The sequence below is a fragment of the Pristiophorus japonicus genome, chromosome 1 (assembly GCF_044704955.1).
Source record: "Pristiophorus japonicus isolate sPriJap1 chromosome 1, sPriJap1.hap1, whole genome shotgun sequence".
Lineage (NCBI taxonomy): Eukaryota > Metazoa > Chordata > Chondrichthyes > Pristiophoridae > Pristiophorus > Pristiophorus japonicus.
This window is the reverse complement of record NC_091977.1, coordinates 455,380,416-455,668,773: the sequence shown is the minus strand read 5'-3', so window position 1 is coordinate 455,668,773 and position 288,358 is coordinate 455,380,416. Positions and strand designations below refer to the sequence as shown.

The 288,358-nt window shown below is 46.0% G+C and overlaps 1 protein-coding gene across 2 annotated transcripts; it reads right to left on the bottom strand.

Moving 5' to 3' along the window:
- Positions 1-65,924: 65,924 nt before the first annotated feature.
- Positions 65,925-228,565, bottom strand: LOC139276084 (serine/threonine-protein kinase H1-like). Of its 2 annotated transcripts, XM_070893551.1 has the most exons (4): positions 228,292-228,565; positions 221,920-222,586; positions 160,312-160,434; positions 65,925-66,363 (listed from the first exon to the last, which is right to left on the bottom strand). In XM_070893551.1, exons 1-4 carry the CDS (start codon positions 228,516-228,518, stop codon positions 66,055-66,057), a joined length of 1,326 nt encoding a protein of 441 aa, XP_070749652.1. In that variant the 5' UTR covers positions 228,519-228,565; the 3' UTR covers positions 65,925-66,054. The 2 variants fall into 2 exon arrangements, with proteins under 2 accessions (XP_070749652.1, XP_070749660.1); XM_070893559.1 differs by lacking the exon at positions 160,312-160,434 and having other exon boundaries at positions 65,926-66,363.
- Between the last annotated feature and the right edge of the window lie 59,793 nt (positions 228,566-288,358).

The following is a 288,358-nucleotide window of genomic DNA, read 5'->3' as shown; positions in this document are numbered from 1 at the left end:
CTGACCACTTTTATATCCGGAAGGTTGTTTGTGTCCTCCTTAGTGAATACTGAACCAAAGTACTTGTTCAATTGGTCTGCCATTTCTTTGTTCCCCGTTATGACTTCCCCTGATTCTGACTGCAGGGGACCTACGTTTGTCTTTACTAACCTCTTTCTCTTTACATACCTATAGAAACTTTTGCAATCCGCCTTAATGTTCCCTGCAAGCTTCTTCTCGTACTCCATTTTCCCTACCCTAATCAAACCCTTTGTCCTCCTCTGCTGAGTTCTAAATTTCTCCCAGTCCCCAGGTTCGCTGCTATTTCTGGCCAATTTGTATGCCACTTCCTTGGCTTTAATACTATCCCTGATTTCCCTAGATAGCCACGGTTGAGCCACCTTCCCTTTTTTATTTTTACGCCAGACAGGAATGTACAATTGTTGTAATTCATCCATGCGTTCTCTAAATGTCTGCCATTGCCCATCCACAGTCAACCCCTTAAGTATCATTAGCCAATCTATCTTAGCCAATTCATGCCTCATACCTTCAAAGTTACCCTTCTTTAAGTTCTGGACCATGGTCTCTGAATTAACTGTTTCATTCTCCATCCTAATGCAGAATTCCACCATATTATGGTCACTCTTCCCCAAGGGGCCTCGCACAATGAGATTGCTAATTAATCCTCTCTCATTACACAACACCCAGTCTAAGATGGCCTCCCCCCTAGTTGGTTCCTCGACATATTGGTCTAGAAAACCATCCCTTATGCATTCCAGGAAATCCTCCTCCACCGTATTGCTTCCAGTTTGGCTAGCCCAATCTATGTGCATATTAAAGTCACCCATTATAACTGCTGCACCTTTATTGCATGCACTCCTAATTTCCTGTTTGATGCCCTCCCCAACATCACTACTACTGTTTGGAGGTCTGTACACAACTCCCACTAACGATTTTTGCCCTTTAGTGTTCTGCAGCTCTACCCATATAGATTCCACATCATCCAAGCTAATGTCTTTCCTAACTATTGCATTAATCTCCTCTTTAACCAGCAATGCTACCCCACCTCCTTTTCCTTTTATTCTATCCTTCCTGAATGTTGAATACCCCTGGATGTTGAGTTCCCAGCCCTGATCATCCTGGAGCCACGTCTCCGTAATCCCAATCACATCATATTTGTTAACATCTATTTGCACAGTTAATTCATCCACCTTATTGCGGATACTCCTTGCATTAAGACACAAAGCCTTCAGGCTTGCTTTTTTAACACCCTTTGTCCTTTTAGAATTTTGCTGTACAGTGGCCCTTTTTGTTCTTTGCCTTGGGTTTCTCTGCCCTCCACTTTTCCTCATCTCCTTTCTGTCTTTTGCTTTTGCCTCCTTTTTGTCTCCCTCTGTCTCCCTGTATAGGTTCCCATCCCCCTGCAATATTAGTTTAACTCCTCCCCAACAGCACTAGCAAACACTCCCCCTAGGACATTGGTTCCGGACCTGCCCAGGTGCAGACCGTCCGGTTTGTACTGGTCCCACCTCCCCCAGAACCGGTTCCAATGCCCCAAGAATTTGAATCCCTCCCTGCTGCACCACTGCTCAAGCCATGTATTCATCTGCGCTATCCTGCGATTCCTACTCTGACTAGCACGTGGCACTGGTAGCAATCCCGAGATTACTACTTTTGAGGTCCTACTTTTTAATTTAGCTCCTAGCTCCTTAAATTCTTTTCGTAGGACCTCATCCCTTTTTTTACCTATGTCGTTGGTACCAATGTGCACCACGACAACTGGCTGTTCTCCCTCCCATTTCAGAATGTCCTGCACCCGCTCCGAGACATCCTTGACCCTTGCACCAGGGAGGCAACATACCATCCTGGAGTCTCGGTTGCGTCCGCAGAAACGCCTATCTATTCCCCTCACCATCGAATCCCCTATCACTATCGCGCTCCCACTCTTTTTCCTGCCCTCCTTTGCAGCAGAGCCACCTACGGTGCCATGAACTTGGCTGCTGCTGCCCTCCCCTGATGAGTCATCCTCCCCAACAGTACTCAAAGCAGTGTATCTGTTTTGCAGGGGGATGACCACAGGGGACTCCTGCACTATCTTTCTTGCACTGCTCTTCCTGTTGGTCTTCCATTCCCTATCTGGCTGTGGACCCTTCTCCTGCGGTAAGACCAACTCACTACACGTGATACTCACGTCATTCTCAGCATCGTGGATGCTCCAGAGTGAATCCACCTTCAGCTCCAATTCCGCAACGCGGACCGTCAAGAGCTCGAGGCGGATACACTTCCCACACACGTAGTCGTCAGGGACACCGGAAGTGTCTCCGAGTTCCCACATGGTACAGGAGGAGCATATCACATGACCGAGCTCTCCTGCCATGTCTTAACCTTAGATACCCTTAAATTGGTAATAACAATGTTACAGTTCACTTACTGATATAAAAAATAAAAGAAAAGCTACTCACCAATCACCAGCCAATCACTTACCCCATTGGCTGTGACGTCACTTTTTGATTACTTTCTACTTCTATTTTGCTTTCTCTCCCGCTGTAGCTGCACCAGGATGTGTCGATCTTTTAAATTTGTTTCTTGATGGGGAAAAATTAGCTTTGGCATTTGCAATGTCTGCGTGGGCCTGGTTTTTCCTTGCAGGCTGGATGTGCCATTGTCATTATGTATATGCTGGATTGGTTTCTTGCTTAGGGTGATGGCTGGCTATCTCTGGGTTGATTGTTGCTATGTTAATGTCTCCCGGGGAAAAGGGTTTTCGAGTTTACACAATTTACCCAGACAATTTGTTTTTGTTGTGTATCTGTAAAGCATGCACTCCCACGTTCCGCCACCAGGGAGCTCATCCTCTGAAGTCCCAAGGGATCCCAGCATCCCTTGGGAGCACTGTATATAAGCCGGCCCCTAAGGCCTGTTCCTCACTCTGGAGTGTCTTATTAAAGACTGAGGTCACTGTTACTTTAATCTCCCTGTGTGCAGCCTCATCTGTGTTAGGAACACAATAACTGGCAACGAGAATATGAATCCAATGCAAAGATGCAGCAAACTGTGCGCATCCTGGAGAAGTTCTCGGAGGGCGAGGACTGGGAAGCACATGTCGAATGGCTAGACCAGTACTTTGTAGCCAACGAGCTGGACGGAGAAGGAAGCGCTGCAAAAAGGAAATGTACAGCCTCATGAAGAATCTTCTGGCTCTGGTGAAACCCACAGATAAGTCGTATGAGGAGCTGTGTACACTGGTTCGGGAGCATCTTAACCCGAGGAAGAGCATGCTGATGGCGAGGTATCGGTTCTACATGTGCCAGCGATCTGATGGTCAAGAAGTGGTGAGCTATGTCGCCAAGCTAAGGCGACTTGCAGGACAATGTGAGTTTGATGGCTACCTGTAGCAAATGCTCAGAGACTTTTTTGTACTGGGAATTGGCCACGAGACCATCCTATGAAAACCTTTGACTGTAAAGACACCGACCCTCAGCAAGGCCATTGCGATAGCACAGGCGTTTATGTCCACCAGTGATAACACCAAACAAATCTCTCAGCACACAAGAGCTAGCAATGTTCATAAATTAACTGGAACTGTGTTTGCGAGCAGAAATATACAGGGCAGAACCCACGAGTCTGCAACTGCCAGCAGGCCTCAGGTGACTCAGATGACTCAGAGTCCCCAACAAAGGATGAATGCAAGGCAATTCACACCTTGTTGGCATTGTGGAGGCTTCCATTCAGCCTATTCTTGCTGCTTCAAAGGGTATGTTTGCAAGAGCTGTGGAACAATGGGGCACCTCCAACGAGCTTGCAAATGAGCTGCAAGCTCTGCAAAACCTGCTAACCACCACGTGGCACAGGAAGATTGGTCCATGGTGGATCAAAGCAATTTCGAGCCTCAGAGAGAGGAGGCAGATGCTGAAGTACACGGGGTGCACACATTTTCGACGCAATGTCTACCTATAATGCTAAACGTAAAATTGAATGGCTTACCCGTAGCCATGGAACTGGACACTGGCGCTAGCCAATCCATCATGAGTAAAAAGATGTTTGAGAGACTATGGTGCAACAAGGCATTCAGACCAGCCCTGAGCCCCATCCACACGAAACTGAGAACGTACACCAAAGAGCTTATCACTGTCCTGGGCAGCACCATGATCAAGGTCACCTACGAGGGCACGGTGCACGAACTGCCACTCTGGATTGTCCCGGGTGATGGCCCCACACTGCTTGGAAGGAGCTGGCTGGGCAAAACCCGCTGGAACTAGGATGACATCCGAGCACTATCACATGTCGATGAGGCCTCATGTACCCAGGTTCTGAACAAATTTCCTTCCCTTTTTGAGCCAGGCATTGGAAACTTTTCTGGGGCGAAGGTGCGGATCCACTTGGTCCCAGAGGCACGACCCATTCACCACAAGGCGCGAGGGGTATCTCACATGATGAGGGAGAGAGTGGAAATCGAGCTGGACAGGCTGCAACGCGAGGGCATCATGTCCCCAGTGGAATTCAGCGAGTGGGCCAGCCCGATTGTTTCAGTCAGCCTGGCTTTGAGTCTAAGGCCTCCCCCCCATTATGATCCATTTCCTGCAGGACTTTGAAAAAAATTCAAAGTCCTGAAAATGGATCGACTCACCGGACCAAGTGTTCCAGCGATAAGTACCAGCTTTCTGGCACACCTGAATTTCTGCCCCAATGTCTTCCCGATATCCCGCAGCATTCCCTGCACATGTTAACAACTTTTGAAATGTCTTCCAGCAACCCAGGATTCATATAAACTGTGCAAGAGCCAATATGAGAAATAATCAACTTACCCGCAAGTTGCATGTATCCCTTTAAATTGCACTGGTGGGAAGTCCCTTGTGTAGCTGAACGTATATTCAGCTGTGCATATTTAGGAGAGGACGTCGATTGGAATGGTGATGTTGCAAATTGCAGGTCCTGCGTTATATCAGCGTTACACGATGATTGACGTCACGATCTGCCTGCTCTGCCGACTGCTCGTGCACGCATGTCCCACCCGCGCTATCGCCCTCACCAAGATGGCGAACAGTACGGGCTGCACCGGAAGTATCTGGAATCGAGGCAGCCGCCATGTTTTCTCCAAACCGGCCTTAATTACTGGTGTTAAGGTGCCGAATTTCGCAGCCAATGAATCTTGACAAAAACCACAGGGGAAGGGGTTATACATGAGCTTTTGTTCGCAGTTGACTGCGTTCTAGCGATCCACACTCAGGGGGATCTGCACCTCTTCATAGACCAGTTTGCTATCGCAGAAAACAAACTATGTCCTTGTCATTGATCCGATGAATCGCTGGGAATTTCCTCAGAGCTTCTGCTGTTCCAGCACTATAACTTTGGTGGAAGTTTGGAGGAAACTCTATTTACATATGTAAATGGGGTTTCCACTGAACTTTGTCAAAGTTATGTTGTTGGAGCTGGAGAAGCTCCGAGGAAATTTCCAGCATATTTCTAAGCCAGGCCCAGGAAAACAAAAAACAAAATCAGCCATTACCATTGCTACAGTGTTGGTTATTTATTCACTTTTTAAACTAATAGTTGGTAAAGTGCTCTCTCAGCATTAGAAAAGTCAGCTCTTCTAATTGATCTCGGTTATAATTTTGAACAATGTAATCCTGCAACAAGCTGAAAGTTAGGTTAAGTATTACATGTTACAGGTTGGTGGTAAATTAGTGCTCACACTATCCACTAGATGGCGCAACCTCATATATCTTCCTCCGAACATGAAGTGATGGGGAAAGCAAAGAAATGGTGTCCAATTTCAGGGAAAAATGTTTCATAAGGCAATCAAACAAACTTCAGGAGACTACAGCTGCTCATGATGCATCGCGAGGTGAACTTATCCACCCCTCCCCCAGATATGTCACGGTGTCCTTCACATTCAGGAGCTTCCATTAATGTTTTTGAAATGAGCAGTTTTTTTCCATTTTAATCTAACAATTTGTACATGATAGTTTAACATCTGCTGAAATAACTCAGGTTTAGTGTACCATCAAATCCTCAGCTAATTCAGTGCTACCTTGGGAGTGAAATTATTCTATACAGTAGTGCTAATGCAAGTTTCAAGCCTGCAAGAATGTGTAGTAATCTGGTGTGAAAGTATTAAAAGAACATGAGCATATTTTTACCGAATGCTCCTAAAATTCATGTCAGGACTGAACCAGATATAAGCAGGTTGATGTTAATGCTCAGATCCACATTAATTTCCACTGGCTTGCTAATAACTTGTTAAGCACCAATTAAAGGCTAACATGCAGATATGTATGTGTTTGCATCGAGCACTAATCCATGACATCTCTCTTATCTGGAAGGAGGAGATCATGCCAGGAGATTTCAGAGACGCTGTAATCATGACCATTTTCAAGAAATGAGACAAGTCCAATTGTGGTAATTACAGAGGAGTTTCCCTGCTGTCTGCCTCAGGAAAAATTGTCACAAGAATCCTCCTCAATCGTCTCCTCCCAGTGGCTGAAAAGCTCCTCCCAGAGTCACAATGCGGATTCCGCCCACTAAGAGGCACAAAGGACATGATTTTCACTGCACAACAAATTCAAGAAAAATGTAGGGAGCAGCAACAACCTCTATACATGGCCTTTTTTGACCTCACAAAGGCCTTCGATTCTGTCAACCACGAGGGATTATGGAGTATCCTTCTCAAATTCGGCTGTCCTCAAAAATTTGTCACCATCCTCCGCATACTTCACTATGACATACAAGTTATGATCCTACCAATAGATCCTTCATGGACCCAATACCATTGTCATTGCACCAACGCTCTTCTCAATCTTTCTCGCTGCAATACTTCATCTCACCTTTAACCAAACCCTGCTGGAGTGGAGTTAATCTACAGGACTAACAGGAATTTGTTCAATCTCCATCGCCTCCAGTCCAGAACCAAGGTTGTTCCAACCTCTGTCACTGAATTACAGTATGGCGATGACGCTTGCGTTTGTGTACACTCGAAGGCCGAACTCTAAACCATTGTTGACACCTTCACTGAAGCGTACAAGAGACTGGGCCTTACATTAAACATCCGTAAGACAAAAATTCTCTACCAACTTGCCCCCAACACACAGCACTGCCCCCCGATTATCAAGATCCATGACGAGACACTGGACAGTGTGGACGACTTTCCATACCTTGGGAGCCTTCTGTCAGCGAGGGCAGACATCGATGACGAAATCCAACACCGCCTTCAGTGTACCAGTGCAGCCTTTAGTCACCTGAGGATAAGTGTGTTTGAAGACCAAGATCTCAAACCTGGCACCAAGCTCATGGTCTATAGAGCAGTCGTGATACCTGCCCTCCTATATGCTTCAGAGATATGGACAACGTACAGTAGGCGTTATATATGTAAACCTGTAAATACCTTGTTTAACCACCAGAGGGCTCATCCCCTGGAGTCCCAAGGGATCCCACAATCCCTTGGGAGCACCTGTACATAAGGAGTCCTCACAGACTGGAGAGGCATTCTGGAGACCTGTAATAAAGGACTACGGTCACACATTACTTTAAGCTTACAGTATCGGGTCAGATTCTGTATTCAAGACACAACAGTAGGCACCTCAAAGCACTGGAGAAGTACCACCAATGCTGCCTCTGCAAAATCCTGCAAACCCATTGGCAGGATAGGTGTACCAACGTCAGTGCTCTCTCTAAGGCCAACATTCCTAGCATCGAGGCATTGATCACGCTCAATCAGCTCCGATGGATGGGCCACATTGTCCGCATGCCTGATACAAAACTCCCAAAATAAGCACTCTACTCCGAGCTCCATCACGGCAAGTGAGTCCCAGGAGGGCAGAGAAAATGCTTCAAGGACACCCTCAGAGCCTCCTAGAAAAAAATTTAATATCCTCACTGACTCTTGAAAATCCCTGGCCCAAGACCACTCAAAGTGGAGGAGAAGCATTCGAGAAGGCGCCGGTCACTTTGAGGTTCTTCGTCGGGAGCACGCGGAAGCCAAGTACAAACAGCAGAAGGAGCATACAACAAACTAAGCACTCCACCCACCTGTCCCTTCAAACACCACCTGCTCCACCTGTGAGAGTCTGTCGATCCCGCATTGGACTCATTTGTCACCTTAGAACTCATATTAGTGTGGAAGTCATCGCCTCCGGGGGACTGCCAAAGAAGAAGAATTATGAGCATTATAAAAGTGGTTAAGGCAATGGAGAGAGTTGGCAGAGAGCAGACCATGATAGATTAGAAAGAGCAACTCAACTGTTTTGATACACATAGTGACATTTTTTTGAAGGTGGTCTTTTTACTCTAAGAAGGTAAAGGTGCATTGAATTAATAAATATTCTGTGCTGTGTATTTTAGACAGCAGCCCAAATTTATGGCCTTATGCAGAGCTTACCTGAATGCTGAATATCTTGCCTAAGAGGCTAAACTGAGGCCCTGTCTGCTCTCTCAGGTGGACTCCCATGGCTCTATTTTGAAGAAAAGCAGGGGAGTTCTCCTTGGTGTCCTGACCAATATCAACCAATCATTATCTCGTTGCTATTTGTGGGACCTGGCTGTGTGCAAATTGGCTGCATGTTTCCTACATTACAACAGTGACTACACTTCAAAAAAAGTATATCATTGGTGTGAAGCCCTTTGGAATGTACTGAGGTCGTGAAAGGCACTATATAAAAGCAAGTCTTCCTTCTTTCAGAAAGTTTGTGAGAATTGACTGACTGCATTGAATGTTATGAATAATTAATATCTGTCTTCAAACTATCTCAGCTGTACCATTCTAGGTTCTTTTGGGCGGCAACTGTTGCTGATTCTGCTATTCCTATTTACACCTCTTCTCGACCCATCTTTTGTTTCTTCACTTGTCCCATTGCCATCTACTTTTGCCTTGTACAATTATACTTTTTGTCATTTAATATCTCCTGCCTTCCACCCTTTTGTTCTTTCCTCCCCTCCCCCAATCCCTGCCTCTGCACTTGTTTAAAACCTGTTACATCTCTTAACTTTTTTCAGTTCTAACGAAAGGTCATTGACCTTAAACATTAACTCTGTTTCTCCCTCCACAGATGCTGCCTGACCTGCTGAGTATTTCCATCATTTTCTGCTTTTATATTAGCACCAATCTAGGTACTCCTTCTTGATCATGACTGTTAGTTCTCAGTCATGTATATTATCTCCCATTCGCAGCAGGTTACTGGGTCATTTTGGGATAACTATGCTAAGATATTCAAGCAAACTCATCGGATATTGACAGGTTACTTTGCTATCAGAAGCTACATCTATATTATCAGGGATGATGGATTACAGTTATGAACAAAGTGGCTGTAGCTATAGCTAAGTATAACATTCGTACTACTGAAGCAGCGGATCTGGGCTGGGCCTGAGCGAGAGCGAGAGCAAGATAAAGAGCATAGCAGAGGAGGCCTGAGACCAGAGGCAGCGGACCTAAGCTACGAGTGGAGCAAAACAACACAAGCAGAATTTTAAAGAGTTACATCAGAGTAAAAAACCTAAAGTGACTTCGGCACAAGTGAAGAGGCTGATTGGTGAGTAGCTGGGAGCGTTTTTTTTAAGTTTTAAGTTTATTTCTGCTAAGCAAGTTCATAGTCTATTAAATAGAGGTTTAGGAGGGCAGCCCAGTCCTATGGAGTGCGCATCCTGTGCCATGTGGGAAATCCAGGACACTTCCCGTGTCCTGGACAACCACATGTGCAGGAAGTGTCGTCGGCTGAAGGAGCTTGAGCTCTGGGTTTTGGAGCTGTTGTGGCAATAACTGAGACTTGGCTCAAAAAAGGGCAGGATTGGGTATTCAATATTCCTGATTATAAGGTGTTCAGGAAAGATAGGGAAGGAAAGATACGAGGTGGTGTGGCCGTATTGGTTAAGGAGAATGTTACAGTGCTGGAAAGAGAGGATATCCTGGAGGGGTCAAGGACAGAATCTATGGGCCCAAGTTTCGAGCCGTGCCTAGAACGGTGCAGTCCCAACCTGGACGCCCGTTTTTCGCGCCACAAAGTGCGCCTAAAAAAAACCTCCGTATTCTCCACCTCCCAGCAGGTCCTCTGGCCCTCGGCACAGCGCAGCAGGAGCTGTAGGGGGCGGAGTCAGGTCCCTGCGCTAAAAACAGTGCCGGGACCTCTGCACATGCGCGCTACAGTGGGCGTGCAAGTGCAGTAGCTCCAAGCGCCCGAAACTGTGTGGGAGGGGCCCGAAGCACGCAGCCCCTAGCCCTAGCCGAATGGCCTCACTGGGGCTGCGTGAATAAGGCTCCTCCCACGGCCAGCTCCTGCTTCCTCCCGACCCGACTTGACTCCCGCTTCCCGCCTCCGGACCGGACCGGACCCGACTCCCGCTCTCCTCCCCCCCCCCCCCCCGCCAACTGGACCCGACCCGACTCCCGCTCTCTCCCCTCCCACCCCCCACCCCCCCGACTGGACCCGACCCGACTCCCGCCCTCGCACCCCCCCCCCGGACTGGACCCGACCCGACTCCCGCCCCACCCCCGGACTGGACCCGACCCGACTCCCGCTCCCCCCCGCCCCCGCCCCCGGACTGGATCCGACCTGACCTCCCTCTCCCCGACCTGACCTCCCTCTCCCTCCCTCTCTCCCCCGACCCGAACCGAACCGACCTCCCTCCCACCACCCCACCGACCCGACCCAACGCCACCTACCTGTAAATCTGGTGCTGGGGACAGGCCCTGCCCGAAGTCTCGGGCCCGGCCCGTTCAGCCTCCCTCCCCCTTCTCCTTCCCCCCCATCTCCTTCCCCCCATCTCCTTCCCCCCCATCTGCTTCTCCTTCCCCCCCACCCCAATCTCCTTCCCCCCCACCAATCTCCTTCTCCTCCCCCCCAATCTCCTTCCCTCCCCCAATCTCCCCCCCAATCTCTCCTTCCCCCCCAATCTCCCCCCACCCCCAATCTCTCCTTCCCCCATCTCCTTCCCTCCACCTCCTTTCCCCCCTTCTCCCCTTTATCCCCTTCTCCCCCCTCCCCCTTCCCTCCCCATCCCTCCCCCTTCCCTCCCTCTGCTCCCCCCCTCTCTCCCTCTATCCCCCTCCTCCCCCTCCCCTCGCTGTCAGAAACACAGACACTGACAGACAGAGAATGAGAGACACACACAGACAGACAGAGAGATAGAGACACTGACAGGGACACATTGGGGGGGGGGGGGGGGGGGCATCCCAGCACGCTATTGGAGGGCTCCCGGTGCTGCAGTCGGTAAGTAGAAAATGTTTTATTTATTGATTTAAAAAAATATATATTTCTTATTAATTTTTTTTGATTGATTTATTGGTTGATTTATTGATGTATTTATCATTTATTATTGATGATGGCTCTTTATTTGTAAAACTGGTGTTTAATGTTAGTAAACTTCCCTTTAAACCCCCCCCCCCACCATTCCCTACGCCTGATTTGTAACTTACGCATGATTTTCTAAAGTGTAGACAAGGTTTTTTCGAGCGTACAAAAATCTTCACTTACTCCATTCTAAGTTAGTTTGGAGTAAGTTTTCACTGACGAAACTTTGAAAACAGGCGTAAGTGGCCGGACACGCCCCCTTTTGAAAAAAAAATTCTGTTCCAAAGTGAAACTGTTCTAACTGACTAGAACTGGAGCAAACTAAATGACGAGAATTCCGATTTCTAAGATACTCCATTCTACACCAGTTGCTCCTAAAAATCAGGAGCAAATCATGTGGAAACTTGGGGCCTAAATGGCTAGAGTTAAGAAATAATAGAGGTGCCATTACATTACTAGGTGTATTCCATAGACCACCAAATTGTGGGAAAGTTATAGAGAAGCAAATTTGCAGAGAAATTACAGAGCGGTGCAAGAAGTATAGAGTAGTAAAATTGGGGGACTTCAACTATCCTAATATAGACTGGGATCGTAATAGTGTTAAGGGCAGAGAAGGGGAAGAATTTCTGAAGTGTGTTCAGGAGAACTTTCTTGATCAGTATGTTTCCGGCCCGACGAGGGATGAGACATTGCTGGATCTGGTTCTGGGGAATGAGGTAGGTCAAGTGGTGCAAGTGTCAGCAGGTGAACATTTAGAGAACAGTTATCTTAGTAGCATAAGGTTTAGATTAGTTATAGAAAAGGACAGGAAATAATCTAGAGTAAAATTGTTTTACTGGGAGAAGGCCAATTTCAGTGGGCTGAGAACGGGTCTGCCCAGGTAAACTGGAATCAAAGATTGTCAGGCAAAACTGTAATGGAACAATGGGCTGCCTTTAAAGAAGAAATAGTTCAGGTTAATCCTTGCCACTGGACCAAGACCGAGCTCTGTCAAGCCCATGTGGTGGCTGGTGTGCAACGGCCACCACACGTTAAAAAACTCCACCCTTCAACATGTCGTTCAGGACCTGGAATATTAGGTCCTTCATTGAAACACCTGTGAACTCATCCCTTTTTGCCGTGGAAGCAAGTCATCCTCGATATGAGGGACCGCATAAGAAAGAAGTAGTTCAGGTAAAGTTGAGAAACATTCCCAAGAGGAGGAAAGGCAGGCAACTAAAGTCAGGGCTCCCTGGCTGACAAAACAGATAGAGAATATGATGAAGCAGAAAAAAAGTGTACACGACAGATGTCAGGTTGCTAATAAGATCATAAGAACATAAGAAATAGGAGCTGGAGTAGGCCATACGGCCCCTCGAGCCTGCTCCACCATTTAATACGATCATGGCTGATCCGATCATGTACTCACGTCCACTTCCCTGCCTGCTCTCCATAACCCCTTATTCCCTTATCATTTAAGAAACTGTCTATTTCTGTCTTAACTTTATTCAATGTCCCAGCTACCACAGTTCTCTGAGGCACTGAATTCCACAGATTTACAACCCTCTGAGAAAATACATTTCTCCTCATCTCAGTTTTAAATGGATGGCCCCAACTGAGACATCTGAGAATTAGACTATATATAGAAAGGTCAGAGAAGTGAAAAAGAAAATAAGAGAAGCAAAGAAAGGGTCTGAGAATAGAATGGCAGCCAACATAAAAGGTTATCTAAAAGCTTCTATTGGCATATAAATAATAAAAGAGTAGTAAGAGGAGGGGTGGGACTGATTAGGGACCAAAAAGAGGACCTATGCACGGAGGCTGAGGGTATGGCTGAACTACTAAACAAGTACTTTGCATCTGCCTTCACCAAGGAAGAGGATGCTACCATAGACATAATGAAGGAGGAGGTTATGAAGACATTTGACAGGATACAAATTGATAAAGAAGAGGTATTAGAAAAGCTGGCTATACTTAAAGTAGATAAATCACCAGGAGCGGATGGGATGCATCCTAGGATGCTGAGGGAATTGAGGGTGGAAATCGCGGAGTTAACGGCCATAATATTTCAATCCTCCTTAGATACGGGGGTAGTGCCAGAGGACTGGAGAATTGCAAATGTTACACCATTGTTCAAAATAGGGTGTAAAAATAAACCCAGTAACTTCAAGCCAGTCAGTTTAACCTCGGTTGTGGGGAAGCTTTTAGAAACAGTGATCAGGGACAAAATTAACAGTCACTTGGATAGGTGTGGATTACTTAAGAAAAGCCAGCACAGATTTGTTAAAGTTAATTCGTGTTTAAACAACTTGATTGAGTTTTTTGATGAGGTAATAGAGAGGGTTGATGAGGGTAATGCGATTGACGTAGTGTACATGGATTTTCAAAAGGCATTGGACAAAATGCCACATAATAGGCTTGCCAGCAACATTGAAGCCCATGGAAAAAAAGGGACAGTGGCAGTTTGGATACGAAGTTGGCTAAGTAACAGGAAACAGAGGGTAGTGGTGAACAGTTGTTTTTCGGACCGGAGGAAGGTATACAGTGGTGTTCTCCAAGGGTTGGTTCTAGAACCACTGCTTTTCTTGAAATATATTAATGACTTAGGTGTGGGTGTACAGGGCACAATTTCAAAATTTGCAGATGACACAAAACTTGGAAGTATAGTGAACGGTGAGTAGGAGCGTGATAGACTTCAGGAAGAAATAGATAGGCTGGTGAAATGGGCGGACACGTGACAGATGAAATTTAATGCAGTAAAATGTGAAGTTAGAGTAGGGTATTTGTTTTATGCTCTACCTTGATTCGTAGACCTCGGGAATTACAGGAAAGGGCTACACGTGACACAAAATTTAGGCTTAACCCAATTGTCAGTTTTATTATGCAAAACCTAACTAAAAACTAAAGAACAAGACTTCTGAGAGAATTGACTGAAGACATACAATCACTCATCCAGTTAGTTGCTGTAACCATAGATTGTAGGTTTGTGGTCGTTGGTTCCGTGACCGGTTGTTCCTCTTCGATGTTCCCTCTTCTGGTCATTCTCTTCTCTTCCGTTTCTTCTGTGTTCATTCTGTTCCTTTTTGCTTGCTCCGAGCTGCTTCCAGCTCGTGTATATATATCCATTTTATGAATAAAACACCCGCTGAGCTGAGGTTTCCGTTAATGTGTCTGGATCGATTCGTTGTTTGGGGTGATCCGTTTGACTGACTGCGATGATGGGCCTGGATGTCCCCAATTTGCACATGGAGTCTACAGGGCAAAAGATAACTCCTTATCTTATGTACCCCGTTCTCCAAAAATGTACGCCTTGTGGGGTCCTTCTGTTGTCCTGGTTTCTTGCAGAATTGTAGTCTCTAGAGGAAATTAGTTTTTCCTTCTCTAGCCAATCAATGCAGGGGCTCTTCTATGGGATTATATGAATTGTATCAACCCCTTTGTTTCTATACATAAACAGGTCTGGCTCTCGACCGCAGAGATTGGTGATGAGTCATCACCTGCCTCAGGTGTCTTTTTCTCCCTTTGTCCAGTCAATCTCAAAAGCTTGTATTAAATCATTTTTAGTTCATGGCCTCTTCCTGTGCCTTCTGTAAAAGTGTGCAATCCTTACACTCCCCCCTTTAATGTCTCTTATTATATACTCAGAGACATTACTCTTGGTGACATCTTCTTTTCCATGAGCCTTTTTGGGTGTATTGCGGCCTTCAGTTAAAACTTCAGATTACATCCCTTTTTACCACAAACCAGTACCTTTCCTAACAAACCAACGCTTTTTACAACAACACAATGTTCGGCCTTGATCCATCTGACTTCGATTTTATATTTACAAACACTTTGGCCTTGGTTCATTTTAATAATCCTTCAAGATTCCCTTCCTTTGTCTTTTGTTTTAATTTACAGGATAAGATAAATAGATGCAAAACTATTACCAACTGTACAATTACTAGTAATTGTGATACGATTCGAACTCAGGGGGGATCTCAATATTGAATCCCAAGTTCCATCGTGCAGGGGCAATCATTTCCTCGATTTCCTCCCTTACTTTTTCGTTCTTTTGGTAATAATGTTTGTGGGATAGCTCGATGTCCTTTAATAGCTTGGTCAAATGTTTGGGCAACGGCGGGATATCGTATCCAAAATGCGATGTGTATTCCTGGAGGTTTGGTAAAATACCGTTGACTGTGATACTTATGTTTGTGGTCTGAGATAGGAATGATCCTTTCTTGTGCTATTAGTGTCTCTATCTGGGGGTTGAAACAAAAGGTAGAATCTGTCACTGGACACCAAGTGTCCTGGTGTATTCTGTACCGACTCTCGATGATGGTGATACAGTATGTCCGGTTTCCCTTGTACGCAACCTGTGGCGGGACATGGTCGTGAGCCATCATTTGCATGATACAGCTTATAGCTGCCCGTCCTTGTACTTGAATCCACATACCAGCCGGTCAAAAGGATTCAGATGATAATATCACATGTGTACCTTTTCTCTGACATCTCTCCAGACCCAGCACTGGTTATTGAGTCTCCCAATTTCACCACATGATGCTTCACATGTAGCCCATTCCGAATTACCCCAATGTTTTCCACCCGGTATACCGGTACAGGTCATTGAGACTGATCCATCACCGGTATTCTAAAATCCCCATTATAGATTATTTACTCTGACCACAGTTGACTGGGACTGGGTACCCTTCAGAGACTGACCGTAGCTGACACGAATTCAGGAGGTTGTTACAGACACACAAACCTTTTAGGTGCTTGTTACTGACCCACGATGGTACGTGGCCTTGTTTTAAATCCTCTAAATTACTGCATCCTTCATTTAACAACCAAGCTCTGTACATGACACACATGTCATTCTGAGCAGCTTGATCTGCTGCATTTCTACCCTCCTTTATTAAAGCATTGATGGTCTGAGCATGTGTTTCCATCTCAGTTACCATCTCCTTCAAATGGATTGTCATTACCTGGCCCTCCTGTAGTTCGTGACCCTCTATGTCACTATCCTCCTCCAATATTTTCTTTAACTGGTCTCTTAAGGTATTCACTTGGACTTGCAACTGTGCGTTGTCTACACTATTTACCAGTGATGTCCCTGTATTAACCGCTGTAGCTACATCATTCATTAGTCCCCTTTTTCGTCTCGGTTTGTATGCCTCCCCCTGACTTTCATCCCCTTAATTCTTCTGATGGAATTGTTTAAACATTTCTTTTAACAATCGTTTGTCTAACTTTTTCGTTTCTGACGGGCACCACCGGGGTAATTATAACTCTGTTAAATTCAGAATAACCAATGCTGCTTCGTAATACACAGTATGAGACAACATTTTCCTTATTGGGATTAATGCCAGCCTGTTCTTATGCCCGGATTTTAGGACAGTACATGGAATTTCTTGGTTTGGAATCTCCAGCATTTTAGGGAGAGGATTAATCTGCTCGCGATCAGCTCGGTTGCATTGACTAGTTTTGGAGGGTTCAAGATCACACAGGAATCAAAATCCTGCGTCCAATTCATACCCGACCCGGAATCCTGCCACTGTCATTTAAAAACAATCGCCACACATCCCTTGCACTTGTGGCTAGATCCAACCACACAGACATAAATCCCTTGTTCCTCCTTCCACCACTTCTCCCAACACAATTTCACCCCTTCTTTTGTTCCTGTGATCCATCTGTTTGAGCTATTACCCAATTTTTCCCATTCTGTGGATGCATTAATTTTTCCCCTGTCTGTTTTCCGTAACCACCACCATCCTCCCATGGGGGTAATCCCTTTACATTCCAGACAAACGCGTCTACCCTCTCTCACCCGTACCTTTCTGGTCATGATGTTTACCCTTGGGCAGGACACTCATACCTCCCCAAGTTTACCCTTCGTTTGTCTGGAGTACTTGGTCGAATTTGACCCTAACCACCCTGGCCAACGCCCAGTGTGTGCATAGGCGTTTGTGCCCTTGTTGCTTCATATCGCTCCCCCTTGAGTTACGGTGGGGCCGGTCCCTCCTATACACCCGTATGTAAGAAGTGTCTCGGTGTCTCCCCGATCTCCCCATCCTTTAATAATCAGGGCCATCCACAGCGTCCACCTCATCTCATATCCCTGGCTCGATTCGCTCCTATAAAGACAAAATGAAATAAATAATTCTGCTCTGTGGGGCCACTCCCTCACAGGTTCTTCAGTTATTCACATATGTACATGTTCCCTTTTTAAGATCACTGCTTTCCTCTTTTATCCCAATGCTTAGGCTTTCGGAGACTCGGGGGTAGAGATGGAGGAGGCGTCCAGGGCACCCTAGGTCACAGCACCCGATCACTCTGCCTTACTGTTCTGTCCCTTACATCTCCATCATCATCACCCCACAGCATTGGTGGAAGGCTTACATTGATCAAACTCAGTCCTGTTCCTTGGGCCTTGGCCCGCTTTTTACTTTTCTCTCCAGGGTTGTACAGCTTACATTGGTTTATATGAAACCACTTTATTAGTTTTGGCAGCTGGATCGCATGGACCATAGTTTTGTCTACAATGCTATATGGTCCTTTGTACAATGGTTCAAATGCCCCTATTCTGGCATAACTCCTGACCATTACCTGATCCTCTACCCTCCATTCCTGTGTAACCCGGGGTTCCAGCTGGTGCTGTCTGCCCATATTGTTAGCTGCTTCCCAATGCAGCCGCTTCAGAGTATCATACAGATCTCTGATAAACCTGTCCCGTGTGGCCTCCTTAACCTGCTTTTTGGTCAGGACTCCTACTAGTATATGGGTCGGGCTCCTCATAAGTCTTCCCGTCATCAGTGCATGTTGGGAGTATCCTGTACTCTTAGAGAGACTGGCTCGGTGGCTCATCAGTATTAGTGGTAGGATCTCATCCCATTTCTTCGGGGTATTTCCTATCTTTTTCCTAAACCTCTCTTTTAAGGTCCGGTTTGTCCTTTCTACTGGACCTGACGATTGGGGCTTATACGCCACATGCCATTTCCCCTGCATTCCTAACAGTTTTAGGGTGATTCTGGTGAAATGACTCCCTTGATCTGATTCCACTATCAGGGGGAATCCCCATCGAGAAAATACTTCTTGTACCAGAATCTTTGCAGTGACTACTGCGGGGGCCGCCCTACAAGGAAAAGCTTCTACCCATTTTGTGAAAAGATCTACTAACACCAGGCAATATTTATTGCCTCTGCCTGAGGTGGGCAGTGGCCCAATGAAATCTATCTGTATAGACTGCCATGGCCCCTCTACCCTCCTCGTGTGTCCCAACGGAGCCTTCCTCTGGTGGGGGTCTGGATTGTTTGCAGCACATAAGAGACAATTCTGACAATAATCCCTTACATTGCTTCTAAGCCCGGGCCACCATCCCACGGCCTCTACTTTATTCCACGTCGTTTCTGGCCCTGGATGTCCAGCTCCTGGACCCCCATGAGCTAGCTGCAAGAATTCTTCCCTGCATTGCCCAGGCACGATCCAACTGTCTCCTTTAAATAGCAACCCCTGCCTTATTGCTATGTTTGCAGCTCCCAAAGCTCCCGCTACAGACTTCCCGTCTATCTTGTCTCTAATCGCTGCTCTAAGGTCTGCATCTCATAGCTGAGCCTCTTTTAAATCAGGCGGCAATGGTACTTCTTTGGGCCCCTCTCTGCCTGTCACAGCCATGATCTGTCCATAGTGATATGGGTCCCAAGGTGCCCCTTCTCCTACCCCTGTTTTGGCCAGTCTGTCAGCTTTCTCAATCCCTTTCGACTTGGGCTCTGTCTTAGAGTGTGCTTTGACCTTTTGGAGGTTGTAATCCTTCTGGTCCCTACCCGTGACGTCCAAAATTACTTTTAACAATGGAGCCGTCACCAACCGCTTTCCGTCTGAGGACTTAAACCCTCGCCTAGCCCATATTGCTAAATATTCTGTACAGGAGTTACACATGAACATGGAGTCCGAACATATCGTATAGGGAGTTGGGAATTCACTAGGGTGTGTGACCACATACGCTACAGCTGCCAGTTCGGCCCGCTCCACACTTAAAGTGTTGGGGAGTTTTATGGCTTTTTTTATCCCTGTCTCAGGATCGTAAATCCCACAACCTATTTTTCTCTCTCCATTAGTCACTGAACTAGACCTATCTATATAGATGTCCCTGCCTGTCGGATGTTCCCCTGCTCAGAATCCCACATCTACATCCCACACTCCTTCCACTGAACACACGTGAGCTGCCCCCGGATAAACCAGGTTCGGGGCTAGCTTTGGTTCTCCTAGCCTTTCTACCTTTAGTTCTAACTGAGTAAGCAACAATGTTCCGCGGGCAATCCTGCTACTGCTCACTGTCCCATCTTTCATTCTATCATCCAGTAACATTTGTGTCGGGTTGTGACAGGTCAGTAGAGTCACTATAGCTAACCCTGTGAGCGACCGAAAATGCTTTACTGCCCAAAAAGTTGCTAACAGATGTTGCTTGCAATTCGAAAAGCTCTTCTCTACTTCTGTGAGAACCTGGAAGGCGTGTCTCAGCTTACCATGTCGCTCCTGGAGTAACATTGCACTCAAACTGTCCCCAGTAGCTGCTACCTCCAAACTAAAGTCCTGGGGCTAGATTTTCTACTTTTTTTGCATGTTTAACGCCCACTTAACGTCCATTTTACCATTGAAATAATGTATAACGCCCATATATCGCCCGTTTAGCCACAAAATGGAAACTGATGGGCATTTTTCGGGAACGTATTGCCGTGCGTTAGTTTCCCCATCTGCGTATCGCCCGGAAAAAATAATACCGCACGCCCACTTTTTTTGGGCAGAATCATCAGAATGGGAGAAATCAACGCCCATAATATCGCCCAGCGTTACTTTCCACACGGAATTAACGCCGAGATTCAATAATACCGCCTGCCCACTTTTTTTGTCGTAAAGAGCACATTTGGCGAAACTAACGCCCAGAATATTGCCCACCGTCACTTTCACCACCTCGTTGACATATCGGCCACAATATCGCTCGCCCAAAAAATCACCCATAAAAAGTGGAACTGTTCTTTACTAACGCCAACGGTGTGGCTGCCATTTTTTAAATCGCAATTTGCTTCATTCAAAATGCTGCTTCAACTTCGGGGGAGTTTGCATTGACTCTGGAGTTCTTCTTAGGTGAAGTGGCCATCTCAACAGACATATTTTCAGACTCTGGACTATTGCAGGTTTACTCTAGGTGTGTTTTAGTGAGGAAATCATTGCTTCTGATCAATCGGTATTATACTTTCATTGAAATGAGGCCAGCCATTTCTCCGCCTGCATCGATTAACACGCAGATGCTGCAAAGTGTAGATGGCTCAATGTGTGATGCACATCATTATGTGCCCAATTTAAGACATGCAAGAATGAGGAGGAGGGCCAGACCATACACACCCCGCACGTACAGGGAAAAGAGGTCTTACCTCAACGTGTCCGACCACACCTGCCTTCAGAGACTGCGCTTCCACAAGGTGGTGATCAATGAAATATGCGAGCTCATCAGGCCACATATGCAGCCTGCCATCAGGACATCAGTTTCGGTTGAGGTCAAGGTCACCGCGGTACTGTCTTACTACGCGTCCGGTTCTTTTTGGGCCTCCGCGGTCGAGATTTGCCCTCTATCTCACCATGCAACCCATTGCTGCATTAGACAGGTCGCGGAAGCCCTGTACGCGAGAAGGGTGGACTTTATCAGCTTCCCCATGACCACAGAGGCTCAGGCTGGAACATTCTACCACATTGCTAAGTTCCCCAGGTGCAGGGAGCTATACAGTGCGCTCACATCGCCATGTGGCCACCTTCTCAGGACCAGGAGCGTTTTCGTAACACCAAAGGATTTCACTCCCTGAAGGTCCAACTAGTTGTCGACCACAACCAGATCATACTGGCAGTGAATGCCAAATGTCCATGCACCTTCGATGAGGCTCACATCCTGCATGACAGTGCTGTCCCTGACATCTTTAAGAGTCAGCCACAAGAACAATGTTGGATGCTTGGTGAAAACTGATATGCCCTAGCCACCTGGCTGATGACCCCTCTGCGTGACACCCACACCGAGGTCAAGAAGCGATACAATCGGAGCCACAGAGACACATGCGATGTAGTCCAGAAAACAATAACTGTGCTTAAGCAGCGCTTCAGATGTCTGGACCACTCAGGCGGAAGCTATTATGTTGGTAATGTACCTCTGAATGATTCCACGAGGCAATGTGTTGTACTCAAACTGTAGTGACCTTGGTCCTTTATTCGTAACACCAGAGTGAGGCGGCCGCATGGTGGCTCCCCTTTTATACAATTCCTGCCACCAGGGCACGAAACCCCGGTCTCCACCAGTTGCACCCTCTAGTGGTGCCCGCATTTATATACACAGTGTAAACCTTGATAGTACATCAGGTAAACAAGTCTCCATCTTATGCAACTATACAGTGACTACACAGAAAGTCTATCTATAGTCTGTATGTATAACATCACTCTCCCCCAAGTCCTTTGTGCCAATTACCTTTGCACTATTTGCTCTGGCTTAGCTTTCCCCAGACTTAAATGCCAATAGGCCCTTGCACCTCGGCTGTGCTTTGGCTTGGCTCTCTCCCTGTTAACCCCCAAGTCCTTTTGCCACAACGTTGGGTGGTGGTTATCGGTTTGGATGGTTCGATGATGCAGTGGAGGTTCCAGTGGGTTCTGGGTGTGATCCATGTGTGTGTCCATGGCTACATACATCCATTCCGCCCCCGCCCCCCCACAGCGAGATCATGCAGCTGGTCCATTATATTAACATACAGGATCAGACACAGTGCAAAGAAAGGAAGAAAAAACAATTTTTTTTTACAGGTTGTATCGTGACACCTTGGTTCAGTGACTCACATTCATTACATTTTACGGTCGTGCACCAGGATTGGGTAGATTGCATTCATGGTTCAGTCATGGTCAGTACTGAGGTAGCAGTACAGGTATGTGAGGACGCTAGTTCCAGAGCAACCGGACGCGGTCCTAGTTGTCTGATGGCAGCGCTGCGCCCCCTGATACCGGAGTGAGCTTGGTTTGCTCACCTTGCCAGGACTTGGGCCTTTGCCATTGCCTAGTGGTGGGCAGAGCCACAGATGTGTGTGGCCTCCCTGTCCTCCTTTGAGGGCTGCAGAATCTTCTGCCTGCTCTCTAATAGTGTTGGGAACCTGGCTGTTCCAGGTCCCGTTTGGGGAACTCGTTGGTTCTGACCTTTCGCTCCCGGACATGGCCGAGGTAGCAACTGGGTCTGGGGGCTGCGCCGTCTCCACCCAGGTGGTGGGCAATGGCGGCTGACTGTGCGTATTGGCGCCGTTTTCTTTTCCATGTCCATGGCGAATAGTGCCTGCAGCGTGGGACAGACCTGGGGCTGGGTATCAGGATCAGCGCCTTTACCCTTCCGAATTCGCTCACTTGCTACTTTTGGGGACACTCTATTCCCGACATCTCGCAACATTTTGTTCTTTACATTCTTAATCGGTTCGTTACATTGATTGCCATGCATACAATGTCTCTTTAAGTTCAGTTGGTTGCAGGTCTCCTTTAAGAGAACCCTGCCATGCCACGCTGCACCTCGCTGCAGCAAGGACTCCATGGTGCCTCTGTCCTCAAGGTCAACTGTCTTGATCCTTCTCTCCCACGATTCTGCCACAAAAGCTGGAAGAGTGCCTGTGAATTTGATCTTCCTCCCCAGGAGTCCTTCCACTGGAGCCGAAAAAGTACTTTTAAGTCATTCCGGTCGGATCATTGCCACGCAGTCATGATGGATGGTCTTTGCCTCTGGTGCTGCGCTGGTCTGTTCTCTGGTGCCTGGCCCAAACGAAGGCGAGGTTTTGCTCTGCCTCTGAGCACGGGGGACATCGATTGCTGGAGTGAAGAGGTCTTCCCATTTCCACTGGATCTTCCCCATCCACCTTCTTCTGAGTAGCATTGGACCATCACCTGCAACAATCCACAGAGGTAACTTGTGCACCACGCCATTATGGATTACACTTACATCCGCACTACCAAGGACTGGAATCAGCTCCTTGGTGTAGGTACACAACTTTTCCTGTACTGGAACCAGCTCGGGTCATTTTTCGTTCCATAGCCTCTCAAAGGCATCCTGGCTCATTACTGACTGGCTCGCTCCCGTGTCCACTTCCATGAAGACTGCAATGCCGTTTATCTAGACTTCCATCTTCACTATGGAACAATCGGTGGTTCAGGTATACACTCCATAGACTTTTTCTTGGGGCTGAGCTGCCACTCTGGCCAAATCATCATATTCCCCGCTGGATTCAAAGTCAACTACTGACTCCTCTGCTAGACAGTGAGTTGTATTTCTTTTACACATACACTGGAGGTGGCCCTTCGTGTTACAGGCTTTGCATACGTACTCAGCAAACCGACATTGGTGAGCCCTATGGTTTCTTCCGCAACGCCAGCATGGTGCTGCTCGATTAGCACCCCTCGGCGGACTCTGAGTCCTGGAACCCTGAGGTCTGAGCTCTCTGCCCTGGGCAGAGCCACGTTCTCCAGTCTTGCCTGTGAAAGGCACCATTCTGTGTACAGTACTTGCTGGGTTTGAGTCCACAGTATGAATAATTTGCTTGGTGCTGCAGGTCGAGGTCATGAACGCCTGACTGATGCTGATGGCCTTCTGCAGGTTGACTGTGGTGTCGGCAGATAATAGCTTGTGAAGGAGGCCCTCTTGGCCAATTCCTATAACGAAGATGTCTCGCAATGCTTCGTTGAGGTGCCTGCCAAAATCACACAGTGCCGCAAGTCTCCTGAGGTCGGCAGCATATTTTACAATGTTCTGGCCCTCAGGTCTGCAGTGAGTGTAGAATCTGTGCCTGGCTGTGAGGATGCTCTCGTTTGGTTTTAGTTGGTTGCGAATTAGTTCAGTCAGCTCATCGTATGTTTTATCCTTGGCCTTCATGGGTGCCAGCAAGTCCCTGACAAGGCGGTAGACCTTGGGCCCACAACTGGTCAGCAGTATAGCCTTGCGCTTTTCCACCAATGTGTCCGTCTCCCCTGCCAGGTCGTTTGCCACGAAATATTGCTCGAGCCTTTCCGTGAAAGCATCCCAATCATCACCCTCTGCGAAGTCTTTTAGTGTGCCAAAGGTAGCCATAACCGCGTGAAAGTCCGTATTCTCATCGCCAGTTATTACGTCGAGGAACCAACTAGGGAGCTGGCCATCCTAGACTGGGTGATGTGTAATGAGAAAGGACTAATTAGCAATCTTGTTGTTAACATCGGTTTCGGGGGTCCCGGTGCCTCGGGAGCCGGCTGATGCTCGCTATATTCCGGCCCATCGTCTGACTCTTTCCCCTCTGGATCCCAACCTTCCTTGCCTCCTCTGGTGCCATGAGACAAACCATCGCTTTGGCCCCGTCTAACTCTGTCATTAACTGGCAGATCTTTTCCTTACAAGGTCCGTGATCTGCTCTCTTGTAACCCTGGGCCCAAGATTCGGGTCGCACCTAGAACAGCGCAGCCCCGACCTGGACGCCCGTTTTTCGCGCCACAAAGTGCGCCTAAAAAAAACTTCCAGATTCTCCGGCTCCCTGCTGGTCCTCTGGCCCTCGGCGCGCCGCAGCAGGAGCTGTAGGGGGGCGGAGCTAGGTCCCTGCACTGAAAACAGTGCCGGGACCTCTGCACATGCGCGCTAGAGTGGGGCACGCATGTGCAGTAGCTCTAGGCGCCCAAAACTGTGCGGGAGGGGCCCGAATGGCCTCACTGGGGCTGCGTGCATAAGGCTCATCCCACGGCCAGCTCCTGCTTCCTCCCGATCCGACTCGACTCCCGCTTCCGCGCCCCCCCCCCGCCCCCGGACCGGACCCGACCCCGACCCCGACCCGACTCCCGCATCCCCCCCCCACCCCCAGCCCCCGGACTGGACCCGACCCCCTGGACTGGACCCGACTCGCGCTCCCCCCCCCCACCCGATCTGACCTCCCTCTCACCACCCCCGACACGAACCGACCCGCGCTCCCTCCCTTCCCGAACCAACCCGACCTCCCTCCGCCCTCCCGACCCCGACCCGTGCTCCCCCCGACCCGACCCGCGCTCCCGACCCTGGACCCGACCCGACCCAACACCACCTACCTGTAAATCTGGTGCTGGGGACGGGCCCTGCCCGAAGTCTTGGGCCCAGCCGGGCCCGGCCTGTTCAGCCTCCACCCCCCTTCTCCTTCCCCCCCGGCTTCCCCTTTCCCCCCCTTCTCCTTTCCCCTTCTCCTCTCTCCCCCTTCCCTTTCCCCTTCTCCTCCCCCTTCCCCTTCTCCTCTCCCCCCTTCTCCTCTCCCTCCCCTTCCCCTTCTCCTCACCCCCCCTTTCCCTTCCCCTCTTCCCCCCCTTCTCCTTTCCCCCCTTCTCCTTTCCCCTTCTCCTCTCCCCCTTCCCTTTCCCCTTCTCCTCTCTCCCCCTTCCCTTTCCCCTTCTCCTCCCCCCTTCCCCTTCTCCTCTCCCCCCCTTCTCCTCTCCCCCCTTCCCCTTCCCCTCTTCCCCTTCCCCTCTTCCCCCCTTCTCCTTTCACCCCTTCTCCTTTCCCCTTTTCCTCACCCCCCTTCCCTTTCCCCTTCTCCTCTCCCCTCCTTCTCCTTCTCCTCTCCCCATCCTTCCCCTCCTCTCCCCCCTTCCCCTTCTCCTCTCCTCCCCTTCCCCTTCCCCTCTTCCCCCCTTCTTCTCCTCCCCCTTCCCCTTCTCCTCCTCTCCTTCCCCTTCTCCTCCTTCCCCTTCCCCTTCTACTTCTCCCCCTTCACCTTCTCCTCCCCCCCTTCCCCTTCTCCCCTTCCCTCCCCCTTCTCCCCATCCCTCCCCTTTCCCTTCCTCCCCCTGCCCCCCCCCTCTCTCCCTCTACCCCCCCTCCTCCCCTTTCCCTCGCTGCCAGAAACACAGATACTGACAGACAGAGAGTGAGAGACACACACAGACAGACAGACAGAGAGATAGAGACACTGACAGAGACACACTGAGGGGGCATCCCAGCACGCTGTTGAAGGGCTCCCGGTGCTGCAGTCGGCAAGTAGAAAATGTTTTATTTATTGATTTAAAAAAAAAATTATTTCTTATTAATTTTTTTTGATTGATTTATTGGTTGATTTATTGATGTTTTTATCATTTATTATTGATAATGGCTCTTTATTTGTAAAACTGAAGTGTTTAATGTTTGTAAACTTCCCTTTAAACCCCCCCCCCCATTCCCAACACCTGATTTGTAACCTACGCCTGATTTTCTAAAGTGTAGACAAGGTTTTTTCGAACGTAAAAAAATCTTCACTTACTCCATTCTAAGTTAGTTTGGAGTAAGTTTTCACTGCCGAAACTTTGAAAACAGGCCGGACACGCCCCCTTTTGAAAAAAAAATTATTTTCCAAACTGAAACTGTTCTAACTGACTAGAACTGGAACAAACTAAATGCCGAGAATTTGAATTTCTAAGATACTCCGTTCTTCACCAGTTGCTCCAAAAAATCAGGAGCAACTGAGGCCGAAACTTGGGCCCCCTGTTCCTGCGCTACCTGATATGCTATCTTTATCCTTCTTAGCTGTTCTTCTGCCACTTTGGCTCTCTCTAAGTGCCTTTCACTTTGTTCGATGTATGTCTGCTGCTGCCTTTTGCACTTGGTCACCTGTCACTACAAATATTCCAGGTGATTACGCGCCATTTCTTATTTAATACCTTGGTCCTGCTTTTCTTTCTCGAAACTGCTTATCTCACCTTTTAATTTCTTATTCTCCTCCTCCAGCTGTTCTACCTTTTTTCTTAACAGTTGTGTCTGCTTTTGCAGGCACATGAGCCAAATCACCTTCTCTTTTGACCCTTTGTGGTTACTACTAACTGTCCACTCTGCTGCTTTTTTCTGCGGATCCCCAGGGTGTAGCATTTCTCGTGCCCATAGCTCTGTCCAGTTTGTTAGCCTCCATGGACTTCCTGCGACTGCTCTTAGCCACGGGCTCTACCGCTTTTTGCTGCAGTAAGTCCATTTCCAGTGCCTCTGGCTGAGAAATTTTCCCTGACTACCTTGTTCGCCCCTGATGTAAAGTCCTGTCCCCTCAGTACAGATTCACACGAGGCATGTCGTGAAGTCAAGGTCAGTCTGGACCTGCACCTTTTATTTCACAACTCTGGAATGCCTGAGACCTGTGCTTATATACCTGTCTCTTGCAAGTGTGCCCTCGGTGGTAAGGTATGTTGGTGGTTACAGGTCATATCTTATTACAGTCATGTATAGCATGTTGGGATACAGTTATATATAATAATGTAAGAGACATGACATCACCCTCCCCCAAGGTCTTATTGTCTTTATAAGTTCAGTCTCTCAGGTGGTCTACGCTCTCGCGTGGAGTATCTGAGTTGTGGTTCAGTTGATTGCCTTGGTGTCTGTTTTGCTTTGGGTGTGGTTGCTGGTATCTCGCTTGGGCTGTCTGTTTCGATTGATGTGATTGTTGTTGACTCGCCTGGGCTGTCTGCTGGGATTGCCCTTTCCTCAGGTTGTTCCCTCTGTCTGTCCACCAGGTGTGGTGCGAGTTCCACATTGTAGTCTGCCTCTGGTTCCGCAGTGCTGTTGGTAAATCTGCTTTTGACTTGGTCTACATGCCTCCGGCAGGTTTTGCCATTGTCCATTTGTACTACCAGTAGTCTGTTTCCTTCCTTGCCCGTTATTGTCCCTGCAAGCCATTTGGGACCCCTGCCATAGTTTAGTACAAACATTTTGTCCCCTATCTCATTCCATCTCCCCCTCAAATTTCTGTCATGGTACTCAGTCAGCTTACGGCGCTTTGCCTCAACGATTTCGTGCATGTCTGGGAGGATTAATGAGAGCCTTGTTTTTAAAGTCCTTTTCATCAACAGTTGCGCGGGGGGGGGATCCCAGTCAGTGAGTGCGAATGAAATCTGTATGCCAACAGCAGTCGCGACAGGCGACCCTGCAGTGTGGGACCTTGGATTTTAAGCATGCCTTGTTTAATGATTTGCACTGCTCTCTCCACCTGGCCGTTGGAGGCCGGCTTGAACGGTGCCGTCTTGACGTGATTTATGCCGTGGTCAATTATAAAGTCTTGGAATTCTGCGCTGGTGAAGCACGGACCATTGTCACTGACTAATATGTCAGGGATTCTGTGCATTGCAAACATGGTTGTGAGGCTCCCCACAGTGGTGGAGGTTGTGCTCGAGTTAAAAATGGTGCATTCGATCCACTTTGAAAATGCATCTACAACTACGAGGAACATTTTGACCATGAATGGGCCCGCATAGTCTACGTGCACCCGCGACCACGGTTTAGTAGGCCAGGGCCAGGGGCTCAGTGGAGCCTCCCTGGGAGCATTGCTGAGTTGGGCACAAATGGTGCACCTTCGGACGCAGAGCTCCAAGTCCGTGTCAATACCAGGCCACCAGACGTGAGATCTGGCTATGGCCTTCATGAGAACGATCCCCGGGTGCTCGCGGTGGAGCTCCCTGACAAATGCCTCTCTGCCTCGCAGAGGCATGACTACTTGGCTGCCCGACATCAGGTAGTCTGCTTGTAGTGATAGCTCATGCATGCGCCTGTGAAAGGGTTTTAATTCCTTGGGGCAGGCATCGCGAGCCTTTGCCCAGTCACCGGTTAGGACACATCTTTTTACTAAGGATAACGTGGGGTCGCTGGCCGTCCAGGCTCTGATTTGGCGAGCCGTCATGGGCGAACCTGTGGACTCAAAGGCATTGATTGCCATGACTATCTCACAGTCCTGTTCGTTAGACCCTTCCGTGGTCGCCAGGGGTAGCCTGCTGAGCGCGTTGGCACAGTTGTCTGTGCCTGGTATGTGCCTTATTGTATAGTCGTAGGACGCCAGCATGAGTGCCCACCGTTGAATTCGCGGCGAGGCGTTGGTGTTTATTGCCTTGCTCTCGGACTGGAGGGACGTGAGGGGCTTGTGGTCGGTTTCTAATGCGAACTTGGCCCCGAAAAGGTATTGGTGCATCTTTTTGACACCGTACACGCACGCGAGCGCCTCCTTCTCTACCATTCCGTACCCGCGCTCCGCCCGCGAAAGAGACCCGGAGGCATAAGCTATGGGTTGTAATTTGCCCGCACTATTGACATGTTGCAAAACGCACCCGACCCCATATGCTGACGCATCGCATGTGAGAACTAGCTTTTTACCTGGGTCAAAGAAAGTCAAAACACTGTTGGAACACAGAAGGTTGCGTGCCTTATTGAAGGCGCGTTCCTGGGCGTCGCCCCAAAACCAATCGCACCCCTTCCTGAGTAGCACGTGGAGAGGCTCCAGCAGCGTGCTTAAGTTCTGCATAAAGATCCCAAAGTAATTGAGTAGCCCGAGAAAGGCGCGCAGTTCTGAAACATTCCGGGGCCTGGGTGCCAGGCGAATTGCTTCTGTTTTGGACTCTGTTGGGCGGATTCCATCAGCAGCAATCCTTCTGCCCAAAAATTCAACCTCGGGTGCGAGAAACAGGCACTTAGATTTCTTGACTCGTAGGCCTACCTGATCCAACCGCTTTAGTACTTCCTCCAAATTACGGAGATGGGAGTCAGTGTCCCTGCCCGTGATAAGTATGTCATCTTGAAATACAACCGTCCCCGGGATGGACTTGAGCAGACTCTCCATGTTGCGCTTGAATATGGCAGCTGCCGACCTGATGCCGAATGGGTATCGATTGTACATGAAAAGGCTTCGATGTGTGTTGATGGTGGTGAGTAGCTTGGATTCCTCAGTCAATTCTTGCGTCATATACGCAGATGTGAGGTCTAATTTTGAGAAAAGTTTCCCTAAGCCAATGTGGCAAATAAGTCCTCCACTCTGGGCAGCGGGTACTGGTCCTGTAGGGAGACTCTGTTTATGGTAGATTTGTAGTCCCCACAGATTCGTACGGATCCATCAGGCTTCATGACTGGGACGATGGGACTTGCTCAGTCACTAAATTCCACAGGTGATATAATGCCTTCCCGCAGAAGCCTGTCTAGTTCGTGTTCAATCTTTTCCCTCATCACATAGGGTACAGCTCTGGCCTTGTGATGGACCGGTCTAGCATCCTGTGTGATGTAGATTTTGACTTTGGTCCCTTTGAAAGTGCCCACACCTGGCTGAAAGAGATGTTCAAATTGCTTTATAACTGTTGAGCAGGAGGTCCGTTCCTCTAATGACATGGCATGGACATCATCCCATTTCCAGTTTAGTTTTGCCAGCCAGCTTCTCCCCAGCAGTGCTGGGGGGGTCTCCTGGGACAATCCACAGGGGAAGTCAGTTCACTGTCCCTTTGTGTGTGACAGAGAGCATGGCGCTGCCGAGGACTGGTACGATTTCTTTGGTATAGGTCCTTAGTTTGGTGTCGACCCTTGTGAGTTTTGGTCTGTCTCTTTTATGCGGCCACAGTTGTTCAAATTGTTGAATGCCCATGAGAGATTGACTCGCTCCTGTATCCAGCTCCATGTTGACAGATATCCCGTTGAGTAGGACCCTCATCATTATAGGAGGCGTCCTGTCGTAGGAGCAGTGGCCATTGATCGTGTTGACCCGCTGTACCTCGGTGTCCCGGGTACTGTCCCCACCGTCTTCTGGTCCGCTTTCCGACCCATCCAATTCGTAAAACAGCCGAGCTGCCGTTTTTTTGCACATGCGGGCCAAATGCCCTGTATATTCACAGTTCCTGCAAACAGCCTGCTGAAATCGACATTCCCTTGACGAGTGCCCATCCCCACACCTCCAGCACAGACTGCTTGCAAAAAATGAGCTGCGTCTGGCTGATCTCTCTTGAGCTTCTCTCAGTTTGTAGTTGATTGCTCGCATTGTGGGTTGATGAAGTGTGAACGGCCGTTCCTGTGGCCCTTGATGGCTTCTGTTGCCATTGCTTGCTGTCAAAAGCCTGTTTTGCCGGTTTTGTTTGTGTGTGGGGGTAGCAGCTTTTCTAATGCTGTGAACTCCTTGTTCCATTATTTCATTAGTTGTTGTACCTGCATTGTAAATCAACCTCATTTCTTCTTCCCCTACCAAGACTGTCTGCAACCAGTGCTGCTGCCTCTAAGGTCAGGTTCTTGGTCTCTATGAGCTTTCGGAATATGCCTGCGTGGCCTATTCCTTCAATGAAAAAGTCTCTCAGCATTTCTCTCCTCAGTTCATCGGAGAACTCACATAAACTAGCCAACCTCCAAAGTTCCGCCACGAAGTCGGGTATGCTCTGGCCCACACAGCGTCTGTAGTTGTAGAACCTGTGTCTGGCCATGTGTAGGCTGCTCGCTGGCTTCAGGTGGTCTCTTACCAGTGTGCTCAATTCTTCAAACGACTTGCTTGCTGGTCTCTCAGGTGCCAACAGATCCTTCATTAAAGCGTATGTTTTCGAGCCACAGCTGGTCAGGAGATGGGCTGTTCTCTTGTCTGCCGTATCGTCGCCTAACCAGTCTTTGGTTACAAAGCTTTGCTGGAGCCTTTCTATAAAGTCCTCCCAATTGTCTCCCGCATTGTACTTTTCATCTGATCCGTTGTTCGCCATTCTGTGGATTCTGTAATCCCGTAACCCGTCGCCACTGTAAAGTCCTGTCCCCTCAGTACACGAGGCCTGTAGTGAAGTCAAGGTCACTCTGGACTTGCACCTTTTATTTCACAGCTCTGGAATGCTGCACTTGCCTGAGACCTGTGCTTATATACCTGTCTCTTGCAAGTGCACCCCGGTGGTAAGGTATGCTGATGGTTACAGGTCATATCTTATTACAGTCATGTATAGCATGTTGGGATACAATTATATATAATAATGTAAAATACATGACACCTGAGACCACCTCGTAGTGACCTGTGGTTACTGTTACTCAGGCTTCTCTCCTCTGGCTGCCTTAGCCGCCCTTGAGATTACCCCTGGCCTCCCTGAGCCCCTTCGCAGACTACCCGCGACTACTTCTGGCTTTTCTCTGTGACTACCCTAGTCAACCGAGATTACTCCAGCCTATCTGAGATTGTTTCCTTCCTCTGCTGGTTGCCCTAGCTGCCCTGGAGAGTATTTTGGCCTCCCTGAGACCCCTTCGCAGACTACCTGCGATTTTCTCGGTGGCTCCCCTAGTCAACCCGCCAATTACTTCAGTCTACCCAAGACTGTTTCCTTCCTTCTCTGGTTGCCCTCGCCACCCTTGAGATTCCTTTCTTTCTACGACTACCTTAGCTGACCTGAGACTTAACCAAGCCTCCCCAGGGTTTCTTGCCCTTCATTTGTGTCCGTGATCCTATTTGAAATGCCGAGGTCCTGCCACGGTCGCCATTTTCTGTAGGGTGTTCGTTTTACACTCTACCTTGATTTGTAGACCTTGGGAATTACAGGAAAGGACTACACATGACACAAAATTTAGGCTTAACCCAATTGTCAGTTTTATTATGCAAAAACTAACTAAAAACTACAGAACAAGACTTCTGAGAGAATTGACCGAAGACATATAAATCACCCGTCCAGTTAGTTGCTGTACCCGTAGATTGTCGGTTCGTGGTCGTTGGTTCTGTGACCGGTTGTTCCTCTTTGATGTTCCCTCTTCTGGTCGTTCTCTTCTCTTCCATTTCTTCCATGTTCGTTCTGCTCCTTTTTGTTCACTCCAAGCTTTCCAGCTCATGTATATATATCCATTTTATGAATAAAACACCCGCTGAGCTGAGGTTTCCGTTAATGTGTCTGGATCGATTCCTTGTTTGTGGTGATCCGTTTGACTGACTGTGATGATGGGCCTGGATGTCCCCAATTTGCACACGGAGTCTACTGGGCAAAAGATAACACCTTATCTTAAGTACCCCGTTCTCCAAAAATGTACGCCTTGTGGGGTCCTTCTGTTGTCCTGGTTTCTGGCAGACTTGTAATCTCTAGAGGGAATTGTTTTTCCCCCTCCGGCTAATCAATGCAGGGGCTCTTCTGTGGGATTTAATGAATTGTATCAACCCTTTTGTTTCTATGCATAAACAGGTCTGGCTCTCGACTGCAGAGATTGGTGATAAGTCACCACCTGCCCCAGGCTGGCGCCTTTTTCTCACTTTGTCCAGTCAATCCCAAAAGCTTGTATTAAATCATTTTTAGTTTGTGGCCACTTCCTGTGCCTTCTGTAAATGTGTGCAATCCTTATATTAGAAAGAATGAGGAGAGAACATTTAAACTAAATGGTGCGATCCTAAAGGGGGGTGCATGAACAGAGAGATCAGGGGGTATGTGTGCACAAATTGTTGAAGGATATAAGAACATAAGAACATAAGAATTAGAAGCAGGGGTAGGCGATTCGGCCCCTCGAGCCTGCTCCGCCATTCAATATGATCATGACTGATCTTCTACTTCATCTCTACTTTCCTGCACTATCCCGATATCCCTCAATATTAAAAAATCTATCGATCTTTGTCTTGAATATACTCAATGACTGAGCATCCACAGCCCTCTGAGGTAGAGAATTCCAAAGATTCACCACCCAAGCAAATGGTATGTTGGCCTTTATTACAAAGGATTTGAGTATAAGAGTAAAGACATATTATTGCAATTATATAGGGCCCTGGTGAGACCACACCTGGAGTATTGTGTACAGTTTTGGTCTCCTTACCAAAGGAAGGATATACTTGCCATAGAGGGAGTGAAATGAAGGTTCACCAGACTGATTCCTGGGATTAGGGGATTGTCCAATGAGGAGAGATTGAATAACTAGGCCTATATTCTCTAGAGTTTAGCAGAATGAGAGGTGATCTCATTGAAACATACAAATTCTTACAGGACTTGACAGGGTAGATGCAGGGGGGATGGTTCCTCTGGCTGGGGAGTTTAGAACCAGGGGTCGCAGTCTGAGACAAAGATGAGAAGAAACTTCTTCACTCAGAGGGTGGTGAATCTTTGGAATTCTCTACCCCAGAGGACTGTGGAGGCTCGCAACCACATTTTAAGCTTAAAATGAACAAGCACATAAGAAAGAGTCAGTTAACATCATTATATGTTTTATAGTAGATAACTTTCCACCTAATTCCTCGAGTGGGTAAAACCATGAAAAGAACTTTGGATAAAATCCAACTTCGTCGGGGACATAAATTGGGCAGTACCAGATCAGCTGCCCATTATCACCTGCCTGATTTTCCTTTGTATTGAAATCAATAGAATCGGGCGGGTCATATAAACGGTGGTCAATCTGCTACTGTCCATTTTGTGCCCCCTGCTGAAGTTGAATTTTACTTCCGATGGGCTCAAATTTCCTCAGGAGTTGTTCCGGTTTTTTTGGAGCAAGTAGCTTTTTTTGGAGTAACTTAAAAATCACAAATTTCCCCATTTAACTTGCTCCAGTGTAAGTCAGTTAGTTAGGTTTTTTTCTAGTTTTGTTTTTTCTCTCCAAAAGGGGGCGTGACCAGCCACTTATGCCTCTTTTGGCCATAGAAGCAAATTTGGCCAGCTAAAAGTTACTCCAAACTAACTTAGGCCAGTGTGTGTGGCCACTTTTGTAGGCACAGAAAAACCTTACCTATATTTAAGAAATCAGCGCCGGTAGCCAGAGATGAATGGGGGGCGGGGGCGGGAGGGAGGTGAGTTAGAGGATTCTAAAGCACTAAACACCTTCACAACATCAGCACAACATCACAACATCTTCCGCACAACAGCTGCACAACGTCATCAAAACTAAATGAAAGTTAAATCAGCTACTGAAAATAGAGCAGTCCTACCTTGCCGAGTACAGAACGCACCGGCTAGCCCTCCCGCCAGGGCTAGGGGTGGCAGGCACACATGACTGTAGGGGTGAGGGATTTTTACTTTTTACAGTTGTTTCTAAATGTTGTGTGGTCCTAATGGAACATGATTCAGTTTTAATGCAAAATATCTTTTATTGGATATTTTACAATGTACTTCAATGACAACAACAACAACAACAACAACAGCAAAGAAGGGCTGCACCCATCCCTCACCCACATCTCAGGGAAAGTGCACTTCCTCATAAGGTTCGTGATGGTGGTGGGGGGTTTGGGGGCCTGGCTTGGGTCTCACTCGAGGCTGGTGCGTGGATTGAAGTGGGAGTGGAATTTGAGTATCCGGCCTTTGTGCCCTTATTGCATCAGCTAGCTCCCTCATGGCATCTGCCATTGTGTGCAAACAATGGCTGCCCTCAGTTCCTGTCTCAGTGCTGATATTTCTCCTGACAGTGTCGCTACCTCATCACGCACTCCACTGATGGTCGCCACGAGTGATCTTGTAAGGGCATTGGTCTCCTCACCCAATGACATAACCTGATTAACATCTGATGAAGGCTGCGTCTCAGGAGAGATTGATCGGCTTCTCCTTCCCCTCGCTGTGGGTCTGCCTAGTGGCACCCCTCCAGAGCGAGACGCATGCTAGGACGGTGGGGCATTGGGTGTTCCAACATGCATTTCACCACCGCCACTGGGACTCGCAACCTCGGAAGGTGTGAAACCATGGAATATCGCCGCGGAGCTCATGGAGGTTTCTGGCAGTGTGATGCCCTGTACTGTGGACTGATCCATATCACGATCAGCATTCTCCCGTGATCACATTTCCATGGACCCTCTCCCCCCCCACCCGCCTTGGTCTGGAGCGCATGCATCTGGATCTTCAGGATGTTCAGAATTGTCTTCTTCTTCTTCAAAATACAACAGAACAGTCAAATGGTTAGCAGCACAGGAGGGGGCAGGATGGGTGGTATGAGTAGTCTCACGCGTAGCAGGCTAGTCAACAGGTTAATTTGAAGGGCGATGATGCATTTTAATGACTCACCCTCACCCTCGTGTGTGGATCCAGCTTGTGCAGAGCTGATTCTTTTTCTGCAAGTGTCTGTTCCGGGGTGATAGTTGGTGCAGATTTGGCGGCCCTCCCCTTTTTTTGTGGGCCAATTTGTTCTGCAAAGATGAAAATATAACTTTTCACACATGGTGGGACATATACAGATGGTCACATTTACAATTGCAATTCCATTTAAAGATGAAGATATTACTTACGCTCATTACTTGACCAATGTCCTGCCATTTCTTTTTGCACTGGCTTCCAGTCCTTGCGGTATACATCCCTGCGGAGTATTCTTCTGCAACTAGGTTCCATCGTCTTCTCATTTCTTTGGGTTGTACTTTTGTGGAATCACTTTTACTGATATCCAACTTCAGCCATTTGTCCTCAATGACAGTGACTAGTTTCTCCACTTCCTCATGGAGGAAATTCTTTGTTCTTGTTGCACGCTCTTGCGTCATTGGTGTATTGGACTTACACTCAGGTAATCTTGAAAAATCACAGTTCTCACCTTTCTTCCACCTATGCAGCACTCCTTCAGCCACCCAAAAATCACTATTCACACCTTTCCTTTATATATGGTCCATTGCCAATGCTGTTGAGGCACTGAGGACACTCTCACTTTAATTGGCCAATTGCCAAGCTTCCTGCTCCATTGCGCATGTGCGCATGCTGAAACGGACACGCGTCCCCCTGCCGTACTCGAGGAGATGCTGGGCCCAAGCCCCACCCCCCTGCTGGCTGCGCTGAGCAAGCGCGGCCGAAGCTCAGCCCTCTGTAGGCTCTGCAGCACCACGCCACGGGACCAGAACGATGAAGGAGTGGCTAAATTAAAAGGTAAATTTTCGGTGCGTTTTTTGCCCCACAAAGTCGGTGTGCCACAGCTAACTACGACGCTCTAGGCAGCTGGGGAAATTTGGGCCCAATAACTCTAATAACTAAGTTAATCCTTTGTAAATAACTTTTTATACATAAATAACATTTCTCCTTTCTTTAAAGAACCTGACCGATACAGAGTGGTTATTTTGTGGACAATGCTGTCTCTTGTGGAATTTTCAAATTGCCTCCTGATTGAAAACGTGTTTTATGTCTCAGACAAGAATATCCAGAATTTCCTGCATTTTGATTATCTGGTTTCTCCACTTCAAAATTGAATTGTCAGTCCAATACAGTGAACTGAACCTGACACCAATTGCTTCTTTATGGATAAGCTACCCAAATCAAGCAGCAGGGGTGCCGAAGACTGGATGTTACAGTTCATGGCAGGGTCTTTCCTCTTCTCTGCTCACCAGCTTGCGAAATGAATGAAGGAAAAGTCATGGGGCTAGAACCTCCACTTTTTTTACATGGCTTAACGCCAACTTAACGCCCATTTTACCGCTGAAATGATGTATAATGTCCATATTGCCCATTCTGGCACAAAATGGAAACTGATGGGCTTTTTTAGGAGACGTATCACCGAGCGTTATTTTCCCAATGGGCTTAACGCTGAGAAAAAATATCACCGCCCGCCCACTTTTTTTGGGCGGAATCAGCAGAATGGGCGAATTCAACACCCATAATATCGCCCAGCGTTACTTTCCACACGAAATTAACGCCGAGAATCAATATTAACTTTCGCCCACTGTTTTTTGTTGTAAAGAGCATATTTACCCAAACTAACGGCCATGGAGATTGCCCATCTTCAATTTCACCACCTTGCACACATATCGCCCACAACATCGCTCGCTCAAAAAAACGGCCACAAAATGTGGAACTAACCAGAATGAACGCCAGCGGCGTGGTTGGCATTTGTTCAATCCCACTCTTACGTGAGGAGCTGATATCGGAAAGATTTGCCTGAAAGAGCGCTGATGTGAGTGACAACGCTGACACACTGCTCTGTGTGTGCAGCTCAGACATCAATGGTGCCCATCACCTTGGTGCTAGTTAAAGTTTACGTTGATTGATGTTAAGTTGTATGTAACCCTTTCATGGTAAGGAATCACCAGTGTGTAGTGGTCCAGCTATCTGAGACAATGTGCAACAAGGTTATGTTCAATAACAAAAGTTTAATACCAACATTGGTCAGAACTCATAAGTATCATAGCCAATAACACCCGACCCCCACCAACATCCTACTTTTTCCACCATTGACATAAATCACATGTTCAACATGTCCAGCAACACAGAATACAAAGGCAAAGCAGGAGCATGGTCCCCAGCCCCATACATTGCAACAAATTGCATACACCCAGATGGAGATATAACACAGCTATCACCTGCGCACATGCATCTCACTTTCCTTCCCCCCTCTCCTTCTCCCCACCTCTACCCCTTCCCCTCCTCACTCCACGGCATCTGGCCGAGGAGCTCCTCAGGCAGTGCCTCATTGGGGGGGGGGATGAAGGCAGATGCGTTGGTTGGACGGGTACGGGAGCAGGGGGTGCCGAGGGGGCAACATTCTCTGATGCAGAAGCAGGATCTTGGTCCCTGCTCTCATCTGTCGTTCGCAGTGGTGGTGCGGAACCTAGGGGTGGAGTGCCACGCTCTGGGACCACTGGGAGGCTGTGGCAGCAGTGTTCCTGGCTATCACATCCAGGGCCTCTGCCATGCACGGAAAGTACTCGGTCATGGTGGCCAGGTGTCAGGATATGCCCCCCAAAGCTTCGATGAGCTGGTCACCAATGTCTACAGTCCTCCTGGACAACAGTACCATCTTTCTTCTGTCATGTCGCACTAATGGAACAGACCTGCTCCATCCATGAGGCCTCCGCGGGGTCGGCGCTGTCCTGGGGACAAATGGGGTGCCCTGTGGAGAGGTGCTTGGGTCCGGCACCTCCAGAATAGAGGCGGGAATGACCGAAGGACCAATAGATGGCCTTGGGGTGGAATGGGTTCTGGAGCATGGTGATGCAGGTTCTTCGAAGTCCACGCTCTCATCCGTCGAGAACAGACCCAGCGGATTGATGGGCAATAATCGGAGCTCCTCAGCACCAGATGTAGTAGGATCATCCGCCGACTCCTGCCCCGCGCTCCCACCTTCTGGCCTCTGTGGCCTTGCCTGGGTGGCCCTGGCTGAGCTGCAAGACACAAATGAGGTTGTTAGAGAAGAAGGGAGTGCTAGGGTGACAAGGTGAGTCCAGCGCTACACACAGCATGTGCACGACAAAAGCACCACCGCTCTGAAAATCATCGCAAACTTCACATTTCATGACCATCAACACATTGTGCATCGCAATGATTTTCATTAGGCCAGTATTATTTCTATGGCACTTTTAGAAATCATCTATCATATATGACTGGTCGGATATGAGTTGGTGTGGCATCTATTGACTTTACATCACGCAATGGTGTAAGCTTTACTCACTTGGCATCACTTCAGGGTCTGCAGATGCGTCCGTGGCTGTCCGAGTGTGCTTCCCCACGAGTGCAAGCACTCGCTCCTCCATCTCAGTGATGTCGCTGGGGACTGGTGGCCCCCCACCCGTTCGCCTCTGCACGGACCTCATCGTCGATAGCTTCTTCTGTAAAAGGTGACAGTACGACATGGCATGAGATCATTGCGTAATATCATTGCTAGGTACTGTCACAGACACTGATAGATGTAATCATGATTATTATGATTATTATCATTTTTTTATCTAAAGATATTCACCGTGACCGTAGGCTTTGAGTAAAATATTCCCAGTAAAAGTGGAAGACCTCATATCTGCTGATAGTCACTCATGACTGTTGCAAATCAAATTATATAAATACATAAGTACATGTAAATAAATGTAATACTTACTCTTGCGGATCCCACAAGGTCGTTCCATTGTTTGCGGCATTGATTGCCCTCACGCACCTCGTTGGTCGCCGACAAGACCACCTCTGCTATCTCGGTCCATATCCTCCGGTAGGCCTTTGGGGTGGGCTTCCCACGCCCTCCCTGTGTCAAATCACCCCAGCGTGACTCAACCTCCTGCAGGAGGGAGGTAATTGCCTCATCCGAGAACCTCCTGGCTCTTTTGTGGCCTCCAATGTGCTCCTCTCCCACCTCACTGCTCTCTCCAGCATCAGTCTCCACAGCGTGCTGTGATGCCTCCTCCTCTCCCTCCATTGTAGGGCAAATTCGGTCAAATATGTGGCTGGTAACAGCTACTTTTTGTTTACCTACTTGCTGTGAAACTCTAAAGTCTCCCTCCTTCCTCCCAAAGCTGCCACACCACACCCAGCCACGCCTTCAGTCCCTCTGAGCTCCCTCTCTCTCTGCCTCCTCTTCTGTGCATGTCATGGTGATCCTTGACCTCCAGAATCGTGAGAATCGAGCGTTGCCATGCCGTTGCTAAGGACGGCCACATCGTATGGCAGAAGGTCAAAAAAATGTAACGCTACCGCCCATTTGATATCGCTCACGGTAACGCCCATTTTCAAAAATGTAAACTAGGTGTTTTGAGAATGGGCAAGAAGCCGGTGATCTGAAAACCCTTTTTTACTGCCCACGTCGGAAATAACGCCCATTTTTGGCTGATAAGCGCAAAAGTGGAGGTTCTAGCCCATGAACTGGAGAGTGCACAAGCAGGAAACAGTGAATTAAATGTAAAGTCTGGTGGAATCCAGAAAACAACACTCAAAATGTCTTTTTCAATCTACATATAAGCCTTGAAATTATGCTGAGGTATAATAGTGCATGAACACTTTTCATGTGGTACCTCCTCCCTCAATCGATCCACATCTGTCTCCCTCCACTTTAAAAAATAATTCTGAAAATCCATCCTTTCCACAAAGCTTTCAGTCATCACCCATAGGGCTAGAAATTCCACAGCACCCCGGTTGAGCTGTTAACTTTTGAAAAGTTGTAAGTTTAGCACCAGGCTCTAATCAATCTCTGCACCTGGGAAATTGAGTCTCAATGCTGAAAGAATGCAGGGAGCGCTAAATCAAGTGCTAATGGCATAGGTAAGTGGCGTTAAGCTCCAAACAGTATCGCAAATGAGTTGTTGTGTAATCGGGAGAGAGCATTGGCGAAGGCGCCTTCCAGCCATTAAAGGGGTCACTGGAGTCTGCACACCAGCCCCCAATGATTTAGGGAGTGCAGAACAGCGATATGCTGTGAGATGAAATGCAAAGGCCTTTGACGGCCCGCAACACTCTGGGGAAGAAGCAGCATTTATCTGGCACAGCATCCTGCGCTCTCGAGCTTTTTGGAACGGAAGTACTGGGGCGCATCCCTTTAAGTATTGCCCCGCCAGCCGACTTGTTCATGCCTCCACTCCCGGTCAGCGCGAGGCGGTAAGGCGGGGTGCTACTGAAGTTTGCAGATTGGGTGCCCAGCGAGCGATGCACAGTCTGCATGGTGAAAGGAGCTGAGGTGCTAACTGTTACTGCCGGCCCTGTAGTGCCGGTGAATGTGACATGTGCTGCTGGATTTGCCTCACCGCAGCGCTCCTGCCTGAGTGCCCTGTTACCGTCCCCCACAGGTACTAACAGGAGGTAGTAAGCAGCCAAATTTCTCCCGCTTGATCTCTGTTTGGGATGATGACATCATGCTCCTCGTGCTGAAATGGGATGGTAAAGATTAGTGTGGAACAATTGAGCTGGATTCTCCTCCCATTGGTGGGTTAGCAACTTGTTGGTCCCAACATCTGCCAATGTGAAACTGCCGCTAACATGCCAGAATTTCCTCCCTCATTAACCATTCAGGGAAGTGCGGAGAACAGAAAACTGACCCTCATTGGGAAGGAAGAAAATACAATTCTAATGCAGCCTTTAAAAAGCTGCAGCCAGTTTAAGGCGAATATCACTTATCAACAAGATGGCAGAAGGAGCAGCAGCCTTGGAGTGGCAGTAGCTGGAAGGACTCCCAGATTTTCCTTTGCATCTGTGAAGGTATTGCTGGTAGAATTGAGGGCCAGGAGGGACCCATAAATGAGTAATACAGGTTCACTGGTGGGATGTGGCAGAGGGTGTGGCAGAGGCAGTCAATGCAACCTCCACCAGTCCAAGAACTGAAATAGGTTCAATTACCTCACAAAAGTGACTAAAATAACTTAGGCTCTGATGCCATTACACATTGTTTATCACTTAGACAGCTTCACTCACCTCTTTATCTATCATACTCTTTCTCACTCAGCACCAGGGTGTCAGAGAAACTCACTTCAGCAAAGAGTTACCTCTCCAAACTCTCGAGTACTTCCTTACTAAAAGCCACTCTCTCAACTCACTTTGCCTGCCACAAAGATTTCTGCTAGTCTTCATGCACACTTCATGTAGAGGGCCAAGGCATCTTCACATCTCAACATCAAGGTATCCATTACAGTCACAGTTCTGTAATATTGTCTTCTCTCCTTCCAAAGTTTAAATGAGTACAACCAGTGCCACACAAGGATAACCACTAGGACAACTATCACTGAAAACCAGAATCAACAGGAAAAGGAGGCTTAATAGGCAAATGGACAGGAGTACTGTTATGTATTTAACCCTTTGTAACCTGCATGACACCTGATCACAGAGGGCCTGTTGGAGTCCAAAGGGATTCCAGCATTCCTTGGGAGCACAGTATATAAGCAGGCCACCCACAAGGTACCTGCACTCTGGAATCTTATTAAAGGAGCTAAGGTCGCAATTGCTCATTACACACAGTACTCAGTTTCACCCTTTTATTGTGAGTGTATCAATTGGCGATGAGGTAATGAACAACTGCGCAAAAATACAAAGAACAGTCAGCATCCTGGAGAAGTTCACAGAAGGGGACGATTGGGAGGCCTTCGTGGAGAGACTCGACCAATACTTTGTGGCCAACGAGCTGGAAGGGGACGAGAATGTTATCAAACGAAGGGCGATCCTCCTAACAGTCTGTGGGGCAACAACCTATGGCCTCATGAAGAATCTCCTGGCCCCAGCAAAAGCAACAGAGAAATCCTACGAAGAATTGTGTACACTGGTCCGGGAGCACCTAAATCCTAAGGAAAGCGTTTTGATGGTGAGATATCGGTTCTACATGTGTCAACGATCGGAAGGCCAGGAAGTGGTGAACTATGTCACCGAATGAATGCTCAGAGGCTTTTTTGTACTGGCATTGGCCATGAGGTAATCCTTCACAAACTGTTGACTGTAGAAACTTTGAATCTAAGTGAAGCCATAACGATAGCCCAGGCATTTATGTCCACCAGCGACAACACCAAGCAGATTTCACAGAATAAAGAAGTTTTGGCCAGTACTGTGCATAAAGTAACGTCGGTCTCGAGCAGAAATGTACATGGCAGAACTTACACGCCGGCTGCTGCACCAGTACTTATTTGGCCTCAAGTTTGAGCTTGAAACTGATCACAATCCGCTCATATCGCTGTTCTCTAAGAGAAAAGGGATTAATACCATTGCCTCTGCCTGCATCCAAAGATGGGCACTCACGCTGTCGGCATATAATTATGAATTATATAATCTTCCATAGACCGGGCACAGAGAACTGCGCAGATGCTCTCAGTCGACTGCCATTGCCTACCACTGGGGTGGAAATGGCACAGCCAGTGGACTTGCTCATGGTCATGGAGGCATTCGAGAACGAGAAGTCCCCCGTTACGGCCCACCAGATCAAGACCTGGATCAGCCAGGACCCTTTACTGTCCATGGTAAAAAATTCTGTCCTCCATGGGAGCTGGTCTGGTGTCCCAGTGGAGATGCAGGAGGTGATTAAGCCATTCCACAGATGCAAAGACAAGTTGTCCCTGCAGGCAGACTGTCTATTGTGGGGCAATCACGTGGTCTTGCCCAAGAAAGGCAGAGACACATTCATATGTGAACTGCACAACACCTACCCAGACATCGTAATGATGACAGCCCTAGCCAGATCCCATGTGTGGTGGCCCGGCATCGACTCAGATTTAGAGTCATGCGTGCGCCAGTACAACACTTGCTCTCAGCTGAGCAAAGCACCCAGAGAGGCACCACTAAGCTTTATGGTCGTGGCCCTCTAAACCGTGGTTGAGGATCCATGTAGACTATGCGGGCCCATTCCCAGGCAAAATATTTTTAGTTGTCGTGGACGCTTACTCAAAATGGATTGAATGTGCAATAATGTCTGTAAGCACGTCCACGGCCAGCATTGAAAGCCTACGAGCCATGCTTGCCACGCACGGCTTGCCTGATGTCCTAGTCAGTGACAATGGGCCGTGCTTCACCAGTGCTGAATTCAAGGAATTCATGATCTGCAACGGGATCAAACTAGTCACATCTGCCCCGTTCAAGCCCACATCCAACGGCCAGGCAGAACGGGCAGTTCAGACCATCAAGCAAAGCTTGAAACGTGTGTCGGAAGGCTCCCTGCAAACCCGGTTGTCCTGAGTGCTGCTCAGCTACCGCACCAGACTCCACTCACTCATCGGAGTTCCCCCAGCTGAGCTGTTCATGAAAATGATGCTCAAAACAAGGCTCTCTCTTGTCCACCCTGATCTCCATGATCACGTGGAGGGCAAGTGGCATCAACAAAGTGTGTACCATGACCGCGCAAATTTGCCAAGCGATATTGAGATCAATGATCCTGTGTTTGTGCTCATTTATGGACATGGTCCCAAATGGCTTGCTGGCATGGTCACAGCCAAAGAGGGGTGTAGGATGTTTCAGGTCAAATTGGCTAATGGACAAACGCACAGAAAATATTTGGACCAAATCAAATTGCGGTTCACCAACAGTTACGAACAACCCGAAGAAGCCACCACCAACTTTGACCCTCCAACACACACACACAAGCGACAACTGACATCATGGTTGACCACGAAACCGAACTCATCATCCCCAGCAGCCTGGCAAGGCTGGCTTCCCAACAGCTCAGTGAAGAACTGACCAACCCACCCACACCAGCATTTGTACCGAGATAATCGACAAGGGAGCGTAAAGCCCCCTTGTAAATAAGTGTACTGTTGACTTCACGGGGGAGTGATGTTATGTATATTTAACCCTTTGTAACCTGCATGATAGCTGACCACCAGAGGGCCCACCTGTTGGAGTCCCTTGGGAGCACAGTATATAAACAGGCCACTCACGAGCTACCTGCACTCTGGAGTCTTATTAAAGGAGCTAAGGTCACACTTGCTCATTACACACAGTACTCAATTAAACCCTTTTATTGGGAGTGTATCAAGAACCTGTAGGAGAGGGAAAGTCTGGAAGTGAGATGGCAAGAGAATGTTGGGCAAGAGTCAACATATGTAGTTTCATTTTCATGTGCTTTCTCAAAGTATTGTTAATCCTTTACACTCACCTACTATTTTTTCAAGGGCAAGTACCATGTTGTGCACAGCTAAATCAGCTCTTCTGCCTTTCATATCATAGGAGATGCCTTGGAGGAAAAAGTCAGCCACTCTAATAGGCACTTCAGAGTGAGAGCCACAGTTGCTGTCATGTCCTCAACAACTCTGTCCTGGCATCTTAACAGTGCTAGCATTAGCACAATGGCATCCACGTTTGAGAACTTAGTTAGACAGTCAGAAGAGTTGTCACTGAGCACTAGTGAGGATAAGAACCTGTGAATGTAAGAGAAGGAAAATGCTGATGAGCTTCGGGACCCAGATCCTAGGGGTCCAATCTTCAAAAGAACGATGATTGGGGAGCTTTGATCTCATGTGCAGATAGTCGCGACAGTCTCAGTGCAAAATGAAGATAAAAATGGTCCGAATGAGTCCTGAACTGAAACCTAAATATTAGGGGTAAGTGAGATGGACTCATTTTTTTCATCTGCCTTCTTATGTTTTTTATTAACAAATACCATAGTATGAGAAAATATCTATGGCATTTCGTTATTTTGACATAAACAATGCTATTAGAACATTCTATTCTCAGTTGAAATATAATCATGCTCATTAATTTTAACGTCAACTGTAGCAGGAATGCGGGGTGTAGGTTGATCATGCACAGAATGAAAATTGATTCATTATGCACACACCCACTAAGGCATTAATTTATTGAAACAAAAAGTTCCATTTTTATTCAAAGCAATAATATGCTGCAATGACCTGTCATCTAAAGCCAAGTTAAATGTTATTACAGAGTCACATGAAGTACCACATTCAACACAATGCACTTTCTTTTTTCCTTGAATAATAAATTATTGACAGCAATATAAAGACCAGTTAGGGTTATACCTACACAACAAAACTGAAAGAAAAACAAATTTATCATACTTAGGCAAAGGGAGTAAGCTAAAGGTCAGAAAATAACTTCGTAAAAAGAATCCTTTTTCCATATAAACAAGTGTTTAGAGAGTATTAACCTTTCCTCATTCTCTTTGTAACTTTAATGAAATTATCATACCTTTGAACAATTCTGAAATCATGGCATTTACAAACAATAGTAAATGTTAAAGTATGCTGTCTTCATTAAGAATTTATTTTTGTGAAAACATGTTTGCAAATGTATATACATCTATTGTGCTGAAAAGCATAATCAAATTACTTGTGTGATGTCATCATGATGAAACCATTCATGTCATAGAAACATAGAAACATAGAAAATAGATGCAAGAGTAGGCCATTCGGCCCTTCAAGCCTGCACTACCATTCAATAAGATCATGGCTGATCATCACCTCAGTATCCCTTTCCTGCTTTCTCTCCATTCCCCTTGATTCAGTTAATTCAAAGACTATGGTGCTGAACTTAAGGAAACGTAACTTCGATGGTATGAAATGTGAATTGGCGAGAATAGACTGGTGAGTGATACTTAAAGGGTTGACGGTGGATAGGCAGTGGCAAACATTTAAAGATCACATGAATGAACTTCAATAATTGTACATCCCCGTCTGGAGTAAAAAATAAAACAGGGAAGGTGGCTCAACCATGGCTAACAAGGGAAATTAAGGATAGTGTTAAATCCAAGGAAGAGGCATATAAATCGGCCAGCAATAGCAGCAAACCTGAGGACTGGGAGAATGTTGTAATACAACAGAGGAGGACAAAGTGTTTAATTAGGAGGGGGAAAATAGAATATGAAAGGAAGCTTGCTGGCAACATAAAAACTGACTGCAAAAGCTTCTATAGATATGTGAAGAGAAAAAGATTAGTGAAAACAAACGTAGGTCCCTTGCAGTCAGATTCAGGTGAGTTTATAATGGGGAACAAAGAAATGGCGGACCAGTGAAACAAATACTTTGGTTCTGTCTTCAAGAAGGAAGACACGAATAACCTTCCGGAAATACTAGGGGACCGAGGGTTTAGTGAGAAGAAGGAACTGAAGGAAATCCTTATTAGGCGGGAAAAGGTGTTAGGAAAATTGATGGGATTGAAGGCCGATAAATCCCCGGGGCTTAATAGTCTGCATCCCAGAGTTCTTAAGGAAGTAGCCCTAGAAATAGTGGATGCATTGGTGATCATTTTCCAACAGTCTATCGACTCTGGATCGGTTCCAATGGACTGGAGGGTAACTAATGTAACATCACTTTTTAAGAAAGGAGGGAGAGAGAAAATGGGTAATTATAGACTGGTTAGCCTGACATCAGTAGTGGGGAAAATGTTAGAATCAATTATTAAAGATGAAATAGCAGCACATTTGGAAAGCAGTGATGGGATCGGTCCAGGTCAGCATTGATATATGAAGGGGAAATCCTGCTTGACAAGTCTTCTACAATTTTTTGAGGATGTAACTGGTAGAGTGGACAAGGGAGAACCAGTGGATGTGATGTATTTGGACTTTCAAAAGGCTTTTGACAAGGTCCCACACAAGAGATTGTTGTGCAAAATTAAAGCACATAGTATTGTACTGACGTGGATAGAGAACTGGTTGGCAGACAGGAAGCAGAGAGTTAGGATAAACGGGTCCTTTTCAGAATGGCAGGCAGTGACTAGTGGGGTGCCGCAGGGCTCAGTGCTGGGACCCCAGCTATTTACAATATACATTAATGATTTGGATGAGGGAATTGAGTGTAATATCTCCAAGTTTGCAGATGACACTAAGCTGGGTGGTGGTGTGAGCTGCGAGGAGCACGCTAAAAGGCTGCAGGGTGACTTGGACGGGTGAAATGCGTGGCAGATGCAGTATAATGTGGATAAATGTGAGGTTATCCACTTTGGTGGCAAAAACACGAAGGCAGAATATTATCTGAATGGCGGCAGATTAGGAAAAGGGTAGGTGCAACAAGACCAAGGTGTCATGGTACATCAGTCATTGAAAGTTGGCATGCAGGTACAGCAGGCGGTGAAGAAGACAAATGGTATGTGTTGGCCTTCATAGCTAGGGGATTTGAGTATAGGAGCAGGGAGGTCTTACTGCTGTTGTACAGGGCTTTAATGAGGCTCACCTGGAGTATTGTGTTCAGCTTTAGTCTCCTAATCTGAGGAAGGTCGCTCTTGCTATTGAGGGAGTGCAGCGAAGGTTCACCAGACTGATTCCTGGGATGGCAGGACTGACATATGAGGAGAGACTGGATTGACTGGGCCTGTATTCACTGGAATTTAGAAGGATGAGAGGGGATCTCATACAAACATATAAAATTCAGACGGGACTGGACAGGTTAGATGCAGGAAGAATGTGCCCGATGTTGGGGAAGTCCAGAACCAGGGGACATAGTCTAAGGATAAGGGGTAAGCCATTTAGGACTGAGGTGAGGAGAAACTTCTTCACTCAGAGAGTTGTTAACCTGTGGAATTCCCTACCGCACAGAGTTGTTGATGCCAGTTCATTGGATATATTCAAGAGGGAGTTATATATGGCCCTTACTGCTAAAGGAATCAAGGGGTATGGAGAGAAAGTAGGAAAGGAGTACTGAGGTGAATGATCAGCCATGATCTTATTGAATGGTGGTGTAGGCTCGAAGGGTCGAATGCCCTACTCCTGCACCTATTTTCTATGTTCTATGTTTCTATCCCTTTAGCCGTAAGGGCCATATCTAACTCCCTCTTGAATATATCCAACGAACTGGCATCAACAACTCTCTACGGCAGGGAATTCCACAGGTTAACAACTCTCTAAGTGTAGAAGTTTCTCCTCATCTCGGTCCTAAATTGCTTACCCCTTATCCTTAGACTGTGTCCCCTGGTTCTGGACTTCCCCAACATTGGGAATATTCTTCCTGCATCTAACCTGTCCAGTCCCGTCAGAATTTTATATGTTTCTATGAGATCCCCTCTCATTCTTCTAAACTCCCTTGAATACAAGCCCTGTCGATCCAATCTCTCCTCATATATCAGTCCTGCCATCCTGGGAATCAGTCTGGTGAACCTTCTCTGCACTCCCTCAGTAGCAAGAACGTCCTTCCTCAGATTAGGAGACCAAAACTGAACACAATATTTCAGGTGAGGCCTCACCAAGGCCTTGTACAACTGCAGTAAGACCTCCCTGCTCCTATGCTCAAATCCCCTAGCTATGAAGACCAACATGCCATTTGCCTTCTTCACTGCCTGCTGTACCTGCATGCCAACTTTCAATGACTGATGTACCATGACACCCAGGTCTTGTTGCACCTCCCCTTTTCCTAATCTGCTGCCATTCAGATAATATTCTGCCTTTGTGTTTTTGCCACCAAAGTGGATAACCTCACATTTATTCACATTATACTGCATCTGCCATGCATTTGCCCACTCACCTAACCTGTCCAAGTCACCCTACAGCCTCTTAGCTTCCTCCTCACAGCTCACACTGTCACCCAGCTTGGAGTCATCTGCAAACTTGGAGATATTACACTCAATTCCTTCATCTAAATCATTGATGTATATCGTAAATAGCTGGGATCCCTTTATTCCTCACCAACCATAACGTGATTTGTTAAACAATTTTTCATAAAGACAGTGCCCCTTTAAATACAAAATAAAATCAAGTCCAACTCTACAAATAAGATGTATTTATTCCACAAAGTGCAATGAATATGGTCTTGTGGAAAATGGGTCGAGAAATTACTCTGTGCAATATTATTGTACAAATGTTTACTCCGTTTCTCTTACACTATTTTAATGGATGCAATAATGCTTTAATTATAAACGGAATAAATCACCATTAAAATAACAAAAGATGTCATATTAAAGGATATATTTTCTCCTGCCGGATTTTAAATACAGATGGATAATACATTCAAACTACATTCATGCATGTGGTGTTTTTTAAATAAACAAGTTAATGCCTGGCTAAAAATAATGCACAGATTCAAGTAGTACAAGCCAGCACAGTGCATGAACCTTGCTGATTGGAAAGAATACACAGATTACATCATAATAGTGCACAGTGTGATTTCTCAGCTACTGAAATATGAAGCTGTGGCATTTTTGAAGCTTTACAAGACTTGCAAACAAAAATGTTGGACGTCACCTATGTCCTGCTGGTTTTCCTTAGGATTGCCAAACCCCATCAGTGCAGAACAGAGGTCAAGCAAAGCTGCAGAGGTGCAACAAGCAATATATTCTGAAATAGACACCTTTTAATTAGTACAAATCAATTGAAATAGTGATAAATCCTAACATTTACAGCTGCAGATACTTTCAACTAGTTGTTAAATATTTAAATCTCAGCAAGATGAGGATAGGGCATCCGGCAGCATAGGTGTGTACAAAGCCTGGTATTGTTCCCCCTCCCATTCCCAAGGTGCATAAATAGATCAGTTGCTGATCAGTTCCTTGGTCGCTGAGAACAGGATTCCAGTTGCCCTTTATGAAAACTCATCAGGATTACACTGCATGTCCCAGTGTCATCAACAGATCACCAATTTTAAATGTGTCCCTCTTTTTTTTTAATGGGCACAACTAATAGACCTTAACGATTAAATAAATGTTCAACAAAGCAAAAGGAAACTTATAAAACAAAATTATAATATTATTTATATCTTTAAGACACTCCAGTCCTTGCGGTGCCTACCAGTCGCAGAAGGCCTCAAGTGTGCCATTGGAAACTGCACATTCTCTCTTCAGGGCCATCCAGATGCAGACAAGATCACGGAAGACAGGCAGGCAACCAGAGTAGCCCCACTTCCAATCCTTGGGCTGCGTCAATCCTGGACCTGTAGATGGCTACATTGGCCAGGCCTAGAAGCAGATGCAGAAGAAGGTCCTCCAACTTGCCTGTCCTCCTCCACACCAGCTAGCCAGGATTGAGGCCACGATTTCCTTTACCGTGGCGGGCGAAGTCGGTGGTGAGTCCTGACCCCGCTGTTGGCTCCAGCCCGCTGTGTAGAATGATTTCACGTTGATTGGGCTTGGTAAGCCTGCTCAGCGCGTTTGCTGGCAAATTGAAGCAAGCAGGTCTGATGATGTAATTTGATGATGCACCATCAGCCAGTTTCCTTAAAGGGACCATGTGCAAATTGATTTTGACAGTTATGCTGTCAGCGTTCTACAATATTGAGATGCTGCAAACACTGACGAGCAGTGCACAAAGTTTCTAGGACACCACCCAGGCTCTCCCATCACTCTCTCCATATGCTGATGGAGGGAGTCACAGCACGCAGGGAGGTTTTCTTCCCTTCCAATGGGTGGAGGAGACCTACCCAGGAGACCAATGCAGCTTGATTGGACATTGCACAGAAGGACACAAGTAGGGATGTCGACAGGAGGACCAGGCTGCAGTGGCACAAACCTTTGATCTCAGTACATCACAAAATATTACTGCAAAGCCATACTCAACCTCATCCAGCTGTGCCATTCATTACATCCCTGTCACTCTGCTTACATCAACTTACCTTGCACCTCCACCCATCCCTATATCTACATTATCACTTCCCCATCTCACTGGACACCTCTCACACTCACCCTCATCTTAGTCCAAACATACCAACTAACAACACACAAGGATAGGCACTTGTGTGTTTTATGCAATGTACATGTAAAGTTTCTGATAAGGTGGTGGCAAACATTGAAACCTTTATTTCTAAAACTTTGGCCTCTTGGACAGATCTGTGTGCCCCTTTGCAAGCGACTAATGGCTAGAACCTCCACTTTTGAGCTTATCGCCCAAAATGGGTGCTTTTTCCAACGTGGGCGGTAAAAAAGGGTTTTCAGATCACCGGCTTCTCGCCCATCCTCAAAACACCTTGTTTACATTTTTGAAAATGGGCGATACCATGAGCGATATCAAATGGGTAGAAGTGTTAAATTTTTTTGACTTTCTGCCCCAAAGTGTGGCCATCCTTAGCAACGGCATGGCAATGCTTGATTCCCGCGATTCAGGAAGTCAAGGGTCACCATGACATGCGCAGAAGAGGAGACAGAAAGAGAAGCAGCTCAGAGGGACTGAAGGCATGGCTGGGTGTGGTGTGGCTGCTTTGCGAGGAAGGAGGGAGACTTTAGAGCTTCACAGCAAGTAGGCAAACAAAAAGTAGCTGTTACCAGCCACATATTTGACCGAATTTGCTCTATAATGGAGGGAGAGGAGGAGGCATCACAACACGCTGTGGAGACTGACGCTGGAGAGAGCAGTGAGGTGGGAGAGGAGCACATTGGAGGGCGCAAGAGAGCCAGGAGGTTTTTAGACGAGGCAAATGCCTCCCTTCTGCAGGAGGTCGAGTCACTTTGGGATGATTTGACACAGGGAGGACATAGGAAGCCCACCCCAAAGGCCTACCAGAGGATATGGACCGAAATAGCAGAGGTGGTCTTGTCGGCGACCAATGAGGTGCGTGAGGGCAACCAATGCCGCAAACGATGGAATGACCTTGTGGGATCCGCAAGAATAAGTGTTACATTGATTTACATGTACTTATGTATTTATATAATTTGATTTCTAACAGTCATGAGTGACTATCAGCAGATGTGAGGTCTTCCACTTTTACTGGGAATATTTTACTCAAAGCCTGCAGTCACGGTGAATATCTTCAGGTAAAAAATGATAATAATCATAATAATCATGATTACATCTATCAGTGTCTGTGACAGTACCTAGCAATGATATCACGCAATGATCTCATGCCATATTATCCTGTCACCTTTTACAGAAGAAGCTATTGACGATGAGGTCCATGCACAAGCGAACGGGTGGGGGGCCACCAGTCTCCAGAGACATCACTGACATGGAGGAGCGAGTGCTAGCACAGCCACGGACGCATCTGCAGACCCTGAAGTGATGCCACGTGAGTAAAGCTTACACCATTGCGTGATGTAAAGTCAATAGATGCCACACCAACTCATATCCGACCAATCATATATGATAGATGATTTCTAAAAGTGTCATAGAAATAATGCTGGCCTAATGAAAATCATTGCACTCCACAGTGTGTTGATGGTCATGAAATGTGATGTCTGCAATGATTTTGAGAACGGTGGTGCTTTTGTTGTGCATATGCTGTGGGTAGCGCTGGAATCACCTTGTCACCCTAGCACCCCTTCTCCTCTAACAACCTCATTTGTGTCTTGCAGCTCAGCCAGCAGCTCAGCCCCAGGCAAGGCCACAGAGGCCAGAAAGTGGGGGGGCGGGGCAGGAGTCGGCGGATGATCCTACTACATCTGGTGCTGAGGAACTCCGATTGTCGCCCGTCAATCCGCTGGGTTTGTTCTTGACGGATGAGAGCGTGGACTTCGAAGAACCAGCTATGCCATGATCCAGAACCCATTCCACCCCAAGGCCATCTATTGGTCCTCCGGTCATTCCCGCCTCTATTCTGGAGGTGCCGGCCCCAAGCACCTCTCCACAGGCCACCCCATTTGTCCCCAGGACAGCGCCGACCCGCGGAGGCCTCGTGGATGCGGCAGGTCTGTTCCACGAGCGCGACATAACAGCGGCGAGATGGTTCAGTTGTCCAGGAGGACTGTAGACATTGGTGACCAGCTCATCGAAACTTTGGGGGGCATATCCCGACACCTGGTCACCATGACTGAGTACATTCCGCGCATGGTGGAGTCCCTGGATGCGACAGCCAGGAACACTGCTGCCACAGCCTTCCCAGTGGTCCCAGAGCGCGGCACTCCACCCCTCGGTTCCGCACCACCACTGCAAACGACAGATGTGAGCAAGGACCAAGATCCTGCTTCTGCATCAGAGAATGTTACCTCCTCGGCACCCCCCACTCCCGTACCCATCCAACCAACGCATCTGCCTTCATCCCCCCGCCAAGGAGGCACCGCCTGAGGAGCTCCTCAGCCAAGCGCCGTGGAGTGAGGAGGGAAAGGGAAAGAGGTGGGAAGAAGAAAGAGAGGGGGGAAGGAAAGTGAGGTGCATGTGCACAGGTGATGGCTGTGTTATATCTCCATCTGGGCGTGTGCAATTTGTTGCAATGTATGGCGGCTAGGGGCTGCCTTTGTATTCTGTGTTGCTGGACGTGTTGAACATGTAATTTATGTCAATGGTGAAAAAAGTGGGATGTGGGCGGGGATTGGGTGTTATTGGCTGTGAAACTTATGATTTCAGACCAATGTTGCTATTAAACTTTTGTTATTGAACATAACCTTGTTGCGCATTGTCTCAGATAGCTGGACCATTACACACTGGTGATTCTTTACCGTGAAAGGGTTAAATACAACTTTACATCAATCAACGTAAACTTTAACTGGCACCAAGGTGATGGGCACCATTGATGTCTAGCTGCACACACATAGCAGTCTGTCAGCGTTGTCACTCAATCAGCATTCTTTCAGGCAAATCTTTCCGATATCAGCTCCTCACATAAGAGTGGGATTTAAGAAATGCCAGCCACACCACTGGCATCTGTCCCGGTTTGTTTAACTTTTTGTGGCCGTTTTCTTGAGCGGGCGATATTCTGGGCGATATGTGTGTGAGGTGGTGAAATTGACTGTGGGCGATCACCATGGCCGCCAGTTTGGGTAAATATGCTCTTTACGACAAAAAACAGTGGCCGAACATTAATATTGAATCTCGGCGTTAATTCCATGCGGAAAGTAACGCTGGGTGATATTATGGCCGTTGAATTCGCCCATTCTGCTGATTCCGCCCCAAAAAAGTGGGCGGGCGGTTATATTTTTTCTCAGCGTTAAGCACATGGGGAAAATAACACTCGGCGATAAGTCTCCTAAAAAAGCCTGTCAGTTTCCATTTTGTGCCAAAATGGGCGATACCTGGGCTTTATATGTCATTTGACCGGTTAAATGGGCATTAAGCAGGCAAAAAAAGTGGAGGTTCTAGCCCTATGTGTATTGCAGTGAATGGTGAGACATAACGCCCCCCACCCCCCCACCCCGCAACAGGGATGAATGGGAAAGGAATGACTTGGACATTATCGGGATGCTTTATGGCGTTGGTGTATGGTGGTGACAACCTGGTATCATGTGGCAGCCAGGGTGTACAGCATCAAGTGAAGTAAATCTGGCCATGGTGAGGCCATCCCTGGTGTCCCGGGCAGCATTGTGGTCGGGTGCTGATGCCCACTGTCCTGTGCAGCATCAGTTGATTGCAGAGAAAGTTGGTGTCGTTCTTGGTGCTGCTGGTGTTGGGGATGATCATGGTGGGATTCTGAGGACCAAAGTGAGATAGTTTCAAGGGCACCGATGCTGATGTAATAGATGGCAGATGAATTTGAGATGACAGAAGCGATCTGTCAATGGTGAGAGAGGTTGTTCCAATGAGGTGAAACTGGATAGAGCGTTTAGAAACATAGAAACATAGAAAATAGGTGCAGGAGCATGCCATTCGGCCCTTCGAGCCTGCACCATCATTCAGTATGATCATGGCTGATCTTGCAACTTCAGTACCCCACTCCTGCCTTCTCTCCATATCCCCTGATCCCTTTAGCCGTAAGGGCCACATCTGACTCCCTTTTGAATATATCCAACGAACTGGACTTTCTGTGGTAGAGAATTCCATAGGTTCACAATTCTCTGGGTGAAAAAGTTTCTCCTCATCTTGGTCCTAGATGCCTTACCCCTTATCCTTAGACTGTGACCCCTGGTTCTGGACTTCCCCAACTTCGGGAACATTCTTCCTGCATCTAACCTGTCCAATGCTGTCAGAATTTTATATGCTTCTATGAGATCCCCTCTCATTCTTCTAAACTCCAGTGAATATAAGCCTAGTCAATCCAGTCTTTCTTCACATGTCAGTCCTGCCATCCCGGGAATCAGTCTGGTGAACCTTCGCTGCACTCCATCTATAGCAAAAATGTCCTTCCTCAGATTAGGAGATCAAAACTGTACACAATATTCCAGGTGAGGCCTCACCAAGGCCCTGTACAACTGCAGTAAGACCTCTCTGCTCCTATACTCAAATCCGCTCGCTATGAAGGCCAACATGCCATTTGCCTTCTTCACCGCCTGCTGTACCTGCATGCCTAATTTCAGTGACTGATGTACCATGACACCCAGGTTTCGCATTTTACTAATCTGTCACCATTCAGATAATAATGTGCCTTCCTGTTTTTGCCACCAAAGTGGACAACCTCACATTTATCCACATTATACTGCATCTGCCATGCATTTGCCCACTCACCTAACCTGTCCAATTCACCCTGCAGCCTCTTAGCATCCTCCTCACAGCTCACACTGCCACCCAGCTTAGTGTCATCTGCAAACTTGGAGATATTACATTCAATTCCTTCGTCTAAATCATTTATATTGTAAATAGCTGGGGTCCCAGCACTGAACCTTGCGGTACCCCACTAGTCACTGCCTGCCATTCTGAAAAGGACCCATTTATTCCCACTCTTTGCTTCCTGTCTGCCAACCAGTTCTCTATCCATGTCAATACATTACCCCCAATCCCATGTGCCTTAATTTTGCACACTAATCTCTTGTGTGGGACCTTGTCAAAAGCCTTTTGAAAGTCCAAATACACCACATCCACTGGTTCGCCCTTATCCACTCTACTAGTTACATCCTCAAAAAATTCCAGAAGATTTGTCAAGCATGATTTCCCTTTTATAAATCCATGCTGACTTGGACCAATCCTGTCACTGCTTTCCAAATGCGCTGCTATTACATATTTAATAATTGATTCCAGCATTTTCCCCACTACCGATGTCAGGCTAACCGGTCTATAATTCCCTGTTTTCTCTCTCCCTCCTTTTTTAAAAAAGTGGGGTTACATTAGCTCCAATCCATAGGAACTGATGCAGTGTCCATGGAATGTTGGAAAATGACCACCGCTTGCAATCTGCATAAAGCTCAATCTCTCTTCAAAATGCAGTAAGCAATAGCATCTGAGCTTGGAAAGTGAACAGTTGTGAGATGGGAACTTTTATAGCACATTTGTAGCTGTCAAGTAATGAGTTGATTCCATGATCACACAACTCCCAGTCCGCTTACCTGACGTGATCCCAGAGCAGAGTGTTGTCGTGGGTGACCTCGTAAAATGTAAAGGTGAGCTCAAAGATACTTTCAGTAGGCTGTTAATAAAGTCATAATGATCTGAGTTGCCTCCCCCGCCATTGTCTGTTCAGCGATGACAGACCCGACATCTGGGAAAGATGTGTGGCATCAGGTTCCCGAGTCGCTGTCAAAAAAAACATTTCACAGCTGACCCACCACCGATCGAGCCTGCTGACCCCCTGAAAAATTCCCTCCTTGGAGATGGGCCTTGTAAACAAATGTTTGTTGATGTAATTTTAAAGTCAGGAATGCCACTTAAGACCATGGATTCTTGAAAAATGGAGTCGGCGAGAGGCCTATAAAGGCCAGCGGGAGTCGAGCAGTTCGAGCAGTCAGTCGAGGAGGCGGGAGCTCGGAGCAGCGCGAGTCCGGGGTCGGCGAGAGGCCTATAAAGGCCAGCGGGAGTCGAGCAGTTCGAGCAGTCAGTCGAGGAGGCGGGAGCTCGGAGCAGCGCGAGTCCGGGGTCGGCGAGAGGCCTATAAAGGCCAGCGGGAGTCGAGCAGTTCGAGCAGTCAGTCGAGGAGGCGGGAGCTCGGAGCAGCGCGAGTCCGGGGTCGGCGAGAGGCGTGCCGGTGCAGCTACAGGGAGAAGGCAAAGATACAAAGGTGACGTCACAGCCTAGGGGGTAAGTGATTGGCTGGTGATTGGTGAGTAGTTTTTCTTTTTCTTCTTATATTGGTCAGTAACTTTTAACATTGTTATTACCAGTTTAAGTGTATCTAAGGGTTAAGACATGGCAGGAGAGCTCGGTCGGGTGTTATGCTCCTCCTGTACCATGTGGGAACTCAGGGACACTTCCGGTGTCCCTGACGACTACGTGTGCGGGAAGTGTGTCCACCTCCGGCTCCTGACGGTCCGCGTTACGGAATTGGAGCTGAGGGTGGATTTACTCTGGAGCATCCACGATGCTGAGAATGACGTGAGTATCACGTGTAGTGAGTTGGTCTTACCGCAGGGAAAGGGTCCACAGCCAGCTAGGGAATGGAAGACCAGCAGGAAGAGCAGTGCAAGGAAGGTAGTGCAGGGGTCCCCTGTGGTCATCCCCCTGCAAAACAGATACACCGCTTTGGGTACTGTTGAGGGGAATGACTCATCAGGGGAGGGCAGCAGCAGCCAAGTTCATGGCACCGTGGCTGGCTCTGCTGCACAGGAGGGCAAGAAAAAGAGTGGGAGAGCGATAGTGATAGGGGATTCAATTGTGAGGGGAATAGATAGGCGTTTCTGCGGCCGCAACCGAGACTCCAGGATGGTATGTTGCCTCCCTGGTGCAAGGGTCAAGGATGTCTCGGAGCGGGTGCAGGACATTCTGAAATGGGAGGGAGAACAGCCAGTTGTCGTGGTGCACATTGGTACCAACGACATAGGTAAAAAAAGGGATGAGGTCCTACGAAACGAATTTAAGGAGCTAGGAGCTAAATTAAAAAGTAGGACCTCAAAAGTAGTAATCTCGGGATTGCTACCAGTGCCACGTGATAGTCAGAGTAGGAATCGCAGGATAGCACAGATGAATACGTGGCTTGAGCAGTGGTGCAGCAGGGAGGGATTCAAATTCCTGGGGCATTGGGACCGGTTCTGGGGCAGGTGGGACCAGTACAAACCGGACGGTCTGCACCTCGGCAGGACCGGAACCAATGTCCTAGGGGGAGTGTTTGCTAGTGCTGTTGGGGAGGATTTAAACTAATATGGCAGGGGGATGGGAACCAATGCAGGGAGACAGAGGGAAACAAAAAGGAGGCAAAAGCAAAAGACAGAAAGGAGATGAGTAAAAGTGGAGGGCAGAGAAACCCAAGGCAAAGAACAAAAAGGGCCACTGTACAGCAAAATTCTAAAAGGACAAAGGGTGTTAATAAAACAAGCCTGAAGGCTTTGTGTCTTAATGCAAGGAGTATCCGCAATAAGGTGGATGAATTAATTGTGCAAATAGATGTTAACAAATATGATGTGATTGGGATTACGGAGACGTGGCTCCAGGATGATCAGGGCTGGGAACTCAACATTCAGGGGTATTCAACATTCAGGAAGGATAGAATAAAAGGAAAAGGAGGTGGGGTAGCATTGCTGGTTAAAGAGGAGATTAATGCAATAGTTAGGAAAGACAGTAGCTTGGATGATGTGGAATCTATATGGGTAGAGCTGCAGAACACCAAAGGGCAAAAAACGTTAGTAGGAGTTGTGTACAGACCTCCAAACAGTAATAGGGATGTTGGGGAGGGCATCAAACAGGAAATTAGGGGTGCATGCAATAAAGGTGTAGCAGTTATAATGGGTGACTTTAATATGCACATAGATTGGGCTAGCCAAACTGGAAGCAATACGGTGGAGGAGGATTTCCTGGAGTGCATAAGGGATGGTTTTCTAGACCAATATGTTGAGGAACCAACTAGGGGGGAGGCCATCTTAGACTGGGTGTTGTGTAATGAGAGAGGATTAATTAGCAATCTCATTGTGCGAGGCCCCTTGGGGAAGAGTGACCATAATATGGTGGAATTCTGCATTAGGATGGAGAATGAAACAGTAATTTCAGAGACCATGGTCCAGAACTTAAAGAAGGGTAACTTTGAAGGTATGAGGCGTGAATTGGCTAGGATAGATTGGCGAATGATACTTAAGGGGATGACTGTGGATGGGCAATGGCAGACATTTAGAGACCGCATGGATGAATTACAACAATTGTACATTCCTGTCTGGCGTAAAAATAAAAAAGGGAAGGTGGCTCAACCGTGGCTATCTAGGGAAATCAGGGATAGTATTAAAGCCAAGGAAGTGGCATACAAATTGGCCAGAAATAGCAGCGAACCTGGGGACTGGGAGAAATTTAGAACTCAGCAGAGGAGGACAAAGGGTTTGATTAGGGCAGGGAAAATGGAGTACGAGAAGAAGCTTGCAGGGAACATTAAGGCGGATTGCAAAAGTTTCTATAGGTATGTAAAGAGAAAAAGGTTGGTGAAGACAAACGTAGGTCCCCTGCAGTCAGAATCAGGGGAAGTCATAACGGGGAACAAAGAAATGGCAGACCAATTGAACAAGTACTTTGGTTCGGTATTCACTAAGGAGGATACAAACAACCTTCCGGATATAAAAGGGGTCAGAGGGTCTAGTAAGGAGGGGGAACTGAGGGAAATCTTTATTAATCGGGAAATTGTGTTGGGGAAATTGATGGGATTGAAGGCCGATAAATCCCCAGGGCCTGATGGACTGCATCCTAGAGTACTTAAGGAGGTGGCCTTGGAAATAGCGGATGCATTGACAGTCATTTTCCAACATTCCATTGACTCTGGATCAGTTCCTATGGAGTGGAGGGTAGCCAATGTAACCCCACTTTTTAAAAAAGGAGGGAGAGAGAAAACAGGGAATTATAGACCGGTCAGCCTGACCTCAGTAGTGGGTAAAATGATGGAATCAATTATTAAGGATGTCATAGCAGTGCATCTGGAAAATGGTGACATGATAGGTCCAAGTCAGCATGGATTTGTGAAAGGGAAATCATGCTTGACAAATCTTCTGGAATTTTTTGAGGATGTTTCCAGTAAAGTGGACAAAGGAGAACCAGTTGATGTGGTATATTTGGACTTTCAGAAGGCTTTCGACAAGGTCCCACACAAGAGATTAATGTGCAAAGTTAAAGCACATGGGATTGGGGGTAGTGTGCTGACGTGGATTGAGAACTGGTTGTCAGACAGGAAGCAAAGAGTAGGAGTAAATGGGTACTTTTCAGAATGGCAGGCAGTGACTAGTGGGGTACCGCAAGGTTCTGTGCTGGGGCCCCAGCTGTTTACATTGTACATTAATGATTTAGACGAGGGGATTAAATGCAGTATCTCCAAATTTGCGGATGATACTAAGTTGGGTGGCAGTGTGAGCTGCGAGGAGGATGCTATTAGGCTGCAGAGTGACTTGGATAGGTTAGGTGAGTGGGCAAATGCATGGCAGATGAAGTATAATGTGGATAAATGTGAGGTTATCCACTTTGGTGGTAAAAACAGAGAGACAGACTATTATCTGAATGGTGACAGATTAGGAAAAGGGAAGGTGCAACGAGACCTGGGTGTCATGGTACATCAGTCATTGAAGGTTGGCATGCAGGTACAGCAGGCGGTTAAGAAAGCAAATGGCATGTTGGCCTTCATAGCGAGGGGATTTGAGTACAGGGGCAGGGAGGTGTTGCTACAGTTGTACAGGGCCTTGGTGAGGCCACACCTGGAGTATTGTGTACAGTTTTGGTCTCCTAACTTGAGGAAGGACATTCTTGCTATTGAGGGAGTGCAGCGAAGGTTCACCAGACTGATTCCCGGGATGGCGGGACTGACCTATCAAGAAAGATTGGATCAACTGGGCTTGTATTCACTGGAGTTCAGAAGAATGAGAGGGGACCTCATAGAAACGTTTAAAATTCTGACGGGTTTAGACAGGTTAGATGCAGAAAGAATGTTCCCAATGTTGGGGAAGTCCAGAACCAGGGGTCACAGTCTGAGGATAAGGGGTAAGCTATTTAGGACCGAGATGAGGAGAAACTTCTTCACCCAGAGAGTGGTGAACCTGTGGAATTCTCTGCCACAGAAAGTAGTTGAGGCCAATTCACTAAATATATTCAAAAGGGAGTTAGATGAAGTCCTTACTACTCGGGGGATCAAGGGTTATGGCGAGAAAGCAGGAAGGGGGTACTGAAGTTTCATGTTCAGCCATGAACTCATTGAATGGCGGTGCAGGCTAGAAGGGCTGAATGGCCTGCTCCTGCACCTATTTTCTATGTTTCCATGTTTCTATGAAAATCATTCTGGGTTATACCAGAGGCGAAATAAAACAAAATCAGTGCAAATACTTAGTAACAGATTGAAGAATCTGCACCAATTTTGTGAGTGACATTAATTTAATTGGTTACCAGTCAAAATCTCTCCATGCTGCTGTACAGAAGCAACAAATCTCAATCCAGACAGCATGTCAGAAAAATGAGACTAGCTTTGGTCACTTAAAGCTAAAAAATCCAACATTTCCTTTGTCTCTCCAATTCCACTCCCCCTCTCACTGCCCCGCCCCTTGCCCTCCCTCATCTCTCCCGAAGATGACAGTTAATTTTCCGAAACAGATCCATGAGTGGTAGCTAGACCCCAGCACCTCATTCAAGTGGTAATTATTCATGTTCAAAATCTAAACAGCTCTGGCAAGCTATTTGACTGAATACTCCAGCTAAATCTGCGTGACACTTTCTAGCAGGACTTACTCGATAGTAATCAGGACTGGGAAATATGGCCGATTTTGCCCTCCCTACGATTGGCTCGGCTGAGATCAACTACCTCAGCACAGACCAGAGATCAAATTTGGATCTTATTTAATAACCCCAAAATTTGTCTTATTTATACAGGCTCTAAGTACTGAATTCTTCAAATTTTGATTTAAAAAAAGAGATTTCATATTTACTTTGTGCATTTGTTGCAATAAGCAGTCATATCCTTGATTTATGTTAATAATTGTTCATGTAATATTCATACTTTAAAAAATAAAGCCCAGAGTTTATCTCTGAGTGGGAATCGGTTGTGCGGAGGCCAAAGCGGGCTGCAATCTCTCCGGCCCCATGAACATGAGGCCTGGCCGATTTTCTTGCTTCTCCTAGCGCACAAGGACTCTACACAGCAATTCAAAAAAACACTTAACCTTGGTCTCTACTGACTACTCTGCTGCCTCACAACAGGTTCCGCTGGTGGCTTTGGCACTATGTGTGCCTCCCAATTTCTGGAGTTAAAATTGCAGTGTGGTGCCATTGACAACATCAACTCTATCATGTCTCCACCAGCCCGGGGTGGGCAGCTGGCTCTCTGCGCCTGATTTCTGTCTGGTTAAAATTGCAGGAGGGTTGGAAATGCATCAATGGGGTACAGCAGCATAGTGGTTATGTTACTGGACTAGTAATCCAGAGATCTGGACTAATTATCCAGCTACAATGAGTTCAAGACCCACCATGGCAGCTGGGGAATTTAAATTCAGTTAATTAAATAAATCCAGAATAAAAAGCTAGTATCTGTAATGGTGACCATGAAACTACTGGATTGTTGTAAAAACCCATCTGTTGGGAAGGAAATCTTCCGTCCTTACCCAGTCTGGCCTATATGTGTCTCCAGACCCACAGCAATGTGGTTGACTCTGAAATGGCAGCTCACCACCAATTTCTCAAGGGGCAATTAGGGATGGGCAATAAATGTTGGCCTTGCCAGTGATGCCCACATCCCATGAACGAATAAAAGAAAACCTCCACCACCATTTCAACAACCGGTCTTGTTAGTGCCGACGGGGACTTAAATCTTTACATTGCAAGTCGCCAGTACTGCAAACAAATACTGAGGTAACACAGTGTATTACTGACTGTCTTCCAGTGCATAGTTGTTTTAATGTTCCATTTCGAGCCATGAAAGATTGACCGGGTAGCTAGTTTTTAGAGGTAGTTTAGAGATATAGATCTGCAAAATCTTTCAATTACACTGAACTTTGGACTGGAATGGTTCAATGAATATTATTTGTTTAAATCTCTGGTATTTCATGACTGTTTCACCCAAAGGACAGTGGAAGCAGTTACTACAGGCTCCACTTAGTGGTGAAATACATTCGGGTTCATGTAACAAAAATAATTTTGCATATTTCTTCCTATGCGCTGTATTAGTAGGATATCGACGAATTGTTGTGCTCTAGATAAGATACATTTCTGAGATCAGCATGATTGACTGGTTCTTTGCTAAGTTTGGAAAATTTGGCACAAAACATATCTACATACCTTATGGCAGTTTAAAAAGTGCCTTAAAATCTGTAAAAGAGTAATTTAAATAACGTCTAGTTCAATACTTTCAACATGATTAAAATATCTGTACCTTTGACAGAGTCATTTGATGCTATTGATTGACCAGGCTCCAATTTAACAAAACATTCTCCTTGTCATTTATCTGTGTCCATATTCTTCATTTTCATGAAATCAATGATCATGTAAATCTCAGAGAGTGGTAGAACTTACAGCTTGCCTGTCCACCTTCCTTGCTCAGAGATACTTAGGTCTTCATATACTCACAAGATTTTACCTGTGAGTAGTGAGGGCACTAACATATTCAAGTAATTTAGGGGCTGAAATTCTGCTGTTTTGCGCCAGCCGTTAGTGCTTCCGGGTGGTGTTAATGGGGCGTGAAAGTGTTTTCGCCCGGGGAGAGGGGCACGACCGGCTCCTGCGAAATTGCATGGGAGTTGGGGGAGGCGCGAACATGGTAGTGCCACACCTCCGTCCGTAGCGCCACGGTCATCACTGTGCGCGGCGACCCCTTTTAGCCTCGCGGTGGTCGCGAACTGGGCTGGTGGCCCATTGTGGGGCGAACCTTAAAGGGGAGGTGCGCCGCTCCTTTCCCAGGTTCCGGGCCGCCATTGTGCAGCCCGCCACTCTATGTTGGTGCCGGGCTGTGGCCACGGCACCACTTAGCCCTGGTGGCCCAGTGGAGGCCTTCAAATGGTCTGCAGAGTTCACAGTGTCCCTTCCCTTTAATGGAAGGGGAGGAGCATTGAAACACATCAGCACTATGCGGAGAAGTCCCGTAGCACTGCCGAACCCGCCCGAATAGCGCCCCCGAACCAGCCCCAAAAGGAAGTGGGGCGCGCGACATTGCACTCCGTTCCTGTGAAGGGCGGTAACCGCAATTTCGTGGCCAGAGCGGAACTTCACTCCCTTAGTCCAAATTATAATTAATAATGTGAATAATAATTAAAGAAACTGGTAATGGTTACAACAAATGTAAAATAGTAATGATTATCCTAATACACAATAATAGTATACCATATCTGTAGTCATTTAGTTGAATATTTAGGTAATATTCTTCTATTTGATGGAAAAATTTAATTCAGCAAATACAGGATCATTTTTATCACCTGCATTTTGCAGGTAATATACTTAAATACATTCAACATAAAAAGCTGACATTTATTATTACAAAAAGAAAATATCAATGTTTATATCAAAGAATAAAAAATACTTTATGAATCAGGCTTTTAGAGATGCTACTATTCTAAGAAAGTGGCCCCGACGTTCGTCCATGTTTCTGGACAGGAACGGTGCGGTAGTGCGCTCAATGTTGGTGGGTAGAACTTACCGCCCGGTCTCACTGTCGTTCCGCTCACTGCCATTTTGATTGGGACCTTCAAATAGGCAGCCACAGCTCGCACTGGAAACAGTAAGAAGCTCATTATAAAATGCAAATCAGGGTTCTTTGATGTCAATAGGACCCCGATGCAATTTTCAAGTACCAATGAGTGGAGGCCGGGCTTCATGCGCTCTGTTTAGGGGTACAGGACGTAGAGCAGCCTAACCAGTGGACTTTAAAGGCCGCTCCAAATATGGAGCAAGTAGGTTTTAATGGCATTAATCCTCCATAAAAATCGACCCACCTGATGCCCGACACTCTGCAGCCGTCCCTCTACATTAAATTAACAGCTCTGTAGAGGAGCAGCCAGATTTTCCATCTATCAAATGGTCGGGCAGCTCACTGCAAATCTGGAAATTAGGCCCGACTGTCAGAATGGTTCAGGCCTCCCTCTGCTTTCATCGACAGGGAAACTGGCTCACTCCACCTGCCTCCCGCTGGATAAAAAGATGCATCAAAATCGGCCCCAATAATCCTTACAGGTCAGTAAAGAACAAAAAGTTTTACATTTTACATCTCATGGCATAAATATGTACATCAATTTTTAAGACGACACTGATTAAACAGAGATGCTAAAATACTGACAACTCTATTTATTTTGATATAAAAATTGTTCAATTGAGAATTATAGCTGCAGCCTTATGGCTATGTATATGAATTATTTGAACATTATTTAGACTATTTTAAATGGTCAACCAACCAATGAAAATCTAGAAGATTCAATAATTTCTTTGCATGAAGAACAGTTTAATTAGCTGGAAGAACCTTCAATGACAACCCATTGATTACTACGGCTCAATGTGGTGCTGGTACCATAGGTTAAACTCCCGGATTTCCTTCTCACGTAAACGACGTGACTTGCTGGAACGGCTCGATTTGGTAGACTGTGCTGACTTAGAGCTTTGACAGCGGGAAGATGTTCTCCTCATCAAGTTCTGAGAGATTGACCGGTGCAGGTTTTTCATAGAGGACGATGCTGCCATTGTCACAACCCATGGATGCTTCAAAGCTTGTGCAGCTGCCATTCTCTCATTAGGGTCTATTGTGATTAGCCTGTCAATGAAGTCCTTGGCAAGGTTAGAAACATTCGGCCATGGCTGTAAGGAAAGGACAATGTAAACAAAAATCAATATTAATGCAGAATGTGGTGCAAGATGCCAATTAATTCATTAAGATAAAAAATATTCTGAACACCTACAGCAATGGCATCTCTTCCTACACTTGCACATCACCCTGGGAGTCTGCCAAGGATTCAATCCTTGGTTTCCTCTTCTTCCTACCTACATGCTGCCCTTATGCAACATCATTGCAGACATGGGTCAGTTGTACATGTACGCTGGCGCCACCCAGATCTAACTTTCTACCATGTAAAAGCAAGTCTTTCTTTCTTTTCATACATAGAAACATAGAAAATAGGTGCAGGAGTAGGCCATTCGGCCCTTCGAGCCTGCACCGCCATTCAATAAGATCATGGCTGATCATTCCCTCAGTACCCCTTTCCTGCTTTCTCCGCATACCCCTTGGTCCCCTTAAACGTAAGGGCCACATCTAACTCCCTCTTGAATATATCCAGTGAACTGCCATCAACAACTCTCTGCGGCAGGGAATTCCACAGGTTAACAACTCTTTGAGTGAAGAAGTTTCTCCTCATCTCAGTCCTAAATGGCCTACCTCTTATCCTAAAACTGTGTCCCCTGGTTCTGGACTTCCCCAACATCGGGAAGATTCTTCCCGCATCTATCCTGTCAAGTCCCGTCAGAATCTTATATGTTTCGATGAGATCCCCTCTCATCCTTCTCAAATCCAGTGAATAAAGGCCCAGTTGATCCAGTCTTTCCTCATATGACAGCCCAGCCATCCCTGGAATCAGTCTGGTGAACCTTCGCTGCACTCCCTCAATAACAAGAACGTCCTTCCTCAGACTAGGAGACCAAAACTAAACACAATATTCCAGGTGAGGTCTTATTAAAGCCCTGTACAGCTGCATTAAGACCTCTCTGCTTCTATATTCAAATCCCCTAGCTATGAAGGCCAACATACCATTTGCCTTCTTTACCGCCTGCTGTACCTGCGTGCCCACTTTCAGTGACTGATGAACCATGACACCCAGGTCTTGTTGCACCTCCCATTTTCCTAGTCTGCCGCCATTCAGATAATATTCTACCTTTGTGTTTTTGACCCCAAAATGAATAACCTCACATTTATCCACATTATACTGCATCTGCCATGTATTTGCCCACTCACCTAACCTGTCCAAGTCACCCTGCAGCCTCTTAGCATCCTCCTCGCAGCTCACACTGCCACCCAGCTTAGTGTCATCCGCAAACTTGGAGATATTACACTCTATTCCTTCCTCTAAATCATTAATGTACATTGTAAAGAGCTGGGGTCCCAGCACTGAGCCCTACGGCACTCCACTAGTCACTGCCTGCCATTCTGAAAAGGACCCGTTTATCCTGGCTCTCTGCTTCCTGTCTGCCAACCAGTTCCCTATCCACGTCAGTATATTACCCCCAATACCATGTGCTTTGATTTTGCACACCAATCTCTTGTGCGGGAACTTGTCAAAAGCCTTTTGAAAGTCCAAATACACCACATCCACTGGTTCTCCCTTGCCCACTCTGCTAGTTACATCCTCAAAAAATTCCAGAAGATTTGTCAAGCATGATTTCCCTTTCATAAATCCATGCTAACTTGGTCCAATCCTGTCACTGCTTTCCAAATGCACTGCTATTTCATCCTTAATGATTGATTCCAACATTTTCCCCACTACTGATGTCAGGCTAACCGGTCTACAATTACCCGTTTTCTCTCTCCCTTCTTTTTTAAAAAGTGGTGTTACATTAGCTACCCTCCAGTCCTTAGGAACTGATCCAGAGTCGATACACAGTTGGAAAATGATCACCAATGCATCCACTATTTCTAGGGCCACTTCCTTGAGTACTCTGGGATGCAGACTATCAGGCCCCGGGGATTTATCGGCCTTGAATCCCATCAATTTCCCTAACACAATTTCCCGCCTAATAAGGATATCCTTCAGTTCCTCCTTCTCACTAGACCCACTGTCCCCTAGTACGTTCGGAAGGTTATTTGTATCTTCCTTCGTGAAGACGGAACCGAAGTATTGGTCCAATTGGTCTGCCATTTCTTTGTTCCCCATTATAAATTCAACTGAATCTGACTGCAAGGGACCTAGGTTTGTCTTTACTAATCTTTTACTCTTCACATATTTATAGAAGCTTTTGCAGTCACTTTTTATATTCCCTGCAAGCTTCCTCTCATACTCTATTTTCCCCCTCCTAATTAAACCCTTTGTCCTTCTCTGATGAATTCTAAATTTCTCCCAGTCCTGTTGCTTTTTCTAGCAAATGTATATGCCTCTTCCTTGGCTTTAACACTATCCTTAATTTCCTTTGTTAGCCATGGTTGAGCCACCTTCCCAGTTTTATTTTTACTCCAGACAGGGATGAATAATTGCTGAAGTTCATCCATGTGATCTTTAAATGTTTGCCATTGCTTATCCACCGTCAACCCTTTGAGTATCCTTTGCCAGTCTATTCTAGCCAATTCACACCTCATACCGTCGAAGTTACCTTTCCTTAAGTTCAGGACCCTAGTTTCCGAATTAACTGTCACTCTCCATCTTAATAAAGAATTCTACCATATTATGGTCACTTTTCCTCAAGGGGCCTCACACAACAAGATTGCTAATTAATCCCTTCTCATTACACATCACCCAGTCTAGGATGGCCAGCTCCCTGGTTGGTTCCTTGACATATTGGTCTAGAAAACCATCCCTAATACACTCCAGGAAATCCTGCCCACTGCATTGCTACCTCTTCACTCCTTCACTGCCTCTGTGCTGTCAGACTTCTTGCCCAACATCCAGTCTTGGATGAGCTGCAATTTCTTCCAGTTAAACACTGAGGAAACTGAGCCATCATCCCCACCATAAACTCTGTACCCTCACCACTGACTCTATCCCCCTCCCCTGCTATTGAGCTCAGCTTCTGACTCCATATTTTCTTCATCACAAAGACCACAGACTTCCACCTCTGTAACATTGCTCCCCTCTGCCCTTATGTTAATTCATCTGCTGCTGAAACCCTCATCAATTACTTCCAGAATCGACTATACCAATGCTCTCCTGCATTGACTCCCATCCTCCACGCTCCATAGATTACAGCTCATCCAAAATTCTGCTGTCCATGTCTTATTCCGCACCAGGTCCATCCCCCGCCTTCACTCCCGCCTTCCTCCCACCTGCCCCCTCCCATTGGTAACCATGCCTACAGCCGCTTAGCCTCCACTGATTCTCCACCTCCCTTAATTTCAAGACATTTACATTAGTTAATAGTTTTCTAGTAATAATGACAGATTTTAATAACAGTGAACCAGACCGGCTTTTCCAATGTTAAATTCCGTGCAGCTGTGAATGGGTTGCATAGCTCCTTAAAGGGGCTGTACACCCAAAACAAATTAGCAGGAACATTGCTCCTGTGTACAATTATTTGGATGTTGCATTGATGCACTGAGTGGTAGAATGTGAGTTTGCACCCATAATTCCCAGCATGAGAAGTTCCTGATCACAGGAATTTAAATAAATGATGTGGCCTTTTATATCAGCTAATCTTAAAATTCAATAATAAATTAGAGTTGAGCTATTAGCTAGTAGCATTTGCAATGTTTAATTCTAGTCTGTTTAAAAACAGCATGAATTAGAATATAATAGAGCTGGACTTAATGCAGAATATTCCCTAAGTATACTCAGCACATATAGTGAGTCAATCACAGGTGTACTGTTGAAAAAGAAATGAGAATCACCTACATTGGTGGCCACGATTGTAACTTCCTCTGGGTATTATGTATAAAGAAATCCTAAACCCATTTTTTAGAAATGGTTTTACATATTAGACATAGCACACAGTTTTAATATAATGTCTTGGTAAAACAATATAATTAAAGTGGTGAAATGTCAAATATGAGAAGCAAGGGCTTATATCTGAATCAGGATATGAAGTACCATCAGGAGATTACTGAAGATAAACAAAGAGGAGGAAAAAGCGATAGATGTTCCCAGGCTACACAGGGGTGATTTAGGCAGGACTCCAGTTCCTCACTATCTTACATCCTTTGTTACATTCTTCAGTGTATGTGAAAGGAGTGGTGGTTGTCATGTATGTATGCTTGGGTTTACTACCCACCAGGTGGCGCCACTATCGGAGGTCATTGGGCTGTGCGCCCGTGTGTGCAGCCCAGGTATAAAATGCCAGCCATCTTGTAATGTAATCATTTTGTACCCTAATAAAGTAGAGCCAGGTTTGTACCTGTTGGGAGTTTACAGTAGTCAATCTATTGAGTTATTGCATAGAAAACATTTGGCGACGAGGTAACAAGAAACTTCACATGCAAAAATGAGCACAATTGGAATTCTGGAGCGATTCGTGGAGGGAGAAGATTGGGAAGACTTTGTAGCCCGTTTGAACCAGTACTTCGTGGCCAACAAAATGGAGAAAGAGGCAGATGCAGTTCGGCGCTGGGCGGTCCTCCTCACGGTCAATTATTAAGGATGTCATAGCAGCGCATTTGGAAAGAGGTGACATGATAGGTCCAAGTCAGCATGGATTTGTGAAAGGGAAATCATGCTTGATAAATCTTCTGGAATTTTTTGAGGATGTTTCCAGTAGAGTGGACAAGGGAGAACCAGTTGATGTGATGTATTTGGACTTTCAGAAGGCTTTCGACAAGGTCCCACACAAGAGATTAATGTGCAAAGTTAAAGCACATGGGATTGGGGGTAGTGTGCTGACATGGATTGAGAACTGGTTGTCAGACAAGAAGCAAAGAGTTGGAGTAAATGGGTACTTTTCAGAATGGCAGGCAGTGACTAGTGGGGTACCGCAAGGTTCTGTGCTGGGGCCCCAGCTGTTTACATTGTACATTAATGATTTAGACGAGGGGATTAAATGTAGTATCTCCAAATTTGCGGATGACACTAAGTTGGGTGGCAGTGTGAGCTGCGAGGAGGATGCTATGAGGCTGCAGAGTGACTTGGATAGGTTAGGTGAGTGGGCAAATGCATGGCAGATGAAGTATAATGTGGATAAATGTGAGGTTATCCACTTTGGTGGTAAAAACAGAGAGACAGACTATTGTCTGAATGGTGACAGATTAGGAAAAGGGGAGGTGCAACGAGGCCTGGGTGTCATGGTACATCAGTCATTGAAGGTTGGCATGCAGGTATAGCAGGCGTTTAAGAAAGCAAATGGCATGTTGGCCTTCATAGAGAGGGGATTTGAGTACAGGGGCAGGGAGGTATTGCTACAGTTGTACAGGGGCTTGGTGAGGCCACACTTGGAGTATTGTGTACAGTTTTGGTCTCCTAACTTGAGGAAGGACATTCTTGCTATTGAGGGAGTGCAGCGAAGGTTCACCAGACTGATTCCCGGGATGGCGGGACTGACATATCAAGAAAGATTGGATCAACTGGGCTTGTATTCACTGGAGTTCAGGGGATCTCATAGAAATGTTTAAAATTCTGATGGGTTTAGACATGTTAGATGCAGGAAGAATGTTCCCAATGTTGGGGAAGTCCAGAACCAGGGGTCACAGTCTAAGGATAAGGGGTAAGCCATTTAGGACCGAGATGAGGAGAAACTTCTTCAGCCAGAGAGTGGTGAACCTGTGGAATTCTCTACCACAGAAAGTTGTTAAGGCCATTTCACTAAATATATTCAAAAAGGAGTTAGATGTAGTCCTTACTACTAGGGGGATCAATGGGTATGGCGAGAAAGCAGGAATGGGGTACTGAAGTTGCATGTTCAGTCATGAACTCATTGAATGGCGGTGCAGGCTCGAAGGGCCGAATGGCCTACTCCTGCACCTATTTTCTATGTTTCTATGTTTCTATGTTCGTGGTCCGAAAATTTATGGACTCATAAAGAATCTCCTCTCGCCCTTAAGTCCAACGGACAAGGACTATGAAACATTGTGTGCTCTGGTACGTGACCATCTCAAACTAGATGAAGGCATCATCGTCTCAAGATATCGATTCTATACACACGTTCGTTCTGAGGGCCAGGATGTATCGGAATCCGTTGCCGACCTAAGACATCTAGCTGGACTGTGTAAGTTTGAAACTGCATTGGCAGACATACTGCGGGACTTCTTTATAATCGCCATCATCCACGAAATGATCCTGCGTAAGCTACTGGCGGCGGAGACGCTGAATTTGAGCAAGGCCATCACGATTGCCTAATCATGCATAACGACGGACAAAAGCTTAAAGCAGATATCATTGAAAAATCAAAACGCGGCAAGTACTGTAAACAAGATAGCATCGTCGTTTGGCAGAGCTGTATATGGCACGGCCTAGCCAACTGAGTATGCAAAACCTGTAGCTGCTCAACTTCAGCCAAAGGGAATGAATCTGATATCACTGTGTTGGCGTTGTGGGGAAATCATCGGCATCATCCGTGTCGGATTAAACAGTACATTTGTAAAGGCTGTTTGAGAGTGGGGCAGCTCTAGCGCATGTGTCCGCAACTGAGCAAGCGTGCTGCGACACACCACGTGGAGGATGATGAGCAGTCTAGCGCGGATCTGGATATGCAATTCGAGATACCAGAGGAGGAAGTGTATTTGTTCCGAACAAAAAGCTATCCGATAATGATTAATGTAAAACTTAATGGTGTGCCGGTATCGATGGAATTGGACATGGGTTGAGTCAATCAATAATGAGCTAAAGGACATTCGACAGGCTGTGGGATACTAAGGCGGTGAGGCCTAAGCTGACTCCATCAATGCCAAGTTGTGTACATACACTAAAGAACTCATAACGGTGATTGGCAGTGCAGTAATCAAGGTGTTGTATGATGGTGCGGTTCAGGATTTACCATTATGGATTGTTCCAGGCAATGGTCCAGTTGTTCGTCAGGAACTGTTTCGAAAAAAATCAAATGGAACTGGAACGAGATCAAAGCGTTGTCATCGGAGGAGGTTACTCCATGTGCTTAAGTGTCCTCTGGTTCTGGACCTCCCCAACATCGAGAACATTCTTCCTGCATCTAACCTGTCCAGTCCTGTCAGAATTTTAAATGTTTCTATGAGATCCCCTCTCATTCTTCTAAACTCCAATGAATATAGGCTCAGTCGATCCTGTCTCTCCTCATATGTCAGTCCTGCCATCCCAGGAATCAGTCTGGTGAATCTTCGCTGCATTCCCTCAATAGCAAGAACGTCCTTCCTCAGATTAGGAGACCAAAACTGAACACATATTCCAGGTGAGGCCTCACCAAGGCTCTGTACAACTGCAGTAAGACCTCCCTGCTTCTATATTCAAATCCCCCAGCTATGAAGGCAAACATACCATTTGCCTTCTTCACTGCCTGCTGTACCTGCATGCCCACTTTCAATGACTGATGTACCATGACACGCAGGTCTCATTGCACCTCCCCTTTTCCAAATCTGCAGCCATTCAGATAATATTCTGCCTTCGTGTTTTTGCCCCCAAAGTGGATAACCTCAATTTATCCACATTATACTGCATCTGCCATGCATTTGCCCACTCACCTAACCTGTCCAAGTCACCTTGCAGCCTCGTAGTGTCCTCCTCACAGCTCACACTGCCACCCAGCTTAGTGTCATCTGCAAACTTGGAGATATTACACTCAATTCTTTCATCTAAATCATTAATGTATATTGTAAATAGCTGGGGTCCCAGCACCGAGCCCTGCGGCACCTCACTAGTCACTGCCTGTCATTCTGAAAAGAACCCGTTTATCCCGACTCTCTGCTTCCTTTCTGCCAATCAATTCTCTATCCATGTCAGTACATTACCCCCAATACCATGTGCTTTAATTTTGCACACCAATCTCTTGTGTGGGACCTTGTCAAAAGCCTTTTGAAAGTCCAAATACACCACATCCACTGGTTCTCCCTTGTTCACTCTACTAGTTACATCCTCAAAAAATTCCTGAAGATTTGTCAAGCATGATTTCCCTTTCATATGACTTGGACTGATCCTGTCACTGCTTTCCAAATGCGTTGCTATTTCATCTTTAATAATTGATTCCAACATTTTCCCCATTACTGATGTCAGGCTAACCGGTCTATAATTACCAGTTTTCTCTCTCCCTCCTTTTTTAAAAAGTGGTGTTGCATTAGCTATCCTCCAGTCCATAGGAACTGATCCAGAATCGATAGGCTGTTGGAAAATGATCACCAATACATCCACTATTTCTAGGGCCACTTCATTAAGTACTCTGGGATGCAGACTATCAGGCCCCGGAGAATATCGGCCTTCAATCCCATCAATTTCCCAAACACAATTTCCCGCCCAATAAGGATATCCTTCAGTTCCTCCTTCTCAATAGACCCTCGGTCCCCTAGTATTTCCGGAAGGTTATTTGTGTCTTCCTTCGTGAATACAGAACCAAAATATTTGTTCAAATGGTCTGCCATTTCTTTATTCTCTATTATAAATTTACCTGATTCTGACTGCAAGGGACCTACGTTTGTCTTCACTAATCTTTTTCTCTCCACATATCTATAGAAGCTTTTGCAGTCAGTTTTTATGTTCCTGGCAAGCTTCCTCTCATACTCTATTTCCCCCCCTCTTAATTAAACCCTTTGTCCTCCTCTGCTGAATTCTAAATTTCTCCCAGTCCTCAGGTTTGCTGCTTTTTCTGGCCAATTTATATGCCTCTTCCTTGGATTTAACACTATTCTTAATTTCCCTTGTTAGCCATGGTTGAGCCACCTTCCCCGTTTTATTTTTTACTCCAGACAGGGATGTACAATTGTTGAAGTTCATCCATGTGATCTTTAAATGTTTGCCATTACCTATCCACCGTCAACTCTTTAAGTATCATTTACCAGTCTATTCTAGCCAATTCACGTCTCATACCATCGACGTTACCTTTCCTTAAGTTCAGGACCCTAGTCTCTGAATTAACTGTGTCACTCTCCATCTTAATAAAGAATTCTACCATATTATGGTCACTCTTCCCCAAGGGGCCTCGCACAACAAGATTGCTAATTAGTCCTTTCTCATTACTCATCACCCAGTCTAGGATGGCCAGCCCTCTAGTTGGTTCCTCGACATATTGGTCTAGAAAACCATCCCTAATACACTCCAGGGAATCCTCCTCCACCGTATGCTACCAGTTTGGTTCGTCCAATCTAAATGTAGATTAAAGTCGCCCATGATAACTGCTGAACCTTTATTGCACGCATCCCTAATTTCTTGTTTGATGCTGTCCCCAACCTTACTACTACTGTTTGGTGGTCTGTACACAACTCCCACTAGCGTTTTCTGCCCTTTGGTATTCCGCAGCTCCACCCATACAGATTCCACATCATCCAAGCCAATGTCCTTCCTTACGTTAATTTCCTCTTTAACCAGCAACGCTACCCCACCTCCTTTTCCTTTCTGTCTATCCTTCCTGAATGTTGAATACCCCTGGATGTTGAGTTCCCAGCCTTGGTCACCCTGGAGCCATGTCTCCGTGATGTCAATTATATCATATTAATTAATTGCTGCCTGTGCAGTTAATTCATCCACCTTATTATGAATATTCCTCGCATTGAGGCACAGAGGCTTCAGGCTTGTCTTTTTAACACACTTTGCCTCTTTAGAATTTTGCTGTAATGTGGCCTTTTTTATTTTTGCATTGGGTTTCTCTGCCCTCCACTTTTACTTTTCTTCTTTCTATCTTTTGAGACCAGGCTCTCTCTGGTCCACCCTGACTTGAATAAGCATGTTGAATACAGACAGCAAGGGTATCATGATCGCGCTAATGTATCAATGATCCTGTGTATGTGCTGAATTATGGTTGTTATGTCTGTAATGTACTTATGAATGACTCCACGAGGCAATGTGTTGTACTCAAACTGTAATGACCTTGGTCCTTTATTTGTAACTCCAGAGTGAGGCACAAGCATGGTGGGCAGCCTTTTATACTGAGCCCTGCACACCTATGCAGGTGACCTTCAGGTCTCTGACCCAGTGCCCTCTGGTGGACAGCCTCTTCCACAGGGGCAGGAATCCCCGGTCTCCACCAGTTGCACCCTCTAGTGGTGTCAGCATAGTATATACACAGTGGAAATCTTATTGAAAGTACATCAGGTAACAAGTCTACATATTATGCAACTATACAGTGACTACACAGAGACTATATCTATAGTCTTGCATATATAAATCACTCTCCCCCAAGTCCTTTGTGCTGATTACCTTTGCACTATGCGCTCTGGCTTAGCTCTCCCCAAACTTAAGTGCCAATAGCCCTTGCACCTTGGCTGTGCTTTGGCTTGGCTCTCTCCCTGTTAAGCCCAAGTCCTTCTGCCACAACGTTGGGTAGTGGTTACCAGTTTGGATGGTTCGATGATGCAGTGGAGGTTCCAGTGGGTTGTTGGTGTGATCCATGTGTGTGTCCATGGCTACATACATCCATTCCCCCCCCCCGCCCCACAGTGAGATCGTGCTGCAGACACATTAACGTACAGGATCAGACACAGTGCAAGTACAAAAAAGGAAGTTACAGTTTGTTTCGTGACACCTTGGTTCAGTGACTTACATTTGTTACGTTTTGCGCTCGTGAGCCAGGATTGGGTAGACTGCATTCATGGTTCAGCCATGGTCAGTACTGAGGTAGCAGTACAGGTTGCAAGGACGCAGGTTCCAGAGCAACTGGACGGGGTCCTAGTCGTCTGATAGCGGCGTTGTGCCCACTGCTAGCGGGGTGGGCTTGGTTCAATTCACCTTGCCAGGACTCAGGGCATTTGCCGTTGCCTAGTGTCGGGCAGAGCCACAGATGTGTGTGGCCTCCCTGTCCTTCTTTGAGGGCTGCAGAATCTTCTGCCTGCTCTCTAACGGTGTTCGGAACCTGGCTGTTCCAGGTCTCATTTGGGGAACTCGTTGGTTCTGACCTTTCACTCCCAGACATGGCCGAGGTAGCGACTGGGTCTGGGGGCTGCGCCGTCTCCACCCGGGTGGTGGCCAAGGCGGCCGCCTGCGCGTATTGGCGCCGTTTTAATTTCCAGGTCCGTGGTGAATAGTGCCATAGGGTGCCTGCAGCGTGGGATAGACCTGGGGCAGGGTATCAGGATCAGTGCCTTCACCTTCCTGAGGTCGCTGGCCTATAACTTGTGGGGACACCTGGGGCAGGGCATCAGGATCAGCGCCTTTATCTTCCCGAATTGGCTCGCTTGCTACTTTTGGGGACACTCTATTCCCGACATCTTGCAACAACATTTTGTTCACAATCTTAATCGGTTCATTACATTGATTGCCATGCATACAATGTCTCTAAGTTCAGTTGGTTGCAGGTCTCCTTTAAGAGAACCCTGCTGGCTTTATCCCAATCAAATCCTTTGTTAGACACCACGTGTTGGTCCCTCAGTGTTGCACCTCGTGGTATTGCCGTGGCCATCTTTTTTTTCAGCCACGCTGCACCTCGCTGCAGCAGGAACGCCATCTTGCCTCTGTTCTCGAGGTCGACTACCTTGATCCTTCTCTCCCGCGATTCTGCCACAAAAGCTGGAAGAGTGCCTGTGAATTCCATCTTCCTCCCCAGGAGTCCTGCCATTGGAGTTGGGAAGGTACTTTTAGTTCGTTCCGGTCGTATCATTGCAGTCATGATGGACGGTCTGTGCCTCAGGTACTGCGCTGGTCTGTTCTCTGGTGCCTGGCCCAAGCGAAGGCGAGGTTTTGCTCTGCCCCTGAGAATGGGGGACATCGATTGCTGGAGTGAAGAGGTATTCCCATTTCCACTGGATCTTCCCCATCCACCTTCTTCCGAGTAACGTTGGACCATCACCTGCAACAATCCACAGAGGTAACTTGTGCACCACGCCATTATGGATTACACTTACATCCACACTCCCAAGGACTGGGATCAGCTCCTTGGTGTATGTGCGCAACTTTTCCTGTGCTGGAACCAACTCGGGTCATTTTTCATTCCATAACCTCTCAAAGGCATCCTGGCTCATCACTGACCGCCTCGCTCCCGTGTCCACTTCCATGAACACTGAAACGCCATTTATCTTGACGTCCATCTTCACAGGAGGACAATCGGTGATGCAGGTATACACTCCATACATTTCTTCTTGGGGCTGAGCTGCCTCTCTGGCCAAATCATCATACTCCCTGCTGTATTCAAAGTCATATACCTACTCCTTTGCTAGACGGTGAGTCATATTTCTTTTACACATACGCTTGAGGTGGCCCTTCATGTTACAGGCTTTGCATACGTACTCAGCAAATCGACACTGGTGAGCCCTATGGTTTCCTCCGCAATGCCAGCATGGTGCTACTCGATTAGCACCCCTCGGCGGACTCTGAGTTCTGGAACTCTTTGGTCTGTGCTATCTGCTCTGGGCAGAGCCATATTCTACAGTCTTTCCTGTGAAAGGCACTATTCTGTGTACAGTACTTACCGGATTTGAGTCCATAGGATGAGTAATTTGCTTAGTGCTGCAGGTCGAGGTCATGAACGCCTGACTGATGCTGATGGCCTTCTGCAGGTTGACTGTGATGTTGGCAGATAATAGCTTGTGAAGGAGGCCCTCATGGCCAATTCCTATAACGAAGATGTCTCGCAATGCTTCGTTGAGATGCATGCGGAAATCACAAGGTGCCGCAAGTCTCCTGAGGTCGGCAGCATATTTTGCAATCTCCTGGCCCTGAGGTCTGTGGTGAGTGTAGAATCTGTGCCTGGTTGTGAGGCTGCTCTGTTTTGGTTTTAGTTGGTTGCAAATTAGTTCAGTCAGCTCATCGTATGTCTTATCCTTGGCCTTCGTGGGTGCCAGCAAGTCCCTGATGAGGCAGCAGACCTCGGACCCACAACTGGTCAGCAGTATAGCCTTGCGCTTCTCTGCCAATGTGTCCGTCTCCCCTGCCAGGTCGTTTGCCATGAAATATTGCTCGAGCCTTTCCGTGAAGGCATCCCAATCATCAAAGTCTTTTACTGTGCCAAAGTTAGCCATAATCACATGAAAGTCCGTATTCTTGTTGCCAGTTGTTATGTCTGCAATGTACTTATGAATGACTCCACAAGGCAATGTGTTGTACTCAAACTGTAGTGACCTTGGTCCTTTATTCGTAACTCCAGAGTGAGGCACAAGAATGGTGGGCAGCCTGTTATACTGGGCTCTGCACACCTATGCAGGTGACCCTCAGGTCTCCCACTGCACTGCCCTCTGGTGTACAGCCTCTGCCATAGAGGCAGGAAACCCCGGTCTCCACCAGTTGCACCCTCTAATGGTCCGAGCATAGTATATACACAGTGTAAATCTTATTGAAAGTACATCAGGTACAAGTCTCCATCTTATGCAACTATACAGTGACTACACAGAGAGTATATCTATAGTCTGCATATATAACAATGGTTAAGGTCCAAAATGGATTACCAGTGCTGTTACGACCAAGGATGGTAACAGAGTGTTTATCGTTATGCTCAAGAATAGGCACACATGCAGGAAACATTTGGATAAGATAAAACTGCGGCACATGGATGAACCGGAACAGTCTAAGGAAGACACGATCAGTGACCAACCAACCTACCCTCAGTCATCAGAGGACTCCGCTGTCATTAATGAATCTGGACTTTCAATCACTGACATGGTCAATGAATCTGGACTTTGAATCCCTGACATGATCATTGCCATTCCCATTAGATCAGCTACCCAACCGCCAGTCATAACAGATTTAGAACGCTCGCCCAAGGCTGGAGTTGAGCTGAGACGATCAACTCTGGAGCGGAAAGCCCAGGACCGTCTCAATTTGTAAAAAGACCGTTACTAATATCTTAAAAGGGGATATTGTCATGTATGTATGCTTGGGTTTACTAGCCACCAGGTGGCGCCACTGTCGGAGGTCATTGGGCTGTATGCATGTGTGTGTGGCCCAGGTATAAAAGGCCAGCCATCTTGTAATGTAATTACTTTGGGCCCTAATAAAGTAGAGCCAGGTTTATACCTGTTCGGAGTTTACAGTATTCAGTCTATTGAGTTATTGCATAAACAACCGTGGTGATGCTGGAAGAATAGGCCTGAGGTTTGTATGTTTGGAACCGTCATGGTCAAACATTCTGCCAACACTCGCTGTCGAGGTTTACACACAATGACCATTTAAAATGTTCACAATATTTTGCTCTGTGGCGGTAATAAAAGGGAAGGTCTGTGAAAGGGTGGAAGGCAGGAGATATTAAATGACAAAAAGGATGATGGTGCATAGCAAGAGGGGATGGTAACGGGACAAGTAAAGAAACAGAAGGTGGGTCTAGAAGAGGATAGCAGAATCAGCACCTGCTGTGCAAAAAAAATGGTGGGAGAGGTTATGATCTGAAATTGTTGAAATTAATGTTGAGTCCAGAAGGCTGTAAAGTGCCTAATCGAAGTGCTGATCCTCGAGCTTACGTTGAGCTTCATTGGAACTGTGTAAGAGGCCCAGGACAGAAAGGTCAGAGTGGAAGTGGGGCAGAGAATTAAAGTGACAGACGACTGGAAGCTCAGGGTCATGGTTGCATACTGAATGGAGGTGTTCAACAAAGCGAGCACCCAAGCTGCATTTGGTGTCCCCAGTGTAGAGGAGACCGCGTCGTGAGCAGCAAATACAGTATAATAAATTGAAAGAAGTACAAGTAAATCGCTGTTTCACCTGAAAGGAGTGTTTGGGGCCCTGGACAATGGGAAGGGAGGAGGTAAAAGGGCAAGTGTTGTATCTCCTCCCCTCACCACCCATTTTTGCCTTGCACAATCTCCTGCACTTGCATGGGAAGGTGACGTGGGAAGGGGAGTTGGGGATGATTGAAGAATGGACCAGGGTGTCGTGGAGGGAGCGGTCCCTTCAGAATGCTGAAAGGGGAGGGGAGGGGAAGATGTGTTTGGTGGTGGGATCACGCTGGAGGTGGCAGAAATGGCGGAGGATTATCCATTGAATGTGGAGGCTAGTGGTGTGGAAGGTGAGGTCAAGGAGAACCGTATAATGGTTCTGGAAGAGAGGGGAAGATGTGAGAGCAGAAGTGCAGGAAATGGAATGGGCACGGTCGAGGGCCCTGTCAACCACGGTGGAAGGGCATTTGCGGATGAGGAAAAAGAAAGACATTTCAGAGGTACTGGTATGGAAGGTGGCACTGTCAGGACAGATGCGATGGAGTCAGAGAAACTGGGAGAATAAAATCGAGCCCTTACTGGAAGCGACGTCAGAGGAAGTGTAGTCAAGGTAGCTGTTGGAGTTAGTGGGCGTATAGTGGATATTGGTCGATTGCCTATCCCCAGAAATGGAGACAGAGAAGTCAAGGAAGGGAAGGGAAGAGTCGGAGATGGACCATATGAAGGTGAGAGAAGGGTAGAAATTGGAAGCAAAGTTGATTACATTTTCCAGTTTGGGGCGAGAGATGGAATCTGCACCAAACAACAACAGCACCACCTTGTCAACAAATTTAATGACAATGGTAGGGTTGGATCTGAGAGAACTGGGTGCTGCAAGTTCAGAGGGAGGTAGGTTGGCGTGAGTGAGGGGAGCCGAGAAATTGAGACAGCCGATGTCACACCGGCTGTGTCCAATGAAAAGATCCAGAGGGGGTAAGAGGCCAGAGGGAGGAGTCCAGGTAGAATGAGAATTCTGAAGAAAGACCAAAGAAGCGGGCCCGGAGGCAAAAGTGACGGAAAAGGAGCTCAGTGTAGTGCTGAGCTTGAAATTCATTGAGGTGGAGGATGAAGCTCAGGTCTTTGCTAAGGAGTGCTCATTTGGGGTTAGAGAGGGGAAGGTCAGAGGGAATAATGAAAACATGGCAGAGGGTGAGATTGGAAGAAGGAATGGGGTCAGAGGAAAGTGAAGGGGGAGAAGGTTCTGGAGGGGCATTGGTATCCAAGAATTGTTGAAGCATCTCAAGGCTATGGGGTACAGTTCAACTGCATCAGCTAGATGAAGTAAAAACTACTATTTTGGATTACCTCTGTAGCTAGGAGGCAGAACTGAATCAGCAGATCAGTTCCTTACCAATTAATTGAGTTTTAATTCATTTGTTTGTACTAGGTACAATGTGACTGTTTCAAGGTTTCCTGAGGATTTGGCAGGAACATCTAAGTCAGCGTGTATCCTTTGTCATTAGGATACAGTCAGATATCTAAAAGCACTCTCCGTTCATTTGCACTATCTACAGGACATGGGAGATGTCTTAGTAATATGCATGAGTTCCTGCAGTACAGGATCAAATGGCCGAAAATTGAAGCTTTGCTTGGGTAAAATAATGTTTCACATTAATAATTGTTTTCCTTCATTGTCAGTTGTTAGTAGTAAGCACGCACATCAAAGGTTCTTTATGCAGTATATTGGTGGAACATGGAATGCTTTTCCACAAGGAATGATTGAGGCAGAGACCTCTGCATATTTGAAGAGAAATGTGGTTAAATATTTAAAGCAGAGGAAGATACAAGGTAACGAGGAGAGAGCAGGGCAGTGGGTTTAGTTTTGGATTGCTCTAAACTCTATCAGAGAGCGGTACATGCATAATCAGCTGAACAGTCTGTTTCTGTGCTCCAACAGTCCAAGGTTCTAAGTGGTCACATAATGTAGAGAACATCTTTATAAGTTATACGTAACAGCCCACCCGAGCAAGTGATACTTAATTAAGCAGACCAGGAAAGTGATATTTCAAAAAAAGAAATGGTAAGTAGTAACAAAACTGAAAAAAATATATATATTATTTATACTCTTGACTAATAAAATAGACTTAAAAAAAATGATTTCAAGTTAAATAGTAAAGATTTGTGAAAAGCTATGTTTATATAAAATGTTGCTATATCAGTGCTGCTCAAATAGCTCTGAATGTATCTCTGAGTATCCAAGTCATGGTTGCTACACAAGCTTCACGTTTATAATGTCCTAAATTTTCTGATCTGGTGGGAATCCTGCCGGTTTTGTGGTGGTGCTAGCTTAGTGCATTTTCAACTCCCCGCGCTTTACCGTGGTAGATCTTCCCAGGTCAGAGTGCTGTATTGCTATGTTAATGATGGCAAACATGTCAGATGACATATTCCTATTAACTATCACCTCTGGCAGAAGATCTTGGAAGTGGTAGTAGAGATCAGAGAGCCACACATATGCACATACTTCACATATTCAGCATCTAAGACGAGCATATCTGCAACATGTATGCAGATGCAGATTTCTTTTCTGACAGCAAATGGCTGATTTGCTGCTAAAGTCATAGTGCTAAGCAAGTTATATCTAATTGTTTTGTCACTTTGTAATCCAGGAAATTCACACGTTCTTGCAACATGATTTCTTTGATAGAAGAAATCCACAATTACTTTCTTGTTAAGGAAGTGTCATTGACAAAGAATTTATTTCTCGTAACAGGTGTGAATATTCTGGCAGAAAAATGATCGGAATATTCTGCCACTGGCATAAATAGGACACCTCCACTAAACTTACAAAGGTGCACTCTCAAATACTGTCTTTAGTTACAGCAGTGGAACTCAGCCCGGGTGAGATGTTGCAGCATTAATAAAAATGCTGACACTTATGTTTGGTCATAGGTGAAAACAATAATTAGAAAATAATTGTCACCAAGAACCAGCATTTATAGCACTGTTCATTTTCTCAGGATGTTCCAAAGCACTTCACAGCCAATGAAATATTTTGAAATATAGTCACTGTTATAATGTCGCCAAATGCAGCAGACAATTTACACACAGCAAGATCCCACAAACAGCAATGAAATAAATGACCAGATAATCTGTTTTCAGTGGTATTGATTGAGAGGCAAATATTGGCCTGGACACCAGGAGAACTCCACTGCTCTTCTTCAAATCGTACCATGTGACCTTTTACATCTGCTTGAGTAGGAAGATGCATCAGAAAACAACACCTCGAACAGTACAACATTCCCTCTGTACTGCGTTAATGTATTAGCCTAGATTACGTGCTCAAGCCTTCAGAGTAGGGCTTGAATCCACAACCTTCTGATTCAGATGTGAGGGTGCTACCACTGAGCCAGGGCTAATACTTCAAAGTTACTATTCGGAATTACAAATTTGTTGCATTTACCTGCAGAAAATACACAGGAAGTGTGTGATTTTGAAAAATTGTGGGGGAGTTTTGCAAAAGATAAGGGTTTGTTACTGTCATGTATGTATGCTTGGGTTTATTTGCCACCAGGTGGCGCCACTGTCGGAGGTCATTGGGTTGTGCGCACGTGTGTGCGGCCCAGGTAAAAAAGGCTAGCCATCTTGTAATGTAAGCACTTTGGGCCCTAATAAAGTAGAGCCAGGTTTGTACCTGTTCAGAGTTTACAGTATTCAGTCTATTGAGTTACTGCATACACAACATTTGGCGACAAGGTAACAAGAACCTTCGCATGCAAAACTGAGCACAATTGGAATTCTGGAGCGATTCGTGGAGGGAGAAGATTGGGCAGACTTTGTAGCCCACTTGAACCAGTACTTTGTGGCCAACAAAATGGAGAACGAGGCAGATGCCTTCACGGTTTGCGGTCCGAAAATCTATGGACTCATAAAGAATCTCCTCTCGCCCTTAAGTCCAATGGACAAGGACTATAAAAAATTGTGTGCTCTGGTACGTGACCATCTCAAACCAGATGAAGGCATCATCATCTGAAGCTATCGATTCTATACGCACATTCGTTCTGAGGGCCTGGATGTATCGGAATTCGTTGCCGACCTAAGACGTCTAGCTGGACCGTGTAAGTTCGAAACTGCATTGGTGGACATGCAGTATCAACCACGAGATGATCCTGCGTAAGCTACTGGCAGCGGAGATGCTGGATTTGAGCAAAGCCATCACGATTGCCCAATCATGCATGATGACGGACAAAAGCTTAAAGCAGACATCATTGAAAAATCGGAACTCGGCAAGTACTGTAAACAAGATAGTACCATCGTTTGGCAGAGCTGCATACGGCAGGGCCTACCCGACTGCGTACGTGAAACCTGTGGCTGCTCAAAGTCCGCCAACGGGAATGAATCCGATATCACTGTGTTGTCGTTGTGGGGGAAATTATCGGCATCATCAGTGTCGGTTTAAAAAGTATATTTGTAAAGATTGTTCGAGAGTGGGGCATCTCCAGTGCATGTGTCCGCAACTGAGCAAGCGTGCTGCGACACACCATGTGGAGGATGACGACCAGTCTAGCGCGGATCTGGATATGCAATCCGAGATACCAGAGAAGGAACTGTGTGGACTATATTCGTTCCTAACAAAGAGCCAACCTATAATGATTTATGTAAAACTTAATGGTATGCCGGTATCGATAGAATTGACACGGGTGTGAGTCAATCAATAATGAGCCAGAGGACATTCGACAGGCTGTGGGATACTAAGGCTGTGAGGCCTAAGCTGAGTCCAGTCAATGCCAAGTTGTGTACATACACCAAAGAACTCATAATGATGATTGGCAGTGCATTAATCAAGGTGTCGTATGATGGTGCGGTTCATGATTTACCATTATGGATTGTTCCAGGCAATGGTCCATCGCCGTTCGGCAGGAACTGATTAGAAAAAATCAAATGGAACTGGAACGAGATCAAAGTGTTGTCGTCGTCGGAGGATACTCCATGTGCTGAGCAAGTTTGAACCAGGCATCGGCAATTTCACGGGAGCCAAGGTGCAGATCCACGTGGATTCGGATGCAAGACCCATACATCATAAAGCTCGGGCAATTCTGTACATGATGAGGGAGAAGGTCGAAATCGAGCGTAAAGGGATTATATCACCGGTCGAACTTAACGAATGGGCCAGCCCTATTGTTCCGTGTTGAAAAGTGATGGCACTATCAGGATTTGTGGAGACTACAAGGTTCCGATCAACTGAGTTTCGAAACAGGATCAATACCCGTTACCGAAGGCTGATGACCTGTTTGCAATGCTAGCTGGGAGGAAGTCATTCACAAAATTGGATCTGATGTTGGCCTACATGATACAGGAGCTGGTCGACACGTCGAAGAAACTTACATGTATCAACACTCAGAAAGGACTGTTCATCTACAACAGGTGCCCTTTTGGAATTCACTTGGCTGTAGCCATATTTCAGAGGAACATGGAGAGTCTACTGAAGTCCGTCCCCAGAACCGTCGTGTTCCAAGATGACATACTGGTCACAGGTCGTGACTCCGCCAAACATGTGAACAACCTGGAAGAGGTCCTACATCGTCTGGACAAAGTGTGACTCAGACTGAAATGCTCGAAGTACATCTTCATGGCACCGGAAGTCGAATTCCTGGGGATGAAAATTGTTGCTGATGGTATCAGGCCTACGGACTCGAAAACCAAGGCCATCAAAAATGCACCCAAGCCTCAGAATGTGACGGAGTTGTGTTTGTTCCTTAGTCTACTCAACTACTTCGGTAATTTCTTACCTAGATTGAGCACCTTATTCGAGCCACTGCACATGCTGCTAAGAAAAGGCGACAACTGGGTTTGGGGTGTGTCTCAAGATAGAGCTTTTGAGAAAGCTACTAATCTGCTTTGCTCTAACAAGCTGCTGGTACATTATGATCCATGTAAACATCTAGTATTGGCCTGTGATGCTTCGTCATATGGAGTTGGTTACATGCTCCAACAAGCTAATGAGTCGGGCAAATTACAACCTGTTGCATATGCTTCAAAAAGTTTGTCAAAGGCGGAAAGAACCTACAGCATGGTAGAGAAAGAAGCACTAGCCTGTGTATATGGGGTTAAAAAGATGCATCAGTATCTGTTTGGTCTTCGGTTTGAACTGGAAAGAGATCACAAGCCACTCATTTCATTGTTTTCGGAAAACCAAGGTATCAATACCAATGTATCATCCTGCATCCAAAGGTGGGCACTGACATTATCTGCCTATGATTATGTCATTTGCCATAGGCCTGGCACTGAGAATTGTGCTGATGCATTGAGCCGTCTGCCGTTGCCCACACCGGAGGTGGAAACGCCACAACCTTCAGACCTACTGTTAGTCATGGATGCTTTTGAAAGTGAAGGAACCCCTGTCACGGTCCAACAAGTTAAAATCTGGATCAGCCAGAACCTGAAATTATTGGTTGTGAAATGTTGTATCCTTATTGGTGATTGGTCTGCCATACCCAAGAGAATGTGTGAGCAGACCAAACCTTACAGCCGTTGCAAAGACGAACTATCCATTCAATCAGATTGTATACTGTGGGGTAATCGTGTTGTTATGCCCAAGAAAGGCAGAGAGAAATTTGTGCATGACCTACATAGCACGCATCCCGGTATTGTCACGATGAAAGCCATTGCCAGGTCTCATGTATGGTGGCTTGGAATTAACTCTGATCTGGAATCATGTGTGCATCAGTGCAACACTTGCATGCAGCTAAGTAAAGCACCAGCGGAATCACCGCTGAGTCTGTGGTCGTGGCCATCTAAACCATGGTCCAGGATCCACATCGACTTTGCAGGTCCCTTCCTGGGAAAGATGTTCTTAGTTGTGGTGGATGCTTATTCCAAGTGGATAGAGTGTACAATCATGTCATCCAGCACATCCACAGCTACCATTGAGAGCCTTTGTGTCATGTTTGCTATGTTTGGTCTGCCTGACATCGTTGTGAGCGACAACGGATCTTGCTTCACCAGTATCGAGTTTCTCGCGTTCATGAAACTCAATGTTATCAAACATGTGAGGTCAGCACCATTCAAACCCGCATCCAATGGACAAGCAGAGCGTGCTGTCCAAATCATCAAGCAGAGTATGAAACATGTAACTCAAGGTTCACTGCAAACTCGCTTGTCACGCATATTGCTTAGTTACAGGACAAGACCCCATATGCTTACCGGGGTCTCCCCTGCTGAATTATTGATGAAGAGCAGTCTCAAGACCAGGCTCTCTCTTGTCCACCCTGACTTGAATAATCATGCCAAATACAGATGTCAAAGTCAGCAAGGGAATCATGATCGCGCTACTGTGTCACGTGATATATCTATCAATGATCCTGTGTATGTACTGAATTATGGTCAAGGTCCCAAATGGATCACTGGTACTGTTATGGCCAAGGAGGGTAACAGAGTGTTTATCGTTAAGCTCAAGAATGGGCAGACATGCAGGAAACATGTCGATCAGATAAAGCTGCGGCACACGGATGAACCGGAACAGTCTGAGGAAGACACAATTAGTGACCAACCAACCTACACTCAGTCATCAGAGGACTCCGCTGTCATCAATGAATCTGGACCTTCAATCACTGACATGGTCAGTGAATCTGAACTTTCAATCCCTGACGTGGTCATTGCCACTCCCATCAGATCAGCTACTCAGTCCCCAGTTATAACAGACTCAGAACGCTCGCCCAAGGCTGGAATTGAACTGAGACGATCAACTCGAGAGCGGAAAGCCCCGGACCGTCTCAATTTGCAAAAAGACTGTTACTAATATCTTAAAGTGGGATATTGTCATGTATGTATGCTTGGGTTTACTAGTGACCAGGTGGTGCCACTGTCAGAGGTCATTGGGCTGTGCGCACGTGTGTGCGGCCCAGGTAAAAAAAGGCCAGCCATCTTGTAATGTAATCACTTTGGGCCCTAATAAAGTAGAGCCAGGTTTGTACCTGTTCAGAGTTTATAGTATTCAGTCTATTGAGTTATTGCATACACAACAGTTACGTATCCCACAACTGATCTATTATTTCAAATATGATTTATTTTTGTGTACAAATTGATTATGGATTTCTAGTGGATCTTCCAAGACATTAACTTAGGAAATCTGGCAAGTTTACTTTGGACAGAAGCAAATACTGCGGATGCTGGAAATCGGAAATAAAAACAGAAAATGTGGGAAACGTTCAGCAGTCAAGCAGCATATGTGGAGAGACAAAAAGAGTTAATGTTTCAGGTTGAAGACCTTTCATCAGAAGTGTAAGAAGTTCGAGATTTAACTATTTATAAGCAAGTACAGAGCCAGGGAAAAAAGTGGTTGTGGGTTGTGGGGGGCAAGGGAGTGGGGCGGGGGGGCGGAGGGAGTGCCGGGAGAAGGTCTGTGATATGGGATGGCAGGAGCAAATAAGTGACAAAAAGGATGATAATGAAAGGCAGAAGTGGGTGGTGATGGGAATAGATGCAACACCTGCCCTTTCACCTCCTCCCTTCCCACTGTCCAGGGCACCAAACACTCTTTCCAAGTGAAACAGCGATTTACTTGTACTTCTTTCAACTTGGTATACTGTATTCGCTGCTCACGATGCAGTCTCCTCTCAACTGGGGAGATCAAACGCAGATTGGGTGACCGCTTTGCTGAACGCCTTCGTTCAGTATGCAAGCATGACCCTGTGCTTCTAGTTCTTTACCATTTTAATTCTCCAACTCACTCTCACTCTGACCTCTCTGTCCGTGGCCTCCTACACTGTTTCAATGCTGCTCAACGCAAGTTTGAAGAACATCATCTCATCTTTCGAATAGGCACTTTACAATCTCCTGGCCTCAACATTGGTTTAACTTCAGATCATAATCAGCACTCCCATTTTCACCTCCTCTGAACGCATCTTTTGTTTCTTTACCTGTCCCTTTACTATCTCATTTTGCCTTGCACCATCATTCCTTTTGTCATTTAATCACTCCTGCCTTCCACTGTATCACAGACTTTCCCTTCTGTAATTTCCTTTTTTGTGGCTCTGTACTGGCTTACAAATTATTAAATCTCGAACATCTTCGACTTCTGATGGAGACCGCATCATGAGCAGCGAATAAAGTATATTAAGTTGAAAGAAGTACAAGTTTCACATGGAAGGAGTGTCATCGACCTGAAATGTTAACGGTGTTTCTCTCTCCACAGATGCTACCTGACCTGCTGAGCATTTCCAGTACTTTCTGTTTTAAGTTTACTTTGGAGGTGCTTTGGGCTGCATGAGACATGCACACGGGGAGCCAATAACACTATTGTAGCACGAATCCAGTATAGAAGTTGTTGTGTATGCAATAACTCAATAGACCGAATACTGTAAACTCCAAACAGGTACAAACCTGCCTCTACTTTATAAGGGCCCAAAGTTCTTACATTACAAGATGGCTGGCCTTTTATATCTGGGCCGCACAGACGTGCACACAGCGCATTGACCTCCGACAGTGGCGCCACCTGGTGGCTAGTAAACCCAAGTATACATACATAACAATGTCCCCCTTTAAGATTAATATGTCCTTACTATACAGTATAAATGCACACGAGGCCCATACTTGAGAGAAGATCACTCTGTGACCAGTTACCTTTATTATCAAGACCTCAAGAGACAGACGGTGGGTGGAGCTTCCCCTTTTATACCGGAAAGTCCAGGTTAGGAGTGTCTCCCACAAGTTCACCCCCTTGTGGTCAGTGTTCTCAAGGTGTACAACTTAGGTCAGCTTATACATGGGTTACAATGATAATTGAATATATGACATCACCTCCCCCCCAAAGTCTTATTGTGATCACAGGTTAAGTCTCTCTGGTGGTTTACACTCCTTTGTAGAGCGCCTGAGTTGGGGCTCCGGTTGTTGGGCGCTAGCCTGTGTGTCTGTTGTTTGCGGTGCCTCAGGCCTGTCCGGACTGCCCACAGTGACTGGGCTCTCCTCCACTTGGTTCCAATGTTCGGTCACCTGTGGTGGAGTAAACTCTATGTCGTGTTCTTCCTCTGCTTCTTCTATGGGGTTGCTGAACCTCCTTTTAGTTTGATCCACGTGTTTGCGGCAGATTTGTCCATTGGTAAGTTTAACTACCAAAACCCTATTCCCCTCTTTGGCAATCACAGTGCCTGCAAGCCATTTGGGCCCTGCAGCATAATTAAGGACAAAAACAGGGTAATTGACATCAATACATCGCGCCCTCGCATTCCTGTCATGGTAGTCACATTGTGACTGACGCCTGCTCTCAACAATTTCTTTCATAGTAGGGTGTATAAGGGATAACCTGGTTTTGAGTGTCCTTTTCATTAGCAGCTCTGCGGGTGGAACCCCTGTGAGTGAGTGTGGTCGGGATCTATTGGCCAACAGAAGGCGTGATAAGCGGCTTTGTAGGGAACCCCCTTGGATTCTGAGCATCCCCTGTTTGATTATCTGCACTGCTCGTTCCGGCTGGCCGTTTGAGGCCGGCTTGAACGGTGCCGTTCTGACATGCTTGATTCCATTGCCTGCCATGAAGTCCTGGAATTCAGTGCTTGTGAAGCACGGGCCATTGTCGCTGACCAAGATGTCTGGTAGACCGTGGGCGGCGAAAATCGCCCATAGACATTCGACCGTGGCAGAGGATGTGCTTGAATTTAAAATGGCACACTCAATCCATTTGGAGTAGGCGTCTACTACAACCAAAAACATTTTTCCCATGAAAGGACCTGCGTAGTCCACATGGATGCGTGACCATGGCTTGGCAGGCCAGGACCAGGGGCTAAGGGGGGCTTCCCTGGGTGCTTTGCCCAGCTGAGCACACGTGTTGCACCTGCAAACACAATGTTCCAGATCTGCATCTATCCCTGGCCACCAAACGTGTGACCTGGCAATAGCCTTCATCATGACAATGCCTGGGTACCCATTGTGAAGTTCCCTGATAAACACCTCTCTGTACTTCTGGGGCATGACTACTCAGTTTCCCCACAGTAGGCAATCGGCCTGAATCGAGAGTTCATCCTTGCGCCTATGAAACGGTTTAAACTCCTCAGGGCATGCCTCGTACGTGGCTGCCCAGTCCCCATTCAGGACACATTTCTATATAAAGACAGTAGCGGGTCTTTATTTGTCCAGACTTTAATCTGATGGGCTGTCACAGGTGAGCTTTTGCTTTCAAAAGCTTCAACGGCCATGACCATCTCAGCATCATGCTCAGTTGCCCCCTCACTGGTGGCTAGTGGGAGCCTGCTGAGTGCATCGGCAGTTTTCAGTGCCCGGTCTGTGTCGAATTGTGTAGCCATAGGCGGCTAATGTAAGTGCCCACCTCTGTATGCGGGCCGATGCATTCGCATTTATGGCCTTGTTGTCGGCCAAAAGGGATGTTAGAGATTTGTGATCTGTCTCCAGCTCAAATTTCCTGCCAAACAGGTACTGGTGCATTTTTTTTACTGTATATACACATGCTAGTGCTTCCTTTTCTACCATCCCGTAGCTCCTTTCTGCCTGGGACAGACTTCTGGAGGCATAAGCTACCGGCTGTAACTGACCATTGGCATTCACATGCTGCAACACGCACCCGACCCCACAGAACGACGCATCGCACGTGAAAACTAGTTTCTTACACGGGTCATATAACGTTAACAGTTTGTTGGAGCAGAACAAATTGCATGCTCTATCAAAAGCCCTTTCCTGGTTGTCCCCCCAGACCCAATCGTGGGTGCAGGACATCCTGAAAAGGGAGGGTGAACAGCCAGTTGTCGTGGTGCACATTGGTACCAACGATATAGGTAAAAAAAGGGATGAGGTCCTACGAGACGAATTTAAGGAGCTAGGAGCTAAATTAAACCGTAGGACCTCAAAAGTAGTAATCTCGGGATTGCTACCAGTGCCACGTGCTAGTCAGAGTAGGAATCGCAGGATAGCTCAGATGAATACGTGGCTTGAGCAGTGGTGCAGCAGGGAGGGATTCAAATTCCTGGGGCATTGGATCCGGTTCTGGAGGAGGTGGGACCAGTACAAACCGGATGGTCTGCATCTGGGCAGGACCGGAACCAATGTCCTTGGGGGAGTGTTTGCTAGTGCTGTTGGGAGGAGTTAAACTAATATGGCAGGGGGATGGGAACCAATGCAGGGAGACAGAGGGAAACAAAATGGAGACAAAAGCAAAAGACAGAAAGGAGATGAGTAAAAGTGGAGGGCAGAGAAACCCAAGGCAAAAAACAAAAAGGGCCACGGTACAGCAAAATTCTAAAGGGTCAAAGTGTAATAAAAAGGCAAGCATGAAAGCGTGGTGCCTCAGTGCAAGGAGTATTCGGAACCCAGGAGAGGGCTCTGAGGTAGTAAGAGTGGGTGAGAGCTCAGATGAACAGGACCCCAAGAAAGAATGCAAAAGGCAGGAGGCAAAAGAGCAGACTAGCACTGGGGTAAGTGTAAACCACAAGATGATAGGAAGGGACAATATGTATGAATATAAAGGGGCTGCAGGAGGGGTCAAAACTAAAAATCATGGTTTAAAAACTAGTATTAAAACACTCTACCTAAACGCATGCAGCATTCGAAATAAAATAATTGAGTTGGCGGCACAAATCATTACAAATGGGTATGATATGGTGGCCATTACAGAAACGTGGTTGCAGGGTGGCCAAGACTGGGAATTAAACATACAGGGGTATCCGACAATTCGGAAAGATAGACAAGAAGGGAAAGGAGGTGAGGTAGCTCTGTTAATAAAGGATGATATCAGGGCAGTTGTGAGAGACGATATTGGCTCTAATGAACAAAATGTTGAATCATTGTGGGTGGAGATTAGAGATAGTAAGGGGAAAAAGTCACTGGTGGGCGTAATTTATAGGCCCCCAAATAATAACTTCACAGTGGGGCAGGCAATAATTAAGGGAATAATGGAGGCATGTGAAAAAGGAACGGCAGTAATCATAGGGGATTTTAACCTACATATCGATTGGTCAAATCAAATCGCACGGGGTAGCCTTGAGGAGGAATTCATAGAATGCATACGGGATTGTTTCTTAGAACAGTATGTTACAGAACCTACAAGGGAGCAAGCTATCTTAGATCTCGTCCTGTGTAATGAGACAGGAATAATAAATGATCTCCAAGTAAAAGATCCTCTCGGAATGAGTGATCACAGTATGGTTGAATTTGTAATACAGATTGAGGATGAGGAAGTAGTGTCTCAAACGAGCATACTATGCTTAAACAAAGGGGACTACAGTGGAATGAGGGCAGAGTTGGCTAAAGTAGACTGGAAACACAGACTAAACGGTGGCACAATTGAGGAACAGTGGAGGACTTTTAAAGAGCTCTTTCATAGTGCTCAACAAAAATATATTCCAGTGAAAAAGAAGGGCGGTAAGAGAAGGGATAACCAGCCGTGGATAACCAAGGAAATAAAGGAGAGTATCAAATTAAAAACCAATGCGTATAAGGTGGCCAAGGTTAGTGGGAAACTAGAAGATTGGGAAAATTTTAAACGACAGCAAAGAATGACTAAGAAAGCAATAAAGAAAGGAAAGATAGATTACGAAAGTAAACTTGCGCAAAACATAAAAACAGATCGTAAAAGCTTTTACAGATATATAAAACGGAAAAGAGTGACGAAAGTAAATGTTGGTCCCTTAGAAGATGAGAAGAGGGATTTAATAATGGGAAGTGTGGAAATGGCTGAGACCTTAAACAATTATTTTGCTTCGGTCTTCACAGTGGAAGACACAAAAATCATGCCAAAAATTGCTGGTCACGGGAATGTGGGAAGGGAGGACCTTGAGATAATCACTATCACTCGGGGGGTAGTGCTGGACAGGCTAATGGGACTCAAGGTAGACAAGTCCCCTGGTCCTGATGCAATGCATCCTCGGGTATTAAAAGAGATGGCGGAAGTTATAGCAGATGCATTCGTTATAATCTAACAAAATTCTCTGGACTCTGGGGAGGTATCAACGGATTGGAAAGCAGCTAATGTAACACCTCTGTTTAAAAAAGTGGGCAGACAAAAGGCAGGTAACTATAGGCCGGTTAGTTTAACATCTGTAGTGGGGAAAATGCTTGAAGCTATCATTAAGGAAGAAATAGCGGGACATCTAGATAGGAATAGTGCAATCAAGCAGACGCAACATGGATTCATGAAGGGGAAATCATGTTTAACTAATTTACTGGAATTCTTTGAGGATATAACGAGCATGGTGGATAGAGGTGTACTGATGGATGTGGTGTATTTAGATTTCCAAAAGGCATTCGATAAGGTGCCACACAAAAGGTTACTGCAGAAGATAGAGGTACGCGGAGTCAGAGGAAATGTATTAGCACGGATAGAGAATTGGCTGGCGAACAGAAAGCAAAGAGTCGGGATAAATAGGTCCTTTTCGGGTTGGAAATCGGTGGTTAGTGGTGTGCCACAGGGATCGGTGATGGGACCACAACTGTTTACAATATACATAGATGACCTGGAAGAGGGGACAGAGTGTAGTGTAACAAAATTTGCAGATGACACTAAGATTAGTGGGAAAGCGGGTTGTCTAGAGGACAGAGAGGCTGCAAAGAGATTTAGATAGGTTAAACGAATGGGCTAAGGTTTGGCAGATGGAATACAATGTGAGGTCATCCACCTCGGAAAATGTGAGGTCATTCACGTTGGAAAAAAAAACAGTAAAAGGGAATATAATTTGAATGGCGAGAAATTACAACTTGCTGCGGGCAGAGGGAACTGGGGGTCCTTGTGCATGAATCCCAAAAAGTTAGTTTGCAGGTGCAGCAGGTAATCAGGAAGGCGAATGGAATGTTGGCCTTCATTGCGAGAGGGATGGAGTACAAAAGTAGGGAGGTCCTGCTGCAACTTTATAGGGTATTGGTGAGGCTGCACCTGGAGTACTGCGTGCAGTTTTGGTCACCTTACTTAAGGAAGGATATACTAGCTTTGGAAGGGGTACAGAGACGATTCACTGGGCTGATTCCAGAGATGAGGGGGTTACCTTATGATGATAGATTGAGTAGACTGGGTCTTTACTCGTTGGAGTTCAGAAGGATGAGGGGTGATCTTATAGAAACATTTAAAATAATGAAAGGGATAGACAAGATAGAGACAGAAAGGTTGTTTCCACTGGTCGGGGAGACTAGAACTAGGGGGCACAGCCTCAAAATATGGGGGAGCCAATTTAAAACCGAGTTGAGAAGGAATTTCTTCTCCCAGAGGGTTGTGAATCTGTGGAATTCTCTGCTAGCAGTTGAGGCTAGCTCATTGAATGTATTCAAATCACAGATAGATAGATTTTTAACCAATAAGGGAATTAAGGGTTACGGGGAGCGGGCGGGTAAGTGGAGCTGAGTCCACGGCCACATCAGCCATGATCTTGTTGAATGGCGGAGCAGGCTCGAGGGGCTAGATGGCCTACTCCTGTTTCTAATTCTTATGTTTTTATGTTCTTTGCGTAGGAGCACGTGTAGCGGCTCTAACAGCATGCTCAATTTGGGAAGAAAATTGCCAAAATAGTTCAGGAGCCCCAGGAACGAACACAGCTCTGTCGTGTTACTGGGTCTGGGTGCTCTCTGGATCGCTTCCGTTTTGGACGCAGTAGGTCTGATCCCGTCTGCTGCTACCCTCCTCCCCAGAAATTCTACCTCTGGAGCTAAGAAGACACACTTCGCCTTTTTCAGTCGCAGCCCTACCCCGTCCAGTCTGCGTAGCACCTCCTCCAGGTTGTGGAGGTGTTCTTCAGTATCGCGACCCGTGATGAGGATGTCGTCTTGAAAAACCACCGTCCTTGGAATCGACTTGAGGAGGCTTTCCATATTTCGCTGAAAGATCGCGGCGGCCGAACAAATCCCGAACGGACATCTGTTATACTCAAACTGTGTCGTGATGGTGGTCAGCTTCTTTGACTCACTCGCCAGCTCCTGGGTCATGTAAGCTGAGGTCAGGTCCAATTTTGAAAAAGGTTTGCCACCGGATAGCGTCGCAAAGAGGTCCTTCATTCTCGGTCGCGGGTACTGGTCTTGGAGTGACATCCGATTGATGGTGGCCTTGTAATCACCACATATCCTGACTGACTCATCCGCCTTGAGCACCGACACGATCGGGCTTGCCCAGTCGACTGGCGAGATGATGCCTTCCCTCAGCAGGCGGTCCAATTCGCATTCTATCTTTTCCCGCATCATGTACGGCACCGCTCTGGCCTTGTGGTGTACTGGCCTGACGTCCGGGTTTATGTGAATCACTACCTTGGTCCACATGAAAGTGTTGATGCCGGGTTGAAATCATGAGTCAAATTTGTCCAGGACCTGTGAGCATGATACTCACTCCACAGAAGAAATTTAATTGACATCGCCCCATTTCCAGTTCATGACAGCAAGCCAACTCCTCCCCAGTAGTGCGGGACCGTCCCCCGGGACAATCCAGAGTGGCAACCTGTTCTCCAAATCTTTGTGGGTCACGACTACCGTGGCACTGCCTAGTACCGGAATGATCTCCTTTGTATATGTCCGTAGCAGTGTGTCAATCGGCAATAATTTTGGCCTCCTGGCCTTGGACACCCACAACGTTTCGAACTGTTTGATACTCATCAGGGACTGGCTGGCCCCCGTGTCCAGCTCCATTAGTACTGGGATGCCATTGAGGAGCACTTTCATCATTATCGGTGGCGTCCTGGTATATGAACTGTATATGTGCTCCACATGAACTCGCTGAACTTCAGCTTTCAGCGAATTCCTCCAGTATTCATTTGGCCTCGTAGGGCTTACATCGGGCCCGTACTCCTCGTACATCAACCTGGCTGCAGGCTTCCTGCACATACGTGCCAAGTGACCGCTGACGTTGAGGTTTCTGCAGGTATATTGCTGATACCTGCAAGCTCTGGCTGGGTGTTTGTCTCCACACCTCCAGCATGAGCTAGAGGTCCCATTGTCAGAAACAAAAGGTCCATTACCAGTCGATCGTCTCTGACTGTCTCTGTAACTGTCCTTAAGCGCACCATTAACAGGTGTTGATGGCCCCATTATTGGCCGCATTGTCCATTGCGATGGTATGAATCGCTGTTCAGCGAGCCATTGTCTCTGTTGAATTCCCCCTTTGGGTTCGACTGCATGCTGGGGAATGTCCGATTGTCCTTGTCTGCCTAGAGAACTGTGTGCCGTGTTAACAATGTTGACTCCCTGGTCATTTGCCGCATTTGAGCCAAGATTGTTGCCATAAATCATTCTGGTCTCTTCCTCCCCTGAGATAATTGTCTGGGCTATCATAGCTGCCGCTTTCATGGTCAAGTCTTTGGTCTCAATCAGTTTCCTGAAAACCCCAGCGTGCCCGATGCCCTCAATAAAAAAGTCTTGCGGCATCTCTGCTCTGCATGCATCTGTGAACTTACATAGGCTCGCCAGTCGCCGGAGGTCTGCCACGAAATCTGCAACGCTTTGCCCTTCTCGCCGCCGGTGCATGTGAAACCGGTGTCTCGCCATGTGCATGCTGCTCACCGGTTTAAGGTGTTCCCCGATCAACTTACTGAGCTCTTGTCTTGTCCGCCGGCTTCTCTGGCGCTAGAAGGTCCTTCATCAGGGATTATGTTCTGGATCCACAAACCGTCAGGAGATGAGCCCTGTGTTTGTCAGCCGAATCCTGCCCCAACCATTCCTTCATGACAAAACTTTGCTGTAGTCTCTCAATAAAGTCGTCCCAATCATCACCAACACAGTACCTCTCTTCTGTGCTGCTAGTGGCCATGCTCGCGTGATTTAAATCCCAGTTTCTTGTCGCCAATAATATGTCCTTACTATACAGTATAAATGCACATGAGGCCCATACTTGAGAGAAGATCACTCTGTGACCTGTTACCTTTATTACCAAGACCTCAGGAGACAGATGGTGGGTGGAGCTTCCCCTTTTATTCTGGAATGTCCAGGTTAGGAGTGTCTCCCAGAAGTTCGTCCTCTGTGGTCAGTGTTCTCACAGTGTACAACTTAGGTTAGCTTATACATGGGTTACAATGACAGTTGAATACATGACAAAGATATTAGTAACGGTCTTTTTACAAATTGAGATGGTCCAGGGCTTTCCGCTCCCGAGTTGAATGTCTCAGTTCTGAGCATTCTGAGTCTGTTATGACTGGAGGCTGGGTAGCCGATCTGATGGGAGTGGCAATGACCACATCAGGGATCGAAAGTCCGGATTCATTGATGACAGCAGAGTCCTCTGATGACTGAGGATAGGTTGGTTGGTCACTGATTGTGTCTTCCTCAGACTGTTCCGGTTCATCCATGTGCTGCAGCTTTATCTGATTGACATATTTCCTGCATGTCTTCCCATTCTTGAGCTTAACGATAAACACTCTGTTACCATCCTTGGCTGTAACAGTACCGGTGATCCATTTGGAACCTTGACCATTGTTATATATGCAGACTATAGATATACTCTCTGTGTAGTCACTGTATAGTTGCATAAGATGGAGACTTGATACCTGATGTACTTTCAATAAGGTTTCCACTGTATATATACTATGCTTGCACCACTGGAGGGTGCAACTGGTGGAGACCTGGGTTTCCTGCCCCTGTGGCAGAGGCTGTCCACCAGAGGGCACTGTGGTGGGAGACCTGAGGGTCACCTGCATAGCTGTGCAGGGCCCAGTATAAAAGGCTGCCCACCATGCTTGTGCCTCACTCTGGAGTTCCGAATAAAGGACCAAAGTCACTACAGTTTGAGTACAACACATTGCCCCGTGGAGTCATTCATAAGTACATTACAGACATAACAACCATAATTCAGCACATACACAGGATCATTGATAGAAATGTCAGATGACACAGTAGTGCGATCATGATACCCTTGCAGACTTTGATGTCTGTATTCAACACGATTATTCAAGTCAGGGTGGACAAAAGGAGCTTGGTCTTGAGACCTTTCTTCATCAATAATTCAGCAGGGGAGACCCCGGTGAGCGTATGGGCTCTTGTCCTGTAAGTAAGCAATATGCATGACAAGCAAGTTTGCAGTGAACCTTGAGTTACACATTTCATACTCTGCTTGATGGTTTTGACCGCATGCTCTGTTTGTCCATTGGATGTGTGTTTGAATGGTGCTGACCTCACATGTTTGATACCATTGATTTTCAAGAACTCTTGAAACTCCATACTGGTGAAGCAAGATCTGTTGTCGCTTACAAAGATGTCAGGCAGACCATGCGTAGCAAACATGACACAAAAGCTCTCAATGGTAGCTGTGGATGTGCTGGATGACATGATTTTACACTCTATCCACTTGGAATAAGCATCCACCACAACTAAGAACATCTTTCCCAGGAAGGGACCTGCAAAGTCGATGTGGATCCTGGACCATGGTTTAGATGGCCACGACCACAGACTCAGTGGCGATTCCGCTGGTGCTTTACTTAGCCGCATGCAAGTGTTGCAGTGATGCAAGCATGATTCCAGATCAGAGTTAATTCCAGGCCACCATACATGAGATCTGGCAATGGCTTTCATCGTGACAATACTGGGATGAGTGCGATGTAGATCATGCACAAATTTCCCTCTGCCTTTCTTGGGCATAACAACACGATTACCCCACATATAAAATCTGACTGAATGGATAGCTTGTCTTTGCAATGGATGTAAGGTTTGGTCTCCTCACACATTTGCTTGGGTATGGCAGACCAACCAGCACTAAGGATACAATGTTTCACAGCTGATAATATTGGGTCCTGGCTGATCCAGGTCTTAACTTGTTGGGCTGTGACAGGGGTTCCTTCACTTTCAAAAGCATCCATGATTAACAGTAAGTCTGCTGGTTGTGGTGTTTTCACCTCCGGTGTGGGCAACGGCAGAATTCAATGCATCGGCACAATTCTCAGTGCCAGGTCTATGGCGAATGACATAATCATAGGCAGATAATGTCAGCGCCCACCTCTGGATGCGGGACGATGTATGGGTATTGAAACCTTTGTTTTCCGAAAACAATGAAATGAGTGGCTTGTGATCTGTTTCCAGTTCAAACCGAAGACCAAACAGGTACTGATGCATCTTTTTAACCCCATACACACCGGCTAGTGCTTCTTTCTCTATCATGCTGTAGGCTCTTTCCATCTTTGACAAACTTTTTGAAGCATATGCAACAGGTTGTAATTTGCCCGACTCATTAGCTTGTTGGAGCATGTAACCAACTCCATATGTCGAAACATCACAGGCCAATACTAGACGCTTACATGGATCATAATGTACCAGCAGCTTGTTAGAGCAAAGCAGATTAGTAGCTTTCTCAAAAGCTCTATCTTGAGACACAACCCAAACCCTGTTGTCACCTTTTCTGAGCAACATATGCAGTGGCTCTAATAAGGTGCTCAATCTAGGTAAGAAATTACTAAAGTAGTTGAGCAGACCAAGGAACAAACACGTCTCCATCACATTCTGAGGCTTGGGTGCATTTTTGATGGCCTTGGTTTTCGAGTTCGGAGGCCTGATACCGTCAGCAGCAATTTTCCTCCCCAGGAATTTGAATTCCGGTGCGATGAAGGCGCACTTCGAGCGTTTCGATCTGAGTCCCACTTTGTCTAGATGTTGTAGAACCTTTTCCAGGTTGTTCAGATGTTTGGCGGAGTCACGACCTGTGACCAGTATGTCATCTTGGAACACGACGGTTCTGGGGAAGGACTTCATGTTCCTCTGAAATATGGCTGCAGCCGAGCGAATTCCAAAAGGGCACATGTTGTAGATAAACAGTCCTTATGAGTGTTGATGCAAGTAAGTTTCTTCGAAGTGTCGACCAGCTCCTGTGTCATGTAGGCTGACGTCAGATCCAGTTTTGTGAACGACTTCCCTGTGGCTAGCGTTGCAAACTGGTCATCAGCCTTTGGTAACCAGTATTGATCCTGTTTCAAAACTTGGTTGATCGTAACCTTGTAGTCGCCACAAATCCTGACAGTGCCATCACTTTTCAACATGAGAACAATGGGGCTGGCCCATTCGTTAAATTCGACCGGTGATATGATCCCTTCACGCTGGAAGAGGAAGACACAGATAACCTTCTGGAAGTACTAGGGGACCGAGGGTCTAGTGAGAAGGAGGAACTGAAGGATATCTTTATTAGGCGGGAAATTGATGGGATTGAAGGCCGATAAATCCACGGGGCCTGATAGTCTGCATCCCAGAGTATTTAAGGAAGTGGCTCTAGAAATAGTGGATGCATTGGTGATCATTTTCCAACAGTCTATCAACTCCGGCTCAGTTCCTATGGACTGAAGGGTAGCTAATGTAACACCACTTTTAAAAAAGAGAGGGAGAGAGAAAGCGGGTAATTATAGACCGGTTAGCCTGACATCAGTAGTGGGGAAAATGTTGGAATCAATTATTAAGGATGAAATAGCGCATTTGGAAAGCAGTGACAGGATCGGTCCAAGTCAGCATGGATTTATGAAAGGGAAATCATGCTTGACAAATCTTCTGGGATTTTTTGAGGATGTAACTAGTAGAGTGGACAAGGGAAAACCAGTGGATGTGGTGTATTTGGACTTTCAAAAGACTTTTGACAAGGTCCCACACAAGAGATTGGTGTGCAAAATCAAAGCACATGGTATTGGGGGTAATGTACAGACGTGGAAAGAGAATTGGTTGGCAAACAGAAAGCAGAGAGTCGGGATAAACGGGTCCTTTTCAGAATGGCAGGTAGTGACTAGTGGAGTGCTGCAGGGCTCAGTGCTGGGACACCAGCTCTTTACAATATACATCAATGATTTGGATGAAGGAATTGAGTGTAATATCTCCAAGTTTGCAGATGACACTAAACTGGGTAGCGGTGTGAGCTGTGACGGGGACGCTATGAGGCTGCAGGGTGACTTGGGCAGGTTAGCTGAGTGGGCAAATGCATGGCAGATGCAGCATAATGTGGATAACTGTGAGGTTATCCACTTTGGGGGCAAAAACGCGAAGACAGAATATTATCTGAATGGCGGCAGATGAGGAAAAGGGAAGGTGCAACGAGACCTGGGTGTCATGGTTCATCAGTCATTGAAAGTTGGCATGCAGGTACAGCAGGCGGTGAGGAAGACAAATAGTATGTTGGCCTTCATAGCTAGGGGATTTGAGTAGAGGAGCAAGGAGGTCTTACTGCAGTTGTACAGGGCGTTGGTGAGGCCTCACCTGGAATATTGTGTTAGTTTTGGTCTCCTAATCTGAGGAAGGACATACTTGCTATTGAGGGAGTGCAGCGAAGGTTCACCAGACTGATTCTCGGGATGGCAGGACTGACATATGAGAAGAGACTGGATCAACTGGGCCTTTATACATTGGAGTTTAGAAGGATGAGAGGGGATCTCATAGAAACATCTAAGATTCTGACGGGACGGGATAGGTTAGATGCGGGTAGAATGTTCCCGATGTTGGGGAAGTCCAGAACCAGAGGACACAGTCTTAGGATAAGGGGTAGGCCATTTAGGACTGAGATGAGGAGAAACTTCTTCACTCAGAGAGTTGTTAACCTGTGGAATTCCCTGCCGCAGAGAGTTGTTGATGCCAGTTCATTGGATATATTCAAGAGGGAGTTAGATATGGCCCTTATGGCTAAGGGGATCAAGGGGTATGGAGAGAAAGCAAGAAAGGGGTACTGAGGGAATGATCAGCCATGATCTTATCGAAGGGCCGAATGGCCTACTCCTGCACCTATTTTTTCTATGCTTCTATGAGTCTGTCCAGTTCAACTTCTCCCTCATTATGTACGGAACTGTCCGAGCTTTATGATGGACGGGTCTTGCATCCGAGTCTATGTGGATCTGCACCTTGGCTCCCGTGAAATTACCAATGCCTTGTTCAAACAGCGAGGGGAACTTGCTCAGCACTTAAGCACATGGAGTATCCTCCTCCGATGACAACGCTTTGATCTCGTTCCCGTTCCATTTGATTTTTTCTAACCAGTTCCTGCCGAACAGTGTTGGACCATTGCCTGGAACAATCCATAACGGTAAATCGTGAACCGCATCATCATACGGCACCTTGATTACTGCACTGCCAATCACCTTTTGAGTTTTTTAGTGTACATACGCAACTTGGCACTGACTAGACTCAGCTTAGGTCTCACAGCCTTAGTGTCCCACAGCCTGTCGAATGTCCTCTGGCTCATTATTGATTGACTCGCACCCATGTCCAATTCCATCGATACCGGCACACAATTAAGTTTTACATTAATCATTATCGGTTGGCTCTTAGTTAGGAACGAATACAGTCGATACACTTCCTCCTCTGGTATCTCAGATTGCATATCCGGATCCGCGCGAGACTGGTCATTATCCTCCACATGGTGTGTTGCAGCACGCTTGCTCAGTTGCAGACACATAGAAACATAGAAACATAGAAAATAGGTGCAGGAGTAGGCCATTCGGCCCTTCTAGCCTGCACCGCCATTCAATGAGTTCATGGCTGAACATTCAACTTCAGTACCCCATTCCTGCTTTCTCGCCATACCCCTTGATCCCCCTAGTAGTAAGGACCTCATCTAACTCCTTTTTGAATATATTTAGTGAATTGGCCTCAACAACTTTCTGTGGTAGAGAATTCCACAGGTTCACCACTCTCTGGGTGAAGAAGTTCCTCCGCATCTCGGTCCTAAATGGCTTACCCCTTATCCTTAGACTGTGACCTCTGGTTCTGGACTTCCCCAACATTGGGAACATTCTTCCTGCATCTAACCTGTCTAACCCCGTCAGAATTTTATATGTTTCTATGAGGTCCCCTCTCATTCTTCTGAACTCCAGTGAATACAAGCCCAGTTGATCCAGTCTTTCTTGATAGGTCAGTCCCGCCATCCCGGGAATCAGTCTGGTGAACCTTCGCTGCACTCCCTCAATAGCAAGAATGTCCTTCCTCAGGTTAGGAGACCAAAACTGTACACAATACTCCAGGTGTGGCCTCACCAATGCCCTGTACAACTGTAGCAACACCTCCCTGCCCCTGTACTCAAATCCCCTTGCTATGAAGGCCAACATGCCATTTGCTTTCTTAACCGCCTGCTGCACCCGCATGCCAACCTTCAATGACTGATGTACCATGACACCCAGGTCTCTTTGCACCTCCCCTTTTCCTAATCTGTCACCATTCAGATAATAGTCTGTCTCTCTGTTTTTACCACCAAAGTGGATAACCTCACATTTATCCACATTATACTTCATCTGCCATGCATTTGCCCACTCACCTAACCTATCCAAGTCGTTCTGCAGCCTCACAGCATCCTCCTCGCAGCTCACACTGCCACCCAACTTAGTGTCATCCGCAAATTTGGAGATACTACATTTAATCCCCTCATCTAAATCATTAATGTACAGTGTAAACAGCTGGGGCCCCAGCACAGAACCTTGCGGTACCCCACTAGTCACTGCCTGCCATTCTGAAACGTCCCCATTTACTCCTACTCTTTGCTTCCTGTCTGACAACCAGTTCTCAATCCATGTCAGTACACTACCCCCAATCCCATGTGCTCTAACTTTGCACATCAATCTCTTGTGTGGGACCTTGTCGAACGCCTTCTGAAAGTCCAAATATACCACATCAACTGGTTCTCCCTTATCCACTCTACTGGAAACATCCTCAAAAAATTCCAGAAGATTTGTCAAGCATGATTTCCCTTTCACAAATCCATGCTGACTTGGACCTATCATGTCACCTCTTTCCAAATGCACTGCTATGACATCCTTAATAATTGATTCCATCATTTTACCCACTACCGATGTCAGGCTGACCGGTCTATAATTCCCTGTTTTCTCTCTCCCTCCTTTTTTAAAAAGTGGGGTTACATTGGCTACCCTCCACTCCATAGGAACTGATCCAGAGTCAATGGAATGTTGGAAAATGACTGTCAACGCATCCACTATTTCCAAGGCCACCTCCTTAAGTACTCTGGGATGCAGTCCATCAGGCCCTGGGGATTTATCGGCCTTCAATCCCATCAATTTCCCCAACACAATTTCCCGGCTAATAAGGATTTCCCTCAGTTCCTCCTCCTTACTAGACCCCCCGACCCCTTTTATAACCGGAAGGTTGTTCGTGTCCTCCTTCGTGAATACCGAACCAAAGTACTTGTTCAATTGGTCCGCCATTTCTTTGTTCCCCGTTATGACTTCCCCTGATTCTGACTGCAGAGGACCTACGTTTGTCTTTACTAACCTTTTTCTCTTTACATATCTATAGAAACTTTTGCAATCCGTCTTAATGTTCCCTGCAAGCTTCTTCTCATACTCCATTTTCCCTGCCCTAATCAAACCCTTTGTCCTCCTCTGCTGAGCTCTAAATTTCTCCCAGTCCCCAGGTTCGCTGCTATTTCTGGCCAATTTGTATGCCACTTCCTTGGCTTTAATACTATCCCTGATTTCCCTAGATAGCCACGGTTGAGCCACCTTCCCTTTTTTATTTTTAAGCCAGACAGGAATGTACAATTGTTGTAGTTCATCCATGCGGTCTCTAAATGTCTGCCATTGCCCATCCACAGTCAACCCCTTAATTATCATTCGCCAATCCATCCTAGCCAATTCACGCCTCATACCTTCAAAGTTAGCCTTCTTTAAGTTCTGGACCATGGTCTCTGAATTAACTGTTTCATTCTCCATCCCAATGCAGAATTCCACCATATTATGGTCACTCTTCCCCAAGGGGCCTCGCACAACGAGATTGCTAATTAATCCTCTCTCATTACATAACACCCAGTCTAAGATGGCCTCCCCCCTAGTTGGTTCCTCGACATATTGGTCTAAAAAACCATCCCTTATGCACTCCAGAAAATCCTCCTCCACCGTATTGCTTCCAGTTTGGTTAGCCCAATCTATGTGCATATTAAAGTCACCCATTATAACTGCTGCACCTTTATTGCACGCACCCCTAATTTCCTGTTTGATGCCCTCCCCAACATCACTACTACTGTTTGGAGGTCTGTACACAACTCCCACTAAGGTTTTTTGCCCTTTGGTGTTCTGCAGCTCTACCCATATAGATTCCACCTCATCCAAGCTAATGTCCTTCCTAACTATTGCCTTAATCTCCTCCTTAACCAGCAATGCTACCCCACCTCCTTTTCCTTTTATTCTATCCTTCCTGAATGTTGAATACCCCTGGATGTTGAGTTCCCAGCCCTGATCATCCTGGAGCCACGTCTCCGTAATCCCAATCACATCATATTTGTTAACATCTATTTGCACAGTTAATTCATCCACCTTATTGCGGATACTCCTTGCATTAAGACACAAAGCCTTTAGGCTTGTTTTTTTAACACCTTCTGTCCTTTTAGAATTTTGCTGTACAATGGCCCTTTTTGTTCTTTGCCTTGGGTTTCTCTGCCCTCCACTTTTCCTCATCTCCTTTCTGTCTTTTGTTTTTGCCTCCTTTTTGTTTCCCTCTATCTCCCTGCATTGGTTCCCATCCCCCTGCCATATTAGTTTAACTCCTCCCCAACAGCACTCGCAAACACTCCCCCGAGGACATTGGTTCCGATTCTGCCCAGGTGCAGACCGTCCGGATTGTACTGGTCCCACCTCCCCCATGCATTAGAGATGCCCCACTTTTGAACAGCCTTTACAAATATACTGTTTAAACCGACACTGATGATGCCGATGATTTCCCCCACAACGGCAACACGGTGACATCGGATTCATTCCCATTGGCGGACTTTGAGCAGCCACAGGTTTCGCGTACTCAGTCAGGTACGCCCTGCTATATGCAGCCCTGCCAAATGACGATATTATCTTGTTTACAGTACTTGCCGAGTTCCGATTTTTTCCATGATATCTGCTTTAAGCTTTTGTCCATCGTCATGCATGATTGGGCAATTGTGATGGCCTTGCTCAAATCCAGCGTCTCCGTCGCCAGTAGCTTACGCAGGATCACCTCGTGGTTGATGCCGATAACAAAGAAGTCCCGCAGCATATCTGCCAACGCAGTTTCAAACTTACACGATCCAGCTAGACGTCTTAGGTTGGCAACGAATACCGATACATCATGGCCCTCAGAACGAACGTGCGTATAGAATCAACATCTTGAGATGATGATGCCTTCATCTGGTTTGGGATGGTCACGTACCAGAGCACACAATGTTTCATAGTCCTTGTCCATTGGACTTAAGGGCGAGAGGAGATTCTTTATGCGTCCATAGATTTTTGGACCGCAAACCGTGAGGCGGATCGCCCGCGCCGAACTGCGTCAGCCTCTTTCTCCATTTTGTTGGCCACTAAATACTGGTTCAAACGGGCTACAAAGTCTGCCCAATCTTCTCCCTCCATGAATCGCTCCAGAATTCCAATTGTGCTCATTTTTGCATGCAAAGGTTCTTGTTAACTCGTCGCCAAATGTTGTGTATGCAATAACTCAATAGACTGAATACTGTAAACTCCGAACAGGTACAAACCTGGCTCTGCTTTATTAAGGCCCAAAGTGATTACATTACAAGATAGCTGGCCTTTTATACCTGGGCCGCACACACGTGCACACAGTGTAATGACTTCTGACAATGGCGCCACCTGGTGGCTAGGAAACCCAAGCATACATACATGACAGAAGTAGTCTACAATACGACTGACTCCTGGAACAGGGGTTGTTTACACTATGGAGTACAGTCAAGGGCGTGCAACACGCATGCTACAGTCAACTCCATAGAATCATAGAAGCCTATGGCAGAGAAGGAGGCATTCAGCCTATCGTGTCTGTATAAGCAGTGGCTGAATTTCTGGCAGGGGTTGAATTTGAACCCTCAAAGAGATTGGAGCCTTAATCTGACACCTTTGACACCACCTCTCCTGTAAAAGCGATTCAATGGAACAGAGACTTCTTTAATGCAACAAAATACCTGTCTCCATTATTGCAACATACATTACTATCCATATTTCGGATAAATCCAGAAATGTTGGACTTGCAGTAAAGGCTTGTACTGTGCTGTGCTGACTGTATTGAGAAGGTATACCTGTTAAAAGCTCAGTAATCAGCAGTGTAGTTAAACCCAAAAAGTTCATTTTGTTAATATCACAAATCATTTTACTGTCAGTTTTAATGGACAGAAACATATTTCTGTCCCTCACATAAGAAATAGGGGCAGGAGTAGGCCATTTGGCCCTTCAAGCCTGCTCACCATTTAATAAGATCATGGCTGATCTGATCATGGACACAGCTCCACTTCCCTGCCTGCTCCCCCTAACCCTTTATTCCCTTATCGCTCAAAAATTTGTCTATCACCGCCTTAAATACATTCAATGACCCAGCCGAATTCCATGGATTTACTACTCTCTGAGAGAAGAAATTCCTCCTCATCTCAGTTTTAAATGGGCGGCCCCTTATTCTGTGACCATGGGCCCGAACATCTTGGCTTACCGGCCACTGCCACCGGTTGCCGCCGAGTTTTTTGGGCGGTTTCCCCTCGGTGCCATTTTCGTGGAGGCTTCCCGGCGACGGGAGGGGAGTACCGCTGAGAACTGCTCGCTGATGGCCACTGGCGCACAAGGCACATAAGTGTCCTCCCACCTGCCGAGCTGCCAATTTAGTGCAGGCGGGAGTCGGCAGCAGCAGGGGGAAGGACCACTGCATGAAGGCAGCTCTAACTCCAACGGGGTAAGTCATTATTTTGCCACCGGGCGGTACTGACATATCTTTTAGAGGAATCTTCCTGGCAAAGTATCGCCAGGACTCTCGCTGGTCCTTTGGGTGGCAATGGACGGGCCATGGCTTTGACCAAGTTCGGGCCCTATGTCCCCTAGTTACAGTTTGCCCTATGAGGGGAAATATCCTCTCTGCACCCATCTTGTCGAGCCCCTTCATTATCTGATATGTTTCGATAACATCACCTCTCATTCTTTTGAACTCTAATGAGTATAGGCCCAAGGTACCCAACCTTTCTTCATAAGTCAACACCTCTCCCCTCTGGAATCAACCTAGTGAACCTTCTCTGAACAGCCTCCAATGCAAGTATGTTGTTATGCATGTAAACTTTACTAGTGTGTAAGACTTGCCACCAGGGGGCACACCTGTGGGAGAGCCAAGGGTCACCTGCACACTGGGCAAGGCAGTCCACCATGCTGCTTCCTCACTCTGGAGTTACATTAAAGAGACCAAGGTCACAACAGTTTGAGCTTACAGTATACAGTCTTGTGGAGTTATTCTGAACATAACATATATCCTTCCTTACATACGGAGACCAAAATTGCATGCAGTACTGTAGGTTTGGCCTCACCAATACCTTGTGGGAGGACTTCTCTGCTTTTATACTCTATCCCCCTTGCAATAAAGGCCAACATTCTATTTGTCTTCCTGATTACTTGCTGTATCTGCATACTCATTTTTTGTGTTTCATGCACAAGGAACCCCAGGTCCTTCTGTACTGTAGCACTTTGCAATTTTTCTCCATTTAAGTTATAAATTGCTTTTCTATTTTTTTCTGCCAACGTGTATAAGCTCACATTTTCCAACATTATACTCCATCTGCCAAATTTTTGTCCACTCACTTAGTCAGTCTATATCCTGTTGCAAACTTTTTTGTGGCCTCCTCACAATTTGCTTTCCCACTCATCTTTGTATCATCAGCAAACTTGGCTACATTACAGTCGGCCCCTTCATCTAAGTCATTAATATAGATTGTAAATAGTTGAGGCCCCAGCACCGATCCCTTCGGCACCCCACTAGTTACCGTTTGCCAACCGGAAAATAACCCATTTATTCCCACTCTCCTTTTTAGTTAGTTAGCCAATCCTCTATTCATGCTAATATATTACCCCCAATCCCGTGAATTTTTATCTTGTGCAGTAACCTTTTGTGTGGCACCTTATCAAATGCCTTCTGGAAATCCAAATACACCACATCCACTGGTTCCCCCTTATCCACCCTACATGTTGCATCCTCAAAGAACTCCAGCAAATTTGTTAAACATGATTTCCTTTCATAAAACCATGCTGACTCTGCTTGATTGAATCATGCTTTTTATAAAGTCCTTACTCTACAGTATGAAACCACACGAGGCACATTCTGGGGACAAGGTCACTCTGTGACCGTCACTCTTTATTTACAGGACTCCAAAGACGATGACCCTGCGTGGGACCTCCCTTTTTATACCTGTGTGATCAGGTAAGGAGTGTCTTCCACAAGTTCACCCCTTGTGGTTAAGGTGTGCATCTAGGTTGCGTGTATGCAGTAATACAGTGATGTTACATGGTGGTTACATACATGACATCAGCTCCCCTCTCACCCCACCCCTCCAAAGTCTTATTGGGATCATAGGTTTAGTCTTTCAGGTGGTCTACACTCCCTCGTGGAGCGCCGCAGTTGGGGCTCTGGTTGTTGGACACTGACGTGAGTGTCTGTCACCTGTGGTGATTCCAGCCTGTCCGGGCTGACCGCAGGGACTGTGCATTCTTCTGATTGCTCTTGTTGCTCGTACACTGGCGGTGTTGTGAGCTCCATCTCATGGTCTTCTTCAGGTTCCTCCGTGTCGAGGCTGAACCTTTTTTTTACTTGGTCCAGATGCTTACGGCATATCTGACCATTGTTGAGTTTTACCACGATGACCCTATTTCCCTCTTTGTCAATTACAGTGTCCTCAAGCCATTTGGGCCCCATGGCGTGATTGAGGACGAGTACAAGATCGCTTATTTCTATACATCTCCCTCTCGAATTACGGTCATGGTACTCGTTTTGTGACTTGCACTTGCCTTCAACTATGTCGGTCAGAACTGGAACAACCGAGTTTTGAGTGTCCGTTTCATTAGTAGCTCTGCAGGCGGGACCCCCGTGAGCGAGTGCGGTCGGGATCTATAGGCCAGCAGGAGACGCGATAGGCGGCATTGTAGGGAGGGTCCTTGAATCCTGAGCATACCTTGCTTAATGATTTGGACCGCAAGTTCCGCCTGGCCATTGGAGGCCGGCTTGAATGGCGCAGTCCTGACGTGGTTGATGCCGTTGCCCGACATGAAGTCCCGGAATTCCTAGCTTGTGAAACATGGGCCATTATCACTAACCAGGATGTCCGGCAAGCGATGAGTTGCAAAGATCGCACGTAGGCTTTCCACGGTGGTGGATGACATGCATGAATTCAGAATGATGCACTCAATCCATTTTGAGTACTCATCTACCACAATAAGGAACATCTTTCCCATGAAGGGGCTCGCGTAGTGAACATGAATGCGTGACCATGGCCTGGTGGGCCAGGGCCACGGGCTGAGCGGGGCCTCCCTGGGGGCATTACCCAGCTGGGCACACGTCGTGCACCTGCGAACAGAGTGTTCTAGGTCTGAATCAATTCCAGGCCACCAAACGTGTGACCAGGCAATGGCCTTCATCAGCACAATGCCTGGGTGCTCGCTGTGGAGTTCCCTGGTGAATGTTCCCTGCCCTTCTGGGGCATAACTACCCGGATGCCCCATAGTAGGAGAGCTCATCCATCCATCTGTGGAACGGTCTGACCTCCTCAGGGCATGTTTCGTGTGCGGGCGCCCAATCCCCAGTCAGGACACATTTCTTAATCATGGATAGAAGGGGATCTCTGTTTGTCCAGATTTTGATCTGGCGGGCTGTGATGGGGGAGCCTGCACTGTCAAAGGCATCAACAGCCATGACCATCTCGGCGCTTTGCTCCGCTGCCCCCTCAGTGGTGGCCAGTGGAAGCCTGCTGAGCGCGTCAGCGCAATTTTCAGTGCCGGGCCGGTGCCGGATGGAGCCAGCGTGAGAGCCCATCGCTGTATGCGAGCTGATGCGTTGGCATTGATAGCCTTGCTGTCTGACAACAGGGATTTTAATGGCTTGTGGTCCGTCTCTAATTCAAACTTCCTACCAAAGAAGTACTGATGCATTTTTTTTACACCATAGACACATGCAAGCGCTTCCTTTCGACCATCCCATATCCCCGTTCTGCTTGAGAGAGCGACTTGGAGGCATAAACCACAGGTTGTAGTTGACCCTCAGCATTGCCCTGCTGCAACACGCACCCAACCCCATAGGACGATGCATCACATGTCAGAACCAATTTTTTACAGGGGTCGTACAGGGTCAACAACTTGTTTGAACAAAGTAGGTTTCGTGCCCGATCAAAAGTGCGTTCCTGACAGTCCCCCCAAAATTAATTGCACCCCTTACGCAGGAGCACGTGTAGTGGCTCCAACAACGTGCTCACATTCGGTAGAAAGTTCCCGAAATAATTCAACAGTCCCAGGAATGAACGCAATTCCGATGAGCCTGGGTGCTCATCGATTCGCCTCTGTTTTGGATTCGGTGGGCCGAATCCCATCTGCAGCAACCCTCCTGCCCAGAAACTCAACCCCAGGAGCTAAGAACACACACTTAGACTTCTTGAGTCGCAGGCCTACCCGATCCAGTCGGCGTAGCACCTCCTCCAGGTTGTGGAGGTGTTCCTCGGTGTCTCGACCCGTGATGAGGATGTCATCCTGGAATACGATCGTTCCAGGAATGGATTTAAGCAGGCTTTCCATGTTTCTTTGAAAAATCATGGCCGCTGTTCGAATGCCAATCGGGCACCTGTTATAAACGAACAGTCCCTTGCGCATGGTGGTGGTGGTCAGTAGTTTAGATTCGTCAGCCAGTTCCTGGGTCATATAGGCTGAAGTGAGATCCAACTTGGTGAACAGCTTGCCGCCTGCCAGCGTGGCGAAGAGGTCCTCTGCTCGGGAATGGCTATTGATCTTGTAGGGACACCCGATTGATGGTGGCCTTGTAGTCGCCACAGATCCTGGCAGAGCCATCCGCTTTTAGGACGGGAACGATGGGGCTCGCCCAGTCGCTGAATTCAACAGGTGAGATGATGCCCTCTTTCAACAGCCGGTCCAATTCGCTCTCGATCTTTTCCTGCATGACATACGGCACCGCTCTGGCTTTGTGGTGCACTGGCCTGGCGTCAGGGGTGATGTGTATCACTACTTTGGTGCCTTTGGAAGTCCCGGCGCCAGGTTGGAATAGTGAATCGAATTGTTGTAGGACTTGTGAGCACGAACTTCGCTCCACAGATGACATTGCGTGAACATCCCCCCATTTCCAGTTCATCTCGGCTAACCAGCTCCTCCCCAACAGTGCGGGACCATTGCCCGGGACAATCCAGAGTGGCAGCCGATTCACTAACCCATTGTGTGTGACAGCCAACATTGCACTGCCTAGCACCAGAATGATTTCTTTAGTGTAAGTCCGTAATTGTGTCTCAATACGTGCTAATTTGGGTCTACTGGCTTTAAGTGGCCATAGCTTCTCAAATTGCTGAACGCCCATGAGTGACTGGCTGGCCCCAGTGTCCAGCTCTATGCGTAACATTTAATAAAACCCTCATCATCATTGGTGGCGTTTTCGTGTATGAACTGTGAATATTCGCCACATGGACCCGCTGAACCTCAGCGTCCATCGATTTGCCCCAAAAGTCATCCTGCCTCAAGGAACCCTCTTCTGGTCCATCCGCCTCATATATTAGTCTGGTTGCAGGCTTCGTGCACATTCAAGCTGAGTGGCCACTGAGATTGCAGTTCCTGCAGGCAAACTGTTGAATTCTGCAGGATCTGGCTGAGTGTTTTCCCCCACACCTCCAGCATGAGTTAAAGTTTCCATTGTTGTGAACAAAGGGACTATGGCTAGGCATTCCGCGCTGACTGTCCCTTTGACTGCTCTTAAGTACCCTATTAGTGGGTGTCAATGGCCCCATCCCGGGCCGCATTGTCCATGGCGTGAATGTCCGTTCAGCCTGCCATTGTCTCTGTTGAAGTCCTACTCTGGGGTCTATAGCTGCCTGGGGAGTGTCGAACTGCCCCTGCTTGCCTGCGGGGCTCTGAGTCGCCTTGATGATATTGACTCCCTGATCCATCGCCGTGTTAGAGGCAGAATTGCGCGCGTATATTATTTTCGTCTCTTCCTCCCCCGCTATGAAAGTTTGAGCTATCAACGCCGCCGCTTCCAAGGTCAAATCCTTGTTCTCAATTAATTTGCAGAAAATTCCCGCATGACCGATGCCCTCGATAAAGAAATCCCTTAGCATCCCCCCCCTGCAGGTGTTTGTGAACTTACAGAGGCTGGCCAAATGCCAGAGGTCCGCTATGAAGTCCGGTATGCTCTGTCCTTCACGACGTCGGTGGGTGTAGAATCTGTGTCGGGCCATATGTATGTTACTCACCGGTTTTAGGTGCTCCCTGATCAATTTGCTAAGATCTTCAAAGGTTTTGTCTGCCAGCTTTTCAGGTGCTAGTAAGTCCTTCATGAGCGCGTAAGTCTTTGGTCCGCAGCTGGTCAAAAGATGAGCCCTTTGCTTGTTGGCCGCTGCATCCCCCAGCCATTCTTTCGTAATGAAGCTTTGCTGAAGCCTCTTGACAAAATCGTCCCAGTCTTCCCCAACACAGTACCATTCCTCTGTGCTACCGGTGGCCATTCTCGTGGGTAGTGAATTCCCGTTTCTCGTCGCCAATGTAAAGTCCTTACTCTACAGTATGGAACCACACGAGGTACATTCTGGGGACAAGGTCACTCTGTGACCTTAACTCTTTATTTACAGGACTCCAAAGACGATGATCCTGTGTGGGACCTCCCTTTTTATACCTGTGTGATCAGGTAAGGAATGTCTCCCACAAGTTCACCCCTTGTGGTCAAGGTGTGCATCTAGGTTGCGTGTATACAGTAATACATGTTACATGGTGGTTACATACATGACACTTTTCAAAATGTCCTGCTACTGCTTCCTTAATAATGGACTCCAGCATTTTCCCAACGACAGATGTTAGGCTAACTGGTCTATAGTTTCCTGCTTTTTCTCTGCCTCCTTTTTTTTACATAGAGGTGTTACATTTGTGGTTTTCCAATCCGCTAGGACCGCCCCAGAATCCAGGGAATTTTGGTAGATTACAACCAATGCATCCACTATCACTGCAGTCACTTCTTTTAAGACTCTAGGATGTAAACCATCAGGTCCAGGGGACTTGTTCACCTTTAATCCCATTATTTTACCAAATACTACTTCATTAGTGATAATGATTGTATTAAATTCCTCCCTCCCTATAGCCCCTTGATTATCCACTATTGGAATGTTTTTAGTGCCTTCTGCCGTGAAGACCGATACAAAATATTTGTTCAATGTCTCTGCTATTTCCCTATTTTCCATTATTAATTCCACAGTCTCATCCTCTAGGGAACCAACATTTACTTTAGGCACTCTTTTCCTTTTAATGTGCCCGTTTTTACATTTCATGCTAGTTTACTTTTGTAATCTATCTTCCCTCTCTTTATCATTTTTTTAGTCATTCTTTGCTGGCTTTTAAAAGTTTCCCAATCCTCTGGCTCCCACTAGTCTTGGCCACATTGTATGCCCTTATTTTCAATTTGATACCATCACTTATTTCCTTAGTTAGCCATGGATGATTATCCCTTCTCTTACAGTCTTTCCTTCTCATTGGGATATACTTATGTTTCAAGTTATGAAATATCTCCTTAAATGTCTGCCACTGCTCATCAACCGTTCCATACTTTAATCTATTTTCACAGTCCACTTTAGCCAACTCTGCCTTCATACCTTTGTATTCTCCTTTATTTAAGCTTAGGACACTGATTTGAGATCCAATTTTCTCACCCTCCAACTGAATTTGAAATTCAACCATGTTATGGTCACTCATTACGAGATCATTTATTAATCCTGGTGTAAGATAGCCTGCTTCCTAGTTGGTTCTGCAATATACTCAAGGAAAATAACCCAGATGAACTCTTCCTCAGGGCAACCTGGCCAATTTGCTTGGTCCAATCAATATGAAGGTTAAAATCGCCCATGATTCTTGCTGTTCCTTTATTACAAGACTCCATTATTGCTTGATTTATACTCCGTCCAACAATGTAGCTACTGTTAGGGCTCCTATGGACTATGCTTATTATTCCTTATCTCCACCCAAACTGATTCAACATCTTGATCTTCTGAGTCAATATCGTTTCTCACTAACTCACTGATCTCATTCTTTATTAACAGTGCTACCCCACCTCCTTTTCCTTTCTGTCTGTCCTTCCGAATTGTCAAATACCCCATAATATTTAGTTCCCAGTCCTGGTCACTTTGCAACCACGTCTCTGTAATGGCTATCAGATCATACCCATTTGTATCTATTCGTGCCGTCAACTCGTCTATTTTGTTATGAATGCTGCGTGCATTCAGATAAAGAGCTTTTAATTTTGTTTTTTTTTTTAACCTTTTTTTCTGCTTTGACTCCATTTTCTGATTTATCTTTATGTTTATACATTCTGTCCCTTCCTGGCACACTCTGGTTTTCATTTCCCCTGCTCTATTGCCTCCTTATTCTTTGACTTTTAAAATTTTCGCTCACCTAAACCCTCCCCCCTGCTAATTAGTTTAAAGCCCTCTCTACAGCCCTAGTTATTTGATTCGCCAGGACCCTAGTCCCAGCACGGTCACAACATTCCAATCATGATTCCTCTCTGGGTTTGTCTATTCTTTAAAATATATATTTTGCTCCTCCCCCTTTTCCAGTTGTATTAATATGTCTGTCTGCCTCTTATTTTCATGTTTTGAAACTTGAAATCTGAATTTGAAATGTTAACATGTCTGCTCTCCTCATAGATGTTGACTGAACTGCATGTGTTTTCAGTATTTTCTGTCTTTGTTATTAATTTCCAGCAGCTGCAGTATTTTACTTTTTAATTAATCCGGTTAAGTTTTCACTTCATTACTCTATTGCTATAGTGTAAATAAGACAGTGTACTGTTCTTGCAATGGGTCTACTATGAAAATCATTGAATAACACAATGCATTGTTTGGCTCCTAAATTAATGCCATAATCTTCTTTTTACTGAATAACTACAATGCCTTCCCTGTTTACCAAAGTATACAGTGGCTCCATTCACACTTCATATCACTACAAACAGCAAGCATATTTAAATTCTGCAAGTATTCCATGTTCAAGCAGTAACAAGGTTATATTTGACAATGAAGTTGAAACAGTTGCTGAGTAATTAGTTATAAAAGTGACAAAATAAAAACAACTAGATCACCATGCACATTACCTTTATACTAGCTTCTAAGCACATGGCTATTTCTATAGAGGCTGGCTCTGAATTTTCTTCGGTGCTGGACAATGTCCCAGCACAAAAGTGTTGGGGATAGACTGGTGGGGGCAGAAACTTGGATAGAACTTGGAAACTTTTTGGGATGAATTTTAATCCTCAAAAACAGGTGGGTTGGGTGAGATATAAAAATATCTTAAACCCAACTTGCCCACTTACCAGTTTAACAACGCCAACCTGCTCCCAGGAAACGGGTTGGCCATTTAAATATTATAATGAAGCTGGGAGCCTCACATTTAACTTCCCTTACAGGTTTAACCCTGGCCGGCTAGGTTTCCCAGGCATTGGGAAATCTGGCAGCTGAAGGGCGGCGAGGACAGCTTTTGGGAAAAGCTAAGTACCCTTACAGCACTGCTTGTGGGTCAGGAGTGCTTCCCTCCATCCCCCCAAGCTCACCTGCTTCCCTGGGATCGGACCTTCCCCCCAATCAGACATCCCCATCCATTGATCCCCCGATCGGGGATCGGACCCCTCCCAGGGTCAGGATTGGACCCCTCTCCACTTTCCCACTGACAGCTGCAGGCTCCTTTACGTGTGGCTGCGGCCTGCTCCAGAGTGCTCCCCGGCTAACTGAAAGCCAAGCCTGTCAATCAGGGTGACTTCCAGCTGGGGATCCTGTCAAAAGAAGTATGCACGCTGTGGAGTTAAAACTTCCCCCACTGGGAAAACCCGCCTCTGTCAATATCGGGGCCTTTGTCTCTGCACCTAGGAATTCCCACAGGGGTGCAGTAGAGGCGAAAGTTCATCTGCCCGTAAATGGCCTGACAAGAAAAGGAAGCATGCCAGCAGGATGGCATTACCCATAGGTCTTCCCACAGCTTTCACTTGCTAAATGACCAATAAGGTAAATGCTAGAAAGATCCCGGAGAGGCACAAGTGTGGAGTGCAGGGATGTCCTGATCTGGATCTCAGTGTGGATATCTGCTGAAATGAATTTTTCTTCATGAAGGTATCAAAGCCAGTCTATACAATGTTTGGGTTTGCGCCCTATATTTCCTGTTACAACCTTCCCATTCCCTTCAGGCAGCAATAATGACATTGGCTGGGGTGCAAAGAGGTAATCAGAGCGGGAGGAAGCTTGTGTGGAGTATAAACACTGGCATAGTTCAATTGGGCTGAATGGCCTGTTACTATGCTGTAACTTCTATGTAATTATGAAGGAGGACAATTTCCATGATGTTAAGCCTTATCAGTTGGTTCCACCGGCTTCTCATCTAAGCAGCCTGCCTGATTTATTATAATTACCGGATCCCACCCTGACTTTCAAATACTTTGGCCAGGTCACTATGGGAGAGTATGAGTCTTGTCCACTGCAGTAATGATGGCAGTGTGGGATGGAGGAATTTCGGCCTCACCATCTTGTCCAGAATTGAATGAGAAGACAGTGTAACGGGTTGTAATAGAGAATGGAGGAGGCAAATTCAAACAGGAGTGAGAATTTTATGAAGAAAAATGTATTCCTTGATATATTAATTTCCAGCTCTATAGTGTCGCTGTTTACAGTATACAAACAGGATCTGGAATTTAAGAATATCAATCAAGAAAACATAAATAAAAATAAGGCTTAATATTCATGTTGAATGTTATTAAATAAATTAAGTAATGGTTTGATAATTACAAATGAAGCATCTATAATGGCAACAATGTAGATCATTTCAGTATGCATAATACGTAATCCAGTTTACTGATATAAAAAAAATTGGGGGCCCAAAATTCTGACTGCTGGAAGTGGACCTGAGGCAGGGCGGGATTTCCACCTACCATGAAATTGTGCTGTTGACTTGTCCATAATTAGTATGGTTATCTAATTTAAATATAGAGAGGCATTCAGGCTATCTAAATCCAGCCTGTAACATCCCCTCACATACTTTATGGCGAGGTAGCGGAAATCTGGGGAAGGACCTTAGGGGACCATTTGGAGAGAATGATCGGAAGGAACTTTTAATAGCTTTGGCACACCATCTCTCAAGGACTGCAGGATCTAACTGATACTATCAGGACTGGCCTCTTGCTGATCAGTGGGCCCTCAGACCTAGGAGCAGTGCTAATGGCATGGCTGGAGTTCACCTTTGTGATGCCACCCTCTGTCTTGGTGACAGCTCATACAACCTTTCCAGTCATCCCCCTCAGATGCCTGCTCATGTAGAGGCTAGGATATTACACCATGCTGCCTATGCACCTGCAATGGCAGTGCAGATTGCTGGAGAGTCCTCTTGACACTAAGAAACCCTGAGACGAGGGCCATCTTGGTTTCAAGAAGCTCACAATATCATAGTGCAGTCAATTACCACCGTCATCGCTGGCCCTCAGATATTACCTCCGCATGGCACCAGAAAAGGTTGACGATCAGCTCATAGATAGATGCGGTAGTATTAGGAAGCAACGGCTGTATGTGCACAGCAAAACTACTTTGTGAAATCCACTGTTCTGAGGTATAGATCTTTTGTCTTTTGAGAAGATGTTTGTTCAGTTTACCAAGGAAAAAACCTGTCCTTATTCGCCTCCTTGCTGAAGTGTTGCTTCCTTAAGCAGACCTCTTCTGATGCATTCTTGAGATAGCAATGTGGTCTGTGGTCTCTAGTGGAAGGATACCACCAGGTTGGTATTTTCCTCTTTAGTGTAGCCTTGCCTCGTATGTCTTTCTGACTTCCTATTCCTCCTGCTCCTGTTCTGTCTTCATTATAAGGATATATTGGGGACTATTCACAGTGAATCCCATGGTGAGGGCTCCATGACAGAAGAGTGGGAAGAAAAAGATTGCCTGAAGATGTTGAATGGCAGCTTGCAGAATCCTTTCTTAACAGCACAGCAGAGAAAAGATTTTTCTACACATTTCAGTCAAAGCTGTTGTTGCTGACAAGGTTTGTGGACAGTCCAAGTCTGTGAACCCAACCACTTCCTAGTTTAACAAGTCATGCAAGCAACTTACCCTCTTCTCTACAGGTTTCATTTAAGTCAGGTGCAATTCTGGCATCAATGCCAGAATTTCTGGGACAGCAGCTTTTGGTCTCATTTGCATACATGCACCATGTTGAGGCGGCGCATCTCTTGCCAGCACCCAGTTCCACCGGAATGTAACACACATTTTAGAACAGATGTAACTCTTGGGTATCTGACTTACACCCTAAATTCCATATTCCCTACACTCCCAAGAAAGAAAATCATGACATTTCATGCCCTGGATGTCAATTTAAAGTCTGAAAACAATACCAAGACTGATAATAATAGCATGCAAAATTTTAATAAGTAGATGCAAAGTCATTGACCATGTCTGAATCATACACTTATTATGAAGATAAAGAAGTTCAGAAACCATTTTTGGGATTTCACTAGTTACTGTATTACCTTCCAGTCTCTGTATTCACTGTTATAAATTATTCTTTTCCCTTGTGACTTAAGCCATCTATTGCACTGGACTTGCTTGGATCACATTTCTTCTTTGTTTCACATTTTATAATTAAAATCCATCAGGGCATGAAATTGACAAATGCAAGCATATTGCTTTCAATGACTGGTAAGTGCAGGTTTCACTCTCTCTGCACGCAAACAGAACAAAGAGGACATACAACAGAGACATGAACCAATGCTAGATGATACCGATAACAAGCAGGTAAAACAATACCTGTCTGGAGGATATAGCCTTATCTCTCCATCAGCTCTGTTACAGCACAAAAGGATACAGTCTCTGACAGATTTCACAGCTAGATGTTTTAATGCACCGAACAAGAATTAGGGCTTTGTTGATTTAAAAGCTGGAGAAACCCGAGCAAGTACGAAGACAGGTAATAAAAAACTTTCTTTGTGGGGGTGGCGGGAGGGTGGGGGGGAATTAAAGTCAGCCAGCTGTCCTCATGTACTGGCTAAATACACTGTGTAACAATAACTTCAGTGTTCTCTTGTTTAAGTGTAAGCCCTATTCATTAAGCAGTTATTCTTTTTTGATTCCCTACATACCTAGGCTGTCAAATCATCCTACAGATCTCCAGGATGTTCTCAACAAATTCTTTAGCCTAAAGATGATACTTATATGAACTCTTCACTCCATTCCAATCTGCATCCTCCTACATATACAGTAGATTGTCTGATGGTATTATGAACTACCAGGACTTTCATAATGAGACCTATAAGACTCAACAGGTGCTACATTTCAATTTTTTAAAATTTCTATTGCCATGTTAAAATCCATATTAAATATACTTGGGAAATCTATTCGATACAATGGTTGAGTATTTCTCTGACCATAATCTGTCGTGGCTCCATCGCCAGAATGTTCAATGGAATGGAAAATCAGGCAGGCTGTATAATGGATGGCCAATCCAATATCACCCATTTTACTGCATCCCCTCCCCAGCCCCAACAACATAGTTGAATGGTCAACCCCAAAAATGTGTTTTTGAAGATTTTCTTCGGTAGGTATTTGAGGTGAAATTGTAAGCTGGTTCTTTTTGAACGCCTTTACAGTTTTGTTGGAAATCTTCACGGATGCATTTATAATGTTACAATACATAAAAAGTGGGCCAATTCTTCCCTCAACATTAGAGCTTTGGACTGTCAATTATGAGGCTAGAATCTTAACACAGCAGTGCAGTAATGTTTTGGGCTGGAGAGACATAGAAAATAGGAGCAGTAGTAGGCCATTCGGCCTTCGAGCCTGCACTGCCACTCAATATGATCATGGCTGATCCTCTATCTTAACACCATATTCCTGCTTTCTCCCCATACCCCTTGATGCTTTTTGTGTCTAGAAATATATCTATCTCTCTCTTAAATATATTCAGTGACTTGGACTCCACAGCCTTCTGATGTAGAGAATTCCACAGATTCACCACCCTCTGAGTGAAAACATTTCTCCTCATCTCGGTCCTAAATTTCCTACCCCATATCCTGAGACTGTGACCCCTTGTTTTAGACTTCCCAGCCAGGGGAAACATCCTCCCCGCATCCAGTCTGTCCAACCCTGTCAGAATTTTATACGTTTCAATGAGATCCCCTCTCATTCTTTTAAACTCTAGTGAATACAGGCCTAGTCGACCCAATTTCTACTCATACGACAGTCCTGCCATCCCAGGAATCAGTCTGGTGAACCTTTGCTGCACTCCCTCTATGGCAAGTATATCCTTTCTTAGGTAAGGAAACCAAAACTGCACACAATACTCCAAGTGTGGTCTCACCAAGAGCAAGATATCTCACTACAGTTATACATCATTATAAGCAGTCTGAGAGCATGCAGAAAACAAGTGTAGGCAGCGGAAGGCAAACCAGACTCCCCATCCACCCTTTCCTCCAACGATTGTCTGTCCCACCTGTGACAGAGACTGTAGTTCCCGTATTGGGCTGTTCAGTCACCTGAGAACTCACTTTTAGAGTGGAGGCAAGTCTTCCTCGATTTCGAGGGACTTCCCATGATGATGCATAACTGTAGTAAGACATCCTTGCTCCTGTACTCAAATCCTCTTGCAATGAAGGCTAACATATCATTTACCTTTCTAACTGCTTGCTGCACCTGCATGTTTGCTTTCAATGACTGGTGTACAAGGACACCCAGGTCTCTTTGTACATCGACATTTCCCAAGCTATCACCATTTAAATAATACTTTGTCTTTATGTTTTTCCTACCAAAGTGGATAACTTCACATTTATCCACATTATACTGCATCTGCCATGTGTTTGCCCACTCACTCAACCTATCTAATTCACCTTGCAGCATCTTTGCATCCTTCTCACAACTTACAATCCCACCTAGTTTTGTGTCGTCAGCAAACTTGGAAATATTACATTTGGTTCTCTCATCCAAATCATTTATATATATTGTGAATAGCTGGGGCCAAGCACTGATCCTTGTGGTACCCCACTAGTCACTGACCACCATCCCGAAAAAGACTAGTTTATTCCTACTCTCTGTTTCCTGTCAGTTAACCAATTTTCAATCCATGCCAGTATATTATCCCCAATCCTATGTCCTTTAATTTTGCACACTAACCTCTTATGTGGGACTTTATCAAAGGCCTTCTGAAAATCCAAATACACTACATCCACTCATTCTCCCTTATCTATTCTATCAGTTATATCCTCAAAAAACTCCAGTAGGTTTGTCAAACATGATTTTCCTTTCATAAATCCGTGTTGACTCTGTTTAATCCCATTGATATTATCTAAGTGTCCCGTTATCACATCCTTTATAATAGACTAGCATTTTCCCTACTACTGATGTTAGGCTAAGATCATTGATTCATCCAGCCTACCCTCTCAAGCCTCCCATCAGATTCTTAACTGTGATTCCTGGACTTATACTGCTACATCAGCTCATCCAAAACTCCTCATATCCTATACCATCTCAATTCCCATTGACCTTTATTGGCTGCTGATCCCTCAACACCTTAAATTTTAAATTCTTATACTTGTGTTTAAACCCTCTCATGGCCTTGGCCCTCCCTATCTCTGTAATCTCCTCTAGCCCTACAACACTCTCCCCATACTCTCCGTTTATCTGACTTCAATCTCATGTATTCCCCCTTTGTTTACTCTACCATTTCAGACATCTCGGTCCCACTAGGAATTTAGCGCTAAATGTCTCTGCCTCTTCATCTATGTCTTTTCCTTTAAGACCCTTCTTAAAACCCACCTCTTTGACTAAGCTTTTTATCACCCCTCCTAAGTTTTCCCTCTTTGGCTTGGCATCCATTTTCTTTATACCTATGAAAAGTGCTTTGGGACATTTTTCTATGGTAAAGGCAACAACAACAACTTGTATTTATATAGCGCCTTTAAAACATGCCAAATCGCTTCACAGGAGCGTTATCAAACAAAATTTGACACCTAGCCCCATAAGGAGATATTGGGGCAGGTGGAAAGAGAGGTACAGAAGTGGAGAGATTAAGGGAGGGAATGGCAGAGTTTAAGGCATTGGCAGCTGAAGGCACAGCTGCCAATGGTTGAGCGATTAAAATCGAGGATGCTTAAGAGGCCAGAAGTGGAACAGCGCAGATATCTCGGAGGGTTGTAGGGCTGGCGGAGATTACAGAGATAGAAAAAGGCTAGGCCATGGAAGGTTTTTAAAATAGGGATGAGAATTTTAAAATTGAGGTGTTGCTTAACTGGGAGACAATGTAGGTAGGCGATTACAGGGGTGACTGGTGAATTGTGTGGTGTCTGTAAGCACTCTAGTAATGACTTCACGAGGCAAGGTATTGCACTTCAACTGTTGTGACCGTAGTCCATTTATTGGAGCTCCTGAATGAAGTTACAGTATGGTGGGCTCCCTTTTATACCTGGTTACCTGCGATGTGCAGGTGACCTCTCGGTCTCCACCAGTTGCACCCTCTGGTGGTACAGGCATATTGTATACAGTGTAAAGATACATTCATTGGTCTTATGCAACTGTACATTGAGTGTACAAGGTATATACATACAGAACATCACTCCCCCCCTAAGTCTTGTGCCACTGGCCTTTGCACTGGGTGCTCTGGTCCTCAACTTGAGTGCCCAAAGCCCTTGCACTTTGTTTCTGCTTGGGAATGGCTCGCTCCCTGTGGACCCGCAAGTCCTTATTGCCACGACATTGGGAAATGGTCAGCAGTGGACGGTTGGAGTTTGAAGTGGGGGTTTGAGTGGGTTCTGGATGCGATCCATGTGTCCATGGCTACATACTCACATTTCCCACCCCCCCCCCCCCACATACATAGACCATGTGTGTGGCTTGACAGTTGCATTTACATACATGTACAAAAAGTAGGATTGGTTACATGACTGTTTGGGTTTAGCAGTAGTGGTACAGGTAAGTTTACAGGTAAGGTACATACATGGTATTACAATCTTGCCCCTGGGGTGTAGATGCAGGTGGGTGAGGACGCTAGTTCCAGAGTAACCGGACTGTGTCCAGGTTGTCTGATGGCGTCGCTGAGCCCCCTGCCAGCTGGGTGGGCTCGAATTGCTCCCTTGGCTGGATCTCAGGGCCTTTGCTGTTGCCTAGTGGTGGGCAGAGCCACAGGAATGTGTGGCCTCCCTGTCCTCCTTTAAGGGCTGCAGGGTCTCCCTGCTGCCTTTCAGCGGTAGTGGCAGCCTGGTCACCCCAGATCCCATCGGGAGGGCTGGAGGGTGCTGGCCTCTTGCTCCCGGTGCTGGCCCTAGTGGCCAGAGGGGTAGGGCCAATGTGGGGCAGGGTGCCAGTAGTGGTGCCTCTGCCGTCCGCTGATTGCTGGCCCTGCAGTGGGTAAGCTCTCACTGTGCATAGCCACACTCCCTGGGGCATCACCTTGGTCCCGGAGGCGCAGGCTATATGATTGGGTAGCCCGCTGGACATGGGTGCTTCAAACGGGAGATTGACCTTGGTTTTGTCGGCATGCATCTTGACCATGGCATCACACATTATTCCATCGTGAACATTCATGATACATTGGCTCCGATCGCACTCAGGTACTAGTTCACATTTGTCAATTACATCTTTTCCCTGTATATTACCGGCATCGCTTTGCAATGTTACATTTAGATACTTGTGTTCATCAATTACATCTTTTCCATGTATCCTACTGGCATCGCTGTTCAACGGTACATTTAAATACTTGCATTTGTTAATTACATCTCTCACATTAGTATCACCGGCATCGCTGTACAAAAAGTGGAACTGTCCCTTTAATTGTTCTGGGTTGCTGGTCTCCTTTAAGAGGGCCTTGCAATCTTTACCCCAATCCGGTTCGCTGCTCGGCATCATGTGTTGCTCCCTCAACGCTGCCCCTAATGGTCTGGTCGCGGCCATCTTGATTTCAGGCACTTCGCCTCGTGGTGCGGGCGCCACCTTTTCACTCTCCTCGAGGTGGGCTGCGGTGATCCTTCTCTCCACAGGTTCTGCCACTGAAACCGGGGATTTACCTTCTGCGTCGATCTTCTCCTTTCTGAGGCCTGCCACGACCTGGAAGGTGAGTTCTGGTCATTCAGGTCGGATCATCTCGCCGCTGGGTAGTGCGGTCTGTGTCGTCGCCGCGCAGTCGAGTTGGACGGTAGGATCTTCAGGTGCTGCGATGGATCCAAATTTGGGGCCACCTAGGATGTCGATCGCCGGAGCCTGGGGGCTTTCCCAGCTCCAACAGATTTGGATTTGCTTCATCCAACTTCTTCCTAGCAGTGTTGAACCATCATCAGCAACAATCCACAAAGGTAGCGTGCATCGTGCCGCTGTAGGACACCTGAACATCCACGCTGCCAATGACTGGGATGGTGTCGTTTGTGTAAGTGAGCAGCTTCACCTGGATTGGTAGCATTTTAGGTTGTTCGATAGGGTTGTCCCAGAGTTTCTCGAAGCCCGCCTGGTTCATCAGCGATTGGCTCGCCCCTGTGTCGACCTCCATCGAGACTGGAACACCGTTGATTTCAACTTCTATCTTCAACGGGGAACTCTCGGTAAAGCAGGTAAACACTTGGTGCACCTCTTCCTGGGGCTGAGCTGCCTCCTGGACTCTCTCTTTGTCTTCATCAGAGCTGGAGCCTGGGTGATCGACCAACTCTTCAGAGACTTTGTGAGTAAAATTTATTTTACACATTCGCTGTAGATGGCCTTTATTGTTACAGCCCTTGCAAGTATAGTCTCTGTATCTGCATTGATGGGCTCTGTGATTTCTTCCACAACGTCAGCATGGAGCTGGCCAGTTGGCCCCCTGTGGCAGACTCAGAGTTGCGGGGCTCGGGGTCGCAGTCTTGTCTCTGAAAGGCGCCATTTGGTTCACTGTACTTGCCGTGTTGGAGTCCTGGGGTTGAGTCATCATCCTTCTGGAATCGCAGGCCGAGGCCATGAATGCTTGGCTCATATTAATTGCTTTCTGCAGGGTAACGGTGGTGTCTGCAGAGAGCAACCTGTGGCGGAGGCCTTTGTGGCCGATTCCAATAACAAAGATATCCCTCAGTGCTTCGGTGAGGTGGTTGCCAAAATCACATGGTACAGCCAATTGTCTCAGGTCTGCAGCATATTTTGCGATTTCTTGGCCTTCAGGCTGCCAGTGTGTGTAGAATGGGTGTCTGGCTGTGAGGATGCTCTCTTTTGGCTTAAGCTATTCCTGTATTATCTGTACGAGCTCCGTGAACATTTTCATTGTCGTCTTCTCTGGGGCTAGCAAGTCCCTGACAAGGCCACGAATGGTGGGCTCACAACTGCTGAGCAGGATGGCTCAGCGCTTATCAGCCAGCGAGGCCAGTGTGTTCCCAGCCAGGTCGTTCGCGATGAAGTAGTGTTCTAGCTTTTCCACAAAAGCATCCCAATCTTCCCCATCAGCGAATTGTTGAAAGCTGCCGAGGTTAGCCATTTTTCGCTTGGAATTTGTATTCTCGTTGCCAATTGTGGTGTCTGTAAGCACTCTAGTAATGACTTCACGAGGCAAGGTATGCACTTGACCAGTTGTGACCTTAGTCCGCTTATTGGAGCTCCTGAATAAGGTTACAGTATGGTGGGCTCCCTTTTATACCTGGTTACCTGCGATGTGCAGGTGACCTCCAGTTGCACCCTCTGGTGGTACAGGCATATTGTATACAATGTAAAGATACATTCAGTGGTCTTGTGTAACTGTACATTGAGTGTACAGGGTATATACATACAGAACAAATTGGATTGGTGAGAGTTAGGACACGGGCAGCAGAGTTTTGGATGACCTCAACTTTACGGAGTGTAGAAAATGAGTGGCTGCCCATGGTATATATGCAAGTTATTGTAATTGTGTCACATTTACAAACAAGAATTCATCCTGTCCCTGTTTAAAACTATAATTTTCCACATTTGTATCATCCTTCTATCAAAAAATGTTGCCTAAATTTCTTATTTTCCTTTGACATCTTTAGCTTCAAGCTGTAGCCTCTTGTTATGAATTCGGATCTGCTACAGATAGCCTCTCTCATTCAGTTGCATCAGTCGCTTCCATCAGAAGTTCTGAATGTCTTACTTTTTATGGGAGTTGACTCATACTACTCTATACCTATTTGTATGGCAGAGGGACTTGTGGGTGTAATAATGGAATCCCCTCATGACCTGACCCAGACCGCTGTGCACCTCTTCAATCTCTGCGCAATAACTTAACAAATTAATCTGCCACACTACTCCACTTCGGCCGGTTTTCTTGCTTCACTTAAGACTAACTCTGCTATTTTCTGATGTCCAGCTCAGGGAAAAATCTCCTCTCCTCCAGAATCCTGTCTTTTTGCTGTCTGCCTGTGCAGCGGATTCATTTCAAAGGTGGCCTGTCTTTTTGGTGCCCGTGCCTTTTGTATTAATGCCTGCTTCACAGAAAGACAGAGATCAAAAGGGATGAAAAGTGTTTTCCGATTACTCAGAATCGTTTGTTGTTTACTCTCTGGATAAAAACAATTTTCATGTAGTGTAGTAACCTTTTTATAAAGAGTACACATTGCTTTTTTAAAAAAAACATTACAGGCAACTCTCTTACCAAAATCCTTCATTTTTTTAATTCATTCTCAGAATGTGGGCAAAGCTGACATTTATTGATCATCCATGGTCAAAGATGGAGGTGGGCCGCTTTCTCCTACCGTTGCAGATTATCTGGCATTTAGAATATTAGTCTAGGCCTCTGGATTACTCGTCCAATAACAAAACTATTGCATGTCTGTAGCCCTTTACTTTTTGTGGAAAAATGGTTAAATCCTAAAACGTGACAATTCAGGGCTGACTTTGGTCATGGTTCCACCCTATTTTTGGCAGGAACAATGCAGTAGTGAGACAAAACCACAACTGAATGGCTTGCTTGGGTATTTCCCTAAAGGACATTAGTGAACTAGTTGGGTTTTTACTATAATCCAACAGCTTCATGGTCACATTTATTGAGACTGGTATTTTTAAATTTCTATATTTAAAAAAAATTGAATTCAAATTCTGGAACTGCCATCATAGGATTGGCACTCACGGTCTCTTAGAGCAGAGGAGCAGGGCAGTTCTCCCCAGTGTCCTGGTCAATATTTATGCCTCAAGTAACATCACTAAAACAAAGTATTTGGTCATTTAGAATATTTAGTCTAGGCCTCTGGATTTATAGTTCAGTAACAAAACTATTGCACTGCTGTAGCCCTTTATTTTTTGTGGCAAAATGGTTAAATCCTAAAATGTGACAATTCAGGGCTGACTTTGGTAATGGTTCCATCCTATTTTTCATGGGAACAATGCAGTCATTAGACAAAACCACACTGCAGCACTTACCACCTCATTCGCACCAACATCCAGACTGTTATAACTTTGGAGCAGGCTGGGAAATAAATCTCCAGTGCTCCCCTCAAGCCAGTTTGACCATTTAAGTAGATCACAGCTGATCTGTAACTCAACTCCATTTACCTGGATTTGCTCCTTATCGCTCGATATTCATACCACAAAAATCTATCAATCTCAGTCTAGAAAGCTTCAATTGACCCAGCATCTACAGCATTTTGTGTAAGAGAGTTCCAGATTTCTACTATCTCTTGTGTAAAGAAGTCATGATTTTGATCCTGAATGACTGACCTCTGATTTTAAGATTATGACCCCAAGTTCTTGATTCACTCACCAAAGGAAATAGTTTTTAGGTGTCTAGCCTATCAAATCCTTTCAGCATTTTAAACACCTCGATCAGATCACCTTTCAAACTTTTATACTCAACGGAATACAAGCCAAGTTTAAGCAAGCTGACCTCATAATTTAACCTTTTAAGTATTATTCTGGTGCATTGGCGTTGTAGGTTAATATATGCCATCTGAGGTTCGGTGCCCAAAATTGAACGCAGTACAACAGATGGGTTTTGACCAAAGGCTATATACAAGTGAAGCATAACATCCTCAGCTTTGTATTTCAGTCCCCTTGACATTAAGGCCAACATTACATTCATCTTATTGTTTTTTGTACGTTTCTACTTTTTTTTTAGTTGTTCACGGGATGTCAAAGTCAGCATTTATTGCCCATCCCTATTTTCCCTTGAGAATGTGGTGGTGAGCTGCCTGTTTGAACCGCTGCAGTCCTTGTGGAGAAGGTACTCCCACAATGCTGTCAGGGAGGGAGTTCTAGGCTTCTGACCCAGCGACGATGAAGGAACGGCGATATATTTCCAAGTCAGGATGTTGTGTGACTTGGAGGGGAACTTGCAGGTGATGGTGCTCCCATGCGCCTGCTGCCCTTGTCCTTCTAAGTGGTCGAGGTCGCAGGTTTGGGAGGTGCTGTCGAAGAAGCCTTGGTGAGTTGCTGCAGTCCATCTTGTGGATGGTACACACTGCAGCCACGGTGCGCTGATGGTGGAGGGAGTGAATGTTTAGGGTGGTGGATGGGGTGCCAATCAAGCAGGCTGCTTTTTCCAGAATGGTGTTGAGCTTCTTGAGTGTTGTTGGAGCTGCACTCATCCAGGCAAGTGGAAAGTATTCCATCATACTCCTGACTTATGCCTTGAGCTGATGACACCCAGCTCTCACCTCGCTACCACTTCTCTCAATCTCTCCACGGACTCCAAATTGTCAGACTGCTTGTCCGACATCCAGTTCTGGATGAATAGAAATGTTCTCCAATTGAATATTGGGAAGACCAAAGCCATTGGTTTCGGTACCCACCACAAATTCCATTCCCTAGACACTGACTCTATCCCTCTCCCCAACTCCTGTCTGAGGCTGAACCAGACTGTTCACAACCTTGGTGTTATATTTGACCCTGAAATGTGCTTTCGACCACATATTCGCAGCATAAATAAGACTGCCTATTTCCACCTCCGTAACATCGCCCCTCTCCACCCTTGCCTCAGCTCATCCGCTGATGAAGCCCTCATCCATGCCTTTGTTACCTATAGACTTGACGATTCCAACGCACACCTGGCTGGCCTCCCACATTCTACCCTACGTAAACTAGAGGTGATCCAAAACTCGGCTGCCCGTGTCCTAACTCGTACCAAGTCCCGCTCACCCATCACCCCTGAGCTCGCTGACCTACTTTGGCTTCCGGTTAAGCAACACCTCGATTTCAAAATTCTCATCCTTATTTTCAAATTCCTCCACGGCCTCATCCCTCCCTATCTCAGTAATCTCCTCCAGTCCCACAACGGCCGAGATGTCTGCGCTCCGCTTATTCTGCCCTCCTGAGTGTCCTTAATTATAATTGCTCAAATATTGGGGGCCATTCCTTCTGTTGCCTAGGCCCCAAGCTCTGGAACTCTCTGCCTAAAGCTCTCTGCCTCTCTACCTCTCTTTCCTCCTTCAAGACGCTCCTTAAAACATACTTCTTTGACCAAGGGTTTGGTCACCTGCGCTAATTTCTTCTTATGCGGCTTAGTGTAAAATTTTAATTGCATAATACTCCCGTGAACGCCTTGGAACGTTTCACTACGTTAAAGGCACTATATAAATACAAGTTGTTATTGTTGTTGTTGTAGATGGTGGAAAGGCTTTGGGGAGTCAGGAGGTGAGACACTTACTGCAGAATATCCAGTCTTTGACCTGCTTGTGTAGCCACAGTATTTATGTGGGTGGTCCAGTTAGAAACATAGAAAATAGGAGTAGGCCATTCGGCCCTTCAAGCCTGCACCACAATTCAATATGATCATGGCTGCTCATGCAACTTCAGTACCCCATTCCTGCTTTCTCTCCATACCCCTTGATCCCTTTAGCGTAAGGGCCACATCTAATGGTCAATGGATGTTGATGGTAGGGGATTTGGCGATGGTAATGCTGTTGAATGTCAAGGGGCAGTGGTTAGCCTCTCTCTTGTTGGAGATGGTCATTGCCTGGCACTTGTGTGGCGTGAATGTTACTTGCCACTTATTAGTCCAAACCTGATTGCCATCTAGGTCTTGCTGTAGGCGGGCATGGACTGCTTCATTATCTGAAGAGTTGTGGATGGAACTGAACACTGTGCATTCATCAGCAAACATCCCCACTTCTGACCTTTTGATGGAGGGAAGGTCACTGATGAAGTAGCTGAAGATGGTTGGGCCTAGGACACTGCCCTGAGGAACTCCTGCAGTAATGTTCTGGTGCTGAGATGATTGTCCTCCAATAACTACAACCAACTTCCTTTGTGCTAGATATGACTCCAGCGGTGGAGAATTTCCCCCCCCGATTCCCATTGATTTAAATTTTACTAGGGCTCCTTGATGCCACACTCGGTCAGATACCGCCTTGATGTCAAGGGCAGCCACTCTCACCTCATCTCTAGAATTCAGCTCTTTTGTCCATGTTTGGAACAAGGCTGTAATGAGATCTGGAGCCGAGTGGTCCTGGCCATCTTCCAAATTGTCAGATAGATGCCAGTGTTGTAGCTGTACTGGAACAGCTTGGCTAGAGGTGCGGCTAGTTCCAGAGCACAAGTCTTCAGCATGACAGCTGAAATATTGTTGGGGCCCATGGACTTTGCTGAATTCAGTGCACTCAGCCGTTTCTTGATATAATGTGGAATAAATCGAATTGGCTGAAGACTGGCATCTGTGATGGTAGGGACTTTGGGAGAAGGCCGAGATGGGTCATCCACTCGGCACTTCTGGCTGAAGATGGTTGCAAACGCTTCACTCGCGTGCTGGGTTCCGACATCATTGAGGATGGGCATGTTCATGGAGCCTCCTCCACCCGTTAATTGTCCACCACCATTCATGACTTGATGTGGCAGGACTGCAGAGCTTTGATCGGATCCTATGGTTATGGGATCGTTTAGCTCTGTCTATAGCATGCTGTATCTGCTGCTAAGCATGCATGTTGATCTGTGTTGGAGCTTCACTGGATTGGCACTTCATTTTTAGGTACTCCTGGTACTGCTCCTGGCATTCTCTTCCACACTCCTCATTAAACCAGGGTTGGTCTCCTGGCTTGATGGTAATGGTAGAGTGAGGGGTAGGCCAGGCCATGAAGTTACAGATTGTTGTGGAATACAATTCTGCTGCTGCTGATGACCCGCAGCGCCTCATGGGTGCCCGGTTTTGAGCTGCTGGATCTGTTCTGAGTCTATCCTATTTAGCAGTGTTTGTGCCACACAATACGATGGAGGGTGTCCTCCATGGGAAGATGGGATGTTGTCTCCACAAGGACTGCGCGGTGGTCACTCCAACGAACACTGTCATGGATAAATGCATCTGCACCGCATAGATTGGTGAGGACGAGGTCAAGTAAGTTTTTCCCTTATGTTGGTTCTCTCACCACCAGTCAGACAGCGAAGTCCTTCAGGGCTCAGTCAGTAGTGATGCTACTCTTGATGATAGACTTTGAAGTACTCCAACTAAAGTACATTCTGTGCCCTTTCTACCCTCAGTGCTTCTTCCAAGTGGTGTTGAACAGGGGGGAGTATGGATTCATCAGCTGAGGAAGGGCGGTAAGTGATTTCTTTGATCAGCAGGAGATTTCCTTGCCCATGTTTGACCTGATTCCATTATACTCATAGAATCCGGTGTCAATATTGAGAGATGATGTGTTTGTTGACACTGAAGAAGACCATCCCTCCCTCTACAACTCTAGTTCCCCTATTCCCTGTCCAATTACACCACCTTTATCATCTGCCTTACTTGGCTGACACACCAGCTCAAAGACTTTTACGCAGGGGATCTAGATAGTGGGAATGAGGAATTTGCATCGGGTGACTTACTGAACGTGATGTAGCCAGAGGAGTTGATGAGTATTGGCTGTTCTCCAGTAGAGGATGCATAGATGCCTTCTCTTGACTGTGCAGGCCATAGACTCAGAGTTCATGAAAAGAAGGATGTTTGATTAGCGTCATACTCATGTGCAGACACTGTGGTCACTCTCACAGGATAGGCGGTATTTGAAAAGGTTTGTGCAGCAATACCAAGGTAGCTAGTGGTAGCTGGATTGCAGGCTATGACCTTACCCCCACTTCTATACAATGTCCCAGGACAAATCTGTGCCTCCACCTAGAAAATTTTTCTCCAAAGATGTTGGCAAACATGATCAGGTAGGCTCCTGAGAACACTGAAAACGATGTCTAATCGGGTAAACATTCCAAGAACTCGGACTTCTGAAGCCTATCAACTCATTTTCATGTGCGTGTCAGTGAAAGGATGGTTTTATCAACTGGGTCTTCCACCAGGACTGGGAAGCTTCGAGGGAACCAAAATGAATTCAACAATGGCAGAAATGAGCACTGATGGCAATTATGAATCTACAATTTATATGTGCACTCCAAACTCACCACTACAAGTGCAGATTTTCCCAACCTACATTTCTGTCACAATTTTCACAAGGTGCCATTTACATATTAGAAGTTTAGAGAAACTTTGCAGTTGCTAATATATTTTAAATGCAAGCATGACCGACATTGTTTCATTTCATAGAAACATAGAAACATAGAAAATTTGTGCAGGAGTAGGCCATTCGGCCCTTCGAGCCTGCACCGCCATTCAATGAGTTCATGGCTGAACATGCAACTTCAGTACCCCATTCCTGCTTTCTTGCCATACCCCTTGATCCCCCTAGTAGTAAGGACTTCATCTAACTCCTTTTTGAATATATTTAGTGAATTGGCCTCAACAACTTTCTGTGGCAGAGAATTCCACAGGTTCACCACTCTCTGGGTGAAGAAGTTTCTCCTCATCTCGGTCCTAAATGGCTTACCCCTTATCCTTAGACTGTGACCCCTGGTTCTGGACTTCCCCAACATTGGGAACATTCTTCTTGCATCTAATCTGTCTAAACCCATCAGAATTCTAAACGTTTCTATGAGGTCCCCTCTCATTCTTCTGAACTCCAGTGAATACAAGCCCAGTTGATCCAGTCTTTCTTGATAGGTCAGTCCCGTCATCCCAGGAATCAGTCTGGTGAACCTTCGCTGCACTCCCTCAATAGCAAGCATGTCCTTCCTCAAGTTAAGAGACCAAAACTGTACACAATACTCCAGGTGTGGCCTCACCAAGGCCCTGTACAACTGTAGCAACACCTCCCTGCCCCTGTACTCAAATCCCCTCGCTATGAAGGCCAACATGCCATTTGCTTTCTTAACCGCCTGCTGTACCTGCATGCCAACCTTCAATGACTGATGTACCATGACACCCAGGTCTCGTTGCACCTCCCCTTTTCCTAATCTGTCACCATTCAGATAATAGTCTGTCTCTCTGTTTTTACCATCAAAGTGGATAACCTCACATTTATCCACATTATACTTCATCTGCCATGCATTTGCCCACTCACATAACCTATCCAAGTCACTCTGCAGCCTCATAGCATCCTCCTCGCAGCTCACACTGCCACCCAACTTAGTGTCATCCGCAAATTTGGAGATACTACATTTAATCCCCTCGTCTAAATCATTAATGTACAATGTAAACAGCTGGGGCCCCAGCACAGAACCTTGCGGTACCCCACTAGTCACTGCCTGCCATTCTGAAAAGTACCCATTTACTCCTACTCTTTGCTTCCTGTCTGACAACCAGTTCTCAATTCATGTCAGCACACTACCCCCAATCCCATGTGCTTTAACTTTGCACAGTTCAGCATGGTTCACTCGGAATCTTACTCCAGCAACATGATAATTAATGGGTTTCCACAGGTCACCACATCTGCGATACTGACATGATCTGATTGGATCACTTTTTGAATGACAACAATGACTGTGTGAAAAACAACAATTGCAGGAATTGCTGACAGTAAAAGACTGCTCCTCACTAAAAAGAAAAACTGCAGCACTTTAGTGATATGAGTTACAATGGGGAACAAGGAAATGGCAGACCAATTGAATAAATACTTTGGTTCTGTCTTCACTAAGGAGGACACAAATAGGTTTTTCCCGAAACCTGGCGAAAATACTAGGCCTCGAGAGAAGGAGGAACTGAGGGAACTGAGAGAAATCCTCATTAGTCAGGAAATGGTGTTAGGGAAATTGATGGGATTGAAGGCTGATAAATCCACAGGGCCTGATAATCTTCATCCCAGAGTACTTAAGGAAGTGGCCCTAGAAATAGTAGCTGCATTGGCGGTCATTTTCCAACATTCCATGGACGCTGGATCAGTTCCCATGGATTGGAGCATAGCTAATGTAACCCCACTTTTTAAAAAAGGAGGGAGAGAAAACAGGGAATTATAGACCGGTTAGCCTGACATTGGTAGTGGAGAAAATGCTGGAATCAATTATTAAAGATATAATAGCAGCGCATTTGGAAAGCAGTGACAGGATCGGTCCAAGTCAGCATGGATTTATGAAAGGGAAATCATGCTTGACAAATTTTCTAGAGTTTTTTGAGGATGTAACTAGTAGAGTGGATAAGGGAGAACCAGTGGATGTGGTGAATTTGGACTTTCAAAAGGCTTTTGACAAGGTCCCACACAAGAGATTAGTGTGCAAAATTAAGGCACATGGGATTGGGGGTAATGTATTGACGTGGATAGAGAACTGGTTGTCAGACAGGAAACAAAGAGTGGGAATAAACGGGTCCTTTTCAGAATGGCAGGCAGTGACTAGTGGGGTACCGCAAGGTTCAGTGCTGGGCCCCCAGCTATTTACAATATACATTAATGATTTAGACGAAGGAATTGAATGTAATCTCTCCAAGTTTGCAGATGGCACTAAGCTGGGTGGCAGTGTGAGCTGTGAGGAGGATGCTATGAGGCTGCAGGGTGATTTGGACAGGTTAGGTGAGTGGGCAAATGCATGGCAGATGCAATATAATGTGGATAAGTGTGAGGTTATCCACTTTGGTGGCAAAAACAGGAAAGCAGCTTATCTGAATGGTGACAGATTCGTAAAAGGGGAGATGCAACGAGACCTGAGTGTCATGGTACATTTGTCATTTAAAGTAGGCATGCAGGTACAACAGGCAGTAAAGAAAGCAAATGGCATGTTAGCCTATGTAGCGAGAGGATTTGAGTGTAGAAGCAAGTATACTGCAATTGTACAGGGCCTTGGTAAGTCCATACCTTGAGTATTGTATGCAGTTTTGGTCTCCTAATCTGAGGAAGGACATTCTTGCTATTGAGGGAGTGCAGCAAAAGTTCATCAGACTGATTCCTGGGATGGCAGGATATATGAAGAAAGACTGGATCGCACAAGGCTTATATTTAGAAAAATAAGAGGGGATCTCATAGAAGCTTACAAAATTCTGACGGGATTGGACAGGTTAGATGCAGGAAGAATGTCCCCTATGTTGGGGAAGTCCAGAACCAGGGGTCACAGTCTAAGGATAAGGGATAAGCCATCTAGGACCAAGATGAGGAGAAACTTTTTCACCCAGAGAATTGTGAACCTATGGAATTCTCTACCATAGAAAGTTGTTGAGTTCAGTGCGGTGGATATATTCAAAAGGGAGTTAGATGTGGCCCTTACGGCGAAAGGGTTCAGAGGGTATGGAGAGAAGGCAGGAGTGGGCTACTGAAGTTGCAAGATCAGCTATGATCATATTGAATGGTGGTGCAGGCTCGAAGGGCCGAATGCCCTGCTCCTGCACCTATTTTTTTTCTATGAGTTATCTCAGATTTCATTGACATTTCTGCACCGTGATGTCATAGCTGTGCATAAGCACCTAGCCCCTTCATCTAGGATTATAACAGAGTGATTGTGAAATCGTAAAAGAATTTGAAGATAATGTGGTACAAGCAGTCAAACATTTCAAACAAGGTAGCAAAGAGATTAGTGGAGACAGAATGGCCTAGAAATTGGATAACACTGGCCTGCCGATGTGATCCCCAGAGCAGGGAATGATCTTCAGGCAGCTCACCGGTGAATTTGCGGCTGTTGCATCGCCTGTAGGTCAGGTTGACTGGGGGGGTCGAGGCGGCGATCAGGAAGGGCCGGGGGTCAAGCGGCAGCGGCCCGTGGTTTCAATGTGGAGCTGGGCGGAGGCCTCCTGTACCTCCCGGTTCCACATTCAGGTAAGTTTTTGAAACTTACCTTTATGGTGGCAGCCTGCAGTAGTCTGTTTAAAGATCACTGGTTAAGCTGCGGAAAGACCTTGTTTTCCTCAATTTGCAGCCAGCTGCATTCAAAGTGAATCAATTTGGTAAAGGAAGCATCAAACAGGCATTCGACCCCTTGGGCTGGATTTTTGGCTTTTGAGATTGCGGGGCGGTAATGGCGGCCCTGATGCCGCCTGACGAAAGCTTGCGCCCTCGTCTGCAAAATTCGGCAAAAAATGAGGTTCCATGATCGGCGGCGTAAAATCAGGCATTACACAAGGGAGTTTTTGTGCCCCAGCCGAAAATTGCGGCGTTAAATAAGTCACAATAATGTGCAGAGCAAGGTTGTGCAGATGCCTTGATTTTTGTTGATGACGCTTGTAAATAGTTTCTTTGATTTAATGCACTTCATTGTTGTTTAGTGCCCTGCAACATAACGCCTATGGTATGGTTTTCTTTTGGTGGGGGAGTTTTTGTTACTTTGTTGCATAAAACGTCTGTTTGTTCCTTTGCCATTGGTGTTTTGTGTATCATTCTAATGTTCATCGGAGATGTGGCTTTATGGGGGCACATAACATGTCCAGTATTAGCTCCATCCCTCAGTTTCCTCCATTGAGGAAAGCCGGTCCATTATGAGCTGGTGACGTGCGGCTCTTGGTCTGGCAGCATCTCCAATCTCCTTCCCCCGTTAATGGTGTGGCTATCCAATGGAGACCTCACCAGGCTCCTCTTTGTCATCCTCCGCTTCCCGAGGTAGGCCTGCAATCCCCATTCGCAATGTCTGGCCCCTCATAGAAACATAGAAAATAGGTGCAGGAGTACGCCATTCGGCCCTTCGAGCCTGCACCGCCATTCAATGAGTTCATGGCTGAACATGCAACTTCAGTACCCCATTCCTGCTTTCTCGCCATACCCCTTGATTCCCCTAGTAGTAAGGAATACATCTAACTCCTTTTTGAATATATTTAGTGAATTGGCCTTAACAACATTCTGTGGTAGAGAATTCCACAGGTTCACCACTCTCTGGGTGAAGAAGTTTCTCCTCATCTCGGTCCTAAATGGCTTACCCCTTATCCTTAGACTGTGACCCCTGGTTCTGGACTTCCCCAACATTGGGAACATTCTTCCTGCATCTAATCTATCTAAACCCATCAGAATTTTAAATGTTTCTATGAGATCCCCTCTCATTCTTCTGAACTCCAGTGAATACAAGCCCAGTTGATCCAGTCTTTCTTAATATGTCAGTCCCGCCATCCCGGGAATCAGTCTGGTGAACCTTCGCTGCACTCCCTCAATAGCAAGAATGTCCTTCCTCAAGTTAGGAGACCAAAACTGTACACAATACTCTAGGTGTGGCCTCACCAAGGCCCTGTACAACTGTAGTAACACCTCCCTGCCCCTGTACTCAAATCCCCACGCTATGAAGGCCAACATGCCATTTGCTTTCTTAACCGCCTGCTGTACCTGCATGCCAACCTTCAATGACTGATGTACCATAACACCCAGGTCTCGTTGCACCTCCCCTTTTCCTAATCTGTCACCATTCAGATAATAGTCTGCCTCTCTGTTTTTACTACCAAAGTGGATAACCTCACATTTATCCACAATATATTTCATCTGCCATGCATTTGCCCACTCACCTAACCTATCCAAGTCACTCTGCAGCCTCATAGCATCCTCCTCGCAGCTCACACTGCCACCCAACTTAGTGTCATCCGCAAATTTGGAGATACTACATTTAATCCCCTCGTCTAAATCATTAATGTACAATGTAAACAGCTGGGACCCCAGCACAGAACCTTGCGGTACCCCACTAGTCACTGCCTGCCATTCTGAAAAGTACCCATTTACTCCTACTCTTTGTTTCCTGTCTGCCAACCAGTTCTCAATCCACGTCAGCACACTACCCCCAATCCCATGTGCTTTAACTTTGCACATTAATCTCTTGTGTGGAACCTTGTCGAAAGCCTTCTGAAAGTCCAAATACACCACATCAACTAGTTCTCACTTGTCCACTCTACAGGAAACATCCTCAAAAAATTCCAGAAGATTTGTCAAGCATAATTTCCCTTTCACAAATCCATGCTGACTTGGACCTATCATGTCACCTCTTTCCAAATGTGCTGCTATGACATCCTTAATAATTGATTCCATCATTTTACCCACTACCGATGTCAGGCTGACCAGTCTATAATTCCCTGTTTTCTCTCTCCCTCCTTTTTTAAAAAGTGGGGTTACATTGGCTACCCTCCACTCCATAGGAACTGATCCAGAGTCAATGGAATGTTGGAAAAAGACTGTCAATGCATCCGCTATTTCCAAGGCCACCTCCTTAAGTACTCTGGGATGTAGACCATCAGGCCCTGGGGATTTATCGGCCTTCAATCCCATCAATTTCCCCAACACAAATAAGGATTTCGCTCAGTTCCTCCTCCTTACTCGACACTCTGACCTCTTTTATATCCGGAAGGTTGTTTGTATCCTCCTTAATGAATACAGAACCAAAGTACTTGTTCAATTGGTCTGCCATTTCTTTGTTCCCCGTTATGACTTCCCCTGATTCTGACTGCAGGGGACCTACGTTTGTCTTTACTAACCTTTTTCTCTTTACATATCTATAGAAGCTTTTGCAGTCCTTTCTAATGTTCCCTGCAAGCTTCCTCTCATATTCTATTTTCCCTGCCCTAATCAAACCCTTTGTCCTCCTCTGCTGAGTTCTAAATTCCTCCCAGTCCCCGGGTTCACTGCTATTTCTGGCCAATTTGTATGCCACTTCCTTGGCTTTAATACTATCCTTTATTTCCCTTGATAGCCACGGTTGAGCCACCTTCCTTTTTTTATTTTTACGCCAGACAGGGATGTACAATTGTTGTAGTTCATCCATGCGGTCTCTAAATGTCTGCCATTGCCCATCCACTGTCAACCCCTTTAGTATCATTCGCCAATCTATCCTAGCCAATTCAGGCCACATACCTTCAAAGTTACCCTTCTTTAAGTTCTGGACCATGGTCTCTGAATTAACTGTTTCATTCTCCATCCTAATGTAGAATTCCACCATATTATGGTCACTCTGCCCCAAGGGGCCTCGCACAACGAGATTACTAATTAATCCTCTCTCATTACACAACACCCAGTCTAAGATGGCCTTCCCCCTAGTTGGTTCCTCGACATATTGGTCTCGAAAACCATCCCTTATGCACTCCAGGAAATCCTCCGCCACCGTATTGCTTCCAGTTTGGTTAGCCCAATCTATGTGCATATTAAAGTCGCCCATTATAACTGCTGCACCTTTATTGCATGCACCCCTAATTTCCTGTTTGATGCCCTCCCCAACATCACTACTACTGTTTGGAGGTCTGTACACAACTCCCACTAATGTTTTTTGCCCTTTGGTGTTCTGCAGCTCTACCCATATAGATTCCACCTCATCCAAGCTAATGTCCTTCCTAACTATTGCATTAATCTCCTCTTTAACCAGCAATGCTACCCCACCTACTTTTCCTTTTATTCTATCCTTCCTGAATGTTGAATACCCTTGGATGTTGAGTTCCCAGCCCTGATCATCCTGGAGCCACGTCTCTGTAATCCCAATCACATCATATCTGTTAACATCTATTTGCACAGTTAATTCATCCACCTTATTACGGATACTCCTTGCATTAAGACACAAAGCCTTCATGATGGCCAAGCTGTGCAACATGCAGCACACCACAATTAATTTGGAAACCTGTTGATGAGAGTATTCAAGTCTGCCTCCAGGGCGGTCCAGGCTACACAGTGTAGGAGATGGCCTATCTCTGTCAGCACTTCCTTTCTGAAGTGCAGTCTTCTCACACACTGCTCCTCAGAGAGCTCGAGGTATGAGCGTTGGTGCCTGTAAACCCGTGGGGGGTAAGCCCTCCTCCCCAGATGTCTTCCACCTCTCCACATCCGTGGGCCAAGAGCCCTTCTTCTAACTTGATGCCACCTGGCAATAGCATGGAGCATGATACGCTGGCGAATTAGTAATACCCCCATTAAATTCTCTCACTGAAGTTGTAACGTCACTGGGCTCAATTTTTCCCAAAGCTTTTTTCTGGCGTACTTGCAAAGTTATGCACGTCTTTTGGGGGCCGAAGTACGGCAAAAAAAAATCGTCTAAGTTTCCCCGTTGGATTTCTTCATTTTGGCGTGGCCTAACCTGTCGTTTAGTTTTGGGGGTGGAGCTTTGATCTGCGCTAAAAAGATCGGGCTGCCATGTTAACCAGACACAATGCGAGCTGAGGCTGCAAAGTGAAACATACAGCCTGCTCGCAACACATTAAAACACATTGCATCAATTTAAAAACACACAGAAATATATTGCAGCAACTTACCTCGAATGCCCCCAGCCAAAGGTCCAGTCCGGTCCCAAATGGCTTCCCTGGTCCGCCGCCTGAATTGGTCCCCCGGCCTTTCTCCCTCCCTCCCTCTCTCTTCCCCCCTGTCCGGGCATCTGCTGCGCTGAGTTATTTATTTGCACTGATTTTCTTAACTCTCCAGAAGGTTTATCTGCAGAGGCCACATACGCCGGCCTAAGCAGAACTGGAGTAACTCTTGAGTTGGCCAAACTTTCCTAAATAGCCAGAATAGGCGCGGGTGGCAGGTTACGCCCCCTTTGGCTGAAAAAAGAACTAACCTAAAAAGTCGTAACTAATAAATTAAGCTGGTGCAAATTGATTGGGGAAACTTTTTTTTAAACTTAGGCCAAGAAAAGCAGCCTGCTCCAAAAAAATGGCGCAGATCACTGGGGAAAATTGAGCCCACTGTAATGGCAGATAAAACTGCCGCTTTCCAGTCGGAGCTTGACGCAGCGTGCTGTGAGCAACCGGTGCAGTCAATGTGACCTGCGATGTAAGATCCTCCTCCCTCCATTTAAAAACGCCACCAATACCGCCTGCTGCACCCTGGGAATGCCTGGTTTTTCAGACGTTTCCTGGAGCGGGCATTTAATGAGGTGTCAGGGCCGAATTTTGCATCCGGGACACTAGCAGAGCGTGGCACGACTACTGACATCATGATCTCAGTGAAACTAGAGGGCGGAGTGGTAAGTTTCTGCAAACCATGAGCCGAATTTGCCGGCCGGTTGGTAAAAGCTGGATGCCCGCTGTAATGCCTAGAAACACCCTTTACCGCCTCTCTGAGGCGCTGAGACGCAAGCGAGCCAAAAATCCAGCCCCTTATTTTAATATGCAAAAGAGCTATCTACTGTTTCTGATTGCCTCTTTTGATACCTATATCAATGTAGTAGGTGGCGCACTTCCGGCGTGGAATGTGCCCGTACACACTTCCCGTCATTTAGGATGCTTTACACTTGAAAAACAAGTGCAGCATCATCGAATTTTAAGGCTATTATATTGAATAAATAATCATAATACAACTTACATTTCTATACTGCTCTTTGGTGTCAGTTGTGTCAGTGAGAGATTATCTGGTAATTATCCCATTGTTGTTTGTGGGAGCTTGCTGTGCGGAAATTGGCTGCCGAGTTTCCCACATTACAAGAGTGACCACACTCCAAAAGTACTTCATTGGCTGTAAAGCGCTTTGAGATGTCTGGTGGTCATGAAAGGCGCTATATAAATTCAAGTCTTTCATTCATATACAGAAATACATTACAAGAGCACTTGACAGGATGTTGAGCAAAAGGGGACAAAGAGAAGATAGGTAATTGGAGGCAATGAGGCACAGTTGAAAAGAAGGATCTTTAAGAGGCTTTTGAAAGTGGGAGAGACGTGAGAAGGTGCAGGTGCTGAAAGAGGGAGCTTAAGAGCGCAGATGTATAGTGGCTAATGGGAGTAGGAAATGAGAACTAATAATTGGAATGTGTGTACAGGGATATACAACTAGAAGAAATCATCAGGGTAAATGGGGCAAGGCCCATTTGTAGGTGAGGACAAGGATCATAAAACCGATTCCAAGTATAATATACCCCTTTTGGAAGTAAGATGGCTGGAATTGGCCCACACCAGGTGATCCAACTCATTTTACAACTCTGAATGCAGAAATATTTACATTTTAATCCTCAAGGAACCCCTGGTTGAGGTTTCAGCTCTGGTGAAGGTGAACTGGTATTACTGTCCAACCACTTATGACTGACTATCTGAAACCAAAAAATGACCTATTGAAACCATAACCCTCACACAGCACATGGATCCACATGAACTGATTGGACTGATAAAAAAAATGAAGCTCATTGAAGCTTAGCGATACATTTTTAAACTAAAATTGACTGCCACCATCAGTAACTATTGTGGCCAGTGGAGCAAACAAGAAGTCAATACCTCAAAAGGGATGCACAGAAGGCCAGAATTGGAGGAATAAAGGACATAGGAGAGGATGTAAGTTGAAGAAGGTGTGAAGTCATGGAGACATTTAAGGATGAGGATTTTAAGTTCAATCTATTGGGGAACAGGGAACCAGAATATATTAGCAAGAAATGGTTGATAGACAAATGGGACTTAATATGGGATGGGATGCAGATGGCAAAGTTCTGAATGAGGAGTGGAGGATGGGAGGCCAGTAAAGAGGATATTGGGGAAATCGCTTTAGAAGCACGGATAAGGGTTCTGGTGGTAGTGGACGTGAAGTTGAGAGGAAGGTGAATGAAAGCAGTCTTGGTGATAGATGGTATATGGGGTTTGAAGTTCATCTCTGGGCTAAGGATTTGCATAGTTTTACGCAGTCTGGCAAGGGAACAGAGTTTATCGAAGAGTTGGGAATAAATGCTTCAGTCTTTCTATAGTTCCGCCGGAGGAAATTATGACCCCTCTCTATCTCTGCAATCTCCTCCAGCCCTATAACACTCCAAGGTATCTGTGCTCCTCCAATTTTGGCCTCTTGAGCATCCCTGATTTTAGCTTTCAGCCTTCAGCTGCCAAGGCCCTAAGCTCTGGAATTCCCTCCCTAAATCTCTCTACCTGTCTTATCTCCTTTAAGACTCTCCTTAAAACCTACCTCTTTGATCAAGTTTTTGGTCATCTGCCCTAATAGCTCCTTACAAAGCTTGGTATCAAATTTTGTTTTGATAATGTGAAACACTCCTGTGAAACACCTTGGGACGTTTTACTTCGTGAACAGTGCTATATAAATACAAGTTGTTGTTGTAATAAAGTGAGACAGGCAGTCTGGCAGCACAGAGGTGGTGGTTGTGGGGTCAAGGGAAGTGGTGGAGAAATGGGGCTGTTTCAGCAGAATACAAATGAAAGCTGATCCCATATCTGCAGATGATGTCACCAAGGAGCAATATTTACATCACGAAGAAAAAGGATAAAACTCTGATGGTGACTGCGCAGGAGAACAAAGAGAAGCCATTGGGACAGTTAGGACTGGAATCATACAAGGGTAACAATGAATAGAAATATCCAAGCCAACTTTATTTGTTTTATATTTCACAGGATCGTCTATTGCCCAAAAATATTTAAATGTTTTTCTTTTTAACATAGTTGCTGAGATTATTCCCATGCACAGCCTAGCTTGCAAATTGATTTGGTTGAATTTATGATTTATAGAAGTGAAATGGTAGAGCTACATAGTGAACTTTGTGTCAAGCAACAGTTTAGCTCAATGCTCTATCTTAAATGTTAAAGTTATAATTGTTACCAAGTCGTACTTTAAAAAGTCTGATGCTGTAATAGTTAAGAGAATCAGGTGGACAAAAAGGTTATAAAATTCACTTGATGTAATCATTTTCTTTAAATTATTAATAAGCTACAGGAAGCCTTACATCATGGAGGCCTTTTCCATAAATCAGCAGGCGGTCTAACCTTGGCATTGATACATGTCCCCTGCAGGGTTGCATGCAATTTGAAGGCATTGTGTGCAGAAACACAGCAGCAGAGCATGCAAGAGACTGCCTTTTGACCGAATGGTAATAGGAATGCTGATTAAAACAATGCACTATTTTTGGCAGACAATAGCAGCAGAACTATCATTGACTGAACCATGAAACCAATTGCTGGAGGACAAAGAAAACAACAGATTCTTGAAAGCTGAAGAAAGTAGTACAATTTCTTCAGAAGATTCATAAGAACATAAGAAATAGGAACAGGAGTAGGCCATTTGGTCCCTCGAGCCTGCTCCGCCATTCAATAAGATCATGGCTGATCTGATCATGGACTCAGCTCCACTTCCCTGCCCGCTCCCCATAACCCCTTATCCCCTTATCATTTAAGAAAATATCTGTTTCTGTCTTAAATTTATTCAATGTCCCAGCTTCCACAACTCTCTGAGGCAGCGAATTCCACAGATTTACAACCCTTTGAGAGAAGAAATTTCTCCTCATCTCAGTTTTAAATGGGCGGCCCCTTATTCTAAGATCATGCCCTCTAGTTCTAGTCTCCCCCATCAGTGGAAACATCCTCTCTGCATCCACCTTGTCAAGCCTCATAATGTTATACGTTTCGTTAAGATCACCTCTCATTCTTCTGAATTCCAATGAGTAGAGGCCCAACCTACTCAACCTTTCCTCATAAATCAACCCCCTCATCCCCGGAATCAACCTAGTGAACCTTCTCTGAACTGCCTCCAAAGCAAGTATATCCTTTCGTAAATATGGAAACCAAAACTGCATGCAGTATTCCAGGTGTGGCTTCACCAATACCTTATATAGCTGTAGCAAGACTTCCCTGCTTTTATACTCCATCCTCTTTGCAATAAAGGCCAAGATACCATTGGCCTTCCTGATCACTTGCTGTACCTGCATACTATCCTTTTGTGTTTCATGCACAAGTACCCCCAGGTCCCGCTGTATTGTGGCACTTTGTGATCTTTCTCCATTTAAATAATAACTTGCTGTTTGATTTTTTTCTGCCAAAGTGCATAACCTCACACTTTCCAACATTATACTCCATCTGTCAAATTTTTGCCCACTCACTTAGCCTGTCTATGTCTTTTGCAGATTTTTTGTGTCCTCCTCACACATTGCTTTTCCTCCCATCTTTATATCGTCAGCAAACTTGGCTACGTTACACTCAGTCCCTTCTTCCAAGTCATTAACATAGATTGCAAATAGTTAGGGTCCCAGCACTGATCCCTGCAGCACCCCACTAGTTACTAGTTGCCAACCCGAGAATGAACCATTTATCCCGACTCTCTGTTCTCTGTTAGGTAGCCAATCCTCTATCCATGCTAATATATTACTCCCAACCCCGTGAACTTTTATCTTGTGCAGCAAACTTTTATGTGGCACCTTGTCAAATGCCTTCTGGAAGTCCAAATACACCACATCCACTGGTTCCCCTTTATCCACCCTGTTCGTTACATCCTCAAAGAACTTCAGCAAATTTGTCAAACATGACTTCCCTTTCATAAATCCATGCTGACTCTGCCTGACCTCATTTTAGATGCTCCAAATAGAAATACTCAATATGTGAAAATTTTCATTAAAATATCCAAACATAATTAAGAAGATATCTGAGAACTAGCTGAAGATCATTTGTAAAAGAAAAAGTTTTTAATTTCCAATTTTTCATTAAAATGAGAGCATCTCCCTTCGTGTTGTTCATAGTCTGCAGATTGGGCTGCAAGTAGGGGTAGGGGCTGGCGGGGGTTGGAGATTGGATGAAGAGTGGATATTGGGAAAGTGGGCAACTGAGCAGCTACATGTCGAATCAGGCAGGCAATGGGAAGGGAGCATCAGTGGGTGCTGTGTGTTGGCACCACAGCTGATGCTGAAAGGGGAGAGCGAGAGTCTGATGGTGAGACAGCCTGGTTAGGCAAGCCATGATGGCAGATATCATTCAGGATGAGATGTAATTAAAAAAATTATGGGGCCGAAATTGGCCTCTTGTGCGCCTGCCATCCGGGACACAAAATGTTTTTAGCCTGGGAGAACAGCGCTCCCCCCACCCACCCCACATGCCGCGGAATTGGGCAGGGGTTTTGTGAAGGTGCTACGAGGTAGTGCCTTGCTCCTGCCGGCAGCGCCCCACTTGGCTGCGCGTGCAACTGATGATGTTATTGCCGCACGCAGCGCACTGATACCGCCTCAGGAGTAAATATTGGCCGCGCACCTTTGCTTACCAACTGGTGGTGACAACGACAGCTTCAGCTGTCAAGTTGGAATCAGGAGTCGGCTGGAGCAATGCTATTTAAAGGCGCAATCTTGAAAAAAAAATGTTGTTGGCCATTACTCTTTGCAGCTTGCTAACACATAGGCCGAGTGGCTGGTGGGCAGACCGCAACGATTTTGACTCCAAGGATTGTTCTGCCTCCTAACTATTCCCCATGTATCATTCAGGGCAGATTTCAAATCACAACATTTTGTTTCATGTTGGCACTCGACCTCCTGCTCCAGCATCACCATTGGAGGCTTCTTAGGCAAAGACAAATGCAGAGAGAAAGGCGTAGAGAAAGGCAGGTGGAAGGACATGGGGCAAGACAGGGAGCAGCGCAGGGAGCGGCGCAGGGAGCAAGGCAGAAACATTTGGCCAGAGGGAATATGCCCAACAGGGCTGGCAACAGGAGACCTTACCTTCCTAGGGTATTCTGGCAGCAGTTCCCCTACATCAATTTCACTGAGGAACAGTGTGTTCGAAGGCTGCGCTTCAGCAAGGCTGTGGTCACAGAGCTCTGCCATCTGCTGCAACCGGACCTCGAGGCTCAGACCAGGGCGAGGACGACTCTTTCAGCAGTAGTCAAGGTCATATCGCGCTCAATTTCTACCAATGGATCCTACCAGCGAGCGACAGGAGACATCTCCAGTTTGGCATCCATTGCTCCATCTGCGAGGTCACAGATGCTCTGTATAGGAAGAGGAGGGACTTCATCACCTTCCCCTTGACCAGAGCGAAGCAGCACAAGCGTGCATGTGGGTTTGGCAGGATAGTGGGCTTCCCCATGGTGCAAGGTGCCATTGACTGCATCTACGTTGTTTTGCGGATGCCTCATAACAATCCTGAGGTATTCCATAACTGCAAAGACTTCCACTCATTGAATGTGCAGCTGGTGTGGGAACACTCATGCAGAATCATCACCATCAATGCTCTCTATCCTGGCAGCAGCCACTATGCCTTCATCCTGCACCAGATCGGTGTGCCAGCTCTGTTCCAAGCTCGCGGTTGGCTGCTCGGAGACAAGGGTTATCTGCTCTCCAGCTGGCTCATGACTCCCCTCCGCAATCCCACCACTCCTGCCCATCACTCATACAATGACAGCCATGCCGCCACCAGGAACATCACTGAGCAGACAATCGGAGTGCTCAAGCAATGGTTGCGCTGCCTTGACCGCTCAGGTGGAGTCCTCCGATACTCGGCTGAGCGGGTATCCCTATTCATCAAAGTCTGCTGCATGCTGCACAATCTCGCCATCATGAGGGCACAGCAATTGCTCCCAGGCATAGCTGCACCACCTCTGGAGGAGAAAGAGGAGGAGCAGGAGGAGAATCAAGAGGAGGAGGAGGAACAGGAGGTGGAGGAGGAACAAGAGCAGCAACAACAGCGATAGAGCAGGCAATGAGTCCATAGCGATTCTGCAAGGGAGGTCCGCGACTACCTCATCAGAGTTTGGGTCCAGTGAATTACATCCCACCTCCCGGTTCCTCTGGACATGCTCATAACCACTTCCATTTTCCCTTCCATTCCAAAGCCGCAAAATTGAAATGAGAGACAACAGCAAACAATAAACATTCTAATCCAAATTTATATCACACCAACAAATGCTTACATAATGTATTTACTCATCACACTTGGGCATTTCCTTATATCCCCTCCTTGTTTTAACTAATCTAGTGCTCCTCCGCAGTGTGTCCCCTGTGGCTGCAGCACGGCTGATCGAGGGCTCCTGTGTGTCAGGGCCAGAGACTACAGATGGCCTTGCAGGATGCCCTCGACCAGCTCTGGGCCTGGAAGGAGGTTGCACCACCTCAGGTTTGGCAGCGGCAGTCTAGGCGAAAGGCAGCCACAAGTGCAATAGTGGCAGTGGTGGGATCAGAAATGCTGTCATCCTGCGAAAGGTCAGCAGGTTCTTGCATGAGAGCAGTCTGAGCTTCCATACCACCAACCATCGTCTGCATTACAGCACTAAGGCATTGAGTTGCTTACGCCTGTGCTGCAATGGAAGCTGCCACATCACCTATATTACGCATCATGAGGTCTGGATCCGTACGGTCTCTCTGGGAGTCCACCATCGTCTGCACACTGGCAATGATGGGCTCCATGGTGTGCACAGAACTGTGTGCAATGCTGGAGGCAGACTGCTCCAAGCGCCATACCACTGCCAACAGGCTCTCGGCAGCCTTGCCATTGCACTTATGATGTCAGAGTACATGGCCATCATCCTTTTTGTGAATTCCTCCCCATCGAGGTCCTGATCTGAGTCCTGTGGTGCAGAACTCGCCCTCCTGGGAGATGGCTCCCGAGGTTCCCTTTCTCCTTGGCCTTGCTGCAGCCCGCTAGTCCCCGGCTCATCACCCAGTGCAGACCCCTCTACTAGCCTAACCTCTAAGGAATGCGTAGTGCCAGTATCTGAGCTGGTGCCTGCGGGGGAGAGAAACAATAGCGCAGTGCTCGACTCCTCCTCCTCCTCTTGTTCTTCCTCCTCTTCTTCTCCCTCCAGAATGTCTTGGGGAGGGGGGGCTCAGGTGCAGGATGGACAGACTTTTCATGGTTATCTGAAAGCATAAATGGCACAAGATTTGCATTAAGGTGAGGGCAGTGGGGCAGGAATGGAGCAAGGAGTGGAGACAGTATTGGGAGTTGGAAAGTGATAATGCCTTCTGGTGTGGCAGGGGGGAAGTGGTATGAGAAAAGGAAAGGGGATAAATATACCGTTGTTGCCCCCGGCGGGGTTGACGTCTCCGCCGGTCACGGCGCCCAACACCTGCGGGCCAATAAGTCCCAGCACTTGCTCAAGGTCAGACAGCAGCCGCAGGTCAGGTTCTCCTTCTCTAGTCCTTTGCTGCTCCCATCTGTTATGTGCCATCTTGGCCTGCAAAAGAAAAGAACTCATGTGAGTAAGAGTCCAGCTATATATGTAGAAGATATGCCTACCGTGGTTGAATAGCTGTGAATGTGTGAGTGCGAGTGTTTGCAGATGCTTGGTGGTGGAGTGGTGTGGAACTGGTGGTTTGCACAGTGTGTGCAGACAGAGGTTGAGAGGCTAGTATGGAGGAGGTGTGTAAGCTTGTGATCACCTTCACTACCCGACATAGGTCATTGAATTTTTTTACAGCACTGGGTGAGGCTTCTTTGCACCACTGTGCTGGTCGGTATCTCCTGGGCCACCTCTTGCCACATGGCCTGGAAAACCTGCAGAGATGGTCTCCTTCCCGATGCAGGGAACAGCGTTTGCTCCTGGTCTCCAGTGCCCCCACCAATGCCTCCAGAGCCACATCGTTGAATCTTGTATCACTCTCCCTTGAAGGGGGATCACCAGCAGCCATTTCACAATCTTTCTCAGGTCCAGAGATCACTGACTGAAGTTCAGCAATGCTGAATATGAGCAGCAGCAGGTTCAAATGACCTGCCCTTTAAGAACCAGATGGAGCTGGAATCAAGGATTGAAGGCTGATTGCTGAGCTTGGGTAAGTGGCTGTGAATAGCGCCCCTGCAGCACCCAGCTGATGCCATTCACGCCTCATTTACTGCCCCCACACCCCGCCATGCCCTTCACTCCTGGGGCAAAAACGCCTAATTTCACACAATTTGGCAAGACATTTCACCGAGAGCTAAATTTTCTAAAAGTAAAAAATTACCACCCCAAACGGTGCACTACCAAATTTCGCCCTCTACATTTCTTAATTTCAGAAGAAAGACTTGCATTTATCATCATCATCATAGGCGGTCCCTCGAAACGAGGATGACTTGCTTCCACGCCAAAAAAAAGGATGAGTTCACAGATGTTTCGAATGAAGAACCTGAACTACATCTTGAAGGGTGGAAGATGCCTGTGCGTGGATTTTTTTAACATGTGGTGGCCGTTGCACACCAGCCACCACACGGGCTTGACAGAGCTAGGTCTTGGTCCAGTGGCAAGGGTTATCCAAGACAACTGGAGACCAACTCTGCTGCACGGACCTAGTGCGCACACATATCGCAGTGTGGGCTGGCCTGTGCTGCCCTTGGGCCCCTGGCCCCGAACTCACACCTCTCCTAGGCCCTGATCACATCCCTCCACAGTCTCTTGTCGCTCCTTCGCCTCTCTCGCCGCTCCTGCTGCAATCACCGATCTGGACCTTGCTAACATCACTCTTCGCTGCCGTTGCTCTCCTGCACCAGCTCGCGCTGTACCTTGTAGTGGCATGCCTCCACGCTGTCCAGGGGCCGCTGCACACCGCTCCTTTTATGGCCCCGACCTGCCGCTGATGGTTTCTCGCAGGTCAGGGCCGCCATGCTCCATTTATATAACGCCTTTCACCACCTCAGTATGTCCTAAAGCTTTTTGCAACCAATGACGTATGTTTGAATTGTGGTCACTGTTGTATTGTAGGAAACGCAACAGCCAATTTGTGTACATCAAGGGCACACAAGCAATGTGATAATGACCAGATAATCTGTTTTAGTTATGTTGGTTGAGGAATAAATATTGGCCAGGACACTGGGGAGAACTTCCCTGCTCTTCTTCGAATTAATGCCATGGGATCTCTTATGTCCTCCATAGGGTGGATGGGGCCTTGGTTTAACGTTTCATCCAAAACATAGCGCATCCGACAGTGCAGCACTCCCTCAGTACTGCACTAGAGTGGCAGCCTAGATTTTGGTCTTTGGAGTGGACTTGAAACCACAAACCTCTAACTCAGAGAAACAAGTGCTACCACAGAGCCACACCTGACAGCAGTATGTTGCTTGTTAATTTATAAATATTAATGAAATTAAGGCATTAAATAATGTTATAATCTCTTATGGGTCATGAAACTCCCAAGGTTGCAGTATTACGTGATCGGTTCAGTCACAAAAATGGCTAATGAGAAACTATACTGCAAACACCAATAACTGTCCTTTTGAAAACCAGGAACATGGGAACTCCTGACATTGGGGGTTCCCAGCCAAGCCTGTTCTCTCCTGTAGAAAGCCAAGATCTAACATGTTTGGCTCCCAGCATATTTTCCGGCCTTCCTGCCATTGTCCCACTACATGAGAGTACTGGATGGTTATCCCTTATGTTTCAAATCTGATAAAGAAATAAGCATTGCTTGATTTAGTTCTCGAAATGAAGTGGGGTAAATAAATGATAGAACAATTGGGAACTAATGATGCTGAAGACTATGATTTTTTAAATATATAAAAATATAAAAAATACACAAATTTACTGGATTTCTTTGAGGAAATGACAGATCTTACTGACAATGGAAATTCTGTGGAAGTGATATTTGTAGATTTCACCAGAGCTTTTATTATCATGCCACGTAAGCAATTAGATCCAAATATTGGCAGGCATGGAATAGAGGTAGATTTAAAATTGACTAGATGAGAGAAAGCACTGGGATTGGAGTTTCAGGATGACAAGGGGTTGCTGGAAAAGTGCGAAGGGATCAGTGGTCGGACCATTGCTATTTATGGTGTACGCATAGTCTTTGACCTTACATTGTTAACCGCGAGGGACTATGGAGCCTCCTCCTTCCTTTCGGCTGCCCCCAAAAGTTTGTCGCCATCCTCCACCTGCTCCACAGCGATATGCAAGCCGTGATCCTGACCAATGGATCAACCACAGACCCAATCCACATCCGGACTGGAGTCAAGCAGGACTGCGTCATCGCGCCAACCCTTTTCTCGATCTTCCTTGTTGCAATGCTCCACCTCACACTCAACAACCTCCCCGCTGGAGTGGAACTAAACTATAGAACCAGTGGGAACCTGTTCAACTTTTGTTGCCTCCAGGCCAGATCCAAGACTGTCCCATCCTCTGTCGTCGAACTACAGTATGCGGATGACGCTTGCGTCTGTGCACATACAGAGGCTGAACTCGAAGTCATAGTCAATATCTTCACCGAGCCATACGAAAGCATGGGACTGACACTAAACATCTGTAAGACAAAGGTCCTCCACCAACCTGACCCCGCCACACAGCACTGCCCCCCCAGTCATCAAGATCCACGGTGCGGCCCTAGACAACGTGGACTATTTTCCATACCTCGGGAGCCTATTATCAGCAAGGGCAGACATCGCCGATGAGGTTCAACATCGCCTCCAGTGCGCCAGTGCAGCCTTCGGCTACCTGAGGAAAAGAGTGTTCGAAGATCAGGCCCTCAAATCTGGCACCAAGCTTATGGTCTACAGGGCTGTAGTAATACCCGTCCTCCTGTATGGCTCAGAGACATGGACCATATATAGTAGACACCTCAAATCACTGGAGAAATACCACCAACGATGTCTCCACAAGATCTTGCAAATCCCCTGGGAGGACAGGCGCACCAATGTTAGTGTTCTCGATCAGGCCAACATCCCCAGCATCTGACCACACTCGACCAGCTCCATTGGGCAGGTCACATTGTTCACATGCCTGACACAAGACTCCCAAAGCAAGCGCTCTACTCGGAACTCCTACACGGCAAACAAGCCCCAGGTGGGCAGAGGAAACATTTCAAGGACACCCTCAAAGCCTCCTTGAGAAAATGCAACATCCCCACACACACCTGAGAGTCCCTGGCCAAACACCGCCCTAAGTGGAGGAAGAGCATCTGGGAGGGCGCTGAGCATCTTGAGTCTCGTCGCCGAGAGCATGCAGAAAGCAAGCGCAGGCAGCAGAAGGAACGTGCGGCAAACCAGACTCCCACCCACCCTTTCCTTCAATGACTGTCTGTCCCACTTGTGACAGAGACTGTAATTCCTGTATTGGACTGTTCAGTCAACTAAGAATTCACTTTTAAAGTGGAATCAAGTCTTCCTCGATTTCGAGCGACTGCCTATGATGATGATGATGGTTCCAAATTGCAGGGGAATAAGCAAACCAAAGAGATCTGGATAGGTTGTGTAGGTGGGCTAATGAGTGGTGAATGCCATTTAATGTGAACAACTAATGAGACTCGGGAAAGGAACAGTGAAAATATAAACTAAATAGCTCCAGGCTACAGGTCTAATTGAAACACACAAGATTCTGAGAGGGCTTGACAACATAGATGCAGAGAGGCCGTTTCCCTTGGCTGAAGATCGTGGGCATTGTCTCAGGATAAGACGTCGGCCTTTTAGGAATGAGATAAGGAGAAATTTATTCACTCAGAGGGTTGTGAGGAATTCTCTACCCCGGAGGGCTGAGGATGCTGACTTATTGAATATATTCAAGGCTGAGACCGATAGATATTTGGACTCAGAGAAATAAGGGATGTGGATCAGGTGGGAAAGTGGAGTTGAGGTTGGAGATCAGCCATGGTCATTGAATGGCGGAGTAGGCTCGAGAGGCCGTATGGCCTACTCCTGCACCTACTTCTTATGTTCTTTCTTAGGTCACAACACAGGGGAGAGATTTGGGAGTACAGGTATTGCCAAGCTCAGTAAAGTCAATAGGGCAATGCACAGCAGCAGTAAGGAAAGTTAATCTTGGAATGTATGGCCAGATGGACAGAGCAGAAATCCCAGAATGTGATAATGAATTAGGCACTGTTATAGCCACACCTGGGGCTAGATTTTATACTTTTGTGCATATCGCCAAAATGGGCGTTATTTCCGGCATGGGCGGTAAAAATGGGTTTTCAGATCGCCGGCTTCTCGCCCATTCTCAAAGCACCTAGTCTCCATTTTTGAAATTTGGCGTTACCGCGAGCGATGTGAAATGGGTGGTAGCATTTAATCTCTGACCTTCTGCCATAAAGTCTCGCCGTCCTTAGCAATGGCATGGCAACGCTCGATTCCCGCGATTCAGGAGGTCAAGGATCATCATGGAATGAGCAGAAGAGGAGACAGAGAGGGAGCTGAGATGGATTGAATGTGTGTGTGGGTGTGGTGTGGCTGCTTTGGGAGGAAGGAGGGAGAGTTTAGAGCTTTAGAGCAAGTAGGTAAGTAAACAAAAATTAGCTGTAACCAACCACATATTTCCCGAATTTGGCCTATAATGGAGGGTGAGGAGGAGGCATCATAGTACGCTGTGGAGACTATTGCTGGCGAGAGCAGTGAGGTGGGAGAGGAGCATAATGGAGGGCGCAAAAGGGCGAGGAGGTTCTTGGACGAGGCAAATGCCTCCCTTCTGCAGGAGGTTGAGATACGCTGGTTGATTTGACACAGGGGGAGCGTGGGAAGCCCACCCCAAAGGCCTACCAGAAGCTATGGACCGAGACAGTAGAAGTGGTCTCGTCAGCAACCAATGAGGTGCGTGAGGGCAACCAAAGCCGCAAACGATGGAACGATCTTGTGGGATCCGAAAGAGTAAGCATTACATTTATTTACACGTACTTATGTATTTATATAATTTGATTTTTAACAGTCATGAGTGACTATCAGCAGATGTGAGGTATTTCACTTTTAACGGGAATGTTGTACTCAAAGCCTGAGGTCATGGTGTACATCTTTAGGTAAAGAATGATAATTATCATAATATTCATGATTACATCAATTGGTTATGTCTTGTATCAGTCTCTGTGACAGCACCTAGCAATGATATCACGCAATGATCTCACGCCATGTTGTCCTGTCACTTTTACAGAAGAAGCTATCGACGATGAGGTCTGTGCAGAGGCGAACGGGTGGGTGGCCACCAGTCCCCAGCGACATCACTGAGATGGAGGAGCGGGTGCTTGCACTCATGGGGAAGCACACCCGGACCGCCACTGAAACATCTGCAGACCTTGAAGTGAAGCCACGTGAGTAAAGCTTACACCATTGCGTGATGTAAAGTCTATAGATGCCACACCAACTCATATCAGAACAATCATATATGATGGATGATTTCTAAAATTGTCCTAGAAATAATGCTGGCCTAATGAAAATCATTGCAATGCAAATGTGTTGATGGTCATGTAATGTGATGTCTGCGATGATTTTGATAGCTGCGGTGCTTTTGTCATGCATATGCTGTGTGTAGCGCTGGACTCACCTTGTGACCCGAGCACCCCCTTCTCCTCTAATACCCTCATTTGTATTTTGTAGCTCAGCCAGCAGCGCGGCCCCAGGCAAGTCCACAGAGGCCAGAAGGTGGGGGCGTGGGGCCCGACTCTCCGGACGATCCAACATCTGGAGCTGAGGAGCTCCGATTCTCGCGCGTCAATCCACTGGGTCTGTTCTCTACGGATGAGAGTGCGGACTTTGAGAAAGCTGCATCACCACGCACCAGAAGCCATTCCACCCCAAGGCCATCTAGTGCTCCTCTGGTCATTCCCGCCTCCACTCTGGAGCACCTCGCCACAGGGCACCCCATTTGTCCCCAGGACGGCACCGACCATGCGGAGGCTTCGTGGACGTGGCAGGTTTGGTCCACGAGCGCCACATGAGAGCGGAGAAATGGTACAGTTGTCCAGGAGGACTGTAGACATTGGTCGCAGCTCATCGAAGCATTGAGGAGAATATTCCGACAGCTGGCCACAATGACTGAGTACATTTCGCGGATGGCAGAGACCCTGGATACGATAGCCAGGAACACTGCTGGCACAGGCCTCCCAGTGGTCCCAGAGCGCGGCACTCCACCCCTAGGTTCCACATCACCACTGTGAACACAATATGAGAGGAAGGACCAAAATCCTGCTTCTGCATCAGAGAATGTTCCCCCCTCGGCAGCCCCCCGCTCCCGTAACCGTGCAACCACCACCTCTGCCTTCATCCCCCTCAATGAGACATCGCCTGAGGAGTTCCTCGGCCAAGCGCCATGGAGCACGGCGAGAAAGGGGTAGAGGTGGGGAGAAGAAGGGGAGGGAGTGAAGGAAAGTGAGATGCATGTCTACAGGTGATGGCTGTGTTATATCTCCCTCTGGGTGTATGCAATTTGTTGTAATGTATGGGGGGAGGGGACCACCCTCCTGCTTTGCCTTTGTATTCTGTGTTGCTGGAGATGTTGAACATTTGATTGATATCAATGGTGGAACAAGTGGGGTGTGGGCAGAGGTTGGGTGTTTTTGCCCGTGATACTTATGATTTCAAACCAATGTTGGTATAAAATGTTTTTTATTGAACATAACCTTGTTGCGCATTGTCTCAGATAACTGGACCGTTACACACTGGTGATTCCTTAACATGAAAGGGTTAAATAAAACTTAACTGCAATCAACGTAAACTTTAACTGGCACCAAAGTGATGGGCACCATTGATGTCTGAGCTGCACACACACAGCAGTGTGTCAGCGTTGTCGTTCATAGCAACGTTCTTTCAGGCAAATCGTTCAGGTATCAGCTCCTCACATAAGAGTCTTGCAGCTATATAGCCACCACGGGCCCTTTCCTGCGGTCTGGAGGGTGCCGTGAGCATGGTTGTATAGCAAGCCTGATTGTCTGGCCCTAGGTCAGCGTCCAACCCCTCATCGTCCTCTTCCTCTCTCTCCTGAGGTGGAGCATCAGTCCCTTCTGGTAATTCTTGGCCCCTCCTGATAGCCAGGTTGTGCAGCATGGAGCATGTTGTGTATGTATAACATAAGTATACTCCCTGTACACTCAATGTACAGTTACATAAGATTACTGGATGTACCTTCACACTGTATACACTATGCTTGTACCACCAGAGGGTACAACTGGTGGAGACCGAGGGGTCACTTGTACATTACAGGTAACCAGGTATGAAAGGGAGCTCACCTTACTGTACCCTCATTCAGGAGCTGTACTAAATGGACTAAGGTCACCACAGTTCAAGTACAATACCTCGCCTCGTGGAGTCATTACTAGAGTGCTTACAGATACAACAACTGGCGACGAGATTACGAATTCCCACGTGAAAATGGCTAACCTTGGCACGTTTCAACAATTCACCAATGACGAAGATTGGGAGGCCTTTGTGGAAAGGCTCGAACACTTCTTTATTGCAAATGACTTGGCGGGAGACAACCCGACCTCGCTGGCTGATAAGCGCAGAGTTATCCTGCTCACCAGTTATGGGCCCACCGTCTATGGCCTCATCAGGGACTTACTAGCCCCAGCGAAGACAATGACCAAAACATATGTGGAGCTTGTAACGATGATACAGGAACAACTCAAACCTAAAGAGAGCATCCTCACAGCCAGGCACTGGTTCGACAGCCACCGGCGGCCCATAGGCCAAGCAATCGCGAAATGTACTGCAGACCTCAGACGATTGGCTACACCGTGTGATTTTGGCGACCACCTCACCGAAGCGCTGTGGGACATCTTCATTATTGGAATCGGCCACGAGGGCCTCCTCCACAAGCTGCTCTCTGTGGACACCACGGTCACCCTGCAGAAGGCAATTAACGTGAGCCAGGCGTTCATGGCCTCGGCCTGCGATTCCAAGCGGATGACTCACCCCCAGGTCTCTAACCCGGCAAGTACTGTGAACCGACTGGCGCCTTTTAGAGGCAAGGCTGCTGCAAGCAGTCTCTCTCAGGGAAGAGAGAACAGAACCCTGAGTCCTGCAACCCCGAGTCCGCCACATGAGACCAACTGGCTAACCCCATGCTGGCACTGTGGAGGAAACCACAGGGCCCACCAGTGCCGCTAAAAAGACTATACATGCAAGGGCTGTAACAAGAAGGGCCACCTCCAGCGAATGTGCAAGAGAAATCGTACTCACCGAGTCGATGAAGAGTTGGCCGATCATCCGGACTCCAGCGACGATGAAGAGAGAGTACATGAGGCAGCTCAGCCCCATGATGAGGGGTACGGAATGTTTACCTGCACCATCGAAAATTCCCTGCTGAAAATAGAAGTCAAAATCAATGATGTTCCAGTCACGATGGAGGTGGACACAGGGCCGAGCTAGTCATTGATGAATCAGGCGGCCTTTGAGAAACTCTGGGACAACCCAATCGAACGACCTACAATGATCCTGATCCAAGTGAAGCTGCTCACCTACACAAACGACACCATCCCAGTCATTGGCAGCATGGATGTCCAGGTGTCCTATGACGGCGCGATGCACAAGTTACCTTTGTGGATCATTACTGGGGATGGTCCAACGCTGTTACGAAGAAAATGGATGAAAAAGATCCATTGGAGCTGGGAAAACCTCCAACCTCCAGTGATTGATGTCCTCCATGGACCCGAAGTTGGATCCAGCACAGCACCTGAAAAACCAGCCGCTCAAGTCAATTGCGTGGAGACGACCCAGACCACTCAACCCAACTGCGAGATGATCCAGCCAAATTGACCCGACCTCACCTTCCAGGCGCCAGTGGCAGGACTCTGGAGGAAGAAAATCGGTGCAGAAGGCAACTTCCCTGCTTCCGTGGCAGAACCTGGGGAGAAAAGGATCACCACAGCCTACCTCGTGGAGAGAAAGAAGATGGCGCATGAACCACGAGGTGAAGCCCCTGAAGTAAAGATGGCGCCGGCCAGACCACGAGGGGCAGCATTGATGGAGCAACACGTGATGCCGAGCAGCGAACCGGATTGGGGTAAAGATTGCAAGGCCCTCTTAAAGGACACCGGCAACTCATCACAATTAAAGGGATAGTTCCACTCTTTATACAGCGATGCCAGTGATACATACGTAAGAGATGTAACTGACAAATTCAAGTTTGTAAATGTAACTAACCATGGCAAGTTGGGTGCTTGCAGTCGGAACCAATGTGTTGTGAGAGTAAATGAAGTGATGATGTGTGATGCCGGGATTTACATGCATGCCGACAAAACAAAAGACAATCTCCCGTATGAAGCACCCAGGTCCAGCGGGCTACCCGACCATGTAGCCTGCGCCTCCGGGACCAATGTGATGCCCCAGAGAGCGTGGTGGCCACACACAGAGGGAGTTTACCAGCTGCAGGGCCAGCGATCAGCGGACGGCAAAGGGACCACTACCAGTAACCTGCCCCTGATCGGCTCTACCTCTCTGGCCACCAGGGCCAGTACCGGGAGCAAGAGGCTAGCACCCTCCAGCTTTCCCAACGGGACCTGGGATGACTAGGCTCCCACTATCGTTGAAGGGCAGCAAAGAGACACCGCAGTCCTCAAAGGAGGACAGGGAGGCCACACACTCCTGTGGCTCTGCCCACCACTCAGCAATTGCAAAGGCCCTGAGGCTCAGCCAGGTGTGCAATCCGAGCCCACCCATCTGGCAGTGGGCACAGCGCCGCCATCAGGCAACCTGGACACAGTCCGGTCGCTCTGGAACTAGTGCCCTCACCCACCTGTACCTACACAACCCAGGGGCAGGACTGCGATACCAAGTATGTACCTTACCTGTAAAATGTACTTGTTCCACTACTGCAGAACCCAAACCGTGATGTAATTAATCCCATTCTTTTTTGTTCTTTCTTTCTGTACATATATGCACATGCAGGTGTTGAGCCACACACATAGAAACATAGAAAGATAGAAATTTACCGCGCAGAAGGAGGCCATTTTGGCCCATCGTGTCTGCGCCGGCTGACAAAGAGCCACACGGCCCTTGGTCAGCAGCCCTAAAGGTTACATATAAACCTATGAACAATGACAGAAAGGCAAAGAGCACCCAGCCCAACCAGTCCACCTCACCACAACTGCAACACCCCTTATACTGAAACATTCTACACTCCACCCCAACTGGAGCCATGTGATCTCCTTGGAAAGGCAAAAACCAGAGAAAAACCAAGGCCAATTTAGGGAGAAAAAATCTGGGAAAATTCCTCTCCGACCCATCCAGGCGATCGAAACTAATCCAGAGTTCACCCTGGCCGTATTCTATTCCCTGCAGTACTTACCACTATATCTGCTCTGTTTAACCAAATGGTCTATGTATGGTGGGGGAGTGGGTGGGGGGGGAATGGATGTATGTAGCCATGGACACACATGGATCACACCCAGAACCCACTCAACCCCCATTGCAACCTCAAACCGTCCACTGCTGACCATTTCCCAATGTTGTGACAATAAGGACTTGGGGGTCAACAGGGAGAGAGCCTAGCCAAAGCATAGACAAGGTACAAGGGCTTTGGGCACTCAAGTCTAGGGCCAGAGCACACAATGCAAAGGCCAGTGGCACAAGACTTAGGGGAGAGTGATGTTATTATGTATGTACAACATAAGTATACTTCCTGTACACTCAATGTACAGTTACATAAGACTACTGGATGTACCTTCACACTGTATACACTATGCTTGTACCACTAGAGGGTGCAACTGGTGGAGACCTCGAGGCCACCTGTACACGACAGGTAACCAGGTATAAAAGGGAGCTCACCAAGCTGTACCCTCACTCAGGAGCTGTATTAAATGGACTAAGGTCACCACAGTTCAAGTACAATACCTTACCTTGCGGAGTCATTACTAGAGTGCTTACAGATACAACACAGCACACGACCATGAATTTACCTACTTGCTCAGGGTTGTATTGTAGCTTCCCTCCTGAGTGGTCTAGACATCTGAAGCGCTGCTTAAGCACAATTATTGTTTTGTGGACCACATTGCGTGTGTCTCTGTGGCTCTGGTTGTATCGCTTCTCGGCCTCGATGTGAGTGTAACGCAGGGGGGTCATCAGCCAGGTGGCTAGGCCATATCGGTTATCACCAAGCATCCAGCATTGTCCTTGTGGCTGACTCTTAAAGATGTCAGAGACAGCACTCTCACGCAGGATGTGAACCTCATCGAAGCTGCCCGGACATTTGGCATTCACTGCCATTCTGATCTGGTTGTGGTCGACAATTAGTTGGACCTTTAGGGAGTGAAATCCTTTCCGGTTACGAAAAAGCTCTGGGTCCTGAGAAAGTGGCCGCATGGCGATGTGAGTGCACTATGTTGCTCCCTGCACCCTGGGGAACTTAGACATGCTCCAGCCCTGTCAGTCTGAGCCTCCGTGGTCATGGGGAAGCTGATAAAGTCCATCCTTCTCGCGTACAGGGCCTCAGTGACTTGTCTAATGCAGCAATGGGTTGCATGGTGAGATCGAGGGCAAATCTCGACCGCGGAGGCCCAAAAGGAACCGGACGCGTAGACAGACAGTGCTGTGGTGACCTTGACCTCGACCGACACCGATGTCCTGATGGCAGGCTGCATATGTGGCCTGATGAGCTCACATATTTCATTCATCACCATCTTGTGGAAGCACAATCTCCGAAGGCAGTTGTGGTCGGACATGTCGAGGTAAGACCTCTTTTCCGTGTACTTGCGGGATGTGTATGGTCTGGCCCTCCTCCTCATTCTTGCACGTCTTAAATTGAGCACATAATGATGTGCATCACACATTGAGCCATCTGCACTCTGCAGCATCTGCGTGTTAATTGATGCAGGCTGAGAAATGGCTGGCCCCATTGCAATGAAAGTACAATAGCAATTGATCAGAAGTAATCATTTCCTCACTAAAATACACCTACAGTAAAGCCCCAATAGTCCAGAGTCTGAAAATACATCTGTTGAGATGGTCACTTCACCTGAGAAGAGTCAATCCAAACTCCCCTGAAGTTGAAGCAGCCTGCGATTTAAAAAATGGCAGCCACACCGCTGACTTTAGTTCAGAATAGTTCCACTTGTTCTGGGTGTTTTTTTGGGCGAGTGATATTGTGGCAATATGTGTGCGAGATGGTGAAAGTGACACTGGGCGATCTCCTGGGCATTAGTTTCGCCAAATGTGCTCTTGGCGACAAAAAAAAATGGGTGGGCGGTATTACTTTTTCCCAGCGTTACGCACTCGACGTTAATTCCGTGCGGAAAGTAACGCTGGCCGATATTATGGACGTTGATTTCGCCCATTCTGATGATCCCACCCAAAAAAAGTGGGCGGGCGGTATTACTTTTTCCCGGTTTTACGCACATGGGGAAAGTTATGTTTGGCGATAAGTTTCCGAAAAATGCCCGGCAGTTTCCATTTTGTGGCTAACTGGGCAAGATATGGGCGTTATACATCATTTCAGCGGTAAAATGGGCATTAAGTGGGCATTAAGCATGGAAAAAAAGTGGAAAATCTAGCCCCTGGAGTACTGTGTGCATGTCTGGTTTATTACTACATTTACAATATCCAGGCTTTCGAGGTAGCTATCTGGCTATCAGATGGATATCTTGCTGATAGATATTTAGGTAGATACCTAGCTAAGAAACAGATATCTAGCTGAAGCATCTGAGGTATGGGAAGACCTGGGATTGTTTACTTTGAAGAAGTGTCAGAGGAGATATTATGCAAGTATTCAAGATTCTAAAGGGAATATATAAATTGAACCCCAATAAAAGGTTTGAGCCTGCAATAAACTTTAGAACCATGCTTATAAGATGGAAGATGCACAGTTTAAATTTAACTACTTTATGCAGAGGGTTGTGGTTGTGTGGAACAGGCTGCCCAGCAGGCAGTGGAGGTAGTTGGTGCAATAACATTTAATGGAGAATTAGCTAGATATTTGAGGGAGTGGGCAATTGAGAAGTATTAGTATTTGAGATTGTTCAGATAGATTACAGAGCTTTCTGGTCTCGTACATTCAACAACAATAACAATAACTTGTATTTATATAGTGCCTTTAATGTAGTGAAACGTCCCAAGGAGTATTATGAGATAAAAAATTTGACACTGAGCCGCATCAGTAGAAATTAGTGCAGGTGACCAAAAGCTTGGTCAAAGATGTAGGTTTTAAGGAGCGTCTTGAAGGAGGAAAGAAAGGTAGAGAGGTGGAGAAGTTTAGGCAGGAAGTTCCAGAGCTTGGGGTCTAGGCAACAGAAGTCATGGCCACCAATAGTTGAGCGATTATAATCAGGGATGCTCAAGAGGGCAGAATTAGAGGAGCACAGATATCTCGGGGGGTTGTGGGGCTGGAGGAGATTACAGAGATAGGAAGGGGCAACACCATGAAGGCATTTGAAAACAAGGATTAGAATTTTGAAATCGAGACATTTCTTAATCGGAAACTAAGTAGGTCAGCGAGCACAGGGGTGATGGGTGAGCGGGTCTTGGTATGAGTTAGGACATGGGCAGCCAAGTTTTGGATCACCGGCAGCTTACTTAGGGTAGAATGTGGGAGGCTAGCCAGAAGTGCATTTGAATAGTCACGTCTAGAGGTAACAAAGGCATGAATGAAGGCTTCAGCAGCAGTTAAGCTGAGGCAAGGGTGGAGATGGGTGATGTTACAGAGGTGGAAATAGGCGGTCTTAGTTATGCTGCGGATATGTGGTCGAAAGCTAATTTCAGGATCAAATATGGACACCAAGGTTGTGAACAGTCTGGTTCACAGAATCATAAATGTTATACGCCTCAATGAGGTCCACCCTCAGCCTCCTCTTTTCCAAGGAAAACAAACCCAGCTTATCCAATCTGTCCTCATAGCTAACATCCTTGGTAAATCTCCTCTGTACACTCTCCAGTGCAATCACAACCTTCCTGTAATGCGATGACCAGAACTGCACACAGTACTGTAGCTGTGGTCTAACTAGTGTTTTATACAGTTTAAGCATAACCTCCCTGCTCTTGTATTCTATGCCTCGGCTCATAAAGGCAAGCATTCTGTATGCCTTCTTAGTCGCCTTGTCTACCTGGCCTTCTACCTTTGGGGATCTGTGACATGCACTCCAAGGTCCCTTTGTTCCTCTACACTGCTCAGTGTCCTACCATTTAATGTGTATTCCCTTGCCTTGCTAGCCCTTCCCAAATTTGCCACTGTTCTCCCCACCTGACCAGTTGATTGATATCTTCCTGCAGTCTCAGACAGAAGTTGAGGAGAGAGATGGAGTCAGTGGCTAGGGAATGGAGTTTTTGGCGGGGACCGAAAACAATGGCTTCGGTCTTCCCAATATTCAATTGGAGAAAATTTCTGCTCATCCAGAACTGGATGTTGGACAAGCGTTCTGACAATTTAAAGAACGTGGAGGGGTTGAGAGAAATGGTAGTGAGGAAGAATTGGGTGTCATCAGCGTATATGTGGAAACTGACGCTGTGTTTTCGGATGATGTCGCCAATGGGCAACATGTAGATGAGAAATAGGAGGCAGGCCAAGGATAGATCCTCGGGAGACACCAGAGGTTGCGATGTGTGGGCAGGAAGAGAAACCATTGCAGTTGATTCTCTGGCTACGATTAGATAGATAAGAATGGAACCAGGCAAGTGTAGTCCCACCCAGCTGGACAAAGGTGGAGAGGTGTTGGAAACGGATAGAGTGGTCAACCATGTCCAAAACTGCAGACAAGTCAAAAAGGACGAGGAGGGATAATGTGCCTTTGCCACAGTGACAAAGGATGCCATTTGTGACTTTTATGAGAGCCATTTTGGTACTGTGGCAGGCGCAGAAACCGGATTGGAGGGATTCAAACATGGAATTGCGGGAAAGATGGGCACAGATTTGGGAGGCGAATGGAGAGGTAAGGGAGGTTGGAGATGGGGTGGTAGTTTGCAAGGACGGAGGTGTCGAGGGTTGGTTTTTTGAGAGGTGTGATGACGGCAGATTTGTGGGAAAGGGGGAGAGTACCTGAGGAGAGAGAACCGTTAACAATGTCAGCTCACATGGGAGCCAGAAAAGGAAGTTGGTGGTCAACAGCTTGGAGAGAGTACTAGGGTCTAGGGAGGAGGAAGAGAGTCTCATGGACAGGATGAGCTTGGAAAGATCATGAGGAGAGGTTGGAGAGAAACTGGAGAAAACTGTGAGGTCAGGGCTAGGGCAGGGGACTTCCTTAGAGGAATTTTGGCCTGGTGGGCTAGGGGAAGGAAGGGAAGAGACAGAGACAGCCGAACGGATGGGCTCAATCTTAGAGACAAAGACATCCATGAGCTCCTCACACTTATTGTCGGAGGTGAGGGTGAAGACTGGGGAGAGGGGTTTAAAAAGACGGTTAGCAGTGGAGAATAGAAGCCGGACTTTATCTTTACATTCCAGAATGATTCTGGAATAATGAGCGATTTTGGCAAACGAGAGCAGGATCTGATGGTGCTTTATGTTGTCCAGCCAGATCTGGCGGTGAATGGCTAAACCAGTTGTCCGCTATATCCGTTCAAGTCTATGTCCCTTGGACTTGACGGAGCGAAAATTAGGGGCAACGGCCAAGGTGAGAGAGAGTAATTGTTTTAACAGGTACTAGGGCATCAAAGGTGGTGGTGAGGGTGTGATTCCTATATATTCCTATTGCTTGATGTGATCTGTCAGCTCAGTCAGTCCGCAAAAGGCATGTATTAATGTAAAAAAATTCCAAGATATCAAATCTGACCAGCAATAACTATTGTCCTTCTTTGTTTCATAATTTTAAATTCGAACACAGTTTGCTTGCATGATATTCTCAGGAAGTTCCTTAAAAGCCCAGCTGATTCTGTGACTTCAATTTGACAGCACACAAAATATTTTACTGATAGTCTTTCAATCTTAGGAACCAGTCTGACCACAACTTGTTAATTCAGTTTACATTCAATGGGCTCAAGTTTCGGACCCCGCTCGAACGGCGCACATTGGAGAGGCCCGCCTAATTTGTAGAACTGAAAAAGCGCCAAATACTTACCTCGCGATTCTCCGATATTTGTAGGTCTGTTTCCAGCTCGGTGCAGCGCAGCAGGAGCTGCTGGGGGCGGAGCTACAGCCCTGCGCCAAAAACAGTGCCGGCAGCTGTGCGCATGCGCAGTGGAGGCTGTGCGCGTGCGCAGTCACTCCTGGTCCTCCCAGCGCGTCCTGTCTCCGAGCGACGACGCTATCCCTGGCCGAAGGAACGTCGCCCCTACTCTGGACTGAGTGGCCTGACAGCCCTTACCTCGGCGGCGGCGGGGCCCACCCGCCCGGCATCATGCTGGAGGCGGGCCGCGCCCGAAGTCTTCTGGGTGCAGGATGAAGCTGTAAAGCTTTTATGGAACCAGGTTCCGAGCCTCCAGGAGTGGCAGATGTCCATGATCCAGAAACTGAATGTAGACTGCACTCTGACACAAAAGAACCCACTCTCACACAACATCCATCTGAATGCACAACACAGTCCTTTCTCTTAAATAGCCACCTAACCCCCCCCCCCTTCCAGACAAGATACTCACTTGGAGTGTTCATTGCAAGAATTTCCCGATTCTGGCTTTCAGTCTTCAGACATCACCCACAATTGTCTCAAAGATTCCTTGAATTCTTATCAGCGTTCCTCAGAAGGGAGCACGAGCACAGTTGTAGAAGCCTCCCGTGAAATTGTGAAAGAGGACAATGAGTGTCTGACTAAGGAACTTGTGGAGCCAGTAGCCCTAGATTCCAGCCGCACAGAATGCAGTGATGAGAACTCAAACAGTCCTGTGCGGCGATCACTTGCTGGCTGCGGGCCCGGCCCGAAGTCCTGGGCGGTGGCGGGGCCCGCCTGATCGACAGCTCCTGGGAGGGCCTCATCCCAGCACGCTGTTGGAGGGCTCCCGGTGCTGCAGTAGGTGAGTAGAAACTTTAATTTTTTATTTATTGATTGATTTTTTTATTTTTTTTTTATTTTTTAAACTTTTTTGTTTGATTTTTTTAAATTATTTTTTTATTTTTAATTTTTAAATTTTTTTTGATTGATTTATTAGTTGATTTATTGATTTATTTATCATTTATTATTGATGTTGACTCTTTATTTGTAAAAGTGAAGTGTTTACTGCTTGTAAACTTCCCTTCCCCCCCCCCATCTCTCGTTCCCTATGCCTGTTTTATAAGTGTAGGCAAGGTTTTTCTGAGCATTCAAAAATCTACACTTACTCTATTCTAAATTAGTTTTCGCTGCCTAAACTTGCAAAACAGGCGTAAGTGGCTGGACACGCCCCCTTTTGAAAAAAAAAGTCTGTTCTAAAATGAAACTATTCTATCTCACTAGAACTGGAGCAAACTAAATGCCGAGAATTGCAATTTCTAAGATGCTCCATTCTAAACTAGTTGCTCCGAAAAATAGGAGCCACTCAGGCCGAAACTTGAGCCCTACAAGTGGATAGCAGCTCACAAGGAGGAGGAAATGTTCAGAAACAACAGTAGGCAGAGTGTGCATGCGCAGGAATGTAACCCAAGCTGATGGTGTCCTGTTGAAAAGCTGTTGTAATTGATGAGCGCTTTGTTCTTATTCTCAGACTCAATTTGCAGAAATAAAAGTACAGACAAATAAGCGTATGCGCATACCCTGAAATTGAAGAGTTTACATCCTTCCACACAGCTCACTATAATGAACTATCAACAAGATATTCAAGAAACATAGAAACTTAGAAACCTACAGCGCAGAAGGAGGCCATTTCGGCCCATCATGTCCGCGCTGGCCGACAAAGGGCCACACGGCCCACAGTCAGTAGCCCTGAAGGTTACATATAAACCTATGAACAATGAACAATGGCGGAAAGTTAAAGAGCATCCGGCCCAACCAGTCCGCCCCACACAACAGCGTCACCCCTTGCACTGCAACATTCTACACTCCACCCCAACTGGAGCCATGCGATCTCCTGGGAGAGACAAAAAAAGATAAAAACCCAGGCTAATTGGGGGGGAAAAAATCTGGGAAACTTCCTCTCCGACCCATCCAGACGATCGAAACTAGTCCAGGAGATCACCCTGGCCATATTCGATTCCCTATAGTACTTACCATCATATCTGCGCCAGCCAACAAGAGGTTATCCAGTCTAATCCCACTTACCAGCTCTAGGTCCGTAACCATGCAAGAAGTGGCCATAAAATATATAGCTCACTCCCATTAACAACAGATTCAAATTCACATCTGTTGGGAATCTGCAGCCAGATCAGAGTAGAGATTGAAGTCATAAACAAATTGAAAGAAATAATTCTGAGTACAGTAAAGACTCAATGATAATCTTTGTTTTTTTAGCTCAAAAAGGGGAAGATTGGAGACTTAATATTCCTGGGTAACGAAAGATAAGGAAAAAAAGAAGTTGTATCAGTTTAGATTAAAGAAAATATTACAGTGCAAGAAAGAGAAAATGTCCTTGAGGGGGTCAAAGAAATTGCCCCTTTTATAGCTCCGTTAGTGCCTCCGGGGGGGGGCATTAATGGGGCTGAGGAGACTTTTCACCCGGGGGAGGGGGGCAATGCCGCCTCCCGGGTAATTGCCCAGGAGTTTGCGGAGGGGCTGCCAACGGCAGTGTCGTGCCCCACGGTGAGTGCCATGGGCCACTGCGCAACCACAATGACATCATTGCCGTATGCAGCGACCCCTCACCGCCCCACGCCTTCCCCTTAACGCCCCGTGGGGGAAATTGCCCCATGGCCCTCGAGGTTAGCACGAGCAGGTGTTGACATCCGTTCGCAAGGCATAAGTTAAAGCGGAGGTCGCCAGCGCCATGCGCCGCCATCTTTGATTTTTTGTCGCCTCTTGGGTCGGCTCATAACCTGTTTTTTTCCGTGGTCCGGGCCGCCATCATTTAATTGAAGGGGAGGGGTGTTGAAGTGTGTCAGCACTAGGCAGAGCATCCACAAGATTGTGCTCCACTTCTTTTGAGGGGCGGTAAGCCCAATTCAGCGGCCTGGGCAATTTCATCCCCAGAATCGATTTGGTTAGAGTTGAGAAATAATAAATATCAAGGGGAGGTGGCTAGACTCTCTCTTGTTGGAGATGGTCATGAACTGGCAATTGTGTAATCAGTGTAGACGGAAGCATAAAATTACAAAGTGGTATTAATAGATTAAGTGAATGGGAGAAACTATGGCAAACGGATTTCAATATAGGCATGTGTGAAGTCATCTACTTTGGACCTAAAAAGGATAGATCAGAATACTTTTTAAATGCTGAAAAATTAGAAGCAGTGGAGGTCCAAAAAGACTTAGGGGTCTATGTACATAGATTAAAATGTCATAGACAGGTACAAAAAATAATTAAAAGGCTAATACAAGGAGTTAGAAGTCATGCTACAGCTATACATAGTCCTAGTTAGACCATACCTGGAGTAATGTGTTCAGTCATGGCACATCACCTTTGGGAGGATATATTGACCTTGGAGAGAGTGCAATGTAGATTTACTGGAATGATACCTGTACTCCAAGGGTTAAATTACGAGGAGAGATTACACAAACTAGGGTTGTATTCCTTGGAATTTAGAAGATTATGGGGTGATTTGATTTAAGACATTAACGGGAGCCGATAGGATAAAGAGAAACGATTTCTGCTGGTTGGGGAATCTAGGACTAGGAGACATAGTCTAAAAATTAGAGCCAGACCTTTCAGGAATGAAGTTAGGAAACACTTCTACACACAAAGGGCGGAAGATGTTTGAAACTCTATTCCGCAAATAGCAATTGACGCTGCGTCAATTGTTCATTTTAAATCTGAGATTGATAGATTTCTGTTAACCAGGTGTTATTAAGGGATCTGGGGCAAAGGCGGATACATGAAGTTAGGTTACAGATCAGCCATGATCTCATTGAATGATGGAACAGGCTTGAGGGACTAAATGGCCTACTCCTGTTCCTATGTTCCTATATAAGTCATATCCAGTAATAAATTGTTCCATTCATGGTGTACAGTGTGTAATGTACAGTGTGCATGCAGGCAAGCGAGTCTTGCAGAATAGCTTTGGTTGCAGATGACCCTGGAGGGTGACTCCGGGGAGTATAGGTAGAGCTGCAATATACATCTACATTGGTTGTGACACTACAGCTTTATGAGTTACTATATTTAAATAAGACCTATGTTGCAGGTGTTGCAAGCGTATCAGCAAGTAGGGAACAACTGTTTCCTGGGAAGGAGAGAAAGTTGAATGGTGAGTCCCCAGTACCACGCCAGGTGACCATATCAGTAGAGGTATTGACAAAGATCGAGGCACAGTATGTGTTGTGGGGAAACTGGAAGAGAATAAAAGAATAAAAACAGAAAGTAACTTACAACCATCATTCCTCCCCAAAATATTAATTAAATACTAAAAACGGCTTGAAAAAGTGTTTTGTATAGTAGCCTATATAAATATTGTAATTGTAGATGAACCATTAAGATTTGTGATTACACCTTTGAGTTTATACCTGCATGATTGAGACCACGCCTCTTTCTGTATACAGGTACAACATCCCGAATCCGAAATTCCGAAAACCAGAATTATTCGAAAACCGAGCAATTTTTAGGCGGCCAAGATGGCGAGATTGGGCAGCGAGGGATGAGGAAACCTGTAAAAAACGCAGTGGTGGGCGACTGCGGGTGGCAAGAATCGTCAGGAATCAACAGGCGGCGAGGAGCAGAGGATCGGCGGGCGGCGAGGAGCGGAGAAGCGGTGGGCAGCGAGGAGCACCAACAGCAAAGTCCGAAATCCGGCAAAACCCAAAAACCGGCATGGACTCAGTCCCGAGGTTGCTGGATTTCTGACATTGTACCTGTAATAGATCTGCTGAATTTCTATAATGGAGCTGCTGAATTATATTAATTGATCTACATACTGTGAATGTGAAATTTAAGATTGCTCTTCCTGTATACATTCATGTTTCCCATGTAAGAGGCATATGCCAAGTGAGAACATGACAAACATTGCCCCGTTCATGCAATAGCCAGCTTCAGCATCAAGTGCAACTATCAGTTCTTCAGCTTTCACATGGAAAGATATGTAACAATAGCAACATCTGGCGAACCACTCCTGCCAAGGAATTTATTAATGTCCTAGGTTGCCACTTTAAATGTCCCACTGCAATAAAATTAAACTATCTCAAAAGGGCGGGGCTGCAAAAATTACTTTAAAAAAGCTACCATTCCCCAGAACCAACATTCTAACCTTAATGGTTATAGGATCTCATTTCTCCCCTCCAAAAAACTGGAATCTATAGTCCCTGAGGACCTCAATGACAATGACGAAGGTGGACTAATGATTATATTACCGTATATACTCGCGTATCATGCGACTTTTGAAGACCTAAATTGTAACCTAAATTTGGGGGGTCGCATGATACGCGAGATACAAAATTTGCGGGTGTGAAGTGCTGGCCAAGATTAGGCTGTTAGGTTGTTAAGCAGACCGTATCCACGCTGAATCTCGGCAGGTATCTCCTGGGCTGGATTGCAGCCTCTATTGTCACTTGTACTGTATCTTTGCTGTGGTCTAGAGATCGCCACCCACAACTCCCTCTGAAGTTTGCTGCATTATTAGAGGCTCCATCTATCTCAGCCCATGCTTCTTTTACCCGCAAACACAGTAGAGGCTGTGGCTGAATGACGCTAGTCAAGCCAGCTGGAATGATTGCTATATCGGTGTTCGATTCGCGAACAGCTTTCACAACAGAATCCACTCGATGTTTCATGATTCGGTTGTTAAGGTCTGTATTCGATCGTTGTTATGTGTTAGGGTACTTGTTATGTGTTGGGTACTTGTTAAACTTGTTTGAAAGCCTAGCCTAGTGGCATCTGGTATCTCAAAAAAGTGACTCGCATGATACATGAGATATATGATAAAATCATGTTTTGGGGATGAAAATTTAGGGGTCGCATGATACGTGAGATTGTAGGATACGCGAGTATATACGGTATATATAATTCTCTGCAAACCCTCAAGCACAAAGTACAGTAAAAGTGTTAAGTTATAATATAGAACAAAAGGGAAAGCACAGGAACTAAACTAGGGGAATATATATACAGATGGTGCGAACAATTATCTGAAAAAAATGGTTAACCAAGGAAAAAGTAGTTTTAAGAATAAGGGTGAAGAAAAATAGAAGACCAAATTCTCTTGTACTGAAATCATGTTGGTGCAGCATTTTAGCTTCTATTTAAGGAAGAGAATAGTTGATAATAGTTTAGCAATAGATTCTGGATGTATGCATGTGAGTCGCTGGGAGTAGGTACTTACACACATTAAAAAGATTTGGGATGGATTCCAAGTTTGACATACAGTTCCCAGCCAAGGCGATAGTCAAACCAATCTTAGAAGTTTCTCACACTCTTAATTATAGCTAGTTTTCATCATCATCGACTGTTCCTCGTATCGAGGATGACTTGCTTCCATGCCAAAAAGGGATGAGTTCACAGGTGTTTCAATGAAGGATCTGATATTCCAGGTCCTGAACTACATGTTGAGGGGTGGGAGATGCCTGTATGTGGATTTTTTTAACGTGTGGTGGCCATTGCACACCAGCCACCACACGGGCTTGACAGAGCTAGGTCTTGGTCCAGTGGCAAGGATTAACCAAGACGACTGGAGACCAGCTCTGCTGCACGGACCTAGTGCGCACACATATCGCAGTGTGGACTGGCCCGTGCTGCCCCTGGGCCCGTGCCTCTTCTGCGCCTGAACTCACGCCTCACCTGGGCCCTGATCACATCGCTCTGCAATCTCTCGCTGCTCCTGCGCCCCGACCTCGCCACTCCTGCTGTACCTGGCCACGCTCCAATCAGCGACATGGATTTTGGTCATGTCCAATCCAGTCACCCTCTTCACAGCTGTCGCTCTCCAGCACGCGCTGTACCTTGAAGTGGTATGCTCCTTTGAAGGCCCCGACCTGCTGATGGTCCTTGCAGGTCAGGGCCGCGAGCGAGGACCATCAGCAGGTCAGGGCCGCGAGCGAGGACCATCAGCAGGTCAGGGCCGCGAGCGAGGACCATCAGCAGGTCAGGGCCGCGCGCGAGGACCATCAGCAGGTCAGGGCCTTCAAAGAAGCAGCTTGTGGCCCGACCCGGCATTCAGCTAGTTTTAGTGGGGTTGTGTAACCTGTTGTACCCAAATGCATTTACACCTATTTATATCTTTGTCAGCTTCTTCTGTTATCACATCCTATTAAATATAGTTTTATGATAAGTACAAAAGAATATGACATAGAAGGACGATCATAACTTATCTGCAAGCTATACCAATCTTTATACCCTAAATTGGCCACTAATTTGAACACAATCTTACTCCTATCAAATGATTCTTACAACTTCATTGCCCATCACCCACCTCATGGTACAAGACACATACTCGTTGACTCTACAATAATATCAGGACATTCAGCCACCAGACGCAATGATATTATTGCTCATAGAGCTCTGTTTTGTAGATTTTTATTATAAATTATCACTCAATAAATATCTATTATAGATTTATATACCATGTTGTATAAATATTAGCTAAATCTTGGGAACCTATTTTCAGTCAGACTCCCGCTATTATAGTTTTATAGTTTTAAGAGTTCCCCACAGAAAATATAGAGATTCGGATTATTTCCTTTCCTTAACAAACACATTTGGGGTGGAAATTCGGTTGGAGGCAGTGGGGCAGCAAATTCTGCGCCGGGAAATGGTTTGCGATTGCAGCCACAACATTCATTATCTGGGCCCCGAGTGTGGAGCGGAGCGCTCAGGGAGGAGTTCCACACCTCTCTTTTAGGGTGCCAGGCCGGCTGAGCCACTGAAAATCCTGAGCTAAAGAGCTGGCCTTGGAGTGCCCAAGGAGAGGCTTCCCTGTGAAAAACAAAATCGGCACAAAAAACACCAAAAACATTCCCAATATCTTGCTCACCCCACATAAACATAAATCACAACAAAAAACAATCACACTTACCTCAGGTATTCACTCCTTCCCTGCCCGCGGCAGGAATCGCTCCGACTGCTTTCCCAGGCGGTCCCACTAGGGGATGCTACGAGGCGCAAGGGTCCTCCAGAAAACAAATTTAAGATCGGTGTCGCAACCAGGGTCATTGCACACCTGCTCACCTCCCCCAGGCGGTACTGTTCCGTGCCCCTGCAAAACCGGCACCGAATGTCCCTTCTGTTCACTGTACTTCCAAGTTTTGTGTCAACTGCAAATTTTGAAATTGTGCCCTGTACATCCTACTCTCTATTTCCTGTCGCTTAGCAAATTTCATATCCATACTGCCACTATCCCTTTTATTCTATGGGCTTCAACTTTGCTGGAAAGCTTATTATGTGGCACTTTATCAAATACCTTTTGGAAGTCCATGTACACCACATCAACCGCATTGCCCTCATCAACCCTCTCTATTACCTCATCAAAAAACTCAGTCAAGTTAGACACGATTTGCCTTTAACAAATCCATGCTGGCTTTCCTTATTTAATCCATACTTGTCCAAGTGACTGTTAATTTTGTCCTTGATTATTGTTTATAAAAGCTTCCCCACTACAGAGGTGAAACTGACTGCCTGTCATTGCTGGGTTTATCCTGACACCCTTTTTTGAACAAGAGTATAATATTTGCAATTCTCCAGTCCTCTGGCATGACCCCCATATCCAAAGAGTATTGGAAGATTATGACCAGTATCTTTGCAATTTCCCCCTTTACTTCCCTCAGCATCCTGGGGTGCTTCCCATCTGCTCCTGGTGACTTATCTACTTTAAGTTCAGCCAGCCTTTTCACCTCCTCCTCCTTATCAATTTTTATCCCATCCAATATCTTAACGACCTCCTCTTTCACTATGACTTTGGCAGCATCTTCTTCTTTGGTGAAGACAAATGCAAAGTACTCATTTAGTACCTCAGCTATGCCCTCTGCTTCCAAATGTAGGTCTGCATTTTGGTCAATAAACGGCCCCACCCCTCCTCTTACTACCCGTTTACTATTTATATGCCTATAGAAGGCTTTTGGATTCCCATTTATGTTAGCTGCCAATCTATTCTCATACTCTCCCTTAGCCCCTCTTATTTCCTTTTTCACTTCCCCTCTGAACTTTTTATAAGCAGCCTAGTTCTCACGTATTCGCAACCTGACATCTGTTATATCCCCCCTTTCTCTGCTTCATCTTTCTATTTCTTTCTGTTTCTAAAGTAGAAATTCTTTGTCACAACCCGTTATGGAAGCAATATTCCAATGTTAAAAGGGAATTAAATACTTGCTTGAAAAAGACAAATATTAAAGGTTACGGGGAATAAGCAGGAGACTCAATGGAAAGGAAAACCGTTGATCCGCTACTCCCAGTTTTCCGCCGAGCGGTGAAAGATAAAATGTACTTCAGTAACTTATGTGGAGAAAAACAACAGCACAGACCTAATAGATGGAATGGCTTGTTTCTATGCTGTAAATCCTACAATAACAAGATCCAAGGAGGAAGCTGTAGGAGAGGTATTAGAAATGAATGACAGAAAAACATTGATGTCAATATTCCTCCCCCCCCCACAACAGGGGGCAGAGGGTCCGAGGCAGAGCCGGGTTTTGAAATGTCCGAGTGTCTCGCCGTGGAGAGGTGGGACATATTATTAATATATTTCAATCTGGCTCTCACAGTGCTATTGGAAATCCGATTAAAACTTTACATGCTGCATGGGGTTGAGAAACTCAGCAGTGAAAGGGAGATGAGAGCTGCTGGCTCCACACGGTAAGTACCTTTCCCAGCACTCCTTGTGGGGCAGGAGAGCTCCCCCGGTCTCTCACGGAAGCCCTTGGCCTCCCCTCTGCCGATTGCAGCCTCTCTCCCCCCGGCGGGATGGCCTCTCTCTCCAAGCCCACATCGTACCCAACCTTCTGCAACCCCCCCCCATCCAAGCCCCAGTGGCGATCTCACTGAGCCCCGAACACCGACCTTCCCTCTTTCCGATTGCCCCCAAGGGTCCCTGATTTACCCTGGCCTCCTGCTGCTGGTTTCCCCGACCAGCCACTGGCCAGGCTGTCAAATTGGTTGGGCGGGCGGGCGGGCGGGAAACGAAAGGAAAGAATGATAATGAGGTCCTGCCATTACATGTGTCAGGACCGCCACGTCCCCGGCTTTGCCAGGTTCCTCGGCCTCCACCACTCCCTCCGCACCTCACTCTGAAATTCCATTCCTGGAGCATCTGCATTTTGCACTGCTCGAGTGTGAGGGGACTTCCCTGGGTTTTCTATTTTATGCTCATTTACATACAGCTGGTGTGTCCCACCAGTGCAATTTCCATCAGGCGCTGGAAAGCAGGGGTTGGGATTTCTTGGACAGCAGCTGAATTGTGCTCATACAGCTTCTTAAGTAGCATCTGCTGTACTTCTTGTTGGCGGCAGTGTTTTGAAACTGGGTATGTTTTGCTGTGTTTTGTGTTGAGGTGAGGCAAGAGACGAATGTCCAGGGAACAGGCAGGAGATGTTTTAAAGGGAGGAGAGGGGTCCAGCAGTAAAATGAACTCAGTGGCTGGGGTGCTGATCAAGCAGACTGGGTGGTGTCTGAGTATTACATAGAAACATAGAAAATAGGTGCAGGAGTAGGCCATTCGGCCCTTCGAGCCTGCACCACCATTCAATAAGATCATGGCTGATCATGCAACTTTAGTACCCCATTCCTGCTTTCTCTCCATACCCGCTGATCCCTTTAACCGCAAGGGCCACATCTAACTCCCTTTTGAATATATCTAACGAACTGGCCTCAACAACTTTCTGTGATAGAGAATTCCACAGGTTCACAATTCTCTGAGTGAAGAGGTTTCTCCTCATCTCGGTCCTAAATGGCTTGCCCCTTATCCTTAGACTGTGACTCCTGGTTCTGGACTTCCCCAACATCGGGAACATTCTTCCTGCATCTAACCTGTCCAATGCCGTCAGAATTTTATATGTTTCTGTGAAATCCCCTCTCATTCTTCTAAATTCCAGTGAATATAAGCCTAGTCGATCCAGTCTTTCTTCATATGTCAGTCCTGCCATCCCACGAATCAGTCTGGTGAACCTTCACTGCACTCCCTCAATAGCAAGAATGTCCTTCCTCAGATTAGGAGACCAAAACTGTACACAATATTCAAGGAGTGGCCTCACCAAGACCCTGTACAACTGCAGTAAGACCTCCGTGCTCCTATACTCAAATCCTCTCGCTATGAAGGCCAGCATGCCATTTGCCTTCTTCAACGCCTGCTGTACCTGCATGCCAATTTTCAATGACTGATGTACCATGCCACCCAGGTCTCATTGCATCTCCCCTTTTCCTAATCTGTCACCATTCAGATAATATTCTGTCTTCCACATTTATCTACATTATACTGCATCTGCCATGCATTTGCCCACTCACCTAACCTGTCCAAGTCACCCTGCAGCCCCTTAGCATCCTCCTCACAGCTCACACTGCCACCCAGCTTAGTGACATCTGCAAACTTGAAGATATGACATTCAATTGCTTCATCTAAATCATTAATGTATATTGTAAATAGCTGGGGTCCCAGCACTGAATCTTGCGGTACACCACTAGTCACTGCTTGCCATTCTGAAAAGGACCTCTTTATTCTTACTCTTTGCTTCCTGTCTGTCAACCAGTTCTCTACCCACATCAATACATTACCCCCAATACCATGTGCTTTAATTTTGCACACCAATCTCTTGTGTGGGACTTTGTCAAAAACCTTTTGAAAGTCCAAATACACCACATCCACTGGTTCTCCCTTGTCCACTCTACTAGTTACATCCTCAAAAAATTCTAGAAGATGCGCTGCTATTATATCTTTAATAATTGATTCCGACATTTTCCCCACTACCGATGTCAGGCTAACTGGTCTATAATTCCCTGTTTTCTCTCTCCCTCCTTTTTTAAAAAGTGATGTTACATTAGCTACCCTAAAATCCATAGGAACTGATCCAGAGTCGATAGACTGCTGGAAAATGATCACCAATGCATCCACTATTTCTAGGGCCACTTCCTTAAGTACTCTGGGATGCAGACTATTAGGCCCTGGGCATTTATCGGCCTTCAATCCCATCAATTTCCCTAACACAATTTCCTGACTAATAAGAATTTCCTTCAGTTCCCCCTTCTCGCTGTTGAGATTGTACCGTCCAGCAATTAGTGAATATCCCATTACAATCCTGACTTACACCTTGTAGGCACCAAAGAGATATTAACAATGCAGGAGGTAAGCAGCTCAGTGTAGAGTACCCAGCATTGCAACCGCAATTTTTGGAACTTAGTTTATACATTCTTCTTAACAGCAAGCAATACACTAATTAATATCCATTAAAATCTGCTTTTCGGCCTCTCTTCAGTCAGCAAGTATGTGAAAGTTACTTTTTGATTTTTCTTCTGGTCTCCTATTGGTATCTTCCCTGACATCAACTGAGATATTGAATTCACTGTAGAGTAAATTATGTGTTCAACAGCGTCTTTTTCTTCATTCTTCTTTTTCTATCATTTTCCACTTCCTGTTCGTGCCTGTATCTTTACTGGGGTACAATTCAACTGGTGTTAGGTACTTCCAGTTTGTTGATGAAGTGCTCAGCTTTTAAGCTCGAGCTAGAGAACGAGTGATGGCAAGCTATTCCACTGCAGGAACATCACAGCTGAGCCTGACCCTGCCCTCATTTGACATCTACCTGCACACGCTTCCAGCAAGAATGACTGGATACTGAATGGGAGCGGAAACTACCAGCCTTCGCTCTATTAAGCCCAGGGGTGCAGAGGCCCATTGCAGCACACTACTCCAGCTGAGATCTTCAACCTACTACAGGCTTGGATTGAGTTTTGGAATTCTGCTCTGTATGACTCAGTTGTGCAATCAGCTGCGCCATCAGGAGAATCCATGCCACAATGGCCCTGAAATTCCGGTCGGAGTCTTCTTTCGGACGAATGCCTCCGACCGGAGAATTTTTACAAATTTACCTGGTGGTCCGGGAGCGTGGAATTCCGGTGGGTAGGCCTTCTCTTCCCGCGCTGGGAAGCGCGCTCCCGTCCTCAAGGTTCCAATGCAGAAGATGCAGTCACGTGTGACTGCCCAACCAATCAGGTACAGTATTCCACAGCTTTCTCATTAATAGCAATGAGAACTCCGTATCTACGAGTTCTCATTGCTACTAATAAAAAAAAAACACACTAAACACCATAATAAAAAATAAAAAACACACCTCACATAATTAAAATTAATTCAAATTAAAGTTAATAAATGTCTTAGAAAAAAAAATATTTTTCCAAATTTTTTTAAAGTTTTGTAATTAGGGTTAAAAATAAACTTACCTTCGTGAGCAGGGTTTTTAAACAATAAAATGTGTTTTTTTAATTTAATTTTATTATGTTTTTATGTTTTAAAGCTCTTACACCTGTAAAAGTAGACTATGCGCCTGCTTTTATCAGACGGAAGAGTTTTGAGGACATTTGCTGGGCAAGATATGGGTAAATATCTAAATCTTGCCCTTGCAAAAGTCCTCGCTCCCAAGATGCGTGTGATCTGTCAAGCTCCAGTTTGACAGATCGGAAAAGCCGGTTTTCAGCGCATGCGCATTGTGTGCTGAAAACCGGCTTTTGCGATGCTTCCCGGGTCCGTACAAACTCCGGATTTCCAGGCCAATATATCGGGCTCCAAAGCACAGTATTATTGTGTCACCCAGGTTTGCCTGATTTCTAATTCACATTGTCAAGGTACAAATATTGCATGAAAACTTCAATGGACCAGGAAATTGAATGGGAAAATAATTTAAACAGAATTACAGAATTCAATGGTAGCATACAGGACCAGTAACAATCAAACAATATTACATTTCCAGATGAAAAGGTCTATTTAGTATATTGGTGTATTTCATCAAAGGGACATATTTATATTTTTCATGTCTATTTAATCAGGTTTGAAGCCAGCATTCGTATCACGTCAGGATCAATGTAAATCATTTTTTTCACAAATTGACAATTTTTCCTGCTTTTCTCCTTTGCCGAATGTCTGTCACCTACAGGGATTTTTCATGTATGTCAGACAATGAGTGCCTGTTCTTAATAGAATTATCAGTGTTGAGGCAATCGGGTGCCCCTAGCAATTGATCGGAGCGTGTACAGGCAAATACCAGAGAACATTACTCTCCATCAGAGGTGTGACAGGGGAAACTTAGACACAAAACAAACGGAAAAGAAAAGAGGGACTATTGTGCTCAATTACAAAAGCAGTGTCGCTCCTGGAAAAATTCATACAAATGTCATTACAGAACTTTTCAAAATAGGACCCAGAACACTGCTCGAATCTTTTCATAATTTCATAATTTCCTTCCAAATCTGTTCCTTTTTTAGTACATACATATATTGTTTTTCTCAGCATAGATGACAGTGCAGTTGCCAAAGTAGCACAACAGAACTAAAAGCGCATTTTACAAATAGGTGCATAAGCTCATGGAATCAAAGCAATGGTGACAAGCTGTAATCTTATCATTCCATGTTATTAGATCGGTTAACACAGTATTTGAGTTTGCTCGTGGGCAGCGTCAACAAAATATAAAATGAACATCCTCATAGCTGGTATTGTTTTCATCATAAACAACTTCACTTCTAACTTAGCCAACAGGAGTTAGAGATTAAAATGAAAGGTAACAGTTTCCTCATGATTACTAAATAAACAATTTGTCAGTTCTTATATCAATAATGACTGCACCTGTACAATAAACAGTATTACTGGCATTGGTCCAAAATGGGCAAAGAGAGGGCAATTAAAGGGGCTTTGTTTTTTATTGCCCCCTTATAGTACATAAGAACATAAGAAATAGGAGCAGGAGTAGGCCATTTGACCCCTCGAGCCTGTTCCGTCATTTTATAAGATCATAGCTGATCTGATAAAGGACTCTGTATACTTCACTGCATGAACTCACCAGTGCACCTGGATTTCACTGTAACAGTTACCATCATAAGTTATTGTCATGTATTCATCTATCATTTTAACCCATGTATAAGCTGACCTAAGTTGTACACCTTGAGAACATTGACCACAGGGGGCGAACTTGTGGGAGACACTCCTAACCTGGACTTTCCGGTATAAAAGGGGAAGCTCCACCCACCTTCAAGCTCTTGAGGTCTTGGTAACAAAGGTAACTGGTCACAGAGTGACGTTCTCTCAAGTATGGGCCTCGTGTGCATTTATACTGTATAATAAGGACATATCATTGGCGATGAGAAACTGGGATTTAAACCACGCGAACATGGCCACTAGCAGCACAGAAGAGAGGTACTGTGTTGGTGATAATTGGGACGACTTTATTGAGAGATTACAGCAAAGTTTTGTCACTAAGGAATGGTTGGGACGGGATTTGGCAGACAAAGGCAGGGCTCATCTCCTGATGGTTTGTGGATCCAGAGCTACTCCCTGATGAAGGACCTTCTAGCGCCAGAGAAACCAGCGGACAAGATGTTCGAAGAGCTCAGTAATTTGATCGGGGAACACCTTAAACCAGCGAGCAGCAAGCACATGGCAAGACACCGGTTTTACATGCACCGGCGGTGAGAAGGACAAAGCGTTCCAGACTTCGTGGCAGATCTCCGGCGACTGGTGAGCCTATGTAAGTTCACAGATGCATGGAGAGCGAAGATGCTGAGAATTTTTAATTGAGGGCATCGGGCATGCTGGGGTTTTCAGAAAACTGATTGAGACCAAAGACTTGACCCTGGAAACGGCGGCTCTGATAGCCAGACATTTATCTCAGGGGAGGAAGAGACCAGAATGATTTATGGCAAAAATCTTGGCTCAAATGCAGCAAACGACCAGGGAGTCAACATTGTTAACACGGCACACAGTTCTCTAGGTAGACCAGGGCAATCGGACATGCCCCAGCATGCAGTCGAACCCAAAGGGGGAATTCAACAGAGACAATGGCCAGCTGAACGGCGATTCATGTCATTGCAATGGACAATGCGGCCAGTAATGGGGGCATCAACACCTGTTAATGGTACGCTTAAGGACAGTTACAGAGACAGTCAGAGACGATCGACTGGTAATGGACCTTTTGTTTCCAACAATGGGGCCTTCAGCTTATGCTGGAGATGTGGAGGCAAACACTCAGCCCGAGCTTGCAGGTATTAGCAATAAACCTGCAGAAACTGCAACGTCAGCGGTCACTTGGCGCGTATGTGCAGGAAGCCTGCAACCAGGTTGATGTACGAGGAGGACGGGCCCAATGTAAGCCCTACGAGGCCAAATAAATACTGGGGGAAATCGCTGGAAGCTGAAGTTCAGCGAGTTCATGTGGAGCACATATACAGTTCATATACCAGGACGCCACCGCTAATGATGAAAGTGCTCCTCAATGGTATCCCAGTATTAATGGAGCAAGACACGGGGGTCAGCCAGTGCCTGATGAATATCAAACAGTTTGAAAGGTTGTGGGTGTCCAAGGCCAGGAGGCCAAAATTATTGCCGATTGACGCACTGCTGCGGACATATACAAAGGGGATCATTTCGGTGCTAGGCAGCACAACGGTAGTCGTGACCCACAAAGATTTTGAGAACAGGTTGCCACTCTGGATTGTCCCAGGGGATGGTCCCGCACTACTGGGGAGGAGTTGGCTTGCTGTCATGAACTGGAAATGGGGCGATGTCAATGCAATTTCTTCTGTGGATCGAGTATCATGTTCACAGGTCCTGGACAAATTTGACTCATTATTTCAACCCGGCAGCGGCACTTTCATGGGGACCAAGGTAATGATTCACATAAACCCGGATGCCAGGCCAGTACACTACAAGGCCAGAGCAGTGCCGTACGTGATGTGGAAAAGATAGAATACGAATTGGACCGCCTGCTGAGGGAAGGCATCATCTCGCCAGTCGAATTCAGTGACTGGGAGAGCCCGATCGTGCCAGTGCCCAAGGCGGATGGGTCGGTCAGGATATGTGGCGATTACAAGGCCACCATCAATCGGGTGTCACTCCAAGACCAGTACCCGCTACCGAGAACAGAGGACCTGTTTGTGATGCTATCCAGTGGCAAACTTTTTTCAAAATTGGACCTGACCTCAGCTTACATGGCCCAGGAGCTAGCGAGTGAGTCGAAGAAGCTGACCACCATCATGACACATAAGTCGTTGTTTGAGTATAACAGATGTCCGTTCGGGATTCATTCGGCCGCCGCGATCTTTCAGCGAAATATGGAAAGCCTCCTCAAGTCGATTCCAAGGATGATGGTTTTTCAAGATGACATCCTCATCACGGGTCGCGATACTGAAGAACACCTCCACAACCTGGAGGAGGTGCTACGCAGACTGGACCGGGTAGGGCTGCGACTGAAAAAGGTGAAGTGCGTCTTCTTAGCTCCAGAGGTAGAATTTCTGGGGATTTCTGGGTAGCAGCAGACGGGATCAGACCTACTGCGTCCAAAACGGAAGCGATCCAGAGAGCACCCATACCCCGTAACACGACGGAGCTGCGTTTGGACCTGGGGCTCCTAAACTATTTTGGCAACTTTCTTCCCAAATTGAGCACGCTGTTAGAGCCACTACACGTGCTCCTATGCAAAGGTCGCGATTGGCCTGGGGGGACAGCCAGGAAAGGGGTTTTGATAGAGCACGCAATTTGTTATGCTCCAAAAAACTGTTAACGTTATATGACCCGTGTAAGAAACTAGTTTTAATGTGCGATGCGTCGTCCTATGGGGTCGGATGTGTGTTGCAGCATGTGAATGCCAATGGTCAGTTACAGCCGGCAGCTTATGCCTCCAGAAGTCTGTCCCAGGCAGAAAAGGGCTACGGGATGGTAGAAAAGGAAGCGTTAGCATGTGTATATGCAGTAAATAAAATGCACCAGTACCTGTTTGGCAGGAAATTTGAGCTGGGGACAGATCACAAACCCCTAACGTTCTTTTGGCTGACAACAAGGCCATAAATGCAAATGCATCGGCCCGCATACAGAGGTAGGCACTTACGTTAGCCGCCTATGACTACACATTTCGGCACAGACTGGGCACTGAAAACTGTGCCGATGCACTCACCAGGCTCCCACTAGCCACCACTTAGGAGGCAACTGAGCATGATGCTGAGATGGTCATGGCTGTTGAAGCTTTCGAAAGCGAAGGCTCACCTGTGACAGCCCGTCAGATTAAAGTCTGGACAAATAAAGACCCGCTAATGTCTTTAGTTAAGAAATGTTTTCTGAATGGGGACTGGGCAGCCACATACGGGGCATGCCCTGAGTAATTTAAACCGTTTCATAGGTGCAAGGATGAATTCTCGATTCAGGCCGATTGCCTACTGTGGGGAAACCGAGTAGTCATGCCCCAGATGGGCAGAGAGGTGTTCATCAGAGAACTTCACAATGAGCACATGGGCATTGTCATGATGAAGGCTTTGTGTGTTAATGCAAGGAGTATCCGCAATAAGGTGGATGAATTAACTGTGCAAATAGATGTTAACAAATATGATGTGATTGGGATTACGGAGACGTGGCTCCAGGATGATCAGGGCTGGGAACTCAACATCCAGGGGTATTCAACATTCAGGAAAGATAGAATAAAAGGAAAAGGAGGTGGGGTAGGATTGCTGGTTAAGGAGCAAATTAAGGCAATAGTTTGGAAGGACATTAGCTTGGATGATGTGGAATCTATATGGGTAGAGCTGCAGAACACCAAAGGGCAAAAAACGTTAGTGGGAGTTGTGTACAGACCTCCAAACAGTAGTAGTGATGTTGGGGAGGGCATCAAACATGAAATTAGGGGTGCATGCAATAAAGGTGCAGCAGTTATAATGGGTGACTTTAATATGCACATAGATTGGGTTAACCAAACTGGAAGCAATACGGTAGAGGAGGATTTCCTGGAGTGCATAAGGGATGGTTTTTTAGACCAATATGTCGAGGAACCAACTAGGGGGGGAGGCCATCTTAGACTGGGTGTTGTGTAATGAAAGAGGATTAATTAGCAATCTCGTTGTGCGAGGCCCCTTGGGGAAGAGTGACCATAATATGGTGGAATTCTGCATTAGGATGGAGAATGAAACAGTTAATTCAGAGACCATGGTCCAGAACTTAAAGAAGGGTAACTTTGAAGGTATGAGGCGTGAATTGGCTAGGATAGATTGGCGAATGATACTGAAGGGGTTGACTGTGGCTGGGCAATGGCAGACATTTAGAGACCGCATGGATGAAGTACAACAATTGTACATTCCTGTCTGTCGTAAAAATAAAAAAGGGAAGGTGGCTCAACCGTGGCTATCAAGGGAAATCAGGGATAGCATTAAAGCCAAGGAAGTGGCATACAAATTGGCCAGAAAGAGCAGCGAACCCGGGGACTGGGAGAAATTTAGAACTCAGCAGAGGAGGACAAAGGGTTTGATTAGGGCAGGGAAAATGGATTACGAGAAGAAGCTTGCAGGGAACATTAAGACGGATTGCAAAAGTTTCTATAGATATGTAAAGAGAAAAAGGTTAGTAAAGACAAACGTAGGTCCCCTGCAGTCAGAATCAGGGGAAGTCATAACGGGGAACAAAGAAATAGCTGACCAATTGAACAAGTACTTTGGTTCGGTATTCACTGAGGAGGACACAAACAACCTTCCGGATATAAAAGGGATCGAAGGGTCTAGTAAGGAGGAGGAACTGAGGGAAATCCTTATTAGTCGGGAAATTGTGTTGGGGAAATTGATGGGATTGAAGGCCGATAAATCCCCAGGGCCTGATGGACTGCATCCCAGAGTACTTAAGGAGGTGGCCTTGGAAATAGTAGATGCATTGACAGTCAATTTCCAACATTCCATTGACTCTGGATCAGTTCCTATGGAGTGGAGGGTAGCCAATGTAATGCCACTTTTTAAAAAAGGAGGGAGAGAGAAAACAGGGAATTATAGACCGGTCAGCCTGACATCGGTAGTGGGTAAAATGATGGAATCAATTATTAAGGATGTCATAGCAATGCATTTGGAAAGAGGTAATATGATAGGTCCAAGTCAGCATGGATTTGTGAAAGGGAAATCATGCTTGACAAATCTTCTGGAATTTTTTGAGGATGTTTCCAGTAGAGTGGACTAGGGAGAACCAATTGATGTGGTATATTTGGACTTTCAGAAGGCTTTCGACAAGGTCCCACACAAGAGATTAATGTGCAAAGTTAAAGCACATGGGATTGGGGGTAGTGTGCTGACCTGGATTGAGAACTGGTTGTCAGACAGGAAGCAAAGAGTAGGAGTAAATGGGGACTTTTCAGAATGGCAGGCAGTGACTAGTGGGGTACCGCAAGGTTCTGTGCTGGGGCCCCAGCTGTTTACACTGTACATTAATGATTTAGACGAGGGGATTAAATGTAGTATCTCCAAATTTGCGGATGACACTAAGTTGGGTGGCAGTGTGAGCTGCAAGGAGGATTCTATGAGGCTGCAGAGCGACTTGGATAGGTTAGGTGAGTGGGCAAATGCATGGCAGATGAAGTATAATGTGGATAAATGTGAGGTTATCCACTTTGGTGGTAAAAACAGAGAGACAGACTATTATCTGAATGGTGACAGATTAGGAAAAGGGGAGGTGCAAAGAGACCTGGGTGTCATGGTACATCAGTCATTGAAGGTTGGCATGCAGGTACAGCAGGCGGTTAAGAAAGCAAATGGCATGTTGGCCTTCGTAGCGAGGGGATTTGAGTACAGGGGCAGGGAGGTGTTGCTACAATTGTACAGGGCATTGGTGAGGCCACACCTGGAGTATTGTGTACAGTTTTGATCTCCTAACCTGAGGAAGGACATTCTTGCTATTGAGGTAGTGCAGCGAAGATTCACCAGACTGATTCCCGGGATGGCGGGACTGACCTATCAAGAAAGACTGGATCAACTGGGCTTGTATTCACTGGAGTTCAGAAGAATGAGAGGGGACCTCATAGAAACGTTTAAAATTCTGACGGGGTTAGACAGGTTAGATGCAGGAAGAATGTTCCCAATGTTGGGGAAGTCCAGAACCAGGGGACACAGTCTAAGGATAAGGGGTAAGCCATTTAGGACCGAGATGAGGAGGAATTTCTTCACCCAGAGAGTGGTGAACCTGTGGAATTCTCTACCACAGAAAGTTGTTGAGGCCAATTCACTAAATATATTCAAAAAGGAGTTAGATGAAGTCCTTACTACTAGGGGAATCAAGGGGTATGGTGAGAAAGCAGGAATGGGGTACTGAAGTTGCATGTTCAGCCATGAACTCATTGAATGGCGGTGCAGGCTAGAAGGGCCTAATGGCCGACTCCTGCACCTATTTTCTATGTTCTAAATTTCTCCCAGTCCCCAGGTTCACTGCTATTTCTGGCCAATTTGTATGCCACTTTCTTGGCTTTAATACTATCCCTGATTTCCCTTGATAGCCACGGTTGAGCCATCTTCCCTTTCTTATTTTTACGCCAGACAGGGATGTACAATTGTTGTAGTTCATCTATGCGGTCTCTAAATGTCTGCCATTGCCCATCCACAGTCAACCCCTTAAGTATCATTCGCCAATCTATCCTAGCCAATTCACGCCTTATACCTTCAAAGTTACCCTTCTTTAAGTTCTGGACCATGGTCTCTGAATTAACTGTTTTATTCTCCATCCTAATGTAGAATTCCTCCATATTATGGTCACTCTGCCCCAAGGGGCCTCGCACAACGAGATTACTAATTAATCCTCTCTCATTACACAGCACCCAGTCTAAGATGGCCTCCCGCCTAGTTGGTTCCTCGACATATTGGTTTCGAAAACCATCCCTTATGCACTCCAGGAAATCCTCCTCTACCGTTTTGCTTCCACTTTGGTTCGCCCAATCTATATGCATATTAAAGTCACCCATGATAACTGCTGCACCTTTATTGCATGCACCCCTAATTTCCTGTTTGATGCCCTCCCCAACATCACTACTACTGTTTGGAGGTCTGTACACAACTCCCACTAACGTTTTTTGCCCTTTGGTGTTCTGCAGCTCTACCCATATAGATTCCACATCATCCAAGCTAATGTCCTTCTTAACTATTGCATTAATCTCCTCTTTAACCAGCAATGCTACCCCACCTACTTTTCCTTTTATTCTATCCTTGCTGAATGTTGAATACCCATGGATGTTGAGTTCCCAGCCCTGATCATCCTGGAGCCACGTCTCCGTAATCCCAATCACATCATATCCGTTAACATCTATTTGCACAGTTAATTCATCCACCTTATTACAGATACTCCTTGCATTAAGACACAAAGCCTTCAGGCTTGTTTTTTTAACACCCTTTGTCCTTTTAGAATTATGATGTAGTGTGGCCCTTTTTGTTTCTTGCCTTTGTTTACTCGGCCTTCCACTATTGCTTTTTATCTTTCTACCATCTGTTTCTGACTCCATATTACTTTGCCCTATCTCGCTGCATAGGTTCCCAACCCCCTGCCTTATTCGTTTAAACACTCCCGAACTGTATTAGCAAATGTTACCCCGAGGACATCAGTTCCAGTCCTGCCCAAGTGCAGACCGTCCCTTTTGTACAGGTCCCACTTCCCCCAGAACTGGTTCCAATGTCCCAAGAATTTGAATCCCTCCCTCTTGCACCACTGCTCAAGCCACGTATTTATTCTAACTATCCTGCTCCCTCTACTCTGGTAGCAATCCAGAGATTACTATCTTTGACGCCTACTCCAAATGGATTGTGCGTGCCATTTAAAATTCAAGCACATCCTCTGCCACGGTAGAATGTCTACGGGCAATGTTCGCCGCCCATGGTCTACCGGGCGTCTTGGTCAGCGACAATGGCCCGTGCTTCACAAGCACTGAATTCCAGGACTTCATGGCAGGCAATGGAATCAACCATGTCAGAAAGGCACCCTTCAAGCCGGCCTCAAACGGCCAGGCGGAATGAGCAGTGCAGATAATCAAACAGGGGATGCTCAGAATCCAAGGGGGCTCCCTACAAAGCCGCTTATTATGCCTCCTGTTGGCCAATAGATCCCGACCACACTCGCTCACACAGGGGTTCCACTCGCAGACCTGCTAATGCAAAGGACGCTCAAAGCCAGGTTATCCCTTATCTACCCTACTATGAAAGAAATTGTTGAGAGCAGGCATCAGTCACAATGTGACTACCATGACGGGAATGCGAGGGCGCGATGTATTGATGTCAATGACCCTGTTTTTGTCCTTAGTTATGCTGCAGGGCCCAAATGGCTTGCAGGCACTGTGATTGCCAAAGAGGGGAATAGGGTTTTGGTAGTTAAACTTACCAATGGACAAATCTGCCGCAAGCATGTGGATCAAACTAAAAGGAGGTTCAGCAACCCCATAGAAGAAGCAGAGGAAGAACACGACGTAGAGTTTACTCCACCACAGGTGACCGAACGCCGGAACCAAGTGGAGGAGAGCCCAGTCACTGTGGGCAGTCCGGACAGGCCTGAGGCACCGCAAACAGCAGACACCCAGGCCAGCACGCCCAACAACCGGAGCCCCAACTCAGGCGCTCTACAAGGGAGTGTAAACCACCAGAGAGACTTAACCTGTGATCACAATAAGACTTTGGGGGGGAGGTGATGTCATATATTCAATTATCATTGTAACCCATGTATAAGCTGACCTAAGTTGTACACCTTGAGAACATTGACCACAGGGGGTGAACTTGTGGGAGACACTCCTAACCTGGACTTTCCGGTATAAAAGGGGAAGCTCCACCCACCTTCAAGCTCTTGAGGTCTTGGTAATAAAGGTAACTGGTCACAGAGTGACCTTCTCTCAAGTATGGGCCTCGTGTGCATTTATACTATATAGTAAGGACATATCAGTTATAACTGACAGATCAACATGGGTCAAATCAGTAGCTGATGGCTGCCTCGGGAAGAATAACATCGACAATATAATAGATTTCTTGTACCTATTGTTAATTCATGAAGCAGCTGTACTGTGTAGACTCTATAAACTACTATATATAAACTGAGACAATAAATACACAACCACTGAGAAAATAGAAAGTCTTGATTTAATTTATGCCCTCAGGTATAGTGCCACTCTCACTGCTTAAAGGTGCATTGTTGTCAGAGTTTTCCTGATTAAATGGCGACTTAAAACATTTGCATCAAAGTATGGTGCACTCTCCATCTGTTCTAGCATCAGAGCTCAACCCTACTTGAAAACTGCTATTTGAACAGTGAAAACACAAAGCTCTTTTGAACCTATTGCTACTGAATATATCAGAACAGATTTGCAGTGCGTTGCCATTACATGTTCAGGTGCTTTGGAAGCTGAGAGTCCGGTTCACTGTGCCTGGGACAGCTCAGTGCCCAGGTGCAAAGGAGAGGAGAAAGGGACGGAAGCCTGCAATGCTTTCCCCAGCCCCCAGGAAGTCTGGTCATCTTGAGAATCTAAGATAAAGAAGTTCAGTAAGGCAATAATGCGATTTTAAAAACAAATGGATTCACATTTGGAGACAGAGAAACAGATCCTGGAAACTCATTCGGTTTCAGATACTTACCTGAACTTTGCATGCTATAGCTGCACCATGCAGGACAGCTGCGGGACTCACAAAGCATTACGAAGTCAGCTTGTATTTTATTTCATTTCCTTTTTGTACCTCCCCTGCAATACGGCCTGCTGGTTCCAAGTAACAAAGTAGTAACTGATGGGCAGGATTTTGAACCTAGCTGCTAGACTCATTTCTTTTTGCCACCCTTGCTGGAGGTTCTTTTTGGCCTAGTTTTTGATCATGTTGCCGAGACAGGATAAGCTGCCAACTTGTACACCTACAGTACACAGCCGATAGTCACTGGCACAGTGCGTGCAAAAGTCCACAACCTTCTTCACTGACTGAAGGAAGCAGCGTGATGCTAAAAGATGACATTGCGAGGAGAGGTCACACTGTTGATGTTACATACAGCACGGAAACAGACAATTCGTTCCAACAGGTCCATGCCGGTGTTTATGCTCCACATGAGCCTCCTCCCACACTTCTTCATCTAACCCCATCAAGATATCCTCTATTCCTTTCTCCCTCATGTGTTTATTCGCTTCCCCTTAAATGTATCTATGCTATTCGCCTCACCTACACTTTAACCACTCTCTGAGTAAAGAAGTTTCTCCTGCATTCCCCATTGGATTTATTCGTGACTATCCTATAGTTATGGCCCCTAGTTGGCCCCCACATTGGTATATTTCAACTGTCACTGTCAGGTTTGACTTCTCCAAGTCTCACACTGGCCTCTTGAATTCCAATTTACACAAACTGCAGCGCATCTAGAAATCAGCTACCTGCATCCTCACATACCAAATGGCTGAGGAAATAAACAGCAGGTCCATCAAGCCCCATCCAAGCTGGTAAAACATTCACCCTCCCCCTAACTAAGGAGGCAAAAAGTGGGGTGGGGGGTGGAACTGCAGCCAATTCAAAACCTTTTCATAGTATGGACCAGAAATGTAACTGGACCAGCCACATAAATACTGTGGCTATAAGAACAGTTCAGAGGCTGGGTATTCTGTGGCGAGTTACTCATCTCCTGACCCCCCCAAAGCCTTTCCACCATCTACAAGGCACAAGTCAGGAGTGTGATGGAATACGCTCCACTTACCTGGATGAGTGCAGCTCCAACAACACTCAAGAAGCTCGACACCACCCAGGACAAAGCAGCCCTCTTCATTGGCATCCCATCCACAACCTTAACCATTCACTCCCTACACCACCGGCTTACTGTGGCTGCAGTGTGTACCATCTACAAGATGCACTGCAGCAACTCGCCAAGGCTTCTTTGACAGCACCTTCCAAACCTGCGACGTCTATCACCTAGAAGGACAAGGGCAGCAGGCGCATGGGAACACAACCACTTCCATGTTCTCCGTCAAGTCACATACCATCCTGTCTTGGAAATACATTGCCATTAATTCATCATCACTGGATCAAGGTTCTGGAACTCCCTCCCGAACAGCATCTTCACCAGATGGACTGCATCTTCTCAAGGGCAATTAGGGATGGGCAATAAATGCTATGACACCCACATTGCATGAATGAATAAAAACAATGAATTGCATAATGTAATCCCAAAATAAAAATCTTGAAATCCAACGTAATAAATGGAAATTAACTTACTGAGTCACCTTGAAACAGTGACTATGGTCAACGTTTTGGGGCACTGTCAGCTTTTCTGAGTTTAGTAGGTTGGCCTGTGTGCAAGCTTCACTGTAATATTATAGGCAAACAAACGCACAACCTTTAATTGTGTACAATTCAAAAAGTTGCAGTTAAATCTTGAACAAAAGATTTTGTTATTAAAATACTAATAGTTTGTTTACAATTGGGATTTATTCTATGGTCTGTTAACCATAGCAGCGTTTTTATTACTGAGGATAAAGTTGTGAAAGAGATGGCAGCATATGCTGTTTGCAATGCTGGAGCATAGGTTCATGTTTGTACTCTTCCATGTTGAATTCTTGATTTTACTGTGGAAAAGTGCCAAGCAGAGGTGCTTCTCCATAAAGAGGAAATTAGAGAATATTGGATTGAATTCATTTCCAGGTCATTCTTGGGCACTTTCTAGCAGCCAGCCCGGAGTGACATTGAACGAGATCTGGGAGTAGGTTGCCTCCTTGCACTTTGCCTGCAGTTGGTGCATGGCATGTAAAAACTGGAATGGAAAGGAAACAGGGGGATGAAATTGCCCTGTACCCCGGTTGGGGGCGGTAACCTGCTGGGGCTGGGACTTCCTGTGCATGGCGCAGAAGTCCTGCCCTCGCCACTGAATTGAGCTTACTGCCCCTCAAAAGGATGTGGAATGCAATCTCGCGCATTCCACTTCCTTTGGGGGCGAGTCCCCAGGGTGCTTCTGTGGCGAAATGTTCAGTGCTACACGGATGCGCCACGTAGCGCTGAAGTGCTTCAACGCCCCTCCCCTTCACTTAAAGGCGAGGGTCGCTTCACACTCTGCAAAGCCTCTGATGACCTCCACTAGGCCACCAAAGCGGAGTGCCAAGCTGCCCAATGACGGCCTGGATCACGCTAGGCATCATATGCTGGAGCCGATCCGAGAGTCGTCAAATCAGTAAAGATGGCAGTGGGGCTCTGGCGCCCTCCCCTGTTGCAGCTTTACGACTTTCTGTCGCGCCTCCTCGCGGGCCACGGGGCAATTTCCCCCATGGGGCGGTTTGGGGTCAGCGCTGCACTGAGGGGTAGCTGCGCACAGCGATAACGTCATCGTCGGTTGTGCTGTGACCCGGGGTGCCACTTGCATGGCACCTTGAGACACTAAAGGGCCTCTAAAAAAGCGGCAATTTCGCCCCCCAGATTCTTACTCCTTCAATTTTTTTTTTTAAAAGAACAATAATCTGGACTCCAAACCCTGCCCTGCACCAAGTGGTCTTTGTGGCTTCTCTGAGAATAGCTGTTAAATCAGTACTAACACATTCCAAATTATGAGTCATGTTGTGCTTCAGTATAAACTGGGTTGAGACAGCACAAATTTATTTCAGTTAGAACCTTTACTGCCATCAGAGTGATGGCACTTACAGCCAGTACTTTTGTATGTAAGAAGAATATTTTAAAAGTGAGGAATAAGATAAGGTTATTTCCTCCATCAAAACCTATCCCTCAGGCACATCAATTCTCTCATCATGGTTGTCATGTTTGTAACCACAACGTAACACCACTGTATTACTGTACACACTCAATCTAGATGCACACCTTGACCACAAGGGGTGAACTTGTGGGAGACACTTCTTACCTGATCACTCAGGTATATAAAGGGAGGTCCCACGCAGGGTCATCATGTCTGGAGTCCTGAAATAAAGAGTTACGGTCACGGAGTGACCTTATCCCCAGAATGTGTCTCGTGTGGTTTCATGCTGTAGAGTAAGGACTTTACAATGGTATCTAATTGTTATTCTGAATAACTCCAGTGTTTATTTTGTTTCTATTATCACAAACATTTGTCACTCTTTGAGTAAAACATTTTATCCTATCCTTTCTATATTATCTTTTCATTAATTTCTACTTAAGTCCCTGCTCCTATTTTCTTTGCATACTTTCAAATTAATAATCTGGCTTACCTTATTTAATATTAATATTTCTAGATAAGTGCAACCACCACTTTCTATCTAGAAAGCATTCTGTACATGTTTATTAAATATAAACTTATTGAAGTGAGTCTCTTTGGAACTGTGCAGCATTATCAGGTACAGGAAAATGCTCAGACAATTTACAAAGTATAATAAAGTATGAGTCATAAGGGGAAAAGTTATTTATAGCACACCGCAGTCGGCTCCCATTAATTAACCATTAACCAGTGAGAAGTCTGCGAAACTGCATCTTAGCCCAGTCAGGATAATTGCCTATGTAGTGCTGTTACCATTTCTAAATGAAAGAAAAGTAGTGACAAGCTTGACCACCGTAAACTAATTAATAAAGGAGTTACCACCCAAAATGCCAACACTTCAGACATCTTTTGCGGTTTTGGAACAGCCTCGTCTCTATACTCATTTATTTTATTTGTGATCTATCCGTATCCCAAAATTACACCCCCAGTCAGCATTCCTTAATAAAGACTCAGGCTGAGAATTTCTGCTTTCGGCACAATGGGTGAACCGGGTGCAAATTGCACTCATAATAGTTTTCAGAAGTGTTTTTGTTGTTCAGGTTTCTGCTCACACTCATTTGCGTATCGCCAAAAGTAAATCTTCCCTGAACCAGCGCAATTGAGCAATGCTTTAGAACATAATTTGAAATAAAAATTTCCATGCAAAAAAATTCCTTGATGTATTTAACAGTGGTAAGCTGGTGCAGTTTGCTTAATAAAGCTGTAAATGGGTTTATCATAAAAAATAAGCATTTTTAATCAGTCTAGTCCACCATCTGTGAGTAACCCGATTTTAAATAACTGACGATTGGTCATCGATCTGAAACGTTAATTCTGTTTCTCTCGCAACAGTTGCTACCTGACCTGCAGTGGACAAGGGAGAGTGGACAAGGGAGAACTAGTCGATATGGCATATTTTGACTTTCAAAAGGCTTTGACAAGGTCCCACACAAGAGATCGGTATGCAAAATTAAAGCACATGGTATTGGGGTAATGTACTGACGTGCATAGAGAACTGGTTGGCAGACATGAAGCAGAGAGTTGAGATAAATGGGTCTTTTTCAGAATGGCAGGCAGTGACTAGTGGGGTGCCGCAGGGCTCAGTGCTGGGATCCCAGCTATTTACGATATACATTAATGATTTAACTGAAAGAATTGAGTGTAATATCTCCAAGTTTGCAGATGACACTAAGCTGGGTGGTGGTGTGAGATGTGAGGAGGATGCTAAGAGGCTGCAGGGTGACTTGGACAGGTTAGGTGAGTGGGCAAACGCATGGCAGATGCAGTATAATGTGGATAAATATGAGGTTATCCACTTTGGTGGCAAAAACACGAAGGCAGAATATTATCTGAATGCGGCAGATTAGGAAAAGGGGAGGTGCAAGAGATCTGGGTGTCATGGTACATCAGTCATTGAAAGTTGGCATTAAGGTACAGCAGGCGGTGAAGAAGGCAAATGGTATGTTGGCCTTCATAGCTAGGGGATTTTGAGTATAGGAGCAGGGAGGTCTTGCTGCAATTGTACAGGGCCTTAGTGAGGCCTCACCTGGAATATTGTGTTCAGTTTTGGTCTCCTAATCTGAGGAAGGACATTCTTGTTATTGAGGGAGTGCAGTGAAGGTTCACCAGACTGATTCCCGGGATGGCAGGACTGACATACGAGGAGAAACTGGATCAACTGGGCCTGTATTCACTGGAGTTTAGAAGGATGAGAGGGGATCTCATACAAACATATAAAATTCTGACGGGACTGGACAAGTTAGATGCAGGAAGAATGTTCCCAATGTTGGGGAAGTCCAGAACCAGGGGACATAGTCTAATGATAAGGGGTAAGCCATTTAGGACTGAGATGAGGAGAAACTTCTTTACTCAGAGAGTTGTTAACCTGTGGAATTCTCTACCACAGAGTTGTTGTTGCCAGTTCATTGGATATATTCAAGAGGGAGTTAAATGTGGCTCTTAGGGATCAAGGGATATGGAGAGAAAGCAGGAAGGTGGTACTGAGGTGAATGATCAGCCATGATCTTATTGAATGGTGGTGCAGGCTCGAAGGACCGAATGGCCTACTCCTGCACCTATTTTCTATGTTTCTATATTTCTATGCAGAGTATTTCTGGTATTTTCTGTTTTTATTTTAAATAACTGAAAATGACTTTAAAAATCTATACAGAACTATTTATTAGTATCATTGGTATACATTAGTCAGTTTCTTAGCAAATTATTTTTTTAAGGCTTTTAAAACATGCCTATTAGTGTCCTTGCAGCTAAAAATAACATCTTAATTTTAAGGGCCTTTTCAAAGGCCCGCGAACAAACACAATTAGCCCAAACTTGCCATAGTGATTAATTCGATCTGGGGGCGTGGCCAGATTTGTGGGTGGGGCTGGCTTCTAGCACGATGATTTTTAAACTAGTGCAAAAGATCGCGGAAACTCGATTTGCACTGGATGTAATTTGCTCTTGAAATTCCTCGATATTTTGTGCTGGTTTGGCTGATTGCGCTGCAAAAAAACTGCAAACTGGAGGAAACCCCTGCCCTCAGTGTTTAACTTATAGCTCAGTAGTGTTTCCACAGATTCAAGTAAGAGAAAGGAGTGATTTTTAAAGGTTTGTCTTTGATTGCTGATGGCAGACTGTTAGGTTACCTTTGGCAGGCATCTATTTTTAAGTAATATATTTACGCCATATCTCCAGGGTTTCCGCTAATCTGCCATCAAAGTTATGGGTGGATGATCAAGAGAACCCATGCAAAAATCATGGGGAGAATTATATCAGACTATTCACATGCCCTTCCTAGAAGCAAAACAGAGAATTGGGTAACAGGGAACGGGTCATCTGCCCAGCTGTGCATGGCACATGGCACAGGGAGCCCTGGAAGTAGAGAAGAGAGATTATTGGATGGAAAATCTGCAAATATTGCAGCTCAGCATTAATGCCAGGTTCAGCCTGCGGGGAACCACAACTGCTGAACTTGTCACACTTTGCAGCATCAGGGAGAGGCTCCCTCATTTAAATAATGCTGGCAGGTGTCAGATCTTGGGTAACTGCCAGCTGGGGCAGGTCACAGAATGGAGTGGAGTCTGAACTATCCAGATGATGGGGGCAGGCCGGACTCCCATCAAAAGAAAGAAGTCTTGGATTTATGTAGCGCCTTTCACGACCACCTCAAAGTCTCAAAGCGCTTTACAGCCAATGAAGTACTTTTGGAGTGTAGTCACTGTTGTAATGTAGGAAAAAAATTCCATGTGTGCTCCAGCAGACCCCTTTATTAAGGGGCTATTAAAATTACAACTCTCTGACCTTTTCTTCGGGGATCCAGTCCACGATTCAGGACTGGACTCTCATGTGGACCTCATCTCTCCAGTGGCTGGTACACACCTTTTCAACTGGTCAAATTTTTATCTCATAATAATCCTGTGAAGTGCCTTGGGAAATTTCACTATGTTAAAGGCACTATATAAATGCAAGTTGTTGTGGTTGGTACACAAGGCACTACTAATCTGCCAGGCCAGGGACAAGGAATCTCCCAACTTGTAGGGAGCCTACTGTCAGCAAGGATAGACATCAATGACGAAGTCCATCACCAGTATGCCAGTGCAGTCTTTGGTCACCTGAGGAAAAGAGTGTTCGAAGACCAGGATTTCAAACCCGGCACTAAGCTCATGGTCTACAGAGCAGTAGTGATGCCCGCCCTCCTCTATGCTTCAGAGACATGGACTATGTACAGTAGGCACCTCAAAGCACTGGAGAAGTACCACCAACGCTGCCTCTACAAAATCCTGCAAATCTATTGGCAGGATAGGTGCACCAATGTCAGCGTTCTCTCTCAGGCCAGCATCCCCAGCATCGAAGCATTGACCACGCTCAATCAGCTCCGATGGACGGGCCACATTGTCTGCATGCCCGATGCTAGACTCCCAAAACAAGCACTCTACTCCGAGCTCCGTCATGACAGACAAGTCCCAGGAGGCCGAGAGAATGCTTCGAGGACACCCTCAAAGCATCCTTCAAAAAATGTAACATCACCACCGACTCTTGGGAATCCCTGGCCCAAAACCACTCAAAGTGGAGGAGAATCATCCAAGAAGGCGCCGGATGCTTCGAGTCTCTTCGTTGGGAGCACACTGTAGCCAAGCACAAACAGTGGAAGGAGTGTACGACAAACTAAGTACCCCACCCACCTGTCCCTTCAACCACCACCTGCCCCACCTGTGACAGAAACTGTCAATCCCGCATTCATCTCATCAGTCACTTTAGAACTCAGTTAATGTGGAAGCAAGTCATCCTCGACTCCGGGGGCTGCCTAAGAGGAAGAGACACAAGGCACTCCTAATCTACCAACCAGGAACAAGGAATCTCCCAACTTGGGAGTCCACTCCCCCCTGCCAATCCTCCTCTGATGCGACTGACCTTGTTTGAGATAGATTAGGTTCCGTTCCAAACAAGCCCCTGTGGAAATTGGCGGAAAAGCCACCCAGCCTATCAGAGTCCTGGACTAATTTCCAGGTCTTCGGCTGCACTTTTGCCAGACATTTGGTGGGAATCCAGCCGATGGCCTGTGGAAATTTGGGGCCTATATGTATTAGAAACTAAAAGAGAATTATGGAAAAATTTAAATTGTCAAATATTTATTTTTAAAAATCAACAAGGTCTCCTAATTGCTCAGTTTGTAATTTCCCTTCCCGGTGTGGAATTGAACCATGCAGGCAAGAAAGATCCCAGGACACCATTGAGTTAACTGATCTCAGCCTGGGTAGCAATTTGTATAATGCAATAGCATCCCTGGGATGAGGGAGGGGAAAAAGCAGCCAGGGTTCCTGATCATGCTGCCTTTCAGTGATTCCTTCTAGAAAGCACATATCAAGTTTGGCCTTGGCTGTGATTCCTCCCATGGTAGTTAACTATCTAAGCTGGCACATGAAGAATGCCCACTTAGGTGAAATATTGCCACCCATGCAGTAGTAATGCAGTGTGTGAGTCAGTGCCTTCAGGAGAGGAAACAAATATTTGAAAACAATAGCAGCCAAACAAAGTAAGGTACATCTACCAATACTCTAATGCCACTGGTCGAGCTTAAAGATGTGCTTTTAAGTTTTAACACATAACTGTTTATTTTACTTTGACATTGTTTCATGCTGAAAAGAATCATTCAGTGTTAAAATGTATGAGAAGTATGCATCATCTTCATTGTTATTTCCTAAGCAATCTATGAATCTAATAACTCATTGCTGCTTTCTAGAAGCATGAAGCAACTATCATCAGTCAGTGGCTTTCTTAATAAAATTTGAGACCAGAGTTAAGTCACACACTAGAGTTTTAAATTGAAGTTAATACCAAACTTTGAATATTAACAGTTACTTGCTTAAATATCATTCCAAACCCCAAGCATTACTTAGGTAAGAAAAGTCCTATGAGCCATATATTTACATAACTGCATTGACTATCAGAATTCCTAAAAAGAAGTGAAATGGAAGAGAATTTTTCATGCATTTTGACCATTACTAAATCTACACGCTGCTACTGCTCTTCTCAAGCAATTACCAGATCTCAAAAGTTCCGCTCAGTTAGAACATTTATGTTCTGTGACTGTTTGTGTTATATATGTATACTTGTATTTACTCTGTACAGCCACCAGAGGGCTCATCCCCTGGAGTCCCAAGGGATCCCATAATCCCTTGGGAGCACAGGTATTTAAGGAGGCTTCACAGGTTGGAGAGGCACTCTGGAGACCTGCAATAAAAGACTAAGGTCACACTTTACTTTGAGCTCACAGTGTTCAGTCTGACTCTTTCTCCATACACAACAACTGGCGATGAGATACAGATAGCGAACCCAAAGATGCAGAGAACAGTGGGCATCCTGGAGAAATTCTCGGAGGGAGATGATTGGGAAACTTTTGTGGAGCGACTCGATCAATATTTCATGGCCAACGAGCTAGATGGGGAAGAGAGCGCTGCCAAACGAAGGGCGATCCTCCTCACTGTCTGTGGGGCACCAACGTATGGCCTCATGAAGAATCTGCTCACTCCAGTGAAACCCACGGAGAAATCGTACGACGATTTGTGCACACTGGTCCGAGAGCATTTGAACCCAAAGGAAAGCGTTCTGATGGCGAGGTACCGGTTCTACACCTACAAAAGGTCTGAAGGCCAGGAAGTGGCGAGTTATGTCGCTGAGCTAAAACGCCTTGCAGGACACTGCGAATTTGAAGAACATTTGGAGCACAGGCTCAGAGACTTTTTCGTACTTGGCACTGGCCACGAAACCATACTTCTCAAACTTTTGACTGTAGAAACCCCAACCTTGAGTAAGGTCACAGCAATAGCCCAGGCGTTCATTGCCACCAGTGACAATACGAAGCAAATCTCTCAGCACACAAGTGCTGCTACAAGTACTGTGAACAAAGTGATGTTGTTTTCGAATCGTAATGTACAGGGCAGGTCACACATACCTGCAGCTACATGTCTAAAGATGTCTCAGAGTCCACCCTCAAGGGTGATGAATGCAAGGCCATTAACACCTTGTTGGTGCTGCGGGGGTGATCATCGTTTCCATTCATGCCAATTCAAAGAATATGTTTGCAAGGGCTGTGGAACAATTGGACATCTCCAACAAGTGTACAGGCGAGCTGCAAAGCCTGTTAAACTTGCAAACCACCATGTTGCAGAGGAGGACAGATCCACGGAGGATCATGACAAACCAGAGCCTCAGATCGAGGAGGCAAAGGTACATGGGGTGCACACATTCACCACGAATTGTCTCCCGATAATACTGAATGCTGAACTAAATGGACAGCTAAATGGTCAATGGAGCGGGACACGGGCGCGAGCCAGTCCATCATGGGCAAAAAGACTTTCGATAGGTTGTGGTGCAACAAGGCCTCAAGGCCAGTCTTAACTCCAGTTCGCACGAAACTAAGAACTTACACGAAAGAACTGATTCTTGTAATCGGCAGTGCTACCGTAAAGGTCTCCTACGATGGAACGGTGCACAAGCTACCACTCTGGGTGGTACCGGGCGATGGTCCCACGCTGCTTGGCAGGAGCTGGCTGGGAAAGATAAGCTGGAACTGGGACGACGTCCGAGCGCTATCGCCCGCTGATGACACTTCGTGTGCCCTGGTCTTAAACACATTTCCTTCGCTGTTCCAACCAGGCATCAGGAAATTCCAAGGAGCAAAAGTGCAGATCCATCTAATTCCGCGGGCGCGACCCATCCATCACAAGGCGAGAGCAGTATCGTACATGATGAGAGAAAGGTAGAGATCGAGCTAGACCGGCTTCAAAAAGAGAGCATCATTTCCCCGATCGAGTTCAATGAGTGGGCCAGTCCTATCGTCCCAGTCCTCAAGGGAGACGGCACTGTCAGAATCTGTGGTGATTACAAAGTAACTATCAATCGTTTCTCCCTGCAGGACCAATACACACTACCAAAGGCCGACGACCTCTTTGCAATGCTGGAGGGAGGAAAGACGTTCACGAAGCTGGATCTGACTTCAGCCTACAAGATGCAGGAACTGGAGGGATCATCAAAGGCCCTCAGCTGCATCAACACGCACAAAGGTCTTTTTGTTTATAACAGATGCCCGTTTGGAATCCAATCGGCGGCGGCGATATTCCAGAGAAATATGGAAAGCTTACTGAAGTCGATCTCGCACAACGTGGTCTTCCAGGATGACATCTTGATCACAGGTCGGAACACAGTTGAACATCTGCAGCGCTGGAGGAGGTTCGCAGTCAACTCAACCATGTGGGGCTCAGGTTCCTGGCACCTGAAGTGGGGTTCCTGGGAAGAAGGATTGCGGCGGACGGCATCAGGCCCACCACTGTGAAGACGGAGGCAATCGAGAACGCACCGAGGCCACAGAACGTGATGGAGCTGCAGTCGTTTCTGGGACTCCTGAACTACTTTGGTAACTTCTTACCAGGTCTCATCACACTGTTAGAACCACTACATGTCTTACTACGAAAAGGGGACGAATGGGTTTGGGGCAAAAGCCAAGAAAATGCCTTTGTAAAAGCTAGAAAATTATTATGCTCAAACAAATTGCTTGTGTTGTATGATCTATGTAAGCGTTTGGTACTAGCATGTGATGCGTCGTCATATGGCGTTGGGTGTGTATTGCAACAAGCTAATGATTTTGGGAAACTGCAACCGGTTGCTTATGCATCCAGGAGTCTGTCTAAGGCTGAGAGAGCATACAGCATGATTGAGAAAGAAGCATTAGCGTGTGTCAATGGGGTAAAGAAAATGCATCAATACCTGTTTGGGCTAAAATTTGAAATGGAAACTGACCATAAGCCACTTATATCCCTGTTTCCTGAGAGTAAAGGGATAAATACCAATGCATCGGTCCGCATCCAGAGATGGGTGCTCACGTTGTCCGCATACAACTACATCATCCACCACAGGCTAGACACAGAAAACTGCGCCGATGCTCTCAGTAGGCTGCCATTGCCCACCACGGGGGTGGAAATGGCGCAGCCTGAAGATCTAGCCATTGTCATGGAAGCATTTGAGAGTGAGCAATCACCCGTCACTGGCCCGGCAGATCAAAACCTGGACAAGCCAAAGTTTCCACATGATTTGCGCCTGATTTTTAGGAGCAACTGGTGGAGAACGGACTATCTTAGAAATCGCAATTCTCCACATTTTTTTTTCTGCAGTTCTAGTCAGGTAGAACAATTCTACTTTGGAACAGAATTTTTTCTTCAAAAGGGGGCGTGTCCGGCCACTGACGCCTGATTTCAAAGTTTCCACAGTGAAAACGTACTCCAAACTAACTTAGAATGGAGCAAGTGAAGATTTTTGTAGAACTGAAAAAACCTGTTCTACACATTAAAAAATCAGGCGCAGGTTACAAATTAGGCGTCCAGAACGAGGTGGGGGGGAGGGGGGGGGGAAGGCAAGTCATTAAATTCTACAATAAATCTTTATTTATACTTCTACAAATATTATACAAATAAATCCAACCTGAATAAACATTTATAAGCAAAGAAAAGATTAAATAAACCATCTTCCTACCTGTGTGAAAGTGCTTCAGGCACGGAGAATGCTGCAGTCAGCCTGAGGCGCCCGTTCTTCCCGCGGGGGGTGGGGGGGAGGAGGCGCCCGTTCTTTCCCGCGGGGGGGGGGAGGAGGCGCCCGTTCTTTCCCGCGGGAGGGGGGGGAGGAGGTGCCCGTTCTTCCCGCGGGAGGGGGGGGCGCGGGGAGAGGAGGCGCCCGTTCTTCCCGCGGAGGGGGGGGGAGCTACAGGTAGTTTGACTAAAATCGCTTCTAACAGAGCTTGCTACAATTAGAACTGGATGTAAAAAGAGTTGATCTGAGAAAAAACGGAGGTATTATTTGATGCGGCAGGAGGCGTTATACATCCATGTAATAAATATCCCACATGCAAAACTAGAAAATCAACATACTCAGCTTGCTTCGGGAAACCGAATGCCATGTGCCAAAAAAAATATAAAAAGTTAGTGTCTATGGGAAAGGCATGGAAACCACAAAGATTGCAGATTATCATTGTATCCATTCATTCATTATAGACAGCATCAGAAACAATGTACCTTTTGAAGACCCTAAATTTAGCAACTGTTTATTGTGGTTTTCAGACCTGAGGTTTACAAAGTAAATTCAGTGGCTGTCGATCTGGTTACACAAAAGAGACTGAATAAAAACTTGTTGAATACTATAATTATGCCGAGATTGACATGGGATATATGCTGGGCAAGATCCATGTGAAGATTTACAGCTAATTGGGTCGTACCTGATCTGATCCGTGGAGCCCAAGATGCAAAACATCACTAGCTTGGCAACTCTTTCCCTTTTCAAATGACACACAAACACTTTAGAACATAAGAAGATAAGAAATAGGAGCAGGAACAGGAAAAGACCATACGGCCCCTCGAGCCCGTTCCACCATTCAATAAGATCATGAATGATCTAATCTTGGCCTCAACTCCATTTTTCTGCCTGTTCCCCATAACCCTTGACTCCCCTATAGTTCAAGAATCTGTATCTCAGCTTTGAATATATTCAAAGGCACAGCTTCCACAGCTCACTGGGGTAGAGAATTCCAAAGATTCACGACCCTCTAAGAGAAGAAATTCCTCCTCATCGCCATCTTAAATGGGTGACCCCTTATTCTGAAACTATGTCCCCTAGTTCAAGATTCCCCCATGAGGAGAAACAACCTCTCAGCATCTACCCTGTCAATCCTCCTCAGAATCTTATGTGTTTCAATAAAATTAACTCTCATTCTTCTAAACTCCAATGAGTACAGACCCAACCTGGTCAACCTTTCCTCATAAGACAATACTTTCATGCCAGGAATCAACCTAATCAACCATCTCTGAACCATCACCTTATCGAATGCCTTTTGGAAATCCAATGTAAGTATATCCCTCCTTAAATAAGGAAACCCAAACTGTATGCCGAACTCTAGTTATGGCCTCACCAACGCCCTGAACAGTTGTAGCAAGACTTCTCTACTTTTATACTCCATCCCCCTTGCAATAAAGCCCAACATTCTATTTGCCTTCCTAATTACTTGCTGTGACTGCATACTAACTTCTTGTGTTTCATGTACAATGACACCCAGATCCCTCTGTACCGCAGCATTCTGTAGTCTCTCTCCATTTAAATAATATTTTGTTTTTCTATTATTCCTATCAAAGTGGATAACCTCACATTTTCCCACATTATACTCCATCAGCCAAATTTTTGCCCACTCACTTAACCTATCTATATCCCTTTGCACACTCTTTATGTCCTCCTCACAACTTGCTCTCCCATCTAACTTTGTATCATCAACAAATCTGGCTACAATACACCCAGTCACTTCATCCAAGTCATTAATATAGATTGTAAATCGTTAACGCCCCAGCACTGATCCCTGTGGCACCCCACTTGTTACAGTTTGCCAACCTGAAAATTACCCATTTATCCCAACTCTCTGTTATCTGTTATCTGTTAGTTAACCAATCCTCTATCCATGCTAATATATTACCTCAACAGCATGAGCTCTTATCTTGTGTAGTAACCTTTTATGTGGCACCTTATCGAATGCCTTTTGGAAATCCAAATACACGACATCTACTGTTTCCCCTTTATCCACCCTGCTCATTACATCCTCAAAGAACTCGAGCAAATTTATCAAACATATTTTCCCTTTCATAAAACCATGCTGATCCTGCTTGATTGTATTGTGATTTTTTTTTTATGTCCTGCTACTACTTTCTTTATAACGGATTCCAGCATTTTCCCAATGACAGATGTTAGGCTAACTGGCCTATAGTATCTGGCTTTATGTCTCCCTCCTTTCTTGAATAGAGGCGTTACATTTGCAGTTTTCCAATCCGCTGGGACCTTTCCAGAATCGAGGAAATTTTGGAAGATTACAACCAATGCATCCACTCTTAGTTAAAAAAATAACAAAATGTGTCAGTGTATCTGCCTTTTGAAAACAACCGTAACTCTTTGACCAGCATTCCTGCCTCACCAAACTCCGTGATTGGGCACCCCCATGACCCTTCCGATCTCCCCCCAACCTTCCTCCCGAGCCTCTGCCCTCCATCACTCCCCCCCTCCTCCAACACACGAGACCTCAGGCCCTTGATCACGATCCTCGACCCCCGGTCCCCGACCAACCTCCACCTCCATGCAAAAATCTCTATTGGCACACAGCAAAGGTGTATCAAATCTGTTAGGAGAGTGAAAATTGCAACGTTATTTAAATTACATTAAACACAAATCACCTTGTGTCACTCCCCGCTGTCCTTATCTTTAAAGGTGCAACTGTCATATAATTAGAAGAAGCTGTAGGGGAAAAATGTTGAATGCCATACATGAAACAGCTTTCCACTGTCCAAAGAACTTATCTGCAAATTGGAAAATTACATGGGGATGCAGGCAACTGGTTTCCAATGAAGGTTGATATGGCTACATGAGCAGATCGAGGCATCAATTCCTTCCTTACACTTTACATTGGAAGATGATTTGAACTATATTAGTGAAATAAAGAAAGGGGGAGGAATTACCCTGTGCCCCGATTGGGGGCGGTAACCTGCTTGGGGCAGTACTTCCTGTGCCCGATGCAGAAGTCCCGCCCCGGCTGCTGAATTGGCCTGACTGCCTCTCAGAGGAAGTGGAGCTCAATCTCGCACAATCCACTTCCTCCTAGGGCAGGTCCAGCAGCGCTAATGGGGCGCGATCGGCAGTGCTACGTGGATGCACTGACGCGTTTCAACGCCTCCCCTTTGCTTAAAGGGGAGGGCGGCTGCGCATCCTGCATGGCCTCTGATGGCCTCCACTAGGCCACCAGGGCAGCGTGGTACCCTGACCATGCAAGGGGACAAGAAATGGAACCGACTGGTGAGTCGGCAAAACTGCCAAGATAGCGGTGCTGGGCGCTCACAACCTCCTCTTTAACTTCCGACCCGCGAGTGGATATAGTTCCGGTTTGCAACCCATGAGGCTGACGCTGACACCCGCTCATGCTAGCCTCCTGGGTTGCGGGTCAATATCCACCGCGGGGCAGAATGGGATAGGCACACAGCGCTAATATGATACCAATCGACTGGAACAGGAGATAGATAGACTAGCAGAATGGGCAGACAAATGGCAGATGGAATTTAATACAGAGAAGTGTGAGATGATGCATTTTGGCAGCAGGGATAGGGAGAGGCAATATAGATTTAATGGCACAGTTCTAAAGAGTGTACAGGGACAGAAGGACCTGGGGTACATGTGCATAGATCTTTGAAAGTGGCAGGATATATGAGAGAGAAGTTAGCAAAGCATGCAGAAACTTGGGCTTCATAAATAGAGGCAGGGAAGTTATGCTGAACCTTTATAAAGCTCTGGTTAGGCCACAACTAGAGTATTGCATCCAGTTCTGGTCACCACACTTTAGGAAGGATGTGAAGGTCCTTGTGCAGAGGAGATTTGCCAGAATGGTTCTAGGGATGAGGGATTTTTGCTACAAGGTTAGGTTGGAGAAGCTGGGGTTGTTCTCCTTGGAGCAAAGGAGGTTGAGGGGAGATTTGATAGAGGTGTACAAGATTATGATAGGTTTGGATAAGGTAGACAGAGAAAGTCTGTTCCCATTAGCTGATTGTACAAGGACTAGGGGACAGAGATTGAAGGTTTTTGAACAAGAGATACAGGAGCGATGTGAGGATGAACTTTTTTACGCAGCAAGTGATAATGACCTGGAACTCGCTGCTGATGAAGGTGGTGTAAGTGGAGATGATCAATGATTTCAAAAGGAAATTGGATAGGCACTTGAGGGAAATAAACTTGGAGGGCTACGGGGATAGAGCGGGGGAATGGGATTGACTGGATTGCTCTACAGAGGGCTGGCATGGACTCGATGTTCCAAATGGCCTCCTTCTGTGCCGTAATGACTTAATGACTACGAAGGAGTTGCTGCACATGACGATGAGATCATCGACTGTTGCGCGACGGTCTATGACACTATCCCCAGGGCGCGGCGCTGCCAGTAGCATTCCCCCCCACCCACCCTGTCCCCCGGGGTGAAAAGTGTTTCGCGCCCTGTTAGCGACCTCCAGAAATACTAATGGGCGGTGCAAAAAGAGGCAATTTCGACTCCATAGAATTTGCATTTATATAGCACCTTTCACAATCTCAGGATGTCCCAAAACACATTGAGTGTAGTCACTGTTGTAATAACAGAAACAACTTGCATTTATATATAGGTGCAACGTCCAAAATCTGGTGTTCCGGAATCCGGAATGTTCCGGAATCCGAGACAATCCATGGTAGGGTCGTCCAGTATCCACAAAATGTTCCGGAATCCAGACACCCTGCAAAACCGTTACCGCTGCCAGCCGGGCTCAGTGAAAAGTCAAAAAATGAACTCCAAACTCTTGTACAGTGACAAAAATTGCAAGAATAAAAACGCCAATCCTACCTGTTCCAGGCCAGGTCTTCAGTCACTGCACTACTGCTCCTGGGTCCCCAGCAATTCTGTACAGCACAGAAGTCCCTTCGGCCAGAACCAACCAAGCTCCCGCGCGCACATCCCCAGCCAGAACCAAACTCTGTACAGTACACAAGTCCCTTTGGCCAGAATCAAACTCTGCACAGCACACAAGTCCCTTTGGCCAGAACCAAACTCTGTACAGTACACAAGTCCCTTTGGCCAGAATCAAACTCTGCACAGTACACAAGTCCCTTTGGCCAGAATCAAACTCTGCACAGTACACAAGTCCCTTTGGCCAGAATCAAACTCTGCACAGTACACAAGTCCCTTTGGCCAGAATCAAACTCTGCACAGTACACAAGTCCCTTTGGCCAGAATCAAACTCTGCACAGCACACAAGTCCCTTTGGCCAGAATCAAACTCTGCACAGTACACAAGTCCCTTTGGCCAGAATCAAACTCTGCACAGTACACAAGTCCCTTTGGCCAGAATCAAACTCTGCACAGTACACAAGTTCCTTTGGCCAGAACCAACCAAGCTCCCGCGCGCAAGGCCCCTCCTGTACGCAAGTCCCCTCCCGCGCGCAAGTCCCCGGCCAGAATCAAACTCTGCACAGCACACTGCAGCTCCCCAAAGCAGCAACTGCGCAATTGGATCGCCACGCCCCATGACTCTGAGCGGAGCTGACCTGACCTCACCCGACCAGATTGTGATTTTAAGTTTGCACACCTCTACCTGTAATAAAATATACTACCTGCGCCTGTACTGTACATGCAATTTTAAATTCAGCATTTAAAAAAAAATTAGTGGCATTAAACATTCTCGGGCTACCCCAGCTGGCCCACCTACATCCCATGATCAAACCCTACCCAACCTGACTCTGTCGCTGTGGTGTTTTGCCCATTTAAAAAATCTGCACAGGTAAAGATTGTGAATTTGTGTTGTGTCATTACAAACATGTCAAAAAGGCCAACAGATACCCCAATGGGTTCAGATAAAGGAAAGAGGAAGCATAGTTCACTTTCAATTGCCAAGAAATGGAGTTCCTCCGGGGATTAGATCGAGCTGCTTCAATGAGAAAATTGAGTGAGGGGTATGGTGTTGGATTCTCCACCATCTCTGACATCAGAAAACAGAAAGAACAGCTCATGAAGTTTTTTGAGTAAGAGAAAAAGTATGCATAAGTCGAAATGTGATGATTTGGATCGAGCAGTGATGGAATGGTGGTGACAGAGACGAAGTGAAACGTTTCCTTTGTCCGGCCCAATGGTGGTGCAACAAGCTAAAATATTCCATGCACAATTGGGGATTGAAACTCCATGTGAGTACTCTTCTGGTTGGCTAGCCAAATTCAAAAGGTGTCAGCCAACTGAAAGTATGTGGTGAGAAACTCAGCAGATCATGAGGCAGCTGAAAATTATATTGATGAGTTCATCAAACTAATTGCTGATGAAAACCTTTCACCTGAGCAAATGTACAATGCTGACGAGACAGCACTGTTTTGGCACTACGTATCGCGAAAGACATTAGCAGCAGCAGAAGAAACGCAGCCAGCCGGTGTAAAAGATGCCAAAGATAGATTGACTGTGCTTGCTGCTGCAAATATGGCTGGGACACATAAGTGTAAGCTGATGGTCATTGGGAGATACCAGTGTCCAAGATGTTTCAAGGGTTTGAGAGTATTGCAGTGCATTATTATGCCAATAAGAAAGCATGGGTAACCAGGGTAATCTTTCTGAACTGGTTTGAGAAGAATTTTGTCCCTCAGGCGCGTGCTCATTGCATGAAAGCTGGTCTTGAGGAAAACTGCAAAATATACTTGCTGCTAAACAATTGCTCAGCACATCCCGATGCTGAGCTTTTGGTAAAGGATAATGTCCATGGAATCTACTTACCTCCAAATGTTACATCACTGATATAGCCAATGGACCGAGGAATTTTGTGATCGATGAAGTGTCTGTACAAAAACGAGTTTATGAGGTGTTTGCTTAATGCTGTGAACACAGGTATGGGAATAAAAGTATTCTCAAAAGCTTTCTCTATCAAGGACGCCATATCATCATCATCATCATCATAGGCAGTCCCTCGGAATCGAGGAAGACTTGCTTCCACTCCTGAAGTGAGTTCTTTGGTGGCTGAACAGTCCAATACGAGAGCCACAGACTCTGTCAAAGGTGGGACAGATAGTCGTTGAGGGAAGGGGTGGGTGGGACTGGTTTGCCGCACGCTCTTTCCACTGCCTGCGCTTGATTTTTGCATGCTCTTGGCCTTGAGGCTCGAGGTGCTCAGCGCCCTCTCGGATGCACTTCCTCCACGTAGGGTGGTCTTGGGCCAGGGAATCCCAGGTGTCAGTGGGGATGTTGCACTTTATCAGGGAGGCTTTGAGGGTTTCCTTGTAGTATTTCCGCTGCCCACCTTTGGCTCGTTTGCCGTGAAGGAACTCCAAGTAGAGCACTTGCTTTGGGAGTCTCATGTCTGTCATGCGAACTATGTGGCCTGCCCAACAGAGCTGATCAAGTGTGGTCAGTGCTTCATGTTATATATGCATGCTTGTTTGTTGTGCGAAGTCTGTAACACTGTTATGTAACACTGAATGTAACCTTACACTGTACATACGTTATCTGTACACCAGAGGGTGCTACTGCTGGAGACCTAAGGGTTACCTGCACACTTGATGTCCTCACTCGAGGAGCTGCAAATAAAGGACTACAGTCTACACAGTTTAAGTATCATACCCTGCCTCGTGGAGTCATTACTAAAGGTGCCTACATACACCACAACTGGTGACGAGGATACGAGGTCACGAACTACACGCTCAGCATGTCGAATCTCAGCAACTTTCAGCAATTTACAGAGGGGGATGATTGGAATGCTTTTGTAGAAAGATTGGAACATTTCTTCATAGCCAACGATCTGGATAGGGTCACACCGGCTACAGGACCGAACAGGCGCAGGGCCATCCTGCTTAGCAATTGTGGGCCCACCATGCATGCCCAACAGAAAGTTGTTCAGTCCAGTTCGTTGGACATATTCAAAAGGGAGTTAGATGTGGCCCTTACGCTAAAGGGATCAGTGGGTATGGAGAGAAGGCTGGGGTGAAGTACTGAGGTTGAATGATCAGTGATGATCATACTGAATGACGGTGCAGGCTCGAAGGGCCAAATGGCCTGCTCCTGCACCTATTTTCTATTTGCTTTGTTTCTATGTCTCGTCAGGGACTTGCTAGCCCCAGCAAAGACAACCACCAAAAGCTATGAGGAACTTGTAACACTTATACAGGAACAACTAAAACTGAAAGAAAGCATCCTCATAGCCAGGCAATGGTTCGACACTTACTGGCGACCCGAGGGCCAAAAAATTACTAAGTATGCTGCACACTTAAGAAGACTAGCTGTACCGTATGATTTTGGAGACCATCTTAATGAAGCATTAAGGGACATATTCGTCATTGGAATCAGCCACGAGGGCCTCCTACACAAATTGCTCTCTGCCGACATCACGGTCACCCTGCAGAAAGCAATCAAAGTGAGCCAGGCCTACATGGCTTCGGCCGGCAACTCCCGACGAATACTGACCCAGGTCTCTAAACTGGCGAGCGCAGTGCACCGCATGGATACTTCAAAAGGCAGGAATGTGCCCCAAGTCCAGAAACCCTGAGTCTGCTACATGGGGCAAACCAGATGGCCCCATGCTGGCGCTGTGGAGGAAACCACAAGGCCCACCAGTGCCGCTACAAAGACTATGCATGCAAAGGCTGTAAAGAGAAAGGGCACCTTCAAAGAATGTGCAGAAAAAGCTGTACTCATCGCGTCTCTGATGAGTTGGCTGATCACTGGGGCTCCGACACAGATGAAGGTGAAGCTGCTCAAAACCTGGAAGAAGAGAATGGAATTTATACCTGCTCCACCGAAAGTTCTCCGTGGACGATGGAAGTGGACATCGTCCCGGTTTCTATGGAGATCGACACAGGGGTGAGCCAGTTTGTGATGAGCCAAACGACCTTTGAAAAACTTTGGATAAATCCTGCCAATTGACCAAAACTGCATCCTGTCCAAGCGAAGCTGCTCACCTATGCCAAAGGTAAAATCCCAGTTGTTGGCAGCGTGGACGTCTAGGTCTCCCAGGGCAGCGTGTTGAACAAACTCCCCCTGTGAATTGTAGCTGGCGACGGTCCCACGCTACTGGGTAGGAATTGGATGAACCTGGTCCAAGTCGGTCGAAGCGGCGACGGCCTCCGGACTCCAGCAATCGACAGCAAACGTGGATCCACCGCTGCATCCAGAGATCCCACCATCCAACTCGACTGTGCGGCGACGACTCCACAACACCGCGGCAAAATCTACAGGACCGAAAACCGAAACTCCACTTTCCGGGCCGGGGCAGGACTCCAAGAGGTGAACATTGTCGAAAGAAGTGGATTCCCGACATCCAGGGCCGAACCTGTGGAAGAAAAGACTACCACAGCCTACCTGGAGGAGAGCCAGAAGATGGTGGCCGCACCACGAGGAGAAGAACCTGCAATCAAAATGATCGCGGCCATACTACGAGGAGCAGCGCTGCAGGAGCGACACGTGGCCCCGAGCGGCTAATTGGATTGGAAGGCTTCCTTAAAGGAGACCGGTAACCAAAGAAATTTAAAGAGACAGTTTCAACTAAATGAGGACAAGGACTTTAAAGCTAAAGATGTAATAAAAGGGTGCAAGTATGATAATATATGCAAAGTAACCACGATTTGTGATGCTGGTGAACTAATGTGACTAATGAGATGAATACATATGTTAGTAAGGTTAAGAACAAGTTTGTTATGTTGGATAATTATGGCAGAGAGTGTGAAATGCCTAATGTAACCATGTCTGGTGAGACCATGACACCCAAAAGTGAGGCAAATGCTGTAATTTATAAGGTAGGCTCGACTATGTGTGATCAGAGCTAAGGTGTCATGTACCTACCAAGATAGGACACTGCTAAAGGATATTGGGTTCTATAGGGACTAATGCAAATGCTAGACCCCCAGGTCCAGCTGGCTACCAGACCATGTAACCTGGACCTTTGGAACAAATGTGATGCCCTTGGAAGGGCACACACACACCCAGTGGGAGCAGATCCACTACAGGGACAGTGGTTAATGGGCAGCACAGCCACCTCCAATGGCAACCTGCACCAGACCAGCCCTACAACACCTGGCCACCAGGGCCAACACCAGGAGCGAGAGGCCAATGCCCTCCAGTTTGAACAATCCCTGCTGTGGCATTGAAGTATGGCGGAGAGGCACTGCTGGCGTGAATACACGCCCTCATCTCTCTCATCTGGAGGGAGGAGAGCATGCTGGGGGATCTCAGAGATGCAGTAATCGTGACCATATTTAAAAAAGGGGACAAGTCCGACTGCGGCAACTACAGAGGAATCTCCCTGCTATCAGCCATTGGGAAAGTCACCACTGGAGTCCTCCTCAACCGTCTTCTTCCCATGGCCGAGGAGCTCCTCCCGGAGTCACTGTATGGATTTCATCCCCTACGGGGCACAACGGACATGATTTTTGCAGCGCGACAGATACAGGAAAAATGCAGGGAACAGCGCCAGCCCTTATACATGGCCTTCTTCGACCTTACAAAGGCCTTTGACACTGTTAACCGTGAGGATCTATGGAGCATCCTCCTCCGTTTCGGATGCCCCCAAAAGATCGTCATCATCCTCCGCCTGCTCCACGATAATGTGCAGGCCGTGATCCTTACCAATGGATCCTTCACAGACCCAATCCACGTCTGGACCGGGGTCAAACAGGGCTGCGTCATCGCCCCAACCCTCTTCTCAATCTTTCTCGCCGCCATGCTCCACCTCACAGTCAACAAGCTCCCCTCTGGAGACGCCATATGGTCAGCTGCGAATGCATGGAACTTGGTAACTGCAGACACCTTGGTCAATGCTTGGCATAACATCTGGCCATTAACTATGTGCTGACGATGAGGCTGATGATGCTCCTCAGGACTTTCAAGGCTTTCATGTCTCCAGGGAGAAAGCAATGATTGCTCAACTCTTAGATTATGCAAGAGGGCTGACTTGCGAAGCTGCACAGGAATTGAATGAGGACGATGTCGCAGAAGTCATGGACATAGACAAGGATGCTCCCATTGTGCATGCAGTGACAGATGAAGAAATCATGCAGAAGGTTTTGCATCCAGAAGAAAAGGATGAAAGCAATGAGGATGATGATGCCTGTCATCAAGTCGAAAAAGTGCCGATTGACAAAGCAATCAATCTTTGTCAAGAGTTAATTCACACCTTAGAGCAATGAAGCTTCATAAGTGAAGAAGAAATACTGCAGGTCTACAGAATTCGGGAAAGATTAGTGAAAGAAAAGCCCCAATTATTTAAAAAACAACAATATTAAATATCTTTCAAAAGAGGTCGCACCAGAAGGCCCACAATCGACAGTGTGCACCTACACCAGTAATTTACACATTTGATCATCCTATTGCTGGCCCATCATCAGCCCCAGAAATCATAGCTGAGCCCTCCACCTCAAACACAACCTCCAGCCAATTATAAATGTACCTGTTTAATTTTACTCTGTTTAACAAATAAATACCTTCATTTACTGTTTTATATTTCATAACTTAACTGTTTTACAAATAAAAACCTTTATTATATTTCATGCTTTGAGTACTGTACATTCCTTTTCAAAGTTGAAGATGGTAGCAAAAGATATAGGTCGGGAAGCTCACATTAAGTACAGTTACAGGGTACTGCGTTGCAAAAACAAGAGAGGGAGGCTTACCATGCGTTGCGAAGAAGCGAGGATTACAAGGCCTGCGAGGAGAAGAAATACAAAATGACGTCCAAAAACCGCAAATATCACAACCTGGGCCCAGGCATTTCCGGACTAGGGACTCGCTTCTGGCGTTCCAAAATCTGGAAATACCCGAACCTGGGCTCGGGCGTTTCCGGACTTATGACATCAGAACAACTTTCCGAAGTACGGAAAAACACGAAAACCGGCTCGGCCTCGTTCCCGAGATTGCCGGATTCGGGAGGTTGTACCTGTCGCGCCTTTAATGTAGTTAAACGTCCCAAGGCATTATAAGACAAAAGGCATTTCACAGGAGTATTATGAGACAAAGAAATTTGACACCGAACCACATAAGGAAAATTAGAGCAGGCGACCAATAGCTTGGCCAGAGAGGTAGGTTTTAAGGAGCATCTTGAAGGAGGAAAGAGAGGTAGAGAAGCGGAGAGGTTTAGGCAGGGAGTTCCAGAGCTTAAAGGCCTAGGCAACAGAAGGCATGGCCACCAATGGTTGAGTGATTATAATCAGGGCTGTTCAAAGGGGTAGAATTAGAGGAGCGCAGATATCTCGGGAGGGGTTGTGGGGCTGGAGGAGATTACAGAGATAGGGAAGGGCGAGGCCATGGAGGGATGTGAAAACAAGGTGGAGAATTTTGAAATCGTGGCATTGCTTAACCGGAAGCCAACTTGGGTCAGCGAGCACAGGGGTGATGGGTGAATGGAACTTGGTGCGAGTTAGGACACGGGCAGTTGAGTTTTGGATGATCTCATGTTTATGTAGGGTAGAATGTGGGAGGCCAGACAGGAGTGCGTTGGACTAGTCCAGTCTAGAGTTAACAAAGGCATGGTTGAGGACTTCAGCAGCAGCTGAGCTGAGGGAGGTTCAGAGACAGGCGATGTTACAGAGGTGGAAATAGGTGGTCTTAGTTATGTGATCGGAAGCTCCTTTCAGGGTCAAATATGATACCATGGTTGTGACCAGTTTGGTTCAGCCTCCGACAGATGTGAGGGAATGGGATGGAGTCAGTGGCTAGGGAACATAGTTTGTGGTGGGGACCGAAAACAATGGCTTCGGTCTTCCCAATATTTAATTGTAGAAAATTTCTGCTCATCCAGAACTGAATGTCGGATAAGCAGTCTGACAATTTAGAGACCGTGGTGGGGTCGAGAGAAGTTGTCGTGAGATAGAGCTGGGTGTACATGTGGAAACTGATGCTGTATTTTCTGATGATGTCACCAAGGGGCAGCATGTAGATGAGAAGTAGGAGGGGGCCAAGGATAGATCCTTGGGGGACACCAGAGGTAACGATGCAGGAGCGGGAAGAGAAGCCTTTGCAGATGATGCTCTGGCTACGATTAGATTTATAAGAATGGAATCAGGTGAGTGCAGTCCCACCCAGTAATGTATGAAACACAGCAGCCAATTTGCGCACAGCAGACTCCCACAAATAGCAATGAAATAAATTACCAGGCCATCTGTTTTTTTAGGTGTTGATTGAGGGATAAATGTTGGCCAGGACCCCAGGAGAACTTCCCAACTCTTCTTCAAATAGTGCCATGAGATCTTTTACGTGCACTTGAGAGGGCAGACCCGGCTTCAGTTAAACATCTCATCTGAATAACCATGCATGAACCATGAGTACTATTTATTGAAATTGCACCCTTTTTTGGGAAAAATTATCAAACAGAGGAAGATGTAGCTCCATATTTGAAAGGATCTGAAATTTGTCTTACATGTATTAACAAAATCTTCATCTTGGTAACAACCTGAAGTCACCACTGGATTATTCCTTTCAGAACGTACCTGTCTCTAGTCTGGTATAATTTAATGAGAACCAGTTCTGACCAATAGCACATTCAGGAGATGCTATTCAATGGCTCTGAAGTCTGTAAACACAGTATAATTACTAAATTGATGTCAAGTCCTGTTGTAGCCTCTATATTTATTACAAAGTCAGGATCGCTGGTTTTTAATACATGGTTTAACTGCAGGCATTCTTCTTCAGAACCTAAAAGGTCAATTAGCTCTTCAGGGAATCAGTATAGCTCTTTCTTTCTGATTAGTACATTTCAGAGCAGTAATGTGGGAAACTAATAAAAATACATTGCAGATGGCTTTTTCTAATCCTATTAACCAAACTCACTGTTTTTTCATTTATCATGGCAGCCTCTCTACAAGCATCCTCAGTAGGCAGCTTGTGAGAATAAGTGGCACTTTATTGTGAAATGTTCTCCCATTGTACGAAACATCAAAGAGCATAAAATATGTACACAGAAGAGGCTTATTAAAAATGGCCTTTTTTAAGAGCCAGAAAACCTAACCCTTCAGGAGAGTTTTGTGTGACTTCATGCCGTTTTATATATAACATAAATTGGGCTCTTCTTTTCAAATGGCTTTGTTAACCTGACCTTGTCCAGCATCAATATGGTCAATTTACTCAATTAATGACTAGACAAGTTTCACCTTATCTTTTAAGGAATACCTTAAAATGAAAACAAGCAATCCTCCAGCTGTTTCAAAGAACACTTTGGGGTAACTTTGACTTTGGGTAAGAGTGTAAAATGGCCGATATCGATTCAACCTGTTATACATCCATCCCGATTTTCACTTCCATTGAAGTCAAGAGCTATTCTGAGGCCTCCACCAAGGTTATAATTGAGGAGGTCCTCAAGGAGGGGGCTCCTCTTCCCCACTAGCTGCAGGAACATCCCCAGGCCAACTGTGGTCCAGGCCTGGATAGAGGTTATAGACAGGGTCATTGCACCCAGCATCACCCTCTGCAAAGCTAGAAGAAGTTTAAAGATCTCACAAGAACAGAAGCTCGAGTACACCTCTTAATTTTTCCAACTTTCTCAAAAGCATTTCACAACACTCCTTTCACCCCTACTCTCAACAATTCTCTGTCCTCTATCACATCCTTCAATTTCCTATCACAGGTGCACACTACATGCAACACCACTCTGTCTCAATATAATCACAGTGGCCTAGAAATTCAATAAGGCCTGAAAATGGGCAGGGCACCACCCAGCGCTATTTGCCTGCGCTGCTTCTAAATGGTAAGTGGTGCAGGCAGCACAAACAAAATTACATATGAGGTTCAGTGTTAGTAGCACCCACTAAACTACCAGCCTGTCCTCGCCGCACAGCACTGCCCCCCAGTCATCAAGATTCACGACGTGGCCCTCGACAACGTGGACCATTTCCCATACCTCGGGAGCCTCTTGTCAACAAAGGCAGACATTGATGCGGAGATTCAACATCACCTCCACTGTGCCAGTGTAGCCTTCGGCTGCCTGAGGAAAAGAGTGTTCAAAGACCAGGCCCTCAAACCTACCACCAAGCTCATGGTCTACAGGGCTGTAGTAATACCCACCCTCCTGTATGGATCACAGGCATGGACGATGTATAGAAGACATATCAAGTCGATGGAGATATATCATCAACGATGTCTCCGCAAGATCCTGCAAATCCCCTGGGAGGACAGACGCACCAACATCAGTGTTCTCACCCAGGCTAACATCCCCAGCATTGAAGCACTAACTACTCTCGATCAGCTTCGCTGGGCAGGCCGCTTAGTTCGCATGCCAGACACGAGACTCCCTAAGCAATTGCTCTACGCGGAGCTCCTTCATGGCAAACGAGCCAAAGGTGGGCAGTGGAAACGTTACAAAGACACCCTCAAAGCCTCCCTGGTGAAATGCAACATCACCACTGACACCTGGGAGACCCTGGCCGAAGACCGCCCGAGGTGGAGAAAGTACATCCGGGAGGGCGTTGAGCTCCTCGAATCTCAACGCTGCGAGCGTGAAGAGGTCAGGCGCAGGCAGCGGAAGGAGTGTGTGGTAAATCAGTGATACCCCGCCTTCCCCCGATGAATATCTGTCCCACGTGTGACAGGGTCTGTGGCTCTCATGTTGGACTGTTCAGCCACCAAAGAACTCATTTTAGGAGTGGAAGCAAGTCTTCCTCGATTTCGAGGGACTGCCTCTGATGACATTGTTGAACAGTACCAGCCAGCATTTTCAGAATCCACATAAGTAAAAAATGTCTGATGAAAGTTCGTCAACCTGAAACATTAACTGTGTTTCTCTCTCCATAGATGCTGCCTGACTTGCTGAATATTTCCAGCATTTTCTGTTTTTATTTCAGATTTCCAGCAGTATTTTGCCTTTGTAAATAAAAAATGTATTCAGATAATTCAGTAAATACCTTGGGATTGATATTGTAAATCCTGACACTTAGACAATACTTGCATTGTGAAGTGAGGATGCTGTAAACATCATTGTAAGAAAAAAGCAAACATCCAAGACTGCGGCCTGGATTTCTTTCCCAATTACCATTGTTTTTTGGGAGGTCCCATAGTGGATAATAGAGGAAAATGGGGCAAGGAAACCTTCTGCTGAATTCTTAGTCTTAAAAATGTCTGTTGGAATTGTCCTCTGCCCCCTCCCTGGGTGGATCTCACCAGCTACTGATTTCTAGCTCCACTGTCTGTAAATGACAGAGGGTGGGGCTTGGTCCCATGTCTTATTTCCCTGAATGACCACTCTTGCTCCACCTCCCTGGAAAATCGCCCTTATCGAAGAGGCATTCAGAATTGTTTGTTGGTGGGAGCCAGATGATAAGTGTAGTGAAGGCCATCAGGTTGCTTTCTACAATTTTCTTTATTTGTTGTTAAGTCCTGATGCTTCCTGCCCCTCCCCTAATGATTATTTGCAGCAGGGATTTTGGCTTCTGCAGTTTCTGTTTAATGAGTTTGCTGGCCTGTCCCTTTCAGCTGCTGCAGCGAGTGAAATGCTCAGCCCAGTATTTTCCTTCCCCATAGTGCAGGACCCCCAATGGACAATGGAGATAATGCTGGGAGCCAATTCTATATTTGTAATTAACCCTGACCCCAGATGCCCCCTCCTATCGCACTTCTGACAAGAAACCAACTGATGAGGATTTGTATGCACAAGAATGTTACAAGAGAAATGTCTGTAATGAGTCGCAAAGTGAATTGCAAAAGGACTTGTAAATGAGAAATTTACCTTAAGTTTTAAAAATTGAATATTCCACAAGTTTCACCTACCTCACCTACATAACTGTATTTGCACTTGAGAATCATCCTGTAAAGTCTTGTCCGGTTTTCATCCTCAAATGGCATAGTTCCACTAAGCAAAATATAGGAGATCACACCTAACGCCCACATATCTACTGCATTGGTGTAAGGTTTTCTCAACAGGATCTCGGGTGCAATGTACTCTGGTGTGCCGCAAGTTGTCCTCATGGACCAGTCTCCACCTTTATTCCCAGAATTGGCTAATCCAAAATCAGTGACGAGGATCTTGGAGTCTGATCCTGGGTGATAGTAAAGTAGATTCTCTGGTTTCAAATCTCTGTGTGTAATCCCCAACGTATGTAAATATTTGACCCCATCTAAAACCATCTGCAGTACCCTAGTAGCATCTCTCTCTGTAAATGATCCTTTGGCAATGACGCGGTCAAAAAGTTCTCCACCAGTAGCCAGTTCCATTACCATGTAAATTCGGTCTTGGGTCTCAAAGACCTCAATCAGCTGGATGATGTTGCGATGGCTCACCCTCCTAAGCACATTAAGCTCTGACTCACACACCTCCTTTCCTTCTTTAGCCTTGGTCTCAATCATTTTGATGGCAAAGGGCTGTTTGGTGGCTCTATGTTCAACTCTCACCACCCTGCTGAAGCTTCCTCTTCCAATAAGAGCCTTGATGTCATACCTGATGAAGATGAACAGTACAAATTTGTCAAGATTTATCACTGATATAGATAGAATGCCTTTAAAATGCAGTAGTTTCAAAATTCCAAATGATAAGGTACCGTTGAGGTTTAAGTTTAACGCAGACGTCAAAGTTGAGCTATGTTTGTGCTATTAGATCACTAAATATAATAGGTAAGAATACAATAACAAAGTCTAAGGTACAAGTTTTACATAGTTTCTGTTAAGAAATCTATTTATTTAATAATAATTATAACTATTTTAATTTACCTATTCAATCAGTGTGCATATTATCCAGTGCAGCCTTCAGCCGCCTGAGGAAAAGAATATTTGAAGACCAGGCCCTCAAAACTGCCACCAAGCTCATGGTCTACAGGGCTGTAGTAATACCCGCCCTCCTGTATGGATCAGAGACATGGACCATGTACAGTAGACACCTCAAGTCACTGGAGAAATATCACCAACGATGTTTCCGCAAGATCCTACAAATCCCCTGGGAGGACAGGCGCACCGACCTCAGTGACCTCGTCCAGGTTAACATCCCCAGCATTGAAGCACTGACCACACTCGATCATCTTCACTGGGCAGGCCACATAGTTCGCATGCCAGACACGAGACTCCCAAAACAAGTGCTCTATGCGAAGCTCCTTCAAGGCAAATGAGCCAAAGGTGGGCAGAGGAAATGTTACAAGGACACCCTCAAAGCCTCCCTGATAAAGTGCGACATCGCCACTGACACCTGGGAGTCCCTGGCCTAAGTGGAGAAGGTGTATCCGGGAGGGCGCTGAGCACCTCGAGTCTCAACGCCGAGAGCGTGCAGAAATCAAGCTAAGGCAGCGGAAAGAGCGTGCGGAAAACCTGTCCCACCCGCCCCTTCCCTCAACGACTATCTGTCCCACCTGTGACAGAGTCTGTGGCTCTCGAATTAGACTGTTCAATCACCAAAGAACTCACTTCAGGAGTGGAAGCAAGTCTTTCTCGATTCCGAGGGACTGCCTATAATGATGATGATATCATTGGAAAAACAGAAGATCAGTCATTAAGGGAAGTATGTCAAATATCAAATGGAGAGCACTTGTTAACCTACACCATATACTGCAGCTCATATTGCTCAGAAAATATGCAAATTAGTTCAGAAGTATTTGTGTACGTAGCAATATAGAAGCAAATAAGATAACTTCTTTATTTTCCAAGATATACTCCCTGTCAGCATTACTGCCCTTGGGAATGCCAGATCACAGATTCATAAAGTTTGAGGCATTTGTGTCTCAACATAGATTTTATCATTTTAATTGTTCATTGGCTGATCAACTGTAAACAATACCCTGAAGTACTGTGAATCTGCCTATCCTGTGCATTGAATCAGTGAGTCTGCCACTAACATTTGATCTGGCTTCAGCTTTTTGTGGGTCATCATGAATCTAACTACCCTTTTTACATCCATTGAACCTCTTCTCATACTTATCTGTAGGCCTGGTGACATTGGATACCTTCATTGTTAACTATATTTTTTTAGCTATTTCAGCCCACACATGCAAACCTCTTTACAGAGATTTAAATTGTCTCTCCCTGAAGTGTAGCCCCCAAGTGGTTTAAGTGTACAGATGATATATGACCACTAGATTAACAAACGTCAAGTGATCTGTTGTCAGTTGTTAGGGTGGTAAATCAACAAGAGTTCATCTAATTTACCATAACGTGGTTTAAACTCCCTGTCACTGGTAAATTTCTACATAGGATATTCTATACTTAAAGATTGGGGGCAAATAAATAAACTGTTTACATCTCTTTAACATCAAAAATGCACCTATTGCCTCCATGGAGGACCATTTGCAGAATTGACTGTGGGAAAATCTATCATTTTGATTGTTAACTTCTACAAAAACTGCATTTAATCTGTTATGAATCACTTCCCCTTAATTGCTATGAGTTCCTAAGTCAAACACATGTCTGTTTAATATAATGCGTCACAGGTTGTACTGTATAACTCTAATAATTCTAAGATAGTTGGCAGGTATAATGATGAATTGTGAACAAATTAGCTTAATAGTGAGATGAGCAAAAAAATTGTTTATCATCTGACTTACTTATAGCAGGTCTATCTACAGCAGACCTAACTACAGGAGCACTTAACTGAGGTAAAGATTCCATACATGTAGTTTATTTTATTTTTTTAAATGGCAACTTTATACTTCACATATATATTTTCAGCTACTCTGTCTCCTTCTGCCAATTCCTCCACTGCCCCACCCATAGATTATTCGGTAGTTGAGAGAGTGGGTAAGGGAACTGTTGCCAGGGTTCTGCCACTTCATAAGTGGCTGCTCGAAGGTGTGTAAAGTGAAGTAGGATGACTCATTCACCAAGTTTCTCTCGCTCTACAAAATACCTTCCTACTCTGCCACTGCCTCACCTTACCATTGGCTCACCTATACAATTAATTATTATTGGCTTACAATAGCTTCTTGCTGAATGTGCTGTTCTGCGTGCTCTTTCTCTTCCCTCAGTTCTTGCTGTTAAACCCATCGCACCAACTTCAACATACTCAATGATTCTTGGGACCTGAAAACTGTGGAACTCCTTATTTCCTTCAGTCAACCCTCCCTCATAAAATCCATGATTTTAAAACTCAAGCTTGCTTCATCTATTCACAATCTCTTAATTTACCGTGTCACCCTTAGTGGTGTCCTGCACTGTGGCATATACCCCATCAAATCTGTTAATCATTTTCAATACTTGATTAGCTCATCCCTCAACCATCTAAAATCAAGGGAATACAATCCAAGTTTATGCAACCTGTCCTCATATTTAACCCTTTTAAGAGGAATGGTAGCATAGTGGTTATGTTACTGGTCTAGTAATTCAGAGGCCTGGACTAATGATCCAGAGACATGGGACCCGAAATTCAGTACCGCTGGAAAGCTGGTGCTCCCCCCACCATTAGCGCCAACATTTTTGAGTGGCTGGGCCACCCCATATTCAGCTCCAAAAGTGAACAAATGGATTCCAGCGCTAATGAACCCTTCCAAAGTGTATTTTTCAGCGGTGTGGCTGTCTTACTTTGAGCGTTATCACCACTGAGAAATTCAGCATGCAGGTAAGGGTTTCTAATAAGCCAACAACTCGCCAGGGTTTGCAGCAAGGCCCTGGGGGGGGGGGCCGAGGGGTGGGGGGGAAGGAGGCTGGAAGGAGTTTGGAAGGATGGCTGGTGTAAGAGGTGCAAGGAGAGCCAACAGATTCACTGATATGGAGCTGGAGATGGAAGGTGTGGAGGACAGAAGAAGAATACAGTTTCCTGACATGGGGAGACCTGGTAGACAGGCAGTACATAATGCATGGAGGGAGATTGCAGGGGAGCTGTCAGGCACCTCCATGTGCTGGCCAGTCTGCACCCGGCCCTTCCAGAATGGTGGTGGGTCGAAGCCTCCTAGCTCTGGGGCGACGGAGAGCTGCCTCCTCCTCCTCCTCCTCCTCCTCAGGTGGTACTGCTGGCTCGACCTCCAGTGGCTGTCCCCTCATGATAGCCAGGTTGTGCAGCATGCAGCAGACCACAACGATTACGGAGACCCATTGAAGAGAGTACTGCAAGGTGCCACCAGAGTGGTCCAGGCACCGGAACCTCTGCTTAAGGATGCCTATACAATGCTCGATGATGCACCTGCTGGCACAATGAGTGTCTTTGTATGCATGCTCTGGCGCTGTCCTGGGGTTCCGCAGAGGAGTGAGCAGCCAAGTGAACTGGGGATATCCCTTGTCCCGAAGCAGCCAATCACAATCCTGATTCAGGCCGGTGAAGACGGCGGGCACACTGGTCTGACACAGAATGAACGAATCATGGCTGCTGTCTCCCTTGCCCACTGCCTGTCTGCACGGTGCTGATGGCGACGCCTTCTCCAGCATGCCGCCCTGCTTCTGACCAGGTACACCAGGTGTTCCCTTCCAACACTCCTCCCATCCTCAGGGTGAACCCTGCCAAACAGGTCTCTGCAGCCCACTGGGCTCCACTAAAGAGTCAGACCTGAAAGTTGTACAAGAGTACAGGGGTATGTGCAAACCTCTGAGCAACACTTAACAGGTTTAATGGAACCAAAACAATTAATACAATTATATGAAAAGATAAATACTGCGCATGCTGGAAAATGAAATAAAAACACTAATAATTAATAAAACTATATGAAAAGATAAATACTGCGGATGCATGCTGGAAAATGAAATAAAAATAATAAGTAATAAAACTTTTTATCGACCAAAGGGCCCCAGCGTTGTTGTGTTCGAGCACCACATTGAAAACTTCACGGGGTCACTGCCGGGAAAAGTCCTACCTTTTCCTCGGTGAATTTCGCTGTAGTAGTCCCTTTCCAGTGGCCTGCATGCTGCAGAGCTCACTGCTGGAAACCTTCCTTTGCAACGGCTTCACCGCGCCGTTTCCGACAGAAGTGAATACCGCTGAAATCCTCCCCGAGCTGAATATGGCTCGGGGAGGGAAAAGTACCCGACAGCGGCGGCCGATCCATTTTTTCGATCAACCGCCCAAACTCCACAAGTTTGAACTCGTGGGTTAATTTCGGGCCCACGAGTTCAAATCCCAACATGGAAGCTGGGAATTTAAATTGGGTTAATTAAATAAATCTGGAATAAAATGCTAGTCTCAGTAATGGTGACCATGAAACTATCGGATTGTCATAAAAACCCATCTGGTTCACTAACACAAAAGCAATATACTGCGGATGCTGGAAATCTGAAATAAAAACAGAAAATGCTGGAAATACTCAGCAGGTCAGACAGCATCTGTGGAGGGAGAAGAAACAGAGTTAACGTTTCAGGTTGCTGACCCTTCTCTGTTTCTCTCTCCACAGATGCTGCCTGACCTGCTGAGTATTTCTAGCATTTTCTGTTTTTATTATCTAGTTCACTAATGTCCTTTAGGGAAGGAAATCTGTCGTCCTTACCTGGTCTGGCCTATATGTGACTCCAGACCCACAGCAATGTGGTTGACTCTTAACTGCCCTTTGAAATGGCCTAGCAAGCCACTCAGTTGTAACAAACTGCTAGGAAAAACATCTCACTGACTGCAGCGGTTCAAGGAAACAGCTCATCATCACCTTTTCGTGGGCAATTTAGGCATGGGCAATAAATGCTGGCCTTGTCAGTGACGCCCACATCCCATGAATGAATAAAATATGGGAACAGTGTTTTTACAACAAGTATATGGGAAAATTTGCAGTTTAGAATGAGAAAAAAATCTCTGCAATGTGTCAGATTTAAATCAAGTTTGATTCATGATACAAAAAATGTGAATCTTTCCCTTTATAGGCTCACTTACAGTCAGTTATGCAGCACAGTTCAATGTTCACGCGAGTTCATTCTGAAATTGAAACAATTAGATTTCCCTCCGTTTATTAATTCTAGTCAAAGCGAAGAAATGAGCGCACGGCTTTGAGCAACTTGAGTCGCGCTATGTGAATGTAAACGAGCCTAAAAGGATTTTAACGTTTTAAAAATGCCGTTCAAATTTGGCAATTTCTTCAAAAGTACGAGCACTCGTTTTACTGTCTACTTGCTATACGAAGCAAATGTGCTGTAATTTTATAGATAAAACAATGGTTGCTCAGCAAAGCAAAGAAAGAACGATGTTATAAACCTGTAGTTCCCCTCAACACTAAGTTGGGAATGAATTGAGAATTGCTTGCCCACTGTGCCAGTTACCTTGCTGTCACTTTCGGATCAAACTTGGCTCTGTACTTGGCCACTTTGGTTCTCCTCGCTCCATCGGGGCAGCTCCCGTCGCTTTGCCCATTGCCCACTCCCTTGGGTCCGGGTTTCAGCGGTCCCTCATCGCACACCTTCGGCTTGCCCTTCACCACCGTCTTCACAAAATCCACGTAGCAGTTCCTCGGCGGCTCTGGCAGCACTTTACTCGTCCCGCAGCCCATCACTCGGACATGGTGCAATCAACGAGCTGCCTATGGCCGCTGCAGACCCAGTTCTGCTCAGCCAGTGATCACACACTGCTCGTAAGGCAGCGACACACCAGCACTCTGCATCATACCGCTACTGCTCCCAAGCGACCGAGAGAGAAAGAGCAGCCAGCGATCCTGCAGGTTTCTTTAACATTCACCTGAGCTGAAACCAGTGCCGAGCCCGTCCACACAGGAGTGGTCGTGTCCAGGGATGTGACCGAAGGGAGCCCGGTCTGGATTTTTCCAACATGTAAATTGGAGGATTTGATTCCACGTTCTCCATTGCCCCCCTATATGGCTCAGTTCACACCTCAAATCGCTGGAGAAATACCACCAACGCCAAGATCCTGCAAATCCCCTGGGAGGACAGACGCACCAACGTTAGTGTTCTCCATCAGGCCAACATCTCCAGCATTGAAGCATTGACAACACTGGACCAGCCCCATTGGGCGGGCCACATCTTCCGCATGCCCGACACAAGACTCCCAAAGCAAAAGCTCTGCTCAGAGCTCCAACAGGGCAAGCGATCAGGTGGGTAGAGGGAACGTTTCAAGGACATCCTCAAAGCCTCCCTGATAAAGTGCAACATCCTCACCTACACCTGGGAATCCCTGGCCAAAGACCACCCTAAGTGGAGGATGAGCATTCGCGAGGGCGCTGAGCACCTCGAGTCTTGTCGCCGAGAGCATGCAGAAAACCAGCGCATGCAGCGGAAGGAGCGTGCAGCAAACCAGACTCCCCACCCACCCTTTCCTTCAACGACTGTCTGTCCCACTTGGACTGTTCAGTCACCTGAGTACTCACTTTTAGAGTGGAAGCAAGTCTTCCTCGATTTCGAGGGACTGCCTATGATGATGAAATTGCCGAGCGGCACCAGACCATAATACCAGTGTTTCCAGCATTTTCTGTTCTTATTTCAGATTTCCAGTATCTGCAGTATTTTGCTTTTATAACAATACCAGCAAGTGGCACCAATTACATTGCCACCTTAAACTGGACAACTTCATGACATGTCCCGCACTAACATCCCAATCTACACAAACTGACACCTCACCCTATACACACTAACACTTGCACTACAACCTCCACACCACTGGCTGGTATGCGTATGCCACTTCAATGAGTCACCTATTCTCAGATGAACTGCTTAATCACGGTTAATTGCCAAGGTCCACAAAGGAAACAGAAAATCTTAAATATTGATCACTGGGGTGGAAGGAGCTAATCATTCGTGAGTGTTTGTCTCATCAGGGGATTCTATTGGCCAGGCTCCCACAGGTTGGCTTTGTTCTTCAAGAGGATTTGTGACTGGAGACAGGTTTCTTGAAGAATAACTTGGTGTCTTTGGACCTGATGCGATTGGTAATGCTTTTTTATAATATCCCTTTTGTCTCAGTTTAGATTTCAAAACAGAGTGGGGAGTGGGTATTACTGTTACCCAATTCTAGGACCCTTAGTGAATTGATGAGCTGGGGCTAGTGGAATCGCTCTGTGACATAGAAGCTGTTACTCACAGATTGGCAGCATGTAATACGTGCCGTTCCACAGGGATCTGAACTGAGACCTTAACATTTCACCATATATATTAACGACTTGCATGAAGTAATAGAGACTTGAATAGGAGGCACAGTAAGTTATGTGGATGTGAAGAGAAAGTTATAAAGGGACATGGACTATAAAATGGAAAAGAGTGACTAAAGTAAATGTTGGTCCCTTAAAAGATGAGAAGGGGGAGTTAATAATGGGAAATGTGGAAATGGCTGAGACCTTAAACAATTATTTTGCTTCGGTCTTCACAGTGGAAGACACAAAAACCATGCCAAAAATTGCTGGTCACGGGAATGTGGGAAGGGAGGACCTTGAGATAATCTCTATCACTAGGGGGGTAGTGCTGGGCAGGCTAATGGGACTCAAGGTAGACAAGTCTCCTGGTCCTGATGAAATGCATCCCAGAGTATTAAAAGAGATGGCGGAAGTTATAGCAGATGCATTCGTTATAATCTACCAAAATTCTCTGGACTCTGGGGAGGTACCATCGGATTGGAAAGCAGCTAATGTAACGCCTCTGTTTAAAAAAGGGGGCAGACAAAAGGCAGGTAACTATAGGCTGGTTAGTTTAACATCTGTAGTGGGGAAAATGCTTGAAGCTATCATTAAGGAAGAAATAGCGGGACATCTAGATAGGAATAGTGCAATCAAGCAGACGCAACATGGATTCATGAAGGGGAAATCATGTTTAACTAATTTACTGGAATTCTTTGAGGATATCACGAGCATGGTGGATAGAGGTGTACTGATGGATGTGGTGTATTTAGATTTCCAAAAGGCATTCAATAAGGTGCCACACAAAAGGTTACTGCAGAAGATAAAGGTACGCGGAGTCAGAGGAAATGTATTAGTTTGGATAGAGAATTGGCTGGCTAACAGAAAGCAGAGAGTCGGGATAAATGGGTCCTTTTCGGGTTAGAAATCGGTGGTTAGTGGTATGCCACAGGGATCGGTGCTGGGACCACAACTGTTTACAATATACATAGATGATCTGGAAGAGGGGACAGAGTGTAGTGTAACAAAATTTTCAGATGACACAAAGATTAGTGGGAAAGCGGGTTGTGTAGAGGACACAGAGAGGCTGCAAAGAGATTTGGATAGGTTAAGCGAATGGGCTAAGGTTTGGCAGATGGAATACAATGTCAGAAAATGTGAGGTCATCCACCTTGGAAAAAAACCCAGTAAAAGGGAATATTATTTGAATGGGGAGAAATTACAACATGCTACAGTGCAGAGGGACCTGGGGGTCCTTGTCTTCATGAATCCCAAAAAGTTAGTTTGCAGGTGCAGCAGGTAATCAGGAAGGTGAATGGAATGTTGGCCTTCATTGCGAGAGGGATGGAGTACAAAAGCAGGGAGGTCCTGCTGCAACTGTATAGGGTATTGGTGAGGCCGCACCTGGAGTACTGCGTGCAGTTTTGGTCACCTTACTTAAGGAAGGATATACTAGCTTTGGAGGGGGTACAGAGACGATTCACTAGGCTGATTCCGGAGATGAGGGGGTTACCTTATGATGATAGATTGAGTAGACTGGGTCTTTACTCATTGGAGTTCAGAAGGATGAGGGGTGATCTTATCGAAACATTTAAAATATTGAAAGGGATAGACAAGATAGAGGCAGAGAGGTTGTTTCCACTGGTTGGGGAGACTAGAACTAGGGGGCACAGCCTCAAAATACGGGGGGAGCCAATTTAAAACCGAGTTGAGAAGGAATTTCTTCTCCCAGAGGGTTGTGAATCTGTGGAATTCTCTGCCCAAGGAAGCAGTTGAGGCTAGCTCATTGAATGTATTCAAATCACAGATAGATAGATTTTTAACCAATAAGGGAATTAAGGGTTACGGGGAGCGGGCAGGTAAGTGGAGCTGAGTCCACGGCCAGATCAGCCATGATCTTGTTGAATGGAGGAGCAGGCTCGAGGGGCTAGATGGCCTACTCCTGTTCCTAATTCTTATGTTATGTTCTTATGGACTAAGGGAGTGGGAAAACTGTGGCAGATGGAGTTCAATGAGGCCATCCACTTTGTATGTAAGAAAGTCAAATAGTTTTTTGTTTCTCAATGGTGAGTCTAGGAACTGTGGAGTAGCACAGGGATTCAGGGCCTGGAATTTCTGCTCAATTGTGCTACTTTTTAGCGCAAGTCTCTCAAAATTGCTGTAACCGGTGCAAAACATCGCAGGATTTTAAGCGGAAATTGCATTCAGCGCAACTGGAATTTCCACAATCTTTGACATAAGTTTTATAAACATTGCCCTAGCAGCCCTGCCCACCTTAATCACCAGTAGTCATTTGTAGACCTTTGAGGAGGCTGGATCTTTTGGGTGCAAGGGCATTAATAGTTACATTTTTAAAGCATTTGAATGAATTTTTTTTAAAGATAGTAAGGAACAGAGTACTGAACCCCAATCTAACTAGAAAATGGTTGTATATATACTTTTAAAGTCATTTTCAGTAATTTAAAATCAGGTTATTCACAGGTGATGAATTATACTCTGATTTAAATGCTTATTTTTTTATGATAAACCCATTTTCAACTGGATTAATCAAACTGCACCTAGTTACCACCCTTAAATATATCAAGGAATACTTTTTAAAGCATTTTTAAAAATATATGTTTTAAAACACTGTCCGGTTCCTCTGGTTCATGACAGATTTTGCATTTGGCAATATGCAAATGAGTTTCAGCAGAAACTCAGGGGAAAAAACACGTTACAACATGAGCGTAATTTTGGGAATATATTGCGCCGGAATCGCCAATTGCTCCCAAAGCGGAAACTTTGTCTCTGTACACAATTAGTAAAAACTAGTGCACACATACAAAAATTCATCAAAAAGGATAATAGCCTTTATCTCAAGTAGACTGGAATTCAAAAAGGGGTACTAAGGGGAATGATCAGCCATGATCTTATTGAATGCAAAGGGCCGAATGGCCTACTCCTGCACCTATTTTCTATGTTTCTATGTTTAAAAGTGAGGAAGTGATGCTTCAGTTGTACAGAATCTTGGATAGACCCCATCTGGCAAACTGTGTTCAGTTTTGGGCATGGAACCTCAGGGAGGATATATTGGCCTTGAAAGGCATACAGCCAAATTCACTAGAATGATTTTAGGACTTTTTTTTAATGCGTTCCTGTGTTGTGGACATCACTAGCAAGGCCAGCATTAATTGCTCATCCCTAATTGCCTTTGAGAAGGTGATGGTGAGCCACCTTCTTGAACCATTGAGTTGATGTTAGGGAGTGAGTTGCAGGATATTGACCCAGTAACAAAGAAGGAATGGCGATATATTTCCAAGTCAGGATGGTGTGTGATTTATAAGGGAATTTACAGGTGATGATGCTCCCATGCGTCTGCTGCCCTTGTCCTTCTAGGTAGTAGAGGTTGTGGGTTTGGGAGGAGCTGTCGAAGAAGTTGTAGTGAGTTGCTGCAGTGCATCTTGTAGATGATACACACTGCAGCCACGGTACGCCAATGGTAGAGGGAGTGAGTATGTAAGGTGGTGGATTTGCTGCTGATCAAGCAGGCTGCTTTGTTTTGGATGATGTTGAGTGTTGTTGGAGCTGAACTCATACCAGCCTTTGACCTGCTCTTGTAGCCACAGTATGTATGTGGCTGGTCCAGTTACGTTTCTGGTCAATGGTGACTCCCAAGATGTTGATGGTGGGGGATTCGGTGATGGTAATGCCGTTGAATGTCAAGGGGCAGGTGTTAGACTCACTCATGTTGAAGATAGGCATTGCCTGGCTCTTGTGTGGCGCGAATGTTATTTGCCACTTATCAGCCCAAGCCTTGAATGTCATCCAGATCTTGCTTCATGCGAGCATGGACTGCTTCATTATCTGAGGATTTGAGAATGCAACTGAACACTGTGCAGTCATCAGCGAACATCCCCACTTCTGACCTTATGATAGAGGAAAGGTCATTGATGAAGCAATTGACGATGGTTGGGCTGAGAACACTGCCCTGAGGAACTCCTGCAGTGATGTCCTGGGGCTAAGATGATTGGCCTCCAATAACCACAACCATCGCCTTTTGTGCTCGGTATGACTCCAGCCAGTAGAGAATTTTCCAGCTGATTCCCATTGACTTCAATCTTACTAGGGCTCCTTGATGTCACACTTGGTCAAATGCTGCCATGATGTCAAGGGCAGTCACTCTCATCTAACCTCTGGACTTCAGCTCTTTTGTCCATATTTGGATCAAGGCTGTATGAGGTCTGGAGCCAAGTGATCCTGGCAGAACCCCAACTGAGCATCATTGAGCACATTACCGAAATAGTTCTCATCAAAGTCACATCCTTTGTGACTGTGACAAAGATAAACTATCTCTTCTTGTCCTTCTCAGCCTTTGTCTGTAGCCTTTGACCCGGTTGACCACTCCACCATCCTCCAACGCCTCTCCATCATCGTCCAGCTGGATGGGACTGCACTCACCTGGTTCCATTCTTATCTATCTAATCAAAGCCAGAAAATCACCTGCAATGGCTTCTTTTCCCACTCCGACATGTTACCTCTGGTGTCCCCCAAGGATCTAGACTTGGTCTCCTCATAATTCTCATCTATATGCTGCCACTTGGCGACATCATCCGAAAACATGGCATCAGTTTCCACATGTACGCTGATGACATCAAGCTCTACCTCACCACCACTTCTCCCAACACCCCCTATGATCTCTAAATTGTCAGACTGCTTGTATGATATCCAGTACAGGATGAGCAGTAATTTAATCCAGTTAAATATTGGGAAGACCAAAGGCATTGTCTTTGGTCCCCACCATAAACTGCATTCCCCAGCCACTGACTCCATCCCTCTCCCGAGCATCTGTCTGAGACCGAACCAGACTGTTTGTACCCTGTTGACTTTTGATCACATATCCGCAGCATAACTAAAACCGCCTATTTCCACTGCTGTAACATCGGCCGTCTCCACCTCTGCCTCAGCTCATTTGCTGCTGAAACCCTCATCCATGCCTTTGTTATCTCTAGACCTGACTACTCCAATGCACTCTTGGCTGGCCTCCCACATTCTACCTTACGTAAAGTTGAGATCATCCAAAACCCTGTCCTAACTTGCACCAAGTCCCATTCACCCATCACCCCTGTGCTTGCTGCCCTGCATTGGCTCCCGGTTAAGTAACGCCTCGATTTCAAAATTCTCATCCTCATTTACAAGTCCCTCCATGGCCTCGTCTCTTCTGATCTCTGTAATCTCCTTCAGCCTCACAACCCCCAGAGATATCTGTGCTCCTCAAATTCTTCCCTCTTGAGCAACACTAATTATAACTGCCTTCAGCTGCCTGGGCCCCAAACTCTGGAACTCCCTCCCTAAACCTCTCTGCCTCTCTACACCTTTTTCTCCTTTAAGGTGCTCCTTAAAACCTACCTCTTTGACCAAGCTTTTGGTCATCTGCTGCAATTTCTTCTTACGTGGCTCAGTGTCAAATTTATTTTGTCTTATTACTCCTGTGAAGTACCTTGGGACGTTTTACTACGTTAAAGGCGCTATATAAATACAAGTTGTTGTTGTTATTGGTGAGTAAGTGCTGCTTGATAGCACTGTCGATGACACCTTCCTTCTGTTTGCTGATGATTGAGAGTAGCCTGATGGGGCGGTAATTAGCCGGATTGGAATTGTCCTGCTTCTTTTAGACAGGACATACCTCGGCAGTTTTCCACATTGTCAGAAAGATGCCAGTGTTGTAGCTGTACTGGAACAGCTTGGCTAGAGGTGCGGCTAGTTCTAGAACACAAGTCTTCAGCACGACAGCTGGGATGTTGTTGGGGTCCATAGCCTTTGCTGTGTCCAGTGGGCTCAGCCATTTCTTGATATCATGTGGAGTGAATTGAATTGGGCTATAGAATGGTTTCTATGATGGTGGGGAACTTAGGAAGAGGCCAAGATGGATCATCCACTCAGCACTTTTGTCTGAAGGTCGTTGCAAATACTTCAGCCTTGTCTTTTGCACTTCCGTGCTGGGCTCCACCATCATTGAGGATGGGGATGAAATCCTACCGTTAGTTGTTTAATTATCCACCACCATTCATGACTGGATGTGGCAGGACTGCAGAGCTTTCATCTGATCTGTTGATTGTGGGTTCACTTAGCTCTGTCTATAGCATGCTGCTTTCACTGCTTAGCATGCATGTAGTCCTGTGTTGCAGCTTCCCCAGGTTGGCACCTCATTTTTAGGTATGCCTGGTGCTGCTCCTGGCATGTGCTTCTGCACTCCTCACAGAAACAGGGTTGGATCCCTGGCTTGATGGTAATGGTAGCGTGAGGGATATGCCAGGCTATGAGGTTACAGATTGGAATACAATTCTGCTGCTGCTGATGGCCCACAGCGCCTCATGGATGCCAGTTTTGAGCTGCTAGATCTATTCTGAAACTATCCCATTTAACACAGTGGTAGTGCCACACAACATGTTGGAGGGTGTTCTCAGTGTGAAGATGGGACTTCGCCTCCACAATGACTGTTTGGTGGTTAGTCTTACCAATGCTATCATGGACAGAGGCATCTGCAACAGGAATATTGGTGAGAATGAGCTCAAGTGAGTTTTTCCCTCGTGTTGTTTTTCTCACAACCTGCCGCAGGCCCAGTCTGGCAGCTATGTCCTTCAGGACTCGGCCTGCTCAGTCAGTAGTGGTGTTACCGAGCCACTCTTGTTGATGGACAATTAAGTCCCCCACCCAGAGTACATTCTGTGCCCTTGCTACCCTCAGTGTTTCTTCCAAGAGGTGTTCAACATGGAAGAGTATTGATTCATCAGCTGAGCGTGGGTGGTAGGTGGTAATCAGCAGGAGAATTCATGGGGTCTGGAGTCAATGTTGAATATACACAGGACCACTCCCTCCCAATTGTATGCCACTGTGCTGCCATCTCTGGTGGGTCTGTACTGCCAGTGGGACAGGACATACCCAGTGATGGTGATGGAGGAGCCTGGGACATTGGCTGTAAGGTATGATTCTGTGAGTGTGACTATGTCGGACACTCCCAATTTTGGCACAATTCCCCAGATGTTAGTGAGAAGGACTTTGCAGGGTTGACTTGGCTGGGTGTGCTTTTTTTTTGTGTCCAAAGCCATTGCCTAGGTCGATGCTGGGTGGTTCGTCCGGTTTTATTTCTATTATTGCTTTTTGTAGCGTCTAGGCCATTTCAGAGGGCATTTATGAGTCAACCACATTGCTGTGGGTCTGGAGTCACATATAGGCCAGACCAGGTAAGGACAGCAGATTTCCTTCCCGAAAGGAGAACCAGATGGGGTTTTACAACAATCTGGCAGTTTCATGTTCACCGTCTATTACACTTTTATTTTCCAGATTTAATTGAATTTAAATTCCCCAGGCGCTATGGTGGGATTTTAATTTAGGTCTCCAGATCATTAGTCCAGGCCTCTGGATTACTAGTCCACTAACATAACCACCTTGCTACCGTACCCTTGATAAATTACAGATCAGCCATGATGGAAGTCTGTTGAAATCTTTCTTTCTTTCATCTATCTAGTTCAGCTGTTTTTGATTTTAAATTAGTAGGAGTTGGGAGGTAAAGTAGAATAGAGCAACTCTGCTGTTAACTCTGCTTCTCTCCACAAATGCTGCCTGACCCGTTGAGAATTCCAGCATTTTCTGTTTTTATTTCAGATTCCAACAGCTGCAGTATTTTGCTTTTGTAGAATAGTCATCATCATAGGCAGTCTCTCAGAACATGAGTTCTTAGGTGGCTGAACAGTCCAATACGAAAGCCACAGTCCCTGTCACAGGTGGGGCAGACAGTCATTGAGGGAAAGGGTGGGTGAGTCTGGTTAGCCACACGTTCTTTCCGCTGCCTGCACTTGATTTCTGCATGCTCTCGGCGATGAGACTCGAGGTGCATGGCGCCCTCCCGGATGCACTTTTTCTGCTTAGGGCAGTCTTTGGCCAGGGACTCCCAGCTGTCAGTGGGGATGTTGCACTTTATCAGGGAAGCTTGGAGGGTGTCCTTGTCACGTTTCCTCTGCCTACCTTTGGCTCGTTTGCCGTGAAGGAGCAACAGCTGACAGCAATAAAAACAACAAATTTTTGAAATACACCGCTGGTATATTAGCCTATCTTTTTTACAGATCCTAATATATTTGTTGGAGACACTTCTATCAGTCTTGAAGAAGGGTGTATATACCCAAATATTAACCTATAGAAAGAATGATCAAACTTAAATTTATATCAGAACAGGAAGAGGTCATTCAACCCCTCAAGCCATTTCTATCATTCAATGAGATCATGGCTGATCTGTAACTTAACCCTATTTACTGCCTTTGCTTCCCAGAAGCCACTATTTGAAACAGTTAAGGCAGTTTGATGTTTTTTTACAACATCAAAAGCAAGGCTGAAGTAACTTTGAAAACCAAAACAATGCTTAATATATACTAGGGGAACTCTGAACTATACACTCATAGGCAGTCCCTCAAAACGAGGATGACTTGCTTTCACGCCAAAAAAGGATGAGTTCACAGGTGTCTCAATGAAGGACCTAATATTCCAGGTCCTGAACTACATCCTGAAGGGTGGAAGATGCCTGTGCATGGATTTTTTTAACGTGGGATGGCCGTTGCACACCAGCCACCACACGGGCTTGACAGAGCAAGGGTTTTTCAAGACGACTGGGGACCTGCTCTGCTGCACGGACCTAGTGCGCACACATATCACAGTGTGGGCTGACCCGTGCTGCCCCTGGGCCCTTGCCTCTTCTGGCCCCGAACTCATGCCTCTCCTGGGCCCCGATCACGTCCCTCTACAATCTCTCGCCGCTCCTTCGCCCCGATCTCGCCGCTCCTGCTGTATCTGCCCACGCTCCAATCACCGAACTGGACATTGATGACATCCCTCTTCACTGCCATTGCTCTCCTGCACCAGCTCGCGCTGTACCTTGAAGTGTTATGCCACCACGCTGCCCATGGCCACCGCTCCTTTTATGGCCCCAACCTGCCGCTGGTGGTCTCTCGCAGGTCAGGGACGCCATGCTGCCCATGGCTGCCGCTCGCATACAATACAACAATACAATGGCAAGAACAAACCTAAATTGTGATTTACCACATCCCTCGGGATGTGCCAAAGTAGTTAGCGTACAATGAAGTACCTTCACTAAGCGCAATCACCATTCTTAGGTCAGAATACCCAACAATGTTGTGTACGGCAAGATCCCTCAAACAACAATGAGGCAAATGATCAGTTAATCTGTTTTCAGTGGTGTTGGTTGAGAGAGGAATGTTGACCAAGATACCAGGAGGCTGACATTCGAAGTGTGTCAGTGTGACCTGTGTGAGGCACTCTCCTTCCAACCCTCTTTAATGCCATACCTGGAGCTGATCTGCTACTGCTGCTCTAGGGGATTGAATGCTGCTGCATGCTGTGGATGGAAATTCCTGATCTTAAAAGACATCCCACCTGTAATATGCTGGTGTATTTGATACACTGGAGCAATAACAGGAGCTAGTAGCCGAGAGTGGCGCTGAGGAAAGAGCCAGCAGCAGCACTGAAAGGGAGACCGGAATGGCGCTGAGAGGGAGAGCGAAAAGCAGGCCTGAGGCACGGGAGCTGAAGTGCTGCTGTAGGGTGTTTGTTTTTCACTCTACTCTGATTCTTAGACCTCGGAACTTAGAGTGGGAAAGGACAACACATGGCACCAAATTTTAGACTTAACCCCATGTTCGTTTTATTACGCAACAAAAAATGACTAAAAACTACAGGACTAGACTGCTGAGAGAAATTTGACTTCAGACATACAATCACCATTCCTGGCTATAGCTATTGTAGGTTCGTGATCGTTGGTTCCGTGACCGGTTGGTTCTCCTTCTGTCCGTTCTCTGCAGTGCCTGTTCCTTTCGTGGCCTTCTGCCTCTTCCTCCTGCTTCTGTGTTTCTTCCTGTGTCCTCTGCTTGCTGTTTCTTCTCCTGCTTGTCTGTGTCCGTATATTTGTATCCAGGTTTTGAATGTTTCCCGTTGTGATGAAATTCAATTATCGCTCTCTTTAATTGGGTTGGTCCTTTGTTGTCTGATCTTATAAGTTTCCCACTGTGACAAAATTCGATTATCGATCCGTTTAACTGGTTGGTCCTTTGTTGTCTGATCTTACTACAGACTCGATGTCTCCAGTGGTTGTTTTCCTCACCCTGGTTAATCAAGTTCAAGGCCTCACGTAACAACTCCATTGTTGTTATGCATGAAGTCAGTTTTGGTTCCTGACCACAGGATGTCCTTAATTGTCCAGTTTAATTCCAAAGCTTGTATCAATCAATTTTTAGTTCATGGTCTGTTTCTGAAGATTAGTAACCTTACAATATTCCTACTTTTAATGTCTCTTATAATAAACTCAGAGACATTATTCTGGGTGGGATCTTTTTCCACGAGCGTTTTGGGTGATTGCAGCCTTCAGTCAAATCTTCCCATTACATTTCTTTTTACACACAAAACCCAATGTTTATACAATACAACAAAACCATGATTGGCCTTATTCTGACTTCGGTTTATATCGTTTTTACAAATACTTTGGCCTGGGTTTACTTTAATAAACTTTCCAGATTCCCTTTTCTCGTCCTTTTATTTAACTTACAAAATAGGGCAAGTAGATACAACACTATTATAAACTGTACAATTACTAATGAGTGTGATACGATTCGAACCCCGGGGGGGGGGGGGAAGATTTCAATATTGAGTCCCAGATCCCATCGTGGAGGGGCCATCATTTCTTTGGTCTCCCCTTACGTTATCATTCTCCTGGTGTAACGTGTAATAATGTTTATGGGACAATGTTCTTTAATAGTTCAGTCAGATGTTCGGGTAACGGCAGGATATCGTATCCAAAACGCGATATGTATTCCTGGAGGTTCGGTAAAGTACCGTTGACTGTGATACTTTTGTGTTTGTGGTCTGAAATAGGAATTATCCTTTCTTGTGCTACCTGTGTCTCTACCTGGGGTTTGAAACAAAAGATAGAATCCCTCACTGGACACCAAGTGTCCTGGTGTATTCTATACCGACTTTCGCTGGTGGTGACACAGTATGTCCCGTTTCCCTTTTATGCAACCTGTGGGAGAACATGGTCTTGAGCCATCACTTCCATGATACAGCTTATATGTGGCCCGTCCTCTTACTTGAACCCACATACCGGCCGGTCGAAAGGATTCAGATGATAGCGGCACAATATCACATGTGTACCCCCTCTCTGGCATCCCTCCAGACGAGCACCCGTTATCAAGTCTGCCAATTTTACCACATACTACGGGATTTTAGGATGTTTCACATGTATTCCATTCCGAATTACCCCAATGTTTTCCACCCGGTATACCAGTACGGGTCATTGTGACTGATCCAAAACTGGTATTCGAAGCACTATCCCCATTATGGATTGTTTACTTTGACCACAGTTGACCGGGATTGGATACGCTTCGGAGGCTGACCGTAGCTGGCATGACTTCAGGAGGTTTTTATAGACACTCAATGTTTTTAGGTGCTTGTTGCTGACCCATGACGGTACGTGGCCTTGTTTTAAATCCTCTAAATTACTGTGTCCTTCATTTAACAACCAAGCTCTGTACATGACACACAAGTCATTCTAGGCAGCTTGCTCTGACGTGTTTTTATCCTCCTTGATTAAAGCATTGATGGTCTGTGTGTTTTTCCACCTCAGCTACCATCTCTTTCAAATGGATTGTCATTGCCTGGTCCTCCTGTAATTCGTTACCCTCGATGTTGCTACCCTCCTCCAGTATTTTCTTTAACTGGTCACTTAGACTTGCAACTGCACGTTGTCCACACTATTTACCAGTGATGTCCCAGTATTAAATGCTGTAGCTACATCACTCATTAGCCCCCTTTTACGTCTCAGTTTGTACATTTCTCCCTGACTCTCGTCCCCGTAATTTTTTTGATAGAATTGTTCGAACATTTCCCGTAACAATTTTTCATATAACTTTTCTGTTTCTGGCGAGCACCACCGGGGTAATTGTAACTCTGTTAAATTTAGAATAACCAACGCTATTTCATAATATACAGAATGATACAACATTTTCCCTGTTGGGATTAACACCAGCCCATTCTTAGGTACCGGGTTTTAGGACAGGACATGGAATTTCTTGGTTTGGAATCTCCAGCATTTTAGGGAGATGTTTTAATTTGCTCGCGATCAGCTCGGTTGCTTTGACTGTTTTTGGCGGATCTGGGACCATCCAGTCATTGGACCTGAAACCCACACAGACACTGGGCCTCAAACCCATGCAGACAAACAATGTACATGAGGCCTCAAACCCACACAGATATGAATCCCTTGTTCCTCCTTCCACCACTTTTCCCAACACAATCTCGTATCTTTGGCTCGATTCACTCCTATTAAGACAAAAAATGAAAGAAAATTATTTTGCTCTGTGGGGGACCGCCCCCTCACAGGTCCTTCTTCAGTTATTCACATATGTACATCCTTAACTCAATTTAGCTAAGTCAAATTTTAATTTCACAAAACCCTATGTCCAGCCTTTGTGATTTAACCTTACTGGTGTTCACACAGCACTGTCCCATCAAGTTCAAGTTCGGTAACACCTTGAGGTCATTTCCATATTAAAGGATCTCTCTCGGTAATTGCCTCGAGTCTCATTGCCACGAGCATGCAGAAATCAAGCGCAGGCAGCGGAAAGAGCGTGCGGTAAACCTATCCCACCCACTCTTTCCCTCAATGACTATCTGTCCCACTTGCGACAGGGACTGTGATTCTCGTATTGGACTGTTCAGCCACCTAAGGACTCATTTTAAGAGTGGAAGCAATTCTTCCTCGATTCCGAGGGACTGCCTATGAGGATGATGATGCTGATGTTTAAAAGAAAAGAAAAAGAACATCCATTGTGGTTTTTCTGCCCGCCCAATGGGTTAATTCATCAATTGTGATTTTCCCTTTCTGTTACTCAAGGAAGACATCCACTCAAATTCTAAACTTATAAATTTCTTAATTTTACAAATGCTCAGAATATTTATTCAGCTCTTCATAAGGTGTTTCTTTCTGAAGTCTTGTACAGAGTGTTACCTTTTTTCGCATTTTAAAAGTTCGTCAAACACGCATACCAATACGTGGTACCACGCAGACCAATAGTTTACATATTACATTGATTCTCTACTCAACGCATAATAGCAGTACACACTCTTTTCTCCACTGGTCACACATTCTTGAATTGGTCGGAACATTTTTATTTTTAAAATACCAAATATATGTGATTGCCTCATGTCCGGAACTAGAGGTTTTTCACACAATTTAAACCAATCAGAATTCCACTATGGCCGTAATAAAAGTCTGTTTTTTCACTGGTTAATTAACCTCAATATCTCCAAATTAATTCAAACCAATTTCAAACTAACCAGTGCCAGTTGAAGAAAACTATACGGCCACACACACTTAAAGACGTTAAAAACCATCCACATGCTATTAACTTTACCATTCACGCTGAAACATCCGAGGTTTTTAGTCCAGCTTTCCCCCCATCCGTGCCCATAACCTGATGTAATGCGGCCACTAAAATCTGTACTGGGTGGTCTGCTGCCTTCCTGTGGCTCTGTTTTGCCTCAATACCCTTGTAACTTGGCTTCCCTCCTTTTGGGAGCATACAATCCCTGCTCCAGTGTCCCAACTTTCCACACTTCTAACACTCTTGGGATTGACCCACATTACCTTCCTCTTGTCTCCATTCTTTCTTTTGCCTAACCCCTCCTTTAACTTCGTGCATCTTCCCTTTTAGTTTCTCCTCCTCCCCTTGCTTGGACTTAAAAGCTAGAGTTAATCTTCGCAACACTCCAGCCTCTGTATTCTGAAGGTCGTCTGGTTCAAACCATGCTTCGACCTTTGCTCTGAGCCGTGGCATAATGTTAGCCATTATGGTTCTCAGCCAATGGGTTCCCCTATTAAGTCTACCCATACCAGATTTCCTCCAGTGGCCCTTAAATAAGTCGGCCACAGTCTGTCTGCAAGCATATTGGGTGATTCGTTTACTTGCTGCCTAGTCTATTCTACCTGCCTGAACAGATGTCCCTGACTGTACCCTAGTGCTGCCATGATTTCCTCCTTTAAGCCCTGTGGGGTTCCTCCACCTAACTTGGTGGTTGTCGACAAGCTCTGATAAAGCTTCCCCTCCAGTGAGAGCAGTGTTAACTTCACTTTCTCCTGCTCGCTGCAGTTGTTTATACCCCCTATTTGCTCTATGAACGGATGCATCTCCTCCTTGTTTTAACTTTTTTTACATTTCAAAATATACTTTATTCACAAAAAAATCTGTACAGAACATTCAAAGGCATTTCAATACCTTTAGCTGCGGTCAGCAATCCCATACACTATTATTTGGGTGCTGACGGCAGTTCCGTTCGTTACATTTCCTTGTTTTCCAGTTCAAGTGCAATTTGGTCCAATACGGGATACCTTGTAGTACATGCAAACAAATTACATTTCATGTGTCACTATACAGTTTTAACTTTACTACACCCGTCAGCATCTCCTGCAGCTGAAGCGGCGTGTATGAGATCACGTAATCGCTCTGTAATTGAGCCGGACCACCATTTGGTGGGGGTGGGCCGAATTTCTGCTGTCTCAAAGGACACATCGGTTTCGGGGGTCCCGGTGCCTCGGGAGCCAGCCGATGCTCGCTATATTTGGGCCCATCGTCTGACTCTTTCTGGATCCCAACCTTCCTCGCCTGTTCTGGGTGCCATGAGACAAACCATCCCTTTGGCCGCGTCTAACTCTGCCGTTAACTTGTGGATCTTTTTCTTTCAAGGTCCATGATCTGCTCTGTCGTAATTCTGTTTCTGCGCTGCACGATAGGCTATCTTGATTCTCCTGAGCTGTTCCTCTGCCTTTTTGGCTCTCTCTAAGTGCCTTTCACTTTGTTCAATGTAGGTCTGTTGCTGCTTTTTGCACTCGGTCACCTGGCACTGCAAATACCCTGCGCCGTTTCTTCCTTCCTACCCTGGTCCTGCCTTTCTTTCTCGGAACTGGCTACATCGTCTTTTAACCTTTTATTCTCCTCCTCCAGCTTTTCTACCTTTTCTCTTAACAGTTGTACCTGCTTGCAGCCAAACTGCCTTCTCTTTTGACCCTTTGTGGTCCCTTCGGCCCAGGCTTGACGGGTTGAATGGCCTTCTTCCGTACTGTAAACATTCCGGCTGCTTCTGTCCTGTGCTGAAGGGACCCCTTGCCGGCTGCTTCTGTCCCGGGCCGAAGGGACCCCACGCCAGCCGCTTCTGTCCCGGGCTGAAAGGACTCCACACCAGTCCTGGGCCCCAGCGGGACAACACACAGCGGACCCTGAACAGTCCAGTGGGACAACATACAGTGGGTCCTGAGCAGCCCCAGCGGGATAACAAATAAACGTTACCTTGCAGTTGCTGAAGGGACCCCATGCCGGCCGAAAGGACTCCACACCTGCCCACGCCTGTCCCTGTGGTCACACACCAGGTGTTCATTGTGCTGACAGATTCAGGAGGACGTGGAACCGGCAGGAGGGACTCCGGAGATGTCGAACCAGCCGAAGGGACTCCAGGCCGGCGTTCAACCCAACGTCTTAAACTCCTAACCAACTTTTTAAATTAATTTTTAAACTTTTAATCAACTTTTACACTTTTTAAACAATTTGGGAGAACTTTTAAAACTTACATTTTAGACTTTTAATCAAAATACTTTTAAGCATCTATTATTGATCTATATCCTTGACTTTTTAACAATCTTTAGAAACTTTTTAAACTGGGGAAACTTTTATAACCTATTATTGATTTACATCTTAGACTTTTTAACAACTCTTAGAAACTTTCGAAATAAATTGGGAATCTTTATCAACTTTTAACTTTTAAAATAACTTTGGAAGTCACCTCCCGAATGCCTGCCCCCCAACCAAGCCTCGGGCCATCTACCGTCTACCCTACCCCGCGCCAACACTTCACCATAGGCAATTAGGCTTATAGGGCTGTGCCTGGTCTCCAGTTGTTTTGGACCCCTTGCCACTGGACCAAGACCTTGCTCAGCTAAGCCCGTGTGGTTGCCGGTGTGCAGCGGCCACCCCACGTTAAAAGAACTCATGCACAGGTATCTTCCACTCCGTCAGTATGAAGTTCGGGACCTGGAACGTCAGGACCCTCATGGACAATCCCAACAGCAACAGGCCGGAACGCCGCACCGCCATAGTTGCCCGAGAACTCAGACGTTTTGACATTGATATCGCCGCCCTAAGTGAGACCCGGCGGGCAGGAGAAGGCCAGTTGAAGGAACAAGGTGGAGGTTACACCTTCTTCTGGAAAGGGAAACCAGAGGCAGAACGCCGCCTTCATGGAGTCGGCTTTGCCATCAAGAATGAGCTGGTCGACCGCCTCAAAAACTCCACCTGTGGGGTTAACGAGCACCTCATGACTCTTCGTATTACCCTATCCCGGAATCAATGCGCCACAGTCATCAGTGCATACGCCCCTACACTCGATGCAACGGATGAGGCTAAAGAGGGTTTTTATTCCAATCTCGAGACATCCTTGTCCCGTGTCCTCACGGACGACAAATTGATCCTCCTGGGTGATTTTAATGCCAGGGTTGGCAAAGACACAGCCCTCTGGGGAGGCGTGATTGGCAGAGAGGGGGTAGGGAAAGCCAACTCCAGTGGTACCCTACTCCTGACAAAATGTCTAGAGCATAAACTCCTCACCACCAACACCCTGTTCCACCAGAGGGACAAATACAAGGCATCGTGGCAACACCCTCGCTCCGAATACTGGCACCTGCTTGACTATGTCATCATCCGAGCCAGGTATTGCAAGGATGTGCGCATCACCCGCGCCATGACAGGAGCTGACGACTGCTGGATGGACCACCGCCTAATCTGATCCATCATCAACGTTAACATTGCCCCAAAGCAGAGGGGACAGCAGAAGCAGTTTCGCAAAAAAGCTAATGCCGGGGCACTTAGAGACCCAGCTAAGAGAGCCCTATACAGCCAATGCCTCACAGCCAATCTGGTGTTCCTTGATGACCCTGAGATGCTGAATGCCCATAGCGCTTGGTCTGCCCTCCAAGCCTCTATAACCAGTGCTTGTGAAGAGACACTTGGTCACTCAACCAGAAAACATCAGGACTGGTTTGATGAAAATGATCAGGAGATCGAAGAACTAATAGATCGCAAGCACAAAGCATTTCTAAACCTCAAGCAAAACCCAACTGCAAAACAACATTACAGATGACTCAAGGCTCAGGTCCAACAAAAAACCCAGGACCTAAAGAACAGGTGGTGGATGGAGAAAGCACAGGAGATACAACAACTGGCCGACAGCCACGATATGCGAGGATTCTTCGCTGCAGTCAAGGCCACCTATGGTCCAAACTCCCAAGACCCCACCCCACTCCTGGCCAAGAACAGTGAAACACTCATCAAGGACACCAAGGCTGTCAGGGTCCGATGGAAGGAGCGCTTTGAAGATCTCCTCAATCGAGACTCTGCCTTTGACTCGAGTGTTCTCGACTCCATCCCGCAGCATGCGACCCGCCACCAACTCAGTGAAACTCCAACATTGCATGAGGTAGGCAAAGCCATAAAACAGCTCAAGAATAACAAGGCTATGGGTGCGGCTGGAATCCCTGCTGAGGCGCTAAAGTATGGCGGAGAGGCGCTGTTGGCGCGGATACATGACCTCATCTCTCTCATCTAGATGGAGGAGAGCATGCCGGGAGATCTAAGAGATGCAATGATTGTAACCATTTTTTATAAAAGTGGACAAGTCCGACTGCGGCAACTACAGGGGAATCTCCCTGCTTTCAGCCACTGGGAAAGTTGTCGCTCGAGTTCTCCTCAATCGTCTTCTCCCTGTGGCCAAGGAGCTCCTCCTGGAATCACAATGTGGATTTCGTCCCTTACAGGACACAACAGACATGATCTTTGAAGCGACAGTTGCAGGAAAAATGCAGGGAGCAGCGCCAGCCCTTATACATGGCCTTTTTCGATCTTACAAAGGCCTTTGACACAGTCAACCGTGAGGGTCTATGGAGCATCCTCCTCCGTTTCGGATGCCCCCAAAAGTTATTCAACATCCTTCGCCTGCTTCACGATGACATGCAGGCAGTGATCCTTACCAACGGATCCATTACAGACCCAATCCACGTCCGGACCGGGGTCAAACAGGACTACGTCATCTTCCTCGCCGCCATGCTCCACCTCACAATCAATAAGCTCCCCGCTGGAGTGGAACTAAACTACAGAACCAGTGGGAAGCTGTTTAACGAACGCCGCCTCCTGGCCACATCCAAGATCACCCCAACCTCTGTCGTTGAGCTATAGTACGCGGACGATGCCAGCGTCTGTGCACATTCAGAGGCTGAACTCCAGAATATAGTCAATGTATTCACTGAGGCATATGAAAGCATGGGCCTTATGCTTAACATCCGTAAGACAAAGGTCCTCCACCAGCCTGTCACCGCCGCACAGCACTGCCACCCAGTCATCAAGATCCACGGTGCGGCCCTGGACAACGTGGACCATTCCCCATATCTCGAGAGCCTCTTATCAACAAAGGCAGACATTGATGCGGAGATTCAGCATCGCCTCCTGTGCATCAGTGCCGCCTTCGGCCGCCTGAGAAAAAGAGTGTTTGAAGACCAGGCCCTCAAATCTACCACCAAACTCATGGTCTACAGGGCTGTAGTAATACCCGCCCTCCTGTATGGGTCTGAGGCATGGACGATGTATAGAAGGCACCTCAAATCGCTGGAGATATATCACCAACGATGTCTCCGCAAGGTCCTGCAAATCCCCTGGGAGGACAAGCGCACCAACATCAGTTTCCTCGACCAGGCTAACATCCCCAGTATTGAAGCACTGACCACACTCGATCAGCTTCGCTGGGCAGGCCACATAGTTCGCATGCTAGATACGAGACTCTCTAAGCAAATGCTTTATGGAGAGCTCCTTCATGGTAAACGAGCCAAAGGAGGACAGCGGGAACGTTATAAGGACACTCTCAAAGCCTCCCTGGTAAAGTGCGACATTACTACTGACACCTGGGAGACCCTGGCCGAAGATTGCCCGAGGTGGAGAAAGTACATCGAGTCTCAACGCAAAGAGCGTGAAGAGGCCAAGCGCAGGCAGCAGAAGGAAGGTGCAGCAAACCAGCCCCACCGACCCCTTCCCTCGACAAATGTCTGTCCCACCTGTAACAGGGTCTGTGGCTCTCGTATTGGGCTGTTCAGCCATCAAAGAACTCACTTTGGGAGTGGAAGCTGTCCTCCTCGATTCCAAGGGACTGCCTATGATGATGATGATTATGGTTACTACTGACTGTCCACTCTGCTGCTTTTTCCTGTGGATCCCCAGAATGCAGCATTTCCCATGCCCATGGCTCTTAAATGTCCAAATAGTTGCATATATATGCAGCTACCTTAGCCTCCATGGACTTTCTACGACTGCTCTTAGCCGCGGGCTCTACTGCGTTTTGCAGTGCCTCTGGCTGAGAAATTCTCCCTGACTACCTTGGTCTCCCCTGAGACCACCTCACAGTGACCTGCGGTTTATGTTACTCAGGATTCTCGCTTTGTCTACCCTATTTGACCCAAGACTACTCCGGTCTGTCAGAGACTGTTTCTCTCCTGGTCCCCTAGTCACCTTTGAGATCACCCTGAGACCCCTGTTCGCAGACTACCCGCGACTATCTTTTGGCTTCTCTCCGTGACTACCCCAGTCAACCGGGATTACTCCAGCCTATCCGAGGCTGTTTCCTTCCTCTGGCTTCCCTGGCTGTCCGTGAGATTACTATGGTCTCCCTGAGACCCCTGCGCAGACTACCTGCAACTTCTTTTCTCCGTGGCTACCCTAGTCAACCCGGAATTATTCCAGCCTACCCAAGACTGATTCCTTCCTCTGCTGACTGTCCTAGCTGCCCCTGAGACTACCTTTGCTGACCTTAGATTAACCAAGCCTCCCTCGGGGTGCTTTCCCTGGTTTTGTGTCTGTAATCCTTTTCCCAATGCCGAGATCCTGCCACGGTCGGCAATTCTGTAGGATGTTTGTTTTGTTCACTGTACTCTGATTCTTAGACCACAGAACTTATAGTGGGAAAGGACAACACGTAGCACAACATTTTAGGCTTAACCCAGTGTTCGTTTTATTACGCAACAAAAACCAACTAAAAGCTACAGGACTAGACTGCCGAGAGCCGAGAGAAATTGACTCAAGACATACAATCACCAGCCCTGGCTGTAGCTACTGTAGGTTTGTGGTTCTTCTTTTGGCCGTTAACTGCAGCTTCTGTTCTTTTCCTTCCGTGCCTGCTTGTTGTTTCTTTTTGTGTTCTTCCTCCTGCTTCTGCTTAACTTCCTGTGTTCTCTGCTTGCTGCTTGTGTTCTTTGCTTCTGTTGCTTCCGTGTCCATATATTTATATCCAGGTTTTGAATAAGTTTCCCGCTGTGACAAAATTTGATTATCGATCCATTTAACTGGTTGGTCCTTTGTTGTCTGATCTTACTACAGACTCGATGTCTCCAGTGGCTGTTTTCCCCACCCTGGTCAATCAAATTCAGGGCCTCACATAACAACTCCATTGTTGTTATGCATGAAGTCAGTTTTGGTTCCTGACCAAAGGATGTCCTTAATTGTCCAGTTTAATTCCAAAGCTTGTATCAATCAATTTTGAGTTCAAGGTCTGCATTTTTCTGAAGATTAGTAACCTTACACTGCTGATCTTTATCTGTGAATGTGGACACGTGAACACTGATCTGAAAATGCTGATGTCCAAGTGAAATGCAGACTCTCCCACCACTAGCCTCCAGTCGCTCCCTCTGTTGCAATCTTTGTATCTATTATATCTGTACTATTATGGTCATTGCTTCTTTGAATGTTTCTTTCTTCCTGCTAAACCATCCTACATGCCCTGCCTCCTTCAGGCATCTTTACTGTGCTGAAATTGTTATGTATTGTCCATGTACATTAAATGTATAGTTACAATGGTGCGCCACAAGAGGCACTGTGGTGGGAGACCCGAAAATACCTGCGAGACAGAGTATAAAAGGCTGCCCACCACACCTGAGGTGCACTCTGGAGTTACACAATAAAGGACCAAGGTCACAGCAGTTACTACAACACCAGACTGTGTGGAGTCAGTGATTTGAGTGCTACATACATCACAGAAATGAAGAACCATTATGTATTTTCTTATTCCAAATAGTTACCGATCAGTGGGTATCACTCTCACCTCTGAGTCAGAAGGTTGTGGGTTCAAGTCCCATCCCAGAGACTTGAACACAAAAATCTAGGCTGACACACCAATACAGTACTGAGACAGTGCTGCACTATTGGAGGTGCTGTTATTCGGATGAGACATTAAACCGAGGCCCCGTCTCTCAGGTGGATGTAAAAGATCCTATGATGCTATTTCAAAGAAGAACAAGGGAGTTATTCCTGATGTTCTGGACAATATTTATCCCTCAATCAACATCACAACATCTGAGGAAGGACGTTCTTGCTATTGAGGGAGTGCAGCGAAGGTTCACCAGACTGATTCCCGGGATGGCAGAACTGACATATGAAGAAAGACTGGATCGACCAGGCTTACATTCACTGGAATTTAGAAGAATGAGAGGGGATCTCATAGAAACATATAAAATTCTGATGGGATTGGAAGAATGTTCCCGATGTTGGGGAAGTCCAGAACCAGGGGTCACAGTGTCAGGATAAGGGGTAAGCCATTTAGGACCGAGATGAGGAGAAACTTATTCACTCAGAGAATTGTAAACCTGTGGAATTCTCCACCACAGAAAGTTGTTGAGGCCAGTTCGTTAGATATATTCAAAAGGGAGTTAGATATGGCCCTTATAATTAAAGGGATCAAGGGATATGGAGAGAAAGCAGGAATGGGGTGCTGAAGGTGCATGATTAGCCATGATCATATTGAATGGTGATGCAGGCTCGAAGGGCCGAATGGCCTACTCCTGCACCTGCTTTCTATGTTTCTATGTTTCTATGTTTCTATGTGAAACGGATTATCCAGTCATTATCGCTTTGCTGTTTGTTGGAGCCTGCTGTGCGCAAATTGGCTGCTGCATTTCCTACATTACCAGTGACTAACTACGCTTCAAAAGTACTTCATTGACTGCAAAGCGCTTTGGGACATCCTGAGGTCAAAAAAGGCGCTATATAAATTAATTTCTTCTGTCAAATCATTCTTTCTAAGGACTTTGAAATATGAACCTCCATATATCCCTCATGCTTTCTTTCCTTCTAGAATCTTTTGACTTTAAAAAAAAAATTATTTTACTAAACTGTTACTGTAAACCTATCACAAATTCTACTCCCAGATTTGACTCATTGTCTCCTTTAATCTTTTCAACCGTGATAGTGTCTTGCACTATGCATCTTGGTCCTATGTTCACCTTGTTTCTCAATCTTTCAAAAATCACTGGCAGTGTGTTCATTATTAAATCTTGTAGTTGCTTCTCAACAAATTTCATCTTTGTCTTACATTATATGACCTTAGGGCCGCAAATTAAGGACCCTCAATAGCCATGGGCTTTGCAGATCCCAAGAAAGGTTACAATTGAATAAGTTCAATTATTTTGAAATGCATACGATTTGCTTGCTTGAACTTTCAACAATTTAAATAGGGACTATCGCCACCCAGTGGATAATGATATTAGTTCAAGCAAGCATCAGGATTAAAGCGGCAGGAAAATCCAAACTTAGAAAACTCAATTGGACCAAGTTAAATTAAGTTTTGTCTGATTTGATTTTGCTTTGTGAATAGTGCAGTCATAGGAAAAAGCGAAGGAAAATTGTGCTAAATGATTATATGACGTGCACACCATCAAGGAAGAAATATTCTGGTTGTCAGACTGCTTATCCGACATCCATTTCTGAATGAGCAGAAATGTTCATCAATTGAATATTGGGAAGACTGAAGCCATTGTTTTCAGTCCCTCCCCACAAACTTCGTTCCCTAGCCACTGACTCCATTCTGTCTGAGGTTGAACCAGAGTGTTCGCAACCTTGGTGTCATATTTGACCCTGAAATGAGCTTCCGACTACATATCCGCAGCATAACTAAGACCGCCTATCTCCATCTCTGTAGCACTGCCCATCTCAGCCCTTGCCACAGCTCATCCGCTGCTGAAGCCCTCATCCATGCCTTTTGTTAATTCTAGACTGGACTATTCCATCATCATTGAAATCGAGGAAGACTTGCTTCCACTCTAAAAGTGAGTTCTTAGGTGACTGAACAGTCCAATACAGGAATGACAGTCCCTGTCACAGGTGGGATAGATAGTCATTGAAGGAAAGGGTGGGTAGGACTGGTTTGCTGGACGCTCCTTTCACTGCCTGCGCTTGGTTTCTGCATGCTCTCGGCGATGAGACTCGAGATGCTTAGCGCCCTCCCAGATGCACTTCCTCCACTTAGGGCGGTCTTTGTCCAGGGGCTCCCAGGTGTCGGTGGGGATGTTGCAGGTTTTGAGGATGTCCTTGAAACGTTTCCTCTGCCCACCTTGAGCTCGCTTGCCGTGTAGGAGTTCAGAGTACAGCATTGCTTTGGGAGTCTTGTGTCAGGCATGTGAACAATATGGCCTGCCCAGTGGAGCTGGTCGAGTGTTGTCAGTGCTTTGATGCTGGGGATGTTGGCCTGGTCGAGGACGCTAACGTTGCTGCGTCTGTCCTCCCAGGGAATTTGCAGGATCTTGCGGAGATAGTGTTGGTGGTATTTCTCCAGTGATTTGATGTGTCTACTGTATATAGTCCACGCCTCTGAGCCATACAAGAGGGAATATTTGAAAGCCTGATCTTCGAACATTCTTTTTCTCAGGTGGCTGAAGGCTGCGCTGGCACACTGGAGGCGGTGTTGAATCTCGTCGTCGATGTCTGCCTTTGTTGATAATAGGTTCCCGAGGTATGGAAAGTGGTCCACGTTGACCAGGGCTGTGCCGTGGATCTTGATGACTGAGGAGTAGTGCTATGTGGCGGGGTCAGGCTGGTGGAGGACCTTTGTCTTACGGATGTTTAGTGTAAGGCTCATGCTTTCGTATGCCTCAGTGAAGATGTTGACTATGACTTGGAGTTCAGTCTCTGAAAGTGCGTAGACGCATGCGTCGTCCCCGTACTGTAGTTCAATGACAGAGGTTGGGACAGTCTTGGATCTGGCCTGGAGATGATGGAGGTTGAACAGGTTCCCACTGGTTCTGTAGTTTAGTTCCATTCCAGTGGGGAGCTTGTTGAGTGTGAGGTGGAGCATTGCAGCAAGGAAGATTGAGAAGAGGGTTGGCGCGATGACGCTGTCCTGCTTGATGTGAATTGGGTCTGTGATGGACTCATTGGTCAGGATCACGGCTTGCATGGTGAAGAACTTTTGGGGGCAGCTGAAATGGAGGAGGACGCTCCATAGACCCTCGCGGTTGACAGTGTCAAAGGCCTTTGTAAGGTCAAAGAAGGCCATGTACATGGGTTGGTGCTGTTTCCTGCATTTTTCTTGCAGCTGCCGTGCTGTAAAAATCATGTCCGTTGTACCCCGAAGAGGACGAAATATGCACACATGGCTAGCCTCTCACGTTCTATCCTACGTAAATGAGAGGTGATCCAAAACTCGGCTGTCCATGTCCTAACTCGCACCAAATCCCGCTCACCCATCACCCCTATGCTCGTTGACCTACATTGGCTACCGGTTAAGCAATGCCTCGATTTCAAAATTCTCATCCTTATTTTCAAATACCTCCATGGCCTCACTCCTCCCTATCTCTGTAATCTCCTCCAGCCCCACAACCACCCCCCCCCCCCCCACCCCGAGATTCTGCGTTCCTCTAATTCTGCCCTCTTGAGCATCTCTGATTCTAATTGCTCAACCATTGGTGGCCGTGCCTTCTGTTGCCTAGGCCCCAAGCTCTGGAACTCCCTGCCTAAACCTCTCTGTCTCTCTACCTCTCTTTCCTCCTTTGAAACGCTTCTTAAAACCTACCTCTTTGACCAAGCTTTTGGTCACCTGCGCTAATTTCTACTTATGTGGCCGGGCGTCAAATTGTTTTATCACATTATATTCCTGTGAAGCGGCTTGGGGTGTTTCACTATGTTAAAGATGCTATATAAATACAAGTTGTTGTTGTTGTTGTTGATTGTTATATTGGAAATCTTCATATTTACGATATTGGTACACATCACCAAAAGGAATTCTTCACACCCCTGTGTGTGATCTTTGTCATTACTTGGAGAGAAAATATATTTTTTAATTAAAAAAATTGTACAGTACAAAAAGCCTTTGGTCAGTATTTGTACAGTACAAAAAGCCTTTGGTCAGTATTTGTACACTAGTAACTAGATGTTCAACATTGGGTATATTTATCCAGACTTATGTCTTGTACATTGAAGTTTGACTGGAAATTAATGGTTGGGATAGGAACAGGCACATTGTTTTGTAGAGGTAATATGGAGTGTGGCTAAGTGGAACAGGACAAGGGGTGATACTGAATTCCATTTCTATTCTACTCAGTTGTTTGCTTTAAAAAAAATAATTGATGTTTTCTTTTACATAAATTACTATGTTGTATTTATGTTCCATATTGTATGTCTGTGTTTGTCATCTGGGCTTTTCCTTGCGTTATGTCTGGGTGTATTGTCAAGATTGATTGCTAGGATTGGTCGACAACCTCATTATCATTGTATCATGTGACTACAGGGACGGTAGAAGGACCTTGGTCCTTTTTCATCTAACAATTCCTGTGTTCCGAACTCATTACTACCTACCGTTTCCCATCACATTACTTACTGAGCTGAAATAACTATTGTGAAAAATGCTTTAAAAATTGCGCTGTACTGCAAACCTCTCTCACCATGAGTTCTTTAATACTTTGCATGCAATGATACTTCCTTTTATTCCCTTTATGCTCATTTCTGTGATATTTCCAAATGTGTCTTTTCACCTTATTGTCTTTATGAATCAAATTCTTTTCCTATTTGCTTAAAACATTCAATAGATCATTGTTATTTTTCTATAGTTAATTTAATCACTTAGGTCATGGCTGCTGCTATATATACATTTTATAAATCTGATTTTCACTCTCTCGCTAGAAAATCCTATAATTATTCCATTTTCCATTAGAGTTTCTCTTCCCCACACCCGATACCTCAATTTCATGTTCTAATTTATCCTCCCAGTTCTTCCTCATTAACTGAACACTCAACTTCCCTCAACAATTGTTCTCAATTAATTTATTTTTTCTCCAGCTGGAATAAACCACACTGAATCTAAGGGTGTTCTGATCACTGTGTTCAGGGATAACCCATCTTCCAAATATTCCAGCATTTTAGGTTCTCAATTAAACACCAGATAAGTGTAGCCTTTTCCCTACTTCTGTTTCTTCAGTGCTGAACTACCTTCATAAACAGATTATCTGGTCATTATCACATTTAAAAAAGGAGGAAACTATAGACCAGTTAGCCTAACATCTGTCATTGGGAAAATGTTGGAGACCATTATTAAGGAAGCAGTAGCGGGACATTTGGAAAAGCATGATTCAATCAAGCAGAGTCAGCATGGTTTTATGAAAGGGAAATCATGTTTGACAAATTTGCTGGAGTTCTTTGAGGATGTAACGAGCAGGGTGGATACGGGAGAACCAGTGGATGTGGTGTATTTGGATTTCCAGAATGCATTCAATAAGGTGCCACATAAGAGGTTACTGCACAAGATAAAAGCTCACGGGGTTGGGGGTAATATATTAGCATGGATAGAGGATTGGCTAACGAACAGAAAACAAAGAGTCGGGATAAATGGGTCATTTTCCGGTTGGCAAACAGTGACTAGTGGGGTGCCGCAAGGATCCTCAACTATTTACAATCTATATTAATGACTTGGATGAAGGGACCGCGTATAATCTAGCCAAGTTTGCTGATGATACAAAGATGGATGGGAAAGCAAATTGTGAGGATATTGAATGGTGGTGCAGGCTCGAAGGGCTGAATGGCCTGCTCCTGCATGTATTTTCTATGCTTCTAAAACAATCTGAAAAGGGATATAGACAGGCTAAGTGAGAGGGCAAAAATTTGGCAGATGGAGTAAAATGTGGGAAAATGTGAGGTTATCCACTTTGGCAGAAATAATAGAAAAGCAAATTATAACTTAAATGGAGAAAAATTGTAAAATGCTGCAGTACAGAGAGACCGGGGGGTGTCCTTGTGCATGAAACACAAAAAGTGAGTATGCAGGTACAGCATGTAATCAGGAAGACAAATGGAATGTTGGTCTTTTTTGCAAGGGGGATGGAGTATAAAAGCAGAGAAGTCCTGCTACAACTGTACAGGGTATTGGTGAGGCCACACCTGGAGTACTGCGTACAGTTTTGGTCTCCGTATTTAAGGAAGGATATATTTGATTTGGAGGCTGTTCAGTGAAGGTTCACTAGGTGGATTCCGGAGATGAAGGAGTTGATTTATGAAGATAGGTTGAGTAGGTTGGGCCTATACTCATTGGAGTTCAGAAGAATGAGAGGTGATCTTATTGAAACTTATAAGATACTGAGGAGGCTCAACAAAGTGGATGCAGAGAGGATATTTCTACTCATAGGGGAAACTAAAACTAGGGGACATAGATTTAGAATAAGGGGCCGCCCATTTAAAACTGAGATGAGGAGAAATTTCTTCTCTCAGAGGGTTGTAAATCTATGGAATTCTCTGCCCCAGAGAGCTGTGGAGGCTGGGTCATTGAATATATTTAAGGCGGAGATAGACACATTTTTGAGTTGTTAGCGTTAGTGTTTTCTCAGAAGAATCACTCAACACTCAGAGTCGGTTCCAATGCCGTCGCGGCCTTTATTACGCTTAGCGGGGAGGAAATCACAAGACTGAGTCCAGGCTTCTCTCCACAGAACAAAGGGTTACATGCACTTTTATATGTTTCACAACAGTTACAAACAGTTTACTACAGTTATACAGCCCATCACAGCTGGACACAAGCCAATCACAACGATTATAGATTACATATAGGTTATTTTAACCCAATAGAATTCCTCTTATGTCTCAGGAACCATGTGTTCGGTTCTTGTCAGCTTGGGCTGATTGATAACTTTACTACAGGAGATAGGTTCTCTCACTAGTTCTTTCTTCTTGGAGAAATAATTGGTTTATAACCTTGTTTACAGGAGATGGGTTCTCTTATCTCTTTCTTCCTGGGGAATTAATTGGTTTATGGCCTTGAATACGGGAGATGGGTTCTCTCATTATTCTTATCCTGCATCCAAGGCATTCCTATAGTGGGCATCACAGGGTTATTGCTCGGTCATTGAACATTCAACAGTTCACAGCTTGACTACCTGATTTCCCATCATGCCTGGGCAGCCATTTTATGTGTGGCCACTTTAAACTTATATGCGGTTAGATATATCTAGCAGGTGCCTAATGCCTAGTATTCTGGTATATTCTAAAGGTGCCTACCTCCTGCAACAGAGTGATAAGGGAATAAAGGATTATGGGGAGCGGACAGGGAAGTGGAGCTGAGTCCAAGATCAGATCAGCCATGATCTTATTGAATGGCGGAGCAGGCTCGAGGGGCCAAATGGCCTACTCCTGCTCCTATTTCTTATGTTCTCATGTGGGAGCTTGCTGTGCGCAAATTGGCTGCCGCGTTTCCTACATTACAACAGGATTTAAACTTCAAAAAATACTTTATTGGCTGTAAAGCCCTTTGGGATTGTGAAAGACGCTATAGAAATGTAAATCTTTCTTTTCCTTTATGAATTTAGCTTTAGCTCTTCAAGGCACTTCTTATTTTCCAATTGTCCATTTTTGAACACACTCTTTATTTGTTCATTTTGCTTCTGTAGCTTATGGCAAGGCACCTTGATGTCACACTTTAGAATCCAAGTTGTCTCAGACCTGTACATACTTTTCTTTACTTGAGGTTGCAGAATTGTGCAGTTTGAATTCAAAATCTGAATTGATCTGAATGCTTTTTGATATTGCTTTACCATTTTAAAAGGCCGTGTTGCACAGATGGTGCTATCAGAAAGAAGGTTGCCAATACGTACCATATCTACTACTTGCATTGTTCGAAAAATAAACTTGATTTGAGGAAAAATTGAATGCGTACTGGAAAAGCAAGAGTTAATGCAGTGGCATATTGTAGCCACGAGTGGATGTGTTTCTCATACTAGTGCCCATAGAGGTTTGCATTAAAAGAAACACAAAACTGGAAACCATTGGTTGCAGTCTTTGCTGTAATTGTGTTATTCTAAATTTCCCTGCTTATATAAGCAGTTGTTATTAACTGACTGCTAACTAATGCCAATTAAGGACTCAATAGACACTACTAATACTTCCCCTGCCAGCTGCAATATTTACAGCCATTATAATAATATGACTATATAAAAGGTAGGTAGGACCAGAGTTTGTATCTCACTGTCTCTGAGATCTCCTGAAAACTGGGAAATTGTTTTATTTGCTGAGGGGGTTAAAGAGAAATTTCTCAGAATTTTTTTCCTGAACTGGCATGGGGTGTTTTTACCTGTTTATTTTTTTGCCTCTCTCAGACAATTACATGACTACTAATGGGAGGGAACACTATGAGTCACGATATTTTGTTGCACCGTGAATGTTTGGGACAGATTTGTTAGACCAGACACTCTTTTCTCATCTGTCTTTTCGTATATATGTCTGTTCCTTCAAAGCTGAGCTCGAGTGTGCTTTCTGCAGCTAACTTCAAGGCGTTACTGCATTTTTTCAACACTTCATTGTGGCAGGAATCAGAAGAGCAGAACAGGAATGAAGGCTCCATGGGCAGCTCATTAATATTGGTATGAATCACCTCTGATGACAAGTCTACTGGCCAGGACAGGCTATCTGTCACAAAAAAGGTATCCTTCAACCACTTTTCAGCAGACAACTGGCTGGGCCTGTCATAGGCAATGCTCACCTGTTAGCAGCTGATATTGGTGACCTTTTCCTATGGAGTCTGAAGAGCAGCACACATAATATATTGTAGGTAGACTTATTTTCATGATAAATGTTTATTTTTACACAAATTGAAGTAGTCCTGTGAAATGAATAAATCTATCAGCACACTTTAATTTTAATGTGTTTGGAGTGCTGCTGCTCTGCCTCTCACTGCCCACCTGACTGAGGAGGTTCTTGCTGGAGCAGGGCTTTTATCCTCTCGAAGTTTAATTAGTTTATCAATTACTTCCACTATTAGACGGTCTATAGAATACCCTAATAATGTGATCAATCCCTCCTTATCCTTTATCTCAATCCATATGGATTCTGCTTCTATATTATTGTTCATAACATCCTTTTTTTCTACACCATTATGCTGTCTCTAATTAGTACAGCTACCCCACCACTTTCTTCCTTCCCTATCCTTTCTAAATATGTTACATCTTGCAATATTTAACGGCCAGTCCTGTCCTTTATGTAGACATGTTTCAGTTACTACATCTGGCTTCTCACTATAAGTTACTGCCTCCAGTTCCCCCATGTTGTTTCGGGTGCTGTGCATCTTGCTGTACAGGCAACCTGATTTTTAAAATTAATTGTTCCTCTCACTTAATTTTAACAGTCATTTTGTACTATTGTTCTATAACCGTATTTATTTCTTTCCTTGGTCTGACCTTTAGTTATTAACAGTACACAGGAAATGGACACAGGACAGTACGTAGAGCTGGTCAGGACCACAGATATTTTGGTAAAAGATCAGTCAGAAGCTGGAACCCATAAGGTTTGCAGAAATTCCAATTCAGTTTTTTTTTGTGCAAACCACCATGAAGTAAATGAATGCTGAGGAACAGAACAATTTCTCGCTTTGGAGCCAAACTCAGCATCAATAAATCCAAAGGTCAGATAAATACTGGGTTAGGTGCAGAATAAAGCTCTCTCTCTGCTGTCTGCCAAGAGCAACATCCCTGGTTTTCCTGAGCTTACATTGTGAAGGGAATCTAGGACTACATTTTCTAGTCTCTGAAGCTCTGAGAAATTGTGTATGGGTGGTAGGGGTGGGAGTTGGGGGGGGTGGTGAGGGGAGGGGGAGAGGATGATTTGTATACGTGTTCCATGTAGATTTTTGCAGATGTCTATCCCACGGGTGTCCAACCTCTGACCCTAGCAATCCAACCCTTGAAGCCCTGGCAAATCAGTTTTATTTGCATTAGCATTTCTTATTTTCTGGTTTGTACTGTTTGAATTTCATAAAGGTTGTGAATCTTTGGAATTCTCTACCCGAGAGCTGTGGATGCTCAGTCGTTGAGAGTATTGAAGATGAATGAAGATTGATAGATTTTTGGATATTAAGGGCATCAAGGGATATGGGGATAGTGTGGGAAGGTGGAGCTGAGTTAGAATCTCAGCCATGATCTCATTGAATGGCGGAGCAGGCTCAAAGGGCCGAATGGCCTACTCCTGCTCCTATTTCTTATGTTCTTATGAGCCTGGAGATTTGCACAGAGCTGCACTTGGCGCTGTTGCTTCCTTAATGGATAAATCCTAAATTAGAACACCAGTTGATATCAGCAGCTTGAGATTGATACAAAGCACTGGAAATATTGATTTGAACATTACTCATGGCCCATGACGTTCCATGGTACACAACCAGTGAGCCCCCAAAAAACAAAGGGGCTGAAGTTGCGTACCGCACCATTTGGGCCTTAACAGCCGCAATGCTCCGTGACCTATATTTGGCTTACCACCCCCGATGGCAAGTGGAGTGCAAAATATTAAGTTTCACTTGTTCAGTGGGGCGCGAGCGGGGCGCAAGGACTCCGCGAAGGGCGCAGTGCTATGTGGTGGGACATGTAGTGCTGCTGCATAGACAGGGCTCTCCCCTTCATTAAAGGGGAAGGCCAAGCTGCTGACTCTGCGGACAGGAAACAGGCCCATCCCTAGACCACCAGGGAGTGGGCTGGCGTGGCAGCAACCTGGCATACAAGCGGAGTGCCGGGCTGCAAGATAGCGGCACGGACCCCGTGATCGAGGAGGAAGAAGGCCACGACCAGTGTGTCGGACATTTTTTTTACATTGCCTACTCCCCTTTAATTATTGTCCCGTAAGTGGATCGACACTCCTGAAGCTGTCGCGGGCATCACCCCGGGACGAAAACGGGTCGCTGCGCATGGTGATGACATTGTCGTCGCCGACGGAATGGGGGGTTACCAGTTGGAGCAATGCGCTACCGGTTACTGCCGCCGCTGTGAAATTTCGCGAGAGTTGGTAACGGTGCTGTGCCTGGGCAAAAAGTCATTTGTGTCCTGAATTTCTCTCCCAAAAATTTAGACAGTCCCGATCTATGCGCAATGTGGCAGACTGGCCATATGGGAAATTAGGAGATTTCTCAAGTGCCCCCATGAATGGTTTATATTGCTGTATTATTGTCCCCCCCCTCCTTTTTTGTGTAAGAGGAACCAATCCACCCCTGAATGCATATCTTCAGGTCCCCTAACTTTGCAGAGCTCCGGAGAAAAATGATCTCCCTGAAATCCATACGGCTTTTATAATAGCGCTGTTGGAAACTAAGTTTTCCTATGTGAAGTAACATAATATGCTTAGCTGATTCACTGAACAGTGATAGTGTACCACCCGATACAGCACGCATCCACTGTGAGCAGCTAAGATGATTAATGTTACCACTGAGCATCTTCCAGGGGCTAGGAATTATGCCAAGTTCTTTTATGACTAACGAATGGATTCAAATGGATGTGGATTTGTGTATTAGCACGTACAATGTGCAGGATTAAATTTAATGCATATTAGCTACAACTTTGGAATAAATATAGTAAGGCAGGTCAAAGATCAATAGTAATCAAGTTCATTCAGGTCAAAATATAAGCAATATCTATTCCTTCTGATCCCTGCACATAAATGTCATGACAGTAATTCTGTCACTTACACACCACAGACAGGTGCCAGAGTTCCTTCCGTGATCAAACCAATGCTGAGTCCTACCATCTGCTGGTCCTAGTCTGGGCCTGCATTCTGTATTGTACACAATTTTACAAATGCCTTTGGTATTTGGCTGCTCTCAGTTGAAATCATTTTAAAATCAGAGGAACCTCGGAACGGGTGTAAACCATTTTGCCACTTGAAAATATGCTCGAATTGGATTTTTTTGGTAAAAAGAATGCTTGGCCAGGTCTCTGGTTGGGAGAGAAAATGATTTTGGCTGCTTTCAAAAATGCTCTTACCAGAAATACATTTGTTTCTCAGATAGGGCTCAAGTTTCGGACTCCCGCTAGAGCGGCGCACATCGGAGAGGCCCGCCTAATTTGTAGAATAAAAAGTGCGCCGAATACTTACCTCGCGATTCTCCGATAGCTGTAGACCCATTTCTAGCTCGCCGCGGCACAGCAGGAGCTACTGGGGGCGGAGCTACAGCCCTGCACCAAAAACAGTGCCGGCAGCTGCGTGCGTGTGCAATGGAGGCTCCGCACGTGCACAGTAGCTCCCTGCCCTCCCAGCGCGTCCTGTCTCCCGGGCGATGACCCTATCCCAGGCCGAAGGGATGTCGCCCCTTTCCCGGGCCGAGTGGCCTGCCTGCCCTTACCTCGTCGTTGGCAGGGCCCGCCCGCCTGGCCTCTCGCTGGGGGCGGGCCCCGCCTGAAGAGTCAGCGGCTGCGGCAGCCCAGCATCGAAGTCCTCGGCGGGGCTCGTTCAGCTTCTTCTCCCATTCCCCCCCATCGTTCAGCTTCATCCCTCCCCCCCATTCATCTCCCACCCCCATTCATCTCCCCCCCCATTCATCTTCCCCCCCACGTTTATCTCCCCCCCACGTTCATCTCCCCCCCCATTCATCTCCCCCCCATTCATCTCCCCCCCCATTCATCTCCCCCCCCATTCATCTCCCCCCCATTCATCTTCCCCCCCACGTTTATCTCCCCCCCATTCATCTCCCCCCCCCATTCATCTCCCCCCCCATTCATCTTCCCCCCCACGTTCATCTCCCCCCCCATTCATCTCCCCCCCATTCATCTCCCCCCCCATTCATCTCCCCCCCCATTCATCTTCCCCCCCACGTTTATCTCCCCCCCATTCATCTCCCCCCCCCATTCATCTCCCCCCCATTCATCTCCCCCCCCCATTCATCTCCCCCCCCATTCATCTTCCCCCCATTCATCTTCCCCCCCACGTTTATCTTCCCCCCTCCCCTTCCGTTCAGCTTCCCGCCTCTCCCCCATTCATCTCCCCCCCCCATTCATCTCCCCCCCCATTCATCTTCCCCCCATTCATCTTCCCCCCATTCATCTTTCCCCCCACGTTCATCTTACCCCCTCCCCTTCCGTTCAGTTTCCCGCCTCCCCCCCATTCATCTTCCCTCTCCCCCCCTCTTCTCTTCCCCCCCCTCTCTTCTCCCCCCCATCTTCTCCCCGGTGCTGCAGTAGGTGAGTAGAAATAATGTTTTATTTATTGAGTGAATTTTATTATTTTTTTATTTTTAATTTTTTAATTTTTTTTGATTGATTTATTGGTTGATTTATTGATTTATTTATCATTTATTATTGATGATGGCTCTTTATTTTTAAAAGTGAATAATGTTTGTAAACCCCCCTCCCCCAATCTCTCAATCCCTACACCTGATTTCTAAGTGGAGGCAAGGTTTTTCTGAGCATACAAAAATCTGCACTTACTCCATTCTAAGTTAGTTTGGAGTAGGTTTTCGCTGCCTAAACTTGCAAAACAGGCGTAAGTGGCTGGACACGCCCCCTTTTGAAAAAAAATCTGTTCTAAAATGAAACTATTCTAACTCACTAGAACTGGAGCAAACTAAATGCCGAGAATTGCAATTTCTAAGATGCTCTATTCTAAACTAGTTGCTCCAAAAAAAATAGGAGCAACTCAGGCCGAAACTTGAGCCCATAGTAACTACACTGAAACAGATTGATTGTTGGTGATGTGGAGACTCCCGACTCTTCAGAATGAAAAAGAAAGCAGTAACTCTAAAGGGGCATTCAAGGAACATTTGCAATGGTTGATCTCAAAAGGTTGTAGCAAGCTTTCCCACACAATGTGATGTGTGATAAATTTGTAATAATAAAAAGAGATAATTTGCATCATAAAACATAACCGTTGCTTGTGTGTGATATTTTGATAAATATAGGCCGCAAGTTTCCACATGATTTGCTCCTGATTTTTAGGAGCAACTGGTGTAGAACGGAGTATCTTAGAAATCGGAATTCTCCACATTTAGTTTTCTGCAGTTCTAGTCAGGTAGAACAGTTTCACTTTGGAACTGAATTTTTTTTTCAAAAGGGGGCGTGTCCGGCCATTGAAAGTTTCCACAGTGAAAACGTACTCCAAACTAACTTAGAATGGAGCAAGTGAAGATTTTTGTACGCTTGAAAAAACCTTGTCTACACGTTAAAAAATCAGGCGCAGGTTACAAATTAGGCGTCGGGAACGAGGGGGGAGGAGGGGGGGAAGTCATTAAATTCTACAATCAATCCTTAGTTATACTTATACAAATATTATACAAATAAATCCAACCTCAATAAAAATTTATAAGCAAAGTGCTTCAGGCAGGCCTTTCAGGCAGCGGTGTGGCGTCAGTGTCTCTCGACGGTAGCGGCAGGCAGCAAGCAGCCTTCGAGCTGTGGTGCTTGAGGCAGGCCTTCATTCCCCGCGAAGATGCAGCACCCGGATGGACTTGAGGCCATTCGGCCATGGGATTGCAGCGGCGTCAGTGGCTGGCCGGGAGCCGAAGAATCAGGAGCGGACTTGAGGCCATTCGGCCATGGGATTGCAGCGGCGTCAGTGGCTGGTCAGGAGCAGCAGCAGCCTTCGAGCTGTGAGGGGGACTGACTGAGGCCATTTGGACAGGGAGAGGCAGCCACATCGACATCTTTATATTTAAATTTGCAGAATCGGTGCACCACATATTATGCAATGGTTTGCTTCCTCATGCAAGAAATTATTTTTTCTTGGTGGACGTTGATCCATTGCAAAGTTGAATTGGCACTTTTATTTCTTCAAACACACAGTCCTTAATTTGCAGGCACCGGTTCTGCAAGTTTAGCAGTGAAAAGCTGAACTCACTGATTTCAGCAGGTGATTTATTCAGCAGTGCTGCTAAAAGCACTCCCTCACACACAGAAATATCAAGAAAATTAAAATACAAGCCTTTTCAGGCGTCCAAGAAACAAATCTTCACTTTTTCTGCAGCACTTTTAAAAATGGCCGAGTGCCAATGTTTACTTCAGATTGCGCGTGCGCGAACGCTCCAACGCGCACGCGCAGGGTTGCCGGCACCAAGAAGCCTCATTTAAATTGTACCCGCCCCCTCCTACTTACAAAATCGGCACGAGTGGTAGGCTCCGCCCCCTGTGCGCCGCGCCAAGCAGAATACCGCGTTTTTTTTCAGGCGCCGTTTTCGGCGCGAAAAACAGGCGCTCAGCTCTGAGATGCGACGTTTTCGGCGCGTGTGGAAACTTGGGGCCATAGAGTGGCTCCTCTGAGGTTTTTTTCCTGCTCCTCAGAATGGCAACAATTCTCGTTTAAAAAGAATGTTTCATTAGGAGTTAATGTTTGGGATTATGCAATTGGTGTTTGTAAAACATTATGACATTCATCTTGCTTCTAATTCCACAGATCTATAAATATGCCTTTCAAGTTCCTTTCAAGAAATGACCACCTCAGTAAACTTAACTGTCTCATCTTCATTTAATTTCATGCAGTTTCCGATTCAACAAACATGGATTAACATTCTTAGCCATTATTTAACTAACTAAATAATTATTAAGCTAATTGAGAGGCATGAAATAGGTATTACTGCAGATGGTCCTAACTAATTAGCACTTATGTTCACTGCACTTAAAATAAATAAAACATGTAAAGACTAACACCCTGGTTTCTAAAAGCAGAACATATCCATGGTGAACATGAGCAAGAAGAAGGAATGGTTGCCTGGGTGTAAGGTGCACATTTGACAGTGATGAAAGGGATAAGGAGCAGATGTCTGACTGGAGTCCAGCAAGTAATTTAGTAAGACATAAACTATTGCTTTTAAATCTATCCTATCTTATCTTACCCCGTCTGCCCTCTCAGGCGGACATAAAAGATCCCATGGCATTATTCGAAGAAGAGCAGGAGAGTTCTCCTCAGTGCCTTGGCCAATATTTATCCCTCAACCAACACCACCAAAACAGATAGCTGGTCATTTATCTCATCGCTGTTTGTGGAACCTTGCTGTGTGCAAATTGTCAGCCACGTTCCTTACAATAACAGTGACTACACTTCAAAAGTACTTCATTGACTGCTTTGGGACATCCTGAGGTCATGAAAGACACCATGTAAATGCAAGTCTTTCTTCCTGACTTTTATGTGTTATTAATAACAGTGACTCAAGTAAAAGAAGTACCCATTTTACAGCTTGTAAGAATTTAATTTTTTTTTGCAAAGATAGAAATATATCTCTTTGAAGGCCCCATAATGGAGCAAATTCTGTTTTCACAAATTGTAAATAATGTTATTCTTGGCTTAATGTTTGCACTCTTGCCTCTCAGTAAGAAGGTTGTGAATTCAAGACCTACTTCAAAGGCATGATGGCCCAGATTTTGCTGAACAATATACGCTATTATTAATGCACAAATCGGCCAGCAGCTTTTGCAAGGAAGAGATACCCTGTGAATTGTGAATTACCACAAATTGCCAGCTGATTTGTGCTGTGCCATCTTTAGCTTTACAAAAATGGCATCTCCCACTTAACCTCCCGGTGATTTTCATGAAGTTGCTGTGTTGGTACATTAATTGGCCATTAAACTTGTCACAGAATGTTACGCCTAGTAATTAATAAGGTAAGCACCCTTTTAACAACATGCTAATTGCTAATGACTGACAATCAACCTCTCTTGCCCAGAAAGTGAACAATTATAAGTGTGGCGTCTCATTCCTTCAGGTTGTGTTTGAATTAGAAGATTTAAAACTTGTAATTTTTTTTACATTCTTACTTTTCCTTTCTGACTCTTTTTTCTCTCTCTCTTAGTCCAATCTTTATTTCCTTCTCCTTATTTCTCTTTCTATACCTGATTTTACATTGAATTCACCCACTTTTATTCATTCTCCTCTCCCAATCCTTAAATCCCAATGGTTAAAGAGATATACTGTTTGTCCCATTATTTTCCAATGTCCCAGATGCCGTGTTTCCCTTGCTGCACCATTATCAGCTCGCACTTCCAGCAACTTTGTGAGCAAAAATGTTAAAACTTAAATGTGCACTAACAAGTTTAGTGAAAGGGCCTTGCCATGAGAAGCCCCGCTCCAGCAAATTCTGGTCCATTATGTTAAACTGGGACCCCGTCTGCCCTATCTGATGAATATAAAATATCCCATAGCACTATTTGTAGAAGAGTTCTCCTGGTGTCTTGGTGAAAGTGCCTTAAATCAGCATTGTCTTCACAATATAAATGTTTGATAAATTCTTATCTTACTAATCATAGCAAGAGAATCACCTGCAATGGCTTCTTTTCCCACTCCCGCACTGTTACCTCATGTATGCTGACAGCATCTAGCTGTACCTCTGTAGTTTAGTTCCACTCCAGCGGGGAGCTTGTCGACTGTGAGGTGGAGCATGGCAGCGAGGAAGATTGAGAAGAAGGTTGGGGCAATGACGCAGCCCTGTTTGACCCCGGTCCGGACGTGGATTGGGTCTGTGATGGATCTGTTGGTAAGGATCACGGTCTACATGTCGTCGTGGAGCAGGCGGAGGATGGTGACAAACTTTTGGGGGCATCCGAAATGGAGGAGGATGCTCCATAGACCCTCGTGGTTGACAGTGTCAAAGGCCTTTGTAAGGTCGAAAAAGGCCATGTATAAGAGCTACCCCTTCCCTCAACGACTATCTGCCCCACCTGTGACATAGACTGTGGTTCTCGTATTGGACTGTACAGCCACCTAAGAACTCATGTTAAGAGTGGAAGCAAGTCTTCCTCGATTCCGAGGGACTGTCTATGATGTACCTCTCCATTGTCTCTCTCTGTCTCTTCACTGTCTCTAAATTGTCAGATTACTTGTCCGACATCAAGTACTGGTTGAGCAGAAATTTCATCCAACGAAATATTGTGAAGATTGAAGCAATTGTCTTTGGTCCCCACCACAACTTCTGTTTCCTAGCCATCGACTCCATCCCCCTCCCTGGCAACTGTCTGAGGTTGAGCCAGACTGTAACCTTCGTGTCATATTTGACCCTAAGATGAAATTCCGACCACATATCCACACCATCACTGAGACCACCTATTTCCATCTCTGTAACATCCCCTGATTCTGCCCTTCCCTCAGATCATCCACTGCTGAAACCCTCATCCATGCCTTTGTTACCTATAGACGTGACAATTCCAATGCACTCCTGGCTGGCCTCCCACATTCTACCCTCCATAAACTTGAGATCATCCAAAACTTGGCTGCCCGCATCTTAACTCGCACCAAGTCCTGCTCACCCATCACCTCTGTGCTCGCTGTCCTACATTGGCTCCCAGTTAAGCAAAGCGTTGACTTTAAAATTGTCATCCTTGTTTCAATTCCCTCCATTAGCTCATCCCTCTCTACCTCTGTAACCTCCTCCAGCCCCACAACACCCCGAGATATCCGCGCTCCTCTAATTCTGGCCTCTTGAGCATCCCTGATTATAATCACTCAACCATTGGTGGCCATGTCTTAATAAGAACATAAGAACATAAGAAATAGGAATAGGAGTAGGCCATACGGCCCCTCGAGCCTGCTCCACCATTCAATAAGATCATGGCTGATCTGATCATGGACTCAGCTCCACATTCCCACCCGCTCCCCATAACCCCTTATCCCCTTATTGTTTAAGAAACTGTCTATTTCTGTCTTAAATTTATTCAATGTCCCAGCTTCCACAGCTCTCCGAGGCAGTGAATTCTACAGATTTACAACCCTCTGAGAGAAAACATTTCTCCTCATCTCTGTTTTAAATGGGTGGCCTCTTATTCTAAGATCATGCCCTCTAATTCTAGTCTCCCCCATCAGTGGAAACATCCTCTCTGCATCCACCCAAGCCCCCTCATAATCTTATACATTTCGATAAGATCACCTCTCATTCTTTTGAATTCCAATGAGTAGAGGCCCAAACTACTCAACCTTTCCTCATAAGTCAACCTCCTCATCCCCGGAATCAACCTAGTGAACGTTCGCTGAGCTGCTTCCAAAGCAAGTATATCCTTTTGTAAATATGGAAACCAAAACTGCATGCAGTATTCCAGGTGTGGCCTCACCAATACCTTATATAGCCGTAGTAAGACTTCCCTGCTTTTATACTCCATCCGCTTTGCAATAAAGGCCAAGATACCATTGGCTTTCCTGATCACTTGCTGTACCTGCATACTATCCTTTTGTGTTTCATGCATAAGTAGCCCCGGGTTCTGCTGTACTGCGGCACTTTGCAATCTTTCTTTATTTAAATAATAACTTGCTCTCTGATTTCTTTCTGCCAAAGTGCATCACCTCACACTTTCCAACATTATACTCCATCTGCCAAATTTTTGGCCATTCACTTAGCTTGTCTATGTCCTATTGCAGATTTTTTGTGTCCTCCTCACACATTGCTTTTTTTCCCATCTTTGTATCATCAGCAAACTTGGCTACGTTACACTCAGTCCCTTCTTCCAAGTCGTTAATATAGATTGTAAATAGTTAGGGTCCCAGCACTGGTCCCTGTGGCACCCCACTAGTTATTGGTTTCCAAACAGAGAATGACCCATTTATCCCAACTCTCTGTTCTCTGTTAGTTAGCCAATCCTCTATCCATGCTAATATATTACCCCCAACCCTGTGAACTTTTATCTTGTGCAGTAACCTTTTATGTGGCACCTTGTCAAATGCCTTCTGGAAGTCCAAATACACCATATCTACTCGTTCCCCATTATCCACCCTGTTCGTTACATCCTCAAAGAACTCCAGCAAATTTGTCAAACATGACTTCCCCTTCATAAATCCATGCTGTTGCCTAGGCCATACGCCTAGGCCAGCAGAGCTTGGTCTCCAGTCGTCTTGGTTAACCCTTGCCACTGTATCAAGACCTAGCTCTGTGAAGCCCATGTGGTGGCTGGTGTGCAACGGCCACTCCACTTTAAAAGAATCCATGCACAGGCATCTTCCACCCTTCAGGATGTAGTTCGGGACCTAGAATATCAGGTCCCTCATTGAAACATCTGTGAATTCATCTCTTTTTGGTGTGGAAGCAAGTCATCCTCGATACGAGGGACTGCCTAATAATATACTGCGTTCAGAAATTCCCTCCTTAAACCTCTCCGCCTCTCTACCTCCCTGTCCTCCTTTAAGAGGCTCCTTAAAACCTACCTCTTTGACCAATCATCTTTATATTGCTTGGTTTCAAATTTTGTTTTCCAACACTTCTGTGAAGTGCCTTGGGACATTTTACTACATTAAAGGCGTTATGTAAATAAAAGTTGTTGTTGTTTGACAATGATGCATTCCAATTGAATCCTTGTCATTTCACTATTTATTTATAAACAAAAAAGAAAAGATCATGCAGATGCTATTCTGTGAAGAAGGTGCCCCCTTAAAATCATTGATTATACTGAAAAACGATAGGCGCTAATGTGTAGGTGCCTACTTGCTGCCACATGGAAGGTTTTTATGAAGGGTGGGCTTCAGCAACAAGATGTGAAATCAGGAGAGTTGGAAAGCAACACTTCAAATAAAATGCTGAGACCTCCAGCTCAACCTACTCCTTGCCGGAACAGCACTATTGCATAACACAAGAATGAAAAGGGAAAAAGCAAAATACTGCAGATGTTGGAAATCTGAAATAAAAACAGAAAATACTGGAAATACTCAGCGAGTCAGGCAGCATGTGTGTAGAGAGAAACAGAGTTAACGTTTCAGGTCAATGACCTTTTGTCAGAACTGGACAAAGTTAGAGATGGAGCAGATTTTAAGCAAGTGTAGAGGCAGGGAAAGTGGGGAGGGGAGGAACGTACAAAAGAGAAGGGCTGTGATCGGGTGAAAGGCAGGAGAGATTAAATGACAAAAGATATTTTAGTACAAAGCAAAAGGAGCAAAATTAATAGGGCAATGTCATAATGGTGAAATGCAAGGCAATTTAATGAAGGTTTATAGATTGGAGAGGGCACAATGAAGTGATGGACAGAGAGATATAATTTCATTGCAGGTCACAACTGGTGTGAAAAATTACATTTCTGTATTTTTTTTCTTCCTTTTTCTGCAGCAACTACTTGGACTTATATAAATAGCCCAGAAATTCCGGCCTCCCCGCACCGTACAGAGTATCTACAGACCCGGGAAGGCACCGCAAATGCCGTTTTTCAGCGCACAATGCGCATGCGCTGAAAACCGTCTTTTCCGAGCTGTCAAGCTCCAGCTTGACAGATCATCCACATATCAGGAGCGAGGACATTTGCAAGGGCAAGATTGCGGGATTTGCCCATATCTTGCACAGCAAATGTCCTCAAAACTCTTGCGCCTAATAAAAACAGGTGCATAGCCTACTGTTACAGGCGTAAGATTCTTAAAACACACTTAAAACATTAAAAATAAAATTAAAAATACACATTTTATTTTTAACAACTCTGCCCACTACGTTAAATTTATTTTAAAGCATAATTTAAAAAACTTTTTAAAAACTTGGGAAAAAATGTTTTTCTAAAATATTTATTAACTTTAATTTCAATTAATTTTAATTATGTGAGGTGTGTTTTTTATTTTTTATTTGGTGTTATTGTGTTTGTTTTTTTTTCTCAATTAATAGCAATGAGAACTCGTAGATACGGAGTTCTCATTGCTATTAATTGAGAATACTGTACCTGATTGGTTGAGCAGTCACATGTGTCTGCACCTTCTGCGTGGGAACCTCGAGGACAGGAACACGTTTCGCAGCGCAGGAAGAGAAGGCCTCCCCACCGGAATCCGGGCCGCATCCGGGACCACCAGGTAATTTTGTAAAAATTCTCTGGCCGGAAGCAATTGCCGGAAGCCTCCGACCGGAATTTCAGGGCCAATATCTTTTACTTAGAAAAACATTCCAAATTACTTCTCAAAGGCGAAGGAGAATGGATGTCAAGCCATAGAAGGTGAGATTAGGAGGGGTGATCAAAATCTGAGTTAAAAGAATGGATTTTAAAAAGAGGCAAAATCAGTGGGGAGACTTTGTGGTGGGGCTGAAAACAATTTCAATATTTAGCTGGAGGAAATTACAGCTCATTTAAGACTGGATGTCACACAAGCAGTGGAAGAATCAAGAGAGGGTGTAGAAAGTAGGAACTGTGTGCTATCAGTTTCCATGGGGAAGCTGACCCTGAAGGCATTGATTCATTGCTAGGATATGATTCCATCTGTTTGGTTGCCCTCCAATCCTCACCCAAATTATAGTCTTCATATACAAGACCGTGAATGTTGACCTGCTTTTTTACTGCAGGGGGCATCAGAACTATGCCTCGTGTTGTCTTTACCTGACATGCATACACACACACTTCCAGCAGTGGTAACATAATAGTGTTAATGCATAGAAACCCTAATTATCTTCAACATTAAAAAAAAGAGAACATTCTGAGGAAATACATAGCAGGTCAGTCAGCATCTGTAAAGAGAATAGAAAGGTTTTGCAGCATTTCAGGAATGTACCCTTCATCAAAACGTGGAATATTTGCCCACACCTTACAAGGCAATAGTCAGAGCACAGAGCCAGGGAAGGGGGGTGAAGTCCCCCTACACCAGGGCTTCCGCTTTCTCGGCTCATTTGGGTCCCAGTATAGTACTGGCAGTCAGTACATCCAGTGTGATCAGAGGTACCGGCCTCCACTGACCATAAGTGGACCCCATGGAGGGGGTGGGTCGGGGGGCAGGGTCCAGGCTAGACAAGTGCCTAGACCTTAGCCTAGAAGAAATAGTAATTAAAAATATATATCTTGACTGGTTCCCTTACACATGTCATGGGTTAGGGGCCTTTAACACTATATATATGGCTTTAAATGCAAGTTCTTTCTGTCTTATTTTCTCTAGAGTGTTTAAATGGTCTCCCTTGGTATTATGCATATAATATGTAATTGGAGTTAAAAACATTAAAAAGTCTATCCTTGGAACATAGAATAAATTAGTTATCTTTTTCTTATTTGCAGCACAAGCAATTTTTCACCAACAACAAAATTTAATTTATCAAAATTGCGTAATATAGAAAGGTTTAAAAAAACGCATCTATTAGCGCAATTTCTTGGAAATGTTTATGTCATGGCAGGGTGGACTAAAATGTTACTGTAGATAGCCAGAGCCACCCAAATCCACACCTCCTGCCTGTCTGTGCAGCACTGGTTCAATGATAAATAAAATGTTTATGTTTTATCACATTGCAGAGCATGTTAACTCTTCCACCAGCTACTGGTGATTATGCAGAAGATGTTTGTATAGCAACAATATAAAACTATGTTAAACAATGCAGAATTCAATTTTAGAGCAAGGCAAAACATTTCTACTATTCTGCCCCCTCCATTTTCCACAGTGCATCTATGGGGAGGGAATGGTTGCTGAGACTGGTTGACGAAGGTGTCAGATGTTGTTAAACTTATAAACCAACCCACTGTACCACATAATAAATATCGGTCTTCCATGTAGTATTGGAACTGCATCTAGTAAATGATTATATTTAAGGGCGGAGGATGGGAGTCTGGCCAGGAGAGCACTGGAATAGTCAAATCTGGAGGTTTCCAAGGCACAGATGAGAATTTCATCTGCAGACGGCTCAGGCAGAGGTAGAGGTGGTCGATGCTACAGAGGTGACTTGACTCTGGAAGGAGGTTGTCTGAGACTCCCTAGCAGGTGTGGCCTCACCCTGCTTGGGTTTGATGCCACATGCATTGCAGTTCCAATGGAATGTAAATGTATATAAAACATGCTCAGGGGGTTCCTTACATGAACAGAGCAGGAAAATTGTACTTTACAACCAGACAGTGTAAATGGAAATATAAACAGAAAACATTGGAAATAGCAGGTCAGGCAGTATCTGTGGGGAGAGAAATGGGCTAGTGGCTGGCTGGAACCCAAACTGCAGCTAGCAGCTCCTACTGTAGTATAAATACAACACAATTTCACAAATGGACGTGCACCACAACTCTGCTTTACTCCACATGGCCAGTAATCAGATCAATGCATCATCACCCCAGGGGTGCACAACCCCTTCATTACAAAATAACCATAAAGTGATAGGTACACAGTGATGCAAAATCTGCAGTATAACTCTAATCTGAGGTTGCCAATGCAAGTGAACTTTTAACAACTGGTACAAGACCATGTTGCGGAGCTAAGCCCACACTGCTTCAGCATTATAGCATAACTGGAACTGGTGTGAAACCTTCTAAAAGTTAAAAAGATCTGCAGGAATGCCTTCATGTTTTTAATTTTAGTAAAAAGCCAACATGGTGCTTGCCTCTTCATGAATTGAAAATATTTAACCAGCATCCTAAAAGCAGCACTGTGCGCGAGTTTAAGTATGTACACATGCAACACAGGGCAGGGGTGGCGTTTGCCTTGTGGGGGGCCCCTTGCAAAGGTTTAGCTTGGGACCCCTAAGTTTTATTAGACAAATTAAAATCTCCCTGGCCTCACGCAGCTGAGGTCTGGATGGTTTGCCCTCCACCTTGGCTGCTGTCTCGAGTTAAAAACCTGGCTTTGGAATCTAAGGCCCTTCCCCTTGTTACCACCAGGTGGCAGACAAGATGTATTTTTGAAATACCAACGAATGGTAGCCAGTCACTCACCCACCATCCTACATTGTGAGAGGGAGAGGTAGCTGTAGAAGAAGGAAAACTACAGCATTCGTCAGTAAAAGGGCTTCTTTCTGCCTGTCATAACATTTTGCAGCAATTTTTCTGTTAATTGCACAGAATAATCCATTGTTTTGTTAAAATTTGTGGTTGTTTGTGCCTTTGTCATTGTGACATTGTATTATCTTGTTTAAAGTGCCATTGTCTCTTCACCAGAGAATTACCAGTCAGCCTCAGTTGCAGGAACAGTTATTTTATGAGCCAGAGGAAATGTTTCATTGATGAGCCATTTACCTGTCACAAGTAAAACCTTTTAATGTTTTTTATATTCTTTAGTTATATATAAAATGGAAGGAAATTCCAGGGGGATATTTACTCTTCAAATGCTCTTGCAAGTGTTGTCTGAAAGGTAGTTATCCAATGGAGATTCATCATTTCTCTTCTCAGTCACTTTGCCACACAGGTAACAGGAAAGGTCACATGCATTCTGAAGTAACACCATTCATTTCAATAAGTGTTAGCATTTTGGAGTGGCCTGGGACCATTGGTCTGGATTTTGTGGTAAAAATAACGGTGAGCCTATCAGTGCTCACTGTTATTAAGGAGTAAATCGGACAGCAACTCACGGCACCCGACCATGTGCAGTTCAACATGAAATCAGGAAGTTGCTGTCCGAGTTGCCCTGCTCCTCCGCAAGCTTCACTATATCAGTACCTCCCTGAGAGACTCGACATTAAACACATACCATGATGTGATGTTGCGATACTTACCCACTAGATACCCACTAAACAGTTCCAGAAAAAGTTAGTGTTTGTCCATTCAAGTGTAAGTGCATTTTTAACGATATGGTGAGGAACGTTCCCTCTAACTTCTTTTTCATGTGCGTTCCCTTTAAATTTGATGCACATGTGTGGTACCTCTTCCAGCGGCAGGTGCTGGTGAGTGGCCTGCACGGGAACTCTTGATTGGTGCAAGGCCGCGCGGTTACGCACCTCAGGGCAAACATTGGTGGTAAGTCTTAATTACTGCCAAACAACCTCTTTCTCACTGAAAAAAGGATAAGTCTCATTCCTTCAGATTTTAATTATTTTTGGAGATTAAAAAAAAATGTTTTTTTAACTTTTATTTCTGTCTTTTATAATCTCTCGCTCTTAATCTCATCTTTCTTTCCTCTCTTTAATTCTCTTTCTGTACATGATTTTACATTGGATTCTAATATTATACTTCCTTCAGTGCGATGAGGATTGTTTTAATATTTGTATTTATGAAAATGTGTGTCTCAGTAGAGATTCTTCAATCTGATTGGTTCAAGGGAGACGCTTTTTAAAAATTCATTCATATGGTGTGGGCGACACTGTCAAGGCCAGCACTTATTGCCCATCCCTAATTGCCCTTGAGAAGGTGGTGGTGAGCTGCTTTCTTGACAACTGAGTGACTTACTAGGCCATTTCAGAGGGGCATTTAAGAGTCAACTACATTGCTGTGGGTCTGGAGTCATATATAGGCCAGACTGGGTAAGAATGGCAGATTTCCTTCCCTGGAGGACTTAGTGAACTAGATGTTTTGTTTACAATAATCCAGTAATTTCATGGTCACTATTACTGATACTAGCTTTTTATTCTAAGTTTATTTAATTAACTGAATTTAAATTCCCCAGCTGCCATGGTGGGATTTGAATTCATGTCTCGGGATTATTAGTCCAGGTCTCTGGATTACTAATCCAGTAATATAACCACCGTTTTTATAACTGCTGCTGCTTGCCCTGTTCGCAAGGTCCCAGATCCCCAGTAGAGGGCACCGTGTTGTTTCTGATTCTCTAATTATCACAAATTGCAATGCAAAAGTCCACAGAAAGTCTATGGGCAAGTGTAAGGGTGATAAACAGTGATTGCCGTTCGTTCACTCCTGACCACAAAATCTGAGCGATTGTACAGCCACCGAAGCCAGGAAAAACACACTACCTGTTGGATACTGATGCGTCAAAGTTAGGCCGAAGTGTTGTCCCATTGTAAATAATGGGGTCGAAATTAGGTTATGCGTGCCTTTTGTAGGGTGAGAAATGAGTATTGGCGGATGTATTAAGGTCGGTGGTTATTGTTCTATTATTATTTCAATTATATACTGTTAATGATGAGACTTCAGGATGAAATATGACATTGATTCACTGATGTACTTACCTGTGAAATAAATCTTAACACCACTTCCCCAACTTCTCTTGGCTCTACCACAACCTCCCACAAATACAATTATGAAAGAATTGTTAGAATAACCCCATTAGTAGTCGATGTTCTCCACTTCATAGATTAAGAAGTGTGTAGGGAAATGGAAGTTCAGTATCAAAGAACCTCAAAAACACCCCCTCCAGTGCAAACTTCAATCCCTGACACAGAAACCTCATCCCAAATGACTTTGCCACAGAAAAGGTTATTTAAAGGCCATAATTATATAAAATATTAAATATATGAATGTTTTAATGTTTTCTTCTGCTTGCATCTCATGTTTGTTATTTGTAAATGTCTTATCTAATTGTCACCTGATACAGGGGGCGATTTAGTGAATTTTAGGTATTGCAGTTCTACAAGAAATGGGTGAAAAGAACTCTCATGATGCATCCCATACATACAGAATTTGTCAACAAGGGCTGGTAATCTTTGCCTCAGTTGATGGTTTATTTTCTGCATGGTTATCATATAATGTGAGTTATCAGTGCAATCTTGGTGTTATAGGTCGACAGAAGAAGGATTAAAACTGCAACTCTCATAATCTATCTATCACACACACTCAGAGAGAGCCTGTGCGGGCAAAACTTCAGGCAAGCATTTTGAATGTATAATGGTTAAGTTTTGCAAAATCATATTATTCTTAATGTATTTATTATAGTTTAAATTAAAGTTTTACACATGTGTACTGGGTCGTTTGAGGAAACATAGAAACATAGGAACATAGAAAATAGGTGCAGGAGTAGGCCATTCGGCCCTTCGAGCCTGCACCACCATTCAATAAGATCATGGCTGATCATTCATCTTAGTACTCCTTTCCCGCTTTCTCTCCATACCTCTTGATCCCTTTAGCCGTAAGGGCCACATCTATCTAACTCCCTCTTGAATACATCCAATGAACTGGCATCAACAACTCTCTGCGGCAGGGAATTCCACAGATTAACAACTCTCTGAGTGAAGAAGTTTCTCCTAATTTCAGTCCTAAATGGCCTACCCTTATCCTAAGACTGTGTCCCCTGGTTCTGGACTTCCCCAACATCGGGAACATTCTTCCCGCATCTAAACAACATGATTACTGAAAGAATGGTGAAAATTGCACAATTTAAACGATTTTGTACTAATTGTTAGTTCATGAATGGTAGCTAAGGAAAAAATAGCAATTTTATTGATTGGTTGGCTTTTTGATGGTTGTTAGGTCGTGTTTCGTACCTGCCTAATGAATGGAATTGGTATTTGATTGGTTAAATGCAATGTTTGAGGCAATCAGCATGGCTATCTTAACAGCATAGTTATTTGAGCCAATCATAATTTTTTGCTATATGACCTTATCTTTGATATGTTGATGCAATTGTCAGTTATGGGAATGTACTAAATGTAAAACTTCTAACAGGGAGACAGATATTACATATAATTAGCACACTGAAGGTTAAAAGCTTCTACGGATGCTTATTAAACATTAGTCTGGTGGTAGATTACTGTGTTTTTCAAAATGGAAACTGTTCTGATTGAACAGATATTGTACAACTGTGATGAAACACAAATAAAGAGGAGTGCAGTACCAGGCAGTGTTAAAATCTGCTCTTTATTTACATTGAGTATAAAGCAGAGTGAAAATCACAGACACGCAAAAGAACCAAATCCTGTTTTTGTGCCAATAAACAGCTATAACTAAGAAAGAACGACTTGCATTTTGTAAGGGGTGGTCTTTGGGGGGGGGGGGGGGGGAGTCAGCTTTCCCTTCTGATCTTATCTGAGCGGTTTCGAATCGCTCCCACACCCTTGGTTCTAGACTCTGGAATTATGAAGGGACTGTGACACACTTGGACAGACAATTGGTTTCAAGGTAAGAAGCAGGTATGGCTTTATTGTGTTTAAAAGGAAGTAAAAGACACATCTTTACTAACACACACAGAATCGTAATACCAATACACACTGAGAGGTACAAACACATTGAATAAATCGTCAACATACAGCCTGCGGGGAAAAGAATACAGCTTAAACTCTAAATGGGGTAAAGAGGAGAATGCAGATACATTTACACAAGTTATCCCAGCCTCCCTCCCCCAATTCTCCTAACTAACTAAGTTATAGCTCTGGGAGTTCAGGGGTTATGCTCACCAATCCCTTTTGACAGTTGCTGGTGAATCGCGGTTCTAGGTGAGCCATACCCCGGTCGGAGGAGAGGACTTCGGACTGCGTAGTCTTCAGTTGGGGTGAGTCCGTTGATGCGGTAAGTTGTGTTTTGGATGTATGGGGTAAGTACCCACTTTCTTTGGTTAGGAATAGTTTTAGTTAGTTCTTTTTGGTAATTTCTCACCCATTGGTCGTTCAGAAGTAGATTGTAGAGTGGAAATAAATGTCGATTCTTCGGTTTTTGCTGAGTTGGTTTTGGTTGGTTGTTTTACTGGTTGTGGTGGCCCGGGTTATCAATTTGGTTGCTGACAACCTTCCGTTTTGTGGGCCTCGTACTCGGTCAGTCCTTGATGATTTCTTGTAGTTTTCTTCACTCCCCACTCCTTGTAAAACTGGGAATAGATATAACCCAAAAAGGCTTCCTTATCTCCCACCAAATCTGGCCCAGCTCTTTGTTTCAATTTTGCAGCCCAGCTAACTGAAACTTGATTAAGTGGTTTTAATCTGGCGTTGATAGGCTTTTCTGAGTTGATGAGCTCTTGTCCATTGTGATAGTCTGGCCTGAGCTAGATATTTCTATGCCTGTTGAAAAGGTGTTGGAATATGTATGTGACATTTGGGTCCTCTGGGTGTGGTGGATAATGTTCCTTCCGTGGTCGATTGTTAAAATGTAAATATCTTTTAGGGACAGGTTTCGAGGGTAAACAGTTCCCAGACAATTTGATTAACTCCAATGTCCAAACTGGCCCTTTAGAGATTGACCCCACCCCTTTTCTTGCAGACCCAACATTCACTTTTTAAAAATCTCAAATTCGATTAAAGTTCGTAGTTTCTTCCACACTGGGGGGGGGGGGGTTCTCCATGAATGCATCCCCTTTTATTCCCTGTAGGCCTCATCTGCCCCTTTAAACTCATTTGCGTCCCGAAGTTTTTCCTTCCATTTTAAAAGTCCAGAAAGGGATTCTTCTCCTCTGCAGGGGAAAGGTACCAGGAATCTTTGCGAAATATTGGTAAATTCTATACTCCCCGCTGTGATACCATACCACTTATGGTATCATCTTCTAGGTGAGCAAAGTTCCTGACTCCCAAGAGATAACCTTCCCCGTAAATTAACTAAACTAATACCCAAAATATGCATTACACTTATGCAACATCACCATAGATACACACTTTTCCTTTACAGGTACAAACTTTTTACATTTGCATCCTTCCAGCTTGGAGGAGGTTCAATCACTACAATTGCATTTCAGCACAGTTACATTTCATTTCAATTACATTATATTCACCAGCATGTAGGCAACGTACAACCACATTACAGAAGGAAGAACATAGATTAAAATTAAACAACATCAATTGGTCTCCTGAGGTTTGTCCATCACCCGGTAATGTCTGGATCCTGCCCTTGAGAACTGCTCTCAGGCTGGCCGACACACAAGACAAACTCAAAACAATCACCTAAACATTATTGCAATATTAACCTGAATTCTAAACTAAACTTAAAATGTAAAATGGTGCAGTCGGCTGCCTTAAACTAAAAATTAGAGCTCTGTACAACCGCCACCCGTCTCCGGGTGGCCTGGTTAATCCCAGTTGGGCCCATGCCTTGTGCGGCCTGATAGCCGCCTGGATGCTAGGGTTTCCCCGCAGCTGGTGAGCTGGAGACCCTTGTCTCTGGGACAGCTCGTTGCTACTGCTCCTGTGAGACCCTCACTGCTGGAGGCAGCTGGCTGGGGGTCCCTACTCTGAGTGGCCTCTGTACTTCTGACCTTTGGCCTTCCCTGTCGGGCTGCCCTTCTCCTAGGGTAGAATTGCTGAGGCTCAGATGCCGGTGACCACGGTATCTTTGGCCGTGGTGTACGGAGGGTCCATCTCAGGGTTTCGGTTACTGGGGGTGCGTCCGAATCCCAAACGATGGGTGGGATAGCCCCTCCAGTACTGCGATTCACCACCCCTAAAGGCACGGTTTCTGAGCCTGCCACATTCCCTGTGGGCCCTCCACCGTCGGGGGCGGCCAACGGAGGGTCCCTGTCCTGAGGACGGTTCACCCCTCCCGGCTGCCCTCTGTGCTTGGCTGACCCTGGGTTGTACAGCTTGCACTGGTTGATATGAAACCACTTAGTACGGCGGGGCAGCTTTATGCCATAGACCATCGGGCTTGCCTTGTCGACAATGCTGTATGGCCCCATATATAATGCTTCAAAAACCCCTACCCGAACATAGTTCCTCACCATGATATGGTCCCCTATCTCCCATTCGTGGTGTTTGCTGGGTTCTAGCAGCAATCGGTTACTCTGATGCTGTCTGCCCATGTTACTAGCAGCCTGCCAGTGAATCTGTTTGAGGTGTTCAAACAGGTTCCTGACAAACCGGTCCCGGTTCACCTCTCTGAGCTGACCTTCTATGAGCACCAGGGCTAGGACATGGGTGGGGGTCCGCATGATCCGGCCAGTCATGAGCTCGTATGAGGAATACCTCGTGCTCTTTGACTGGCTAGCTTGGATCCCCATTAGGACCAATGGTAAGACCTCCACCCACTTTTGGGGTGAGTCTCCCGTCTCCTTCCGCAGCCTTTCTTTAATGGTGCGGTTTAAATGCTCCACAATACCCGATGACTGTGGATTGTGGGCAATGTGCCATTTCCCCTCAATGCTGAGCACCTTAAGGGTTGCCTGCATTACCTGCCCGGTGAAATGGCTCCCCTGGTCCGACTCCACATACTGTGGGAGTCCCCACCGGGAGAACACTTCCCTCACTAGAATCTTAGCTGTCCCTAGTGTGTTGGCTGTTCGGCAGGGGAAGACTTCAACCCATTTTGAGAACACATCCACCAGGACTAGGCAGTATTTGTAGCCTCCCTGGGCGGTGGGTAGGGGCCCGATGTAGTCAATTTGGATTGACTGCCATGGTCCCTCTACCCTCCTGACGTGTTCTAGGGACACCTTCCTTTTCTGGGGGTCAGGGTTGTTTGCAGCACACATCAGGCAGTTCGCACAGAACTCACAGACATCCTCCCCGAGTCCTGGCCACCATCCTGCCTGTTCCACCCGTTGCCAGGTGGTCTCAGGCCCGGGGTGTCCCGCTTCTGGACCCTCATGGGCCAGTTTTAGGAATTCCCTCTGGTGCTGCTGTGGCACGACCCATTGTCCCTCTTTAAACAGCATGCCTTCCTTAATGGTAATGGCTGCTGTGCCGTATGGACCTTCTACTCTCCTCGAGCTAACGCGTTCAGGACAGCTTTCAGGGTCCTGCGCCTGAACTGTTTTTAAGTCTGGGGCCACAGCTATCCCTGTACTCTCTGCTGCCCTGTTCTTGTTCTTGACCGCTGCTATGCGGCTGGTGTCATAGGGGTCCCAGAACTTTCCCGTGCGGGCACCTTCTTTGGCCAGTTTGTCAGCCTGTTGGTTTCCCTCTGCACGGGGTTCGGGTTTTGAATGGGCTTTCACCTTATGTATGTAGACATTTCCCTCTTCCCCCACCGCTGTCATGATTTTCTCCAGCAAGGGCTTGATTGCCAGGGGTCTCCCGTCAGTGGACGTGTATCCGCGACGGGACCAGATAGCCAGGTACTCCATACACGAATTGCAGGTAAATATACTGTCTGAGCAAATCGTGTACGGGGTAGGGAATTCCTCAGGGTGGGTCACCACGTACATTACGGCGGACAGTTCAGCATGCTGGGCGCTCATGGTACTGGGGAGCTTGATTGCCAGGGCAATACCTGTCCTTGGGTCATAGACTCCGCACCCAATGAGTCACTCGCCAGCAGATACCGTGCTGGACCCGTCCACATAGGTGTCCCGGCCTGTAGGGTGTAACCCCGCCCGAAGGCCAATGTTCACCTCCCATACCCTTTCTATGGAGCACCTGTGGGCTTTCCCTGGGTAGATTAGGTTGGCTGCGAGCCTTGGCTCACGGGGGCGTTCTACTCTGAGGTCCATCTGGGAGAGGAGGAGGGTCCAGTGAGCAATGCGGGCACTGCTCACCATCCCGTCCTTAATCCTCCCATCTAAGAGCATCTGAGTAGGTGTGTGGTGGATTAGGAGTGTGAGAAGAAACCCTCCCGTGAAGATCAAGGATCTTTTCACTGCCCAATGTGTGGCTAGGAGGTGTCTCTCACAGTTGGAGTACCCCTTCTCCACATCTGTGAGGATCTTGGAGGAGTAAACCACCGGTCTCAGCTGGCCGTGCCGCTCTTGAAGCAGCAATGAGCTCTAACTGTCCCCGCTGGCTGCCACCTCCAGGAAAAACTCCTTTCCTACATCTATCGCTCCTAAGGCTGGAGCGGTCTGCAAGTCCTTCTTGAGCTGATTAAATGCTGCCTCGCAACCCTCATCCCAGTCCCACTCTACACCCTTGTGTTGGAGCCTGAGCAGAGGGGCTGCGGTGGCTGCATAATCCTCAATAAAATCTCTGCAGTACCCGGTGAGTCCTAGAAAGGATCTTACCCCTGTCACTGTGTTGGGGGCTGGTAACTCCTGTACTGCCTCCCTTCTAGCCTTGTCTATGGCCCTTTCCCCAGCACGCACAGTCAGCCCCAGGAATTTGACTTCCTTCTGGCCGATCTGTGCCTTCTTGGGGTTTACTTTTAACCCTTCTTCTTTTAGCAGCTCCAGCAGCTCAGCCAGCAGTGGGCCATGCTCCTCCCCCTGATCGGTGAACAGAAGGTCATCCACATACTGCACCAACTGCTGGGGTCTGCTAAAGCCCTTTAAGCAGTTCGCAATACATTAGTGAAAAATGCTGGGGCTGTTGTGAAAGCCTTGGGGAAGACAGTTCCTCGTGTATTGCTGGCCCTTGAAGGTAAAGGCGAACTTGTACTGGTCTTCCCGTTTTAAAGGAATGGACCAGAACCCATTTGAAATGTCCAGCACCGTGAAAGTGGTCGCGGATGCTGGAATACTCCCTATGAGGTCCACTACGGCTGCTACAGTGGGTACACAGGCAGGGATATACTTATTTAGTACTCGATAGTCCACGGTGGCCCTCCATGAGTTGTCCGGTTTCTTAACCGGCCACAGTGGAGAGTTCACATGGGTAACTATCGGTCTTAACACCCCTTGCTCTACCAGTGATCCCAGCGCCGTTGTCAGGTCTGCCTCCCTGGGGAAGTTATATTGCTTTTGTGGTCGGGTCATGGGGTCCCCTTCTATACTAATTTCCACCCCCGTTACCCTATCACAGTCATGTTTGTGGGTGGCGAATGCTGCAAGGTGTGCCCATACATATGCCTGGTACTCCACTGGGGTGTTACTGACCAGTAATTCCAAATCATAACCCTCCTTTGGCTTCACGGTACACAACGTTCCCTTGGCCCCTTTGTCTGGAATCACCGCCACCTCACTTTCCCTGTCTATCCCTATGGCTCCCCATAGACAGTGGTTCCTGAGATCCACTAGGATCTGGTGGCCAATGATAAAATCAGCCCCCAGGATCCCTTTTTCCTCCTGCTCCCATTTCATCAGGACACACTTCCATTTGGTTTTGAGTGTCCCTAACTGAATGGTGAGCGGGATGGAAAACGAACCAGTTTGCTCATTGCCTGTGAACCCCACTAGACTGTACGGGACCCCGTTCGATAGAGGTGAGGTAGTTGGGTTATCTGCATATACAAGGGTGCTGGAAGCACCAGTATCTAGCAGGTAGGTCCCTTTCACTTTCTCCACCTCCATCATAACGCATGGTCTCTTCCAGGCATCGTACTCTAGGGAACACAGGTACACAGGCTGCGCTGGCTCTAGTCATGCATTTGGGTGGGTTGGAGCAGAGGGTTTTACCGTACCGGCTACTGCACGGGTTGCGATAGCTACTGCTCCCTGTCTGTTTATGAGTGTCTGAAGGGCGGCTACGAGTGTCTCATATGAGTCGGGTGTTCCTGCCCCGGCCTTACGGGCTGGGGCTGGAGTGATCTTTCCCTTAGTCTCTTTCCAGGGGTTCCTACAGTCCTTCCTCCAGTGCCCACTTTTCCCACACCCAAAACACTCGCCCCCTTTGTGGGGAGGGTTCCCACCTTCCTGATGCCACTCTCTCTTGCCTTGGCTGGGTTTAATCTCATGGACCTTCCCTTTAGAGGAGGGCTCCTCAGTCCCTCCACTGTTCCGGTAAACCAGGGTCAACTGTCTGACCACTGTCTCCTCGGTGGTTCTGGGATCTCTTGGATCGAACCAGACTTCGGCTTTTGTCTTTACTCCAGGTAATTTGTTTGCCACAAGGCTACGGAGCCAGTGAGCCAGCTCGTTAGGGGCCAGGTGGGCCCGGTCAAGAACCCCACTACAGGCCCTTTCGTAAACCAGTCACAACCTGTCAGCGAAAGCCTGTGGAGTCTCCCCATAGAGCTGCACTGTTTTCTCCACTCGGGAGAAAGGACTCCCGTCGTTCATACCCATGGCCTCTGGACCTCCTCCTTAACCGTAGCGTATGTGTTTCGCCCCTTTCTGCTGTCTGCAGAGAGGGAATGGCACAGCTTGGTGTCTAGCGAGAAGAGCAATAGCTTAGCCTGCTCCGAATCATTGCACCTGTTAATATCCCCTGTGTGTTCCACTTCCAGGAAGTGGACCGAGGGATCCCCCTGTTGGGTGAGCTTACTTAGCTGGCCTATCATAGCCCTCAGTTTTTGGGTGTCGTGGGGGACTACGAAGTTGCTTTCTAGGGGTCCTGCTGCCCCATTGGCGCCAGGCGGGCCAAACTTCTGCTGCCGGACCGGGTGCATTGGCCCTGGTTCCGGCCCTCCTTGTATTGGCTCGCCCGCTTCCCCCTGCTGCCAAGCCAAGTTAAAACTCGGGGCCGCCGGTGTTGGTAGTTCGCAATCCTTGCCTGCCCCGCACTCTGGCTGACACCCCTGCTGCTCCGGGCCGTTCCTGGGAGCTGCAGGCAGTGACTGAGGGGTTTCTCCTTGCTCTACCAGGTGTTCCTGTGCTAAACGCGGGTTTATCAGGCACACCATGCCTTTAGCCCGGGATAGAGCAAGGTTCAAGCTTTGGATCTGCTGCTGGCAGGGCCTCAAATTCCCTGGTACTGGCTACCTTATAGGCTACCTGAATGTCTCTCACCCTCTCCCCGTACTCTTTAACTTGTTTGGCGAGGCAGGAATTCTCTTCCTGCAACGCCCGTTCGTTATTCTTGGCTTCAATAATCTGACACTGTAAAAGGTCCAGTTGGGTTTTGTGCCTTTCTTTAGTGAGCTCTCCACTTTCCTTTAACTGCCCCATCTGGGTCCACAGCCTTTCCCCGACTGTGGCCCTTGCACTGGACCTCTCTTCTGCCTGCCTTAATACTCCCTTTAATTTCTCATTCTCCTCATCTAGAAGCCGGATCTGTCGCTGAAGGCAAATTAGCCAAATGGCCTTCTCTATCGACCTTTTATGTTCCTTGCTCTCGGTCCATTGAGCTGCAGTGTCTTCTGGACACTCAGCATACAATAGATTGAGTACCCACTCCTTAGCCACATTTACCCTCTTAAACACATACGAGGAAATCCCCTCTTCCATTTTGCTTCTTTTCCTGAAATCCGTCTCTCTCTTATCTCGTCCCTTGCCCCAGAGTCCCTTCGTGGTCGCCATTATGCAAGGGGTGGTCTTTGGGGGAGAGTCAGCTTTCCCTTCTGACCTTATATGAGCGGTTTCGAATCGCTCCCACACCCTTGGTTCTAGACACTGGAATTATGAAGGGACTGTGACAGACTTGGACAGACAATCGGTTTCAAGGTAAGAAGCAGGTATGGCTTTATTGTGTTTAAAAAGAATTAAAAGGCATACCTTTAATTACACACACAGAATAGTAATACCAATACACACTGAAGGGTACAACACATTGAATAAATTGTCAACATTCAGCCTGCGGGGAAAAGAATACTGCTTAAACTCTAAATGGGGTAAAGAGGAGAATGCAGATACATTTAGACAAGTTATCCCAGCCTGCCCCTCCCAATTCCCCTAACTAACTAAGTTATAGCTCTGGGGGTTCAGGGGCTATACTCACCAATCCCTTTTGACAGTTGCCGGTGAATCGCGGTTTCGGGGTTCTAGGCGAGCCATACCCTGGACGGAGGAGAAGACTTCGGACTGCGTAGTCTTCAGTTGGGGTGAGTCCGTTGATGCGGTAAGTTGCATTTTGGATGTATGGGGTAAGTACCCACTTTCTTTGGTTATAGTTTTAGTTAGTCTGTTTTGTTAATTTCTCACCCGTTGGTCGTTCAGAAGTAGATT

Excerpts from the sequence above, each read along its gene's own strand:
- LOC139276084 (XM_070893551.1), bottom strand. The coding sequence starts at position 228,518 with ATGGGCTGCGGGACGAGTAAAGTGCTGCCAGAGCCGCCGAGGAACTGC. Across the intron at positions 222,587-228,291 it reads GATCCGAAAGTGACAGCAAG|GTATGACATCAAGGCTCTTA; the intron begins GTAACTGGCACA and ends CATCTTCATCAG. Across the intron at positions 160,435-221,919 it reads AATACAGTTATGTAGGTGAG|CAGGGAATTTTCGATGGTGC; the intron begins GTAGGTGAAACT and ends TTCTATTTTCAG.